Source organism: Myodes glareolus, chromosome 13, assembly GCF_982192425.1.
Source record: "Myodes glareolus chromosome 13, mMyoGla1.1, whole genome shotgun sequence".
In the NCBI taxonomy this organism is placed as follows: domain Eukaryota; kingdom Metazoa; phylum Chordata; class Mammalia; order Rodentia; family Cricetidae; genus Myodes; species Myodes glareolus.
This window is the reverse complement of record NC_142038.1, coordinates 31,134,102-31,422,459: the sequence shown is the minus strand read 5'-3', so window position 1 is coordinate 31,422,459 and position 288,358 is coordinate 31,134,102. Positions and strand designations below refer to the sequence as shown.

Genomic DNA, 288,358 nt, shown 5'->3' with positions numbered 1-288,358 from the left:
CCTCCTACCTCAAACCTCACGCTTCCCTTACCCCCCAGCTTCCGATCTCTACGTAAGTCAGCCATTTTAGTTATGTGCCCTCTTGAACATTTTGGCTATCTCTCTCTTCTTTTTCTGCGTCAGTGCTCCTCCTCCCCGTCCCAGTCCTGTCCCTGTCGGTCCATTCCACCCACCGCATGGCCCAGTTCAGACTGGACCGACCCTTCCAGCTGCCGTTGGCTGTTCTTTACCTCATAACTACAATAAAAAAACCTCCTTCTCAGTCATACCTAGGAACGGTCACGTCCTCATTTTCATTTAACTCCTACCCCCAGTTTATGTGTGGAATCTTAAATCCTTAGTGCGCCAGGACTGGGGGGTTGGGTTGCAGTGGGCGGTGTTTGTCCTTCAGAATGGATACAAGTCTTTCCCGCAGGAAGGGTCTGTAGCAGGAGTTCCTCCTCCTTTGCTGTCCCGTTTTCTGTCATGGGTTGGAGCAGCCCAAAGCCCTCGGCCCATGCTGCTGCCACACCCTTGGCCTTCCAGACTCTAGACCCACGGGCCAAAATGAACCTTTTGCTTTATAAACACTGTTCTCAGGCATTCCGTTATAGCAGCAGAAAAGAGACTAGGACAACATTAGTGTTTTAGGTGCCGACGGGCGCGAGAGAACTAGAAACAAAGAGAGTTGATTAGACCTAGGAGTTTGTGCATCATTTTACCAAAAGGAAAAGAGTTTTGGGATAGTTATTTATAGGGAGGTGACTAAAGAACGCATAGTAGCCAGGTGCTGCTGGCGCACACCTTTAATTCAAGCACTTGGGAGGTAGGGGCAGGCTGAGCTCCAGAGTTCAAGGCCAGCCTGTTCTACAGAGTGAGTTCCAGAGTGAGAAGCAGGGCTACTCAGAGAATCCTTGTCTTGAAAAACAAAAACAAGACGAAATGCATAGTAGATATAAGGTGCTTAGTGTCTGTTATGACATAAGAGTCCATCTTTTCTTCCTAGTGAAGGGGAGGGGAATCCTTTTGCAAGGGGTCATTTGTGTCCTGCTTCTGGGCAGAAGGGTGAAGTTTCCTGCACTGTTTCTTTATGACCTTTAGTTCAACATATTCTTCGCTAAAGTGGAGCTGTTTATTGTGATACATTCTGACCTCCCTTTAATAGACAGAGGAGCTTGACTTAATAGCAAAAAGAAAGAGGGGGGAAACCCTGGTAGCCTACATGACAGTTTTGGTTTGACTCATCATCCAACTGAAAAGAACAAAGTGACTCTTTGAGAACATTGTTGGTGAGAGTCCTCAAGATCAGAGGGTTCCATCCTCAGACCAAAGGGTCCCATCCTCACAGTCAGTATCAGGGTTCAACTAAGGACGCCAGGATGAGCTAAAGGGGGCTAGAAATCTGAGGATAAAGACCTGAGAGGTAAGAAATCTACTCACAACAGGAACTGTCTGTCCTATTTCCTTACTCTTTTCTCTTCCAGCCATCATTTCTCATTGTTCCTTCTTGTTCTCCCTTGTTCTACATTGTTCTCCTTTGTTCTACCTGTTACAAATGTTCCCCGTCATATATTATATTCGTGTGTGTGTGTGTGTGTGTGTGTGTGTGTGTGTGTGTGTGTATCCTTAAAACCAGCAATTCCTCAGCCCTAGCAGGTTCCAGGGCTGGAATTCTTAAATCAGATAAGGGCTCTCTCTCTCTCTCTCTCTCTCTCTCTCTCTCTCACACACACACACACACACACACACAAACACACAGAGATCCATGGGAGGGGTTAGTACACGTCTGGTGAACTCCTTAATGGAGAAAGTTAGTTAAGAAAGGAATTAAATCATCAGGATTCTAGAGGAGAAGGTGAGTGCTCTACGCTACAGTTTTAGGTGGTAGATAAAATAATTAAAAGGTTTACTTTCAGTAAAATTATGAATAGGGCATGAGTTGTTTAAGTCAGTGTGCCGCTTCTTTTCTCCCAGTATGCACAGAGGCTACCAAGTAACCAGATAACCTATGTAGACAGGGAGAAGCTGGTGCCTCTTGATCAGATAGCACATACACCAGACACTGCAGTTTCTATGGGCCTAGGCCTGGAGTTTGACTTATTGCTTTAAGCAAAGAAAAGACCCAGGCATCTAAATTATCAGTTCTGGGCTATGCTCTTATCAGCTGCTCTGGTCTTGGGGTAAAACCAGAACAGCAGCTTGGGCAAGTAGTAATTCTATGTTCTTGGATATCTGTGAGTATCTTAGATGGGATGCCCTATGCCAGGACCCTAAGCACTGATCAAATGCCTGCTGGTAAGATAATTACAGGAAGGCAGATCTCTGAGAGGAATGAAAGTCTGGCAGTGAGAAACTGTTTTCACAAAACAGTTTTAAACTGTGTTTAATTCCCAAATGTGTAACAAAGGAAAGTCAGATACAGCAAAAAATATACAGCAAAGGACAGCCACTTTATTCACAAAGCAATAATGTCGAAAAGTCTTGCCTTTTGATTTAGCCTTTACCAGATCCCTTGGTTCTGATAAGTCGCTTGTGAAAAGATGACTCAGCAATTACTGTAAAATTTTACGACTTATAGTAAGTCAGAGGGTCCCATCCTCAGGTCAGAGGGTCCCATCCTCAGGTCAGAGGGTCCCATCCTCAGGTCAGAGGGTCCCATTCTCACTGATTTTCCCTAAAACACTGCTTGCCAGTATTTACCTCTTGTTGAGCCACAGATCTGATTGGAAGCCTAAAGCCGTGTTGTTTTTTGTTTGTATTTACTTGCTTCACTTGTTTGGTCTTCACAATTTAACCAAAGGGTTCTTGTTTCTGTTTTTTGCTTTGTTTTATTTTGTTTTGTTTTCTAAGACAGAGTTTCTCTTTGTAGCTTTTGTTCTTTAAAAGATAATATGTTGGGGTGCCCCGAGCGGCCTGCAAGCCAGGCAGAGGCTGCCGCCAGAACGGGTGCAGGTTCCACGCAGCGAGTGGCAGAGCTGGCGGATGGAGTTGGTGGATAAAAGGCGTACAGGACATAATAAATAGACGTAAGAATAAACATAAAGCTAAATATTTATTACTTAAAGAAGAGGGAGACAGAGAGACATGGAGAGAAACATAGAGAGAAACAGAGACATGTGTGTGCACACGCCAAGAGACAGGGGACAGAAGAGAGTTAAGATGGGGACCAGGAGGTCAGAAGTGGCTGGGAGTGGGCGTGGTTAGCTCTTAAAGGGACCAGACCCAAAGCAATAACAGTAGCCCTGGCTGTAGACCAGCTGGCCTTGAACTCACAGAGATCCACCTGCCTCTGCCTCTCAAGTGCTGGGATTAAAGGCCCACACCACCACTGCCTGGTTTTGACTCTCTTAACAGCAGGCTTGATACTAGATGTGAGAGATGTAAAGATGGATTGTATAAATTCTGGTGCTCAAGGACTCAACTGATAGTATAGTTGGGATTGCCCATTTCAACTGATACTAAGATACTCTTATTGAGATTAACTAAAAGACAAAATAATGTCTAAAATTCTCATTTAGAACAAGTAGAATGTGGCCTTTTATCTTTCTCAAGGTGCTGGGGAGGTGGTTCAGTTGGCAGAGTGCTTGGCTAACATGCACAAAACCCTGGGCTTGATCCTCAGCACCGAATAAATCAGATGAAGAGTTCAAATCTCAGTGCTCAGATATGGTTCAAAGTGAGCTAGGCTGTTAGCACACGCTTTAATCCCAGCACTAGGGAGGCAGAGTCAGGCATCTCTATGGGTTCAAGGGTAGCCCGGTCTACAGAGTGAGTTCCAGGACAGCCAGGATTACACAGAGAAATCTTGTCTCAAAAGACAAAAACACAACAAAATAAACAAGCAAAAAACAATTAATTAGTGGAGTGTGGAATTCAATGACAAGATACTGTAATTGGTTATTGACTGGAACTCCCATCCAAATCTCATCGTACCCGACCTGCCTTCAGTTTTAGGTCATTTCTTTGGGGACCATGATGCTCAGCGGTGTCCTGCATGCAGACCTTCAGACATCAAGGGCGAGCTTTGCTGCTCTCGGAGCAGGCTGGGGGAGGGTAGCAACAGCCCCTTGGGGACTTAAGTGATGCTGCTGCTGGCTCCACACTAAGCAGGAAGCATCTAGCACCTTCTATGTTACTGTCTATGAGACAGTAACAAAGACTGTGGCAAGACAGGGCACTGCCTGGTTTTGCTCCATTTCCTCCCATTGAAGCTTTGTTTTTTTTTTTTTAAACTTTACTGGTGTATAGTGACTTAGGACTTTTGCTTCCTTTGTATGTAGACAAGAACGTTCATGTCTGATGACTAAACTCAAGAAGAACCATCTGCCTAGGAGAAGTCGAAAGATGGGGCTGGAGAGTTGGCTCCGTAATCAAGAGTGGAGGACCCAGGTTTGAGTCTGAGAACCCCCATGTGGTCTACAACTCCAACGGCAGAGGATCTGATCCCCCTCTACTGACCTCCGAGGTCACCAGGCACACATGTGAGACACATACATACAGGCAGGCAAACAATCGTATATACATAAAATAATAAAATAAATCTGAAAAAAAAGTTGAAGATCTGTGTGACACTGGAATTCTGAAAAAGTATATGGATTTTCCTCAACCCTAACTACTAACAGAAAGAAACCTTTACGTTAACAGGCCTAATGTTTTCCTGCAAATACCTTAGCTTCTTGTTTTCCTTTATTTCTGGTTTGTTGGTTGGTTTGTTTTGAGACAGGGTCTAACTTTGGAGACCAGGATGGTCTGGAACTTATTGCATAGCCCAAGCTGGTCCTTTTTCCTTCTTTCTCTAAGTGTATATCTGGGCGCAGGGAGGCACACATGTCCCGTTGTCCATGTATGGAGGTCAGGGGAACTTTCAGGAATCACCGGACAGACTGAAAATTCTCTTCTAGGGACCCAGAAGGGATCTGCACACCTGCTGTGGCAGCAGTTTCCTGAAGCATTGGCAGGAAGATGGCTGCCAGCCCAGCCCAGTCCAGCCCAGCCCAGCCCAGCCCAGCCCAGCCCAGCCCAGCCCTGCCCAGTCCAGCCCAGTCCAGCCCATCCATCTTGGTTTCTAAAGTTCACTGAAGCTCTGATAGTCAGGCCAGGAGGGCAGAGGTGAGCTTCCTGCCTACTTGGCAACATTTATTTATTCCCAGAGTATATAGAAAGCAGTTTCTCCTTCTTCAAGGCCTTAAAGTTTAAAGAGACTCCTAGAACTCTTTACTCCAGACCAAAAAAAAAAAAAAAAAAAAAAAAAAAAAAAAAAAAAAAAAAAAAAGATCAATATATATTAATTGTACAAAACAATGAGTTTCTTTGCACATTATTATACATGCATAGGATATAGCTAGGTCCTATTTGCCCTCTTTACTTTCCTTTTTTCCTGTCTGCAATTGCTTTCCTCTTTCTAAATGAACCTCTATCACCTATCATCTATCCATTTATTATCTATCTTCCTCCTTTCCTCCCTCCTCGCTCTTCCTTCTCTATCTTTCTTTCGCCCTTCCTACTGCTCAAGTTCTTCTGTTTGTTTGCTTGTTTGAGCATGTAACCCAGGCTGGCCTTGAACTTGCTGGGTAGCTAAGGTTTCTGCTTCTCTGGCCTCAGTCTCCCGCAGATGAGGGTCACGAGCACATGCCACCCTTCTGCTTCACGCCTCCCTACCCCAGCATCTCTGTGAGAGAAAAGTCAGGATGCTGTCATTCTGAGTCTGGCTTATTCTGCTGAATGCTCATGATCTCTTCTTCCAGCCTTCGTCCTGCAAACAACGTGACTTCACTTTGCTGAGCGGCACTTTGCGGTGTGCATTTTCTTTGTCCATTCATCAGTTGGTGGGTACCAAGCTGCCGCCTTTTGGCTATGGTGAACAGTGCCATGATAAAGTAAGTGTGACGGTATCACTAATGCTCACAGACTCAGATTCCTTCGGCTTGTACCCGGGAGTGGCAGAACTGGGACATGTGATGGTTCTGTTCTTGGTCTATTGAGGAATCAACATGCTGGCCTCACAGTGGCTACCCTAATCTGCATCCCACCCACCCTGACAGACTCCCTCTCTCACTTTCTCCAGTTGATGCTGTTGCTTGGTGATTGCCTTTCTGACCAGGGTATGATCTCAATGTAGATTACCTTCCTCTGATGGCTAAAGAACATTTTTCTATTTTCCTTTTTGGCTTTATACTGATTTTTTTCCAGTGTTGAATTTCTTGAGTTGCTTATGGATTCTGGATATTAATCTCCTGTCTGACTAATAGTTGAAAAGATTTTCTCCTATCCTATAAATCGCCTCTCCATTCTAATTCTTCCCCGTGCTGCACAGCAGCCTTTTAATTTACCAATTTTCTTTCTTGGCCTTGTAAGACAGGGATACGGTCTCACCATGTAGCCCAGGCTGACCTGGAACTAGTTAGGTTACCCAGGCCGGCCTTGAACTCCTGGGGATCTTCCTATCTCAGCCTCCCAGGTGCTGTAATTACATGCATGCTAGCAAGACCAGCGCACTTTTCAATTTAAAAATTATTACGTACATGAGTGTTTTGCTTACATGCATGTAGGTACACCGCCAGTATACCTGGTGACAGAAGGGGATGTCAGATTCCCTTGACTTGAGTTACAGATTGTTGTGAACTGTCATGTGGGTGCAGGGACTTGAATTCGTGTCCTCTGGAAGAGCAGGCAGTGTTCTTAACCCAAATCTTTTCAATGCCCTCTCCTTTGTTTCTCTTTTCTTCCTTTCTCGTTTTCTTTCTCTCTTTCTTGTGTGTGTGTGTGTGTGTGTGTGTGTGTGTGTGTATGTGCATGTCTGTTTGAGACAGGGTTCCTCTGGGTAGCCATGGCTGTCCTGAAATTCACTCTGTAAGGCTGGCCTCTACCTCTCTAAAGCTGGAACTAAAGGTGTGCACCACTACACCAGTCTTGGTGTGGTGACTTGAATAAAATTGGCTCTCAATGGCCCATTAGGGAGAGACATTATCAGGAGGTGTGGCCTTGTTGGAGGAAGTGTGTCACTGGGCTTTGAGGTTTGAGAAGCTCAAGCTAGGTCCTGTGTCCTCTCTCTTCCTGCTGCCAGCCAATTCACATGTAGCACTTTCTGCTACCTCTCTAACACCTGTCTGCCTGTGCTGCCGTGATGATGGGCTGAGCCCCTGAAACTGTAAGTCAGCCCCAATTAAATGTTTTCCTTTATAAGAGTTGCCAAGGTCGCCAGGCAGTGGTGGTGCACTCCTTTAATCTCAATACAGGCAGAGTCAGTTGGAGCTCTGTAAATTCAAGGTCAGCCTGATCTACCGAGAGAGTTCCAGGACAGCCAGTGCTACACAGAGAAACCCTGTCTTGAAAAAACAAAAACAACAAAAACAAAAGCCCCCCACACACACACAAAAGAGAGAGAGAGAGAGAGAGAGAGAGAGAGAGAGAGAGAGAGAGAGAGAGTGTGTTGTTGTCATGGTGTCTCTTCACAGCAATAGAACACTAAGATACCATGTTTTTATTTTTGAAACAGAGTCTATGTATCCCTGGTTGACCTAGAACTGACTCTATAGACCAGGCTGGCCTCTAACTCACAGAGATTCTCCAGTCTCAACCTTCTAAGTGCTGAAATTGCAGATATTAAGCCACCACGCCCAAGCCCACTTATCATTTCTTGCTATTATTTCCTAAGGTAGCAGAGTCCTAATTAGACAGTAAGCACCAATGTCGGTACCTTGAAGGCTTTCCTTATGTTTTCCTTTTGTTAACATTATTTGTGTCTGTGTTTAAGTGTGTGTGTGTGTGTGCTGGTGCATGTGTCATGACATGTATGTGGAGGTCAGAGAACAGCGTATGGTAGTCAGTTCTCTCCTTTTACTACATGCATGTTGGGAATCTGACTTAGGTGGCCAGGCCAAGCAGCAAGCGCCTTTGCCTGCTGAGACATCTCAGTGGTCCCTCTCTAGCAGTTTTAAAGATTCGGGTGCTGTAGTCTCGTTTTTGGTCCATCTTGAGTTGACTTTTGTACAGGAGTCAGGCTTCATCCTTCCACATCAGGGTATCTGATTTTTCCAGTGCAAAAATGTATTAAAGAGTTAAAAAAAGACTCGATCTCATGAACTATTCTCTCCTTATCATTTGATCAATTGTGATTTTCTTAAAAAGTAGGTTTAAAAATAAACTCCTAGCCAGGTGTGGTGGTGCATGCCTTTAATCCCAACATTCAAGAGACAGAGGCAGACAGCCTGGTCTACAAAGTGAGTTCCAGGACAGCCAGGGCTACACAGAACATAGAAAAACCAAAAAAACAAAACCCCAAAACAAACAAACAAATCATCAAAACAAAACAAAAATCCTTGCACAACTTCATTATTGAGAATTGTACTTATTTTAGTCTCTCTGTTAGTTTCAGTCCAGAGATCATGACAGCACGTTGGTCACTCAATAAACACCTCCAAGAAAAACAAAAAATAAAACAGAACAAGGAAAGAAAAGGAGTAAGGAAGGGAGGGAAAGCAAAAGAAGGGAGGGAGGAAGGAAGGAAGGAAGGAAGGAAGAAAGGAAGGAAGGAAGGAAGGAAACACCCTTCCTGGTCATGCGCCTTTAAGCCAGGAGATAAAGGCAGGAGAATCAGAAATCAGAGTTCAGAGTTCAAGGTCCATCCTTAGCTACAGGGCAATTTCACAGCTAACCTTGGTGACATGAGACCTTGTCTTACAAAAAAAATTTAAAAAAAATTAACAAAGCAAAATTGCTTACTGGATTTTTCCAAATAAAGCTAATGAGTTTTCATTTCCCCTGTCAGAACGAATCCCAGAAACCTGGGCACGATGCTCCCAGCAGAGCCAGGGGAGGGCCCATTCCATGGGCACCACACTCCCAGGTTGTCCAAGGAAGCAAAGGTCGTTTCTTTCATGGGAGTTATTTCAGCTGATTGTTCTGGCGAGGTCTTCCAGGATGGCATACGGGGAATGCATGGCTTGCTGTCAAGCGTTGGCTCCCAGTTTCGTTCTCACGTGGCAGGTCATGGTGCAGGAATAGGCGAGGCTGGCCCTATACCTGGCACACGGGCTGAGCACAGCAATGCAGGGGTAATGATTACCCGGTGTTCTGCCTCGGAGGGACACCTTCCTCCCTGTGGGGAATAGAAATTACACAAAGTGCTGTCCAAGAAATTTAACTGTAGTTCTCCCCCGTTTCACAGAACCCTGGCACTTTGTTATTTTTTTTTTTAATTTATGATTTTTATTTTTAAGACAGGGTTTCCCTTTGTAATCCAGGCAGGTCTTGAACTTAACACCAATCCTCATGGTTTATCCTTCTAAATGTGGGATTATAGGCGAAAACCACCACACTTGGCTTTTATTTTTTACTTTGTTTTTTTTTTTTTCTTTTGTAGTGTTGGGGATCATGCCCCCAGCTTTGCACTTGGCATTCAAGCACATTATAATTGAGATACCCAGCCAGCTTTTTTTTTTTTTAATTCACTTATTATTTCTCTCTGTCTCTCTGTATCTGTTGGTCTGTCTGTGTGCCACTCACCCCCAACCCCATCCCGTGTGTGTATGTATGTGTGTGTGTGTGTGTGTGTGTGTGTGTGTGTGTATTACAGCATGTGTGCCAGGGTCAGAGGACAACTTGCCACACTCAGTTCTCTCCTTCCACTCTGTGTGTTCCGGGGACTGAACTCAGGTCAGGCTTGGTGAAAAGAACCTCTACCAGCTGAGTCATCTCCCTGCCCTCCCAGCACTTGTTTTCAAAGAAGAGAGTAGAAGTGGGCAGGGCTTCTGATTCTGGCTCTTCTGTTTGCATTGCGAAACAGCAAGATGTGCTGAAATGAAAAGGGAAACCTCATCCACAGCTTTTCCTGCCGGTCTAGGGAATCGAGACCACGGACAGGGACACTGCTACTCTGCCACACAGGGGAGGTGGTTAGGGGTTCATCGTAGCAAGGAATGTGGAATCCTAGGGTTGGTACAGCCCAGGGCTCATTACTTCGGATAGGTAAGCTAGACATGGGAGATGTCCACCATGAAGTCCTGTGCAACTAGGCTAGATGCAAACACAGTGCTGGAGTGGATCTCAAGGTCACGCTGAGGGAATGTGGCAAGAGACAGAATCGGATCTCCAGTCCAATATCTTTTTCTAAATGAAAAAGCATGAGTACAAAACAACTTTTCACTTTGCATTACATAAAACAAAAACCAAAAAATACAACAAAAAGAAAATATATAAGTCGTCATCTCATTTTTTGTAGATAATATAGTATAACAGTATTTTCATGGTGTTTATATTATATTTGGTATTAGAAGTAATTTAGAAGAAACACCCAGGGTATAAGCGAAATTATAGTTACAAAATTGACAAGACAGGAGTAACAGTTTTCTCCTGTTATTGATGCACCACCAGCACCCAGCTTACATTTCACTAATTAATTAATTAATTAATTACTTTTCTTTGATTTTTCAAGACAGAGTTTCTCTATAGCTTTGGAGCCTGTCCTGAACTAGCTCTTGTAGACCAGGCTAGCCTCGAACTCACAGAGATCTCTGCCTCCCGAGTGCTGGGATTAAAGACGTGCTCCACCACTGCCCTGCTCCCAGCTTACATTTATTGATTTTGTTTTTGTTCTGTTGTGTGTGTGTGTGTGTGTCCACGCATTTGTAGAAGTCAGAAGATAATTTGTGAGCATTGATTCTCTCTTTTCACCATGTGGATCCCGGGTACTGAACTCAGGTCACGAGGCTACCAGTCTACAAGTCTTTTCTTCTGTAGGACCAGAGAAAGCAAGCAGAGCTGCTATGAGATCATAACTGCAGTGGCTACCCTGCATAGGAGATGGCTTTTCACAGATCTTCTCATCTTCTAGCTCTTACACTCTTTACACGCCCTCATCCTTGATGCTTTCTGAGCCTCCCAGAGGATTCTGTTGAAGATTGAGCATTCAGTTGTCACCTATTCTCAGCGTGTTAGTAGCCATGAGTTGGCTTCACCATCCGTTGCACTACAAAGAGGAGCTGTTTAAATTATGGCTGGGAATAGCATTTCTCTGTGGGTATTGTAAGGGCTGAAGTTGTGGTTTAAGCTTAAATTACTGTGTGTAAGAGATCTATAAAAATTGGGAGGAGAGGAGGTGGGGAAACTATGGTTGGGATATAAAAAAATAATAATTTTTAAAATCATTAAAACAAAAGAGATCTACAAAACAAAAATGCCTCTAACCTGTAAGCCCCACTTGCCCGAGGACAGATAACTTCCTAGACAGCTGGGAGCTCTTACTTGTGTAAGATAACAAGCCCTGTGTTTGCACTTTCCTAAACAAGGTTGGTTGCCTCAATTGCACAGGATGTTCTTGATCACATATAGGTGGTAGGTATGTAGGCAGGAAGTACATCAGGATGTATGCTTGCCCCTGATTGGATGAAGGCAGGAAGCACACAGCCTTGAGGGTTTTGTCTTTATAAGCATCTGATTAATGTAATTCATGGCCATTCTCTGGGAATCCCAGGTATGGACCTGGCCAGTGTCCATCGTCCTGGTCAGTACTTAACAAAGCTTTCTTCAAAGTTGGCTCAAACATTTAGTAGTGGTCTTATTCTCACCTGATTGGAATTAGAGTATAAATATAAATATAAATATTTAGACAGCACGTTGGATTCACGCTGGTTTAACTACACTAGAGTAGTGAAGTCACCCTTCCCCTGCCCCAGGGCCTCGAAGCTTCTCAACCATGAGTTTTGGACTGGGTTTAAAGTAATGTACACAGGTTCCCTCCTATAGAGCAGGCCTCAAATCCAATCAGAACACAGGTGGTTGCTCCCATAGCAAATGTGCCACTATTGCTTCAGGGCACATCGTGTCTGGCGGGTTGGTTAAGGTGACTGATACTTTTTCTCTGTCAGTGGCCTGAACAACAGCTTCTGGAGTTAGGAAAGCTAGCTAGTAAGAAGGAAGCTCCCATTCTGACTCTAACTAGATTTATGGTTACAGGTCTGTGTGACCACGCTAGATAAGCACTCTACCAACTGAACTCTATCCCCAGCTACCACATTAGCATTTCTGAGCTCCTCCATCACTACCCTTCCTGGTTGGAAACATCTAGGTGCTGTGTCCGCAATCATCGTTTTGAAATCAGTTGACTTCTATCGAAGGAGGCACCCCAGCTAGGGCATAAGAAAAGGGAAGGAAGCATTTTGACTGAACCCTGAGAAGCTTGCAGGGTCCGGATGTGTGCTGATAAGTAGAAAGGACATTCCTGGAATAGAGAACAGCTAGCGTGATTACATGGAAATGGGCAGGTCCAGGGCCGAGCCAGGTGCTCATCCAGAAGTGAGGAATCTGTGCAGGATATAGCTGTAGAATTTGGTAGATGTGATCCATGAGGCAACTCCGACCTTTAGTCAAAGCTGAATCCGCTGAGAGCTTCCAAGCACATTATCTTATGCGTGAGTCTACAGCCATCCACTTTTAACGTGAACGTCATAGATTTTTCTGAAGTCATCTTTTGCTAAGTACACTGTTCATTGTCATTTGCTAATTCTTAACTCTTTTCTGGCCAGGCTGCCACATTCTAGATAAGGATTTTGTGTCGCTGAGCACTTTATCTGAGACAAACCATTTGGGGACAAAGGTTTGGCTTGGCTCATAACTTTGCAGTTTTCGGTCCTTGGTCACTTGACTCTGTTGTTCCTGGGCTGGTGTCCGGTGAGACAGAAGACCAATGTAACAGAGAGTACAGTGTGGCTCACTTCATGGCAGACAGGGGGAGGGGGGGCGATAAGGGGGGGGTAAGGGACTAGAGACATCTCTTCCAAGGACTTATATCCCAGTGACCCACTTCCTCTAACTAGGCCCCACCTCCCAATATACTATTTAACTATTGTCTTAGTTGAGCTCTATTGCTATAAAGAGACACCATGACCATGGCAACTCATAAAAGAAAGCATTTAACTGGGGCTGGTTTACGGTTTCAGAGGTCTGGTCCATATCATCATGGTGGGAAGTATGGCAGCATGCAAGCAGACACGGGGCTGGAGTAACCATTGAGGGTTTCACATCCAGATCTACAGGCAGGAGGAAGAGAGCAGATTCTGGGTCTGGGCTTGGAATGGGCTTTTTGAAACCTCAAAGCCCACCCCCAGGGACATACTTCCTCCAACAAGTCCCAACCTCCTGATTATTTCAAATAACGCCACTCCCGGGTGACCAAGTATTTAAATCTGTGAGCCTACGAGTCTATCTCTTTCAAACCACCACAGCTGCAAACTCCTCAATGAAATTACTGCTCTCATGAGCCAATTACCTTTCAATAATGCCACTGGATAGACACCAATATTAAAGGCTCAGCTGGAAGCTCTACTTTGGTCTCATTGCCCCCAATTCCAAACCTGGCCCTTCTCAGAAATCCTACCAAGTGGAGGCTCCTCCCCAGAACTGTTCAAGACCTCACCTCCAGGGTATTTAAACTGTCTTCTAGAGAGTAGTCATGTGGTTTTATTCCAGTCTCCTCTCCCAGTCTCTTCTCTGGGGACTGGGAAAATCATCCAGAAACGTTTTGCCCAATAAACTTGGTCTCTTATTTTTCTTTTTTTTAATATTTATTTATTATGTATACAATGTTCTGTCTGTGTGTATGCCTGAAGGCCAGAAGAGGACACCAGACCTCATTACAGATGGTTGTGAGCCACTATGTGGTTGCTGGGAATTGAACTCAGAACCTTCGGAAGAGCAGGCCCTCTTATGTAGCATGAGGGGCTGGCTTGTGGGGTTTTTGTCCCTCCCGGTACCCCGGAGCTGGCATACCCCAAGGAAAATCACACACAGGACTCCATAAGATTATAAACTGATTGGCCCATTAGGTCAGGCTTCTTGTTAGTCCTTATAACTTATATTACTCCATTATCATTATCTATGTTAGCCATAATGGCTCAGTACCTTTTCCAGCTGGGCAGCTTACATGTTTCTTCTCCTGTGGTCTGGGCAGAACTGGAAGCTTCCTGCTTCCCAGAATACTCCTAGTCTCTTTGTTCCACCCCTACTTCCTGTCTGGCTCTCCCGCCTATACTGCCTGCCTGGTCAATCAGCGTTTTATTAAAATATGATTGACAGAATACAGACAATTTTCCCATATCACTCTTATTTTTCTTTTTCCGTTATCTGAGACAGGGTTCTCTGTGTGACAGCTCTGGCTGTCCTGGAACTCATTCTGTAGACCAGGCTGACCTCAAACTCACAGAGATCCACTTGCTTCTGCTTTCCAAGTGCTGGAGTTAAAGGTGGGCGCCACCACTGCCCGGCAGTCTTGTATTCTTAATTCGACTTGATTTCGCTTACTGCTTCAGAGGAGAAACTTAATATCAGAATATGGAAACCTTTCATTAAACACCTGAATACTTTATGCCTAAATGATAACAGACATTTGCCTCCCCCAGTTTGTTTTTGGTTTGGTTTTGTTGAGACAAGGTCTCATACAGCTGTGGCTGTCCTTGCTTTGTAGCTGGTGATGATCTTGAACCGATTCTACTGCATCCATTTTCTGAGGTACATAACATTACGCCATGGCTTGGTTTTATGGAGTTCAGGGTATTGAACCCAGGGCTTCGTGCATGTTCAGCAAGCTCTCCATCAACTGAACTACATCCTTGGACCCACTTTTCCTTCCCATTAATCTCTGATGTATTATTTCAAACCTTGAGGCATGAGTGGTTCTATTAGCCCCGATTATCCACAGCTAATGTTTTGGGAAAGGAGAGTAACTAATTAAACGTCTATTAGACAACACAAACAATTTCCTAGCTCCTCAAAAGAGGAATTGCTTAGCACCAAATACCAAATGTTTAGAAGATAATTTGGGGGAAGGCAGAGGCAAGGAGATCTCTGTGAGTTCAAATCAGGCCTGGTCTACACAGAAAGCTCCAGGACAGCCAGGGCTACATAGAGAGACTCTGTCTCAGACACCAGAACAATTAAATAAATGAAATGTGTGTTGTTTTGGGTTTGTTTGTTTGTTGTTTTGTTTTTTGAGACAGGGTTTCTCTACGTAGCTTTGGAGCGTGTCCTGGAATTCACTCTGCAGACCACGCTGGCCTTGAACTCACAGAGACAGCCTGCCTCTGCTTCCAGAGTGCTAGGTTTAAAGGTGTGCACCGCCACCATCTGGCTATGCATTAAGTATTTATAAAACAAAATTTGCTAGTTTCATATTCTTCTTAAATTTGTCTACAGTCAAAACCACCCTGAACATGCCCGATCTCGTCTGATAGTCTTCATAAATTTTACACTGATTTGCATGTGTGTGTGTGTGTGTGTGTGTGTGTGTGTGTGTGTGTGAATATGTGTGACACAGAACACACATGGAGACAGGACAGCTTATGGGAGCCGGTTCTCCCCTTCTACCATGTGAGTCCTGGAAACCTAACATAGGTGTTGGGCTTGACATTAAGTGCCTTTACCCGATGAACCATCTCATCAGCCCTTTATCATTCTTAACTCAGTGGCGTTAAATATGCTCATAGTACGGGGTAATCATCACCATTTTCTCCTTCCAGAGTTTTTCCATCACCTCAGCAAAAATGTAGAAAGTGCTGCTCTACTATCTGTGATGACTGCTCCTTGTCAATTCGACTACACTTGGAGTCAGCTGAAAGCCACGAGAGGCACTCCTGTAAGGGATTTTCTTAATCAGATTATTTAGAGCTGGAAGACCCATCCTGTATCTGGGCCACACCTTCTGCTGGTGGCCCAGATACAGAGTATGCGGAAGAGGGAAGCTTTGTGTCTGTGCTCGCCTCGCTCTTGCTGGCCAGTGGATGTGCTGTTGTTCTGCGTAGTGTGGAACCCAGCTGCCTCAGGATTCCTGCACAGACTGAAGACCAGGGCTCTCCAGAAATCCCCAGGTCTTCAGCTCCACATTAGAACTGCAGAGGATTCAGCCGTGGGGACCGAGCAACTGCAAGACTGTCTTCTCTTGTGAGACAGTCACTATTGGGCTACCTTACCTGAACCACATCCTGTAAGCTGGTCTGATAAATCTCCCTTTCCTGTCAGGCTGTGGTGGTGCATGACTTTAGTTCCAGCACTTGGGAGGCAAAGGCAAGTAGATCTCTGGGTCAGCTGATTTACGTAGTGAGTTCCAGGACAGTCAGGGCTCTGTGACGAGACCTTGTCTCCATAAAACAAACAAACAAACAAACAAACAAACAAACAAACCTCCTTGTTTAAATGTATATATTCATTGTATTGGTTCTGTTCCTTTAGAGACACCTAACTCATACACTATCTGATCAAACTTGGACTGAAAGTGTTTGGACTATAAAGGGGGGTGGGAGGAGAGACAAAGAGTCAGAAGTCCATCTCTGCCCCTGGCTTTCCACCAGGGTGCTCATCTAACCCCAGCTGCCTGTTGGAGTCTGAGCTGGGAGCTACAGATTCGGAAGCATCTGCCTTAACCTCCGGGATCCATCTGCTTTGCTCTTCTCCAAGCCCCAAGGCTGGAGTTTCTTTCCAGGAGACCCGAGCAAAGAGGAAATGGCAGACCAGAGATCTTCAGATACTAGTCCTGCATTTTGCCTAAGTTTTGGGACCTGGACCTTGATAAAGACAAGGTTTCTCTTCACTGCTTTCAAATATCAGTAAAAGCCCCTTTCCCTCTATAGAAGCAAAATACACACATGTTTCCATGAATCACCTTGCCCTTAACTCATGTCTTTGTGAGTAGAATATAGTTTATAGGAGACCCTATACCCCTTTTCTCAATTCTGCAACAGGTCCCCAGATATTAGCACAACTGACTCCATGATGAAAGGACCATTCAGACCATAAAACTCAGCACATAGACAGCACCGCCTGCCAGAATGAAAACAAAGACCTAACCTAACCCATCAAAGTCCGTAATTATTGGGGAAGTGTGAATGGACTAAGCTTGCCTTTTGGCTTCTGTAGTTCTGCTTCTGGCTAACTGCTCTTGTTAACCCAGGAAGTGATTTTTGTGCTTGAAAGCTTCCTTTGAGAAAGGTCAGGACTGCACTGGGATCCTGATCACCCAGTGTAGCTGCAGGTCGGCTAATGAAGACTTTCTATTGGCTTGAATCCATGTCCACGCAGTCTTCTCTGGTGGAGGTCCCACAACAATTCTTACAATTTTTAAGTTTTTTTCCTTTCTCCTTCCTTCCTTTTTCCCCTCACCTCCAAAGAAATATTGAGTGGGTGTGGGGTGGGGAAGTGCCACGGGTGTTACAGAGAGCACGTGTGGAAATCTGACTGACAACCTCAGGTACCGGCCCTCACCTTCCACCTTATTTGAGACCAGATCTCCTTGTCTCTCACCGTTGTATGTGCCAGGCTATATGGCTCTTGAGCTTCTGGAGATTCTCCTGTCACTGTAGGAACACTGGGACATTCATTATTGCGCCAAGCCTTTCATGGTTCTGGCGTTTCAAATGCAGCTCCTCACAATTGCCTGACAAGGGATTTACCCCTGAGCCATCTTCCCATCCCTTCCGTTCTCTTTGCTTTTCTTTTTGAGACAGGGTCTCTTGTGCATTGGCCTTGAAAGTGCTGTGTAGCTGAGTATGATCCCGAACCTCTGACTCTCAAGCTTAAGATCAAACCTAGGGTTTCAGGCATGCTGGGCAAACACTCTACCAACTGACCTACAGACCCTGCCTATAATCCTTTCAAAGTCACTATTGGAGGCTGCTTCTCCTAGGGCTCTTTGTTATAGACCCTAGAAAATGACCTTGGCATAAGAAGAGGAGGGAAGTGCTGTGTGGCTTTCAGACTCCTGGGAGGCTAGAGGTTCAAGGTCAAAGAAGGCTACATGCAGGAGTCCTTGACTCTTTCTGGTTAGATTGTTCTTGCTGCCCAACAAGCATAGTCTGCACAGCTGCCATCCCACAAAGTCCCCATGCCACCAAGAACTGGATGTGGCTACCGAAACGGACTCACCACTCTTATTTCTTTGGACCACTGGGTTATAGGTCAGAATATGGAGCTGGTTCATCTAAGTGATGAACCTAAAGTTGCCAAAGAAATGGGTAGTTGGAGGTTTAGCATCAAGGGTGGAAGGCGGTTTTGATCAAAGATTAGAACTGCCTGCTAGTATTCCTTCCCTTAAGAATTAATTAGTCCTACTGAAGATAGGCAATGGTAGCACAGGCCTTTATCTCAGCACTTGAGAGGCAGAGGCAGGCAGATCTCCGTGAGTTCGAGGTACCCTGGTCTACAAAGTGAGTTCCAGGACAGCCAGGACTCTGTTTACACAGAGAAACCCTGTCTTGAAAAACAAACAACAACAACAACAACAAAGATGAAGAATTAATCCTACTGAGCCTGTCAGTTGCCTGGAGACCACCCTGCAGAAAAGCTGACTCACAAGAAGACATTCGAAGAAGTCAGGAGGAGCAATTACCTTCTTAATGAGATGCTATGCTTAGCCATCCCTGGGGCCGCTCCCCAGTTCAGAACTTCCAACAGCAACACTGCTAGGCCCAGGTTTGTCTGCTTTTCTGAGTTCAAAGGCAGAAAAGAGTAACTTTTCCTTTCTACCTTTCTGTATCTTCTTTGGATACTGGTCAAAGGCCCGAGCATCCTGTCCTTGATACTCCGGACTTCTTTTTCTTCTGGAGACCTTTCTTTCTTTCTTTCTTTCTTTCTTTCTTTCTTTCTTTCTTTCTTTCTTTCTTTCTTTCTTTCTTTCTTTCTTTCCTTTCTTCCTTTCTTCCTTTCTTCCTTTCTTCCTTTCTTTCCTTCTTGCTGTGTGTGTTGGGGGGTGTTTCTCTATGTCGCCCACACTGTCCTGGAACTAACTCTGTAGACCAGGCTGGTCTTGAACTTAGAGATCCGCCTGCCTCTGCCTCCTGAGTGCTGGGATTAAAGGTGTGACTCACCACTGCCCAGCCTCTAAACTGCTGTCTTAGAGCCAGCTCTAAAACCACCTCATCTGTCCTGCTCTCCTCAGCCTCCTCCTTCAGAGGCTGCCCAGCGTTACATCTTGCCTTCCCTGTTGTTTTCCTTTCAAAGTCTAACAAAATGGTCCTTGTACTTAAAAAAATAAAAAGAAGAATAGTGGGTGGGAGGCGGCCCCTGTGGCTTGCTAAATTTCAGTGGTGAAGAATTCCCCCGACACTGGAAACAGTAGAGTTGGTGAGCAGCTGAGAAAGATAGAGAAAGTCTCCCACAGGGAGATCTGTACGGATCTGGGTCCCAGTTTCATTTCATCTAATTTAGAAAAATATCCTACACAGAGTTTCTTGGCCTGTTATTACAACAAAAAGAACACACAGGCATTTCCCTGGATAACTGACTTCATTCAGCATGGGAAACACTGGACTATCAGGACCCTGAGGTTCTTTCTTTCTCCAGGTTTATGCTGCTGGGTCTGCAATGTAATCGCGGAGTGAGGCTTTTCATCCCAGGCTAACTACAGCCCATTGATAACGTCCTAACCGGATTCTGATCTGAGTCGATGAGAGCTCTCTGATTTTCCCAGACCGTTGCCTGCTGGACAGACAAAGGGCAGTATTAAAGGTGCAGCTTGCCCTGGCTCCTGGGGAGGCTAGACATGCTGACTGGCACTCTTTTATATTATATCTGACATATATGCAAAGTCTAGGATAAAGGCATGGCTAGCCACAGTGGCCCAGGGGGAGGATGTCGATCTCCGTGAGTTCGAGGCCAGTCTCGTCTACATAGTGAGTTCTAGGACAGGCAGGGCTAAATAGTAAGAGCCTGTCTCGAGGAAAAGAAACAAAACCCAAAACAAACAAACAAAAAAAACCAAAAACAACTTAGAACAAGAAAGAACGTGTGTGTGTAAAACAGGATTTTGTCAAATCGAAAGAAAAACAGTGGTACAAAATCAGCTTATCCATATCAGTCAACCCTCAGACAGATGCGATCGTATTTCTTCTGTTATTAGCTACTTGGTGCTTACTTATGAAAGGCTCAAAACCTCCAGAATCTTAGTCTGCCTCACTGGTGGTCTATTTCTGCTGAGTCTGCCTAAGGATTGACGCCATTTGCGCTGTTACTGCCTCAGAAGTATACCTCTCACCGTTTCCTGTGACTTCATAGCATGATACTTACTGCAGAGTTTTGAAACCCATTTATGTCCCCAACTGTCTAAGTCGCACTGCTGCGAGAGAATCTCTGCAGGAGTGATCAGCAGACAGCTGTCAGTAACAAGCACACCGGATCCCACACTTACCAGCTGTCTAGACGGAGAAGAAAGGATGCTTTAGGTGAGATGACAGGGACTAGTGAGGGACAGGTATGGTTGTGGAGACGCAGAAGATAACCTGTGTAATTTCTTTTGAAATTTTACAAACGCATGCCCGAAAGTTCTGAAGCCTGCTTTTGTCTTTCTAGGAAGGTGAACAACTATGGTTTGCTCCGGCCCAAGGAAGCTGGAAGGAACTGATGTGGGCAGACAGGATCACCCAGCCAGATGGTGGAGACATGATGGTAAGAGTGTGGAGGCGGGGTAAGGGTGCCAATTAGCATGTCTAGCCTCCCCAGGAGCCAAGGCAAGCAGATGGCTGCACCTTTCCTGTTCCCGTCCTCTGTCCAGCAGGCAGCAGGGTTGCTCTTGTACTCATGCAGAGAGTGCACACAGACTCTTCTTCCAGAATGTGGAAGTGGTGGACCTGCAGCGGAACGATATAAATATCATGTCAAAGAGAAGTAGATCTTATCTCCGTCAGCCTCTTGCAATAGCTTGGTGCCCGTCAGAGGCTGACACCACAGGAAAGTGACTGGTTGTCACTCAGCAGCCAGGGCAGCTTGTGTGTGCTTGGAGAGAGGCTGGCTTCCAGGTAGTTTGTGAGAGCACAAGTCACAAAGTCCACCATAGCCTTTCCCGAACACTCCGGTGGGATGGACGGGGCCTGCCTCCATCATTTCCTCCTCTCTCTGGAGCTGGCTGCAATTGTAGTCACTGAATGCTTGTTAAATCCAGCCTTAATCCCAGCACTCGGGAGGCTGAGGCAGCTGGATCTCTGGTCTACTGGGTGACTTCCAGGACAGTCAGGGCTATGCAGAGAAACAGTCCTGAAAAGAAAAACAAAAACAGAAGGCAAAAAAGAAAGTGTGTAAAATTGAATCAAGCTGTGACAATTCAGTTACTGCGTGCACGATTCAGCATTTTCTAAATATGAATGCTACACCAGGATAAATGGTCACATGACAAAATACAATGGACAACCCTGGGAAGAAGGCTTTCATTTTCATTTCAAACCAAATAATCACTTTCAAAATTGTGAAGTAGCCAATCATGGTAGGGTTCATGCTAGCACTGGAGGAAGAGACTAGAGGATCTTGAGGTCAAGACCATCTTTGGGTACATGGCAAGTTTAGGCTAGCCTGGGCTACATAAATCCTATCTTAGTACCTACCCCATCCATGCATATGTATGTGTATCTACATGTATGTATGTTTTAGGTAAATGGTTGACTTTCTCAATTTTTCATCAATAACTAGCTTTGCAGGCAACATTTAATATGAAATGAATAAATATGATACCGAAATCAGGCAATGCCATTAGAGAGACTCCATGTTTTTTATTGTTTTCAGTGCCTTCTTAATAACACTAGATATGTAGTATGTAGTCACTAAAAACCATTACAGATCAGATTATTACTTTCAGACAGGAATAGGAAACAGGAAGTCAGGCACACATCTTGTGTAATTCTTACAGAGAATCGCTTTAAAACATTTCAAAAGTAAGATTCCTGTCTGTTAGCAGTTTGCTTAGAGGGAGGTCAGTTGACTTCCACGTGGGTGTGCTGTTGCACACATCCCTCTCTCTCTCTCTCTCTCTCTCTCTCTCTCTCTCTCACACACACACACACACACATACACACACCCCGGAGTCTTTTGCTCAAAGGAAATACACCCAGATATCTCTGCTACTTTAATACCTTGAGAGAAAGGGGAGGAAGGGCCTGGCAAAGGCCAGGGCACTGAGACCACTCTTTGTTTGACACTGTCTACTGGCACATGGGTAGGGGACACAGAGGTGACGGTAGAGCATCATGGCAGTGTCCCTAAAAGTCATGCTGAATCCTAAATGAGAAGGTGCATGGTGTGGGAGAATGGCACGCTAGTTATTTCTGTAGTAGATGCTTTTATCCACTTGACTTGTATTATTTTGTATTTAATTTTTCCAAGATTCATTCATTTTATTTTATGTGAGTCTTTTGTTGCATCATGTATATGTACCTCGTGCATGTCTGGTGCCCATGGAGGTCAGAAGAAGGCATCAGATCCCCAGTATCTGGCATTACGGATGGCTTGTGAAACCACCATGTGGGTGCTGGGATCTGAACCTGGGTCTTCTGCAAGAGAAACAATTTTCTTAACTACTGAGCCATCTCTCCAGGCTCCTACTTTTATTTTTTATTTTAAAAATGTACATTTATTTATTTGTGCCTGAATGCATGCAAACCATGGCTCTCATGTGGAAGCCAGAGGTCAGTAGCTTGTCGCAGTCTGTTCTCTCCGTCTACCACGTGGGTCCGAGGGACTGAACTCATGACATCAGTCTTGGCTGCAATCACCTTCAGCTGATGAAGGGTCTTGCTGGCCCTCACTTTATTTTTAGCAGTAAAAATGTTGCCCAACTAATACATCTACAACACAGCTCTTGAAACTAAGACTCAGGGATCATTGTGGAAGGAGGGCAGAATGAATGTAAGAGCCAGAGGAATAGGACATTTGCTGCGAGACTGTGTCTTCTAGAAACGCCAGATGCTACACCATGAAATTTTACCAACATGGATGCCTAAAGAAGACTTGAATCAGCCTGACGCCAATACACATGATAACATGAAAGGGCCTTAACCCTAGACAAAGCACTATGGGCAACTGGGGAATACTGAAGGGGAGAAATGGTCCTCCCTGAGGAAGAGCCCTCCCAGTTGGTTATCTAACAGCAAGTCGTCAGTCCTGAGATCATATATGTATAGGTGACATTATATGAACTGAGCAGGTTGTGCTCATGTATTTAGTCATATGTGTGTGTGTGTGTGTGTAGATATAAGTGTATATGTTTAATAATGAAATAAAAAGAGGCCATGAATTTGTGAGCAAGGGAGGAGTAGTGTGTGGGAGAGGCTGGAAGAAGGAAAAGGGGTAAATGATGATGTAATTATAATTTCAAAGAACAAAAACATTTAAAAAAAAGAAATAGAAATGTTGAACTCCTGTAATTTGGTGACTTCCCTTTTTCCTATGACAATTGAGATTTCATTTCTCCATCCTTCATTTTACAACCAACCAACTGAAATCCCTTAAAGGAAGAAACAAAGTGTTAGATTAGAGAAGTGCAACCTATTTCTTATAAGTGACTACATACTTCTCGACCACTGTTAACATAGGGAGGGTGCTTTCCCCCAGCTCTGAATCCCTGTGCAGGGGGTTAACACAGGGAGGGGTTTTTCCCCAGCTCTGGACCCCTGTGTAGGAGTTAATACAGGAAGGCGCTTTCCTCCAGCTCTGGACCTCTGTGCAGGGGCTAATACGTGTGTGTGTGTGTGTGTGTGTGTGCTTTTCCCCAGCAAATGTGGAGGTGATGGGATGTTTCTCTCCAGTCCTTATAAATCTCTTTTCAAATAAACAGAGCAGTGCCGTACACACAGCAGGTACGCAAGAACATTTCCCACTTAATTTCCTATTTTGTTTTAGATAAGACATTACTATCATGTTTGTGCCACATTAACCAACTTACTTGTTTTAATAATAATTTCCTCAATTTTTCATTCTTATTGACTGGCAAAGGCCAGCCCAGTGACTGAAATGTACATCCCTCACCACTTCCTGGAGTACTCCCCATGTGGTATGGTTTAAAACAAAAAGCACAACATAAGGAGATTAGGGGTGCCACCTGAGAGTTCCCCCAATTTCCTCTGGAGGCTGTGGGTTGTCACTTTCATGCCCCTACAAGGTACTGAATCCACTTGCCAGTCCCTGGAGGGTGACATTCTTAGAAGCCAGCTCATAGATGTCTTTGGTGCTTCCTCCTCCCACACAGAGACCTGCCCAGCCCTACAATGTGTTCCTATGCTACTTTGTGCATGGTTCTTTAGGACTTGGCACTTGGAAGCCTAGATGATTTACATGAGAGCTTCGAAGTGGGGATCACCTACCCCAGTGTTTTCTGGCTGGTATGTAGATTACCGTAGTGTACACAGAGTGTTATATCACAGCGTGCATATATGTGCAACAGATGTGCAAACCTTTCCTGTCTCAACCCCTTACTCCAAGCTGCAGGCTTTCTTAGCTCCTTCACACCCTTTGGAAAGGTAAAGGAAGGTGTATTAGTCCAGTTTCCCTAAAAATCTCCCAGACAGACAGGAGGTATATTTACATAGGGCAGATGTATTTTCAGCAATCTGTTCAAGACCGGCAAGTATGGGTTGAAAGATGGAGAGCAGGGAAGGGCTAATGGGCAAGCTGGAAGTTGGCTAGCAATCCCTTTCCTTTCTCGGAGGAGAGTCTTTCTCTAGTTCAGCCTCCTAGTTACTGAACAAGACCCATGCACTCAAAGACTACTGAATGAAATTAAATGTCACCCAGACACCTTCCAGAAACATCTAGAATGCAGTTTGACTATTAAGGTATCTGGTCCAGCACAACTAACCATCACAGGTTACTGTGCTGTTACTCTTACCTTTTATTGCTTGCTGCCTTGGGGTTTTGTGCTGGAGATTGAGTGACAGGAAAGTGTTCTGCTAACTAGCTGCAGGCTCAGTGCTCACGCTCACACTGCATGCTCAGCTGCCTCTGCTGTCTTTTGGATGCTGCTGACCACCAGAGTGCCAGCAAGGCTGCTGTTGGAGTCTGCTCTGCTGCTCTGACATGGAGGGGACGGGGGACTCTTCCGGAAGCCACAAATCACCTTTACTGACTGAGCCTCAAACTCTACCTCCACCTCAGCCCGCAAGTATGACTAGGAGCTGGGGTCTCACAGGATGCCTGGCTTCCAATTGTCTTTTACCCAGCTGGAGTTTTTATTAGGTGTGGAAGGATTCTGGTGGAGGGGACTGGTTCAGCCAGACTCTTTCTGGAAACCATAGCCCCGTCTGCAATCTCAGGAAGGAGGACAAAGTAAAGATGAGACAGAAGAGTGGGACTCATTGCTGTCCGGCTGAAACTTCATCCTTTTATTTTACCATGCATTTCCCCCTTTGCTTTCCTGAATTCAGCTGCAGGACTGGAAAAGATGCTGTCTATCTTTTCAGATTGATCTCAAACGCAGAGCCTTCAGGAACTGTGAGGATCAAACTGTGGGAAGGTGTTTTAGGAAGTCTTTATAACTCCTTGACAATTATATTGATGTGTGTGTGTGTGTGTGTGTGTGTGTGTATGTGTGTGTGTGTGCGCGCGCGTGTGTGTGCATGTGTTTAAGGATGTGGGTGCTTGTGTGGAGGTCAGGGGACAACTTGATGGGTCTGTTCTCTCCTTTCACCAGCTGAATACTGGGGATTGAACTCAGGTCGTCAGTTGTGCCAACAAATGCTTTTCCTGCTGACTAATCTCACTGGCCCATCCTTACGATATCAGACAAGTATCTATTTGATGATTTTCATCTTCATTACCTCTATAACCAACTCCCACTCCTTCTGAACTGTTCCTTTTTTCTAACAAGTCACAGTGCTTCAGGGAGAAGAGTCTCATTTCCGTAGTAGAAGAATTAAGCTAATAAACTTAGCTGCTGCTAGGTAAGCCATACGTACACCTCAAGGTAAAAGGAATGACCTACCTAAGGTTGATCCTGAAGAAGGAAAGCTCCTAAGGCTTTGAGCTGGGCCAGTTCCAATCAGATTAGAAGCAGCCAAATTATCTGCAAACCTCACACTCCCGACACCAATAACCAATAAAACACTGCTATTTTTAAATCATGCTCAAGGCTGAGATGCACAGTGGAGGGGCAACCCTTTTAAGATTAAACAAACATTTAAAGAACAGATACATAAACATTGATTTAAAAATGCTTTAAAATGTTTACAATGATTCCACTGTTAGAGCATTATGATCACAGTATGTCATGTGACTCATATGGCTGACCAAGAGTGCAAATCACTTAAAAAAAAAAAAAAAGCCCTAAGCAATATGCCAGTAGTAAAATAAAACTTTAAGTTGGGAGGTGCAACACTGCTTTAATCCCGGTACTTGGAAGGCAGAGGGAGGCAGATCTCTTGAGTGTGGTGCCAGCTTCGTCTACAGAGTGAGATCCAGGATAGCCAGGGCTACCCAGGGAAAGCTTGTCTTGCAAATAACCAAAGCAAACCAAACCAACCAAATGAAAAAGATGAAGCTAGAGTCGAAGGAAACCAACTCCACTAATCCTAGTACCAAATGTAGAGATTTTAACAAGTGGATGTGGAAAGCAACTTGGAGTATTACATAAACTTGCAGAGGCTGTGCTATGAGGACAATCCTAGTCAAAGATGATCAGTGTACTGTGCTTTATATCTTCTGGACCTGTTTTAACATACAAAAAATCATAATCAGAATTGGAAGAGATCCAACATCTCAACCTCTTGAAACACAATTTATTCTTATACTTTTACAACTGGAAAAAGTATTTTGCAAAGCAAATATGAAGCAACTGAGCTCTATAGAAGACCATGTGTTCAATTATTTCTACGTTCATCCACTCAGTAAACACATATTGAAGAGTAACCTTTAGCAACTCCTTTTTCTCCTTCAGTTTTATGCCTCTGTCCAAGCTATCCTATTGGCACAGACTGTACACTCAGCTATCTGCCAGATGCCCCTCTCCTCTCCTGGGACACAAGTGGGTGTGCTAGGATCCCCCTCTCCCCACTTCCTCTACCTTGCCATCCCATCCCAGTCTCGTCCCCTTCTTCCCAGATCTCTTGGGTATCCTATATTTTCCATCCCAGATCCAAATGATACACAGGAAGTTGGGCAGATGCCATGTAAGTTCTCTATAAGTAGTAAGCTGTAGTGGCCATTCCAGTTGAACTATAGAAGAGGAAAACAAAGGCATGGCATGCTGGAACTTGGTGGGGTATATATAAAAACAACCAATAATTAGATATGTGCCCTGACAAGTTTTATAGGATAAATAACGCACTATATTTGAATATTCAACATAGAAGTATTCTCATCACACTTAAAGTAATTTTTAGTCCTAAAACTCTGGAGGTGAATGGGATTTCAGAAATCATTTGAATGAGAGGGACAGCAAAGAACCAGGGTAGGACACACACTCAGTAGTTAGGTGTGGGAAAAGTAAAGCAAGTGTACATTTAGCAAAAAGATGTGGCCCAAAATGGGCGACTATCTAAATCTAATTTTTTTCATTGCTTTGATTGCAGAAATTGAATAACAATTAGCAAGAGTTACTATCTGTGATACAGTGTTTCAACACATTTCCATATAATTTACTTAATCTTTACACATCTTCTCTGGAAACTAGGAATCCTTTCATTTTCCCAAGAGGAAATCGTGGTATAATAGCCTCATAATGACACACCTTTCTGGGGTGGGCAGGACAAATCAGCTGGTAAAGGTATTTGTTGCCATGCCTTAGTTCCCTTCCATCCCGGGAATCCACCGTGGAAAGACACGATGTGTCTGGTCTCCTTTGACCCCGTTGAACTCACACACAAAATACAACGTATCAACTGCAAACCTGCAGTCTGAGTTTGAGAGATTCTATCCATCGAAGCACAGGCTGTCGAGAGCAGTGCAAGGTGGTTATCACTCCACAGGAGGTCTGAAAAAACTTCGAAAATGACCTGAGGGTGGTAGCTCTAACCAGTAAACCCAGCCAGATTGCCACAAATCCTAGATTTGCCACGGGGACATTGTCTCAAAACCAAAACCAATCTAGCGGCCAATTCTGTTACGGAGTAACTTTTAAAAACAAAATTTATTTCAAATTCCGCAAGCCCAGCCTTTTATTAATCTTAATTTAATGAACCACAACAACAGCTTATCCTATTAGTCGTGTTAAGCTGATCATTCGTGGGTTGTTTCTGATTTGACAAAACCGTACACCAAGAAACGGATCCGGGGCCGCAAATCATTGCTAGCAAATTCTGATTTCAGAAGCAATGTTGCTTTATTCCGTGACAAACAAGCTGTCGGTTTCAGCACAACTTGGTGCTGTCGCGAACCGTTTCCCATCCTAGAGAGGCTGGTACTGGGACCAACAAGCCGAGCTGGGGCCCGCAGGCACCCATTTAGATCAGGCCTCGGGGTAGAGGTCGCGGTGCCCGCGGCCGGACTCGTTTATATTTGAATTTCCCTGAACGGTCAGCAGCAGGAGGCGGCGCGGACCCGCCCCGGAAACCTCGGGCTCTTTCCCGCCATTTGCAGGCCCGGCCCTTCCAGGGGTCCCCAGGGGGAGAGCACGCGCTCCGGCGGGCTCTGGGCTCCCGGCTGAGGAAGGAGCAGTTCGGGGCGCCCCTCCCCGCCACGCCCAAGTCCGAGGGCGAGGCCGACGGTTGCCCGGGGGTCAGATTTTGAATTTTTAGGCCGGGCCCCCTCCGCGAGTCGCAGGGGCGCGCCGCCCGCTCCCTATTGGCCGGCGGCGGTCACGTGGGGGCTCCGCCATGTTGCGGAGCGCGGCCCGTGCCACCTCCGCCCCCCGCGCCTCGCCTCCTGCCCGCCTCCCGCCGCCCTCCTCCCAGGCCCGCCCGCCGCTCGGAGCAGCTCGAGAGGAAACAAAGTGCAGCGGGCGGGAGACTCACGTCCGCGGCGTGCACCCTCTCGGCCTCCGGGCTGCCCCGGCCTCTTCCCGCGCGCGTCGGCGAGTGTGCGTGTGCGCTTACAAAGAGCGTCTCGCCGGCGATCGCCCTCTCCGCGGCCCTCCCGCTTCGCTCTTTGTGCGGTAGCCGCCGCCGCCATCCCAGCTGTCCTCGGTCCCCGCCGCCGGCCTGTGGTTTGTACCTTCGATCCCGCCGCCCCGCCATGGCGACCGCGACCCCCGTGCCGCCGCGGGCGGGCAGCCGCGTCAGCGCCCCCTCCACGCCGCTCAGCCCCACGCGCCTGTCGCGGCTGCAGGAGAAAGAGGAGCTGCGCGAGCTCAACGACCGCCTGGCGGTGTACATCGACAAGGTGCGCAGCCTGGAGACGGAGAACAGCGCGCTGCAGCTGCAGGTGACCGAGCGGGAGGAGGTGCGCGGCCGGGAGCTCACCGGGCTCAAGGCTCTCTACGAGACCGAGCTGGCCGACGCGCGCCGCGCCCTCGACGACACGGCCCGAGAGCGCGCCAAGCTCCAGATCGAGCTGGGCAAGTTCAAGGCCGAGCACGACCAGCTGCTGCTCAAGTGAGTACGGGCTCTGTCGTCAACGCCGCGAGGCTCCCGGGACGCCATCGGGAGCCGGGCTCCGGGGGAGGGACCGCACAGGCCGGGTGCCTTGTCCTTCCGAAGGGTACGGGGTCCTCGTTTCCGAAGGGGGCAGGGCCCTCGTGTCTTAAAAGCAGAGGAGGGGGAATCTAGTGATTTAGAGTTGGACGGGGGTGTCATGGAGGGGCACTCGAGTTGTAGAGACGGTGGGGTCGTGGCGATTATTTATAGGTGGCTGGGTCAAATGCGGGGCCTGGGACTTGACCCCGGACCCCATATTTCCCCCCCCATCTGCAGGTCCCGGGTCAGGGGAGCTGATGCCACTGCGCGCGCTCGAATGCGCGCCCCGGTTTCCGGCGGGTGGGAGACAAAGCATCTGGTGGGTTTGCTGGACTAGGGCGGCTGAGCCGGGTGGACTCGCCAATCGCCAGAAGAATGAATGAGTTCTAGGCGGGCGGAGGAAGGGGAGGGACGGGCCCCGAGCATCCGCGGCTCCCGGGGGTGGGTCTTGCTTTGGCGCGCTCAGTCTCGGCCCTGTGACATTTTGCCAGCTATCTGCGCCTGCCTTCACGACGCGGGAAGGGCGGGGACTGAGCTGCACGCCTTTGGCCTAGGGCTAGCTGGGTTTCCAAGCTGGAGAGTTTGCGTTGCGGTAGAATGTCCTCTGGTGGCGCCCGGGTCCTGGGTACTCTGCGCCCCAGATTCCTTAAACTGGGCTTTCGTAGGCCACGACCGTCAAGCCTCTGACTCGCGAATTACCCATTCTGCCAGCGGTAGCGCTCTCTTCTCTGCTTCAGCCTCCTGTAGAATAATGCTTTTCCTAGAGACAGTACTGCGGACCCACACCCCGCATACCTGCGGCCTGTGGTGCAGTCACTGTGCCACGGAAGATGTGTTTGAGTGAGGAAGAGCTAGTAATTCTGATGGGGACTGAGTTTTCAGACCCGGTTACATCTTTGTTGTCCTGTCCTTGATTTTCTGATGGGTAAAATATGTGACTCAGTTGTGTGCAACAAGTGCTGGCGTCACGTTGCAGATTTGCTGCATTTCAGTCCAGAATTTACGATCTTTTCACCACCGTCAGCAGATTTGTTTGGGAGGTGTCTGATTCAGACTTTGACCATTTGCCCCGGGATATCTTTCTGTACGTGTCTCTCATTTCCCTGACTCGTTACTTTTCTTTGGGAGCGTGTACCTTATCAGATATTTAAAAATGACTTGTAAAAGCGTATGTGGTAACAATAAAACCATGTATAGGCTGGTTTAAAATGAACATTTACTTGGTTCTCCAGGCTGGCCTGCAAGTCTTGGGCTTGCCCACCTATTACAGCATGTCTTTCCTGCCTCTCTCTCATTATTTTAAGTGTATGGGTATTTTGCCCTCATGTGTGTCTGCACCACGTGTATTCCTGGTAGAGGCCAGAAGAGGGTGTTGGATCCCCTGGAACTAGAGTAACTCACTTAAATAAGACACCACGTGGGTGCCGGGAATGGAACCTGAGTCCACCCGAAGGGCATCCACGCTTCCTAGAAGTTAGGTGCTTCTAACCGCTGAGCCGTCTCTCCAGCCCTGATTGGTTTTTTGAGACTGAAAATCACGGTGTCGCCCTGGATGGCCTGGAGCTCTCTGCAGACCAGCCTGGTCATCAGATCACAGCGATCCACCTGCCTCTGCCTTCTAACTGGAATTAAAGGCATGCGCACTATGCCCAGACCTCTTTTGTCCCTCCCTTTTCCCCCCTCCCTCTTTTTTGAGATGGGTTTTCAGTTGCTGAAACTGGTCTTCAACTCTGGGACTTAAGCAGTTGTCCCACCTTGCCCTTCTTCAGTGTTGGAGCTAAGGTCCAGTGTCTGGCCTTGCAGCCATAACCTTTCATTTCTGTGACTTGGATTTATCAACACTTGGGGTCATCTTTTGAAATAATCATTCATTCACTGATACTGTTTTCTCTTTATCTTCCTCTTTTTTTTAAAAAAAAGACAGGACCTCAACTGTATAGCCCTGGCTAGCCTACCTCTGCCTTAGTGCTGGGATTAAAGGTGCTTCTCACCTTTTTCCTATATTTTCTTACTGCATTTCCTCAAAGTTTAGATGCCAATGCTTGTAAAACTTGGCGACTGTGGGGCTGGAGCGATGGTTAAGAGCACTGACTACTCTTCCAGAGGACCTGGGTTCCCAGCACCCACATGGCAGCTCACAGCTGTCTGTAAGTCCAGTTCCTGGGAAATCCCATACCCTCACACAGACATACACGCAGGCAAAGCACCAGTGTACATTGCAAAGAAAACAACAACAAAAAACTTGGCTTTTATTAGTGCATCACTAGAAAGAAAAACAAAATCAGGGCCAGCCCATGTCTTGGACCCATTCTCCATTTCAGAGATATTAAAATGTTATAGGTTAAACATGTGGTACGTGCCAATTACTGTTCTGTGTATTGAGGTCACAGATTAAAAAAATAAAAAAATACCTAATGTCCTAATTTTAGGATGCAGTGGGAGAGACCACACAGCAAATAAACAAATTGTCCTGTGTGGTCTGAGGCATTTTGATGCTGGGGCTCTAATAATCCATCTTTCCAGAGGATACCATTGGAGGCTTGCTACACAGTAGTAATACTGCCCCCTGGTGGACTGTAGTTGTAAATGTTATGGACCAGTCACATGTTGGCTTCAGCGGAATTAAAAAATAAAAACAGCATAGGATTTTGTATGTATTTTAGAACATATGGTATAATTTAGGTGATAACCAATGAAAGGAGAATAAAGTTGAGCAGCAGAGAAATAGTAAAGTCAAGTCATGCCTGTCTAAAAGATGACAATTGAAAATGATCTTTCAAGATGTCTTGGGTATATGTTCTTTTAGATTTGTGTCACAGTACATAGACTTCAAATGTCAGGACCAGGTGCATTTCTAACATCACAGTTCTCTCAACACGCCAGTGGTGGTGTCCTTTTATTTGGACTCTGTCATGTCTTGTGTAGTTTTGTTCTTAAATTGTTCATTTTCTTGCTGATTAAACGTCGTATCTGTGATGTTTTGAAGACATTTAATCACAACATCTGTATATAAATATATGTATATACATACATATCTATATCTGTATCTATATATTTTCCCTTGAGATGGGGTTTCTCTGTGTAGCCCTGACTGTCCTGGAAGGTAACTAGCTCTGTAGACCAGGCTGGCCTTGAACTCAGAGATCCGCCTGCTTCTACTTACTAAGTGCTGGTTTTAAAGGTGTCCATCACTACATTTGGGAGCTCTGTTTTTAATATGTCTTGTAGAATGGATACGTTGAAATTTATGGTACAGTTTTCTGAATTATATATTTTCCTTTGGTTTCTTTACTGTGTTGGAGACTATCTTTTCTTTTTTTTCTTTTTTTCTTTCCTTTTTTTTTTTTTTTTTTGAGAAAGGGTTTCACTGTTTAGCTCTGGCTGTCCTGGAACTCACTTTGTAGACCAGGCTAACAAACTCAGAGATCTGCCTGCCTCTGCCTCCCAAGTGCTGGGATTAAAGGCGTGCTCTACCACTGCCCAACTGGAAACCATCTTTTAAGTAACTTATGCAGGAAGGATGGCAGTGAATTGTCTGGGTGTCTGAGAATAACTCTCATTTGATTGGGAATTGGGCAGGATTGTCTTAACGTTTTGTCTCAGTGCGCCAAAGGTGTCGTTTTCCTGTCTTCTCGCATTCATGGCTGTGGTGTTTGGTACTGTTTTTTTCTGTTGCTGTCGTCTCTCCTAGTGTGCTCTCTGTTGCTGCGATGAGACGGGGAGAGGAGAGGGTGTATTTTACCTCACGTGTTGCAGTCCATCCTGGAGTGGTCTGGGCAGGAAGTGAAGCAGAAGCATCGAGAACAAACACTGCCTGCTTACTCCTGCTCCTTGTGGCTTGTTCAGTTTGCTTGCCTTCTTGACCAGGGTGGCATGCTCCCAGTGAGCAGGGTCCTCCTCCATCTATCAGAAATCACAAAAATGCCCTTATTGAGATTTCCTCTTCCCAGATATTTTTTTTTGTTTGTTTGTTTGTGCCAAGTTGACAAGAACTAGTCGCGCTCACCGGCCCTGCTCTTAGAAAACCTGGAGGTCTGTTACCGCCTGGTGTCAGATTTGCTCATGGTTGCTGTTCAGTCTTAAGTCTTTATGGTTCGAAGCCTTGCTTTTCTTATAATTTAGTTCTTAATGGTACCGGGCTTTGGGACATACATGTTGCCACAGCCCTTTCTGAACTCCATGTTCTCTGTTCTCTCTTGCTGGGCAACCCTTCCCCGGCCCCTTTTTAGGAATTGGCGGTGTAGCTCTGGTGCTGACATTACAGACAGGCCCCACTCCTTTTTCTTTTTACTAGGAGGTTACCTTAATTCCTCTCCAGCTCAATAATGACATTAACTTTATTTTGTTTTGTTTTTTGAGATAAGATCTCACTATATAGCCTTGGCTGGCTCAGAACTCACTGTGTAGAATAGTCTGACTGACTGAACTTAAAGAGATCTACATACCTCTGCTTCCCAAATGCTAGGATCAAAAGGTTTACAGGATCACACCCATCCTGATTATTATTTTTAATTTGTGGATGGGGATTGTGGGTGTGCATCCTAGGGCTAGTGTAAGGGGGTCAGAGGACAATTCTGTGGGCCCTGTTTCCCCTATCTACCTTTCCATGGACTCTGAAGATCCACTTTGGGCAGCCAGGCTTGCTAACAAGCTCCTGCATCCATGTTAGCCATCCCACCAGCCCACTGTTTTCCTTTTGAGATCTGGCCTCACTGTGTCACCTTGACTGACCTGGAACTCTCTATGTAGAAGAGACTGGCCTCAGACTGACTGGCCTTAGCCTTCCAAATGCTGATATTAAAGGCTTGTGCCACCATACCCAGTATATACCGTCTTTATTGGTGTCCAGTGAGAGGGATAATACTAGCAGAGTAACCCATCAGCCTTTAAACCTTTGAACAATAAAGGAAGTGTAATTTGGAAGATGAAAAGGAAGGATTGTTTTATTGTCGGTTTGAGTCCATTTTGGTCTTGAACTCGTTTAAAAATAATATGTGAATTTTTTTTTTCTTTCCGAGACAAGGTTTCTCTGTAGCTTTGGAGCCTGTCCTGGAACTAGCTCTTGTAGACCAGGCTGGCCTCAAACCTCTGCCTCCTGAGTGCTGGGATTAAAGACATAACGCCATCACCGCCCAGCTTTTTTAAATTTTTTTTAATTGATTTATTATGTATGCAACATTTACCCTCCATGTATGCCTCTATGCCAGAAGAGGGCACCAGATCTCATTACAGATGACTGTGAGCCACCATGTGGTTGCTGGGAATTGAACTCAGGTCCTCTGGAAGAGCAGTCAGTGCTCTTAACCACATACTTGTGATCCTTGTACTTAGGCTGAGAGGCAGGAGGATCACTTGAGTTCAAGGATGGGTTGTGTTGCAGAGTGAGAACTTGTACCAGGATAACAAACCATGGCCAGTGACAGCTCAGCAGGTGAAGGCACTTAGTTCTTCCTGAGTTTGCTCCCCAGAAAACAGACTCAAGTTGTCCCCCGACCCCCACCTCAATAAAGCATGTTAAGAGATGGAGAAAAGTTGTGAATAATTATGTGTGACAGAAAATAAGTTTGTGTTATAGGCAAGTAATTTATGTAAGTTTTTTAAAATTGATTTTATTGAGCTCCTCATTTTTCTCTGTTCCCTCCCTTCCTCTCCCCTCCCTTTCAACCCTCTCCCATGGTCCCCATGCTCCCGATTTACTCGGGATATCTTGTCTTTTTCTACTTCCCATGTAGCTTAGATCTATGTATGCCTCTCTTAGAGTCCTCATTGTTGTCTAGGTTCTCTGGGATTGTGATTTATAGGCTGGTTTTCTTTGCTTTATGTTTAAAACCCACTTATGAGTGAGTCCATATGATAATTGTCTTTCTGGGTCTGGGTTACCTCACTCAAAATGATCCATTTGCCTGAAAATTATAAGATGTCCTTATTTTTTTCTGCTGTGTAGTACTTTATTGTATTAATGTGCCACATTTTCCTTATCCATTCTTCGATCGAGGGGCATTTAGGTTGTTTCCAGGTTCTGGCTATGACAAACAATGCTGCCATGAATATAGTTGAGCACATGCCCTTGTGACATGATTGAGCATCCTTTGGGGATATACCCAAAAGTGATATTACTGGGTTTTGAGGAAGGTTGTTTCCTAATTTTCTGAGAAATCACCACACTTACATCCAAAGGGGCTGTACCAGTTTGCATTCCCACCAGCAATGCAGAAGTGCTCCCTTCTCCCCACAACCTTTCCAGCATAAGTTGTCATCAGTGTTTTTGATCTTGGCCATTCTTACAGGTGTAAGATGGAATCTCAGAGTTGTTTTGATTTGCATTTCTCTGATGTCTAAGGATGTTGAACATTTCCTTGAGTGTCTTTCAGCCATTTTAGATTCTTCTGTTGAGAGTTCTCTGTTTAGGTCTGTACTCCATTTTTTTTTATTGGATTATTTGTTCTTTTGATGACCAATTTCTTGAGTTCTTTGTATAATTTGAGTTCTTTGTATATCTGTCTGATGTGAGGTTGGTGAAGATCGTTTACCATTCTGTAGACTGACATTTTGTCTTGTTGACTGTGTCCTTTGCTTTACAGAATCTTCAGTTTCAGGAGATCCATTTATTAATTGTTTCTTTCGGTGTCTGCTGCTGGGGTTATATTTAGGAAGTGGTTCCCTGTGCCAATGCGTTCAAGTGTACGTCCCACTTTCTCTTCTATGAGGTTCAGTGTGTCTGACTTTATGTTGAGGTCTTTGATCTGTTTGGAGGCTAGTAATGTTCTATTACACTTTTTGGGTGCATGTTTTACATGGCAGTCAATGTGTTCAGTGCCATGAGTAAGCATATTCTAAAGGTATGACAGGACAACAAGGTTTGCTGTGACCAAAGAGAGAAACTTTGCACTGACTGAAGCCAGCCAATATCTCAGGCCAGAGTGCCATGAACACCCAGGAAGCCTTCTGGCAAACAGTGTCAGGTTTCTGATGGTTACTTGTTGCCTAATTTGCTGGTTAAGTATTAGCCACTGGGTAAAAGCATGGCAGTTTTACTAACATTTGGTCCTAGGAGCAGTGGCTAAGTTTATGGAAGTTGATTCTAATTCTTGGCATTTTATGTTTATGGTGCTAACAGCAAAAACTTCCTGCCTACCCTGGAATCAAGGTTGAATTCATGTCATCTGTGCTAGGCTTTGGCCATAAGGCTTCCTCAGCTAGCCCGCTTGCTCGGTCTTTTAAAACTGACCTGTTTCCGGTGCTTTCACTTCATTCAGATCTGTTGCCATAGATCGAGTCAGGGAACTTTTGCTGCTGATGGAGCCGTCTGCTCTAATCAGCTGGTTCTGCAGGCGGAGGACACACTGGAGGGCTGGTGTCTCATGTAGCGCTGGACAAAAGGCAGCTGCTCACTTCCCTTTTGTTCTGGCAGTCAGACTGGACTGGAATCTTTTCCACAGATCCCATGGTGTAAGCTCTGTGATGACCCTGCTGATGTAGGAAATGAGGCTCTGAGGTTGTTTTGTCTGGGGTTCTAGAGATGAATGGTTGGAGATGCAGTGATGACTGCTCCGTCTGTCGAACAGCCTGCTCTGGGCTCTGCACCCTGTCTCATTTCATCGCACTGGTGCTGGTCTGTATGACTCCGCTGGTTTCCTGACAGGAAGCAGTCTCCCAGAGCACTGACATTTGGACAAGAAATCTTACAGGACCGCTGGCTTCCAGGACCCACAGGGTGCTGCTTTTGGCAGTGGCACCCACCGGCTGTGTGGTACCTACCGGCTGTGTGGCACCTACCGGCTGTGTGGTACCCACCGGCTGTGTGGTTTTCACGGTGCTGGTAGTTTGGGATTTGTCAGGAGGGTACAGTGATGTAAATGCTATTTGAAATACTGAGGGTGTCATTTGCTAGTAAGTAGGTGAAGGTGGCGCTGGAGAGTTGGCTCAGTGGTTAAGTGACTTGTTGCTCCTCCAGAGACTCAGCTCTACTCCCCACTTCAGGTGGCTTACAACCACCTGTAACTCCGCTCCTGGGAACCTGACACCTCTGCTTCCTGAGAAACCCTCACTTCTGTGCTCATCCTCAGACACATACAGCTTTTAAAGAACTTAAAAATTAAAATACTTTTATGTGTATGGGTATTTTGCCTGCACATATGTCTGTGCACTGCATGCCTGTCTGTTGTCTGTGGAGGCCTGAAGAGGGCATTGTATCTCCAGGACCTAGCCGTAAACATTGCTGTGAGCTGCTCTGTGGGTGTTGGTAGGAACCCTGGCCTGAGCTCTGATCAGCCAGTGCTCTTAACCACAAAGCCATTGCCCCATTCCCAAATAAAATATTTTTTCTTAAGAAATGAGTGAAAGTAAATTAGTGAGCTTTCTTTTCTCCTTTGTACAAAGCTGCTGTTCTATTTTACTTGATGCCTTAATAATTTAAGAGAAATTAATGCCTCTCTAAATCTTTAATCCCCGTAACAGAAATGTGGCTCTGTTTTGTACTCAGTACCCACTGGAACAGATCCGTGTGCTAAGTCTTTGCAGCAGGTGGTGGGAACAGAGCAGGACACTGTTCCCATTATCATGTTGCGTACGGTCTAGAGTGGGGTCCGAAAGCCAGCGTTGCAGTACTGTGGTACCGTAAAGTGCAATAGTATAGGCAATAAGCGTGCGACACCTGGTGCTCTAGAGAAACCGCAGCTGCCGCCTAAGGCTCAGTAAGAGTCAGGGGAGGTGGTGATGTCTAAGTATTGGGTCGTAAGGAAGAGTTCCTTTTTCAATAGAAAAAAATTAGGATGCAGTTGCCCTGAGTACCAGAAATTCATATAACTAGAGGTGTATGGGGAGGATTGCATCTTAGTTCTGAGTGACCGCTTACAAGAGTGACACGGCTCTGGCTGTGTTAGCACAATGAAAAGACAAGGACTCCTATAGGACACTTGAGAGTAACAAAAGTGGCCCTTGGACCTGAGGTTGTCAGGAATGAGAGAAGGTGGATCTAAGAGATTCCGGTGGGCATAGGGTTTAGGAAGGAGTCTAGGGTGACCCCTGTGCATAGAGTTGTGTTAACCAGGGATGAGAGATTGCTAGAGAAGAAACTGTTTGGAAGGGTCCTGCCTGGGTAGTGACAAGTTGGTGGCGCTTGTTTGGCTTGAGATGTCAGCTGGTATTTAGAGTTCTGAGGTACTGGAGGTGAGGTAGAGAGTGGGGAAGACTCAGTGGAGATGCTCTGTAATATCAGAGAAAAAGAGTTGTCATTAAACAAGATGGGGTGGGGAGTGGTTAAGGCCTAAAATCTATTGTCTTTGGTGCCTGAGAGATGGCTTTTGTTGTGGGAGAAGCCTGGTATCGGTGGAATGTAGAGGAACAAAGGCAACGAGAGGGCACAGACCATGGTTTAACCTGCAAGAACGTTGGCAGCAAAGGGAAGAGGCCTTTAAGTTTGCTGCTGTGTTAGTGCTTGAACCAGAGCCTTGTACACAGCAGGGCAGCTGGGCAAGTGCTATGTGGGAGATGTCTGTGTGTGCATTCCTTATATGATATGTCGGGGTAGGTTCCGCCCCACCTCCTCTCCCAGGGTCTCTCTGTGTAGCCCTGGCTGTCCTGCAACTCGCTCTGTAGATCAGGCTGGGCTTGAACTCACAGAGATCCGCCTGTCTCTGCCCCCAAGTGCTGGAATTAAAGGCGTGTGCCACCACCACACCCCAGGCATCTGTGGGAGCTCTTGTCTGTGCATGCACTGGCAGAGACCAAAGGGAAAGTTTTAAGGCTTGAGGCATCCTGCTGTTCCTTCTTACTCCTTTTGAGACACTCTTTGACTCAACCTGGAGCCAGGCTGATGACTAGCAAGTCCCAGTGACCTCTCACCCTGTATGCCCCACCCCCACAGGCACTGACCCAGGCGTGCGCAGCTGTTTGTGTGCTGGAATCTGAGCTCTGCACACCAAGCACTCCTTCCTACCTGTTGAGCCATCTTTCCAATCCTCATATGAAAGATTCTTCTTTCATATTTATTTATTTATTTACTTATTTATTCATTCATTCAATTTTCATTTATTGAAATTTATTTGTTTTTTTTTTTAAATTGGTGTTTTGTCTGTGTGAAGGGTGCTAAATCCTGAAGTTACAGACAGTCATAAGCTGCCATGTTGTTGCTGGAATTGAATCCAGGTCTTCTGGAAGAACAGTCAGTGTTCCTAACTGCTGAGCTATCTCTCCAGCACCTCTTTTATTTTTTACTTAGTGTGTGAATGTTTTGTTTGCATATGTGTCTGGTCACTACGTAAGTGCCTGGTGCCTTTGGAGACCAGAAGAAGGGTGTTGTGTCCCTTGGGTTGTAGATGGTTGTGAGCTGCCTTGTGTATGGGTGCTGGCATTGAACCCGAGTCCTCTAGAAGAGGACAGCAAGCACACATGAAATGGTCTTGAGCAAATTGGGACTGTTGCTCTACCTAAGTAAGGTTCTTCCCTTGGTGGACTGGCTTCCTACTGTGTCTCCCCCACAGTGTGTGTTTCATCCGATTGATGCATATCTGACTTGACATCTACTAACATGAAAGCCGTGAAACCTTTCCTTTACCAGGCTCCCACTCACTGGGCTCACCGTTGATGTAGTCAGGGAACTCTTCCCCTGACTTCTGATTCAGACTTGTGATGTGTACCTTGAGAACAAGAAAACAAGCCACAGTGACCATCCCGGGTGTGCACATGTGTGTGTACTTGTCCATGTATGTGAGTGTAATTTAAGATTACCTTCCTTTTCACTCTGGTCTTTACATCCATGTGTGAACTGCATTATTGACTGGGTGTTGATCTGTTCCATTCTGCTTTCCCAGCATACCTTCCACAGTCTAGAATTTGGTAGGACCACTTAGATCATCACCTTTAAAGTATTTCTTGTGCTGTTGGAAATGCTTCTGTGGCATTTGCTCATGTGAGTAGTAGGTAAATGATTTTATATAATTAGTACATAGTTAGCTCTCTACACTGATATTCAACTGGAAGTAAAACTTGTATCCATACTAAACATGTAAGGACTCTTGCCCTTATTCACCAAATATAGTAGAGCAGTGGTTCTCAGCATTCCTAATGCTACGGACCTTTAATATAGTTCCTTCTGTTGTGGTGAACCCAACCATAAAGTTATTTTCTTTCTGCTTCATATGAAGCTGTAATCTTGCTGCTGTTATGAATTGTAATGTAAATATCTGTGTTTTCTGATGGTCTTAGGTGACCCCAAAGGGGTCACAATCCACAGATTAAACTACCTTAGTAAAACTTTTTCATGGCATTCATATTTTCTTAAGTGTTATAGGTAATCTAGAATGATTTAAAGTACGGAAGAGGATATTTGTAGATTATATATAATATATTTATATTATCATAATCACATAATCACATGTGATATACATCACAAATTATATCACATACTACTTTAGAAGAAGGAAGTTCCTGGCTTTGGTTATTTGTGTAGGGACCAATCTCTTAACTGATCCTGAGGAGAGAAATGTTCTATAGTCCAGTTCCAGTCTCATTTATTCTTTTCCTAATTTTGATTTGTTTGAATTGCCTTGCTTCTTACTGGATTCTGCGCATTTGTCAATGGGCAGTTTATTCTACCATTAGTGACCCTAGCAGCTCTGAGCGTGCATAAGGCATTGTACTCTTTGCCTGTGCCAGAGGAGACCCTTGCTGATGGGAATTGTGCTTACAGGATTGTTGGGTACTTTGCGTAGTATACTTAAATTGCAGGGAAGTTCATTAGGTTTCCTCATGAGAAATATTGTGGCTCATGTCCTTTCCCCCTTCACACAGTATTGAAAATGATCAGTAACATTGGAGTAAGCTCATGTTATCATGGAACTTGAGCCTATTAGGAAATAGAACTATTTGGTTTTAGGAAAGCAGATTTGTTTATTTTGGTAACTTGGTCATGGTCTCTAGTTGGCCTTGCCCTTGAGCAATCCTGCTTCAACCTCCTGAGTGTAGGATTGTTGGCCTGACTGGCAATAAAGATTTATTATAATGAAGATTATTATAGACATAAATTTCTTCTCTCTCTCTCTCTCGTAAAGTCTGGACTGTGTGGATTCTAAGCTCTGACATGATTTGTTGTGTGAGTGAATGGGCCAGTGTTTGGGGTGCAGCTGCCCTCTACAGCTGTTCCGAAGAGCCCTATGGGAATTAGAACAGGAACATCCTAGAGTGCTGGGCCTCGGTGACTTGGTTTCCAGCCATTGAAACATTCTTTTTTATGTGCTGTTGCGCCTGATGGTGTGCACCTTTAATCCCAGCACTGGGGATGGGGGAGGGGGCACAGACAGGCGATTTCTGAGACCAGCCTGGTCTACAAAGGGAATTCCAGGACAGCCAAGACTACACAGAGAAACCCTGCAAAACAACAACGAAAAAGTCTTGTTTTGTGATGATTAGAAATAATAACTCTTTATAGAATGACTTAGATTACAGCTACAAGTGAAAAGTTATGTGTCCCCTTTATTCCCCAGAATTGGCAGAATAAGAATAGTCCTTTAATGTCCTGCGCTTTTCTGCGAATCCCCACACCCGATACAGGGCGCGCTTCCTGTACCGGACCACGAGTCTAGATCAATATCCTAGGAGTTGAAAACAGACACACGACACACAGAGAGACCGGATCATTTGCCCAAAGGGTAAATGTCAACTTTATTCAGCACACATAGGCTTATATACTTGGAGGCAAGAGGACGAGAGCCCCCTCCCACCTGGGAGTGCCAAGAGGGGTGTTGACAGCTGGAGCCTCCATGCAGGGGGTATCGAGCTGAGAACCCTGATAGACAGATGGGAGGAGATTTAGGGCACCTGTGAGGACCTTCCTTAGCAGGTGAAATTATCATAACAATGACAGAAACAAGGCTTTGAACTAATTCCATCCGGCTAGCAGAATGAGCAGGGGAAGCTAAGCTGGTTAGCGTTAACAATTCTTGCATCCTGTGCTTCGGCCTCGAGGAACAGGGAAGACGCTGTGATTTTCTCATTTAGCATTTTTGACCCTGTCCACATTTGTGCATATGGCATTGTAAAAGTCTTAGGAAGATTCCTGTACATTTAGTCTTTAGAAATGAATGTTATACCTTTTTCCTGGACAGTGGCTATTCTGCCAACCCAGACGCCTGTGGTTTAGGTTTCTCATTGTTCACTCTTTTGTTGTTGACTCTGAGACGAGGTTTCCAAGTGGAACTGTAGCAGGTCCTGAGCTTGCTTTGCACCGTAGGATGACCTTCTTTTTAACCTGTGGCAGGTTAAAAATCTGCGCTGGAATTTCCTTCCTCCACACACTGGAGATAAGATAGCTGGTCTTGATCTTGCCACCCATCTCCCCTGCCTCAGGCTCTTGAATATTAATGTCAGGGCGTGTGTTTGCTTGCATGTGAAGCCAGAGGCTATCCTCCAGTGTCCTAACACAGGAGCTGTTGCCTGGTCTCAACTGTTTTGAGGCTTGCCGAGTAGTAGGCCAGGCTAGCTGACTAGTGAGCTCCAAGGATCTGTCCCCAGCACTGGCATTAGAAGTAACTCACTAGCCCCTTAACGTAACTTTTACACATATCCTTTTGTATGTGAAAAATCAAATAACAAGGACAGATGTACTTGAGAAAATAAAATTTTTCTCTGTCTTGGCCTAAAGGTGCATAGATTCTTTACCCACAGCTACACTGAATGGTTTAGAAATTGTTCATTCTTTGTAGTGTGTGACTGGTCAAACTAGAAATTTCACTTAGGTGAGCATTTATTTCTGTCAAGTGTAATACTAGAAGGGCAATCATTTCCTGACACCTAACTAAAGCTATTCTAATGAGCTTCTAATTAGGTTCATTTAAGTGGGGGCACAAAGGAATTCACTATGTATAGTTGAGGCTGGGTTTGAACTCTGGATATTCCACCCTTAGTGTTCCGAGGGCTGGGGTTATAGATGAGTGCCACTCACTACACCTTGCTTGTTATGGTTTGAGTATTTGTTCCTAGAATTTGGCCTGATGATTTTTGTTTGTTTGCGTCATACAAAACCTTGGTTTTCCTTTTAATTAGTCTATCTTAATTTTTTTCAAATGTTTATGGTACACGGCTAAGCATACCTGTGATCCCAGCACTTAGAGGTGGAGGTAGGAGGATCAGGAGTTCAGTGCCAGGCCTTTTCCTATATATAGTGTTAAAGGCTAGCCTGACTATACTCGTACTATGAAATGTCAAAAATGCCTTTGATCCCAGCACTTGGGGAGGCAGAGGCAGCCAGATCTCTGAGTTTGAGGCCAGCCTAGTTTACAGAGCTAGTTCCAAAACAGCCAAGGCTAAACAAATCCTGTCTCAAAAAAAAGAAAGAAAGAAGGGAAGAAAGAAAGGAAGAAAGAAAGGAGAAAAAGAAACTAATATATTAAAATATTAAATTAATATATATTTATATATAGGAAGAAAATACTGATATGGTTTAGGAAGAAAATACTGATATGATCGACTTACTAGTTCATTTTTAAGTGGCCATTGTTAACAATATAGGTCTTGAATAATTTTCTGAACATCTATTGAGGTGTGCGTGTGTGTGTGCGTGCGTGTGTGTGTGTGCGTGCACGCATGTGTGCCTGTATCCTGGCTGGCCTGGAATTAATTCATTTGCTGTATAGACTAGGCTGGTTCTGACTCCCGAATGCTAGGATTAAAGATGTGTGCCCAGCTCCATTGAGCATTGTTTCCAATAGTGCTGTAACTGTTTTAGTTGGAAAGACTGGTGTAGAGTATTCTTGGGGAAATGTAGGACACAGACAGGTGGTGATGCTCCTGGAAACACACAGTTCCAGAGCCCAATGTATCTGATGCTGAAGCCTGGGTTTATATGATGATCTGAAAACAAGTCAAGGATAAATAAAAACAACTCCTTAAAACACTCTAAATACCCGCACATTCAGAGGTAGCAGTGTGTAGAGGCAGCCATCGGCTCCCCTCCATCAGTGGCGGTGCTGAGGAGCCACGTGTGAGCACAGAACAAGGAAGCACGAGGTTGTGTTGGTGACGTGGTCATGTTAGTGATGAGTTGTTGCACATGGTCGTGTTGGTGTGAGCAGTTAGGGGGAGTTTCAGTTTAGTCCCTGGAGATTGGGGCGTGTCCCCAGCTGCGCGCTAGCTCTGTTGGGAAAGTGCAGCTACCTTGGGCTCTCACATTTTAAAGTGAATGAACAATTGCCAGCTGATTGTTTCTTTAATGATGAGGTTAGTTAATTGCTTTCTGTTCCTGGTGAAATTGAAGTTCACTTGAAAGGAAAGCTAACTTTGGATGGAAATTCTTCATCAGGATAGAGTACTAACTACAGTGTATAAAACTGCTTAGCTCTCGGATGCAGTTGCTTTGGTTCCTGTGTGAAGTGTCCGAAGGAATGTTTTATGACTTGTTTTCAGTGGTGTGCATATTTGTGGCATTAGATTCACGTGTTGAATTTAATTGAAAACTCTGGTCTCTCTGGAGGTAGAAATGATTGACTTAGGCTGGTCAGTAGCACTGAACAGATCTGCAGTCAAGGAGCAGTCAGGAGGATGTATTGCAGCGCCGTCATTGCTACTGTCTAGTAACTTTGGATTCCTGTCTAAGCTGACCTGACAACGTCAGGTGTCACACAAACACTCAGTGATACCGGTGTTTCAGGATGCCAGTCTGCAGCTTCTGCTGGCCTGTGTGCTGATGCAGCTGGACTCTCCGTGCCATGTTTAGTGAATGAAAACTAAGAAAGCAGTTAGAAACCTGTGGGGAGAGGATGTCAGATTGTTAACTCACTGAATGGCCTCTACGTGCCCTTGGCATTGGCCGCTCAGTTGACAGAAAACTTCCTGATTGATGGCCCTCATCTGGAGATGGGTGTAATCTTGAGAATGTTTTTATGATTCATCGGCATTGACAGGTTCAGAGGGAGGACAATTAGGAAAGTGAATATCAGAGATGTAGAAATATTGCCTTTTTTTCCTTAAAAGACATTTTATGTAGAGGGTAAGACTTGGGAAGGTGTTATTTTGGTACTATAATTGCACTCTGGGCTTTGTGTATGACAGGTGAATTCTCCATGGCCTCAGATTCATTTAACATTTAACAAGACCGTCGTTATCTACGGGTTTTCTGTATACGTTCGGAAATGTCTTCTACAGATTCCCTGCCCTTCTTTGAGCAGTCTCCCGAGGGAGCTAAGTTTCTCACAGTACTGAGTCTGTGTCTCAGTGTTACATCAGTGTGCCTCATGTCCAGAGGTCCAGTGGGCTCTCCTCCCTTCGTGGGGGGAGTGGCTGGAGGCACCTGCATTTCCCTGTTGATGTTGGACTGCTGGAGGAGAGGAGAGCGATGGCGCTTGAACACAAGAGCATTTGTTTGGGGTGGAAGGTGCTTGGGTGCTGTGGGATATTTTGATCACACCCTGAGACTCGCGAGACTTGCCAATAGAGTTACACCTTGAATTGGGAGTGGGTGGAGCCAGTGACTAGCCGACTGGGATTGGCCATAGAGAAGCCAGCAATTTGGATAGAGAAGACACCCAGGAAAGAAAGGGCGGGGACTTGAGTTTGGCACTTCCTTTTTGGTTCTGAGACAGGGAAAAGAGTGGCTCTGGCCATAAAGTAAGGTCAGCTAGTTGCTACTCAACCTCTGGGTTAGAAGGTTTTCACCCCAGCCTTTGATTCCTGTATCTTATTGATAAGTAGAATGATAGAGATTTTTTTGGGGGGGGGGTTTGTTTTTCGAGACAGGGTTTCTCTGTAGCTTTGGAGTCTGTCCTGGAACTAGCTCTTGTAGACCAGGCTGGCCTTGAACTCACAGAGATCTGCCTCCCGAGTGCTGGGATTAAAGGCGTGCGCCACCATTGCCTGGCCGAATGATAGAGACTTAATTTAAATCTACATGTCGCGGCTGTTGGAGAGCCAGGGCTGCAGGTTCCCCACCAGGCCATGGCCTGAATGGCTAGCAGCCTACTGACTGCAGAGCCGTGGGTGCCATAGATGATAATCAAAATATCAGTAGATTTGTGTGCACCCGCTAAGCCAACAGAAAAACATCACTTGGGACATAAGAGCAGCAGCAGGGAGTGTCTGCCACCAGCTTCCACAGAAGACACACCCACAAGTCCATCTCATCTTTCACTAAAGCACCAGACAGCTACATTCATAAGAAAAATCCACTCTACCTAACTTGCCTAACTTGCTGGTTTAGGTAGCCTATACTAAACCCTCAGTAATGTTTGCTAGTTTAAATGACTAGGTCTCCAAGTTCAGGAACTTGACTGAGCCCTCTCTGTTTCTAACTCCATGTACCTGTGTGTAAGTGACTGATGCAGGAGCCCTCCTTGAGGTCCGATACAATACCTGTTTTCTTACTTCAGAGAAGGCCATGGTAGCTTGTAGGGCAGGTCTTGATTGAATTGGCCTCAGTAAGTGTGGTCCCTGTAACCAGAGGGTCATCACTTCACACTGATACTTTTGAATTTTATGTGTACGAGTGTTTTGCCTGCATGTATGTCAGTTCACCACATGGATGCCTGGTGCCCCCAGAGGTCAGAAGAGGGGCCAGATTCCGAGAAACTGGAGTTACATAGTTAGGGAGTCACTCTGGGCACATGGAGGTGCTGGGAATAGAATCTGGGTTCTCTGCAAGAAGAACAAGTGCTCCTGACTCCTGAAAAATCTCCAACTTCTAAAAATATGTGGTTTTTTTAAAGGGGGGATATAACTTGGTTGGCAGAGTGCTTGCCTAATATATATGAAAGCTTGGGTTCTGTTCCTAGCACACAGTAAACTGGTAGTGACTATTTCTGTAATCTTAGCTCTTGGAGGTGTAGGCAGGGTTGTCCTTGGCTGTGTTGTGAGTCCCGGACTGATAACAGTCTACCCGAAACTTGTCTCAAATGAGTGATTTTTCCTTATATCCTAGCCAGCATGATACATATTCAGTGCTGGCTATTTTATGATAGGATAAAATTGTGGCTTTTTCCACAGGCTTCTACATAGGGATTCCTATGGGGACCCAGGGCTTGAATGAGTTCGTTTGACTGTAATTCACCAAGGTTGGATCCTTTTTAGAAAAGAGGTGTGTGACTGTCTGTGTGCCCTTGAATGCAGGTGCCTGAGGGTGTAGCTCCTGATAGAGCACAGCAAGTGAGCTTAACGTCTCTCTAGCCCAAACAGAAGATTGTTGTTTGTTTTGTTTTAATTCAAATTTCAACCGGTAGCTTTGCCCCTTCTAGACTAGTTTCAGCTAAAGTCTGCCATCTCGTGGCCTTAAAGCATACAGGACTTAGCAAAAAAAAAAAAAAGAGAGAGAGAGAGATTCTTTTGGGACTATATTTGTCATACCCCAATAATTCTCCTTGAATTATGCTTTCTTACCATTGAGTCAATTTATTTTTTGTTTTATTTTAATATTTGCAATACTCCAGTTTTAATTAAGAGCAAATATTCGGAATCTTGATATAGTGAAGGCTTTCCTGTGTAATTAATGGTAAATATTTATTTAATGGCAAACATTATGTCTTTTAAAATGTAATTGTTCACATAATTATTCCCTGGGCTCGGTGGCACATACCTTTTCCTCTCCTAGTACTCAGAGGCAGAGCAAAGCTGATCTCTGATCTTGACACCAACCTGATCCACATGGAGAGTCCCAGGTCAGTCGGGACTTTACAGCGTGACTCCCCCACCCCCGTGAAATATTTATATAAAAGAACATTGCTTTTCAACCTAGAACTCCATGTAATTAGGGAAATTTCAGATCACCTTATTAGAAATAGAGGATGCTTGCAAGTCTTTTGGCATCAACAAGCAGTTGTTACTATCAGATTTTATGTGAATGAGTGTTTGCTGTCATGATGTCTGTGCTGCATTTGTGCCTAGAGCAGGTGGAAGCTGGGAGAGGGTGTCTGAGCTCATGGAGCTGAACTTAACAGATAACAGATAATCATGTGAGTGCTGGAACCTGAACGTGTGTCTGCAGTAAGACCAGCAAATACTCTTTTTTTGTTTTGTTTTGCTTTTGTTTTTAGAGACAAGGTTTCTCTGTGTTACAGCCCTGGCTGTCCTGGAACTTACTCTGTAGACTAAGCTCGTCTCAAATTCACAGAGATCCAGGTGTACACCACCGCCTGTGTGTGTGGGTGTGTGTGTTTTGACAAGTGCTCTTAACTCTGAGCCATCTCTTTAGTCCCCAGAGCCTGGGTCTTAGGGTTTCTTCATCCCACAGTCATTGGTTAACATGGGAAAAATGTTGTCCACCCAGAACTCTTTGATCTCATGCTTCTGGGTAAGCTTCTGTGGCTTCAGTAGATTCAGGTGGCCAGTGTTTAAATTGCCTTGATTTCTTCCTTAGGCAGGCAAGGAGAAGGTTCCAAGGCGGGGCTGTGATGTTGTCTGTGCTTTTCTGCTGTTACAGTTATGCTAAGAAGGAATCCGATCTTAATGGAGCCCAAATCAAGCTTCGAGAGTATGAGGCGGCCCTGAACTCTAAGGACGCAGCTCTGGCTACTGCCCTTGGAGACAAAAAGAGTTTAGAAGGGGATCTGGAGGATCTGAAGGATCAGATTGCCCAGGTAAGGTCCTGCCTCTGACCAGTGTTTCTTTGCCTGAGTGGTTGGCAGTCTTAAGCATGGTCTGCAGATTTATTTTTTTTAAATGAACCCTTGTTTAAGAACAGTTTGGGTAGCTACCATGGTAGCTTCTCATCACTTCTGGTCTGGTTCTGCATATCTTGCTGTTCTCTTGGGTACACCCATCCTCTTCGCGTTCAAAGCTTGTTTCATTATTGTATTGGAACATTGGTGTGAGAAGGATTGTCCTCGGCCTCTCTGCTGAGGACTTCAGTCTGATAGGTGATCTGAGGTGACGTCCTGCGGTAGAACCAGCAAATGACTGAAGTTAGGATGAGATGACCATGTTAGCAAATACTTACGAGCACCAATGCTTGCCGTTTCTTCTCTGAAGTCAGCACCAGATTGCCGTAGTCTTTATCACTCTTTTTCCTTACCACAGCTGGAAGCATCCTTGTCCGCTGCCAAAAAGCAGTTAGCAGATGAAACTTTACTGAAAGTGGATTTGGAGAATCGTTGTCAGAGCCTCACCGAGGACTTGGAGTTTCGTAAAAATATGTACGAAGAGGTAACTACATCTAAAGTTTCTTTTTGAAGGAAATGAGACTGGGCGTGGTAGCTCATCTGTAATCCTAGCACAGGAGAGTTAGTTTGAGAGTGGCCTGAACAAACAGCGGCAGGTGAGATGTCATTTGCTGCCCTCCCCTACAACCTGAGCTTGATCTCTAGAACCTTCATTGTGGAAGGAGAACCTACTCCTGCAGATTGTCCCCTGGCCTCTGTGTGGGTACAGTCACTTGTGTGCGGCACAACCCCCCACTAAGTAAAGATAACAACAAAGTATTATTTCTTTTCTATAAAGAAAAGAGAGCTGATAAAGAGATGGTAGGTTTGGGGGATAGGAGACACTTTGCGGGTGCCAATGCTAAAAGCACTAAAAACTGAAGCCGCTGAGTACACAGCACTAGGTCACCTCTGACGGACTCTGTCCCAGCTGGACCGTCAGAAATGCTTAAGCGATTGTTTCAGCTATGGCTGCCCAGCAGATTTCTCCAAATGCAGCAATTTAGAACCACAGTCTTTGACCGTCACACTGTTTAGAGATACGGAACCTGGAGGCCGGGCTCATGAGTGTGTTGTCAAGCTTTAGCTGGGCCGGAAGAAGTACCTCTGAGCTCACTGCAAGGCTGGAGGCTGGAGGCATCAGTCCCTTGCCACTTGTCCTTTGCACACGGCTTCTTCGGATGTGCTTTCTTCAGAGAGAGCCATGAGAGAGTGAGCAGAACAAGGGAGAAGCCACATTCTCTTTTATTGACCTAATTGATGAAGTAATAGACCATTACTTCTGGCGCATTGTGGAGAAAGGGACTGCATTAAGTCTGAACACCAGAGGATGAAATTATTAGTGGCTTTATTGAAGTCTGGCTACTCGAAATATTTATAGGTGTTTATGTAAAACTTGGAGTAGCATTGACCATCCTTGCAGTGGTTGAAGGGTCAGCAATGCAGCTGTGATTAGAAAGAGGAAGCCGTGATGTGTGTTTCCGGAGGATTGAAGCAGATAGGCATGAATTAAGGAGGAAGGTAAGCCATTAAGGAGTCAGTGTCTTTCAGAGTAGTGTGGGTGTGGAACATTTGCCATTTGCTAACAGTGACTCTAAACTTACTTGATCTCTAGGATCAAGTAGGAATTAGAAACAAGTTTGTTTTATTTAAATTAGAGAAAATAACAAGAATTGGTTCATTTTTGTAAGAACAGTATTTAAGATTGGTATTGTTGGAACTGGAGACCTGACTCTGTAGTTAAGAGCACCAGCTGCTCTTCCAGAGGACCCAGGTTCAAGTCCCAGCATCCGTATGGTGGTTTGCAGCCATTCTTAACTTTAATTTCAGGGGCTTCATCTCCCTTTCTGACCTTCTTGAGCACAAGACTTGAAAGCAGTATAGACATACATGAAAGCAAGATATTCATATACATAAAAAAAAGATATTACTGTTGCCAAGTGAACTAGAAAAGCAGTCAGATCTTGGGGACAAATTGAGCCAGTTTCTTATTTAAAGCTGAATACTGACTGGGGAAATGGCTCAGTAGATAAAACACTAGCCATGCAATTTTGAGGACCCCAGCAAACTTGTGACAAAGGCAAACAGGTAGGTTGTAGAGATGGCTCAGTGGTGCTGGCTGCTCTTCCACGTGGCAGCTTACAACTGTAACTCCGTCCGCTGGTCTCCATTAGTGCTAGGCATGTATGCAGACAAAACACCCAGACACATAAAATTAAATAAAAAGGAACGAGTTACCATACCTCATAATAATCAAAAAAGCCAAAAAATCCTAGCGCTTTAGAGACAGATACAGGAGATCCTAGGATAAGCTGGCTGCTGGACTCCAAGGCCCACACATGCATGTAAAGAACAAACCAAACACTGGCCCTACTTCTCCACGTAAGGAGTGGAAAGAATCAAAATGAATACTGCATACAAAAGTTTCTTGTAATGTGTAGCCAGCACTGATCTCTAAATTGATAATAAGCATTGAATTATCTAAGTGGATTTATGTTTTTGTTTTGCTTTGTTATGGCTGTCCCTGCTCTGTCATTTGTCTTAATGTTATTGGTAAAGAAACTAGAAATGTTTCTTGTACATAAGATAGTAATTGAGAAATGGCAACAACAATATAATTCAGTATTTTTTATAGTGGGAAATATGTTTGAATATTTGGTGTCTGTCTTTTTTTTAGAATGATCTTGAAATACTACTTCATTCTCCTAGTCTGTTCCAACATTGAGGACTCTGCCCAATAAAAACATTTAATCTTTTTATTACAAACAGTTAAGGAGGAAAGGAGGAGGAAGGAGAAAAAGACCCAAGGAGGTTGACAAGGATATGCTGGTAGCTAGGGCTCAGTTTTTCTCTAGCCTTGTTTCCTCAAAGAGCCCTTAGCTCGGGAACAGAGCTGTGATTTCAAGCCTGGGTTTCTGATTTTTTTCCCCCAAGTATATTTTCTTTTTTAATGGTTAAGAGAACCACAAATAAATATGAAGGAAAATACATTTAGGAGTAGGCATTAGGTAGGTGATATAATATGTACCTAACCTGTGAGATCTTGGGGTCAATCCTTAGCACTATACAAATTTATACAATCAACTGTAATGGGTTATAGTGCCCCCTTGTGACTTCTTTAATTATTCCCACTCGGGACACATGTTCATAATGAGAAGCTAAAACAGGCAATTTTTATTAGTGGGCTTCTGTACCTAGCCACATTCCCTATTCCAGGTTATTTGGGCAGTTTCTGGGTTTTTTGTTTATTTGTTTTTGTTTTGTGTTTTTTTTGTGTGTTTTTTTTTTCAAGACAGGGTTTATCTGTAGCTTTGGTGCCTGTCCTGGAGCTTTTGTAGACCAGGCTGGCCTCGAACTAGCAGAAATCCACCTGCCTCTGCCTCCCAAGTGCTAGGATTAAAGGTGTGCGCCACCACCACCGACTTTGGACAGTTTCTTAAAACAGTGAAGGGTTAGTCAAGGATAGTGCTGTGAATAAGACCCTACTACACGGTTACTAATAGTGGAACAGCAGATTCTAAGGATTCACACACCCCTGAGGTTGTGCTGTCAGATTTGACTTTCCTTGTCTTCTAGAGGTATCTGAACGATTGCTAGTAAGCATCTTAGAAACACAAACCCTGTTTAGTGTTTGGTGTGTCTAGGTCCCCACAGTTCCGTAGCGCTTTAGTAAACCATCAGGCCATTTCTTGCCGTCAGTGAAGGGAAATAGCTGTACCCCTGAAAGGAGCTGGGAGGTTCCTAGGACGTCGTTAGGCCATTAGTTATACCCAGAGATATTCTACCTGAAAACTGAGGCAACAGTGATCGTGGGCCTGTTCTGAGGTTAGTATATGAAGCATCAGATGGATAGCCCTGGGGTTTCTCAGACTGGTGCTAGTGTGTGGCCCTTGTAAACAACTTGGTTTTATGTTATCTCTCCCTGCAGGAGATCAACGAGACAAGAAGGAAGCACGAAACACGTTTGGTGGAGGTGGACTCTGGGCGGCAGATTGAATATGAGTACAAGCTGGCTCAGGCTCTGCACGAGATGCGAGAGCAGCACGACGCCCAGGTGAGGCTGTACAAGGAGGAGCTGGAGCAGACCTACCACGCCAAGGTGAGCGCACCTCGGGCATCCTGAAGAAGGCCACTCACTTCTTTTGTTCTAGGCTTTTCTTTTAAGTTTTATTTATTTATCTATTTTATGTGTATAGTGTTTTGTCTGTACATTTGCATACCAGAAGAGGGCATTGGATCCCATGGGATTACAATTATAGATGGTTGTGAGCTACCATGTGTGTGCTGGAAATTGAACCTGAGTCCTCGATGAGCAGCCAGAACTTAACTGCTGAGCTCTCTCATCCACAGTAATCCTTTTTAGAAACCAGAACAAGGGTCTGGAGAGATGGCTCAGTGGTTAGGCTGCTTGCTCTTCCGGGGCATGAATTCAATTCCCGGCACCCACATGGCAGCTCATAACTGTGTGTGACTATAGTCCCATGGGATACAGTACTCTCCCTTTGCATTCAGTATGGCGTACAAATATACATGCAAATAAAATACCTATACACATAAAATAATGAAGAAAAATTTTAAAGAAACTTTAAATAATTAGAAAAAAAGGAGCTGGAGAGATGACTCAGAGGTTAAGAGCACTGACTGCTCTTCCAAAGGTCCTGAGTTCAATTCCCAGCAACCACATGATGGCTCATACACATCTGCAATGAGATCTGGTGCCCTTTCTGGCAGGTATGCTTACAGGCCGAATACTGTATAGCACTGTATACGTAATAAATCTTAAAAAAAAAATAGAAGAAAGAAATGATTCTCTTATTCTTGAGAAATAAACATAATGTATTTTTAGTGTGCCTTCATACAGACTAAATGCTACTAGGATGTAGATGGAAATGGGTTATTCCAGTATTGCTAGAAGTAAAGGGTTATGTTTGTGTCGACGACCACTCACGTCACATCAGCAGTTAGGCCTGAAGCATCTTAAATACTGTGCAGTCCCAAGTGCTTCCGGAGCCTTTCTGCACTGCGGCTTCTGATGTCCACACTGCCTGTGTATGCAGATGTGTTGCTCCATTTGGGTGGCTGTTCTGTTTTATAGAAAGGACAATGGGAACTCTGACAGTGTTCATTTTAGAAATGTGCAGACAGCCCACGGTCATGAACACATCACATGATACGTCTTGGTTTTGTTTGCAAATGATTTTTCTCTTATGTTAAATGTTATATGACTAAATGAAAAATATTAGTTCGAGGCAGAGTTAGACAGTCGATGCAGTCATTTAGAATAATTTTCATTGCTTGGCCTCACACTGATGTTAGTGCTGGCATCTAATGAAGCGAGTTGAAGCCACCCCGCACTTGCTAGACAGCTGAAGAGCGGGAGAGTCCACAGACTGAACTAGAGAAGAAACATCGAAACACTTTCCCATCGCTAGTTCTCATTCCTTTCTATAACACCACGTGTGCACACACACACACAGCACATGCGGCATTTGGACATGTAGGCGTTGTTTTTTTTTATGAGATTCACTTTTGCTTCTGAAAGGAACTATCTGGTTACAAAGTCTATTCTATGTTAGATTTGGTGGGTTTGGAATATAGATGGTTTGCTTTAGAAACATCAATCACTACAGCCAAGTTTTTATTGTCGTTAGTTAGTGGTACCCTAGATAGTAAATGTTTAGGGGATGGAGTACTGAACTAGATTCATTGAAGTTGTTTAAATCCATAGCTTTAGAAGCGAGTGTGAAAAGACCGGTGTCTGGTGATGGCGTCAGCCGACCAGTCATGATTTTCCTGTTTCGTCAGCCAGTTACCGGCAGGGCTTAGGTTGGAAGTGTCTTGGTCAGTCCTGCTTCCTCATTTGCTGATTAAGACTGACGGCTTCCTGCTCTTACAGCTGGAGAACGCCAGGCTGTCCTCAGAGATGAACACTTCCACTGTCAACAGTGCCAGGGAGGAGCTGATGGAGAGCCGCATGAGGATCGAGAGCCTTTCCTCACAACTCTCCAACCTACAGAAAGAGGTGAGTAGGCCTCTGCCTCAGGGCAGAATGGAAGTTCACTGGACGGCTGGCCACCTGGGCCATTGCTCTGCCTTCGTCAGGGATGAGACATTCCCTCCTGGTTTTCTTATAGTGCTTTTTTAGATTTTTTTTTCATCACACAAATATCCCATAGCTTGGTGCACACCAGCAATACCGGCACCTGAGAGGCAGAGATAAGAGGACTGCTGGAAATTCAAGGCCAGCCTGGGCTAGATAGTGAATGCATGGCCAGCCTGGGCTATGTAATGAGATCTGTCTCAAAATTCCCCCTCCTTCCCAAAACACCTGAACAGCACCTTATTCCTAATTAATTAGGAGGTTATGTGGTGACCTCTGGATCCCTCTCTGCACACACACACACACACACACACACACACACACACACACACCACTGGCGTGCCACGATAGTGCTCAGTCTCATCTCTGCGGCCCTGCTCCCACTCTCTCCTTCTCTTCACACTTTGAAAACAAACTGAAGGAAAACAAAATTGTGGGCGGAATGCCTTTTTCCCCCCTTGCAGTGTGAAATTACTTAATGGTTATGATCTCTGCATCCATTAGTAAGCCACTGGCCTCAACTTACCCATAAACCTCAGTGACAGGTGACTGCATTTCTTTGTTGATGGGATGTCTGCTGTGGCGGCATGGTCCGGGTGAGGTGAGTGTAGGCCTGGATGTGGCTTTGAGTCAGTTCCATTACAGGGCGATGCTGGATAAATAAAGCTGACATGTGGAATCACGTGGATTCAACATTGCCGCTCTCTTTAATTATGTGGGAAGTAATTCCAGCTTTCCTTTCCTGAGCGGAGAAACTTGTTTAAACTTCATGCTATTTATTGAGCAAACTTTTCTTTCTGTTTCTTTCTTTTTTCTTTTTACCAAAATCTTCTTAGAGGTATAAAACATTTATTGTGAGCTTCTGAAAGTGAAACAGAAAAGCAGTCACCTGAGCTAGGGCAGTAAACAGCCAGCGCGGATGTTTACGTGGCTGCCTGTGCTCTTTATCACTCATGTCATAAAGCTTTCCGTTATCTCAGAATTAGTCTGGAGCTTGTCCTGCTATAGTTTGAACTTTTCACCCAGCAATGATCAGACCACAGAGCATGGTGAGCTTAATGACTTGCCAGAGGCGTCAGGATACCAAAGGGTTTTTCTCATCCTTCCCAGGATTCTTTCATACCCAGCTCTTGTTGAAAATGTTCTTTGAGGAATTTGTTCTCTGTTGCACCATCTGCCTCAGTTCTCTTGGGCTGCCCAACAAAATGTTGTAAACTGCAGACGCGTGCGCACACATGCACGCCCCCCCCCCCCCCCCCCCCCCCCCCCACATCTCGGGTCTTCACGGTTACTTGTTGAGCACGTCACTCACTGAGCCAGCTGCAAAGGCCCTGGTTCAGAATTGGGAAGGCTAAGACCAGGGAGGACTGAATGGTGAGACTATTTCCATTTCCTCAGATCAGGCCGTCTCGTGTCTTCTCGCTATTGGAGGGCAAATACACATACTACTCAGAGCCTGTTTTATGAAAGTACTAACTCTCATTGGGAGGAATCAATAGAAAGATCGTCTCTCTTCTGCCATGTTGGAAAGTAGGATTTTCAACATGTGACTTTGGGGGGAGGACATTAACTGGTAGCTTCTGGAAGTGGGCCATTGTGCTCCTTCGATGAGCTGATTTGATACCACGCACTCACCACTCCCTCATCAGATGGTGCTCGCATTTGGCTTCACTTCTCTTGAGGCTGATCTTTGTTTTACAGCCAAGGAGGCAGAGACTGACTGTGGTTAAATAGTGGTAGGTCTGGGGACTTGAATCAGGTCTAGGTCCTGACCCAGGTTCAGTCTTTTCCTGTTTCTCTGCTGTTTTCACTCCCTTTCGTATAAGTGCCTTCAGGTTAGTGGATTTTAAACTGGCATCCTTGGGGTTTCTAGGAGCCTACTGCCCTAGTAAACAAGCACCAGCTCCAGCTAGGTTTTAGTTTATCAGGGCAGAGGGAATCTTTCCCTCTAGGCAGTACTGATAGCTTTTATGTTGAGGAATAAATGAAGACATTCACACATCATGTATGTGTAGTGTAGTCCTAGAACTTGCTGGGTTCCTGGGCAGGCTTCAGACTCGCCCAGTCTTCCTGCTTTATACTCCCAAGTACTGGGATTGCAGGTATGTGCCACTGTATCCAGCTTGATAAGAGGTGTTGGTGATTGTTTTCCATCTTAGAAAGGAGATCTGTTTCGTGCTCTTCCGTAGTGTGTCTGAGTGTGTTGAGTCATGGTAGTTTCGTCATGCTGCTGTTGGGCCATAAGGCTTTCCTCCTGCGAATGTGGCCCATCGCTTATGACGTTCTTAAATTTCAGATTGAAGCAACCTTTCGAGAAATACATTTAGAAGATAGGTTTAAGTATATAGATGATAGCAATATTGTTTTGGTGCTAGGAATTTTGTACTTGTATTTGATCTGAGTCTACCTGCCTTACAAGAGTGGCATACCAGAGACACATGGCTCTGGTTTTCTAACACCCAGCTCTGGGAACTATTACTGCATCTGTATCATAAATGAATCAGTACCACTGTGTTGTTACGAATTTTAAGTAAGACTGGGAGCTAGCACAATGACTCAGTAGTGGTTAAGTGACTTAGTGTTCTTTGAAGATCCGGGTTTGGTTCCCAGAACCCAAAGGACAATTCAAAGCCATCTGAGTCCAGGTTCAGGGAATCTGTCACTCCTTTCTGACCTTTGTTGTCACCGGGCACTCATCTCATGGTCTACATACATGAAATGCAGGCAAAACACTCAGATCCATAAAAATAAATGAAGTCTTAAGCATAAATCTGAGATCATCGATGTCAGGCATAAAGTTGTAAAGTTGACGCAGGATCTGGAGGTAAGCTTGTTCCATCCCTTTGTTGTATAGTGTGGGTGGACTGTCCAGGGATGAATGGCAGATCTAGGGGCATTTGGGTCTGACCTCTCTCTCGGATTCTTTATGTGTCTACAAAGGTGTAACCAGATATTTAATGTAAAACTTAAACATTTCCATTTAAAATAATGAATCAACTCATAGTATTTTAAGAAGGTTTTACACCTAGATTGATTCTTCACTCTTAATTCTGTATTGTCAAAAGCAGTGTGCGGTAGAGACCTTTGGTTTCGGTGCATTGTCTCGGTGCTAACTTGTTGATTTTTTTTTCTTCCCATTTATTTATTGCATGTGTGCGTGTGTTCCATGACACATATGGAGGGGAGAGGACAATGTGTGGGAGCTGAGTGTCTGTCTCCTTCCATGTGGATTCTGGGGATTGAACTTAGGTTGCTGGGTTTAGTGGCAAACACCCCTAAAGTGAAGAGATTGACGAGTAGGCATTTTGAATTTAGCTTGTTTAGAAAGGAACTAGAGACTAAGTGAGACACGGGTGGGGAGTGGACTCCTTACAGCATGGCTCCGCAGTGCAGTTCAGTGGAGGGAGGATCTGAGGCCGCCGTGTGGTCTCCCTCCCTTTTGCTGTGCCCTCAGTGGCTGGTGTGTGGAGGTCAGAGGCTACTTTCTGGAATTGGTTCCTCCCCTTTCACCATGTGGGTTCCAGGCATGGAACTCTGGTTATCAGGATGCTGAGCCATCTTACTGACCCTTTATTGGCCAAATTTTAGATTCAGAGTAACGTAGAAACAGGACAGTCCTCTGTTTTACCTGGTTTGCTTGCGTTAGCATCTTGTGCTACCACAGGACATTGGTCAAATGCAGAAACTGGCAATGGTGCATTGCTGTTAACTAGACTGTAGACTACATGGGTTCTGCCAGTTTTTCTCTTGTTGCCCTCTTTGTGTTCCAGGGAATCACATACTTCCTACTTTCCTGGTCTAATAGTCTTATAGGATATGCCTGTGGGTTGTGGGTTTTTTGTTTTTTTTTTTAAATGACTGAGTTTCAAGGAAAATGGGCCTGGTGTTCCTCTAGCTACTCTTCAGTCTGGGTTTGCCTGGTGTTTGTCACGTGATTGGACAGGCTGTGGGTTTCAGGTGCCCGTTTTCATCACCTATTACAGACATGTGACCATCACTGGGGATGTGTGACTATGGTGGCATTTACCAGCTTTCTTTCACTGTTGATGGTCAGTGGTCTTTATTTCCTGCTGTCTGGCCCACCAAAACAAGAATTAATAATAAGCTCCATGTTCTAGGGAGAGGGATCTATTACTCATTATAAATCTGCTCTATTAAAGCCACCAAGTCACCTCTCTAGCTCGATCACTCTTGGAAGTTTTATTTTCCTGTGTTGCTGGGGATTGAACCCAGGACCTTGTGCATTTTATGCAGGGACTCCACTGAGCCACAGCCCTAGGATCATCTATTACCTGGTTTTAAAATATGCTTTCGGTTTACCATAAATTTTCTGTGTCCCAGCCATAGAATCAAATATTTCTCTAAGAAGTCCTGGTTCTCTTTACTGGATAATGGTTTGTGAGTGTCGAGATCTGGACACGTGTGTGCTCTGCTGTCTCTGCTTCTGGGACCTCTCATAGGACAGAATAAGTTCTGGCCCCTGACACCCACACCTGTATATCTGAGCATTTTCATGGGTCAGGTCATACACTCCTCAACACACATTTGGGCCCTCATAGAGCAGGTTATACCCCTATGTGCACTCCCCCCTACATATCTGTACATGTCATACACTCCCCAACACACATTTGGACCCTCATAGAGCCGGTTATTCCCCCCTGGGCCTTGTAGAACATGCTATTTACCCTCTCACCCCCACATCTGGGCCTTCTCATAGAATGGACATGAGGTGCAGGTGTGCGCATGCATAAACACACAGTGTGCTTTTTGATGTTGATAACTGCTTCTGGGCCATCTTATAAAATAGATTGTGCACACACATGCCTTCTCATAGAACAGGTTATATACCCTTTGTGTACACATGCACATGCTAATTTAGCACAGCCATAATCTGTAATTGTTCTGTCTAGTCATATGTTTAATTTTTTGAGACAAGATTTCTCTACAGCTTTGGAACTTGTCCTGAAACTTGCTCTGCAGACCAGGCTGGCCTTGAACTCACAAAGATCCGCCTGTCTCTGCCTTCAGGTGCTAGGATTAAAGGTGTGCACCACCATTGCACAGTGTATTTATATTAAGTTAAGCAGAAATTCATATGATACTACAGGGTTATTTTTTGGTTTCTTGCCTGTTTGTAACCCCTGTCTGAGAAATTTTGTTTTTATCATCGAGTTACTTGTTGAGCCCCAGTATGTGCTTAAAATTTTGAGTCTAGTAGTGCAGTATTTAGTACAGTGTAAGTTTGTTCACAGTAAGTCCCTGTCTCTGCCGCTGGTGTGGATACTTGGGATTCTGAGGGCCTTGGCTTCCACCATTCTTTTTGAGCCGATTACTCCTGTCATTTCCTGAGGCTACTGAGAGGAATTCTGTCATGGAGAAACATGGGTGAATGATTACCCAGTGAGCTACAAGGTTTTGAGGATGAACTTCCTGGTGTAGAATGTGATTTTTTTTTTTTTTAACTTTGTATGCCAGATAAAGCTTCTGTATTTCCAGTAACATTTTTACACATATTACCATGTAGCACGTGTGCTGTGTAACTGAACAGGGCATGGTGGGGCTACCCTAAAGAGACTGCACATTCAACACGGTAGCCAGAACCCTTTGCTTTGGTTTTAAGAACGTGCCCTAGCAGCTGGTCAGAGCATGCTCTCACATACCCAGGACTGTTCCCTTTGGCGGGAGGACCCTGCAGGAAAGGCAGACTCTAGGGCTCCATGGCTGTAGGGGAAATGTTCATTTGGACAATACTGACAACTTACCCATACATTTCCAAACTTTAATTTGAGAAATAGTTCTTTTTAGGCTTTTGTTACCCAAAGCTTTTATAAGAGCTGTGTTTTATATTTTAAGGAGTTGGGGTTTAATTTCTCATAGTCAGGATCTTTTGAGCTCTGAGTTAGAGCTCCTGCGAGGCTGTGTTTGCTCTCCAGTTCAGGAGATGGTTTAAAATAGCTGCCTTGTACTCATGTTGAAATGGTCCTAGAAAGTGAATGTGCTCCTTTGACTCTGAAGTCTAGAGCGTGTTTGGAAAGGATTCAAGAACTGGAGGACATGCTTGCTAAAGAGAAAGACAACTCTCGCCGTATGCTGTCTGACAAAGAGAGAGAGATGGCGGAGATAAGGGACCAAATGCAGCAGCAGCTGAATGACTATGAGCAGCTGCTTGATGTGAAGCTGGCCCTGGACATGGAGATCAGCGCCTACCGGAAGCTCTTAGAAGGCGAGGAGGAGCGGTAAGGTTCTCTGGCATCCCCAGGCCCCGCAAGCTGCATTTTGCTCTCACTTTTTTCCTCTCTGTACTCTGACCTCCATAGGTGGGCCATCCTCTCTCTCTCTCTTTCTCTCTCATATCCAGTATTTTAGAACTGCCTTAATTTAAAGCCTTCTCTTCTGTCTCATTAAGACATTTATCATTTGTCTTAATGAACAAAACAGCCCGACTAGGATTTACTATCCCATGCAAGGAACTCAAGCATTCCAAAGTGTCTCTAAGAAACCTAGAGCATCTCAGCGAGGTGGTGCACTCCTTTAATCCCAGTGCTCAGGAGATCTCTGTGAGTTGAAGACCAGCCAGGGCTACATAGAGAAACCCTGTCTTGAAAAACAAAAATAAAACCTAGTATATTCTCCAACATGAATAACACAACTGGTTTACATGTCTTTTAGTACATATTTCCAAATGTATTACATGGAAAGTAATTGCATTATTAAATGCTCTCCCTTGTAAGGAAAAGAAAACATTTCTTTTAAAAAGGAAGAAAGTGACTTTGAAATTTTCTGTCATCAGTTTTAAATAGAAATAGACTTTTTTAAAAAAATATTTATTTATTATGAATAGTGTTCTGCCTGCATGTGTGCTTGCGCACCAGAAGAGGCCATTAGATCTCATTATAGATGGTTGTGAGCCACCATGTGGTTGCTGGGAATTGAACTTGGGATCTCTGGAAGAGCAGCCAGTGCTCTTAACCTCTGAACCATTTCTCCAGACCCTAGAAATAGATCTTCATTTATTGTTATTACTTTAAATATCAAGTGGGCTCTTTCATTGGAGATTTTAGTTGCTTTAGTAATGTAATATCCCAACATGACTGGATGTTGCGTTAGGTAAGACATTTATTGTCCTCACTTTAGAAATGCCCATGGAGCCCAAAGCCTAAGTGAGGCAGACGCTTGCACTCCGTCAGCAGAACTTTTCTTCCCTGTGCAGGTTAAAGCTCTCTCCAAGTCCTTCTTCCCGGGTGACCGTGTCCAGAGCGTCGTCCAGTCGCAGCGTTCGCACCACTCGAGGAAAACGGAAGAGGGTCGACGTGGAAGAGTCAGAGGCGAGCAGTAGTGTTAGCATTTCCCACTCAGCTTCAGCCACCGGGAATGTGTGCATTGAAGAGATAGATGTTGATGGCAAGTTTATCCGCTTGAAGAACACTTCTGAACAGGTAAAGAAAGGACCCATCTCCCTGGGCCTGGTTTGCAGACCGCTGTGGAAAGCAATGGCTGTCCACCATGTGTGCTTCAGTCTTAAAGACTTTTGTGGCCTGCAGATTTTCTTTGTTTTTTGTTTGGTTTTGGTTTTCCGAGACAGGGTTTCTCTGTGTGGCTTTGGCTACCCTGGAACTCACTCTGTAGACCAAGCTGGTCTCGAACTCACAGAGATCCACCTGCCTCTGTTTCCCTAGTGCTGGGATTAAATGCATATGCCAGATTTTCTTTTTTCTTTCTTATGCTTGTTTATTTATTATGGTGGTAGGGTTGGTGTCCATGTGCTGGGTATGGAGGTCGGAGGAGTCCCCTCTACTTCCACCATGTGGGGTTCTGGAATTGAACTCAGGTTATCAGCCTTGATGGCAACTACTGTTACCCATTAAATCACCTTCCCAGCCTAAGATTTTCTTTGTGAATCTTGGTTTATAAAGCTGTTTGACCTGTTGCCTAGATTTGGCCCTTTCATGATGGCCTTCCCAAAGATGAAGCAGAAGTTTTCTGCAGCCAGGTGGGTGTAGTCACAGTTATTAATAAAAGCTTTGTAGAAGGATGTGGGTGCAGGCAGGTATGTTGAAGGAGCTTTTCCTCTCAAAGTTAATGAATGAACAAATGTTCTTTATCTTATTCATATAAACATAGTAATAACATGAATCTCTGTCTTGAAATAGTTTATTTGAACAGGAAGTATCCACTACAGGGATTTCTGAGGTTTAGAACCAGGACTCAAAGCTCTCTGGTTCTCATGGATGAAACTGTGAAGATGTGGGGTGGTGTTGGGGGTAGCAGAGATTCAGCACAGGGAAGGCAGTGTCACTTGAAGCAAATGTTCAGGGTCTGCTAAAAATTGTGAGCTCACTCCCTTTCTTACCAGGCTGCTGTGCATGCACCACTGTTTTCCTAAGTCAGAGACTGGGCTCTGGGGCTGGGCTCTGGGGCTGCTTGGCCACAACTTGGAAACAGAGTAGCGACCATTGCTCTAGCCTGGTGTTTCCAGATCTCAGAGGCGAGGCTAGCCTAGAGGGGAGCCTGATTACTTTGCTGTCTTTCTGCCTCTTTAGCTATAAACCCTTTTAGTAACAGTTTAAAAAAAAAATTGTTACTTTTGGGCAAAGCTGGCCCAGATGCAGAAGACAAAAACAAAATTCCCTTCTTTGTCGGCCGAGAGATTGTATAATTTAAAATGGAAAGTGGTCAGACATTAGGTGTTTTGTTTATGATTTCATGGCTCAGTTTTGTTGTAAGTCATGAGGACCTATCTGATTTAGCAGTGAACACTAGGCTTTGCTGTGTTTTCGTCTCCCCCGTGTTTTGTCCCCTTTAAAATTCAGAACCTTCCTGGTGGGGTGCAGTGTTCATGAAGTTACTCTTTACTGGAGACAAAGTTCAGTGCCTATCCTGGGAAGGCCTTAGCTTCAGAGCCTTTATGGGTTCATGGATTATTATTTCATAGTTTTCTGTATTTGTAAAGTAACCTTGTCATATTGTTTTGTGACTAGGATCAACCAATGGGAGGCTGGGAGATGATCAGAAAAATTGGAGACACTTCGGTCACTTACAAATATACCTCAAGATATGTGCTGAAGGCTGGCCAGACTGTTACAGTAAGTGAATTAACTCAGTCATTGTTTAACTTCATTGTCTTAATCACAGATAAAATAGTTATAATGAAAAACAAAACAACAGCTTGGCTGAAATACCAGCATTTTAGAAAAGGACTATGAATGTCTTTACATTAGTAGGTTATGTGTGCTGTTAAGGTAAGAGTGGTACAAAGAATTGATTTTGTGTGTGTGTGTCAGTGGGTATAAAATAGTTCCCTCTTGACTGATGCTTGTACCTAATGCAATCCAAGATACTGTAAGCATGAAGAATTGTAGGAAGCTAATACCAGCATCAGCCTAAAGCAGCGGCTACCTAAATTGCCTTGGACAAATTTTAACATGTTGAAGCCTTGGTTGAAGTTGCGGGATTGGATTTCAGCAGCCAGATGTTGTTGGCTGCACATGCCTGCAACTCTTTTACTTGGGAGGTTGAGGCCAAACATTGCAAGTTCAAAGCTACCTGATCTGCATACTAGCAAGACTTTGTCTCAAATAATGTGCTTAAGCTGGGGAGATGGACCAGTTGAGAGCTCTTTCTGCAGCTCCAGCCAGGTGAGATCCCAGCATTCAGGGGAAGGTAGACATGAAAACTCATCACTAGCTGAGGAGCCATTGGCGTTTGATAGTTGTGGGAAAAGAGACTCAGTTTCCTTTAATGTGTTTGTGACTCCTAATAGGCTGACCACATTCCAATCCCAAGACTGGCAACACTAACTGGGAAGGGCTGGGAGAGAGAAGCAGTGAGGGGAGGGGCTGGGGACGGGGCAGGAATATGCTCAAAATACTTTGTGTGAAAAATCTCAAGAAAAATCTCAGGAAGAATTAGAAGAAAATAAAAGCCAGGCCTTTAACCCAGGGCTAGGAAGGCAGAGATAGCTAGATCTCTGAGTTTGATGCCAGCCTGGTTTATAGAGTTCTAAGATAGCCAGGGATACACAGAGAAACCTAGTCTCCAGAAATCCTGAAATACCTATTTGCTACTTTTCCAGAGGACCAGCTTCAGTCCCAGCACCCATATCAGGTGGCTTAAAACCACCTGTGGATTCAGCTCTAGGGGACCTGACACCTGCCCTCTTCTTGACTCACTTACACAGATGTACAAATGCAAACAAAACAGACCACTCCCCTTCAAAAATGTCCTCCCAGGCAGGGATAGTGTAGCAAGGGACCACTTGTTTCGTTCCTGGCTGCTTGGCAGCTCAGACTCGAAATAACCATACAGGTACTGTATTAATTAAATCACTGCGTGGCCCATTAGCTCTAGCTTCTTACTGGCTAACTCTTACATCTTAATTTAACCCATCTCCATTAATCTGGGTATTGCCACGTGGCAGTGGCTTAGGCAAAGTTTCAGCGACTGTCTCCTGCGGGACTATATGGCTTCTCTCTAACTCCACCTTTCTCCCCAGCATTCAGTTTAGCTTTCCCCACCTACCTAAGTTCTGCCCTATCAACAGGCCAAGGCAGTTTCTTTATTAAACAGTGGTATTCACAGCATACAGAGGTTATTCAGAGTGCTGGACTTTTGGTATAGCATCGTTTAAGTTTCTAGATTTTGAGAGGTGGGCTAAATGGCATTCTAATTCTTTGTTATAACTTAGCTTTCTACCGATATGTTCTAAAGCACATTTAAAACAGTAACTCATTGAGTTTTAGAGAAGTGTAAATCAATAACAAGCAAAAGATTCCTTTGGTTTTACTTAGCAAGCAAATTATGAAACAGGAAAATCTGTTAACTTCATTCTTTTCAAAGAAGGCATTTCATCCTTGAAGAATGTAGATGTGACTGCTCATTGCTTTTGTGGATTCTTAGAAAAAATAGCAAAGTGCTGCTGAGTGTGATGACCACACTTAACAGTCCTAGAACTTGGGAAATGGAGTGGAGGGCAGGAGTCTAAGGCCATTCACAGCTACACAGTGAGTCTGAGGCCAGCCTGGGCTGTATGAGACCCTGTCTCAAGAAAACAAAAGGTACCTATTTTTAGCATATTTATACCACACATGCACACCCTTCATTTATTTAATTATTTTTTTCTCTTCTTGACACAAGGTCTCTGTAACCTTGGCTGCCCTGGAAGTTGCCCTATAGATCAGACTGGCATTTGAGTTCAGTTTGCCTCTGCCTCCCAAATGCTAGGATTAAAGCTTGACACCACCACACCTGGCTGCCCCCTCGCTGCCTAGGTCTCCTTCTATCTACAGCCCAGGCTGACTTTGAAATGATCACAATTCTGTCTTAGCCTCCCACACATATTTATAATTTTTCTTAGTACAAACCTTACTATTTAAGATGAAAGGCTCAGAATGCAGGTTAGAACTCCTATAAAGTATAGAGAGCTTTGACATCTCTCTGAAAATAGCAGGGGTTAATTTTGTAATAATGGGTGAAAATGAGAACAAATATCCTAACTGCTCTATTATTCTCTTTAGTAATTATAGCGAGAAGATTGCTTGGTTCTATTGTATGTCGTAGGGAAACTGCATAATGTGTTTAAAAGAATTCGCTCTTTTAATTCAGAAGGTTTCGATTTGAATATTCTCTGTCTCTCATAATGTGGGGCCATTGTGCCAATCATCTGCTTTCCCCGCTGGATGTACTGCCCCAGATACCAGCACCGTAGGTGTTATGTAGAAGGACTGTTAGCGTGTGAGATAACACAGTGCATTTTTTCTTTAGTAGCTCACATTGTGATCAGCTTTTTGGAACATAATAGTGAGGGAGATTTCCCAGACATTGTACAAGGCAAATGCAGGATCAGTCCAAATACCAAGAGCTAAGATGAAAATCCTATGTATGCTTTTAAAAATTTATTGTTAGTATTTTTTGAGACAGGGTTTCTCTGTAGCTTTGCAGCCTGTCCTGGAACTTGCTCTGTAAACCAGACTGGCCACAAACTCACAAGAGATCCTTCTGCCTCTGTCTTTTGAGTGCTGGGATTAAAGGTGTGTGCCACCACCGCCCAGCCTTGTTAGGTTAGAAAGGTATAAGGTATAAAGTTAATTCTGGAACTGTTGTTCAGAATATCATATCAAAGCAGGGCATAGTGGGGCCCACCTTCAATCTCAGCACTCAGGAGACAGAAGCAGGCACTGAGTTCGAGGTCAGCCTTGTCCACAGTGAGTTCTAGGACAGTCAGGGCTACACAGAGAGAAACCCTGTATCAAAAAACAACCCATCCCCCAAACAAAGCAAAACAAAAAACCATACCAATAAAAAATTTCTCAGTTAAGTGTGTTAACCCTTTCCTCGGTTTTTGAGATGTGGGTACACAGCATATCTTTTATTTAATTAGCCACATTTCAGGCACTTACGCCTCGTATTGTCATGTTATTCCTCACACTAAACCAACTGTGTGACTCTGTGTAGATCAGTGAAAAGTATTGCCAGAAGTACCTAAAACCAGTTTAGGTCCTGTTGCATTTTCCAGTTATATCTGGTAAATGTGTCTTTCAATTTGTAATGCTCATGGAAGATCTTGATGCCTCCAGGGCCTTTCTGCCCAGATCTAGAGGAGTGACGCGGGATCTGTGGTGCACAGGTCCAGTCACCTCCTCCTGCTCCAGTACTGAAACCCCCAAAAGCCTGGTTTTCCTAAGACAGCGACTTAAAGGGAGGAAGTGTGTATGGAGACTCAGATTCCGCATGAGCTTGAATCTGCCGTTTGCATTTTTGGTGATCAAGGCTTTTATAATCAATAACCAGTTCAGTTTTTCTTTATTTATTTGTAATTTTTTAAGGTTAGGGCTTGCTTTATCTGCCACTGAGGACAGCAAGACCGCAGAGGTATAATGATTTGTCTAGGATTTATCTATTTGTTTAGGTTTTCTTTTCCTTTTAAAAAAGACTATGTCTTTGTATTGCATAAGGTTTGTCCATGCACACGCCCCAGGGGCCAACTTCAGGTTCCCTGAAACTGAAGCCCATGTGGGTGCTGGGAACTGACCCTGGGTTCTCTACAGAGCAGCGCACACTTCCCTGTTGATCTCTCTCTCTCTCTCTCTCTCCCTCGGTACTTGGGGTTTCTGATGACCAGTTTTTTCCATTCTGTCTGTTTCCTTCTGCCAAGAAGTACTTTTAAAAATATGGCAGAATTTCCATGCTGATGAGGGGAATGCATTTAATTTCTCTGGTTTATTTCAGTAGCAGTTATGTTTTACCTGGAACATTTCCTGTGTTCTCTGTGGACATAATCAGAGATGCGTTGGGGCATTGTGACACTGCTTCCACTGGGGACGAGCCACTCTCCTGCATGTAGACTGTTAGCTATAGAACATCATCTGTTGTTGAAATTGGAGGGGTATGCACATGTGTGCGTGTGTATCTGCCTGTGTCCGTATCTCTTGGAAGGTGACCCTTGACTCATAGAGCAGAGGTCCTCAGCCACTGGAAAACACATTTCTGATGGTCTTAGCAATTGAGACACCTTTAGTAGCAAAATTACAGTTATGAGTAGCAACAGAAATAATTTTATAGTTTGGGGATCACCACAATGTGAGGAACTGTATCAAAACTATATCATTAGGAAGGTGAGAACCACTGCTCTAGAGCAATTAATTGTTAATCGTACCATTGGATGAGCGGGGACCTCTGTATTGGTCATTGCTTCAGCATTGATCCCGCCTGTTAGAGCTACCATTGTTGCCCGTTTTTGTGGATGAAGACAGTAAGAAAACTTGCTTTGGGTCAGCTGTTTTGTGGAGTGGCTAGGCCAGACTGTGGCAGCTTTATTTCAGGGGCTTGTGTGTCTGTGCGTTTGTCATATGAGGAAGCGGAGGTCTGCAGAAGCTCTAAGCTGTGCAGACAGTTCACAGACCATTAGAGGAAGAGTTAGTCTCATCGCGTTGCTGAACTTGACATATGTGAGCCCTGAGCTCTTAAGACCCTGGGTGTACTTAAGTCCTTTCTCTCTTCTAGATTTGGGCTGCAAATGCTGGAGTCACAGCCAGTCCTCCAACTGACCTCATCTGGAAGAACCAGAACTCTTGGGGCACTGGTGAAGATGTGAAGGTTATACTGAAGAATTCTCAGGGAGAGGTACGGCCATTCTACCATAGCCTCTGTGGCGCTCATTTCACCAGTCCCATGAAATGTGAAGTGATTGAAGGTTCAGTTAGACCAGGACTGCCCATACTGAGTAAATGGAAACCGTCGCACATTGGAAATAGTGTTTTAGAGGGCATTGATTTATTAGCACAGGCGGGGGCAATTGTCCTTGACAGGGTCTGTCTCCACTGCATGCTGACTTTGGGGCCTTGAGTAATTTCACCTCTGAATGTTCATTTTATCAAAACAGCATCTGATACAGAGTGCTTACCTGGTAAATACTTATGCTGTTGACCTTGTAAATGTTTACACTGTTGGCCTAGTAAATGTTTGTGTTGTCAACCTTACTATGCTAGCTCTCAGTGCTCAGGAAACTAAGTGTAAGATAGTGGCACGCACCTTTTGGGTACCTTTTTGGTATTTTTTCCATGTGAGCCCTAGGATTCTTGTCAAAGATCTGTGTGGCTCCATTTGATGTCTGCTGTAGGACTCGGGTTCTGCATTATAATGTTGTTTTGGTTAAGACAGGCTGCTGCTTATGTGTTGATTGTGTTTGTAAACACTGACTTCACATAACTGAAGCTTCTGGCTGGGCCTCTGGGCCTCTAGCTTCCTCCATCCTGCTGCACTGATTCAAGACCATACAGGACCTGTCTTCGAGGCTTGTTTTGCTTACAAACCATGTCCTTGGATATGCTTCACATTGACGGATGCTCTTCACGTGAAACTGTCCCCAGGATACTGTCTTCGTGACACTGTCTTTTGGGATTTCTTAGTCTTGTTTTGCCTTGTTTTGTTTTTCAAGACAGGGTTTCTTTGTATAGCTTTGGAGCCTAGAACTCACTATGTAGACCAGGCTGGCCTTGACCTCAAAGAGATCCTTCTGCCTCTGCCTCCCGAGTGCCGGGATTAAAGATGTGCACCGCCACTGCCCGGCTGGGTTGTTTAACTCAGGGGGGTCTGTTGAAAGCTTCTACTGAAGTAATTCCACTGTGGAGTTTTCTTTAGTGCTCAGAACACTCTCTAGGACATACTCATTTACTTGCTGCTAGATCGTCAGGTTAGCCCTGTGCTTGAACGGCAGCGTCTGCTCAGCCCATCATTCTCTCCAGCCTTTAGGAGAGAGAGGAAAGAGGTACTTTCTGTGCACCTTTGTGAATGGTCAGAGCTCTGCTTCCCACAGTACATCTGGACCTCAGTGCAGTGCTGCTAGTAATTAGTGCTAATCTGTTCAGCTCCCAGTGCCTGGTGGAATGGAAGGTGCTGTCTTTGTCTCGGCACTGCTGAGATGGTCCTGCTGCCACCGTGGTCCCTGAGGTACAGCAGTTGGCCTCCAGCTTCTTTTATTCAGCGTTTATTTAGCAGCTTTTCTTTGCTCATAGCTAAGATCTTTAAGCAGAGTTCATGTTGAGTTTTATAGAGAATTTAGTATGCCAAGTGACTTGCACAGAATTTTTAGTAACAGAATAGGGCAAAAAGCATTAGAAACTGCTCAGCAGGTATTTCAAATTGGATCCCAGTAGCTCCCCTGCAGGAAAAATTGAAGGTCTACTAACTGCTGCTAATTACGCAAAATTCACTAGCTAAAGCTGCTGATGAAATGGCTTTAAAAAAATCCTTGATATAGTCATGCTGTTCCTTAAGCGAAGGAAGGGCCTCCTTTTCATGGCCGCTTACTCAGAGTTCGCTATCTTGCTTCTAGGAGGTTGCTCAGAGAAGTACAGTCTTTAAGACAACCATACCTGAAGAGGAAGAGGAGGAGGAAGAGCCCCTTGGAGTGGTTATTGAGGAGGAGCGTTTCCACCAGCAGGTATACTTTGTTATAATTCTTAGTGCTAGAGTTACTTGATAACCCATCGTGTGTTATATAACCCTTGCTGTCTGTGACCCGAGCGGTGGCAGGTCGCCATTGGGTGTGCACTCAGCAAAGCAGTGCTCAGAGCAGCCAAGTTGGGTGCCCTGGGAAATGGTAGGTAGTCCCTTTCAGTTTTGCTTTCTCTGTTAGCTTTTACTTTTGTCATTTGTTTTCTGGTGTTGTGCTGGACATGTGTGTTACTTGCAGATGCATAGATTAGTTCGTATGCCTTGAAGTTTATTTATTGGATTCTGAAAAGTTTGTGCTACTAAATGAGAGCAGCATTCCCATATAAACTCAACAGAAAACAAAACCTAGAGTCACACCGAACTTCAGAGCGGAGCCAGATTCATTGCTGCTATATTAAGTTGCCCTTCGTTAAGTAATTGTAAGAGTTTAGCTAATGCTTGGGCTTTGTATAAATCTTCAAATAAACCTCAAATTCAGTTCTAACTCATTAAATTTTGAAAAAAATATATATTAATATAACTAAGCCTTCAACTTATATTCTCAAGCTGTTGAGCATGGTCATTAATTGGCCTCTTGTCTGCTTGTCTCCATAATTGTAATCTAAGTTGGCCTTGTTTCTTATCGGTGTTCTGCCGTGAAGAGACACCATGACCAAGGCAACTCTTAAGAAAGAGTTTCAGAGTTTAAGTTCATCGTTATGGTGGGGAGCGTGGCAGCATGCACAGTGCTGGGGTAGTAACTGGAGCAAACATCCTGACCTGTAAGGGGGGAGTCGATCTGGCGTGGACTCTTGAAACACTTCCTCCAACTACACACACCCCTAATCCTCTTAATCCTTTCAAATAGTCTCTCCCCATGACTGAGCCCATGGGGAGTGTTCTTATTCAGACTACATTGCCCTCAGCAGACCTCACATGTGTAACCCCACGTGTGTGACCTCTTGTGGGATTGTATTCAATCTGGATGCCTTGTCATTTTGCTGGCATAGTTAAGGAAAATATGTTATACTTGACTTTAATGGAAAACAAGCACCAGGATCCATTTTCTACTATCAGTGGAAACCTCACAGAGTAGAAGGAGGATAACATTTGAGGACAGTGATCTGTATGGGTCCTGCCAGGTCACACTGGAGAGGGCATTCTAGGCCTCGGTGTCACTGTAAACACTTGTGGAAAATACCACGAGGACAGCGTTTTGAAGGATAGGACCTTGTTTGGGTGGAATGAAAGGACAAACAATACTGTTTGGACTGTCTTAGGATACCCCAGACTGTTTCTTAGTCCCATGAGTCTGTGGTTTGACTGGGCGTGTCTGCAAGGACTCTTCCAGTATGATTCTCATGATTCACTAGTTCAGCCCAAGCTTCCCACAAAATAGCAGCTGGCAAAGATGGTAAAAGCAGCAAGTGCTAGGTCTCCCAAAAGCTGGGCCCAGAACCCCTTCTACTTCATTTTCTAGAAGTAAGCCAAGACCAGCCAGCACTCGGGGGAAGGGAATGGTCTTTTTCTTGGTGGAAGGAGGAACTAAGAGTTGTAAATGTCTTGTGGTTCTGTGGGTCAGACCCAGGATGCTCCTGCATGCTAGGGAAGCACTCCCCCATTGAGCTGTCCACCATGTTACTTATCACAATGATGCGAAGTCATCAGCTTGTCAGTTGTGTTGTTGGGTTTGTGGGAAGGATAAGGTTCAAAGCCTACTGTTGAGCTGTTGGTTCACATTGCCCAGGCCTGTAGTTTCCACATAGGCTGCAGCAAAGAGAAATGAAATACCAGAATATCACTAGGCAGATTAAGTTAGGAGTTGAATCTGCAGCAACTGAGGAGGTAGCTAAATGCAGACTCGTTAAGACTCATGCAGACTCCGAGAAGAGAGAGAAAAAGAAAAAGTCCGAGGTGTTTTAAGTTTTGCGCTTGTGATCATCATAGGTGATAGTAACCTCAGAGTTCAAAACAGCCAAAAGAGGGAAACCAAGCACAGTGGCGGTGATCTGGTACCCTGGAACTGATAACCTTCCGTTTTAGTTCAGTTTAGTTTTTAGTTGAATTAGGAGTGAGTCACAAGTCACATAGTAAGTGAGTTTTGCAAGTGACCGTGAACAATGCCCCAGCACTATAAAGGTTTAAAACCTTTCTATCTTATGTGTATGAGTGTTTTACCTGCACATCGCTGCACCTCACCATGCAGTACCTGGGGAGGCCAGAAGAGGGCATAGGGTCCCCAGAACTGAAGTGAAGGCATCAGACCCAGGTCCTCCTGGGAGAGCAACCAGTGCTCTTAATGAGCCGTCCATCTCTACAGCCCTTGTAGCGTCTCTTTAAAAAACACTTTTTAAATTTTTTTCTTATTTATTTAAGACCAGATCTTGCTATGACTGTAACCTGAGTTTCTATTTTACCATGGTGTTTTCAGCTCAGCTACGTATGAGAATTACTTAAAAATCATGAAGTGAAGTGAGAAACTCTTGTTTACAGGCTTCGATCACTGTTGGTTTGTTTGCTTTGTTTTAAACCCTGGTGCAGCTAGTGTAGAGGCTCACCTGGGATTTGTTGACGTGAGTCATTACGATGATTCTAAAAAGAGTGAGCCACGACCAGGCCTGTTTTAAGTAGGTATGCAGGTTTTTAGTCCTTATTTTATTTTTAGAACATCGTGATATTGTTAATTCTGATTGTTGCTTCTGTTTTCCTCTCAGGGATCCCCCAGAGCGTCCAACAGAAGCTGTGCCATTATGTGAACTGTCCCCGCCTGTCCTCATCCAGACAGGAGCGCGGGGACCCTGTATACAGTGCAGCCTCCTCAGAAGCACACATATTTTTGTATTTCCTTTATGTGAATTTTTAAGCTGCGAATCTGATGGCCTTAATTTCCTTTTTGACACTGAAAGTTTTGTAAAAGAAATCCTATCCATACACGTTGATGCAAGATGTGAATTATCGACACTGAACTAACTGTACTGTTTGGAAAGGGGCCCTCAAGTTTTTGGCATTTTTTGTATGTGTGTATGTATTTTTTTTTAAGTTCTTTTAAGAAGGGGAGGGGAGGGTAAGTAAGTATACCACTGTGTGTCCGGGCATAATTTGAAGACTGCTCCGTCTTGTTGGGCGGTCTGCTCTTGATCAATCTCTGCTATATATAAAACGGTGCTGTTCGGGATGGGGGGAAAGCAATTTTTTCAATATATTGAACTTTTGTATGGATTTTTTTTTGTAATAAGTGATCAAGGTTACAAATTTTTTTAAATAGGAAAGAGAAGAGACGTTTTGTAAGAAGGCAATATTAACCTAGTCATCATGTGAGCGCTCTGGACGGAGGTGTTCCACGGAGCTGTTGTCTGTTCAGCCACTTCTCTTAAATCCCTGATTCCTGAGGGTGGGCAGGTGGGCTGGGGTGGGGGAGGGCTCTCCTCGATGCGCTAGCTGTGTTTTTTAAGGTAGTGTAACATGCTTAAATTTCTTATGCGACATTAACAAATAAAAAGCTGTTTTACTATTACTCTATTGTCCTTTTAACTGTCGATCAGAGGTTCTCAATCTGTGGATCCCAACCCCTTTGGAGGGAGTTTGAACAACCATTTTACGGGGGTTATATATCAGATATCCTGCAAATCAGATATTTACATTATGATTCATTATAACAGCAAAATTATAGTTACCATAAAGTGGCGACGAACATGTTATGGTTGGGGTCACCACAATATGAAGAACTACGTTAAAGGGTCACCGTAGGACTAGGATGGCTGAGAACCACTGCTTTAGACAGATCTTGACAGGGTAGACATGTATTAGTTTCGATTGGCTTGTGTGGATTGGACTTTCACGTTATTTAAGTAATATTTTTTCATCTTATATACGACCTCAGTTTCCCCTCCCTCCTCTCCTCCCAGGCCCCTCCCCTCCACTTCCAACTGGACTTCTCAGGGATGCATTCAAAGCTGAGGAAAGAGAAATAGATTCAGAGTCAGAGACTCCATGGTGCTGTTTCAGTAATGACGATGCTCAGTGCTTCCCTTGCTCTTCAGCTTCTCAGCAGTAGCTTCCAGGTCTAACAACATAGAAACAGTGGATAAAGACACAGAGTAGGTGTACATGATGGAGGAGAATAAAATAGGAAGGGAAAGAACCTGATTTAGGGCTCCCCTCTGGAAGAGTAACTGAGTAGCAGCAAATGCTGTGGCAGGTGGCCTCGCTGTGGCTCCTCGCTGGGCATCACTGCTTGTGGAGTTGAGGAGCTTCTGTCCTGTGATTGGCTCATCTTGTAGGAGCGGAATGTCAGAAGCCTCCCATGGAGGGTATTTCAGTGTTTGCTCTCCTGAAAATACCCTGCAGAAAGCTGTATAAAGACTGCCAGCTTTCGCTTGGAAATGACTCAGAAAGCCCCAAATTACTGTGCTCCACAGATTTACTGCGTGCACTGCTGCCGCCGCACACACAAGATAAATGCGGGGGTCAGAAATTCTGTCTGCTAAAGCAGATAAAATGAGAACTTCTCAACACAGATTTATCTTCTGAATGGCGAGACGGAAGACAGCGAACATGGGTGTGAAATATTTTGTTGCAAGATGGGGTTCTTGTCATCAAAGTATACTCTGGGTTCTTTACCGCCAGATTAATTATGCTATAAAAACCAACATTTTACGTAGACATTAAGGGAAAACGTGGCTGTTGTAATACAGTGGAATGTTATTTGATCTGGTGAAGCTTATAGTAAAGATCCAGGGTTTGATTCACCAAAGTAGTTTGGAGCTTCGGGCTGTTTTTAGGGGTTGGCTACTCTGAGTCTGTCCCGTGAACTTTGGGGTGCTGGGGATACTGCACTCGCATCTCCCTTGGAGGCCAGACACAGGAACATGCTTTAAAATTACCCTTGTTTGTTTGTTTGTTTGTTTTGGAGACTGGGTTTCTCTAACAGCCTTAGCTGTCCTGGAACTTGCTTTTGTAGACCAGGCTGGCCAGATCCACCTGTCTCTACTTACTGAGTGCTGGGATTAAAGGTGCCTGTCATCACTGCCTGCCTGAAATTACTCTTTTATAACAAGTGGGAATTCATTTTCTCCCTTGGTTTGTCTATTTTGACCTTCATGTTGAGCTTGTTTTTGTTCCTCTGACTTGGGTCTCATGTTCTAGAAACCATGTCGCTGATGTTCTCTGGTCTGCCCCCCCATCCCCTCACACCAGTCTAGGATTTGAAGATGAATACTGAACCTCTCCTTGTTTTGTTTATTTGAGACAGAGTTTCTCTGTAGCTTTGGAGTCTGTGCTGGAACTAGCTCTTGTAGACCAGGCTGGCCTCGAACTCACAAGAGATCCGAGTGCTGGGATTAAAGGTGTGCGCCACCACCACCCCGCAAACCTCTCCTTTCTTAAGTTATAGATTTCTTGGTGCCATGTTCTAGTAAGTCCTGTGTTTGTCTCGCTAATTCTGCTCTTAGCCCTGTCTACCTTGGCATTTATCCAAGGCATTGGGCTTTGATTTCTTTGACTTTCTGAAGTTGCCTTTGATTCTCTTTAAAGGGAGGAAGGGGGGAGAGAGAGAGGAAAGGCAGGGGTGCGGGGTGCAGATTGAGTTGCTTGTAATCCTTGGGCATCATTTCTCTGGAGCTGCCAGCCTTGTTTTGAGATAGGATCTCTCTTAGGCCTGAAAGCCCCAGAGCTCTGAGGGTTGCTTATTTTTATGGTTTTTGTCATAGGTGCATTTGTTGACTTCCTAATAGTAAATGCTTTGTCTCCTGGGGTTTTTGGATTGTGGCCGCTCCTCAGCAAGAGTGGCTGTTTTGTGAGGAGTGCTGGGATGCTGACTGCTGACCTGTCCATCCCACTGAAGAAGACATAGATTCTATTTTACCAATCTTAGAGTGGGGGGTGGGGCTTCCCCGTGCCACTTAGTTTACATATACATAGTATATGTATACTTAGTATACATATGTGTATAGATGCGTGAACGCTTGCCCATGCCATTTTGGTTTGTTGTCATACATACGTGTATAGATAATATGTGTGCATTTTTAAGGTGTGATTATCTCAAGTTGTGTGTCTATTGACTTACGCCTCATCCTCAACTTATGCACCATCATTATGTTAAAGAATATTGGAACATTCCTTTTCTTGGCCAACATGCATTTGAAAATGACAAAGTTCTCACCTCATAGATTGTGGAGGAGAGTCTGGTCCAGTGTTGGAATCCCTGAAGCAAAGGTTTGATATTTTTATGTGTGGCAAAAGCCAGAATTCTGACCCTGGGGCTGTTGTGCGTCCTGAAGCAATGGTGCCAATGCGGGTATGACTTAGAATTCCATTTCTTCTGTTTGGCCACCTTTCAAAAGGGATAATCATCCAAATTGATGGGAACAGGAAACTTCTTAGGTAAAATAGAAGCAAAATTGAGAGAAGTCGTATTTCACATAGCCTGAGGATTGGCGTCTCGCTTTACTAAGTGTGGGAAGGCCATCTAATGCACGGGTTGTTCTGGGCTGGATGCTGCTAGACTGGGCTGGTTTGGAGGAGTCAGTGCAGGCAGAGAACTGTACACAGAGAGGCCAGTTTGCCCTGGAGGCCTGCACCAGCCCAGGGTGTGAAATCGCCCAGTTCCTACCTCCCGTGCCCACTTCCACAGTACTGCTTTCTCTTTCACTTTGAACAGATCAGTAAATCCTGTCCTTGGCTGACTTTGTCCAGAGACAATGGGCACCTCTCAATTTCAGGAGACAGCCTGCCCGGTAGCTTAATGACTTAATAACAATAAAGCACAGATTCACCCAGATTTATATGCAAGTCCCTCTCTCCACGGTTTCCCTGGCAGCCACCCTCTTCTGGTCCTGGCCTGTTAGGCCCACTTTGCTTCTGCCGGCCGCCGCGTGAGCTTGGGGCTGGCTCTTCAGGGGCCTCCTTGTTTCTATGCTGTTTGAAGCAAAACTGGTGTTGGTTTCTTTGAGTTAAAGGAGCCCTTACAGGCCTGAGGAGACAACGGCTCAGTGGATAAAGGTGCTTTCCTAAGCTGAGCCTGACTGCCTAAGACGGGCTGAGTTTTCCTGGGGTGGAAAGGAGACCTGGCACCCCAGAGCTGTCCAGTGACCACACCCCTGCCGTGGTGCGTGAGCGCACAAACACAGAAATGTCTACGATAAGCCGGCACTTTGCGCCTACATGTCATGGCCTACTTGCTCAGCTTCCCGCCCCCTCCCCCCACTCCATCCCCCACGAGTCTGCCTTTGAGCAGACTGCCCCGCAGTGTGACAGGGCAGAGGTACCTGTGCCCGGGGTGTGTTTCCCTCGGTTTTGTGACTCACACTCTCAAATTGTCTGGGTTGCTCGGTTGTCTTTTGAGTTGGTTTTGTGTTTTGAGCCCAGGTTTCACTCTATAACCCAGGCTGCTGCAGGCTCGTTTTCCTGCCTCCCTTTCCTGGGCTGTGGGGGTTACGCCAGGCACTCCATCCCCCAGGTTAGCTGGTCTGGGGTGGCCAGAGGAATATCCGTGCTTATTCAGCCAACCCTCTTGGGGTTCTGGGACCTGAGTCAGGCCACAGGTGTTAACCACGGAGTATCCCGTACACCCCGTATACACCAGAGGGACAGCTAGCTCCTGTTGGCTTTCTGGCTTAGTCACCGAGTGTGATCTCCACATTACTGTTCATTACCCAGTTCCCAAGTGGACTGCCAGCTCTGGTTTTCCCTCCGCCTGAGCCAGGGAGCTTCCTGGCTTACACTGCCTGTAACAGCACCAGGTTTTTTTGGACTCCAACCCTGCCATTCATATGTTCTGGTCCAGTGCCCGAGGCCATGACCCTGCCTTTCCCCGTTTGGCTGCCAGTTTCCCATTCCCTTGTTCTGGAAGCTGGGGCCAAAAAATTCCTGTGAGCCGTTTTCCCAGATGAGAAGTCGGAGCGTTTCCCCTTAAGTATTTGTCCTAGGGAAAAATTGTTAAGAGATTTGGATTCGGGGGTGGGGTGGGGTGGGATGACGGACAGACATGGGGCCGACAGTCCAGAATGCTCATTCTTCATTATAAAAGAAACAGTGGTCTGGGCTGCACCCCAGAAGCCGCCCTGCAGTCGACAGAAGTGCCAGTCCTGGAAGGGGTTTTTCTGTGGAGAAAGGCTGAGGCACGTACAAGGGTGACCTTATCCCAGAATCTTGAGAGAAGTCCGAACTGGCGCCCTTGGGTTTGTGCCTCACAGCGGAGGGGACGGACCGTTGGAGCACAGACTCCTAATACATGGGCTTCACATGGGGTCGGGGACAGAAAAGCCACCCAAGAGTGGGGAGGGAGGGCCACATTCATTGAATATTAATAGCCATTGTCCCAATACTACCTTCCTCACACCTTGTTAGCTGGTGGGATTCTCGCTTTGCAGATAGGATACTGAATGGGCCCAGAAGGTGTCGTGTGTCAGGACTACCAGAGGGAGAGCCATTTCCTTCTGACTGGCCAGATCCATCTTTGACAGCCCTACCTCCTGCCATCCTAGGCAGTGGGCAGCGGGCAGTTCACCCAGTTACAGTTAGCTCACTGCTCACTGGCGGTTTCAGGACAGAGTCGTTGCTCGGTGAGGAAATCAAATGTTGTGCCGAAGTCTCCTGGTGGGGGGGGTGTCGCTGTTCATAAGCCACCCGGAGGCTGTGGAAGCACAAGAAAGCAGTCGGAAGTAACTGTCCCGAGTGAAGCAATGTGTTGGCAGTGTTTGTGAATTATTGAGTGACCCAGCACGGGGGTCAGTACCTCCCTTGTCTTCTCCTTGTGGGGTGGGGGCGGCTGTGATAGGGATTATGGGAACTGGTGATTCAGCTGTGGTTAGAATGGAAGTAACATTGACCATGTTTAGGATATGCCAAGTGTAGTTATGGCTATGTTCCAAATTTGTACTTTCCCAGACAGGCCTCCATTGACAGGGTTTCAACGGAATAACATTGATGACCTTTAACCTAGTTCTCTGAATGGAAAGCCCCTTATAAGAGTAGCAGTTAATGACACCAGTGCTGTTAGTGGCAGGGCATGGCCCTGGAAAACCGAACATTCTTATACCTCCATGTTGTTAGGTGTGAGTTTAAAAGCCCAATCCAGCATTGATTGGAGAATTCAGTTAGGTCGTGCGAAAGGTCGTGGTCGTAGGTGCATAGGAATTCGAAACTGAGCTGAAGGTGATTTGACCAAGAGAATCGGGGTGAGGGTAAGGAGACTTGGGATGGGATGGATGGTGGGGTTCCTGCGGGTTTTAAATGCACAGTGTTGGTCAGAGTCAACATTTCCCCTTGAGTTTGTCAGTGGCTCAGCACGGAAAGCCACTGAGAGCACCGGAAGTTCATTTGAGTGAGTAATTCAGCAGGGCTTGTCAGTCATTTATTAACCGCCCTGCGCAGCTGAGACCCTGATAGTGTCATGTGTGAAAACCCCAACTCCTGGGTTGAGTGGGAGCTGCCACCCGTGCTGCGGGCGGGCCGGTCTCACAGCACACAGCCTCCAGGAGGGATTTGTCTAGTAGGAAGCTGGTTTCGAAAGGACAATTTTTGACTCTGAGGTTAGGACTATCATGGCTGCACAGCCCAGCCCCTCGTCTGTTTCTCTGAACTCCGCAGGTGGTCCCTAGGGGTGAAATACACAAGTAACTGGGTCTCAAATTGTGGGTCCCAATCCCCAGAGCAGCCCTTCCAGAGGAATCACCTAAGACTATCTGAAAACATAGATATTTGTGTTACGATTCATAACAGTAGCTAAATCACAGTTATGAAGTAACAACAAAATAATTTTATGGTTGGGGGTCTCTACGACATGAGGAGCTGTATTAAAGGGTCGCAGTGTTAGGAAGGTTGGGAACGACTGACTCGTCTAGGGTCAAGGTCAGACTACAGAGCCTCCTTCTTGGAAGTGGAACCCACAGAGGAGGTTCCAGCCTGGTATGGGCAGAAGGACTCTCGGGTGTGACTCTGTCCTCTCAGCAGATGACATCTGGGCTGGCTGTGGAGTTGCTGGGTAGCCTGGAGTCTGAGGACATGAAGCTGCCCGAGGTTGGCATTTGTGCATTGCCCTCAAAGAGACCCTGATGAGCGCGCTCTGCACCAGCACCCGGGTGGGAATCCACTCCAGCAACAGCCAAGTGGTAGCTGTCCTCCCTCAGGAGAGTCAGTGATTGTCCCCTTCAGGGACATGCTGAAGAACACTTCCGTGTTTCTATCTGCACAGTGGCGCTTCAGTGGCCCTGCTGGATCCTCTGCTTTTCCCGCAGGAAGGATGCGTTTATGAACACTCCAGCCTCTGTGACAGGCTGTTCACATTGGTACCCTTGCCATTTTTGTGAAAAACTGAAGATGATGGTGACCCTGGAAGTACCCCGTGCCCAAGCCTCGAGCAGAAAATGGAGACTTCTAGAACACACCATACACGTTTGGCCATCATTGCTGAATTTCTCACTGAGACACTAAGCACTAAGGGTCTTTTGGTTCCCGCCAGAGAGATAGATGGCCAACCTCTGGGTGGTTCAGGAGGGCGTGCGCCTGCGCACTGTTGCCGGAGCCGTTTTCCTCGCTGGCCACTCGCGCTTCCACCCTGACCAAAGCTGGGTACCGCTCCGCTTGATTCACAGACGGGAGATGACGGCAGCGGTCCCGTCCTTGATGAAAGCCGTAGTTTTATGTCGGACTGTCGTTTAAACAAATACTGGAAGCCTTTAGCTGGGACAGAGGATTGATGTGCCAACAGACAGCCTCAGGCATGTTGGAGCCGCAGCTGCCCCGTGGATGGCTCGGCTCAGCTCCACTCCGCTGGCTGCTGAGAAGTGACAAGGTATCTTTGGCAGCTGTTTAAAAAAGAAAAGTAGTGTTGGGAGGTTGGGAAACGCTGCATTATGAAATAAAGGAAGGGGAGGCTTTTGTCATCCTTGGCACCAGTTCACAAAATAGAGGAATGGGACCCGCCCACCTCTGAACCCCTTACCACCGGCCTCCGGCTCTTCCACAGCTTGTTTTCCCGTGTGTTTTCCCACAGACTCTAGGAAGGGCCGGCTTGGCTGAGGGATGGGACGGTGATAATGGGAACAACTGAATGCCAGGGCTGCCCGAGAAAGGAGGGAAGCCAAGCTGTGCCTTGCAGGAGATTGCTGTTAGGAGACAAGATGGGACAGGGACAGGCAGGGGACAAGGCAGGTGCTGCCTGCTCGCTGCCTTTCATCACAGCGGGGGATCGTCCCTGTCGGTGAGGTGGGCTTGGGCTACTTCATCTCTGACTTCCTGCTGGGCGACCTGCTCTTTGTCCATTTTTCCTGGCTAATGTGCTCATGTGGCCCAATGGGGCAGTCTTTGGGAGAGAGGGAATGGCAGAGGGAATAAGGGGGCTTTACAGGGGTTCCCTTTGAGACTGGCTGTCCTGGAATTCTTCCATTGTTCTGTATCTTCACAGGTTTTCTGCTTGTACTTGTGCACACATCCGTGCGTGAGGACATGTATACATACGAGAGAGACTATGCCTACATACGCATGTGGCTGAGTTATATTCCCAGTCAGAGGAACCTTAGTTTCCCTGAGTTTTGCTCTCTGATATTTTTGTTTTGTTTTTGAGACAGTGACTCTCTCTACATAGCCCTGGCTGTCCTGGAACTAAATTTGTAGGCCAGGCTGGCCTCAAACTCCTCATCGCATTCTACAAGCATAGATCGCCAGCCTCTGCCTACTGAGTGCTCAGATTAAAGGCACGTGCCACCATGCCCGGCTTCACAGGATCTGTTCACTTGGACCACTCTGGGCTCTCGTTGACAAAGTTTTCTCGTCTTCATTTGTGTGGTAGAGGTCCCTGCAGTGTCCAGTTGCCCACACTGGGATGGGTCCCAGAGTACACTGTTCACCGTGTCCCCTCTGCTGCCGGACAGGTGAGGTGGATGATCCACAACTGGGGACAGAATTGAGCACAGTCCCCACCCTCCCCTGCCTCCACACTGCCACACTCAGCATTGAGAGCGTGCTGAAGGAGGGGATTTCTCTCTGTGTAGTCTCAGCCCACCATCCCAACCCCTGCCGGCATGTGCCAGTGCCAGCTGCCAGTGAAGGCAGTGCCGGCTGCCAGTGAAGGTAGTGCCGGGGTTTCTGGTGCCTTGCATCTTCTATTTCTGGCGAGGAAGGAATGCTCCCCTTCGCTGCCCCGTCCAGCAGTGCCCTCTAATTTGAAGAAGGCACAGGTTTGATTTTTTATCTTTAGCCAGATGCTCTGAGGCCTGTTGGTCTTCTGCTCACGATCAAATAAATAAATAATAAATAAATAAATAAACATGCTTGGAAGCAAACTCAGGCCTCTTCCCTGCATCTCGGCATCCATGCATCTCGGCAATGAGTGACTGCTAGGTTGACCGACACCAGATTTTGCTTTAATGTACACAGTGCCTCTGTAAACCAGAGCTTTGAACCTGTTCCCCGCGGAGGCTGCCAATTGCCCCAGAGCCCTTCCCCACCGTGTATGCCTTAAAACCTCACACATGCCTGAGAGCCCCTCCCCCTCTTGAGTACCACAGAGTGGCCAAGGGGATTGTGCTGCGGGTCCCAAAATGTTGCTGTCTTTGTGGACCTTAGGCAGCAGAGAACTCTGACAGCTAGTTTTATCGTTAAGACCCTCACACAGATGTACTGGATGACTTAGCCTCACGCTGCGTTCCATGGACTCCCCATCTCTGTCTGACCAGGGCTGTCTGGGCTGTCCGGGCCTCCAGCTGCTGTGAGGCCCTGAATGAACAGCGTGCCTAACCTCCTGGTATCCTGTCACCCAGGCTGGGCCACCCAGCTTCCTCAAGAGCTGAGCTGGAAGCATCCCTGGTGAGCCTTGCAGTTGCTAGGCAGGGCCAGGGAGAAGGAAAGTCGGTGATGGAGAAAGTCTGGTGACATTTCGTATATTAGCGAAGTTAATTGCAAAATGCCACGAAGCTTGTCTGCGCCTCCCATTTTAAAGGGTAGGGGGGGAAAGTTACATTGTAAAAATATTGCAACCAAGCCCTGCCTTGGTGGCACTGGCAACTTGGGCTTCCTGCAGGCTCACCCTCACAGACACCTCCAATTAGGAGCTGAAAATCGCTGCACATAACCAATCCTAACAGCAGCAGCCGCTGAATTCCATCAGCGCGACTACATGGTAGTCACAGCTGCCTCCTTCCTAACAGCAGCAGCCACTGAATCCTGTCAGAGTGACTACGTGGTAGGGGGCACAGCTGGGATGGCCACAGCTGCCTCCTTCCTTGAGCTGAGTCATTTTTGTATTGGAAGACACACTGTTGGGCTGTCCTACCAAGTACATTTAATTACCCTTTGTACTGAATAGAATCATGCCCAAAAACTGGGGAGCCAGTGGACGCTGCCCAGAATGTTAAGGACTTAACATTCCAAACACTGATGTGTAGCAGCTGGGCCAGTTAGGGAAGGCTGGGCTGCAGTGCCTGCTTTCTGGGTAGATGCATACAGTGTGTGCAGGCACATGGGTGAGCCATGAGGAATTCCTCTTCGAAAGCTTTAAAAGGGCAAGCTGATGAGAGTCTATGGAGATGGGCCCTACAGGTCAGCAGCGGGTCCCAGCGTGAGGTATGGCAAGGGAAGGCTGGCTGCGTCTGTATGCAATGTTGGTGAATCTCTGATGGGTCCCCCGCCCTCTTTCACCCCCGAGGGATGCAACTCTTTACCACCAGACCACATGGCTAGCCTGATAGTCGTGATCCCGGAGAATTTAAGAATGGAAAAAACAAGACGTGGAGATAGTGGGATGAAGGCTGACCAGAGAGTAAAATAAATGTAAGCTGATGGAGTTCACTAGCTCAGAGCCTTGGATGATATTTTTTAAAAAGTATCCATCAGTATGTTGTCCACAGGTGACTTAGAAGGTTAGGGGTATGTTTAGTACTGAGTAAAAGAGTTTTAAAACATCAAAATGGACAGGTGGGATATTAGCATATTTTGGTAAGAGGAACATTGTATTAAGATGTGGTGATATAGCCAGAACCTGGAAACAACTTAAATGCCCCTCAATCAAAGAATGGATAAGAAAATTGTGGTGCATTTACACAATGGAGTACTACACAGCAGAAAAAAAGAACGACAGCTTGAATTTTACAGGAAAATGGATGGAACTAGAAAACATTACTTTGAGTGAGGTAATCCAGACACAGAAAGACAATTATCATATGTACTACTCATAGGTTTTTTTCATGGTTTTTAAACACAAAGCAAAGAAAGCCAGCCTACAAACCACAATCCCAGAGCTAGTTCCAGGACAGGCCCCAAAGCTACAAAAAAACCCTGTCTTGAAAAACCAAAAAGAAAAAAAAATAAAGATCACAGTTGATCATAATAAGGTTACTGAGACACAGAATAGCCCCACCTCTCAAATCCCTGATTATTGATAGATACGAGAAACTCACTATTAAAAGGCTCTTAGGCCAAGGAAGGAAATGGAAAATTCAAAAGTACTTAGAACTAAAATTTCAAAAATTATAGTAGCAAGATCATACTTAGAAAAAAAGAGTAAACATAAATAGAAAAGATTGAACTTGGAAGAAAACTCGTGAGTCTGTGCCGTTTGTCCAAAGGCTAAAGAGGACTGAGGAGGAGGGAGGGAACAGTGATTCATATAATAAGAGTGGGAGAGGACAACAGACAGTAAGTAGGGAGAGGAAAATTAGGAAAGTTCTAAGTTTAGTGGTGGTGGTGCACACCTTTAATTCCAGCCTTCGAGTGGCAGAGGCAGGTGGATTTCTTGAGTTCAAAGCCAGCCCAGTCTATGGAGTTTGAGGAGAACCAGGGATACACAGAGAAACCCTGTCAGAGAAAACCAAACCAAGCAACAGTAAAAATTCTACCGAATTTCTGCAAAAAGATTGCTGACATCCATATTGCCAAATGAACACAAAAAGACTGAACTAGAGGGACCACTAGACTGTTGTGGGATGTCTGTACACTGTGTGAAGGTGTATTGCTGTGATTGGTGTAATAAAAGGCTGAACAGCCAATAGCTAGGCAGGAGGTACAGGCAGGATTTCTGGGGAGAGGAAGGAAAAGGAAGAAGAATACAGCTATGCAGGAGAAGCCAGGAGACCTAGAGAGGACATAGGAGGTAAAGATGGAGGAGAGGTAACCACCGGACAGAATGTACGTTAATGTAAATGGGTTAATTTAAGTTATAAGAGCTAGTAAGGAACAAGCCTAAGCTATAGGCTGAGCTTTCATAATTAATAAGCTGGCTGGCGGGACAGAAAAAGACTCACTACATCAAACAATGCTGCAAAAGATGCAAAAGGAGAGGATGATCAGCCACTGAGTGCATCACAGATGGGGTGGGGTGACATGCAAAATGGTCATGGGGTGGGGGTGAGGGCGGGGTTAGGGGTGGAGATGGAGATGCCTTTCTTGTGGGGAGAGTGATTTAATAAGCAAAGAGCAGGGATGATGAATGCCAGTCTCCTCTCAAGACAGGGAGCTATAAATAGGGAAATGGGAAAACTACAAAACAGACAGACAAGGTTCAGTTCTCAGGTACAGCATGGAAATGGTGGTGTTGGTGTGAACTTCCGGGTTTTAACAGAAGTAGATATAGAAAAAAAATCCTGTTAAAATACATTCGGCAGCGGAAGAATGGCGTTACATTAGTGTATCTTATTAAAGTGGGTTAAAATAGAAAATTATACGTATTTCTCAATGTTACTATATTTAATTGCCTTAATAGCTTTAAAAATATTAGAAATAGAAAAAATTCAGTGAGATTGCATGAGGGCAATTGGAGGAACTGGGTGCATGATGCCTGAGAGAGCAGCAGGCCCTTTGCAGCCACAGAAGGTCAGGATAGGCTGAGCCACTGCATTGAGACGGGAAGGCACGGGCTAGGCGGCCGGAAGTGCCCAGGATCAGCCAGCTACAAGAACAAACACAGGGCCCCAGGAAAGACACTGCCAGATTGGTGTTCTCACCTGTGCTCACGGAGTAGGGGGTGGCTAACCAGTCTGGATTGGAATTGTATGCAAATTCCACAACAGAGCACAAAAAGTCAAGCCATATGTAGTAAGGGCTTGGAGCTGCGGGCAGGCTTGCTTTTCGTCCTGCCCGGCTCCTGCATGGCTAGCTTAGTCCCAGAAATAGCAACACACAAATTGTATTCATTTAAGCACTGCCTGGCCCATTATCTCTAGAGAGTTAGTTACTGACTAACTCTCATATCTTGATATTAACCCATTTCTAATAATCTGTGTAGCACCACGAGGTGGTAGCTTACCGGAAAAGATTCAGCATGTCTGACCTGGTGGCTGGCTCCATGGCTTCTGCCTCATTGCCCTCTTCCCAGCATTCTATTCTGTTTACTCCGCCTACCTAATTTTCTGTCCTATCAAAGGGCCAAGGCAGTCTCTTTATTGACCAATGAAAATAACACAATAGACAGATAACCCTCCTCCATCAGTGTGGAGCGGCTGGAAATGGCATGACGTGGACTTTTATGAAATGTATAAATTCACTCGAACCCCAGAATCTTTAATTCCAGCAAGACTGCCGTGATTTAAAATTTCTACACTAAAGTAACTAGTTTGATAATAAATAAGCCAATCTGGGGGTGAGGGTGGAGTCGAAAGGGAGCGGGAAGCTGCTGTTCTTCCTTGTGGATGGGAGACTCTGGGAAGTCACAGGAGAAAGGTGTGACCAGACAGGTGACAGCAGGAAATGGTCCCCTAAAGCAGACGGAATTCACAGGGAACTCAGTGGAAGACACGGTTGACAGGCCAGGGACTGAGCAAGGGAGAGAGATGGTTTAGCAAGAAGTCGTAGGAGAATTAACTTCTCATTAATCAGGAGACACCTGAACCCTTAGACCACAAACAGGTGGGCTCCAGGCCTTTTGTGTTTTGGTTTTTCAAGACAGGATTTCTCTACGTAGCCCTGGCTGGCCTGGAGCTCACTCTGAAGACCAGGCTGATCTTGAACTCAGAGATCTGATTGAGACCGCCTCTGAAAGGGTGCACCGCTGCCACCAACATCCAGGTAGATTCCGGGACTGTTAGAGACTGAACACGAAACCATAAAGCTGGAGAAGAAGGTTCAGGAAAATACTTTCGCATTTGGAATGAGACAACACTTTAAAAATAAGACCTCTCACAGTTAAAGAAAACAACCAGATTTGGCTATGGAAATTAAGGATCAAAGCATTTCACATGTCAACTTTAAAAGGGACTGGAGACAGCTCAGAGGTTAAGAGCATGGGCTGCTCTTCCAGAGGTCCTGAGTTCAAGTCCTGGCCACCACATGGTGGCTCACAACCATCTATAATGAGATCTGATGCCCTCTTCTGTCATGCCGGCGTGCATGCATGCAGTCAGAAACATTGGATACATAATAAACTAGCCTTTAAAAAAATGAGAGAGAGGAAATTAGACAGCCTATCACACTGACTGGGAACAGTAGTTCCCAGAGAGAATGCAGCAAGAAATAGAGAAATATAAGACTGACCCCGAACGAGAAAACAGGTTTGTAAGATTGGTAAAAATGAGCACATATATACTAGTGTTGTGACCGGAGAGATGGCTTCGTAGATGAGAGCACAGGCAACTCTTCCAGACAGCCCTGGTTTGATTCCCAGTACCTGCATGGTGGTTGTAACTCCGGTTTCAAAGGATCTGATGCCCTCCCTTGGCCTCAGCAAGCTTTGCACTCTTGTCTACAGACTACTTGCAGGCAAACCAACCAGTCCACAGATAAATCTTGAAAATATAATGCTGGGGCTGGAGAGATGGCTCAGTGGTTAACAGCATTGACTCTTCTTCCAAAGGTCCTGAGCTCAATTCCCAGCAACCACGGGGTGGCTCACAACCATCTGTAATGAGGTCTTGTGCCCTCTTCTGGCCTGCAGGCATACACACAGACAGAATATTGTATACATATTAAATAAATATTAAAACAATTTATAATGCTAACATAGAGAACTGGGAAAGCAGCCACTGCTGTATGGTGAGCACAGAAACATCAAGGGTAACTTGCCATCCCAGCATGCCCACCGGTGGATGCTGATCCAGGGAAGTCCCTCTTGTGGAGATGCTCCCTGCCACCTAGGTGCCACACCACCTCTGGTTACACCAAGAGAACACAAAGTGAAATGGAATCCAAGCCAATTACTACAAGCTAGATGTATGTGTAGGAACACACGCAATACATGGGGGAAATAGTTATGCTTTTAATGTAAATCAAACACTGGAAGAGTCTCTGTGCAGGGAGTGCATGGCCCAGCCCAAGCCGGCTCAGGGCAGAAAGGTATTTGGCCGTGACCTTAGAGCTCGAGTTTTTTTTATTGTGGTCATAGATAAAGCTGCAGTGAGGATATTTTTCACTTGCTGGGTGCACGGTTTACTGGACGGGCCTGCCTGGCACTATGTGCATTTGTGGAAGCAAAGGAACCAGGACCCGTGCAGATGAACAGTGTGACTGTGTCTTGGAACATGCAGGTGGCTACAGGTATGTGTACCTAGCTGTGTGCATTGCTTTTGCCGTTCATGGCTAAACATCGTCACAACCTTTGTTATAAGCCAGCGACAACCACACCCTGACTGATGTCCCAGAGCTAACACCCTGAACAAATTCCAGGAAGGACAGTGAACACAGTACCCAGGAACATGACATTTGGGGACAGTGGATAAAATGAGGAACTCCTCTCCTCCCAGCCCAGCACCCTAACACCCAGACGGGGAGCCGGGAACTGAAGAAATTGTGTCATGAACCTAAATGTATGTTTAATGCTTTGTACTTGATATTAAAAAAGAAATGAAATCGTTGCTAGAGAAAATGCATAGGCATTTTCATGATGGGAAAAGCGCGCCCCACAGAAAGTTTCTCTTTGCTGGCAAGATGGTTTGCTGGGTAAAACCAAGCCTGACTGCTTGAGTTTGACCCCAGGGATCTGCATGGCAGAGGAGAGAAATGACCTACACACATGCGATGTGGCATGTGTGTGCCCACACATACGTTCACACAGAAAGCAGATGAATACATAAAAGAGTTTTTTAAAAAATATTTAACGGAATTTCCCCAGGCAAAACAGGGCTCTCCGATCCCCCCTCTCCTCTTGTGACCTTGGCACAGAATTCAGCCTTCGAGGAAGTCACGGTCATGTGACCCTAGACACTCAGGTCCTCGCTTCTGGGAATGCTGACATGGGTGGACTATTTGCTTTCCCCTGAAGCTTAGAACTATTGAATTTTTATCTGTAATGAATGCTCAATTCGCTCTAGGCTCTATTATGAAGAACTGGAAGAGTGAACAAAATCTACACACAATCCAGGATCTCAACTCAGTGATTTCAACATCCAGCAGGGTCTTTTCATACACAATGCTCGACACAGATATGTGGATTATTTTAAATGGGTTCTGCTTTTTTTTTTAAATAAAAAAAGCATTTCAAGGGCTGGAGAGATGGCTCAGTGGTTACGGAGCAATGGCTGTTCTTCTGGAGGACCTGAGTTTGATTCCTAACAACCACATGGTGGCTCTGTAGTGAGATTTGGTGTCTTCTAGTCTGCAGGAGGAACACTGTATACATAAATAAATAAATCTTTAAAAAAAAAAAAGAGCGAGGTCGCGGTCGTGAGTTCCTAGGCGCGGCAGGCCTAGAGACGCCAACATGCCGGTTGCCAGAAATTGGGTTTGTCGTAAGACCTATGTGACCCCCAGAGACCCTTTGAGAAGTCGCGTCTCAACCAGGAACTCATCGGAGAATATGGGCTCCGGAACAAACGTGAGGTGTGGAGAGTCAAATTTACCCTGGCCAAGATCCGCAAGACCGCCCGAGAGCAGCTAACGCTGGACGGAAAGGACCCACGGCGTCTTTTTGAAGGTAATGCTCTGCTGAGGCGACTTGTTCGCATTGGGGTGCTGGATGAGGGCAAGATGAAGCTGGATTACATCCTGGGCCTGAAGATTGAGAATTTCTTGGAGAGGCGGCAGCAGACCCAGGTCTTCAAGCTGGGTTTGGCTAAATCTATTCACCATGCCCGTGTGCTCATCTGCCAGCGTCATATCAGGGTCCGCAAGCAGGTGGTGAACATCCCGTCCTTCATTGTTCGTCTGGACTCGCAGAAGCACATTGATTTCTTGCTCCGGTCTCCTTATGGTGGTAGCCGGCCAGGCCGAGTGAAGAGGAAGAATGCCAAAAGGGCCAGGGTGGTGCAGGAGCTGGTGATGATGAGGAAGAGGATTAAGTTAATGTCTCCCTGGACTGGAAAATTGTCTAGTTTTCCAGTTGGCTAATAAAATAGAATTAACACTTGAAAAAACAAACAAACAAACAAACAAAAGAGAGAGAGAGACAAAAAGAGCAATTTGTTCATAGTCTTTCAAACAGATTATCAAAGTTGTTCATCAAAATCCAGGTTAGGCCCAGTGTGGTGGCGCACACCTTTAATCCCAGCACTTGGGAGGCAGAATTGGAGGTCAGCCCGGTCTACATACAAAATTCCAGGCTAGCTAAGGCTATAGTGAGACCTTTCACCCTACCTATGACCCCTAAAGGAATTTTAGTTAGGAAAAAATGGCTCCGGTGACTAATGGCAGTGAGTGACAGGAGAGGGTGGGGAAGGCAGCGGAGTCAATCGCTCATGCGCTACCGGGAGCTGAGTCTCAGATTTCATAAGGATGGTGTGAGATTGTTCTCATGCTACAGAAAAGTACTGAGGCTTAGCTAGGAGGTTCTGATTTGCTTTTTGCGGTTGTGATCAAACATTGACCAAAACCAATGCGTGAAGGAAAGGGTTAATTTCATCGTACAGCTTAGAGCAGTGGTCCTCAACCTTCTTAATGCTGCGACCCTTTAATACAGTTCCTCATGTGGTGGTGACCCCCCCACCATAAAATTATTTTCGTTGCTACTTCATAACTGTAATTTTGCTAGTCATGAATCATAATGTAAATATCTGTTTTCCGATGATCTTAGGGGACCCCCATGAAAGGTCATTGGACCCCAAAGAGGTCACAACTCACAGGCAACACTGGCCTAGAGGCAACAATTTATCCCTGAGGGAAGTTAGGGCAAGGACCCAAGGCAAGGACCAGAAGGCAGAAACAATGGAGGTTGCTTTCTATGAACTGACTTCCTCCCCATGACTTGTTGGGTTTGCTTTCTTCAAGCAGGACCCTGTGCTGGGCGGGGTGGCATTCCCTATAGCAGTCTGGGCTCTCCCTCATCAACCATTAATTAAGAAAACACATCACAGATGTGCCTATAGGTCAATCTGATGGAGGCAATTCCTCGCTTGAGGGTCCCTCTTGCTCAGTGACTCTAGTCCTGTCAAGGCGACAGAAACTAAAGAGCACAAGATCCCTTTTCCAGAGTTTTCAGCTGTGACATGGCAGAAATCAGGATCTGAATTCAGGTCATTTGATTTTAGAGTTGGTTCTTGTCTACTCTTTTTTAATTTTGTTTTCATTTTGTTTTTCGAGACAGGGTTTCTCTGTGTAGCTTTGACGCCTGTCCTGGAACTCGCCTGGCCTTGAACTCACAGAAATTCTCCTGCCTCTGCCTCTACCTCTCAAGTGATGGAATTAAAGGCATACGCCACCACTGCCTGGCCTTGGTTCTTGTCTGCTCTTGCTTCATTGGGAAATGGCTTCAATCACCAAGACCGACCATAACAGCAAACAGAAAGACAGAATGTCCCCAAGCAAACCTCTAGACAAAACTGGCTAGGAGCCTACATTTCTTTTCTTTACTTTTTATTATTATTTATTTATTTATTTATTTATTTATTTATTTATTTATTTATTTATTTTTTATGTATACAGTATTCTTTCTGCGTGTATGCCTGCAAGCCAGAAGGGGGCACCAGACCTCATTACAGGTGGTTGTGAGCTACCATGTGGTTGCCGGGAATTGAACTCAGGACCTTTGGAAGAGCAGGCAATGCTCTTAACCACTGACCCATCTCTCCAGCCTCCGGAACTTATGTTTCTGCGGAACTGCCCCATTTCTGTGTGTTAGCAGTTGCCCAGGTATCACCACCCAGTGCCAACTTCTTATGACTCCATCTCTGAAGCATCAGGCTTCATACAGTCTGCCCCTCTGTCAAGAGGTCCTCTGTTCTCGGCCAAGAGCAATGTCAAGCCAGTTCTATCATGGTTCCAACCATCACTTCCTTAACCAATCCGAAACTCTCTCCCGACATGTGGACCCAAGCCTCCCACACATGAAGCTTTAGAATTACTCTGTTTTTCTCATGTGGTAATGTGGTATTAGGGAGTATAAACTGTGTGGTTGGTCTTCAGGTGACTTCTAGAATGCTGGGTTGGAGTGGAAAGGAAGCATTTGCTGGTTTAATTTCTTAGCTGTCTTTTCCTCCTTGGGTTCTTTGGTCTCCGCCTTTCTAAGTTTGGGAAGTTGGGGGAGCTACGTGGGCTATGAAGAAAAGTTGATGGGATTCAAATCTAGGACAAGGAAGTAGTATAAGCGCAGAGCTATAGCTGGCTGGAGGGCGGTGTGCAGAAGGACACGGAGTGCCTGGGAAAAAATGGGATCCGTCACTGATCTCAAGTGTAGAATAAGGGTTTCCCATCTCTTCCTTTGGCTCCTCCATGCTCCAGATGACTTTCACTGAACATGAAGTGGTTGTGGCTATAGCTCAGACGGAAGCGATACTCTGTGGCAGTGTCTGATGACTGGGGCAAGGGGACTGGGACAGCTAAAGACAAAATGAATTCTAAATCATTCCTTTTCCTTTTGACTGTTGGATCTCACAGTTCATCTGGGCACAGGCTGTAGAATTCGTGTGCATGTCCCATGTTCTCTGTTCCTTCCCCAGATGAGGATACTTGGAAGCACATGCTTACACATGGGGCAGGCAAGAGCGTTTTGGGCTCGTTGTTGTCTTCCTGGCTTCCCTGCCACACACGTTTGTTTCTCTGGGACATTCTCAAGATAAACGGCTGGGAAGGGAGCATTACCAGTCGGCTGACTGGGATCCTTTGCTCTGCTCAGATAGAAATCACGGGTAGGCAAATCTTCCTGTTCATCTTTGACGGCTTCTGTTTGCCTCCATATTTGGTAGGAGAGTGTGGTGGCTGCAGGCTGTGGAGTAGCAGCGGGTGGTACCTTCTAGCGTAACAGTACTCCTGTAGACCGTGGGAATCTGGTTCTTAGTCCCACACTCTTACTGTTCCTATACGAGCCCAGGAAATAGGCGTTCGTCATCCCTTGCCTGTAGCTGGCAGGGAAGCTTCCAGGAAGGCCTAGGTATCAGGATCCCTCTTAGCCTGGGGTCTGAGATTCTTGACCCTAAAGACATGATGGCTTCTGGGAACTCAAGGGGAGTAGGGCCTCGCCTGCGGTTTCTTCTGATTCTTGTATCCACCGTTCTCTCGGCTCTCTGACCTCTCTTCCCGTCCCTGTCTTCCCTTCCTCTTCACCAGCTGTTGAGCTGCTGCTGCTTCAGCTGTCTGTCAATCAGCCAGAGGCCTTGCTGCTTTCACAGATCAGCGCATTGACTGCTAGGCTGATGCTTCCCCTGACACTCTGCTGCCTCTTTCTTTGTTAGCAGCTCGCCCTGCACCACTAAGGTAGACAAGAAAAGATCGCTTGAGAGAAGCCTTTTATTAGACTTCACGTTTCTGGCTCAGGGGAGGCAGCACAGGGCTGACTTCAATGAGCCCCAGCAGCCTTACACAGGCTGAGAAGGGAGGCTTTGGCCCAGTCACAGCCTTTATTTTAAACCAAGCCTACATGGCTTTGACTCTTGGGCATCAGTCTCAGCCACAAAGATTCAGATTTGGACCAATCAGAGCCTTACCTTTTAGTGCCAATCACAGCACTTCCTCTGTTAAGTAGCCAGGGGGAACGTCCTTCTCTGGCCCAGTTGGAAATGGCAGTGGCTTTGCTCCAGTGAGCCAGCAGACCCTTTCCCCTCAGTTGTACGGACCCTTGTCTGTAGACTCCCTACCTTGCATAACCTCGGCTTACATGACCAAGAGGGAACGAGATGATCTCCAGAGGTTTAAGAATCCGAGATGGGTGCTGTTGCTGACAAAGACTAGGGTCCTCAGTAGAACAGGTGTTCTCAACCTGTGGGTTACGACCCCTGGGGGGGGGGCTGCCAAATGACCCTTTCACAGGGGTTGCCTAAGGCCATCATAAAACACAGACATTTATATCACAATTCATAACTGTAGCAAAACTGCAGTTATGAAGTAGCAACAAAAATAGTTTTATGGCTGGGGGTCACCACAACGCCAGGAACTGTATTGAAGGGTCACAGCATTAGGAAGGCTGAGAATGGCTGCACTTGGAGGACCAGGCATTGTTATTCTCACCGCCCCACATTCAACCTGGGGGGGGGGCGGGGACCCTCAGGATTCAAACTGGTAGGAAAGAAACCTGGCAGAGGCCTAGTACCGATGTGCTGCCCTCCTCAAAGACCCAGGGAGGCTCTCGGAAGCACCCTACTTTAAATACTGTTTTAAATCTTATGACCCAAGGCGGCAGGAATCCTCCGCACCCTAACTCAGCAGATCCTTAGATGCCACCCCGTCCTTAATTCCAATCGGTGGCAGCGAAGAGAGGGGGCTGACCTTTCGCGAAGGTTGTGCCATTCGCTTGAGTGGTGTCACTGGTTCCCCTGACAGCTCAGGGCCCAAGGCTGGCTGGACATCATTTATCAAGTATATTGCAGTGCAGCAACTCACACGCTACCAAGCTGGACTCTGCGGAGGACATTTAAATGCGTGGCAGCTGCGTGCAGCCAGCGGTGTCCAGCATTTTAAAAAGGTCAATTAAGAAACGGTTGATGGTGGTGCGGCTAAATGACAGCCGAGGGGGTGAGCAGGGCCGCGTAAACAGCCGGGCTGAGACCTGGATTACTGGAATTGAAGTGTCCAAGTGAAACGTGGCAGGGCGGGAACCTATTGTCATAAGCCATAAAGCAGCACATCTGAGTTTCCCAGTGAAGATCGTACAGCTGTTTCCCTCCCTGGGCAGCGCAGAGAACAGCCTGGGCGAGGACGGCCTGGCCCACAAAGGGGACAGCTGCAGCAGTTTCGTCAATCTGTGGACCCAATCGTTCCCCGGTCCCCTCCGAGCCTCTGCCTGCACCGCTGCCTGCACTCACGCGGTCCCGCTCGGGGAGCAGAAGGCGGGTGCTGGAGCGGATATTTAGAATGTGGGTCATGTTCCAGAGAGCAGGATTCTTCGTCTGGGTCAACCTTGTCGTCCTGTGCGTGTATGAGTGGGTGGCCAGGTGGGAGCCGCCCCAGCCTGTGTTTGCCTCAAAGACATCCGCTCCTGACTTCAGTGGACACACAATGCGGGCTAGGGGTCAGCCGTCTATGCTGTGTCGGATAAAAGAGAGACACGAAGCCCCCAGACAAAGTCTATTTTGGCCTGCGACAGAATTGGCTCCGTGGCTGGGGAAAGAAACTGTGTGGCACTTTTTTTGTTGTTTTTTTTAAATCTGACAACAGGGTGTTCGACTAAGCGTTAGGCTGCGAGGACAGGCTTTACCGTCACATCTACCTCTCAGGCAAGAAATTCAGGAGAGCCACGGGGATGCTAATTGATATGCAAAACAGGTCTAGGGTTCCTAGAAGCCACCCTGGATCCCCAGTTCCCTGCAAAAGCAGAATGAAGACTTGAACTAACTGAGGCAAGGCAGGGAGAGGAACAGCCGTTTTTTTTTTGCTTTGACTTTTTCATTTTGTAAACCTAGTTGGGGAGCTATACGGGTTTTAAGAATTAAAAAGAAAGAGCATTGAACCAGTTAGACTTGTCTTTCACACACCAGATATTTATTATTAGAAAATAGCTTCTATCAGCTGTCAGTACCAAACAAGTTGAAAGGCGCGAGCTTCTTGCCTTCATTTTCCTCCTTAATAATATTTAAATAAACAGCTCACGGTGTGGTGAGTAGCCACGCCTGTTTTTCCCTTTAAAAACTGAATAACTAAATGAGGTTTAGTACAAAACACCCTTTAGATGTGACTTGTTCTGCAGTAATTATGCTGTCGCCTTGAGTAAGGGACATGAAAGAGATGAGAAAGACCACTCTGGCTATCAAGTTAGCCGCCAAAGAATCCACAGTAGAAACCGGGAAATGAAGAAACTAGCCCAAATAAAACCCATCCAAACCAAGAAACCAGTTTGTACATTGGCTTTTAAATTCTGATTATCGTCTAAATTATATATTTATATATCTATATATCTATATATATATATTTGAAATAGTAATAAAAAAAAGGAAGAATTGAATTGCATCCTCAGCAGGACAACCTTCCTCATATGGTAAAGAGGTGTTCCGAGAATCCCATACAGTATCTGCTAAATAGATGTGTTTGGCAGCTTAGCAAGTATCATACGAGTGCAGCATTCATGATTTTGAAGTCAAACAGCATTTGCTTCCTTCTGGCCGAGTTCGTTACTCAGGCGATGTGGTCACATGGCTCCATTTGTTCCTAGACCCACAAGGCTAAGGGAAGGGCTTCGGGGTGGTGGCTCAGCGCAGGGCCCCCAGTGCAGAGACTTCCAAACAGTGGGTCTACCGGCTGACCACGCGGACATCAAACAATGGTCTCCTTCGAGTTCCTCTTAGCCGAGTGGAGCCCCAGCAAGGACTGCTGATGAGAGGGCACATTGACAGACTTTGGAATGAGGAGAATCACCCTCTGATTGGTCCGACGCCACTCGTTGTACAGTCGACAGTGGTACCGAAATGACACCTGGGGCAGGGGAGGAAAAGTACGAAAGGGTCAGAGGTGGCAGAAGTTGACAGTCAGTTCACGTCAATAAACACGCCATTCAAAGCTACAGTACCAGGGTGGGGCAAGGACCCTGGGTAAGGGTCTCCAGTCAGCAACTGAGCCTGCCATGTCCTCTGTTGGGGCTGCCATGACTGCTTCCTTTTCTCCTCCACATTCTGGGAGAGACCAGGGGGTGAGCAGGAAAACACAGTTCCTTCTGAGTTGGGATCTGTTTCCGGTCTAGTGGTGCCCCGGTTCCCAAGCCTCAGTTCTGAAGAAGCCTGACCAGAGAGACAGCCCCAAGCCCTGTCCAGCTGTGGGCCCCAGGCAATGCAGCTGTCTCTTCTCCGTGTTGCACAGTTAGAGGGGCAGGGTGCTGGGAGTTCGCGTAAAAGACCCTATTCATATTCAGAAATAAAGGACGCCTTTTGTCCTGTGCTAGACCGGCGGCAAAACTGTCACCTGGCCTGACCATGGTGTGGAGTCGTGTGATCAACACCGTATTTTCTTGCCTCTCGCCATGGGCTCCCAGCATCTGGGGAGCAGAGCAGGTGTTGGCTCGCCAATTCTCACAGTGTTAGACGCTTTGGAAGTTGCTGGAATGAGCTGAGTGAAGAGCTGAGGAGATCCCATGCTTTCTGACCAAAACACTGCTTCAGGTTTCAGGACCTAAGTGTACCTTAAAGTGCTTGCTTTTTATCTAGATGCTTTAGAATGGGACGCTTGAACGGGCTTGTTTTACATTCATTTATTTGTCTTGTGGGAAAGGGGAAGTCTATTCGCTCCTCCCACCACAGAGATCCCAAGAGTTCAGAAAAGGTTGGCAGAAACTGATGGCCTGCTCAAAAAATTCAGATTGTACCCCCTCAATCCTGTTTTTAAAGAAGAGATAGGGCGTCACTTTGTAGCCCTGGTTGACCAGGAATTGGTTATGGAGTCCAGGCTGGCCTCGAATTCATAGGGATCTGCCTGCCTCTACTCCCAAATGCTGGCATAAAAGGCGTGTGCCACCAAGCCCAGTTGGAGACATACTTCTAAAATTGGGGGTGAGGACTGGGAGGTGGCTCAAACAGACAAGGAAGTTACCGCCCAAGCCTGAGAACCTCCGTGGTGGGAGGAGCGAACAGACTTCCCCTCCCCCACAAGACAAATAAATGAATGTAAAACAAAATAAAACAAAACACCAAACTGGGGAAGTTTCGGTTTGAGTGCTTCCAGATCCTTTGGTCTGTGCCGTTAGGAAGGTGCCCCGAGCTCAGAGTGACAGACAAGTCACTGTTGAACAGTCTTGGGTTGGGCGAGTTGTGAGACCCCAGGAAGGGTCCACGGAGTGGCCTGATCTGATGGTTTGAGCGTAGTTTCTCTGTAAATAAAGGAAAGTAGAAACTCTGACCCAAAAAGCTCCACATCAGAACCCTGAAATCCAAGGTCACCGTTGAACATCTTGAGGTGAGGAGCAGATGCCCACGCTGGGTACCAGGGAGGTTTAGTTATGAAAATATAAGCTCCCTGCTCTCACAGATGTACTGCTTCCAAAATGCCCTGACCATGCTGGAGTGCATCCATCTTTTTTGTTTGTTTGTGTGCTGAGACAGGGATTCTCTGTGTGACACCCCTGGCTGTCCTGTCCTGGAACTCACTCTGTAGACCAGGATGGCCTCGAACTCACAAAGATTCATTTTCCCCCCATTCCCTTGTATCTACTCTACAGTGTTGCTATTGGTGCTTCCCTAGAACTTGGAAGGCAGGTGGGAAAGCCTGCTGCTCAGAGTCAAGTGCAGGAAAGACGAGGAACACAAGCAAGTACTAATGAAGGGTCAGCAACCCGAGAAGTCCCGAACCCCAAACTGCCTACAGCAGTGGGATCTCCAGTCAGCAAGCACCAGCCAGCCACTGGAGTTAGCAACAGGAGGCGTGGCTGTGGGAACACGCAGGCAGTGGACAGGCACATGGGGCTGGAGTGCCCCTCCTCCACCTAGTGGCTGCCTAGCGTTGTGAGGTGGTCGTGCACAGGCTTTAGCTTCCTTGTTGATAGAATGTGAACCTGAGGTGCTCTTCAAGCGCCCAGTACAGTCTTGTATGTACATCAGTGTTCTTGACCTGGGATTTTTTTTTTATGCATTAGAAATATGAAGAAAGGGACGATGATAATTTTGAGAGGTATTGGAAACCCGCAGAGAGATCGAGCTGTTTCCTCTAAGCCAGCACGGTGTGGTAGTGGACCCGCTGCAGGCGGCAGCTGCTGGGAGCTTGTTGGAGCAGGAGAATCCTGGCCCCCACCCAGGCCTGTGGAATTGGAATCAGCATTAGGCCTAACAAGATTCCCGGGTGATCTGAAGGGACACTGGAGCCTGAGAGGTGCTGATCCTAGGGACAGCAGGGCAGAAGTCAAGGACTTAGCAGGTTCTGTGATCACACACACACAAAGCTCACTGGTGTAGACAAACAGATGAGACTATATTAATCCATTTAATTACTGCTAACTACCAAAGTCTGCAGGCAAATTCAATCAATGGGAACATCTTGAAGACGACATCTCGGGGAAAATAAAGGAAGTAGAGCACAAGGCAGTGGAGACCACAAGTCTGCAGTGGCCCTGGGGCTAACATTTGCTCCTTCTCCAGATGCTCCAAGACACCCCCTCCTCACAGTGCTTTATTATAGCGGGGGAGAAAGAAAGTTTAATTTAGAGAAATAAAGAGAAGTGGCAAGAACTGAAAAGAACTGGGGTGAGAAAGTGAAGAGCCTCATTCAGACTTTATCTCCCGGGTTTTCAGGATAGGGTAGAAGAAAGGGAATAGGACTTTTTTTTTTTTTAATTACTATTGCCTATGGGTTGATTTCCAAAGTTTATTCTCTTATTCACCCCAGGACACTAACCTCCTGGCTGGGGTCTGTTTACAGTGAGCTCTGACCACAGGAAGGTTGAAGGAAGGAGATGTTAGCAGCACACCTCCCTCTCAGGGACGCAGCTGAAGTGCTGAAGGCCTGTGGTGACATCCTGGCAGGCTTTGGGAAACCTAACAAAATCTTCTCTTGGGAAGTTCTGGGGTGACTAAAGCATAAGGATGGGATCAGGTTATGGGGTGCCGCCTTCCCCCAGTGGTCCCAGCTCGCTTGTCTGACTGTAGAACAGAAGAGATCTCTTATAAGGAATGGATTGACTGTAGAAAAAAATCCTGCTTAGGCCAATTATGCTGGCAAAAGCTTGATAAAATGTGGGTGCTTTGGCTCATGCCTGTAATCCTCGGACTCCAGAGGCTGAGGGATGAGGAGAGCCATGAGTCAAGACCAGCCCAGGTCAGACAACAAAAACCTTCAACAACAAAACACAACACAGTCATCTCCCCCCCCCCCCCCCCCCAAAAAAAAAAAAACGCTCAAAGAAAATGTGGTTGTGAGCCAGTCCCACAGTGAGCGTGGGCAGGCAGGATATAGAACTGGAGGCTTCTTCCACATCCAGAATTTAAATGATCAAGCCATGGGATGAAGGTCTAGCCAGGGATTTAGTCCTGCACCTACTGGGTTGGCCTTGCAGCATCAGTAATGTGAGAGATGCCCGGCACCATGGCACTGGCCTCTTCAGCCTGTATAAGGCCGACACCCAGTGTTCATGCTACGGTGGACCCAGTTCTCAGCTGTCTGCCTGCTCTCAGACTTAAATTCATGTACCTTCCCTTTAACCATGGGGAGTGGAGAGTCTGGAGGGCCTGGCCTCCTGCCTTCAAGGTGGTGGGTTTCTAGAACACAGCAGGTTGCCTGGGGCAGGCCTCTGAGGTCACATTATGACAGGGTCCTTGTGGCCATGAGTTATCAGAGGCTCTTGGAGGTTTATAGTGAGTGCTTGTTCCTTGTCACAGCACCTGTGAGAGGCTCTTCCAGGAAGGGCTCCTCTGAGGAGCCAGGCCTGGACTGATGCCGTGTTTGTTTATCTGAGACATTTTCACAGCGCAGTCTCCTTAAGCCTGACAGCTTGTTTACAATGGGCTGCTGCCGGAGGGCCTTTCCCAGTGCTGTCAGCGCCTGAATTACGGCTGTGCCAGCCGCTCAGGACGGCATTTATCTGGGAAGGAATTATTCTATATTCAGTAACCTATTGCTGAGCTGACTCCACAGCATGAGAGAGTAAGAGAGAGAGAGAGAGAGAGAGAGAGACAGAGAGAGAGAGAGAGAGAGAGAGAAAGTAAGTGTGTGTGAGGATGAGTGTGTGTGTGTGTGTGTGTGTGTGTGTGTGTGTGTGTATGAGGGTGAGTGTGTGTGTGTCTCACGCCAGTCAAGGCAGAGGAGAGTCATTCCTTCCCTCTTGCTACTCTGGATTTTCTGGAGGGCAGGGAGAAGGTAGAAGTTGAATGAGCCAGGAAGACACAGAAAGAAGACCCTGGCCTTGCCCTGTGGGGGGGTATTAGACTTAAGTCACCAGATCTTAGGGTACTAATCTTCATAAGAAAGAACCACAACCTAGGAGTTAGCAATTCTTTCCTTCATTTCTCTTCGGGCAAGAAGGATAAATATGGAAGGGTAAGTTTTTCAGCTGTGGATGCTGAAACTTGCTGGGGTTTAAACTTGGACTCCGGATTCTAAAGGCAGGGGCCACACAGTGCATTCTGCAATTCTTTACGCCATTCTAGAAAGCCTAGCTTAAGATACCTTCTCCACCCAGTTCTAACGACCCACCATCTCTCTCTGCTCTTCCCCATCGCTTCTCCTTTATCCGGCAGGTGCACAGTTTACAGAGCACCTTTGCAGGATCTCCTTTGGTTCCGGAGGCCCAGCATGGGCTTTCACCTTTCTTCAGTTTTTCATCATAGATATGGTTCTATGAGAAATCACAGACCCAGAAAAGCCTAAACATGGTATAAAGAATATCAAGCAAACAAAACTTCCCTGTGCTTAATTACTATTTTCCAAAGTGGTTGACTGTGTACTCTTGATTCAGTCGCATGATACCAGGGGAAGTGGGCCACCACAGGGATGACGAAGGCTCAGAGAAGTGACTTTACAAGGTGTGCAACTGACAGAGTGGGGTGCAGTCAGACTGCTCAACCTGTGTGTGTGTGTGTGTGTGTGTGCGTGCGCGCGTGTGCGTGCATATGTACGTACGCGCTCTGGATGTGCATGAGGCCAGAGCAAGGCGTGGGGTGTCTTAATCTATCCCAAGCATTATTGCCTTGACATAGGGTCTCTTGAACCTGAAGCTCCTCTGTTCAGCTAGGCTGATCGGCCAGCAAGCTTCTGTACTCTGTCTTTGCCTTCCTCCCTACAATACTGAGGCCACAGGCATGCAGAACCATGGCTACATTTTATATGGGTGTTGGGGATTTGAATTCAGGTTCACTGGATTTATGTACTCTTACCCACTAAGCCATCTCCCCAGCCCTGCTTAATTTCTTATTTCTAACAGTTCTCTCCTCACAATGAAAGCTTGGGATCAGTTTCCTTGTTTGATTTATAGCTAAGCAGGATACATTAAAAAAAAACCAAAAAAAAAAAAACCCCCCAAAAAACGTGGACCATTACAGGAGGAAAAAGTAGTTTGGGGAGAGGCTTCATTATGTGGAATTAAATTTCTGAACCAATCAGAAGTCTCCCTGAGCTCTTGGCAGCAGAATGCACCCAGTTTACTACTGTTCAAGTCATGTCCCTCTTCCAGAGGCTGAAATGTATCCCGTGACAGCCTGAACACTCCTCACTGTGGGAGGGGAGGGCTGGAGCCGGAAGAGCTCAAGATTAGTAATAGGGAAATGAACAGAGGGTCTGATTGGCAGCGGAAGGAAGAGGGAGGGAGGTGGGGGGACACTGTGCTCTGGGGTACGGGAAGGGCGCACTTTCACAGGAAATACTACTGAATAACAACGGGACGTGCTCAGATTACAGCTGAGCCCACACAGGAGACTCAGACCAGGAAGTGGGAGGCTGGCTGGCTGGCCTCTGGACGCGCATTCTCAAGGGCGGCGACCTCCCCTTCAGCCCTTCAGTTCTCACCGGATAGCACAAAGAGGGGGCAAAGGGGGTACTTTGTGGGTGCTTCCACCTGGTGCCCCAGCAATCAGCTTATTGCATGAAGTTAAATGAATGGAAAAGGGGATGCTTACAAATTCTTCCTCCTACACAGCAGGGACACTTGTGAGGAAAACGGCTTTTCTTCAGTGGCAGCAAAGTCTTCTCAACTAGATAAATTAGTGCTTTTATGGGTAGCGGAGTCAATATCCCAACACACGGAATAATCAGAGGGCAGCGCCACGTCCAGCAGAGACTCTAGACTGGGTTGGGATGCAGGGAGGAAATAGCCAGCAGGCAGGATTCATGACCTATGCGGGAGGCTGCAGAGCAGAGCAGCGATCATTCCTAACCTATCCTGGCAAAAGCCAGGAGCAGCCAGAGAAAGCAAGCGCCATGCCTTATACCAATTGGAATCCTAGTCCAGCAGAGAGGACTCAGGGGCACGTGTCTGACTGTTGAGGGCCGGGAGCCTGGGTTTTCCTCCTTTCTTGTGCTCTTCCTGCAGTGTGCTTGTACATACTTCTCATTCCTATTCTCAGCCCCCCCACCCCCCCACGCCACCACCAAACCACACGGGTGCACCATGCCAGCCATTGAAGGTCCGTCCTCCATCGGGCAGGTGAGAGGCGCTGCAGCCCCGAGGGGGGCTTGTGCGTGTCAGCTCTAGCCACCCGAACCCCAGCGGCGGGCGGGCCATACTCACTAGTGTCCAGAAGAGGTAAATGGTGAAGAGCGCCACAGTGAGGGCAATCAGTCCCACGGCCTCCAGCCGGCTACTAAAGTGCAGGTGGTCCACGGCGCCCCGCAGGCACAGCCAGCCCGAGATGGTGGCCAGGGGCGTTATGAACAAGAAGCACACCATGTCTCCAAACAGAGTCCGCTTCTCGTGCTGGGGGCCAGGGTTTCTGAGCCACTGCCGGGGAAAAGACAGGGAAGAGAAGTAAGGAGGAGGTTGGATGGCAGAGGACTGGGGACACAGGGCTCTCAAGTTGCCTTTGCTTCGGGGTCCAGGCAACTGCGCTTTGGACCCACCTAAGATGCTAAGGAAGCATTGAGGGCTTATTCTCACGCCTCTGTCCCTTGAATAATAATGACTACAACAGTTTGCAAGTCCTTGCTGAAAATGATAGCAATGATCCTGTGAGGGTAGAGGAAACGTTACTCTGCTGTGTTCTGTTGTGAGCCGTCCCCCAGATTTTCAAATGTGACGCCTTGGTGATATTAGGTACTGTGGAACTCTGGGAGGTGGCGCCTCAAAGGGAGGCAGCTACAGAGGTTATCAGGATCATGGCCTCAAAGGAGATCATGGGAGTGGGTCTCCTCAGGATGAGACCACTTGGCTCTGACACAAGCGCTCACCCTGATAGGCTGCCTCAATATGGCTGCCAACTTTGGCCTTGCGCCTTCAGAACCGCGACGGACTTGAATCCAACTTTGGTCTTTGGTACTAATTGTTTCCGAGATTTCCTTGCAGGGATGGAGAGCTGACTAACACAGAGGGCAACAGTCGAGGTCTGAGAGCTGAGCTCATGCAGCATTGGCTTTCCTGTCTTGACTGAGAATGTGTGCAGAGGAGGGTTAGCCCTGCAGGCCTGGGTTGCTGAAATCCTTCCTGTAAATCCCTAAGAAAAGTCTGTTTGCAGGACTGGCTTTGGATTGACTCTTAAGAAGTCTGTGTCCTTATAATAGCCTGGCTGATTTGCATGCCTGAGGCCTCAGGGCACAGGATCAGAGAGTTTATGCCAATAATGTGGTACATACTCCATGCCTATTTTTATTCTGAGGGTCTGTAATCCAAGTGGCGGAGGTCAGTTTCACAGGTATTCTACACCCGTGTGGCTGACCCAGTGATTCTAAGGCTCAGGTGAGTTCCCCTGATGGACAATGTTTTACAGATATTAGTACAAATTACCGCTAAAATCAAAGCATACTACAGGGGGTACAGTGGCTTCCCTCCATAATCCTAATATTCAGGAGGAAGGGGAAGAAGGATCATGAGTTCAAGGCTATCTTCAGCTACATAATGAGATTGTGTCTTTTTTTTTTTTAAGTACACCCATCATCCATATGACATCACTGGAAAAAGACATCTGGAAGCTGCGACTGTATCCTAGGTCCCTTGTCCTATTCCTTTAAATCTGTAACCCTGCCGAGTGGTGCTGGCGCAGCACTCGGGAGGCAGAGGCAGGCAGATTTCTGTGAGTTTGAGACCAGCCTGGTGTTCCAGGACAGGCTCCAAACGACAGAGAAACCCTGTCTCGTGAAACAAAAAACAAAACAAAACAAAAAACCTGTATCCTTTTGATGTAATGGACCATAATCTTGAATGTGACAGCTTTCCTAAGTCCTGCAAGTCCCTGAGTCACTGCATCTGAGGACAGTCTTGGGGGCCTTCAGCACACCGTGAACTCAGTCATGTCCCTCCGCTGGCTTTTTGGACCCCGAGTGTCTTCACTTAGGATCACCTCTCTCCTTGATAGTGTGGCTAGAGCGTGTGGGCAGGCCAGGGACGAGGATGTCTTGGTGAGGGACTAAGAAGAAAATACAAGCTGCTGTTGTCACACTCGGTAACTGCTGCAGACGGGAAGTGCTCCCCCCAGCGCAGTGGATGGAGGATAACCGTGCAATTCGGCATTTACATATTGGCGTCAGCATTTACCAGAAATGAAGCCCAATGGTTTCTCTAAGATTAGCATGCATGCACACCCTAAGAAAATGACATCTCTAGCGCTCTTGTCCCACGTAGTGAAGAGGCCAATGAGGCCTGAGAAGCCAGGTACTGTAGGACAGGTGATAGGGTAGGGTGGGCTAACCATTGCGGACTTGTCTCCCATGTGTCCCCCACCAACAAAAAAGTTCCTGTATTGTCTGTCTGTTGGCACATGCTCAGCACTGCCATTGATAGTACCAGACAGGAGTCCTGCAGGATGCTGAGGAGAGACCCCCAACTGGCCAGGACACAGACTATCAGCTGTGATGGGTTGACAAGGGAGAGTGGGATTGACTGGCGAAGGAAGGGAGGGTCATGCCTGAGGACAGAAACAAAACGCAGTTGCTGCACAGAGGGAAGGCAGAAGCCTCAGGAATAAAAAGAAGGGGCAGGAGGATGAGGCACGGAATGATGCCCGGGGGAGGGGTCCTTCCCTGTGTTTACCAGGATCCCGTGATCACTCCCTGGGAAACTGGGTGAGATGCTGAAAGCAGTCAACCTTAGCTCAAAAGCGGCCATGGATTCATATTAGGACACAGAAAACAGGGAGTCCGCTTGTTTGTGAATGTGAATCCCACATTATGAATATTTAACACAGACACCCAAAGGATCAAGTGCAGACATATTAACCCTGCCGTGTGTTGTCATGCCACCTCACACGTTCCAGAAGCTTCAAAGAGCTCTCATTAATTAACATTTTCCTGCCTAAATACCGGCACTACCTCTAAGAAGTAGAGAATAGAAATAGGTCATCATTATCCCAATTTTACAGACTCGGTGAGGTTAAATGATCGCACCTTGTGACACAGAGACCACAGCGAGGAGACGGCCCATCGGGCTCTCTCCATTCTCCCTGTCATCCAGATATGTTATTAGTAAAATGTTTGGAAATTTAAATCGTAAACATTACTCAGGCTCCTAAGACAATGAATAGTGCCCAAGGTTTAGCAGGGCAGTCCCTTTCGAGCTGGATTTTCCCAGACAGGAAGTCGGTACGCTCCGCTCTGCACCCACGCTTACAGGAACACAGTCCTTGGTAAACATGCTACTCATATGCTGAGATTGGCTCACTTCCTTGGCTAAATCTTCCCTTTCTTTTACCGGAGAACTCTGTACAGGTTTTTATTTATTTAGAAAGAGGGTCTATGTATTTCTGGTTGGCCCGGAACTTGCTATGTAGACCAGGCTGGCCTCCAGTTCACAGAGATCCACTAACCTCTGTATCCCAGCTGCGAGCTACTATGCCTGGCTGTCCTTCCCTTTCTTTCTTTCTTTCTTTCTTTCTTTCTTTCTTTCTTTCTTTCTTTCTTTCTTTTTTCCTTCCTTCCTTCCTTTTAAATTGTTTTTTCGAGACAGAGTTTCTCTGTACCTTTGGAGCCTGTCCTGGAACTAGCTCTTGTAGTCCAGGCTGGCCTTGAACTCACAGAGATCCAAATGCTTCTGCCTCTTGAGAGTTGGGATTAAAGGTGTGTGCCACCACCACCCGGCAACCTGGCCATTTTTTATTAACATTAATTTATCACTTTACTTATCTATATGGCTTCTGACAATGCCCTGTGCAATGGATGGTCTGGATATGGAAGGAAATAATTGTGAATCAGTATTTACTTGACAAACATATGTTAGATTTCCATTTACTTATTTATCTAATCTGTCTTTGTGTGTGGGAGTACATGTGTGTGCATGCTGTGGTGCCTGTGTAGAGGTCCAGAGGACAGACGTGGGTGTCGGTCTCTTAGTTTACACTGGTGGCCACGTCAGGCTAGCGAGTGCAGGAGCTACTGGGGTTTTCCTGTCTCTTGACTCTCATCTTCTTGGAGTATGTCGGGGTGGGGGTGGGGTGGTGGGAAGGACATTACAGATATACTGTATCTGGTTTTATAAGGACCCAGGGATCCAAACTCATGGTCCTTACCGGTACACAAGGCAAGAGCTTTACCCACAGGACCATCTCCCTAGTCCCATGTTTATCTGGTGAAGCAAGCACACCGCGCTGAGGGTGCAGCTCAGGGGCAGAGCGAAGGCGAGTGTGCACAAGGATTCTCACTACCCCCTTTCTTCCACAAAAGAGGAAACAAGCATGTGACAGACACAGTCCCCCGTGTCCTATGTTCTAACTGTTCCCGAGTCTAACCCACTTTGTACGTCTCCGATTGTACTTGATCAGTACTCTTTTGGGGAAGACTTGCTTACTTTGTTGATTCTGTTTTGATGAAGTGTTCTTAGTACTGTAATGCAAAGTATGTGCTTTCTTTGAACCCCATGGGTCACTCGCCTCTCTGATCAAGAAGAGAGACAGGAATCTGCTGCTGAGAAAGACCAACACAGGGGTATTCATTTAAGTAGAGTTTGTAACAGAATATTCGATTCATTTAAATTTATAACAATATGAAATTATCTAAATATAGGGTTTATTTAAAATTGTAATGTCAGCCAGGTGGTGGCAGTGCATGCCTTTAATCCAGCACTCAGGAGGCAGAGGCAAGTGGATCTCTGTGAGTTCAAGGCCAGCCTGGTCTACAAGAGTAGTTCCAGGACAGGCTCCAAAGCTACAGAGAAACCCTGTCTCAAAAAAAAATTGTAATGTCAGGTGATTATGCACATTTTTTTGTTTATAAACATGGTACACTGCTGAGTAGGAAACCTTCTTCTGGACAGCACGTATACTCTGGTCCTCTGAATGGAGATATAACTACATGGACATGGAAACTTACATTTACTTCAATATGACATACTGCATGGGTAAGACAGGGAAGGCTCAGCAAAATAGTAGCTATACCCGGCATGGATTAGTTTTAAAGTTTTATGAAGTACACTTTGTTTTCCTGAAACGAACATGGACCATATAGGCTGTACCTATACATATACACAAACACTCACATATGCAGAGAGATTGGGGAAGAGAAAGGAAGGAAAGCAGAGGAGAGGGAAAGAGAGAGAGGGAGAGGCAGAGATACAGAGAGAAGCAGAGATGGGGGAGAGAGAGGGAGAGATTAGAGCGTAGCAGACAGTGGGGTAGACAGATGTTTAGCTAGTGAACAGCTCCAAAGCACGAACACACTGTACGGAGTCACGGCTGGGGTGGGCTCAGGGCTAGGGGCTGGTGTTTACTGTGTATCACCTCATGGAGTCCTGACAACACAGCTGTGAGATACAGCCTGCAGTGCTCCCCACTTCATAGACCCAGATACGGGGGAGCAGGGGCTTCATAACCTAGCTTAGGACAGCTAGTGAGTGCTAGAGGTGGGATTCAAACCGGCTTCCGCTTTTTGCTCCTTGATTTCCATATTAACATTTTCATTTTATACCAAATGGTAACTCTGTGTGAGTACGTGTGCATGCTAGGTTTTTTCAACTTAGGTGAGACACAGTAAGTCATGCTAATTTTATGGTGTGCGAGGCAGGGGGTGGAGGATGTAAATCAAGTTGATGAATGGTTGTCTGCCCAGAATGTTATCATGGAAATTTTACACAATTTCCTGGGCTACTGTGTTAATTCTTTTATCTAACCAGAACGGGTCCAATTCCTGGGCATTAATCTTGTAATATTATCATGCACATTGGCCTAATTCATAACAGGCAAAGGGTTGATTTCAATTACTGTGCCTTTGCTTTTTTTTTTTTTTGTTTTGAGACAGGGTTTCTTGTTTCTCTGTAGCCTGTCCTGGAACGCCATCTGTAGGACAAGCTGGCCTTGAACTCACAGAGATCCGCCTGTCTCTGCCTCTTGAGTGCTAGGCTTAAAGGTGTGTGCCACCATCGCCCGGCTGCTTTTCTGGTTCTTGCATGGCTTTTGCTTCTCTGTCAGTAACACTTCCTGTATACACCTGAGCATTTGAGGTGCAAATTCTGCAGTGGTGCCTCATCGCCTAAGCCTGCAGTAAATGGCAAGGAAGGTATAAACAGCCTTGTTTTTCCTGCTGGACTGCATCTACACTAGCAGTACCTAGGGTACTTAATCCTGAACCAATGATAGCAGCTTGTTTTCTAAGCCTTACTATATAACGCCAGCATTATCATCTATGTGACATGTAGTAATCCATACAACAGTGTTCGGAGCGGGCTCTGGGCTTCTGTCTCGGGTAGTATAGCACTAATGAGTGTGCTCGTAACAGTTCTACCGCATCCGCATCCTTAGCAAGCAAGAGGTGAGAGAGAAGGCTCAAGCTGAATAGTTCTTATCAGTGCAAAGGGTATCTACTCATGGCTCCTGCCCCAGTGTGAGGCAGCGCCATGCCACCATGGATAGCTTCTGCAGCTAGAAGCCAGTGCTGAGCAGTTGAATCTTCCTCCTCAGTCCATACTTGGTGTTTAGCTGCATTTTAAAGACTGAGGTCAGTGTGGAGGTTGTGGGGGGGATACTAATCCGTTTGGCATCTTTCACCTGGCAGGCCTATCCCAGTGGCTGCCAGGGGCATTCTTTCTGCCCTGTTTTCTCAGGTACCATATAAAAATGGGGCATCCAGGTATGACTCATGTCTATAATCTAGCATTTGGGAGGCAGACAGCAGTCAGCTGGGGCTCCTGAGGGAGATCCTGTCTCAAAAAGCCCAAACAAACAAACAAATGAACAAACCAACCAACCCACGAAGCAGACAAAAACTTGGCTATTGGGATACCCAGCAGTGAGCGGAGCTGCCTACTTTTCTATGGAAATCCCATTTTAATCACTAGCTGGTTCCTGAATCATGATGCTGATCTATTCTTAGAAATATGTTCAACCCGCAAACAAACCGAGGAGAAAGCCAACGGTAATTAGCGGAGTAGGACTGGAGATAGTCTAGAGTGGGCGCGATCTTCTCCTGCCTGTGACACAGTCTCCCTCACTGGCCGGGCTGAACCTGTAAGGTGGTCAGCTATGGGTTCAACCGAATTACAGTGTGACTACGTTACGTCTCGAACTGAAGGGTAGGTGTGAGGAGATAGTACCTCAGCCCTGAGGACTGCAAGTGAGTCAGCTCAAGTCCCCAAGCTCAGAAGGTCACCTGGTAGGTGCGGGCACTTGAACCGCAGCCCATTTAGGTGGGTGATAGTTCCCATCATTTGTGACATCCCCACACATCTCCTTAATTGAAGCCACCATGAAAAGGGAAGAAACTGGGAGAAGGACATCATCACAAGGCCCTGGAGCTGGGACTGAAGCAGAGAGGGTGAAGTTGCAGAGTGTACTCACTTGGGGATGTTGTCTGAATGTGTCTTGTTAACCTGGCCCTTGGCAAAATTATTAACCCAGCACTTGAGTTCTTGGATAGTTTTTTAAACCTTATTTACATTTCATGTACATTGGTGTTTCCCTGTGTGCATGTCTGTGTGAGTGTGTGAGATCCCCTGGAACTGGAGTCACAGTTGTGAACTGCCATGGGGGTGCCAGGAATAAACCCCGGTCCTGTGGGAGAACAGCCTGTGTTCTTATTGGGATAGTTCTTACTTCAGGAGTGCGTACATTCTAGGCTGAACTGTCCCAGTTTGTCCCTCAAGCCGCAGCACGGGGTAGGGGCAGTGTGATGAAAAGGAAGTATCAGGTCCACTGTATGTTTAAAAACTGAAGATAAAGTCTGAAAACCAAGCTTTTTCATTTGCCTGCAATAAAGAGAGCGTGACCAAACGCTCCTCCCAGTGTTTGAATCTCTACACCCCAGAGGCTGACCGTGTGTCTCCTGGTCAGCTGGAATGGCGCAGCAGCAGAAAGCCCGACTCTAGGGAAGCAGAGGAGATGCTCCCGGCAGTTGCCAATGCAGCCAGGCTGGAAGCGGTACAGGCCACAGCAGAGCTTATCAGAGATTGCTCAAGACTTGGCCTCCTTCCAAAGCTCTCGCCGTACACTTCCAACAGCCCACTCAACATCGCCGCTGGGATGACTAACAGACCACCCGAATGTCATCTGTCTGACAGAACCAGCCCGAGCCTTTATTTCCAAATCTTCTCTTTATCAGTAAATGACAGCACTGTTCTAAGTGAGGCTCCTCCTCACTTAGGAGCCGTTTCCTTTCTGTTCCTTACCGGACTCTTGGAGCTCTTCCGGAAGTCTTGCCAGCCCCACCTTAAACGGACAGCTATGGTCTGTGCATTTCAATCCACCCCCACGGCTGCCACGTCAGTCTGGGTCCCTATCATGCCCTGCCTGGAGACAGTAGCCCCTGGCTCCCTCCCTGGCCAGTCAAAAACAGCAGTCATTGTCATCTAGAATTGCAGAACAGAGCGTGCACTGTTGATTTACAACTCCCCGGCAGTTAGGATAAAATCCAACTTGCTGGGAAATATGGGGCCAGACTGTATCCTACCCTGCTGTTCTGACTATGTCTCCCACTAACTCCCCTTCATTTTACCGTTTGCCTGTATCTGCTTCCATACAGAATGGGGTTCACTCATGTTCTTGAATGGTTGACTCCTTATCATTTACATCTTAGTTCAAATACTAAGCTAAGACGTAATTCATTTTCTCATTGAAAATGCTTCTTACAGGGCTGGGGAGATGGCTCAGTAGATCAAGTGCTTGCTATGCAAGCGTGTGGATCTGAGTTTGAATCCCCAGTGTCCATGCAAAAGGTGGGCCTGACGGGTGTTCTTGTCACCCTAAAGCTTGGTGGGGAAGGGAAGGGACACAAGGCAGAGACAGGAGGATCCCAGGGTCTTAATTTAGGCTTGTCTAGCAAATCAGTGAGCTTCAGGTTCAGTGAAGAGACTCTGTCTGAATAAACAAGGCAGACAGCAATAGACGAAGGCACCTGGTGCCCCCATGCTGTTAACATGCACACACACATGTATAAACATAAATACCACATACATACATCTGTGAACATCTAACGTATTTTCTACAGGGTGCAGAATGACTGTCTGAAGGGCAATCACTCCTTCGATACTTATCCATTTGTTGCTACTCATTGCAATAAAACCTCGAAGACATTCATATTGTTACATAACATAACATTGTTACACACACACACACACACACACACACACACACAATTTCAGAGATGACCGCTTTGTGTTGGATGACCAACAGGGAGATCATCTCTGGAAGAGGCTAATTCTCCTCTTAATGTATTTCCAGTATTTATTCTAGCAATACCCTAGTGTTCCTTTTTTTTTTAAATCAAAAATAGATTTTTCCATCCAATATTTTCTGATTCAAGTTTTACATCCTCCAGCTCCTCCCAGATCCTTGCCACCTCCCACTCACAAAAATCTACACCCTTTCTTTGTTTTCAGCAGAAAACAAACAGGCATCTAAAATAAAAATAAATAAGACAAAATAAAAACAAACTAGAATAGAAAGAAAAAAATCCAGAAAAAAAAAGAATCACAAGAAACACACAGATGTAGACACACGGCATGGAAATCCCATAAAAACACAGAACCAGAAACCATGAAATATAAGCCAAAAACCTAGAAGCAATATGAAACCCAAAGTCATATGAAACAAAAAACCTCATCTGTTTTGTTTTAAAAATACTAATTTTTGGGCTGGGCCTGGAGGCACATGCTTTTAATCCCAGTACTCGAGAGGCAGAGGCAGATGGATCTCTGAATTTGAAACCAGCCTGATCTACAGAGTGAGTTCTGGGACCGCCAGGGCGACACAGAGAAGCAATGTTGTGAACAAACAAACAAAAACAATGAAACAAAACAAAATTGCTCATTTTTAGTTTGTGTGTGTGAGTTTTTGTTTGCATATATGTATACACATCATGTGTGTACCTGGTGCCCAAAGAGCCAGAGGGTGGATCCCCTGGAACTGGAATAATGGATGGTTGTGGGCCACCATGTGGGTGCTGGGAACTGAACCCTGGGTCCTCTGCAAGAGCAGGATATGTTCTGAACCACTGCGCCATGTCTCTGGCCCCAGGGACCTTGTTCTTATTTATTCACACAAGGCTTGAGCTGGGACATGTTAGACACTTAATGAACATGAACCAGCAAATAAGCTGTGGGCATCCTGACCGGGGATGATCCTTTAGCACTAATTAGACTGATTAAATCGACTATATTTTGCTTTGTGCAAACACCAAGTCATCAAGTTCATTGCTTTTAGTCTTCTAGACTAAAGACAACCATCTACGGAAAATCTCACTTGATTTCTGAGACAAATAGCTACTTGTTGTTGTTGTAAGATGAAAAACACTTAGTTTCTATTCAAGCTTTTGTCTAAAATGAAAATGACCACAGGTCATGAAATAGCATGAGAAACCCAGCAAAATTATTCAAGGTCCTTTGTATTCATTTGATTATCTCTCTCTCTCTCTGTCTCTCTCTGTCTCTGTCTCTGTCTCTCTCTCAGAAACTGCCTTGAAATAATTGAGAAGTCCACAATACCAAGTACCCATTTAAAAATGAAGCAACTCTAGTTTAACCAGAAATAATGCGTCGAGCGTTTCTCCCATGCCCATAGGTTTCCTGAATGTAATAATGCTGGCTAGTGTCATTACTCCTATTCTGGACCTACTGTTGGGGCTCAGGAGGTCAAGTTGCCTACTCAAGGTCAGATGGATGAGGAGCCAGCACTTGAGGCCTCCAGCCTCCATGGTCTTAGCACTTCTTTCCCTTTGCATTGCTCTATCTGAAATCTTAATCCTCAGCTTTTATTCTTTCCCACGTGGATAGCATTGAGGAGGCACTAGACAGGGATAAAACGCAAGCTGGGCAGAGGGGGTGGGACACAGTCTATTTGTTCCAGGTAGGTTTCTCCGACACTGTGTCCTTTATCAAGTTCTTTCACCTCTGAGGGAGTAAAGGTGGGAGTCTTCCTGAGTAGGGATAGAAGGTGCAGCTCCTTCATGGGGAGATGAAGGGCCTCCCCGCCTTGTCACAGAGATGACAAGAACTTGCAGGTTTCCACCTGATGTGAAAACAGCAGACTCCACTGAAGAGCACACACATTGTGCTTCAGGCTCCCCTCTACGAGCTCTGGGCTTGTGTGTGGTAGCTTACTCTATACCTCTCCACGTGTGGAAGAAGCCATTCAAATCTCACAGGGCAGACGATGAAACAACAAACTCCCCATCCACCACCCCAGCGAACCCATGTGTCTCTCCGATGGGGCACACCAGCATGCTGCAGCACCAGGGTAAACGGCCCTAGTACCACCTTCCATTTCCTCCTCTCCTCCCAGCCCATATCCAGTCTATCGGCTATTCCTATCACCTGGATGAGTTCATGTTTCTTTAGTGCTATTACTTCCTCCCGGACCCAGGATGGACTCTTTGCTAATGCAGCCTGGCCTCAAACCTCAGGATTGGTTGGCCTTAGCCTCCTGAGTGCTGAGATTGATGGCAGGGGCCCCTACACCTGGTTTTTAATGCCATTTGTTACATTTTCCAAGTTCCCTTTTTGTTGTAGATATGATCACATTGTGTGAAGATGTGTTTGTCCTTCCTAAGGCACCTTCTGATTGGTTTCATAAAGAGCTGAATGGCCAATAGCTAGGCAGGAGAGGGTAGGCAGAACTTCCAGGGAGAGAGAGGAACTTGGGGGAAGAACCTGAGAAGCGGAATTGATCAGCCAGATGCAGAGGAAGTTGGATGTACTGTACCTGAGGCTAGGTAATGAGTCACATGGCAGAATGTGATTAATATAAACGGGTTAAGTGTTAAGAGTAGCTGGGAACAAACCTCAGCTAAGGCCAAGCTTTCACACTTAATAAGAAGCCTCTGTGTCATGATTCAGGAACTGGCAGTTCAAAGAAAGACCCGTCACACCTTTTCCTGTTCTTTTCTGAGCCATGTAGCATCTCCTTTCATACTCTTCCATTCCTGTTATCCTAGAGGCCTGCTTCCATAAAGAGGGAGACTGTACCACTTTTCAGGCTTAAAACGCCACATTCTCTAAAGATTCTTGCATGATCTTGGTATTTATACACACAGACCCAAGGGGTCAATGGTAGGTTCACAGGTTCCATGGTTTTGGATGGGGGAAAATCTCATCTTTAATTTTACAAATTCTAACTACTGTTGAGTTATGCAGAAAATCTCAGTGCCATTAGCAGTACTTGTCACCCCCAAAGCCGTAGATATTTCATATCACATCACAACTGTCACAGGTAGTCTGAAATATTGCTATTTCAAAGATAATTACTTGACCTGCCACAAAATGTATTAATGAAGAAAAATTTGTCTTTCATTGCATCACTGCCTTTTAAATATTTTGATAATATTTCAATGTAACGTATTTCCTTCCCATTCTGAGGTAATTATTCTTAAACAGTTAAAACTACAAGGCTCCGGCAGACAGCCAAAGGGCCCATGAGGAAGTGTAAGCATCTCCAGTCTTGCTCTGCGTATTTCTCCCTTTCTGCCTTGGAGCCTTTGGAGTGGCCGTTCCTCTCTGCTGGGCACTCCTCTATCCCCGCATCTTTCTCACGGCCGGGCTTTCAGCTCCTTCTTCACAGGACTTCCCAGATCTCCACACACACCTCCACTCCACCCATTCTGGACCACGAGCACTTTTCAATTCCTTTACTACATTCCTCACTTTCAGAATTGATCTTGCTTGTGTGCCCTTCTCATCCTGAACCTTCTGTCCTGGCACATAAGCCCTCTCATGACACTGGGAACACCCGGCCTGTCCTCAGCTCAATTCCTAGTCCCGAGAATCCTTAACTTATTCTTGATAAATATTAGCTGAAGAAATAAACAAACCTTGCAAACCAGAGAATTTCTCTGGGTAGAATTCAGATGAACAGAACACACACACACACACACACACACACTAGCATAGACTCGTTCCATAAAACATAGTAAAGTAGGCTTGTCTAGCTACACGCGCAGAATACAAAAAGACACAGATATTTAGGAGGATCTGGCTGAGCTTGCTGACATTGGATACGCCCCAGCACAAAGAGGCTCTCTGTGCTCCTCTTGCGGCAATGAGCAGTGCTGGTGCCTCCTAATGCTGGTGATAACTGTGTGCTCCAGTTTCAAGGGAGTCCCTACTGCAAGAGGGTTTTGGGCTGTGTTCTACATCTCCATCTACACCATGCGCGCTGCTCATGCGCTCACGTGTTCAGACATGCTCCTCGTTAGCACCTCACACAGAGACTGAAGAGTCTCTCACTTGCTGCCTGACCACCCATTCTTTTTTCATTGATATTTATTGAGCTCTACATTTTTCTCTGCTCCCCTCCCTGCCTCTCCCCTCCTGGCTTCAACCCTTCCCCAAGGTCCCCTTGCTCCCAATTTACTCAGGAGATCTTGTCTTTTTCTACTTTCTACTTCCCATGTAGATTAGATCTATGTAAGTCTCTCTTAGTGTCCGCATTGTTGTCTAAGTTCTCTGGGATTGTGGTTTGTAGGTTGGCTTTCTTTGCTTTATGTTTAAAAACCACCTATGAGTGAGTCCATGTGATAATTGCCTTTATGGGTCTGGGTTACCTCACTCAGACCACCTATTCTTACTGCGTCCTAAGACTTTCTGAGTATCTCCCATGGGGTTGGCTGTGCAGATTAAGATAGCAGGTGAAGATGTAGCACTCTGTCAGAAAGTGGGGGCAGTGCTGTTTATTTTGGTGACATTTCTTTTATTTGGTGTTTATTTTGGTGTCCAGTGCCTATAGACTGCTTTGTTAAACAGAGGTACCTTCAGGGAAGACAGTCTTTTTTAAGACTATTGTTGGTGTGTGTGTGTGTGTGTGTGTGTGTGTGTGTGTGTGTGTGTGCACATGCATGCATATATATATATGAGTGCCTGCAGAGGCCAGAACTGGTATGAGATGTCCTGGACCTAGAGTTATAGGTTGCTGTGAACCATCCTACACAGGTACTGGGAACTGAACTCAGGACCTCTATTAGGAAAAGCAAGTGATTTTAACCATTGAGCCATCTTTCAGCTCCTAGAGATTCTCTTAAGGGATAAGGGTGAGAGCTCCCGTGTAGGGGTGAGTGACTGATGTATGTAGGGAGCATCGAGGACTCTGACTGACTGAGTAGCTGCTGTCTGGGGAAGCGTCTCCTCGTCTGGGAGGCAGACACATTTCAAGCTTCGGTACTTCTGAGACATATACCCAGAGGTGTCCCTATGACAAAGCCAAGACAACTGTAGAGGAAACCAAATTAGTAACTAGCCGAGGCCCTGTGTGTGCCCAACTGAAGAGTGGACTCTCCACCAAAGACAGCAAGTACGTGATATCACTGTATGGTGACACACATGACACACAGTGGGGCTTCCTTGGGTGAGGGAACGCTGCTGGGAAGGGTAGAACATAAGCACTTGCCAGATTCTCAGATCCGCCAGAAACAAGGGAAAGGATAAGAAGCAGGGTCTGAGAGTATTTCCCCACATTTTCTTAAGACACTCCCTGGTCCAGTATGATTCTATGGAGTTTGCTGAGTTGGAGATGGGCAGTAGGGTTTGGTTGCCTTAGAACTGGTTTTCTCCTTAAGCCTGAGCATCACACATCCCCTAAAAAATTAAAAGCTCAAAGAAAGGCATAAATGTGAGGTTTTTTAAAAAAATGAACTCTGTAGGACATAGGACCACAGAATAAGAAAGCAAGTAAATTAGATAAACGAATTTAAGGAAACCGCTCATTGACCAAGGATGGCAAGGACTCAGATAATATATTTAAAAAAATCAATGTACAAATGAATTCGACAAAATGAGAAGGAATATGAGCAAGGTCTCATCATCTTACCATAGTAGGGAGAGAGCCAAACTTCAAGAGGGCAGACTACTGCCACCCCGGCCCCAGTTTTCCCCCTGCTAACATGAAGGTGTTTGTGCCCAGGAGCGGGAGAGCATTAAGGGCTTAGCAGAGTGGCACAGGCCCCAGCCATGCGAGATAACCAGGAGGACAATGTGAATAGAAAGGGCCAGCAATGAGGAGCACAGCGGTGCCCAGGAAGTTCAAGGTCCTTTTCCTACGAATTCGCGGCTGGATCTCATGACCACTGTGCCAAGTGAAAGAGGCCAAAGGCAAAGGGTCAAGTGACTCGTCCTGGAGGCTGCAGGAGGATTGCATGTGTGGTACTTCTTTGGGAGGTGGGGGGCAATGAAAATGTTCTACAGTTGGTCGTGGCAATGGTTACATTGAGTTGGCATGCTTTAAGTGTGAGATCTCATGGCATGTGAATTCTAGTTAAACGTGTAAAGCTCTTTTTAAAAAAGCGGAGACTTGGAAATGCCTTGTTTGAAGACACCTGGAGCACCCTTCTGCAAAGAAACCCACCATCTTGCATGACGAGCCTTACAGGGGTGTCCTGCTACCTTGACACCCTTCTCCTGACAGGGTGTGTGTTCAGATGAACACAGGTGTGTCTTACAGAAGCTGGGACTGTACCGGGACAAATGAGTGACCGCTGGGGTTTAGGGCCATAAAGGAACCATTTCACCCCTATTTCTTGAGGTTTTTCTCACGCCGCCTTGGTGCAAACAGCAAGCCTTAGGAGGGCGTGGTTAATTAGGAAGGGCCACATGATTTTCTAGGGTGGTGAGGATTTTCCCTTCATCTCCCAATTTCTGATTTTTGCTGAGTCTTCTCAGATTGAAGCCTGGAGTGTCCCTACATTCCAGCTCACACCTCTCCTGATTTGGTTACTGCCAGCATCCCCTGTGAACTATCGCAGCGAAACTCTGGACCTCATCACTTGTTCCATCTTCCAGTTGCTACGGCCACCGAAGCTAAAGCTGTGACACACGGTGAGTGGACAACACTGATTCTCTCAGTCTGACCTCAGTCGTCACAGGGTCTTATGCATCCTCCCAAGTGGCACAGTCCAAAAGCAACTTATCTTTCAGAATTCAAAAAGGAAGGAAAAAAAGAGTTTCAAAACGTTTCTCTGCAAACACAGCTTTCTTTTCACGTGCCTTCAGTGCACCTAGGTCCCTCTAACTCAGTAATGATGGGCTGCAAAGCATGCATTATCCTGACAAGCTTGCAGGGTTCCTGTATTTCCGTGAGAGGAAGCCAGGCAGCAGGGAAGGCAAGCATAGAAATGTACGCATGATGGATGGGTAACAGAGGAGAAGGGCAAAGCTTGAAGACCCAGAGACCTGGCACGGTCTCTTCTTATCTTTCCCTGAATCAGCTGCATCTGCGGAGACAGGGAGGCAGGGAACTGAGGCAATTACACAGTAATTCCAGGGGAAATTCAGTGTTGTTTTTCACAGGTTGCGAAACCAAGTTTGACAAAATGAGTTATTTCGATGAGTGTTTTTGACGCACTTAACCTCACTCTGTTCGGCCAGCACCATGCACAGAAGGAGGGGGCGATGCTCTCAACACTGTGGACTTTCCTGGCTTTCTAATTGCACTTCTCCTTTGGAAGCTGTCTCCAAAGGAACCGGTGATGTAATGAATTCGTGAGACGGAGACTCAGATGCGGAGCAAGACCGACAAGGTGAGAGGGGAGAGCAAAGGACGCGGGAAGCCCTTTGGACATGAAGAACAGTTTTTCTGCCTTTGCACAGGGCAGCACAGCTAATGTGTATTTCTCAATTAGACCAGAGTGCAAGAGACAGGTGAGAAATGCCACTGTTATTCCAGTACTCAATCTTGTGCATTTTGAGATTAAAAAAATTGTTATTTGTTAGTGTGTATACAAGCACATGTATGATAGATTACTGTGTTGGCATGTATGCTGCAGCACATGTGTGGAGAATCAGTTCTCTCCTTCCACCTTTTCTTAGGTCTATAGGTTATTGGGCTTTTGTGGCAAATGTCTTTACCTACTGAGCCATGCTGCTGGCCCAGGGGTTATTATTTTTTTTAATTAATTACATTTTATAGCAGTTTTGGCTTATAGAAAAATGGAATAAGAAGTACAGAAGCCCCACGTATCAATGTCCCCACTCCCAGTATCCACTGAAACACTTTTGCGTGTTTGAACACTTGTGCCTGGCTAGTAGCACTGTTGGGGGAGATTGTGGAACCTTTGGGAAGTGGGGGCCAGCTGGAGGAAATGAATTACCCAGAGGGGACACAGGCCCTGTAGGTCTTGGTCAGACCCCAGTTTGGACCTGTGCTTTCTACGCCTTTGCTAACTCTGATGTGAGCAGGCAGCCTCATGCTCCCACTGCCATAGACAGGAGCTCGCCCTGCTAGTAGGCCTTCTCTGTCATGATGAACTGTAGACCCTGAACCAAGAATAGATCCCTTTTCCCTTAAGTTGTTCTGCCACAGAACACCTGCCACCATCAACGCCCCAACAGAACAGCACAGGTGCTAGCCAACCGACACCAACATGTTACAATGCTACTCAAAGCCAGAGCTGACCCTAGAGTTTTACTCTTGGTGTTATACATTCTTCTGCTTTTTTTGGGGGGGGGGCGCTGGTTTTGAGAGAGGATTTCTGGAACTCACTTTGTAGACCAGGTTGGCCTCGAACTCATGGAGATCTGCTTGTCTCTGCCTCCTGAGTACTGGGATTAAAGGCGTGTGCCACTACTGCCTGGTTGGTGTCATACATTCTATAGGCTCAGCAAAGACTGTTTTGCCATGCTATTGCCATGATATTGTCATGATATTGTCATATTGAATTAGTTCCACTTTCTTAAAAGCTTCTGTGCTCTATCTATCTATCTATCTATCTATCTATCTATCTATCTATCTATCTATCATCTATCTATCTATCTATCTATCTATCTATCTATCTATCTATCTATCTATCATCTATCTATCTATCATCTATCTATCTATCTATCTATCTATCATCTATCTATCTATCTATCTATCTATCTATCTATCTATCTATCTCTATCCTTCCCTCTTGCAAGCAGCTCTGGATTTAACAGACAGTAGCATAGGAAACCAGGGCTTTATTAACAATGGTTTTCACTTCTTTCCTTCCCTCCCTCCTCTTCCCCCTGCCTCTATCCCCTGTATTAGGGGATGAACCTAGGGCCTCACTTATGCTGGGGAATCTCATTCTTCTCTTTCTGAAGTATATCTAGTTCTGTGGAAGGGAAGCCCGGGGATTGGTAAGGAAGCCTTGGGTTCTCTGTGTGCCAAGCATATGCCGACGAGCAAAGGAAGAAAGAAGGTGAACAGCCAGGTTTTTGACATTAGAGAGGGAGCCTTTGGGAGGGGGTCAGGTCATGAGGATGGGAACTCTCATAAGTGGCATTAGTGCCCTCATAGAAGAGACCACTGAGAGTAAGATCTTCTGTCACTTGAAGATGTAGCAAGAAGCCAATGAGAAGAGGGTCCCCACCAGAATCCAATCATCCTGGCTGATCAGATTCCATAACTGTAGGAAGTGAATGCCTATTGTTTATAAGTAACCTTATTTATGGTGTTTTGTTACAAGCAGTCTCAGTTGCAGTAAAATGCTAGGTATGTAGAGATTATGTGTGTTTTAGTGAGAAGGGACCTGGCCTGTTCTTCTGCCTTGATAGCTCCTAGGCTAGAAGTACTTAAGATCTTGGGAGAGTTTCTTAATACCTGAGTTGCAGCTTGCTCATCTACAAGGTTGGACAAAGTCTTTGTTATTGTAGAAATACAGGAAACATTGAAATAGGATAGCATACAATATTTTCCCTTTACCTGGTCATCAGGAAGGGAAAAACTAGGGTGTGAACACCTTTAAGGTAAAAATACAGTTAGATTCAAAGTAAACTAGTAGATCAAGGTGTATTCTGGAAAGTAAGGCTCTTAGTACAGCTGAGCACAGCAGGGCACAGCAGGGACCGAAGGCTGAGCTCCCATCACAGACGGAACACTCTTCCACTTTGGCAATGAGAAGTTGCCATATCCATGCTAGCAATGCCGACGGCCAATAACAGCTGTCCATTAGGCAGCACCTACCCTACTCTCGATATTTCTTAGTGAAATTCTGTAAAGCTATGCATTTATTCAGAATAAAATGCCAGTTGACTAAAGCTGCCAATGCACACGGGGCTTGCAGAAGCCCTCAGCTGGGAGCACTGTGCACACTCTGTGACTCTGTCTCAGAAATCTGCACAGGCCCCCTACGATTTCTGTCTCCCCTAGGCTCTACCAGGTGTCTTGTACCTTGCACAGGTAATTCCTGAGAGTTAACTGTGCCTTCTTATTTCGGAGGATTCAGGGAGAAGATGACTACCAGCTGCAATCATTCAGTGACATTTTGCTGTTCTTCTCTCGGACTCCCCTTTACATAACTCTCCTGCCAGCAGCTCAGGGACATCTTTGCCTCCACCTTCCTGACTCTCGTGTGAAAACATTTAATCATCTGCCTTCAAAGACTCAACTCCTTAACATCCAACATTTGCTGTAGGGATGGGTTCTTATATTGGAGTCAGCCATGGCAGCCCAGTCGCATTGTATTGGCTTCCTCTTACTCTCCGTCCGGATGTGTTTAAAGAAAATCTGGCTGGATTTTCTTGCACACGTGGGAAGGCATAGGGATGAATTTGTGAAGAGCACAGACATTTCTCTGCCACCGAGTGGCTGTTCTGGGAAGGCATGCTGCTAATATCCGGGCCTCAGATGCACACCTGTTTGCTGTGCCATACTTTGCCTCCTCTCTGCTTTTTGAGACGCAGAGAAGGGAAAATAAAGCCACAGGGAAGAATTCTTGGAGCTTCCTGTCTTCGCATCTTATACCCACTGAAGTTCTCAGATGGGATGAAGAAGGGGGAGGGACCAGGTCTTAATGAGCATGTGGATTCCAAGGCATATCTCAACCCAAGTTCAATGCAAGTGTCAGCACAATTTAAAATAAAAGAATCCTCTCATGTAACTCATTTTATCCAGGGAATTGGATTTCCCCCCAAATTAATCCTTCACTAGCAACGAAAGGGCTGAAAGCACAGAGCCGAGCTCTTAACTCACTTCCATCTGGCATGGCCATGTGAACACTTTGGTTGGCTTGCTTTTTTAATGAAGTGATTTTTAATGAAGCAAGCTGTGAATTTAATAGATACCTTAAAACAGCTTCTTTGTAACTAAGCGTTAAGTAACGAAACAACTGCCAAATTAGCCACCCAAACCAAGAGGAAATCATAAGGCCAATCAACTGTAGGATCCGGGGTTGCTGCGGCCTCTGGCTGTCAGATCTGCCATCTGAATGGCTGGCAGAGTCAGGATGGTGCCACAAGGCCACATGGAGGCAGGCAGTCTGATGGAAGGCCTGTTAAATGACCTTGCCAAAGGTCAAGGGGATGTGTGGCCAGCAACAGTTATAACAAGGGCAAGGCATAATAGCTACTCTACTCTCACCACTGCCCATGCAAGGATACTCTTCTAGAGGTCCGTTCACCTTGTGGTTATAGACTGGCCTCTCCAGCCTGACTGGGGACAAGAGGGAGGAAATCACTAGCTCATCTAGAAGCCCCTCAACGCAGATAGCGGTAGTAAGACATGCACAGACGACAGCCTTACAGGTAGAAACCACCCGATCTCAGTAAATAGGAGGCAGGCAATGCAAGCCAGTGGACTGGCTGAGTGGTATACGCAGCAGGCAAGATGGGGAATGGAAAGTGCGGGTCCCACTTTCAAACTCTTTAGTGAAAACCGAAGTTATCAGCATAATAAAAAAGTATCACATGGTCTGACTGTAGGCTACAAGCCTCACTCCCTGGGCTGCACTCACAGACTGTAAGGGACAGCCAAGTTTGCTGGTGCTCCAAAAGCAACAAAATTCACCTGGGGATTTCCTCAAATCTGTTTTTACCCCCTATGGCATCATTCCCCAATTACCTCATTGCCACAGGGCTTGCTAATAGATACGCGAAAGCAACACTCTCTCCTTTTCAATTGGATGAATATTAAAAATGAAAACAAAACACAGTAAGAGAACAACATTGTTTCTATCTGTAGGCCTGACATATATGAATAAATGTATGTATTCACATATAATGTAAAAATAATACAGTATTTTACACATACACAAGTAGTTAATATTTTTGCAAGATTTACTTATTTTTATTTTATGTGTATAAGTATTTTGCCTTCATGTATGTCTGTGTACTGTGTGTGTAGTGCCCACAGAGGCCAGAAGAAGGTGTTTGATAACCAGAAACTCGAGTTATAAACAGTTGTGATCTGCCACACGAGTGCTGAAAATTGAGCCCAGTGTCTTGGAAGGGGGCTGCTGTTAACTGCTGAGCCATCCTCCAGCCCCAGAAGTGACTCTGAATATATAAACAGCAAGCGCAATGTATAAAGTGGCTCTCCATGTGAGGCTTTCTCCACTGTGGGTGTAGTTCTCTCTCTCTCTGTGTAGTTTTCTCTGCTGTGTATATATGCTGTGTATCTAGTTCTCTCTTTCTGTGTGTGTGTAGTTCTGTGCTATGTGTGTAGTTCTCTCTCCACTGTGTGTGTAGTTTCTCTGTTTTGGGTGTAGTTTATCTGGCCTTTTTTTTTGTTTTTGTTTTTGTTTTGTTTTGTTTTTCGAGACAGGGTTTCTCTGTGGCTTTGGAGCCTGTCCTGGAACTAGCTCTTGTAGACCAGGCTGGCCTCGAACTTACAAAGATCCATCTGCCTCTGCCTCCTGAGTGCTGGGATTAAAGGCGTGCGCCTCCACCGCCTGGGTAGTTTCTCTGTTCTGTGTGTAGTTTCTCTTCTCTGTCTGTAGTCTCTCTGTTCTGTGTGTAGTCTCTCTATTCTGTGTGTAGTTTCTCTTCTCTGTCTGTAGTCTCTCTGTTCTGTGTGTAGTTTCTCTGTTCTGTGTGTAGTTTCTCTGTTCTGTGTGTAGTTTCTCTCTGTTCTCTGTGTAGTTTCTCTGTTCTGTGTGTAGTTTCTCCATTCTGGGTAGCTAGAAGATTACACTGAATCCAGAGAACACTTTAAAGACTATATTCCTACAGTGTCTTAAAAGAAATAAAGTCACAAATAAGAAAATTGATAAAGATATCCTTAACCCTATTTCCCTAGTTTTATATTCATTTACTGTAGGTAGCTATGTTTGATATGTTTGATATGTAGATATGTTTGAAAACAGTCCTCAGTTTCAGTTTAGCTAAATCTTTGACTCACAGGGAACAGCTTTTTAAACTGTTCGTATAATTCTTACCAGTTTTCTAGGTCTGTGTAAAGGAAATAGAAACATGGAAACCTAACCACGCCCCCTGTGAACAATCACATCCCTCTGATTGAAGAAGACCAGACTCACACAGTCTTTATACCACAGCCCCACCATTCCTTGCTGTTTCCTTTCCAGCGCACATTGCTGAGCTGATCTCTAACTTCTGGGCAAAGGTGGCTATTATACACACATGTCCTAAGAATCTGTGGCAGATATTAGATCTTTAGGAACTGATGTTGCCAGCAATCTACTTGCACATACACATTGATAATGGGCTTCCCTGGCAAAGTGGTCAATCAGAATCACTGTCATAGCAGTGTGCTGGAGTCCAGGGATGTGTGTGTGTGTGTGTGTGTGTGTGAGAGAGAGAGAGAGAGAGAGAGAGAGGGAAGAGAGAGAGAGAGAGAGAGAGAGAGAGAGAGAGAGAGATCAGCTTGCTGCATCTTATTCTTTGCTAAAAAAGAATAGTTTCAGAATTCACCTTATCAAGAGAACCAAGAAAAACTAAAGAGGAGCAGGAAGGAGACCATCAACCTCCCAGGCAAGCCATCCAGTGGGTCCTCTTACAGTTAGTGTGTATTTATTCACTACATTCTAGTGGGCCATTATTGTGGGGAGTAATTCATCTTATAAACTGCCTCTGGGCACATTTTCATTGTCAACAAACTCACAACAGCTTGCTGAGGGCCGTGCTGGCTGTGAAGGTGTGGGGTGCACATGTTAGAACTGTCCCCTTTTCTATGTCTCCTATAGTTTGACCATTTTCCTTTCTTTCAAACCATGCATGACTGGACACAGACTCATGAGACTGCTTTTGCTGGACCACAGCAGGAATTCATCCACATCTGACTGCTTTGTCACTCTCATGGGCTGAAACTAACTTGTTTTACCGGCTTGCTTTGCAGCAGGAAAATACGTAGGACATAACATTTGCAATATGGGCAGGTAGGCAAGTTAGGCAAGAAGGCGAGATTAAGCATGCTCATTGAAAATGTGGTTTGTTCGCTGGGTTGGGAACCCAGAGCCTCCTGCATGCTAAGCAAGTGCTCTCCCATTGAACATTATTTAATTCCAGAATGTATTATTTTAAAAATAATAAGGACATTTAGCTTTATGGAGACCAAAAGATGCCACGGAAAGCCCCTCATCTACCCCCTTCCACAATGAAGCAGAGGGACTGAGCAGACACACAGATGGCCACACAGATGGTCAGTGGCTAAGAGGGAGGGGGGTGCCCAGGCTGGAGGTTTTAATAAAAACCAGCTATGGGTTTGGTCATTATGAGCAGAAACTCACCCTCTGAGGGGAAAACATTTCACATCACAGCCCGTGTATACACAACAGTCCTGGGCTCTGGACCGCCGATGAATGAGTAATAGCTGGTGCAAAGTTCAGAGAAGGAGGTGAAAGAGGATGCTCAGGGACGGGGAGTGAAGGGCAGTGAAGGGCTGTGATGAGTGCAGGGCCGAAGGGGCTTCCCAAAAGTGCAAATCTGAGATGCTGAAGTCATTGCAGCTAGTGTTAGCATCTTGTTGCTGACAAATAAAATTTATAAATGACTTCTAAAACTGCTTCCTCCAGCAACAAGAGCCGCTACTGTCACATTGATTTTAAAATTAAATGCCATAGAATTTTCTCGCTTTAATGAGAAGGCAGATCCGAGTGGTAAACAAAGTAATGATTAAAGCAATTAAGAGAATAAAAATGAGAACGAATGCGACAATACTCCTAATCCTTAACCCAAATAGGCAGCTTGGGCTGGCATACCAACAAGATGCATGCTCGTCTCTAGATGAATTATTGAGACACACTGGCCTCCACGAATATGCTGACCTTTGGTAAGACTGGGAAAAGTCAATCAGCAATGTCACTTGTTTAAAAGTCTGCCTGCACCTGGTTCTCATTTGTTCTCCAGCTGAGAAACCAAAGACCACGTTTTATTGCTGGTGGTTAAACAACAAGTTCACTTCTCCGCGGGATGATCAAACGGCCAGCCTCCCCCGTCCGCGAGGGTTTGCCTTTCACTTTCAACTTGTTCAGTCATCGTTAACTCTGAAAAGTGTCAAAGTCCATCTGGGCGATGAAAATTTCACCCCTGGTGCCCGCCTGGGTGAAGCTCTTGTGGGCGAGGCCCTAAATCTTATAGAGCACCTCACACATTCTCAAGGTCGTTTGCCTTGTGGCCCTGTTTAATGGCGACCATCCCGACAGTCAGCCTGGGACCCGGCACTGGCAGCTTTGAAGAGCCTTCTGCACGTGGTACGCTCTCTGAGATGGGAGAGGATCATGGTACGTTATTAAGAAACTACAGTGTGAAAATGTGAACACACACCAGCAGCCCTCTCTTGGATTTTTGCCAGTCTGAATATCTCCATAAAGAAGACCATCGGGAAGGATCCATTTAAAAGCCCGATTTCCTCACCAGGGGGAAGCCAGCTCCCCTGGAGAGACTGCAATGGCAAACTGGGGAGATTCCAAAAGTTTCTGGAAAGGAGAAATAGACTTCTTTTCCCTTTTGCTATTGGGCTTTGGAAATCTTCGTGTTCTCTATTATTTCATTGCCTCTGTCTCTGCAGAGGGACTCTGACATGTTAGGGTCCTGAGAACCTGGTACAGGGCCAGATCCTGGCAGGCAATCTCCAATATGAATTTCTGAAAGTGGCTGCCAAGTGGCAAAATGGCTACAAAAGAGGTCGCTTGGTGCAGCCTTCACAGAAGCAGAGTCTGCTGGGGCAAGCCAGTAACTGTTGCAGCACTTGGGAGTTAAGTCACACACCAGGCTTGCTCCAGTTATAAGTCCTGATTAAAGTTTCAAGGTCAAAACCACAAGAACACATACACAGAGCTTTCAGTGTCTCGACATCAGCATCTACTATCCAGTCTCCAGGAAGGGCCTCCTGATTTCAGGCTCGAGTTCTGGTCGCAGTTTCCCCGGGATAACTTTGACACAGACATACGATTCTCAGTATATCTGTACTACAAGCACTCTGCCTCATAATGCATTAAAATATTTACTGTTGCCAATGCTGGGACTTTAATTGACTAGCAGGATTTTGAGGTAGGAGAGAGGGCAGAAACACCCGAATAATCACTTTCCTCCAATGATTCTAAGACCAGCACAGTCTCTAGGTCTCAGGGAAAATCCTGTGTGTCTTAAAACAGAAAGGAAAACATCCTCCTACTTCGGTGAATCGACAGCATCACCTTTTACGAAAGGAAGTCCCAGCATAAGGCAATTCACTGAAAAGCATCAGAAAGACCTTTGCTCACGCAAATATCTTCATGTTTCCTGATTCTAAGTGTTCTATACTCAGTGACTGTTTAATCCTTACAGTGGTTCCAAGAGGTGAGATGACTTAACCCGGCGATAGAACTCAGGGAGTCTGGGTGTAATCCACTGTGCTACCCAGTTATCCTTTCTCAAGAAGACTTCTCGGGTACACAACCCTAATGCCCCTTTATGTGTTGCTTCAAGTTGGGGAGATGGTGTGCAGAGACGGGTTTGAAATGTATATTCATATCAAAGGCGTGAACAAATGGAGATCCTGTCCTCAACTTCCCCTTTCTCCTTTCTTCTTGTTTCCACGAAACCTTGTGGAAGTTACACAAGGTTTAACTGCTACTGGCTCCTGAGTGAGAGGGTAAGCTGTCCCTCTTGGCTTCTGTCTGCCTCTCTCTCTCTCTCTCTCTCTCTCTCTCTCTCTCTCTCTCTATCTCTCAGAGCTATTGCTGTGCTCTGGTGAAGCTCTACAGGATTTGTGACTGGGCATAAAAGCAGACATCATTTGCTCATTACACCTAAGTTTTCAGGACGTGCTCCACTTACTGACCTCCACTAACGGCCTGGGTTTGCGCTCGACTGCAAACCTGAAGTGGCAGAGTTCACAGTAGCTGGTATTTGAGGATGACAGCCAATGCTCCAGGCAGCTCCGATGAATTGTCCCCAAGGTCCCCGTACATTCACATGGAGAGAGCAAATCCTCTTGGCTGCTGCCTTCATGGCAGATCCTGCACATTGGCCGGTCATTGAAGGGGCTGCAAGAGAAGGAGGGGTACCTGCTGGTCACTGAGTGACAACCCACCGCCCTGTGGAGGGCCCTTGATCGGTATCATTTGGGCCCTCCCCAGGGGCAGCTGCTCAGAATACAAACTGCGTTAAGCTCCCCTCCTTACAGATATATGTGTGCCTGAATATATTTCCTCTGGACACTGTGGACTCATGTTTTTCATGTGTAATGTCAGAAGTCATTGAATCTTAATGACTTGACCTGTTAATTTGTTGAATAGACAAATGATGGTATGTTAATTTCTATCATTCTTTTCCTTTATCTGTTGAAATACTTTTAGGTCTAAACATTACCTTCTACATGGTTACCTAGTAATGTGGTTTGGACAGAAGTGTTAGGATTTATAATTGTTTTCCAGGGCTTGTTTTGGAAAATTTGGTCCTCTTGCATCTTCAAAGTGATGAAAGACTTGGTATCTCCGTGAGTTGAAAGGTTTAAATACACGTATATGTTTTAAAAATTTATGGTTTCTTTGCATGTGCATCTGTGTGTATATTTACGTGTGTGTGCGCACATGTATATATATATATCCCCATGCGTGTATGCTAGGGGCCAGAAGTTGATGCTGGGTGTCATAATGGATGTTGCCCTCCATCTACTTATTAAGGCAGGGTCTCTCTCTTGAACTCAGATCTATCAAATAGATAAACTAGTCTGTTTAGTCAGGCAGCTTGCTGTGGAGAGTTCCCTGACTCCACCTCACAAATGCTGGGATTAGAAGTGAGCAGTCACATCGGCTCAGCCTTCATGTGGATGCTGGGGATCCCAACTCTGGCCTGCATGTTTGTGTGGCAAGCACATTATCCACTGAGCATCTCCCAGCCAACTCCTTTCTTTCCTATATTTTCCAGCACCAGATTTTTGTCCTGAACATAGAAAAAGTTCAGGCAGACCACGAATCAAAAAATAAAATTATGGGCTAGGGAGATGGTTCCATGGTTAAATTCACTGTTCTTACAGAAGACATGAGTTCAATTCCCAGAACCCACATGGTGGCTTGCAATCATCTGCAACTCCAGTACTAGGGATTCAACATCCTCTTTTGACCTCTGTAGGCACCAGCCACACATGTGGTATTTATACACATACATACAGGCAGGCAAAACACTCACACATATAAAATACAATAAGTCTACAAAACCCATTCATCACCATTTAGAACAAATTCTTTCAATTTGTTTGTTTTGTTTCAAGCTTTTTAGAGCTGGGCGGTGGAGGTGCATGCCTGTAATCCCAGTACTCAGGAGGCAGAGGCAGGCGGATCTCTGTGAGATCTAGGCCAGCCTGGTCTACAAAGCAAGTTCTAGGACAGCCAGAGCTGTTACACAGATAAACCTGTCTTGAAAAACCCACAATCAAAAAAAAAAAGCTTTTTAGATTTTATGATTTAATTTTACATGTGTGAGTGTTTTACTGGCAGGTAGGATGTGCACCACAGGCATGCCTGGTGCTCACAGAAGCAAGAAAGGGGAATTGGATCCATGGAACTGGAGTTATGGATGATTCTGAGCCGCCATGTGGTTGCCAGAAATGGAATCTGGTCCTCTGCAAGAGTAGTGAGTGTTTTTACCAGCTGAGTCATCTCTCCAGCCCCAAGAACAAATTCTTTGGAAATGACATCAACTGTGGTTTTTAGAGAAAGAGCGTCATTTGAGTCAGATGAAGGTATACACAAGGTTACCTTCATTTCTCTTTTCAGTGCTGCAGGAGAGTGAGAATGGGAAGTAAACTGGCACCTGACTCTGAAGCAGCAGACTGAACTGGGCACAGACGGGAGGTGCAGATGGCCCCCTGAGCTCATGGAGACACTCCCTAGGATGCTGGAGACACTACACGACCCCCTGAGCTCATGGAGACACTCCCTAGGAGGCTGGAGACACTACACTGCAAGGGAGTGGTGGATGTGTCCTACTGAGGTGGCCTCTAGAGTTCTGCATTCAAGGGGGAAAGCCGCTCCCTTCTATTTCTTGAAGAGGGCATGACACCATCCATGGTTCCCAGCTCTGCAATCTGGCTGCCTGGGCTCAAACCCAAGCTTGGGAGCTTACTTGTCAGACAGTTATGAACAAGTAACTTCTTCTTGCCATACTTTAGTCTCCTGATCTCTAAAATGGGCTCAAAAGTGAGAAAAGTTGGTCTAGAGCTGAGGCTTAGATCTGAAGGACCTAGAACGACCCAGGCTGCGGAAAAATCAAGTAACACAGACCTCACCATGCAAGCCTAATGGAAATATCAGATTAAGATGACTTCAGTGTTCAACGAGAGGGGGCACCTGCCTCTAGGACTGGCATTTTAAAAGAATGTTGTCGTGGTATGTGACAACCCAGGCTTCTTTCACACTTTTGCTTTCTTTCTCCCAAGTCCTCCAGAGACAATGCTAACCTAGGTCCATGCCCCATTACTTTTTAATGCTATCTCTGAACCAAATGGAAACTGCCATGGAAACACTACTGATCGCCAAAGGCCTTTCTGGAAATGATCCTGAGAATGAATGAGAGTGAGAGACAGGCAGGATCACCCTTTCACTTGTCCAGGGGACCTGTCCAGGCTCTGGGGAGAGGAAGGTGAGAAGCTGACAGCTGGCTTTTGTCTCTTGGCCTTCTTTGTTTGTTTCAAATCTTATCAGGGAAAAATTGTAGTGTTTTGGTGTATACTGATGTGTGGCCCAGAAGTAGTTGAAAGAGAGACACACAACACACACACATACACCACATACACAGTCAGACAGACACAGCTCTCAGTTACACTGACAGACACAGTTTTCAAGTTACATCAACCGGCCTGCTTTTCTTGATCAAGTAAAGTGATTGGTGCCTGCTAGGATGACTGCTGCACACACTGCCATCCATCCTTGGTTCACAGAGGGCCAAAGACATTTACCACCTCTTTATGTTCTGAGCACTAGCCAATTGCTGGAAACTCTCCAAGAAGTGGGAAACATACACTACATATTTTTCTTTCTGTCTTCTGTGACAGCCAGACATATTTTAAAGATTGACTTTGTTATTTTTAATAGTGTGTGTGTGTGTGTGTGTGTGTGTGTGTATGCACATAAGTACACTTGCCTAGAAAGGTCAAAGGTATTAGCGCTCCCCACCCCAACTGGAATTATAGGGGGCTGTGAGCTGCCTGGTATGGGGTGCTAGGAAACTAGAAGTTGGTTTTTTTTTTTCTGGAAAAAAAAATGGAGAAGCCATGTACATGGTACACTGGGAGACTGTAGCCCTCAATCTGCCATGGGCAACAGCAGCATAAGAGGAAACCTTAGGGACAAGGAACTGGCCTGAATACAGGGTCTCCAGGCTGTTTAGAACCCCCATTCTTCTTCACACAGGGAAGTCATAACAGTAGTTCATAGGTTGGAGTGTGCGTGGAGAGGCAGGGATGGGGCTGTCAAGTGAAGGGGATGACAGGACAAATCCCTACGTGGAGAAAGGAGACTCGCCCAGAGAACAGCCTGGACGGCATATCCACTGGGTAGTGCTAACTGGCATACACACTGGGAACATTACTTCAAAAGTTGTATCCACAAAGCCAGGCATGGTGGCACATGCTTCTAATCCCAGTATGCAAGAGGTGGAGGCAGGACCAGGCCTTCAAGGCCATCCTCAGCTACACAGTGAGTATGAGGCTAGCCTGGGCTACTGGAAGCCTTATTTCAATTTCACAAATTCAATCACTTTGGCTCCGCCACCAGAAATCAGGTGACTCCTACCTTCTGTCCTAACAAAGGGCTTAGCTTTGTTAGCTGCTGGGGACAAGAAGACAAAACCAGCCACAGCAGTGTCAAAATAACAAATGTACAGCAAGCAGCCCCGTATCTCATGGCAGCTTTCCCCTGCCTGGCTCTCTACAGTGGCTTTAGGAGGAATGAGGCCACATGAATTTTAGCTTTGTGATCCTGCTGCTGTGGAAACAGCAGCAGAACTTGGACAGCCTTTTTATTTTTTTCTTTTTCCCAGTACCTTTCTTCCCGGACACAAAGACCTGAACACCAATTATCCTCCCTTTAACATTCTCCACTTGACAAACAGCTCTTTGGATCAATTGCAGACCCGTTCATTTTAACGGTGGCACTACCTCTGGGTGGCAAGAGTCCGCACTACGGTTGACAGCAACTGCCCGTCCTTGGCTGAGACTTGCATGACATACTGTGGCTGCCCATTCACCAGGCTGCCACAATCCTCCACAGTCTTCACCACAGGCGCGGCTGAGCTGGTGCAGTCTGGCAAGACTTCGGGCAGGTGACTGCAGCGGCTGGTTGTCATGGCAACAGACAGCAATTACTCTGCTAATGGCTTCCACATTCATAGAGGATTTCCATCTAAGAGAGATCAGAAAACAGTTTACTTGGCCGGATGGTTAATGGAAAATGGAGAATTATGGGCCACCAACATCAGCATGTCATTATTTAATATAAATACTAGGGTAGCTTAGACGCGGCATTATTATCTTGTTACTATTTAACACAAGCATACTTGCATACATTTGCACACACACTCACTCATACATACACAGGCCACGAGAGCTATGAACACCTGCTTATGAAAAAGACAACAAGCATGTGTGCACACACACACATTTAGGAGCCCTGCTTTCCATGAGGGGACAGAATGATAGCTCCGAAGCGCAGACCTGAAGAGAAGATAAGCGATTCTCCCAATCTGCACCAGCTATGCAATAAGTCTTTGTTGACACTCACTAAAAGTTACTAGCATCATTATTAAAACTGTTCGCAACTAGTTTTTCTTGTAAGCAATTTATTCTCTATGCAGTTTTATTCAGAGATGCTAAGATTAAAAACAGGGAGAAAAAAGAAGAAGGGAAAGCAAAGAATTTGGCAAAATTGCACATTCTGGGGCATCATTTAATCACTTCCCAAATCTGCCACATATCTGCCTGTAATGCAACGATCCACCTCACAAACCACAGATTAACTTCCTGTAAAGAGCGAAACCACCTGAGCCAGTTTCAAACAGTTGCTCAGGCAATGATTAGTTTGATGAACTGCTTTGTCTTTCAAATGGGTATTACAATAAATACATTAGCATTGACTTTTTGTTTGTGTGCTATGGAACGGTCAAAGATGTGTGTGTGAGTCATGAGGAAACTTGCAGGATGCATTACACCCAAAGGTGATGTGACACAGCACCACCACCCACTGTGCCCTTTCTGTCACCTCATGCTCCATACGGTTTGAGTCAGTACGTGGGATTGGTTGACAGACGAGCTCTTGTCACGCAAGCAGGCAGGGACATCAAAGCTCAAATCCAGGCAATGCAAACCTTGTCTGCCCCCCTCCAACTCAGAAAAAGACACTTGGGATCCCTCCAGGGGTGGTTTCTAGATATTTGTCTCTGTTTGTTATGCTTTACTTGATCCCTACAGGTCTGGAAGAAAGGATCTTCCCACTCTCAGAGTCCTGTGCATCAGGGCAAGAACACGGTGTTTTCAGGTGTACTTGAGTGGACAGCGTCCCTCCTGACAGGCTCAGGTCTCATTACTCGAGACAAATGGCCATGATCTATCCTTGCTTCCGAGGTGCATGGCTGACTTCCTTTGGTCTTGTTACCAGACGCCTCCCTGGGTGTGTGCGTGCATGCGTGTGTATGTGTGTGCGTGTGTATAGCAGCCCTCTGGAATCTATAATGGAGAAATGGCTGTGGATACCAATCCTTGGTCGGGGTGACGCAGGAACACTGGCAGTGACTGTCCATTCATGTCATTCTACAGTACCGAATATCAAAAATGCAAAGAATGGATAGCATAGAGTATAGTTTTATTTTTCAAAAATAGGCTTTGCTGGGGTCTGAGGAGATAGTTCTCTGGATAAAGTGCTTGTTGTAGAAGAATGAAAACCAGAACCCATATGCAAGCCTGGTGGCTATGGTAGCTGCCTGTGATTCAGCACTCAGAAGACAGAATCATGGGATCACTGGAGAAAGCTGGCTACTTAGGTTGGCAGGAATCAGTGAGCTCCAGGCTCAGAGGGAGACCCTGTCTCAATAAACAAAGTGGTGAGAGACTGAGGCATCAACTTTGGACCTGTGTGACAAACCCATGTGTACATACCGAACATGCACACATACATGTTAACATGCATACACATGTAAAACTAGGTTTTGTTGCTTTACTTTCTATTATATATATTGTATGTTCTAGAAAGCATGGAGAAACTTGTTCATGATCCCACTACTCAGAAACAAAATTCTTATGGGGCAGATATCTTTTTGTTTTTTGGGCAGAATTTGCAGTGTGGAGATTGCCTGTAGCTGAACCAGAGAGACCCCCCCCCCTTTTAAATGGAGTTACAGTAGCGTTCAGGCCAATAAACACAAGGATGCTAAAAGATGGTCCTCCTCTTAAATTGTGTATACCCCCTCCTCTAGCCTACCCTGACAAAACCTCATTGACGTGATTCTAAATTCTCATAGTGCCTCACAGCCACAAAGTGCAGCTTCCTGGCACAGCTCGCTCGCTTCACAAAGCAGCCATAGATGAAGAGCCAGGGGTGTGTTGGCAGGAAAAGCAGACACAGTGACCTTCTGCTGCACGGAATCATTATGTCTGGGTGCACTCCGAGAGTCTATTTTTGGCTTTTGCATAACTCCAGCCCAGAGAGTGGAGCGCTCTCTCTCTCTCTCTCTCTCTCTTTCTCTCTCTCTCTCTCTCTCTCTCTCTCTCTCTCTCTCTCTCTGCTTGATGAACTGAAGGGGGGGCAGGGAGTGGTGCACAGGGGCCAGTGGGAGCCAGGGCCATCCCTAGTTAGGTTACCTGCTTCAGGCATGGTCAGTCACTAGTACAGAGTAAGTTCTCCTCAATGGAAGTAGTGAGTGACCTTTACCTCCACAGCAAAATGCCTTTAAAATATTCTAGAAGCAGTTTCTCTTGGACACATTTTCATCTATGATTTAGCTTCTGAATGGTATATTCCATTTCACTTCTCACAAGCAAAGGGTTCTGGGCACTGTGTTCAATAACGTACTTCTACCTTGCTTCTTCTTCAAGCAAGCCTTGGCTCCTTCTCATGGACAATGAATATAGAACCATGCACCCCGAATCCTCTAAACTGTCACTGAGCTTAGGAGCCAGCTGAAGAACTATTCCAATCTAGCACTCCTGGAAGAAAAAAAATCAGCATGCCTGTTCTAAACCACTGAATACCTTTGAGAGCCAAGGACTGTCACGCTGGCAGAGAATCCCACTAGTCCTCAAAAGACTATTCTTTGGATTAAAACTGGGGTGGGAGGGATCACACAGAGCATGAATGTGCCTGATCAAGTGGAGATGGCTGAGTTGGTTCCAGCCCCAGATGAATAGACCCAATCACCTACGCATGCAGAGGAGGAGGGAAGAGGGCACATGCACCCTGATCTTAGGGAGGAGGACGTTCAGGGGTTGAGATGAGGCATGGGTGGGCCTGAGTGGACTCGCAGGCTGTATGTACCAATAGGCATGCATATGTTACACCTGGGGCAGTGACAAATGGCCCAGCGCATCCCCCCTGTCTTGATTGGAGCCTCTTGGGAAAGCAGCAGGCTGTTGCCTTGGATGCTCAAAGGAGCCAAGCTGCGGGTGTGCAGCTAGCACTGGTCTCCCTCTGACCTTCTTGCAAACCTCAACCACCATTTGACGGCTTTCTCAGCAGGGCCCTTGCAACTTCTCTATGGGAAGGAAAGTGCCTTCCAAGCCCGCCTAAGAACGTTCTTCTTATACATTTCTGCAGTGCCTGGAAAGTTGGGTGTGTGTAAGCTTGAAATCTCAAGCTCCACCTACGGTAGGAGGGGTCCTTTGTTGGCCGGGTTTGACACCTCATTCAATTTCATTCTCAGGTTGAGAATAAAGGATGATTTGGTACTGGACAAACTCAGCTGCACACAGTGGGAAGAGTGGGCGTAGGTGGATAAGGGGAAGATAGTGAAAAACGGATCAGGAGGCTAAAGAAATGAAAGCTTGATTACAGAATTGTTAAAATAAAAAGGCTTGTCTGTTAAAACTATGACCCTTGCAAGGGGCAGAGTACAGGTTTTACAAAAGCGAGAGCCCCAACCAGGCTGCAGCTAATCACTGCCGGGTTTCTGGAACAGTGTGCCACCGGTAAGTGATTTCCATGGGAACGTGGCTGGCATCGTGAAGACACAGACTCAGGACATGGGGGAAGGGAAGGGAAGCGCTCAGAAAGTACATCCAGGCTCACCTCTACAATTTGGTGCCCCAGTCTCCAAAGAGCTCCATGAAGATCACAAAGTAAAACAACTCCCCGACCAATAAAAAAATCCCACCTCTGTTCTTAGAGGTACAAAATTTCCTGGAGTGTCCAAGATGATATGATGTCACCTCCAATGTGTTGGGCAGTATTTAGAGCTTTCCGGGACTCATGTGGCCTGCGTAGCAGGTTGCACATACCCAAGTTGCCCCATTCATTAGGATAAGTGATGAGGACAAGACAGCCTTTTGGACTTCCCTGAGCTCTCCTGAATATCTGAACTTTGAGTATTCATATTCCCTGAGCCACCTTAGTTGGTGAGGCCTGAAAGTAATCAGTCAGTTTTCCATTGCTATAACACAATACTTGAGGTTGGGTAGCTTGTAAGGAAGCTTATGAAGCTCATAGTCTAGAAGCTAAAACTCCAACAGCAAGGCACTAATGAAAATAAGGGCCTCCCTGACCGCATGGCATCATGACAGACAGCATCATGGTGGAGCTTTTCTAAGAGGAGAGGTCGCATGTGGAGACAGCAAACTTTAGATCTTCCACAGGGCAAGCACTTCTTAAACACAAAACAGAAATCCTTGTGCTCAGAGTGTGGACGCGGCTCAGAGGGTAAAAGTGCTTGCTAAGCGGTCCTGATGAACTGATCTCAGAACCACATAAAAACCTTGGTGCAGTAGTACCTCTATAGTTCCATCACTACTCGGGCAGGATGGGAGACAGGAAGGAGACTCGGCCAGAAGCTCTGAAGCCAGCTAGCCTTGGTGTAGCATAGCAACAAACATAACAAGAGAGGTCTCAAACAAGGTGGAAGGAGAAACCAACTTCTATGATATTATCCTCTGACCGCCACAGTACACACACACACACATACACACACACACACACACACACACACACACACACACACACACGTGCGACCATGGCATGTATATGGAGGTCAGAAGACAACTTGCAGGAGTTGGTTCTCTCTTTCATCCATGAGAATCCTGGGGATTGAACTTGAATCATCAGGCTTGGTGACAGGCACCTTAATCCTCTAAGTCAGTGGTTCTCAACCTTCCTAACACTGTGACCCTTTAATACAGTTCTTCACGTTGTGGTGACTCCCAAGAATAAACTTATTTTTGTTGCTACTTCATAACTATAATTTTGCTACTGTTACGAATTGTAAATATCTTATATGCAGGATATCTGGTACGTGACCCATGTGAAGGGTCATTTGACCCCCAAAGAGGAAACTACCCACAGGTTGAGAACCATGGTTCTAAGCCCTCTCTCTAGCCCTAGGTTTCACTTCTTCAACGTTCAGTTACCCCACCATCATTGCAATACCAAGGACCAAGCTCCTGATACATTTCCCAGCACCCACATGGCGGCTTAGAACTATTGATTACTCCTGTTCCAGGGGATTTGATGCCCTTTTTAAAATGTCCTTAGGTACAAGGTACACATGTGGTCAATAGACATATGTGCAGGCAAAACACCAATACACACAAAATAAAAATCTTAAAAGAGACAGAGTAAAAAGTTAAATGAAATTAATAAAGTTGGAACATGTTATATACATATTTTATGTTTTGAACTATGCTAACCTTAATTCCTATTCTTTTTCTAGCCTGGGTTGTACCTAAATTCTGTCTTTTAAAATCCCCATCCCTCATGGTGTTCGACCTATTTTGTGTTATATTTTTGTGTTGTACTTGAACTCTGACATGGTGCCACTTCATGTGTTGGGCAGGGGACCTTGTCCATGTTCACTGACTTCCTGTAGTGATGAAAATGTAATGATATCTGATCAACATTTCTGTGATATTGGAGATGCCTGGGTCTACTTCTTATAGCAGCCACTCACTCAATTCTTCTTCTTCTTCTTCTTCATCTTCTCCTCCTCCTCCTCCTCCTTCTTCTAAAGATTTATTACATACACAGTGTTCTGCTTGCATGTATACTTGCAGGCCAGAAGAGGGCACCAGATCTCATTACAGATGGCTGTGAGCCACCATGTGGTTGCTGGGAACTGAACTCAGGACCTCTGGAAGAGCAGCCAGTGCTCTTAACTGAGTCATCTGTCCAGCCCCTGTAGCCACTCACTTCTACCTCAACTAACCTAGTATGTGAGAATGAACTAGAAAACAAAACATAAGCCACTCCCGAGTTCCTTTCTAGGCCTGATTGTAGCAGAACTAGATTTTTAGTACCAGGTCAGCTGTCGTCTCTGGGGCACAGGTTGAGAAGCAGGAGGAATCAGTTCAGCCGACATCTCTGAGTTTCTAACTTACCCACCAGGTCTAAAGGTGAAATAGCAAGCCTCAGAGTGTGAGAGCTGCCTCAGTGGGCTGGAGCCTCACAGTCAACCTTAATGCATAAGTGCAGAAGTTTGAAGAAGTCGTAACAAACTATGGCAATGGTCCCTGGAAGTGCTGAGCAGTTACTAGTCAACAGGCATCAAGTCAGACAAGATGAATACACCCCAAAAATCTGTTCTGTGATCCTGTAATCACAATGGACAATAATGTATTGGATATTTCAAACTTGTTAGGGGACCAGATCCCATGTGAACACTGCTAACAAAATTAAGTACAAAGTAAGAGAAGTAGGTTTCACAGGTGTCACAGGTACAAATTGTCCTGGAAGGATCTTGGGTCACCTTCACAACCAGAGCTGGTCAACAGGGCAATCTAAGAAGAAAATCCACTTATTCTTTCTTTCAGCTGAGTAAATCTTTAAATAGTTCTTGAGGACGTGTTAGCTAGTCCTAGGAAGTTTCTGGTACTGTAGGGTGCAGCTATCTCAAATTGTGCTTGGCATTTCCCAAGGAGAAGTACAGGGAACCAAACAATCTGGAGGCCCAGGCCTCTTCCAGGCTGCAGAGACCAGCACCTTTTCATTGCCATCTGTCCTTGATGGTTGAGGGAACCCTGATACCCTGACTTTCAGGGGAAGGAAAGACACTGCAGAGCTATGGAACAGCTGGACATCTTGTTTGCAGAGTTCCACGTCCCCAGGACTGGTCCAGGACTCAGAAGTCTGCCTTCAACTTCCTTTCATGCATCTGCTTTAGACAGGAGCTGTAAAACATCCCTAGCTCTCTTGAAGGGGTGATACCCAAGGAGCACGGCCTCCCCTAATGAGACCAATGAGTGGGCAATGCCAAGCAGCTGGTGGTTGAAATGAGAAAGCAGCAATACTGGTCTGTCTGCGAACTTCCCTTCTGAGAGAGCTTGGCAGACTGAGCAGACCCCGAGAATAGAAATGCTCTTTGATGGAACATTTCCTTGACTTCCCAGGCATGTTAAAAGCAGACAGTACACTGCATGGCTGATGAACTTAGAGTATCTTGAATGTTCAGAGCAAATAAGGGGAGGCAGAAAATCACACAGTGACCTTCCTTTCCAACGAAAATGGAGCAAATGACTAATCTCAAAACCATTAAGGCGTAAAAGCTGCGTATTTCTTCTGAGAACAGCACACAAAGGCTCTCCAAGGAGGTTGCTGGGACGCGATTACCAGCAACACTGAAGTTTTCAAAAACACGCCAAGGAGGCCATTCACCATGCATGTGGAGCCACAAAGTAGCTGCTTCATTACTTAAATGGCCACGGCAGGGCTGTGCTTACAGACTCATGCTTCCAAATTATACATTTCTTTCTGGATGCTTCACCGACCTCATTTTGTAGAACACAGAGTACGTCATTCCAAATAAAGTGACCATCCAAGTTTTAATAAACCTGTCCATCAGGCACTTGATGAGTCTGCAGGGGAAAATACTGGCTGACCCAGTAAGTGAAAAATACAAAACAAAACAAAACAAAACAAAGCACCCACCCTTTTCTGTTTCGTTATTTTCTGTTATGTGCTTGTTGTCACACATGCAGAGTATAGTAAGCAAGTGAATTGCCTGTTTCTAAGCATGATGAAGGTTTTGATGGGGGGGAGGTAATGGTCTTCTTTTTTGAGGCATGTGTAAATATCAGTGATGAGCTACAAGAAGGAAAAGGCTAGAGCCCAGCATAAGGGAAGCCAGCACGGTAGGAGTTCTGACAACACATTCCTAGTGCACTGTGTTAAAGTTAGATTCAGAGTTATTTATCAGTTCTTGTCCATGTAATTAATTCTGATTTGTAGTCACAAGAAGTATCAGCACCATCAGACAAGCCTTATTTTTCTCATTAAAAATGACTATATTTTCTCTTCACTCAGGTAAAAACCTCCTCATTCTGCTGAAGGCAAATAAAGTACCAATTATCATATTTATACATATTTTTCCCCTGAAGAAGTACTCATGAAATTAATTCAGATTTTGGAGGCTATCCATTTTTTCCATTTAATTTTAATTAGATAGATGAAAATGGCAATTAAAAAAATCCCATAACAACTCTGTGTGTTCAAAGATCCAGCGACAGCTGAATTACACTTGTAAATAACAACTGGCTCCTACACACAGGGTCCCCGCTGAGCTGAGGAGGAGGTGGGGCTCTACAGATGCGTTCTGAGGGCAGGTCAGGAAGTTTAAAACCACCACATTAGAAAACAGTACGAGGGGCAGGCAAAACACACAGAGATGCCCATGTGATGTCTCTTGGAAAGGAAATATATTCAACATTGACTATGTCGCCGGACCATTTGCACTATTCTTCATGGCCAAATACATAAATATTATTCTAATAAACGCCCTTTCAACAATCGTATTTATAGGCCCGTTTCATAATTCATATAGCCCAGAACTCTATACCACAAACTTCATAATTAAGACCCTAATTTTAACTACCCTATTCCTATGAATTTGAGCCTCCTATCGTACAATCTTCAAGCGACTCTCAGAGTGCCTCGTGCCAACCAAACGCACTCCCTGTCCACGTGCGTGAGGAAAGGGAGGCAGAGGACAGTATGCCGGCAAGAAAAGAAACTCCCTAGATACTAGGAAGCTAAACACGTTCTAAATGAGAAGTTCCTAATTTGTTGTTAGATTCATGTCTATGCTCTATCAGCAGGCAAGCGAGCGCTTGGCATCGAGGAAGCCAGTCTGGGACTGGCCCTCAAGCTATGCTCGCCTTCGCCTTTGCTGTCCTCAAGAGACCCAGCATCAGCCCTGCAGATGTGCCGGCTCTTCAGTTGAGTCTCTACAGGCTTATTTTAAGCGAGGGTTCCCTGTGGGCTTTTCTTTCCCTTGGTGCACTAAGGCCATGGAGAAGACCCTGCCTTGCCTCTTCACGTGTCCAAAGTTCTGTGTTCCACCAGAGGCAGGTGGCTGAGGATCCATGAGGATCAAGCAAGATATTTGGTGGTCCTGCCTCCTGTACACACAAGGATAACTACAGTTACTCAGCTCGCCAAGGAGAACAAGGCAAGTGCAGAATGAAGAAGACCTGTTTGGAGTTTGCTGTTAGGCCCTGCCCTTAGCATTAGAGAGATGGGCTCCCCTACTATGTGCGTCACATTAACAAGAGACCTCAAAACGCCAAGTTTTTTGCCAAGTGTGGGCAACATACATGAATCTGACTAGGTCTCCAGCTGCCTCTGTGTGTGTGTGTGTGTGTGTGTGTGTGTGTGTGTGTGTGTGTGTATTTGCTTTGGCAGCTTTTATAAACATAAGTAAAAACCACAAAGTACATCGGGAATTGCTTTTCTTGGTCATAGACACTGTTCTGTACATCTCCTGTTCTTATTCCAAAATTCACCAGTGCTCTTTTGAGGGGCAGGCGGGGTGTTGTTATGTATCACAGGCTGCCCTCAAACTCACGATCCCCCTGCCTTACCCTATCCGGTGTTGGGGTTGTGGCCATGTGCCTCATATCGGTTGAACTCATAGACTCTTTTCTATCAGTTCCTTAAAATGGCTCATTTTTTAAAAAAAAAATAAGATAAAAACAAGCACAAAGTAAAGTAACATACAGCCGAAGGATGCAGTCGCCGAGGTCACTTTATCACACAGTCATTTCGGTTTGCATCCTGGGTTCTTGTGAACCATGAAATTGGCCAATACAATCTCTTCCTTGATTCTGGAACTCATTTCATGCCCACCTCAATGCAAAGCGTTTGCAAATCTTTCCACAGAACCTCAGCATTCTTCTTCCTACATGAGCTTGTCAGCTTCTCTCCCCTGTACTCACACCTTTGCTGGGACCTGCCTAGCTCTTCCTTCATGCCATCCCTCGGCTTCGGAGCTTGCAGCAGCTCCCTGTCCTCTCATACGCTGCACCATCATATTTCTGGCTCCACCTGGTCTTTTTCCAGGTGAGGCTGGGTCTGCATCCTCCCCGATCCTCCACCCAAGTCACCCGTTGAAGCCTGGCAGAATGCTCTAGTGCACGGTCAGTGTACACAGAGGGCTGTCACCCACCAGAAGATTCCCCAAAGCCCTTCAGTTCCAAAGAAAAGGTCCTGAGTCAAACATCTGATCTGGCCCGTTCTCTGTAGATTCAGCACTATCAAAATTAATGACTAAGTCTTAACTCAATTCAGCCTATTTTACAGAAAGAGAAAGAGAAATAACTTTATATTGATACAGAATTATATAACCATCCCAAACAAAACAACTAAATAATGTACAGAGGTCCACATTTTAAAATTTGTATCCAGTTTTCCTTCAAAACAGACAGAACAATCACATTATTAATGGCAACAGTGTGAGCATATTTTTCTACGTTCATAGCACTATTCATTTTCCTTTTTCTAAGTGCTTAATAAATACTGCAGGTCTTTACTGCCTTCTCGGGTGAGAATAACAGTCAAGCCCCCACAGAGATCATTCATTTGCTTTATGGGCTAAAAAAAAAAATCTCTGGTGTGTCACAAATTAACACAATGTTCCTGAGGACAGTGTTTTATTCTTGAGTCTCCAATTTCACTAATAAATGTGAAAAACACATGAAGTCAGATAAATCTCCAGGGACCAGCCACTGCAGATGCGAAGGAATAGAAAGTTATTCCAGCTAAGATCAGCACTAATACCCAAGACAGGTTCCCAAATTCTGCTCCTGCTGCCTGGTGTAAAACAATGAAGTGCTTTGTAGTGACGGTACCAAATATGAAGAGTTTATTTAAATATACTTTTTAAATGAAAATAGTTAAAAACAGTAAGAACATAAGATCTCCTAATCATTAGATAATAACCTCTATCAAAATCATAGATCCCAAAGTGTCTTTAGGCAATGTAACCCCTACTGTTGTCCCTCAGAAATACTTTATGATAAGATTTTTATCATAAAAACATCAAATAAATGGAACATTATAGCAAACCCGCAGATACGACATTGTTTCAATGTGAAAAGTAATCAGAACGTTGTAGTTCTCACGTTGCCTTTCCTCCCTCCTTCTCTCCTTCTCTCCTTTTCTCTTCCCCTCCCACCCTTCTGCCCTATTAAGACGTCACAGTAAATCTCTAGGTGTCTTGTCATTTCACCTCTACATCCTTCAGCGTGCTTCCAAAAATATGAGCATTTCCTATTTCAGCCCAAAGTAATTACACCTAACAAACTTCATAATAAATTTGGTATTATGTAATATTTATATTATATTCAAATTTCTCCAACTGTCTTAAAAATCCCTTTATGACAAGCTTTTAAAAACTATTCAAACAAGTTGTACAAATCACATTGTGTGTGTGTAGTGATATTTCATTTGTATTTTAATAAAGCTTATCTTAAGATCAGAGAGCAAAACAGTCTACAGACCAGGTAGTGATGGATGACACACACCTTTAATCCTAGTAGTCACACTAGTTTGCCATAGAAACCAGGCAGTAGTGGTACGAGCCTTTAATCCCAGCCCTCGAGAGGAATATAAGACGGGAGGAGACAGCTCTCACACACAGTCTCATTCTGAGATTCCTGGAAGCAGGATCACTATTTTGGACTGAGGTAGAGGTAAAAGCCAGTGGCTGGCTGTTTTGCTTTTCTGACCTTCAGATTGAACCCCAATTTCTGTCTCTGGGTTTTTACTGATTGTGCTACAATGTGTGTGTGCGTGCGTGTGTGTGTGTGGTGTGTGTGTGCGTGTGTATGTGTGTATTTGCCAAGGCAAGCATGTGGAGGTCAGAGGATAATCTGCAAAAGACAGCTCCCTCCTCTCACCATGTGGGTCCTGACAATTGAACTCAGACTATCAAGATTGGCAGCAGAGGCCTTCCCCTGAGTCATCTCACTGGCCCCCTCTTCTCTTTGCTGAAAATTTATATATGTCCTCTCTAAAGTCCTACCTCAAATTACACTTTATTTCTGCTTTGCCTTGTGGTATCTTTGGCGTATTCTAGTCTCTTTATTTTCTGGAAACACATGGCTCAGCTTAGTTTCAGGCTCAGCTCCCAGTTGATAAGAGCGTGTGAAGGTTTTGAGTAGTTTGTGGTATATCATATCAGGAGGCCAGCTTTTAGTGGGTTCAAGAAAGTTCCCAGTTTTTTAAAAGATCTAGTGATTGTATCTGTTAGGTACATGTCACATAAATTCTATGTGGACTATAGAAATCCCTTTTTCTCCAGTTATACGTCCCTTTTCCTCTTAGTACTTGGGATTCTTTTGCAACAAAGAACTTTTCTTCACCAGCCAATGGGACATAATTATCCTGAATTGTAGTTTATTCACAGAGGGTAAGAGACTTGTTCAGTTCTTTCCTATGACTATCAATCTTCAAAGTGAAGAACTGGTGTCTTCCTTGAGGAATTGGTGACATCCTGTAGCAACTGAGTCATTTTGTTTTATTTCTATTATTCCTAAAGGGCTCACTCGTCTCCAGTGACATTAAGAATAGGATCATTACATAATGACAAGCTCCTCTTTTTGAATGAAGAGAACTAGAGGCTTGCTGAGCAAGTCGGATAACCTTGATCCCATATAAAAGCCAGTGTGTTCAAATTTCCAGCACTCCCACTGCAAGGAGGAAGGCCCCAGAAACTCTTAGGCCAGCTACTGTGGAGCATGTAACACAGTTCAAAATAAGAGTGCCTCAAACAAGGTGGCAGTTGACCGACACCCAGGGTTGTCTTCTGACCTCCACTTGAATGTCAAGGCATGTGCATGCCTTCATACATGAACACACACACATGTGAACAAACAAACATTTAAATAAAGAGAACCAGACATGTAGCTTCATGGATGTAAAATAAACTAGGGGTCTGGTCTCCCCATATCCTAGCACTCTAGGTTGGAGGGGTAGATATGGATCCCTTTTCTTGCTTTGTTATTCTAGACTATTTTCTTTGTGGTTGGTGTTGTCTTCTCTCAGGCCCCATACTCTTTGTACACAGAGGCCTTCTGAATTGACTTATTCCACAGGAGTAATGAAACCAACTCTAAAGTGACTTTTCTTTAGCTTGTTGATCTGCATATCATTGGTGCCTCTTGCTCTCAAAGGCCTGTCATCTCAGATTATTTATTATACACACCAGGAGACACTCCAAGCCCATAGATAGCATTGGCAGAGGGATTAGTGGAGGCCACTCTGCTTGAGTGTTTAGACTTTGTGATCCTGCCCACTGAAGCTTACAGGTGGCCATACCCTGACCAGGGCTTTGCTGGTTAACACATTAACACACTGGGCAAGCTTCCACACACGTATGAGAAACATTTCCCTTTTCTTCTAATAAGGGCGAAAATGATTAGACACTTCATAGCTATCCTCCCACAGGCATCCACAAGTCTTTTCAAACCACAGTTGACAAGTGTCTCTAAAGCCGGAATCCAGGGTCTCTCTTTTCTGTTCTCTTAGAGTAGGCATTTTTTTCTTTTTTCTTTTTCTTTTTCTTTTTTTTTTTTTTGCCTATTATCTCCTTGTTTTAGTGACAGGCATTTGTCAGTTAGACATTAAGACAGAGTGATAATGGGAAGATAATATGCTGGCTCTGTCCACACAGTTCAAGAAGCACTTATGAAAAACGTGTATTTTGGGAAACCTAGACACTCAAGTGCCCATCTGCATTTCCAGTTAGTTTAGACTGAATGTAGGCTCGCAAAGCAGTGACAGCAGGAATAAGAGGGCTGGGATCAGAGGCACTTCCTACACGGCCCTGGAGACACTATTGTGAGCACTGCTGCTCTACAGAGAGGAGCACGTCAGCAAATACATTCCAAGTAGGCAGGGCAGGATGGAGGTGTGTTGTCCAACTTCAGTAGAACTTAGTAAGGGCAGCTGAAGCAAGAAGAGGCAAGATGTGTCTTGTAAGTGAAGGCTTTGCACACCTTATGCAAAGACCGATGTGTTCAGTAGTGAAAGAGAAGTGTGAACTCCAAACACTGACAACAGCAATCTGCTGCCACTGTCAAGCAGTCTGGTGAATGGCTCTGATTGGAGAGTCCTCTACCAGTCCTGACATTTTCACTAATGTAAACCAAAGCACATCATACACAGGGATCTTCGGTAGACTATGCTTATGTTACTATTAACCATAAACTCTAAAGCATCACAGACTTAATCATAGATTTCAGGGACTAACTGAAGTATAGTTCCTACTGCAGAATCCCAATATGGGCACGTGGGAAGGAAGCAGGTGTCAGCGGTCAGGTGGTTGGCACCATCAACTTGACAAACATAGAAACCAGAAAACATCAGCTGCATCATTTTTTTGGACAGGATAGAGCCTCACTGTGTAGCCCAGGACAGCTTTGAACTCATGATCCTTCTTCCTCAGCTTCTAGAGTGCTGGATTTATGTATGCCACCACAGCCAGGTACAGTTTCCCTTTCTGAAACAGCAGGGAAAGGTTACCTGATACGATGATTTGACATTGAGTCTTCAGGTTAGGCACTTAGGGTTTGGGTCCCTTTGCTCTTCCATTTATCAGTTACTTCTCTGCACGCTGGGGATGAAATGGTGGCCATCACATCTGTTTGAAGATGCAATCTTGTGCATGAAGTACCTAGCGCAGAGGTCAGCACAACAGCAAACACTGCTGGCTGTGATTACTGTACGAGGGTCACCTAACATCAGGTATCTCCAAGGCATTCACTGGTCTACGGTGTTTCTGTTTGAGACAATTCACATATCCTTTCTACCAACATTTATTAATTTGGAATGCAAAACAGTACTTTGAGAGACAAAGTGGATAAACATAAAAAATGTCGTTGGGAATAAAGCAAATGGAGCTTTGGCCACCAGGTAGTAGGGCTCAATTATTTAACTCCTTCTTAAATCCGAGAAAAAGGAGAATGTTCTTGCCATGACTATTTAAAGGGCCTCACCTGAGTGGGTCTAGGATGAGTGGTTGCTCTCTTTACAATTAGAATGACTGAGAAACCTTGTCACTAGATGGTATAATCTTGGGCTGGGAGGACTAGCCAGAACATTCAAGGGAGACATTTGGGTAAGACCAAATGCACACATTGAGACATATGGGATACTTAAGAACGTTGGGTGTTACTGGAAGGTGAGATGTGCAGAGAATATTCTCCTGTAGCACAAGTGGTACAGGAACCCTTCTCCCTTTGGTTAAATCTCAGGGAATAAACACGGGGCTCTGGGAGGAGCTAAATGGGTCATTACAGTGCTCGATGCTTTCTCTTTGTCCTCCCTGTGCTTGCAACAGAACTGCGTACCATCGTGACTTCAGAATGAGGTCCCTACTCTGAAGTACTCGGTGTAGATACAAAGGAATACGTGATCATATTCTTTCTGGGAAGGATGTAGCTGCAGTTTTCTGACAGTAAAGGAAAAAGGCAAACTGAATTCATCCCTGTATTCCAATCCATTGACCCTAGCATTTCCCCGTTTGTGTAGCATGTGCAGGCTACTAACATGTTTACCAGGTACACAAGGGAGGAATGTACGGCTTCAAGAAACAAAATAGAGGCCTTGGCAATGCTTGGATCTGGGCCATAAGAATATGTATTCTCTAAGGAGACTGGACGACACTTTATCATGATTCTGTATTAAGTTCTATTTTCAAGGCCACAGAAGATTTGTGAGCAAGGATAATCCGTGGCAGTCTTAAGTATGCAAGCAGTCCTTACTTGGTTGATTCTTCCAGTTCTGTCTGTTCACAAACTGGACTTATTCTTTAAATTTACAAATGATGATCATTGTGGCAAATCCAATAACAGAATTTTCTGCTGTAAACATGACATTCTCCTCAGCATCATTTTCCAGCCCCTAAGCGGTTCTGATGTACATGGAACTAAAAGCCTGGAGCATTAAAAATTACACAAATAATGAAAATGAGTTCCTAGGTGAATTGCCCATTACTGTGGAGGCTTTGGAATATTTTCATTAAAAAGAGTAAAAAGGCCATCTAAAGACGTTTGTGTCTCTGTGGATGATTGTGAAGTCATCTTCTTTATTTCTTTCTAGCTCCCATAAGCCTCTTTTATTAGTTGTGAGGAAAAAAGCTACAATCTGCTTCAGTAAACTGCATTATTTTTTAAACTACAGAAGCATTCGTGGTTTCCTTACATGAGCAATCTTTTTTAATGGCAATGCAGTGATTGGGAAGAGGGCGCCAAAAGGCAGATTTCACGGGACTTCTCTCCATCTGACAGGCCTTTCTACCTTCTTTTTTTTTTTGCTATATTAGAACCCATTGCTTCTTTACAAGTTCCTGAAATACAATAGGCACCTAAAGGTATTTGCTGACTCAAAAATGAACAGATGAATCCACTATCTTAATAACAGGTTCTGTTGTCATATAGTCATATGGGTGACACAGTCTTCCTACTTCGGAATATGACTTTCTGGACAACCTTAAAGCATTTTCGTATCCCTTCTACTATTTGAGGGTTGTTTTTATATTTCTTTTTTGAACTTTGAATGGCTTTTGTAATCATTTGCATATTGTAAATCAGTTGTTCTTATTTGTTCAATGAAGAAAATGAGTAGGCAGGCCATGAATTTAAACTCAACATAGTAATAGGTGGCATATCTAAAATAAAACTTTTTACCCCCCACTTACACAGTCTCCTTAAGTTCTCATGAAGACATATTGCTGAAAGCAAATCGAAAGAGTGCAGAGTTTGTGGCTCATGTCTGTAATAGCAGCACTCCGGAGCCCGAGCAGAAAGACTGTGATTTGAGACCAGCTTGTGCTACAACTTCCTAACCGTTTCAAAGCCCAAGCGATCAACCACCCAATCACTCACTCGCCAACCAAAAAATAAAGGACATGTAGATAAAGGACCAGAACGCTTCAGATGGAAGGGCATCTCCATTTCCCCACCATTCAGTATCCTGTTACAGTACAGAAAAGGGGATTGCCGTGTGCTAAATTAAATAAGATCATCTCGCCCTACACAAGAACCAGGTCCTTGGTTTGCTATGTGAGATGCAGTGGGAGCGTAAGTGAGCAGTGCTCTGTTTCCTAGATTGGAACTCAAGGCTACACTCCCCTACCCCCCTGGGGACAGAATGGCTGGGGAGAGTTGGAATGCTATCACAACTTCCATACTTGAAAATACAATTTGCGGTTGGGTTTTATGAGCTGGTTTCAGTATCCAATCACCATATAACCCGGTCTCTTTCTGTTGTTTCATGCAGTGCCTGGCAGTGGAGGAAGACCTGTATTTTGCTTCTGAGTGATGCACTGTGGACATGGCGAAATCACAAGAATCAACATCTGTTGTAAAGAAAGCAAAAGTTACTATTTCAAATAGTCACCTGTAACTGTAAGCTGGAAAAGACAAGCAGACAAAGGTGGCACGGGACTGTGATGTATAATTTTATGTGTCATCTTGACAGGGCCACAGCTGCTCAAATATTTGATTCAACATTATCCTGGGTATTTCTTTGAGAATGGGTTCTTTCGGGATGAGTTTAAGGTTTAAGCTGATAGACAGATCACCATCCTTAATGTGGAAATTTAGAGTTTGGAAAAGAACAAAACCACTGGAGCTCCCCCAGGAAGATGGAACTCTTCTTCCCTGCCTGCCTTCTGCATGAACAGAAGCCATTACCTGCCTTTGAGCACAAACTCAAACACTGGCTCTTCTTGCATCTCCAGCCTGCTAGATTTCAGACTAAAATGACATCATTGGCTTCTTGGGGGTACCAAGGGTTCTTCTCTTACAGAGAAACAGTTCAGAGATGTGTATCAATAGTCTTGAGACTTTTAGGAATAATGTTTTAGTCTTTTCTTTAAGACATTTATTTTAAAAACATTTTCAGAAATGCAGACAGAGTTGCACATAATCAGCAGCGCCTTTTCATACCCTGTAGTATCCCTTGCTTGTAGCATAATGTGACACAAGTGTCTGACAGTAGGGTAAAGGTGAAACAGAGTGCCTCCATATCAAGGATTAGAAGTAGAACCTTTGACATTACTTTATAATAAATGTTTAAGGGTACTAGGAAATAAAACATAAGACTGTGTAAGAAAAAACAGGATGTGAAGTATTTATACTTAGACTTTCAAGTCTAATTTATCAAAAAGAGAGAGATGGTTCTTCCCTCAGCTGTGTTTCCTAGCTCACTTTTGTTGTTTATGCTTTTTTAAAACTTATTTATTTATTTATTAAAAATTTCTATCTCCTTCCATCCCCCCATTTCCCTCCCATTCCCTCCATTCCCCCTCCCCCTCCCTCTCCAGTCCTAAGAGAAGTAAGGGTGCCCTGTCCTGTAGGGAGTCCATTGTTTATGATTTTTACCTCCTTAAAATAAAATACATTTTTATTGTATTTTACAATATAGGTGAACAAATAACCCCCTTTTTACAGGTCTTGCAGGGGAAGCACATCAAACTACTTCCTGGAAAAACAATAACTACTGAAATCAAACCAGAGCAAGCCCAACCCAAACTTGAAAATTATATACCTCCATCAGGGATTTCCTTTATTCCAGAAGTACTAAAGGACATTATAAATCTCTGGGGAAGAAATCCAGTAAGCTCTCTTCATGGTTGCTTGCTCCAGGAAATACCTGAGTTAGTGAGTGGAGAGATGCTGCATTGGGCCCCACAGGGCCCTGGCTCTTTGTAGCTGACTGGCTTTGGGGCCACCAGCATGTCATTTACTGTCCCTTAGCTGTGGGTCTTTCATCAAGGACATGCAAACATTAAATCAGCCTCTGAGCTACAGCAGGTATTGTCAGAATAAAATGAAGTGGTGAACATACAAAGTGCCTCAGGTACAAGGCACTGTGGCCATGTCAGCAAATGGTTATCAGAGTTCAGCTCCATGTTCACATTTGTGTCCTCCTGCAGTCTCCTGCTCCTTGGTGGCAGCCACAGATGCTGGTAGGTAGAAGGACAAAAAAGAATACTCTCTTTTTTTCTCCTAGCACAAATACAATGTGCCTAAATTAGCATTTAGTTGACTTTTTTCTTTTCAACCAGAAATATGCCAAATTAAATTAAAAATCCATATACTTAACTGAAGTCATATTCGTGTGAGAGGAGACAAATCTATAAACAGCAGCTCACTGCAATGATCTGCCAGGCTTTTATAAGGCCACATTTATCATTCCTCTGTGGAATTTATACATCCAAATTGCCTGGCCAGCAGATGTATATTTAAATACATGGCCTCATGTGAATTGGCGGGCCTCTGTTTCATAATGAGGAAACGAAAAGCAAAGGGATTTTATGATTTTTCTCAGCACCCTAAAGTTAGCAGAAGAACCTGATTAATTCAATTTCTGACCTCAATTTCTATGAACAGCTACCATTATTATTATTCTCAGGTACGGATTAAATAACAGAGGCCTTAGTATTTTTGTCTGGGAGTGGGTAAGGGTGGAATGAAAAGGAAATAATGGAGAGAGAGGACTCCCCCCGCCCAAGTGAGCACTGTAGGTGATAGCTCTAGTAATGACAAACATATTCCAAAAACACTCTCCCAAGTTTCCTAATCACACAGAGTAGGGTGGCTGGCTTAAGGAAAGCACATGTTCTTTTGATAAGCCCTGAATTTTGAAACAGGAAGAATCTTGGTGTTTAACTCTTGGGCAAGGTGGTGTGAAAGGTTGTGGGATGTCCTGAATAAATCCTATAATGTGTCCTGTGGTGTCTCTCATCAACATGATGAGCGCCCCTGCCTTCCCCAGCATTTTGGAGGGCTGTAGAACACAATTCTGTTGTGTTGCTGGTCTGGTTCTCCAGAAATCTATTTATTTAAACTAGCAGTTCACAAGCAGAGAGAAAAAACAAAAACACCCCACAAACACAAGGAACCTTCAAAGCAGATCTCAGACCCCCCTCCTTAGTGTCCTCAAAGTTTCGCGCTGCAGCCTCTTACATCTGTGAGTCATCACACATTTTTTTTTAAGACATCAAAACTCATTCATGTTCCATCTTCCTCAATGATTTACTCCCCTCTCCCAGCACTTTAGAACTGTAGGCAAGAAAGTTCTGGGAGCTGTCCTACTGAATTAAAGAAATTAGAATCTGGTTTGAGGGAAGTAACTTCATATGTGCATTATGATGAAGGAAATGTAATATTTCCCCAGCTTCTCAGGGGCCCAAACAAATAATTTCCTTTACTTCTTCTGCATAGCAAAGAAAGGCAAGTGATCTCCTTTAGCTTTTGATATCTCGCAGTTTGGAAACAGATGAAGAAGCTGAAGGCTACTTCTTCCTGGGTAAAAGTGTACCAGAAACATGACAGATGACTGTCCTTCTTCACCTTACAGAGGCTGCCGGAGGTTTCTTTCTCCCGACTTTGTGTAATAATTGCACACTTACAAGCTCCTATTACTATTAGATTCACCAATAAAAGTAACCTAATGCTATGGCTGATTTCAACAGGTAATGATCAACTTAAGCACTATGATTATTATTTACGACTCGGCAATGCCGTCTGCTCGACATGTCTTCTGTACGGTTGCCAGCAGCGTGTCACCTACATAACCCCCACCTTTTTGCCCTTTCATTGGAAAAGAAGGCTCCTCACATGGCATAAGTGGCCATGGCTGACAAAAGGCCTGGGAGTGGTCTGGAGGAGAGCACACTACTTTAGCACTGCCCCCATCATTCACATTCTTCTCATCCATGACCCCTCCTGTAATCGAGCGCCGGGTAAGCTCCCTCCACTCGGATTACTTTTGGAGCATGGTGCGGAATGAATGAAGCAGAGCACAGTAGTATCTTAGAAGGCATTTTCACTAGCCCTTTTTGAAAGAGTTGTGACTCTAATATCAGAGATTCTTCTGGACTACGAGTATGTGAGCCTCAAATCTGAGATGAGGCTAGAAAGAAATCCAAATGTTATGGCTTCGTGTCATTCATCCAGGGTACTCCCCATGAATCGTCACAAACACGGAATTAGTGGACAGTGAACCATTGCTCCTAGGGGTTAGGTTCTTGCTAGACCATGCTCACGTGCAAACCAACATATAACACTGTTTTGTGAGGGATGAAGTGTTAGTTAGCAATCATCGGTGACTCATTAGTGTTGAACCCATGGTCCAAACGCTGTGGGTCACAGCTGAATGGAGCTCATCTGTCACACTTATTTTCTCCACAAGACATTAGTCTTCTTGGGCTCTGGGACACTCAAGAGCACTTTAGTACAGTCCTTGGAGGCCACTTTAAAGAGTGAGATCACCAACCCAAAGCACAAAACTGAAAAATGGGGAAAAATCGGACCACAAAAGGACACTTTAAAAAGTCTGTTAAAACTAAGACAAGAAGGCACAGCATTTACCTTGCTTGACCTCAACTGGACCATGTATATAAAAGTGACTCAAACTTTTTGACACCCCATGTATGTCTGTGAAACACTGTGAAATTGCCTCGAGTATTAACTTGGGTGTTACAAATACATTGTAGTGAGTAAGAATTTGCATATAGGAAAGCCTTGAAAAACAAAGATTGAATGTGTAAAGTCTCTTATTCAACAGCATATCCTGTATTCTTTGTCTATTTTTTCCTAAAATTTTCTGATTCTCTTTTTCTCTGACATCCCCAATTAACCTTTCATGCTAAGCAGAAATCTTTTTGTTCTATGCGCCTATCACAATGGCAATGCAACTGTGTCTTACCCATTTATTTACATGGGACTTAGGAGCTTGGATTTTCAAAAGTGGAAGAATAATGTGGATGGTGGAAAATCCAGAGTTACAAGTTCACAAAACTCTACTTTCCTGTTTCAGAAATGAGGCAAAGTGTTGTGTTTGAGCTGTTTCAATAAATACAGAGTTTACTTCATAAGCTCTTAATATTTGGTAACTTTTTTGCTTCATAATTTTACAGAATGACAAGACATTACTAAGTATTATAGGAGAGGGGCTAAAGGAAGCACCTGGGAAAACAAGGTCTCTGTCTCCTTAAGCATGATGTGTGTCAAACTCACGCCAGGAGCTTTCTGATACCAGGTAAGATTAGAAGTTCAAGCCCATGTTTTAAAATGTTGCCTTCCCTAAACCACTGAGGAAGGTTTTGACACCATCCACCCAACAAAGAAGTAGAATAAATAACAGCAAACTAACAAAAACAAGTGAGAAAATTCACACTTGTTTAGAAACAGCCTTCAGAATTGTGCTTAGGTTTTCAAAGCCAAAATGCATGTTGTGTGTGCTAATGGTGCCCTGAAGAGCAGAGCGTGAATAAGGCTGGGCAGACTGGCACTTCCTCTGGTGCGGCACTGAAGCAAGATCCTGGCAGAGTGATTGTTCACATTTGGCCCGGATCCCAGGAAATTGTATTCATTCCTTCAGTCATTTATTCGCTGGTTCATAGGTGAGAGTACCACGGGACTGACTGGGGTCCCTTTGCTTTGCCAGAGTGGTCATCAGATCCTGACCCTATTACCACCCATTTCTAATGAAGGATGGACACTAGCATCCTGTGGAAGAAGATTTGAGAGGATGTCAGGTGCGTTCTGCAAGGGCATGGCCCACAGCGAGGCTATATAGCTTCTAGCAATGCAGTTTGTCTCACGGACCCCATAAAGTCAAACTCCAAAGCTGCACCATGCACCATTATTCCTGGTTATACAACGGTGGCGCGTTTGTGCTTCTGAGACACACGGTGCAATCTTCCTTGTGCTTCATACCTAAAATTAACTTCATAACCCCATTACAGTTCTCTTCAAGGCTGAACGGAAACCCTCGAGTATTTTCAGCGATTTAATCACATTGTGGTTTTAAAAAAACGGTATCAACACTGTTCCCACCACTTCCCACATGGTTTAAGAAGCAATAAAAACCTTGAAAGCCTTGGTGTAATCACTCAGTGTAATCACTGAGGCTTGTACTAATGACATCTTAACTCTTGAGGGGACCTGTCTTAGGTATTCCAGCCAGGACTCCGCAAACCTTTAGGAAACACTTTCCGGCTTGCATACTGTATGATCTTTCTCACAGTTACTTTACGAGGCCACGGTAGCACAGAAACAGTCACAGACATTAAACAACCGAGGACAGCTGCATTTCAATAGAATTTAATTTGGGATACTGAGATTTAAGTTTCATATAAATTTCACATGTCACAAAGTGACAGTCTTTGCTTTAGTTTTGTAAAAAAAAATTAGGAATAGGAAAACTATTATCATAGTCTGAGAAAGCAAATATAGTTGTTGCCCAGTAGGGATTTGCCAACCAAAGCAAAGAACAACGATACGGCCATAAAATACAAAGAAATAACTATTTAGACAACATGGTAAGATAATGGCTTAAGGTAAGCTATTTCTACTATATGGTTAAAGTCTCTAAGGTTTTACTGGTGGCAGTATTTTGCAAGGGATATCTTAGGTCCTTTAAAGCCATGAGAATAATCCACATGGCTATTGACTCTCATTCTGACTCTAGGTGACTGTCTTGAAATTTCATCAGAAGCCCCTGTTATTTGCCCAGACTCAATGCTGCGCAGCTTTCAATTCCTACTCTACTAACAGTACCATATTATTGGCAAGCTTTCCTTTTTCTGGGATTTACATAAAGAAATGATGCTAAAATGTAGCAGTGTCTTGCAGGAAACACTGGAAGAAGAGGAAGTATTGGTGGGCAGAAAAACAGCAGGGCTCCCTCTATGCCATGTGTAGTTCCAGACACCTGACTTCTGTTATCCCAGTTAACCCTGTAACCATCTCAAGGCAGGAATTTTAAAAATTGCTATTACTGTATTAGCAGGAATCTATAGCACAGAAGGGTTAAGCCCACTGTCCATGGTCACTTAGCTTAGTCTGAACTGAACCCAGACATGAACCGTGCTCTCGGGGACTCATAATGCCACCTCCCGATACGGAAAAAGGGTTTTAAGAACCAGTAAAGCTCTGTCACTTGCTTGGCATTACTTTGCCAAACTCTTTTTCTAATACCCATTCACTATGTCTCAGGGATTAATGGCCCATTTTCTAAGAGCCAGCGTCAACCTGTGAGCCCCACCTGCCAACGGATCAGGTAACTTCCTGGAATGCTGGGAGTTGTAGTTCTTGGGAAATAACAAAACCACATGGGAAATACGGTGGTTGTATGGTTTTGCCCATAAAAAACCCCTACAACATATTTCTTATCACCACTTGCTGTGATTCCAGGGAGTGGTCCTGAGCAGAGTCCATCCCGGTCAGTATTTATTTTAAATCTTGCTTCAAATTTGGCTCAAAACTGCGGAACTCTTTTTTTCCTCTTGAAAAATCTCAGGATCAACAATCCCCACTTGGAACAGGAATGTTGATATGAAAGCCACACTGAGCAGTAAGCGTGCGGGGCTGGAACTCAGGAGACCTTGACTCTGGCTCAGATGTGAGCAGGTGACCCTGCTAAGACCACTTGAACTCTGGGGGATCCGATTTCCTCGTGGAAAAAACAACAGCTGTTCTTATGGACGCGGTCAGCTGACCCCACATGTGTGGAAGTATTCTATCAACTCCGAGAAGCCAATAGCGTTGGCAGTTATTTTTATTACACACTCAGCTTTCACTCTTGCCTCTTCCACGCCTCTGTACTCACTGTAAACAAGGAATATGTTTGACTATCACAGTATTTTGCACAAGATTTTTCTTGGCCGGCCTTTCCTTCCCTACTTTTCCTCTTTATTCACGGACTCCCCCTTATTCTGACTCCTACCCCTCATTAGAGATGACGAGACCAACACGGTAAGCTGGAGCCAGCTTAGCCTCTCGCCTTCAGATCTTCCCACCTCCAATTTGGGGAAACCATGCCTTGAAATTGGCGATAGTGGGAGTATTTATACCACGGAAATGGCAAATTATACAAATTACCTCCCTTTATCCTCCCAGCTGAAAAAGTACTTGCTGCATACTTAGCAGCACACATCTCGATTTAGAAGCAAAATAAGAGAATACTACAAGTGCTAAGAATGAGAGCACGGAGTGACTTGAACGTAGGAAGGGACTGACCAGGGCGAAGGCTGAGCAGAGGCAGTCAGGGGAGTCCTCAAGGACCCGGTCTTAAGCTGAGACAAAAACAGTGGGAGCTAGCCAGACAAAGGAAGCAGAAAAGAAACATCCAGATGGAGGTAAAGGAGAGGGTTAGCGTAACCGAACACAGTTCCTTAAGACATTGGTGCAAACTGCTATGGAGAAGAGAATGAAGCTAACGGGATAAAGGACACGGCTTACCCCAAGGACTGTGGCTGGCTATCCGTGGGCTTTCAGTAGCTCTATGAAGGTTATAAAGATGGACTCAGAGTCAGGGAGGTGGCATTTAAATTCTCGGTCTCCTGAGTGATTTCAGAAGAACGTTTGCCTCAGGTGACAGCTGAGCCTCACCTAGAAGCCATAAAGGTGCAGGGTTAGAGCCCAGCACAAAGCCTGGCTTACAGGAGTCGCTCTGGAGGTAGCCAAGTCCAGGCCAGCAAACACAGGCACACACACATTCTGTAGGCTTCTGTCTGTAACTCTCTCCTACATAGAACATCCCAAGTCAGTGTTTCTTATACCCTGGGTGCTGTTGATTCGTTTATTAAGCAGTACAGCCAGTTTATTGAGTCTTGACTAGCACTTCAAAACATAAAATAGAACCACACACACACACACACACACACACACACACACACACACACACAGGCATATAGGCACACAAAACACAGACACACACATACACACAAATCAAACACCAATGTCGGATGTGTAGTTCAGTAGTAGAGTACTTGTGTAGCACGCATGAGTTCTGGGGTTCAATTCCTAGCAACAGTCAAGTTGGAGGAGGCAGGAAGGACTCTTAACTGCCTTGTTTTTTTTTTTTAAAGTCACCCCTGGCTGTGAGTCAGTCTCAGAGACTAGAACTATCAAAGGCAAGATACTGCCCTGTGACTTGGCAGATGAAGGCACCGAGTATATAAAATTGCTTTTAGTTTGGTGTATCCTAGAAAGATAATTCTATATGTGAACTGACTTTAGAATAATTTATTTTCAACATATGTCAAAACATATCCAGTTTGCCCTTTGGAGTCGCAAACGCTATTTGGCATTTCTTTTTCCTTTCCAATTTTAAAAATGGAAAACAGTGGTGGGGCCTAACCAGTGCTTGGTAGAAAACAAAGCACCCCACGATGATTTAGTTTCCTGAGCCTCCACAGGGCTCGCTCCCCAGGCATATGCAATTGGCACCAAATTAGCTGCCGACATTTATTGACAAAGGAATTAATCTTCACCAATGATGTTTCTTAAAGCCCATTCTTTACAGGAAGCAGGCACCAACATCAGAGCTCCTTTATTTCTTTTCCTCTTTCTCTCCTTTTCCTCCAGATTAAAGTGGCTGAAAAATAGTCCCTAAAACCCTTGATTTGACTGAGGAAGGTGCAGGAGAAAAAGAGCATGGTGGCAGGGTGGGTGGCTGATGAGCAGAGCATGGATGCTTTGCAGTGGTAAAAGTATTCTGTGAGTACCATATGGTGGATATACATTATTACACATCTACACTACACCAAAATGAACCCTGATACGAACTCTGGACTTGGGGTGACTATGATATGTCATAATGGGCTCATGGGCAGATGGGACACTTCCCAGAACCCACGTGGTAATGGAGGGAGAACCAACTTCCCTAAGTTGTAGCCTGACGTCCAGTCTTGAGCTCTGGCATGTGCCTGTGCCTGCCCCCACAAAAAATGCAGAAAATAAAATGAAATAATTTTAAAGTTAAAACCACTAACAAAAATAAACAATTATATATATTCACAGATAACCAGCTCCTCAACTTCAAGCCATCTTTTCCCTGGAGTACAATATCATATGCCCACTTCAGGCAGTCACTGGAACCACGTGTCTCATGAGCTGCCTCTCACATGGGTTGGGAGTGTGTCTGGGGATGGACAGTGTGAGAGTAGATCTCAGCCTGCCAACCGTAGACCTGGTTAGAAACATCCCATTGGTGACCTGGCCATGCCCAGTTCCTGAATTAAGTACCTTCTGCTAATATGTTTCTGACTCAGAAAAGAAGCCACACATACTTCCCAAACTAATAATACAGCACTGAGCTGGAAAATTCCTACTTCTATCGCCCAGACATCACTTGGAGCCCCTACAACCTTGAGTTCATGGACAACTGCCATGCTCCTTGGATGCCTTCAGTGGGGCCACTCATTCTATACTCAGTCTGTTAAGTTTCTGCTGAAGATTCATCACGTGTACCAGGCTAGGGCTTATGCAGAAAAACACAAAGGAATAAGAACAGAACCTTTACCTCTGATAACTTCCATACACCATGGGAAAACAGTGGAAACAATACACAGAACTAAACAGTGAATAAAGGAGGTGAAAGCTGACAGCCTTATCAAGTGGTAGCCCTAGCGTTACCTTGTTACAGGAAGTTCTATGTAATGATCTTTGGGCTAGTTCCTAGGGGAGCTTGGGGACTATTTCTTAAGTGCCAGGAGTTTTTTTTTTTTTTTTTTTTTTTTTTATCATGTCAGCGGTACAGGCCAGCATGGCGGAACTTAGTGATGGTTGTGTACAGATTCTGGTGTGCAAGGAGGTCAGAGTCCTTGGGAAAACACATCTGTAGCTGTGACCGACATTGTCTGGTGTTGATGTGATGTCAGAAAGAGAGGACTTAAATATCCACAGCTTCCCTTCTGCATGACTTCTCAACTGTGCAGACATTCAGTGAGCTGTAAAAACTTTAGGTCTGGTTAATTTAGGTGTGTGATATTTTTATTTATTTGCAAGTTTTCTTACAATGAAGTTAATACCTCCATTGGCAGGGACAATCTGAGGAAGATGTCCTGGTAAGAGTGACGTCTGAGCAGGCAGCATTTGTCCTTAGTCCTCAGCATTTTTGAGTATGTCATTGTCATCTTATAACTAAATTGGTGGGGGAACAAGAACCTGTGGGCATGTAGTGAGGAGGACTCTTTTCATCTTGAAATAAAATCTGTCATGTCAATCAACAAAGCTTCTGATACAAGCATAAACATTCTTTCCAATAGAAGTTTAACTCTATTAAGAGGAGGTCTCAGTGGAAGAAATACCTTAAATACATTACTTAGGAGACAAACACAGTGATAAATGCCTTCAAATCTAAATGCCAACGCCTACATGAACATATGTTAAAGGAAACAAGACACAGCTAATAAATAATGTGAAATCTTGAATTCATCCTAGAGGATTTAATTATCTTGTGAAACTGATTTGCCATTAATGATCACAACACGCAAATCATTTAAACCAAGAAAAACACAAGGATATCGTAATAGTGTTTTTACAAGTCACATTTACAGTGGCTCTGATGGAACAGGAAGCATAGAATGCCTTTCAGAAAGGAGTGGCAGATGGCATTCCATGTTGTAAGAACCCTGTGAAGGTAGAGGTACATCAGGGAAAATCCAAACTCATTTATCTTTGCATTCCTGGACCAGAAATCTAGAACCCAAATAGTAACAACAACAAGGAAAGAAACTACTTCGCTCCCTTCTAGCAGCCCTTTATCTAAGACCCAGTAGCCAACAAGGAGGAGAGCTGCGTACTAGACCTATTAGGGACTGACGAGACACATGCAGGATGCTGACTTTTTCTCACTCCCTTATTGTTGCTAAGGGAATCATAAGGTTTCCAGCATCATCCAAGGGCAGCCATCCATAAGGAATTGGGATTAGGGAGGTAAAGAGGCTTAGAGAGAACAGTTAGGTTTGGGTTAGGTGGTCTGAGAAGGAAGGACATGGACTCTGTAAAACTTTCTGTAACCTAAGTGGGAAACAGCCACATCCAAGAAATAAGAGGTAGCATTAGTAATGAAGATGTGTGAATTCTGTGTTCTTCCTGTCATAAGTTGTCAGACAAAACCTATATATTTAAAAACATATATATGTATGTATATATGCATATGATGGAACACCACAGGAAGCATCCTGCCCTCCTTGTCCCACCTTTCCAGTTCACTTCTACTCCCCCAACACCAACAAACTTTGTTTCCCCAGGATCTATGATGCATTGATCTTTCCTCCTTTTCATTACGGCCATCCATTAGGATCTCCCTCCATATCCAGTGCAAACAGTGGCCTGTCACCAGTCAGCCTCTTCCATGCACATAGCTACTTTGTCTCCTAGCACAGCAATAATCAAGCTCTTTACTGAAATGCCTGCTTTTTTTTTTCCTGAGGAACATGCTGGAGAAAGCTGCCTATCTGGAATCATCATACTTTAGACACAATCAAGAGAACTCTCAGGAAGCATTCCTCACTCCTCTCACTTAAACTTTCTCTGGCAATTTCACACTGACTTTTGTTCTGCCAGTCTCAAACACCTTCTCACTCTTATCTGACTTTGCCTCATATTTCATGGAGAAAACAGGAGAGATCTAGGACTTCTGTAGCCTCCTGTGATCCCACTTCTCATGCATGGTGCTGTCTGTACAGTGGACTTGTCTCTCAGCTGTCCTTACTTTTGCACTAAATCCCATCCTTCTGTATGCTTTTCTACCAACAAGACCACTAGCAATCTTATCTCTATACAATACCATCAATCTCTCCTTATTTCTGGACCATTATCTTCAATTTCTTTCTTCAAAGATTTACAGTTCTTGTCATACAAGTCTTCTGCTTGTTTGGTTAGAGTTACTCCGAGATATTTTATGCTATTTGTGGCTATTGTGAAGGGTGTTGATTCTCTGACTTCTTCCCCAGCCCTTTTATCATCTGTGTACAGGAGGGCTACTGATTTTTTTGAGTTAATTTTGTATGCTGCTACATTACTGAAAGTGTTTATGAGTTGCAGAAGTTCCTTGGTAGAATTTCTGGGCTTGCTTGTGTAAACTATCATATCATCAGCCAACAGTGAGAGCTTAACTTCTTCTTTTCCAACTTGTATCCCCTTGATCTCCTTTTGGTGTCTTATTGCTCTATATTGAATAGATGTGGAGAGAGTGGACAACCTTGTCTTGTTCCTGATTTCAGTGGGATCTCTGTGAGTTTCTCTCCATTTAGTTTGATGTTGGCTGTTGGCTTGCTGTATATTGCCTTTATTATGTTAAGGTATGTTCCTTGTATCCCTGCTCTCTCTAAGACCTTTATCATGAAGGGATGTTGTATTTTGTCAAAAGCTTTTTTGGCATCTAATGAGATGATCATGTGGTTTTTATTTTTAGTTTATTTATATGGTGGATCACATTGACAGATTTTCATATGTTGAAACATCCCTGCATCTGTGGGATGAAGCTGACTTGATCATGGTGGATGATGGTTCTGATGTGTTCTTGGATTAGATTTGCCAATATTTTATACTAAATACAATGAACCATTCCACCACCCTGCTGAGCATCCTGCTGCATTCTTCTCTTCTTTTACACCCATAAGCATCTGTCATTGCCACCCCACCAAAACTACCTCTGTCAGGGTCACAGGCTATTCCCTTGGTTCTGATTCAACAGGCAACTCTTGGTTCTCATTTGACCCTGTTCCAGCTTGTAACTTGTTTTCTCCTTGCACTGTGGTACACTTTCTTCCCTTGGCTTCATCTCACGTCTGACATATTACAGTAGATTGGTTTTCCTCTTTCCTCATGGAAGCTGCGTCCTTATTTTCCCCTTCTTGCTAATCATTTTTCACTAGAGAGGCACAGAGTTCAGCCCATGTCTTTCTTTTCTTTTCTATGTGCATTCATTCCTTTGTGATCCTCAACTAATAACATGGTTAGCAAGTAAAATTTTAGGCAATAGCATATTATCCTTTATAGTAACCATGGAGTTCAAAATGGTAGACTATGTATATAGTACTATTATAGAATTTGGATTCACGGAAGGTTTTGAATGACACTTCAACTACAGCGACTTCTGAGGGAATGATGAATTTGACTGGGCAGCTTCATCTTTGTTCTTATACCCCTATGTGTCTCCCCCATCAGTGTGAGCCCACTTGTTTCTCTGTCAACCATGTTCACAGGACTCATCGCCTTGTTGTTGATGTAGGGTGATGTCTGACACGACTGACCTAAGGTTGTATAAAAATGTGCAAGTAGTTCAAATGGGAACATTAAAGGGCAGTGCCTTACAGAGGAAAGCTACCAGGTACAACCTGAGATACAGAGAGCAAGCAGATCTCTGAGTTCAAAGCCAGCCTGGTCTAGAGTGAGTTTCAGCACAGCCAAGCCTACACAGAGAACCCTGTCTCAAATAACAAAAACAAAAACAACACTGCCAACATAAAAGTTGATTCCACCAAATGTTCAAAATCGGGACACATTCACATTCTCATTTGCTTCATGGTCAACTGCACATTTACCAAGAGGTTTTTAATTTTTCCTGGTGATGCTTATTGTTTTTTATTTTATTTTTGTTGTTGAGAGAAGCAGTATATATTTAACCTTAATGCTAAGATCATGCAGATGTTTAATCAAATCATCATAGAAAAATCCAAGTTTTTATAGTCACATTTCCTGACCTCATTCTATGTCCAGATAGTTTTCTAAACCTGCTGCTCACCCGAAGGTTGACTTTTTTTTTTTTTAATCATACTCTTTGAGATTAGGAGAAGATTCCCTTTTTTAAAACTTGTTCCAGGTCTACAGACTCAGGTTCCTGCACTTGCACAGCAATGCACACCCGCCCTGCCTCTCTCTCTAGCCCCATGATTAATATTTATTGAATGCTTTTTCTTCTCCCTCAATTTTCTTTTGCTAGAGAACTATTTTCAGTTTTTGGAAGAAATCATTATTCCAAAGATGTCCAAATTCTTTATTCTTCCTTTATACTGATGAATGTTCCAATAGAATATAAATTATAGGTTGGAAATCATCTCCTTGAAGAACTTGAAGTTTACTACTATGTCTCTGTAAAATACATCAATACTATGCAGTTTGATTCTCCTTTTTTATTAACCTTTTCCTCAAACTGTTAGTGTCTTCTGTGTCCCCCATGTTTAAAATTTCTTGTGTAACTTGAAGGCTCTTGCCCTTCCTCAGCTCAGGGAAATATCCTAGCGTCTCTGTTTATCCCTGCTTGGTGCCTTTGTTCCTTCTTTCTGAGGCCCTTGCTAGCCAGGTGCTGGACTCCTGGGATTGGGTATCAAAGCCCATTAAATATCCTATCTTTTTGATCTAATGTCTAGGAGACTTAATTGAGTTTCTTTTACACCCAGGAAAGAAACGCTGCATTTCATTCACATTTTAATTTCTATTGTTTTTATTGCTTACTTCTTTTTTATATAGTTATATTTATTTATCTCTTGTGTGGAAATATAACTAGGTTTTATTTAAAAAACCTAGTAAACTGAAAAAAACAGGAGCCCACATATTTATAAATTAGAATTTTCAGGTTTTATATTTTTGTCATTCAGGTGAGTTTTCTAGTCTTTAAGAGAAAATATCTGAGACACACCCTGAAGTTTCCCTGTTAAGCATCCACTGTCAGCCTACAACTGACTCTTTCTTGCCATTCTTCCCTTCCTTTCTAAGAGGCACCAGCATCATAAAGTGTACCTTTTCTGGTCTAGATTTTAAAGTATTGGTGCATGTATAGTAGTTATAAAATATACACAATATTGCCTTGTGTATTACAGTCTTGCAGTAAGGTACATATTCCAAAGTACCTTAGCCTTTCTGACTCAATGCTCTTTCTGAAATCTGAGTTGATACATAACAACATACATTTTAATTATTTTTAACAGCTGTGTGCTTTAACAAAAATGTATGTGCACCAGCATTGCTTCACAAAGTGTTCTAGCGACTGAACATCCCAAAGAAACAAAACCATAGTCATTTCTAATTATTTTCTAATCTCTTCATTAAGAGGCATGGGTTTTGGCATGGCAAGACTGCTTGGATGATTGGCGGTCCTTTTACAAGTGCTCTTAGAGACTGTATTACTAGAGTAAACATGGAGGAAGGTATACATATTTCTAGTTTTACAGGTATTTCCACCTTACTTTCCACATAGTAGCAAGTTGGACAAATTATCGTGTGCATCCCAGAGGGCAGCATCACTTCTTTATTTGTGTCTTTATGACGGGTGAAGAGGGTACCTTGCTGTCTTAGTGTTTCTCTTAGGACTTAGGTGTGAGCAAAGGCCAGCAGCTCTTGTTCCATTTATCATTTAAATCTCCTCCCTGTGTATTTCTTGATGATCTCATTCGCTTCCCATTTTTGTAGCCAATTGTTTCTCTTTTCAGACTGATTCATAAGGATTCTCCAACTATACAGCATGAAAACCAACATATTTTCTGTTTTATATGCTAAAAGATAAATTTTCTGTCCAAGGTTTGTCTCTTAACTTTATTTATGGAGGTTTTTGCATAAAAGAGTGTTACCTCTTAATGCAATTTTTTCTTTATGAACGATCTTTTTTTGTACTGAGAAATAATCTCTCCCCTGAAGTCGTAAAGATATTTCTCTACATTCCCTTCTGATAATTTTAAAGTTTTATTTTTCACATTTAGATTCATAACATATCTAAAATATATCTACTCATTTGTATAGGATGAAACACCACTACACTGTTCTAGTTCATAATGAAAGCTAAATCATTATTAAATAATTCTGTCTCAACATTTTAATGTTTTGTCTACCATAAGCTAAGTTCCTGCACACAGTTAAGAGATTTTTCTGGGTTTTTTACACTCACAAAGAATACATCTCAGATCCTTTTAAAAACAGCCTTCTTGGGCTGGAGAGATGGCTCAGTGATTAAGAGCACTGGATGCTCTTCCAGAGGACTCAGGTTCAGGTCCCAGCACCCACATGGCAGCTCACAACTGTCTGAAAATACAGATCCAGGGAATCTGACACCTTCACACCAATGCACATAAAATAAAAGTTAAATTTTAAAAAAGCCCCTTTTTGTTCTCCTAACGGACCATTCCCCCCAGTCTCAGCACCTCTCCACTTTGCTGACCATATTTTAAGTCGAGTCTCGATTTACAGGTGTGGAAATGCAGGTGGAGAGGTCTTCCACTGCCATGTGTCTTCAGGCAGCAGCAATCCCCTTACAGTGCCATGGCGGATCTTCACTGACACTCTCTCTGCTAACACACCCTTTCCTGAAAGCTCTGTCTGTCAATTTTTGACTTCCACTAGAAGTTGAGTAAAGTTGCGCATTTCTCCAAATCTTTGCTAAATCTATTTTTAAATTGTTATCATTTACTTTTTTATGTGTGAGTGTTCTGCTTGCACATATGTATGTGCATTAAATGCATGCTTGGTGCCTGTGGAAATCAGAAGGTATTGGATGCTCTGGGACTGGAATTACAGATGGTTGTGAAGCACCATGTGGGTGCTGAGAAATGAACACGGGTACTCTGAAAGAGCAACAAGTGCTCTTACCGTTGAGACATCTCCCAGCTGCCAGTCTGGACTTTATTTATGACAACTCTTTAAACTGGCAGGTAAAGAATGGAGTCTCATTATTAGAGTGTCCTGACATGAAGATTTAAACTAGTAACTAGCGATAACACACATATGTAACATATGCCAGGTCTTTAAAAGTTTATTGTATATTTCTTGGCCATAGTATCTAGTCTTTGTCAGCCTACTCAAGTCTTTTGTTTTTGCCGAAGTGAGCACATTGTTTTCTATTTTATTAATGCTGCTTAAGAATTCTATGTAGATTTTAGTTATTTGTCATAATGCATTTTTAGCTTTCAAAAACTCTTGTCATTTGTTTGCTAACTTTTCCCCAATGCCAGGGATCAAACCCAGGGCCCTGGGCATGCTGGGCACAAGCTCTACCACCAAGGTATATGCCAAGTATAGCCTTGGTTTCTAGACTTGTTGAGCATCTTGCTTACATATTAAGATGTAAGGCTTAGAGTTAGGCATGTTGCAATTTTCTCTATATCTCTTCCAATATTCCCTTACCTTCAGAAAAAGTGATCCTAAATTGTCTAGAACTTCTATAATTGGATGAATTCTTCAACCCCTTTGTAGATTATTTGGTATACTTTATGATATTAAAAGATAACTTAGTTTTCTACAAATGGTTTATCAATTGTGTCGATTTACTTTAATTAATGACTTCCCTTATGTCATCTTTATCTATTGTAGATTCTTAGACACACTTGAGTCTGTTTCTCGATTCTGACTCATTTATCCAGATATTCTTGTAAAACAAGACTTCTCAAGCCATTATAACCTTAGAACTCATTCAAAGATATTTTTACACTTATTTCTTTAGTATGTGTGCATGTCAGAAGACAACTGGCATGAGCTGGGGTTCTGTCCTTCCACTCCTTGTGTTCTGGGGATGCAGTTCAGGGGTAAGCACCTTTCCCTGCTTAGCCATCTTGCTGGCTCTGATTCGTTTTAATCCTAGAAGAGAAAACTGCCTAATCACACCATCTATAGTTTACTGACAATTGTTTTTGATTGTTTTTCCTCAACATTATTGAATCACCAATTTAAAATCAATACTGTATTTCAAGTGGACAAACCTGATAAGGTAAAAGAATAAAACCTTGACAATATTCTATCATTTTATTTAGGCAACACTTATTTGTAGATTTTAAAGAAATTTGCTCATAATTATTTGTTTTCTAAATTTAGATTACCATGCAATACTTTAAACTCTTGCAAACAGGCTCCTTCCATTGTATTTCTTAATTGCCCACAAGCAATAAGGTTATTGATCTTAGTTTGATAGTCCAGTTAATTTATTGTCTTGAATTGTAAGTTGTTTTAAGAATTCAATTTTTAATTTTTAAAGCCTCACTGCTTTTAAATTTTGAATTGTTTCATTACCCAATCCTTTTTTCCTTTTTGTTTTTGTGTGAGACAGGGTTTCTCTGCTTAGCTTTGAAGCCTGTCCTGGAACTAGCTCTGTAGACCAGGCTGGCCTCGAACTCACAGAGATCTGCCTGCCTCTGCCTTCAGAGTGCTGAGATTAAAGGCATATGTCACCACTGCCTGACCATTACCCAACTCTTTGTAATCTAGTCTTAAATTCCTAGTTATTACTGATCTAAGTTTTTAATTTTTTTTTTATTATTTAAAATGGTTATCCTCGAATCCAAAAAAGAGCATCAGAACTAGGCAGGGTATAATGGAAAGACCAATGAAACTGATAATAATCTACTTCAATATGACATGTTTTATAGTGATCATTTGGATAGAACTGATTGTTTTTTGTCATATGTAGCAAAAATTGATAACTATCATTTGTTTGATATTTTTGAGTGCAATCTAAGTTTAACTTGAGACAAATAATTTTTTTAAAAAAAAGACAAGAAACTGAACTTCACAATATGGAGCCATTTCCAAGTGGCATAGGACCAAGTGAAGGAGGTCACAGTGGCCAAGGGCAGAACAATCAATGACAAAATAAAGTGAGATTACATTCTAGTTTGAAGCATAAATAAAGATCTGTTAGTCTACACTGATTTGGGCAAACGATTGATTGATCAAATTAATAAGAGTCCAGGGGAGAGAAAAATCTCTGTAGAGAAGAAACTGCAATTATTTCTGTAGAGATAGAGCATATTATCTCTATTTCTAAAATGTGGACTGGACACAGTGTCTTCTTTCTAGTTAGTAGTGGAAGAAGAGGAAAAAAATTAAATTTAGCAGGAAGGAAGCTGATAAACCCTACCTCAGCCAGGTGATCAATGTCAGCATCAACAAGTCATTTGATATCATGTACCTTTGATATGATGGGATAAAAGTACTTCCATGGTCTTCCCTTCTCAAGTCTATATACCACTATAATATCAAGTATATTTCAATGTTTGTGTGCTATATACAATTTGAATATATTTAAAATATCTTGCATAACCTCATGTATTAAAGGCTTATTCCTTAGCCAGTGGAAACTTCAGGAGTTGGGTTAGAGCGGGAGGAAGCAGGTCACTGGGTGGGGGACTTCAGAAGGCAGGCTTTTCAGAGCATATGCTATGCCGGAGCTGTAATGTCATCTCACTTTTCCCTGATTCTGGTCACTGTGAAGTGTGAAACTTTGTCTGGCACAACCCTCTGTTGTAAAGTTCTACTTCACTATGGCCAAGACTCAACAGAACAAGCTGTCATATACCGAAATGTTTGGAACCTTAAGCCAAAATAAATAATTCTTTTAAAGTTGTTTTTCTCAGGTATTTGTCCCGATGATGTCAGTCTGACTAACACAACAATTTACAAAATTCCTGAGCAATGCTTTTCACAAGTGTAAAGTCATCAAGAATAAGGACCATCTGAGAAGCCGGCACAGTCAATAGAAGTGTAAGCAGAAAATGTACCATAAGGTCCTGTGTGGGTCCTGGAATAGAAAAAGGTTATTATGAGACGAAAACTGAGAGACTTTAGCTGGAGAAATATGTTTAGTTGGATTTGAATATTATGCAGTGTATGCAAGAAAGACAATACTACATGTTTTCTCTCATATGCAGAATCTAGATTTAAACATACATGTGACATGAAAGTAGGGGGAGGATAAGTAACTATGAGCAAATACACATATAAAAATGTAATGAGAGGTGGACTTGGTGCTTCTCATCTTTAATCCCAGTACTTGGGAGGTAGAGGCAGGTGGATCTCTGAGTTTGATTGAGCCAAGCCTGGTCTACAGAGAGGGTTCCAGGACAGTCAGGGCTACACAGAGAAACCCCATCACAACAAAACAAAACAAACAAAAGTAATGAAACTATACACTAATACCAAAAAGCACATAGCATTGTGTAGCATTCTATCTTAATAATACAAGTTTCATGTTTTTATGTATTAACATAAACATTACATTTAAATCTTAAAACCCTAAGAAAATTTGAATTAGTATTTACTTTAAGACTCAATCTCAGTTCACTAGCTGCAACAAATATATAATATGGATGCAAAATGTTAACAATAGAAGAAATCAAAAGAGTTCGCTATAACTCTGTCCTATCTTTGCATGCTTTTGTAAATGGAAAAATTCCTAAATAGAGGTTGGCTTTAAAAGGTCATGCCTTTAATTGTTCTTTCAGTGTCTGTGCTACTGGTGCTAGATTTAGGGAGTGGTGTCCTGTGCCCATGAGTTCAAGGCTACTTCCTACTTTCTCTTCAGTGAGGTCCAGTGTGGCTGGATTTATGATGAGGTCTTTGATCCATTTGGACTTGAGTTTTGTGCATGGTGATGTTTCTCTGATTTCTTTTTCAGCACCACCATCATTTGTATATAGGAGGGCTACTGTTTTTTTTGAGTTGATCTTGTATCCTGCCACATTACTGAAACTGTTTATCAGCTATAGAAGTTCCCGTGTTGAATTTTTGGGTTCATTTATGTATACTGTCATATCATCTGCAAATAGTGAAAGTTTGACTTCTTTTCCAATTTGCATCCCTTTGATCTCCTTTTGTTGTCTTATTGCTCTAGTTAGAATCTGGAGTACTATGCTGAATAGGTAGGGAGAGAGTGGACAACCATGTTTTGTTCCTGATTTTAGTGGAATCACTTTGAGTTTCTCTCCATTTAATTTGATGTTGGTTGTTGGCTTGCTGTACATTGCTTTTGTTATGTTTAGATACATTTAGATATAGTCCTTGCATCCCTGATTTCTCTAAGACCTTTATTTTAAAGGGGTGTTAGATCTGGTGGATGCTTTTTCAGCATCTAATGAGATGATCATATGGTTTTTTTCTTTCAGTTTGTTTATATAGAGGATTACATTGATAGATTTTTCTATGGTGAACCATCCCTGCATCTCTGGGATGAAGTCAATTTGTTCATGGTGGATGATTTTTTTGATGTGTTCTTGAATTTGGTTTGCCTGTATTTTATTGAATATTTTTGCATCAATGTTCAGGAGGGAAACCGATCTTTAATTCTCTTTCTTAGTTGTATCTTTGTGTGGTTTAGGTACCAGGGTAACTGTTGCCTCATAAAAAGAGTTTGGCAATGTCCTTTCTGTTTCTATTGTGTGGAACAATTTGAGGAGTATTGTTATTAGTTCTTATTTGAAATTCTGGTAGAATTCTGTGCTGAAACCATCTGACCCTGGGCTTTTTTTTTTTTAAGTTGAGACACTTTTGATGACTACTTTTATATCCTTAGGGGTTATAGGTCTATTTACATAGTTTATCCACAGTCACTACAACAAAATGGCAGCCCACTGAATGGGAAAAGATCTTCAGTAATCCCACATCCGACAGAGAACTGGTCTCCAAAATAAAAGAACTCAAGAAACTAGACATCAAAGGGGACGGATCTAATGAGAGTTTACCAAGGCCAGTTGGACTGGGACTGAACGAGGACGTGATCCAACCAGATTCTCTGAATGTGGCCGGATTCTCTGAATGTGGCTGGCCCAGAGTCTTTCTGAAAAGCCATTGACAATGACACTGGGACTTGTTTCCTCTGCATATACTGGATTTTGGGGATCCAGTCTGTTTGGATACTCACCTTCCTGGACCTGGAGGGAGGGGGGAGGAACTTGAACTTCCCACAGGGCAGGAAACCCTGACTGCCCTTAGGGACGTAGAGGGAGGAGGAGAGGGAGTGGGGGGAGTGGGAGGGTGTTGGGAGGAGGGGCGGAACTGGAAACTTTTATAATTTAATAAAATTACTTTCTAAAAGAAAAAAAAAGAAACTAGGCATCAAATTAACAAATAATCCATTCAAAACATAGGGTACAGATCTAAGCAGAGAATTCTCAAAAGAAGAATTGCAAATGGCCGAAAGACACTTAAGGAACTGTTCAACATTCTTAGCCATCAAGGAAATGCAAATCAAAACACTCTGAGATACCATTCTACACCGGTCAGAATGGTTACGATAAAAAACACCAATGATAATTTATGCTGGAGAGGATGTGGAGTAAGGGGAATAGTCCTCCATTGCTGGTGGGAGTACAACCTTTTACAGCCACTTTGGAAATCAGTATGGCTGTTTCTCAGAAAACTGGGAATCACTCTACCTTAGGACCCAGCAATACCACTCTTGGGCATATACCCAAAGGATAAACACTCATATCATAATGAATTTGCTCAATTATGTTCATAACAGCATTATTCATAATAACCAGAACCTGGAAACAACCTAGATACTCCTCAACTGAAGACTGGATAAAGAAAATGTAGGATATTTACAGTGGAGTACTACTCAGTGGTAAAAAAACAATGATATCTTGAAATTTGCATGCAAATGGATGGAACTAGAAAAAAAAATCTCGAGTGAGGTAACTTAGACCCAGATAGACAAACATGGTATGCATGCACTCATAAGTGGATGTTAGATGGAAAGCAAAGGATAACCAGTCTATAGTCCATGATCCCAGAGAAGCTAGGTAACAAGGAGAACCCTAAGAGAAACATGTGAATACCCCTGGGAAGGGGAAACAGACAAGACCTCTTGAGAAAATTAGGAGTGGGGAGAGAAGGGGTGGAAGGGGAAGGGGAAGGGGAAAGGAAGGGGAGGAAAGGGAGGAGGAGAACATGAGGGAATGGGATGCTCAAGAAGGTAGAAGGACAGTGAGGGGGAGAAAGAAAGAGATATGTTGATTGAAGGAGCCATTACAGGGCTATGGAGAAACATAGCACTAGGGAAATTCCCAGGAGTCATCAAGGATGACCCCAATAAAGACTCTAAACAGTGGAGAGGGTGCCTAAATTGTCCTTCCCCTGTAATCAGACTGAAGACTACCTTAATTGTCATCATAGAACCTTCAACCAGCAACTGCTGGAAGCAGATACAGAGAGATCTATAGCGAAACTCTGGACTGAGCTACCTGAGAACACTCCATGAGAGGGAGGAGTGATAATATGAGCAAAGGGGTCAAGACCATGATGGTGATACCCACAGAAACAGCTGACCTGAGCTAAAGAGAGCTCACTGACACTGGTCTAATAGCAGGGGAACCTGCATAGGACCAAACTAGGACCACTGAATATGGGGGAGGGTTGTGAGGCTTAGGCAGTCTGTGGGGACACTGGCAGTGGGACCAGAATTTATCTCTAGTGCTTGTACTGGCATCTAGGAGCACATTCTTTTTGAGGAATATCTTGCTCAGCCTAGATATTGTGGGGAGGCCTTACTCTTGCCTTGAAGACAAAGTTTCAGACTTTGTTGACTCCCCATGGGAAGCCTTACTCTTTCTGAGGAGTAGATGGGGAGGTGGGGTGGGAGGGAAATGGGGGGAACAGGAGGAAGGAAGGGAGTGGGAATGGAAAATGTATATAAAATGAGAAAAGACTGTGGTTTTATTTTTAGATTTATTTATTTATATGTATACAGTATTGTGTCTGCCTGCAGGCCAGAAGAGGGTCCCAGATCTTATTACAGATGGTTGTGAGTCACCATGTGGTTGCTGGGAACTGAACGCAGGACCTTTGGAAGAGCAGGCAATGCTCTTAACCACTGAGTCATCTCTCCGGCCCCGAGAAAACATTGTATTAAAAAATTAATAGAAAAAATTCATTAAAAAGGTCATACCTTAGATAATCACAGCTAATAGTTTCTGCCCATTCTTTCACTTATTTATTTATTAAATTGATGTATGTAAATGTTTTGCCTGAAGGTATGACTATGCATCACGTGGGCATGGTGTGCATGGAGGTCAAAAGAGGGTATCAGATGCCTTGGAACTGGAGTTAGAGGTGCCTGTAAGCTGTCATGTGAGTGCTAGGAATCGAACCCAGGCCCTCTGCTAGAGCCATCTCTACAGCTCTTCTGTGTATTTTAAAAGCCGTGATTACTAAGACTCTATGGAAAACTACAGGCAGCTCAGTATGCTGGCCAGCTTCATACTCTACACTTCCAATGCTCCTTGTCTCCTAGGTTACTGCTTAATTAGCATTGCACAGAGGGCACCTGGTAATGCTCACCAGGGTTCCTCCAAGGGAAGAGTGAGAGCAAATGGACACAATTGCTGCTGGAGGGGATGGTGGGTTTGAGTTAGGATTCTGGTGTGCTATGAAGTCCAGTTGTCTAATATTCCTTGCTTGTTGTCTTTCAAAGTATGAGTCAAAATAGTGGCTTGGTTCAGTCCAGTTTTAGCTCATGTTGAGGTGAATCTGGCAAAAGCATGGATTTCTACAGCTTCCAGGTATTCCAAGACTTGCAATATCTTAAGGAGCACATTTCCATAAACTGAAAGTTGATTTAAGTGGAACAACTCACCTAGAATTGCTCATCAAATGTTTAGTCTGCACCATTTACTCCACTGACATGTGATTTATTAATTTTGTTCTAGAGATTTGAGTTCAAGCTGTACAAGTCATGAATAAAGATTAGTTTAATAATCGCACTGCCTCTTGGGACAGTACTTCAAGAAAAGAAAATTCAAAATTATCTCAATGTAAAAATAATATGACAGTTGTATCAATATTTGCAAGTTGAAATGATATTCAATATCCTACGGAGGCAGTGGATACATCTTATTCCTGCTTATTTTATGCAAACTTTAAAACTTCCCCTTTTAATTTTATATTAATGCTTATTAATATATTCTCCATGAAAATGTTTAAAAAGTAAATCTAAGCTCTTCCTAATCTGCCTCCAGTCATTGAAAACACTAGACCTCTTGAAACTGTTTTGATGACTTAAATTCTTCTGAAAAATAATATATTTCCAGGGCCCCAAGTCATTTACAGCAATATTATTTTGCTATTTTTCACAATTAAAAAAAGATAATTATGTGGCAATGAGGCAATACCATAGCTTTAATATTCAAAATTAAATCTCTTTGTGTTCACTGGCTTATTTTGCCTGTCTCCTTAACTCTTAGGAAACTCTAAGTTTTATATACTCATATATGTAATTTAGAAAAATGACCAGACAATAAATACTCTGATTAGAAGCTAAGTACTCACAAACATGGGTTAAAAATGGACGAGGAACCTTAATGTTTCTATTATTTATAATATTATTATGTAGCTATTGGTATGGGTGGTACAGATAATACCATGTGTTGGAGGCGATTCCAGCTATGATGTCATATATTCAATGACATCTCTTGTAACATTTATTTCAAATGCCTGAGTCTCCTATGTGCTAGATAAAGAAAAGAGAGAACTGAAAAAGTCAACATCCTCCCTTCACACTAAATTCTTTCTCGTTCACTACTAATACTTTATCAGAAAGGTTCCAGCCATTCTCCTTGTCAAAAATGAGGAACACTGATCTACATGTAGGGCTTTCATAAAGGTTATCAAGGTAAAAGTTTAGAGAGCTGGTGGGCTGAATTCAGTGTATCAAACCCAGAGATGCCAAAATAGAGACCCAGGTATCTGTCTTTCATAAGTGACCAAACTGAGCAAGAAGAGTTCAAGGTAAGGTCAGAAAGAGTACTAACAGTTATACTTCCTAGTATAAAAGGATTTACTATATAACTGGATATCAACATGTAGAAAATGAAACTAGACCCATTATCTATCACCATGCACAAAACTCAAGTCCAAATGGATCAAAGACCTCAACATAAAGCCAGCCACACTGAGCCTTATAGAAGAGAAAGTGGAAATTACACTTGAATGCATTGATACAGGAGACCACTTCCTAAATATAACCCCAGCAGCAGAGACACTGAGAGAAACAATTAATAAATGGGACCTCCTGAAACTGAAAGGCTTCTGTAAAGCAAAAGACACGGTCAACAAGACAAAATGACAGCCTACAGAATGGGAAAAGATCTTCACTAACCCCACATCAGACAGAGGTCTGATCTCCAAAATATACAAAGAACTCAAAAAATTGGTCATTAAAAGAACAAATAATCCAATAAAAAAATGGAGTACAGACCTAAACAGAGAACTCTCAACAGAGGAATCTAAAATGGCTGAAAGACACTTAAGGAAATGCTCAACATCCTTAGTCATTAGAGAAATGCAAATCAAAACAACTCTGAGATTCCATCTTACACCTGTAAGAATGGCCAAGATCAAAAACACTGATGACAACTTATGCTGAAGAGGTTGTGGGGTAAAGGGAGCACGTCTGCATTGCTGGTGGGAATGCAAGCTAGTATAACCCCTTTGGACGTCAGTATAGCGATTTCTCAGAAACTTAGGAAACAACCTTCCTCAAGCCCCAACAATACCACTTTTGGGTATATATCCAAAGGATGCTCAATCGTGCCACAAGGACATGTGCTTAACTGTGTTCATAAGCAACATTGTTTGTCATAGCCAGAACCTGGAGACAACCTAAATGCCCTTGACCCCTTGAATGGATAGGGAAAATGTGGTACATTTACACAGTGAAGTACTACACAGCAGAAGAAAAAAAAAACGACATCTTGAATTTTGCAGGCAAATGGATGGAGCTAAAAAACATCATTTTGAGTGAGGTAACCCAGACCCAGAAAGACAATTGTCACATGTACTCACTTATAAGTGGTTTTTAAACATAAAGCAAAGAAAACCAGCCCACAAATCACAATCCCAGAGAACCTAGACAACAATGAGGACTCTAGGAGAGACATACATAGATCTAATCTACACGGAAAGTATAAAAAGACAAGATCTCCTGAGTAAATTGGGAGCATGGGGACCTTGGGAGAGGGTTGAAGGGGAGGGAAAAGGCAGGGAGGGAAACAGAGAAAAATGTAGAACTCAATAAAAATCAATTAAAAATATTTATGATAAATGATATAATTTGTTCTTTTTGGCCTTATGTTGTTCTCTATTCAGTTATGTGACTATAGTATTGAATTTGTTTATTAGCTCACATTTGGGAATGAACAAAACTTGATTAAAATTCAAATTATATTTCTATCATGATGTTGTCTTTACTAGCTTTCTCAATATCTAATAAGAAATTGTGCCTCATCAAACGTATATGGTTTGGCTTGATGTGAGTAAGAGTGGGAAGCTAAATTTATAGTCATAATAAAGTTGTCTAGTCGAGATATTTTCATTCCAGAGTGCAATAGCATTGGGTAACCTGTCCCCAGGCAATCATTGAGTCATTTACACACTCTCTGGGAGGGGTTTGCTTACATCCTATAATCACATCGTTAATAGTCACTGCTAAATAGAAAAACAAAGGAGAATATTACTGGCTATTTTGCAACCCTAGTGAAACCACAACACAACTTCACGGACTGCTGAAGCAACTAGGATGCCCAATCACAATGTCAATCAACAGGTACCTGTAAAACATGAATGTATGATATGTCTCCTTGACCTACAAAGGGTGGGAAGCAATACCATGTGAAGAAACAAATACGGAACTATGGCATTAGCATGTGGTTTTGCAATGTGGGAATAAGAGAAGGAAGTTTTGGACATGCTGCCAGTACTCAGGGAACGTGTGCTAACAGGAGGCACATGAAAGCTATATGTCTGCGGATTGATTCTGGACATCAATTAGTTGGCTGTGTCCCCAGGGGCAAATCATCTCACTCCCATGGTCCTTAATTTTGTTTGGGAAATGAGAGTAGTAGATGTTTCATGGCACCTCCCTTCCAGTCTAAGATTATGTAATAATAACCACGTGTGTTTATGCATACACACACATAAACTATATGCTTTTACTAAGATCAACTATCATAAAACTAATATGTACCCATGATGCTATAACTTGGTACCAAGTTCACTTTATTATTTTCTAATAATAAGGGGATTTTTCGGCTCTCTGCCAATATAACTATAAGAAACTTGCTGCTATGTTAGTTTCTTTAGCAGCTTTAAGTAATAATGCCCCAACATGGTTTATAACATGTTATGAGCAATAACTAGGTAATGTATAGCTTAGTGCACAGTACCTGGCAAATATTCAGTAGTATTTCTCTACTCTTTTCTTATTCTGGAACTAGCGAACAAAGCATCAATGGTCCTGTGAGTATCTACTTCCACGGAAACCTGTTTTGAATTATTGCAATTTTGGTAAATTACAGTGGCAGAAGAAACACTTGAGTTTTGGCAATATTTTTTTTTCAGCAAAGAGAAAGAACCCTAAAATAATGTAAGATGATGTAAGTTTTCTTTAAAACATAAACTAAAATTACATCTCACATTTATTTATGGGATAATTTTTTTTAATTTACTCTGAAATTTTAAGATGTAAGCCCAGAATTTCCTCCGTCCCTTTGTCATACTCTGGTCATTTCTTAAGAGAAAAACAAGATCCCATAGCTTCACTAGTCTGGGGTCTATAGGAAGATACATCCTAATTCCTCACCCATACATTTGAGGTCTCTCAATGGGGTATAAAATGTTGAGACTATTTGGGAAGAGAGTTTGGCAGTTTCTTAAGAAGCTTAGCATCTATTTAACATAAGCATGTGAGAAGTCAGAAGCAGCTTCTGAGAAAGAGGATACTTCAGTGTGAGAGTAGCGGAAACCGCTGAGACAGACAGCATCATCATGGGTCAGCCTGGATCCTAGGTCCAAGTAGGAAATGAGAAGTCTCTCGCCCCCATCTCAAGTGTAGAGCGAGGAAGGGATGGGAGAAGGTGGTGCTCATGAGAAGCTAATAGAATGGGAGCATCCGAATGTTCAGGAGAGGGGAAATGGTCCAGGTCAGTGCAAAGGGAGACAGAATTTATATTCTAGAACACATCCCCATGTTTCTTATGATGACCTTGCTTTAATCATATTGTAGCACATCTGTTTTAGTTTCCATTGGCTGAGCAATAAACATGATTAACAACACTGCCAAAAGTCTTACATCAATGAGATCATTGTCATCGTAATAATCGTATGAGATATGGGTAATTACCACCCCTACTCTTCAGATTGTAGATGAGGAAAGCAAGGCTCTGCACGCTACACGTTGGTCAATGGAAAGAAGCTGAGATTCTCATACTGGTCTAAGCACCTCTTCTAGATCCAGCACCTTATCACTGCTCCGTACCACCCCTCTTTCATGAGCTGCGGGAGTGGTGGCATACGAATTTCACACAAGCACCCAGGAGACAAGGCAGGCGAATCTCTGGGAATTCAAGGCCAGACTGGTTTATGTAGTGAGTTACAGACTAACCAGGGCTACCTAGTGAGACTCTGTTAAAGCAAAACAAAATAAAACAAAACAAAACACCTCGAAGAGCTGACTTTCACAGAAAGGCAACATCAACATGAAAAAAAAATGTAAGCTACAAAAATAGCCAAGATGGGAGCGGCCAAGGACTCACATCCCTCCATTACTTATAGGCCAGAGACTGACATAAATAAACACAGTGTTAGAAACCATTTTAAACATCATTGTTCATGAAAAATTGTGTTTAAAACTTTTCCTGAGATATTAACAGCACGCCATTAATATTAATGCTGGACTGAGGTTTAGGAATGTTTATAACTCTATCGGGGGAGGTTTACATAACTACAAGGTGAAGTTTCTAAAGCAGTAGGCAAAACAGCAAATGAGTAAGAGAAAAACTAGAGGAGAAGCCGGGGAAGCCAAGGTCACGGGCTGTAACTGACACTTTCCTGCATGGCTAATGCAGTCTAAAATGTGGAAACTACTGGCAGTTTCTTAAGAAGCTAAACATCTATTTAACATGAGCATTGTGTGTTTATTAAGAAGAAATCAAAACATAGATCCCTTAAAAGAAGCATACAATCTTATTTACACAATCAGAAACAACAGGTGAAGGGATAAATCATTTGTGGTATATTCATACAGTGACTGATTTTCAAGAGTAAAATGGAATGCCCACTAATAACATGCAAGGACATGGGTACAACTCAGAAATATGTAGAAACAGAGAATCCAGACACAATAAAATATACAGTTTAAGTCTTCTCCTGTACTATTAATGTGTCAAAACTAATGGATGGCTCTGTTTAGTCTGATCATTTCACATTCATGCACTTATGCTATCATACATGTAGTTACAGTGATGAAATCATACCAGCAGCTTCCTGGGGAAGAATAGTATTGGGACAGAGGCCTGACTATAACGGGGCACAGGAACCCTAGGAAGGTAGGAATATTCTATATACTAGTTGTATATACTATACAAGTGTACATTTATCAAAAGCCTTCCACCAATATGCTTAAACTCTTTCATTACATTTAATTTTATCCCAGTACTTTTGGTTTGAAGACACATTGCGCCTTAAAAGAAAGTACATTAACAGCCAACAATAAAACCCCTTTCTTCTCCGTCTGCTTTCTTAAAATGTTTAGTGCGTCCAGTTCTTGTTTCAGAGAGGCAGTTTATTTCCTGTGGTTTGTTCTCAGCTGCAAGGTAGATTTTTGTTTACAAAAGTCAAGCAAAGGAGCTGGAGAGAGGGCTCAGCAGTTAAAAGCACTTGTTCTTGAGAAGGGCCTGGGCTCGATTCTCAGTAACACGTGATGGCTCACAACTCAGTTCCAGGGAACCCAGTGCCCTCTTCTGACCTCCAGCACTAGGCACAGGCATGTGATGTGAGTAAAACACCCATACACATATAATAAAGTAATCTTTAAAACATTTTAAAAGTCAAGCAGAAAATTTAGAAGACTTAAAGCTATTAAGGACTTAGAAGTCAAATTATCTGGCTAACCAGATTTCCTAGGTATTTGAGGTTTGCTATTTTGTAAAACAATTGTTTTCCTTCACTTGCCTTAAGTAACATCTCCCGAACATAATTTAGCCCTTTCTAAAGGTTTCCAGGTCATCATTATGGATAGAAAAACCACGACATTCTGTGAAAGGTGATGGTTTTCCAGCTCGTTACAGTGCACAGAGTTGTCTGCTTTAAATTAAGTGGCCCCAACATAATGATCTTTTAAAGTTCTTTTATTTGCATCTTACTTCTTTCTGCTGTCTCTCTCATTGAGCTGCCAGGGTTTTCTGCTTTTCCTATTTATCTACTTGTTCCCTTAGTAGAGTGGCTTTCTTCTTTTCAAAGCTGCTAAGGAAATGATGTTTACAGAAGTGCATACACAACACTAGTCCCTGGGGATTCGCTTTCAAACTAGCAATTGATTGATTTCAAAAGAGTAAACTGGAAGCTGGATGTGGTGGTGCCTGCCAGTAACTTCAGCACTTGAGCTGGAGGTCAGTTGGGCTGTAGAATGAGTTCCAGGTCTGACTGAGCTAAATGTCAAGGCCTTGTTTTCAGCCACACCGCTACCAACACCAACACCGCTGCCACTGGAAACAAGCTGTTAGCAAACGAGATGATAGAAGTCCAGGTTCTATCCTTGGACATTTTAATATCCAACTCAGTAAGCCTCACTCATGTTTAAATTAGAGAGGCATGCTTACATAAGACAAAAGTAGAGAAAGCAGTATAACGAACCACCAGTGCATCATATAGCTTCAAGAATATCCTTTGCCATCAAAGGTAGAGTGAGGAAAACCATGACTTTAAAGAACTCAGATATAATTTACAAACCACAAATTTCACCTCCTTAAAGTGTACAGTTCAGGGTTTTTAAACTTTCATAGCATTGTGAAATCATCACCAACAAATTCCAAGATATTATCATCCCTCCAGAGAAAACCATGCGTCCACTAGCAGTTACTTATTCCCTATTTTCCAGCCCCTGGCAACCACTAACTAACTTTGCTCCTATGGCTCTGCCTAGTCTGAGCATTACATGTGCATGCAGCCATGAAATAGGTAGCTTTCTTTGTGTGGCTTCTTTCTCTTAGCTTAATGGCTTCCTGCTTCTTCCATGTTTGGGGGATTGTGAGGCAAGTTCTCATTAGCATACACTATCACGGAACTCAGGATGAATGCCTCATCCTCCTGCTCCCACCTCCCAAATACTTTGCCACTGTATGCCAGGCTTTGTTGTATATGCTTTATAATTCCAGTATTTGGGAGGCAGACATAAAAGGATTGCTGTAAGTTCAAGGCCAGTATGATCCATATAGTAAGTTCCAGGCCAGCTAGGATTACACAGGAAGTTCCTGTTTTTTTCTTTTTTGTTGTTGTTATTTTTGTTTGTTTTTAAAGCTTTGCCAGATCTCTTTTGTTTCGTTTGATATATATATATATATATATATATATATATATATAGAGAGAGAGAGAGAGAGAGAGAGAGAGAGAGAAAGAGACATAGTTTCTGTGTAGCCTTGGCTGTCCTAGAACTCTGTTTGTAGACCAGGCTGGCCTCAAACTCAGAGATCTGCCTGCCTCTAACTTCCAAGAGCTGAGAGTTGCCTGGCAGTTTTTTAAAATTGTAAATTACAAATGCTGTGTGTGTGTGTGTGTGTGTGTGTGTGTGTGTGTGTGTGTGTACTCTGGATACTAGACTATTTTCAAATATATAAATGTTTTCTTTCTTCTCACAGGCTTTGTTCTTACTTTTATTTTGATAGTGTCCATTGAAGCACAAAGGTTTCAAATTTTGCTCTTTTTTCCCATGGCTTGTACTTCAGGGGATATATCTAAGAAATCACTGCCCAACCCAAGATAACAAAGCTTTGCATCCGAATTCTTCAAGGGTTTTATACTTTTAGCTTTTACATTTACATCTTGTGCATCTGAAATTTTAGAAAAGATTCTCAAGTACTTCTCAGGCAAAAGGTCTTTAGAAAATGAGTGAGTGTATTTTGATAAGAGTTTAGAAAAAAAAAACAACCAAGTATGAACTATGGTGCAGTTTTCAATATACATGTTGAATGATAGGAGGCTTTTTTGCTCTCCTTTTGGTTTCTGTTTTTGTTTTGTTTTTCTCTCTTGCAGATGGCTGAAATATTCACAGAGGCCCACAGCTAATTCTGTAACCATATAATAAATATATGAATAATTTGCTCAGTTCTTCATACCCATAAGGTATCAAACATGGTTAGGAGACGCTCATTACAGTTCCAAGTCTAAAAATACTTTTAGTACACTGTTATTCTAAGGCAGGTTGAGAAATGAGGAGAAAAGAATGCAAAAGTCAACAGTTAAGACCAGTTTTCTGCCAAGGGATGACGGCACAGAAGGCTACACTTTGTCATTGGCAGAAAGAAAGACATCTAAGCACAACCCCTAATCATCAACCGTTGATTGACACTTTGTTCCAGGGATGCAGAGGTCAGGATCTCAGATTGCAGTGAAGATCACAGTCATCTTGAATTTGTAGACCAGAATCTATCAGAGATTCCACTACGGAGGGCTGGACTAGGACCAAGAATTGGCATTATCAATGGGCATCCAGAGGCTTCTGCTGCCGGTGGTCACGCGTACAGCAGCACCACTTTAAATACAGTGACCCTCCTGTCCTTATGCTCCCCGAATCTTGACCAAGTGGGCATGGGGCTGGTGATCTTGCTAAGGGGGCCGAAAGACTGTTAAGTATATTTTCCCAATTTGTTTCAAATTCCAAATCACCGACGGTCTCATTTCAGTGTAGAGATGAAGCTTTTTTTTTCCTTCCTCAAAGTCAGTTGGACATGTATGAAAGTATCTTGATTTCAAGAATATTAGTATGAATTATGCAAATGTTATTTTACTTTTTCTGTGTTTTTATTTACTCTTGCTCAAGCTATGTGAACATCAGCTGTGGTTAAGAATGCTGTTCAGGAGGGGGTGGAGTTGAAGGGATGAGAAATGAGTGGGATCAGGATGCATGATGTGAGATCCACAAAGAATCAATAAGAAGTTTTTTGTTTGTTCATTTTTTTTTTAAGCTATTCAAGAACATCTTCTGTTTTTGAGATAATGTATTCGACCTGTGGCCAAATGAGATTCTGGAGAGATGCGGTTGTGACTTTGACAGACTGAGCCAAAGCGATATTCTGATGATCTGCAAAGGGATTTTTTTTTATCAGTCCCACTGTGCCTGCCAGCTGAACTGGGTACAAGAGTGACTTTCCAAAGATATCCAGAACAATCTACATTTATTATGCCACCTTTACTTTCTAGTAACTTAGAAGTTGGATGAGAACTTTATTTTCTGGTCTCTGTTATTTCTAAGATTATAGCTTAAACCTGAAAATCAAATATTAAGCCATGCTCCTGCCTCTTACAAACTGACCATAACAGAGTTCAGCAAGCAGCGGGGCCTTCATCGCCTGCTGATGTCACACAATGCAGACTGAGCCCTTATTACTAGAGTAAAGAAAGATAAACAGAAAATTAGCTTCATTGGTAAACTGAGGAATTTCAAGAACAGAGAGGAAGTCTAAGAAGAAGAATATGGTTGAAAGCATTATGATTCCTGATTTTAATAACGAAACAGTGTGGCACTGGCGCAAAAATGGACGTGCAGCTCAGTGGGATGGCACAGAGGGTGCAGGATGAAACCCACACTGCCATAACTAGCCACCTGATTTTTAACAGTGAAGCCAAAAACATATGCTGGAAAAGTATAGCCTTTCCAACAAATTATGATGGGAAAAACTGGATATTCTCATGTAGAAAAATGAAACTAGATCCAAATTTCCTAATCTGTATAAAAACCAACTCAAAATGGATCAAAGGCATTAATGCAAGACAAGCAACTGAGAATCTGTCATGGGAAAACACTCAGAGACTCAAGTGTTGGGGAGGACTTTCTGCAAAGGACCCCCAGCAACTCAGGGAACAATCCCAAGAGCAGACAGGGAACTTCAGGAAGTTACAAGGTTGCATTCCAGTGGGAACAAACACGTGTAAAGGAGCCCAATGAAAGGAGGTCTTTGTGATGTAGTTGACAGAAGATTAATACCTAGAAAACGAAAAGTACTGAAAAAAAATCTAAACACCAAAGAACCAACCAACATGGAATGAACAGACAGTTCTCAAAATGCAAGGTTCAAAAGGCCAATAAACATAGCAAAGAAAGTTCAATATTCTCAGAATTCACAACATGCAAATTAAAACTATACTGAGCTCCCATCGCCACCTCCTCCCCCCAAGGCAGAATGTCTTTTATAAAGAAAACAAGTAACGACGAATGCTGGGCAGAATGTGGGGAAATGGGAAGTTTTATAACCTGCTATGGAATGTAAATTAGCTCCGCCACTATGAAAATCTATTTGGAGGTTCCTAAAAAACTGGACACAGAGCTACCATGTGACCTAGCTATACCGCTTCTGTGTGCACACCATAGACATACCTGCACAAGCGTGTTTACTGCAGCACCATCACAACAGACAAGTTGTGTCCATCTCGGATACACAAAGAAAATCTGATACATAAACATAATGGGGTTTTGTTTAGCCATAAAGAACAGTGAGATGATGCCATTTGTTGGAAAATGGATACAACCAGAGAACACTGGGTTAAGAAAAACAGGCAAGACTGGAGGAAGATAGTTTCTCTTATTTGTGGATACTAGGTTTTTATATAGAAACATAAAACCATAGGGTTATGAAAGTGTTTGTCTGTTTGTATGGAAGAAAGGAAGGGTACGGAGGAGTGAAAATGGGAAACACAAGAACCACCAGCCCCTAAAAAAACCCTCATGATGTTCTTGAAAGAAATTGTCTTTATGTAACCAGCCATTATGCACAATGAACACACATCAATAAAAAGCAAGTAGAGTGAATGCAACAACAGGCTGGCTATGAGAAGAGTACACATTCACACTCTTAGAATTAGCTCTACTTTAAGGGAACTAATTATGTTTGGAGAGAAGCAGATCATTTGTCTAAGAAGAAAGCACAGTTCTATCCCAACCCTTCCTATACCTCGCTCAGCATGTCGGACTGGACTCTCGCCTATGCACTTTATTTGTAGGCTCTATTCCTCTGCTGACTGTATCACCCATGGGAGGGCTTCCATTTATCACAGGGAAGCCCTTGTAATGATCCAAGGAGGAAGGAAGGTTTTCTTTCAAATAGGCTGTAACCCAACCCAAAGGCAAGTCAGTTATCTCAGTGGCCATATGGCCACCGGAGGAAAACACGTGTAGCATTCTAATCCCAGAGAGTGATATTAGTCACCGGGCTTCTCAGAAACTGACGCTGTCATTCCTCCCCCAGTTTTCTAAATTACAAAGGCGGTAACCCCTGTGCATGGAAATCACCCTCACTGGCTAGCAACTTCATTAAATTACCACATGATTCCTATTTTATGGGTAGAAAATAGTTGATCTCAGTGAACTGGCAACTTAGAAACTTAGGAGGCAAATTAGAGCAATTACTAATAAATTACACCTGTGGTAACTAACAATTTGTCTATCACTGTGAGCTCTGAGGGAGAACTGCCAGACTCCCTGGCTCTGAAATTCTGAACAGGTCTTTTAGTTCCCTAGACCAGAAGCTCTCATTATCCACACTGGTTACACCATTACTGTTGCGGCTTTCGTGGAGCCCAACATTTCTCCTTCGAGTAAGAATACAATGGGTAGGTCTGCACTTTGTTTGGAACTGAGTTTTAATACTTAAAAAAATTTTTTTTTGTTAATACAATCACCCCCTCATAGAAACTTGAGTAAGAAGCAAGTACCACATCAGCTTCCCTTAAGTAAGCTTATAGGAAAAATAGCAAGAGATAGAAGCACAATGTTTCTGCATTCATAATTGCTACCGCACTTCTGACTGAGTTATTATGATGAAATTAAAGCAAGTTCTGGGCTAAGGTGTGTCGTTGCTGGGCAGGAGGTGGGATGAGGTCAGCTGAAGATAGGATCTTTCTCTTCCTGTCCGGCTCGTCTCACCTAGGCCTTGGGTGTGCCGTACAGGATGAGAGGTGTGTATGCCATTCACTAATTGAGGGCCAGATTCCTCCGGCTGAGATCCTCCCACGTGGCAGTGCTTTCCTCTCCCCATACCCCAGCCCTGAGCTTTGTGGCTGCTGTGAGAGCTCAGCAGAAGGAAACACGGCTTGTGTGAATTTATTGCCCTCCTGCTCAAATGGGAACTAAGAGTATCTGCGCATACTCCTTTAAACAACCCCTCAGCGCGATCATGGAAGCAACCCTAGTTAAACTTCGTAGCCACAAGAAAAGAAGATGTGGAAATAGCGGGGGCTAATTGGAAAGAGGAAAAGGGTCAGTGGGGATGGGATGGGATAAGACAGGGGGATCAGGGTGAATATGATCGAAATAATTTATATCCGTGGTTGAGAATGTCACAATACAACTTATTGTCTAGACTCTAGATGTTAAGATAGGGTGATAAAAAAACTATAAAACCTAATAATAACAACAAAAATCTTGTTTTTAAATAATAAAACAACAAACAGGGTCTCAATCTATAGCCCAGGCTAGCTCAAACTCACAGTAATCCTCTTGTCCCAGTCTCCCAAGGGCTGAGATTCAAGTATGAGCCATAACACCAGGTTCACAGTTGAGAGCTTGGTATCAATCCCAAATATCCTCAAGTAACAGAAAACATTTATTTTTCTTTGTAATTGATGTGTGGCATTCCTCCATAACCAACCAAAATTATGTACCTCTTTCTCTACATGACATAGCGAATTATCAGGTTTAAAGCATTCTCTCTCTATCTGCATTGAATACAGATGATCCATCCCTTTGTTCAGCCCTCCCATGTCTGCCTTTACTGAGGATTGAAATTTCAGTATTTCTTCCCTAGCTCTTTGGTTATTTTTGTCATACACTTGGTTACAGGACCTACGTTCAAGCTGGCACGTTTCCCCGGGGGACCGTGTGGCAGGTATCTCCCCTGAGAAGTGCTAAAGTTCGAGAGAATACAAATGTAATCAACACTGTTTTCTGCTAGTGCGACAAGGAGAGCTCACAACAAAAGCCGTCTTCCCACGACACCCAAATGCCTTCGGAATAACTTGGGGTGCTTTCAAAACTTGATTGGCATAGTTCCTTTGGGCTGCCGTGGGACATGTGTCTAGCCCCTGTCCACACGTGTGTTAGCGTGGTCACACTAACCCAGCAAACATATTCCGAAGCAGCGTGGGCTTGTGGGGATCGAGGCAACTGTCTGTGTAATCAATCCCTTCTTTGGGGCTTTGAGCAACCACTGGGGGCTATCCTCAAAGCCCTGAGGCTACCTGCTCTTGATCATGTCAGATCGGCTTCTTGCCTAGAGAGGTGGCAACGAGCAATTACAGAAGTACAGAAGTAGGTAGAGAGTCTGGGGTTGTATTTCTCAATTCTCACATCCCTTTTGCCTAACAAGAAGCATAAGGAGTATTCCTTGTCCTCCACACTAGAGAAAAAAAGAGTTTGTATAGATCATTGCTCTGAGGGATTACAAGGCAGTGAATTATCTGTGCGAGAACACAGATAATATATCTCACATAGTTTATCATTAAACAAACTACCTATGTGACGGCACAAAAGAACATCATTTTAAAGCATTCATTCTAATTTGAGGACAGAGGATGATTTAGAACAATGGATACTTGGTATCTGTGATACTAAGCAAAAGCTATTTGTCACAGCAAGGAGCCCAGAATGAGAAGCAGATGGAGGGAAACCATCCCTTCCTTACGAGGGACCTGATTGATAGGAATGGTGCCACAGGAACCTGTCAAGGTTCCATCACTTGATTAAAAAGGGAAAATCCTGAAGAACACAGCCCAGGAGAAAGAAGTCTCCCCAGTCTGCACGACTTCAGAGTTCTGTGCTTGCCAAAGAGCTCCTGCTCTCCTCCTCCATGTTTTGGCATCATTCTCTGGGTAATCAGAGGCAGATGGGAAAAACAAACCACCTTTGCCTCATATTCTTGCCCTTGCATTTTTGTGTGAGACTCTCTGTTACCAGGGAAATGATTAAGAACCTCAGCTGCAGGTTTTGAAATTAAAATCCGTATGCTGATCAAAGGTAGGACCTTGAAGCACTGTTCTTCTGATAAACTCATCTTCAAACCCAACTCAGGAATCTTGGCCAAGATTTCAGACCACCACATTACAGTTATGAAGACAGGGATTATGTAAACAATAAGAAAATGGGGTTCTTTTATAAGCTAAGTTTTTTTTTAATAAATCCAATCATGTTTGAGTATTTCTTTATTCTATTAATTTTGCCTATGACTTAAAAGTCTTAATGAAAAGCTGTATAAGACACACGCAACAGCTGAAGTCATCTGCCTACCATTCATTCTTAAACCTATTTTAAGGTAGAATGTGATTCTGGTGTTGAGATTTTATGATTACATTTTCATGTTTTCCATATATAAATTCAAATTATTTTTACCTCGCATAATATTTTGGTAAAACAGCCTATGCTGCTCTATCTGCTGTGTAAGCCAGATGCCCCAGGAAGCTCCTCATTGCCATCTGGAGGAATGCTGAAGGCAAGATGAGGAAGCTGTTCCTCCAGGTCAAGCACCAGCAGAATCCTGTGCTGACCTGTGTGTGTGTGTGTGGGGGGGGGTGGCAGGCTTTTATGTAGTAGGTACACCAGCTTTATTTTGAGACTCAAACACCCGGCACTGTTTTGGCTTGACTTGTGAGGATTCAAAACTTAAACCTTCACCTGGATGTAACCAAAGGAACTGAGCACATTTAAAGCTCTTTAAACACATCCACTTCCCTCCTGGGGAAATGTGCCTCCCCTGACACTGCATACCCGCGACAGGCTTGCCTTGGTGCGGCTTTTGATTCCTCTGGCTCCCTCTGCAGCTGCCTGCAGTCTCTTTGTCCTTCCCTTGTGGTTTCCCCTGGGTGACGCTCTCAAACAGCTCCTTGGATCAGATTCTGCTGTCGTTTTTTCTCTCCTACTCCCCCCAGAGAACGATCAAGGGGGAAGCTATTTCTCCTTCACTTGTGGGGCGGAAGCGTATACTCCTCACTCTTTTTCTCCTTGCTCAGAATGCATTCCTGGTGTCCTGTGTTCTGCGGTTCACACCTGTGTGTCTACACATTCTGAGTACATTGACAGCAGGGAACTCCCGGGACCCAGTCACCAGAGCCCTGCATTTGCCAGCCTTGAGCCTGGCTGTTTTCAACCTGGGTTCTCCTCAATAGAGCTCTCTCCAGCTCTACTGCCTCTGCTTAGGACCACTGGTTTCTTTGTAGTCACCTGGTCCTCTGCCAGGACACGTAGGTCTTTCGCAAAGCTAGGCCCCTTTCTATTTCCTTTCCATCTGACTAGGCCTCCCTAAATCCTCCACCTCTCCCTGTCTGCCCCACCAGGGCAGCTAATGAACTCAGTCTCCCCATCAGTTCACCTCACTCTGCATCCTATCTCCGTGTTCTGAGGTTCCTTGCTCTTTAAGCAGACACTCCTTAGCATCTCCAGCTCCACGGGAGGCTTCCCTGGGCCACCAGGAGAGCATACTCCTCTGGCTCTCTGCCTTCTCCCCTGGCAGGCAGTCCACATACCAGCTAGGAAGTACTGCCCTGACCTGGTTTCCAGCTACTGACCCCCAGATTTACTGCTCCTCCCAACTCTGAGGGCAGCTCCTAGAGGCATTTAGGAGCAGGAAGGCCTAAGGGCACGAGCGGCAATGCCTGCCCTACCCACCCTGCTATCTAGTCACATTTGAGAGGCAGGGGTAGGCTTATCAGACGTGGTCAGACTGCTCTCCACCCAAAAGAAGCAGGCTGTACGTGACTGGACGCAGGGTTCTGCTACTCAGGCAACTTGCTTCGGGTTTAAGGCAAAGAGCAGATACGGGGTGTGGTGGGGATCACACTGGGGTGGCTTTGCTTTCAGTAGTGTATTCTGTAGTTAATCAGTTTCTCCCGTTTGCCTGGTCTTTAGAAAACTTAGTACTTCAGAAAATAAGAAAACGAATGCACGTGAATTAAAAAGAAGTCTTATCACCAGTCCACTTTATGCACTTATTTTTGTTTTATATCTTTCTGCTCATCTACTGATATTTTTTACTTCCTTGCCAGCCACCTAGTACCTTCCTAATCAAGTCAGGGTGTGAATGAACAATCATATAAAAGTAATTTATGGAAAATGGAATAGGTGTCTCTTTTACACAGTAGGTTGGGATACGAGCTTCTACAGAACAGTATTGCTAAAGGTTGAGTATACATTCATGACAATATCAATTCCAGATATTTAACCTACACTTGTGCTCATATAAGTGCGCAATATCGGTTTGGTCACAGTATTGTCTGTGATAAAAAAAAGAGAAGAAAAGAAGATAAACATATAATAATGGCTATACATGTAGTGCTGCATGTATCTATGGGAGCATTATACAGCTATTCAAAGCTGGAGAAGAATCTGTGGGTCTTAAAATAAAGGAACCGCGAGGAACAAAGAAGCGTGTGGCTATGGGTGAGAAGCGGGAGTGTTTATCATTTAAACTCCTCCACACATCACCACGAAATGGGTATTTCAAGCAGGGCATACTGTGTGGTGTCATGAAATTGTCGTCCTCAGTAAGACTTTCTCAGAACTCGAGGCACTGTTAAATAATGGGCATGATGAAGAAGCCTTTGCAGGGAAACCAAGGGAGCTACATCCACGGACTTAGAGAACACTAGCTACACAGTGTGGGCAGGATGGTAGGTACAGGAGAGAAGGGAGGGCTGGCTTTAGGGACAGCTCCTGACAGCCAATGGAAATTCTGTTAGGGTTTCTGCCTCATGTAGTGAGTTTTTCCATCTTGTGTGTGTTAGCACAGCAAAACATATCTATTTGCCAATACGTTTGCAGGTGGGTTGGTTCTGAAGGGACTGTGGTAAAGCACCTCATTTGAACTGAAGGCCTGAGATGGTCACCAGCCCCATTGTGTCACCATAGATAATCAGGTCCCATAGAAATCTGAAGGCTATGGTACTGGCATTAAAACAGACAGGAGGACCAATGGAACCGAACTGAATGAATGCATGCAGAATGAGATGGTGTGTCATGGTGTTTATCTGTCATTATTCAGGTGGAGAACGGGGAGAATGTGCATATAGGAATCTGAAGGTTGGAAAACAGGGAGAGACTGGGGCACACACGGGTGTGTGGTTGGGGGAACAACAAGGCAAAGTAGTCCTGTGCAAAAGCAATGGTTTGGGTTTAAAAGTGCTAGGATCTACCATGTGTGACTGTATATATTCATCATTCAGGTGGACAAATGGGCTGAAGATGTAGCTCAGGGAAAGAGCAACAGTCTAGCCTGCACCATACCCGGATCTTATTCCCTACCACTGAGCAAACAAAAATAAAACACCCTGTAAGAAACTTGCTATCACTTAGGAGAAAGGGCTATATCAGAAGTTAAGATACGTGTCTTCCATCTATGTGTTCCTTATATGTTTCAAATAGTCTTCATTCCTTATTAAATGCCACAGAGTTCAGTAGATACTGGAATTGGCACACAAGGTCTTGGTGGGAACTAGGCCAGTCAGGAAGCAAAGCTTGCATTCATACTATAAGAAGCACTACCTACTGGCTGCAGGGGCCCAGAGACTGGTCTCCCGAATTCTAAGAGAAGCCAGAAACACAGATGGTATGTGGAATGCCCGAGTTTTAGATGATCACAGCTTACATAAATGTATTCGAAAACTCATTACAGCCAAATAAAATAAACCATCAATGGCTGAGTGGGCCTAGGGGGTTCCAGCTTGCAAACTGGGTTTCATCTGGGGAGTAGCCAGAACCACCTTTAGCCTACTCTGACAGATTAAAGGACTGGAGGAGGGGAGTGAAACGAATGCTTTCAGTTTTACTGCTTGTTAGTGTGCTTGGCGAGGAAAGGGGTTGGACGATGGGCTAAATTTTATTTTAGACTATCTGTGGGTTTGGAATATGCTGCTTATGGCCCAGATCCCAAGTCGAGAGCGGCTGGTAATAGTTGTGGATTATTTTCTCCCTCCCAACCAGTCAGGCTTTCTGCTGCACAATGAACTGACGTGACTTCAGCATTCTTCCAGCCAACTGTGAGCGTGCAGAACTCTGCTGAGCATGCAGAAAAGTTCACAACTCCAACACAAGCCTTCCTTACACTGCACATGCTTCTGAGGGGCAACAACCACCCTCCAGCAACATACAATGCCTTTTTCCAGGTTGTCTTGGTTAGATTTTTGTTGACTTGAGATAAGCCACGGTCAACTGGGAAGAGAGAACTTCAGTTAAGAAAATGCATGCACGCCTTTAATCCCAGTACTTGGGAGGCTGAGGCAGGTGGATCTCTTGAGTTTGAGACTCTGCCAGCCTCAACTACAGAATGAGTTGTTGGATAGCCAGGGCTATACAGAGGAATCCTGTCTTAAAAAAAAACAAACCAAAACCAAAACAACAACAAAACCAGAACAACAACAACAACAACAACAAAAACCCAAAAGAAAAAAGAAAAAAAATGCCTCCATTAGCTGTAGATTGGACTACAGGTAAATCTGTGGGTCAATTTCTTGATTGATGATTAATGTGGGCGGGTCTAGCCCACTATGGGTGGGGCCAACCTGGGCAGGTAGTCCTGGGTTGTATAAGGCAAGCTTAGTGAGTCATGGAAAGCAAGCCAGTAAGCAGTATCCCTTCACGGTCTCTGCTTCAGTTCCTGCCCTGCCTGTGTGCCTGCCGTGACTTCCCTTCTTTGTGGACTGTAAGTCATAAGAAGAAATGATTTCTTTTCATCCCCAAAGTTGCTTTTAACCCTGGAGTTTGTCCCAGCAAGGGAACCCTCTCTAGGACACGGGGTATCTCTGGACAGTTGGTGTCCTGTGAGGTGAAGAAGCTTTTCTGAAAAATGGAAGTTTACTGACAATGGTCTGACTTCCCCACTTACTCAAGCAAAGCTGTAAAAAACACCAGACAAACATGTCTCTTTGGGGACCTGCTTTTCTGGCACAGGCATCTCGGGCCTGCTGCCTATTGTGCGGACAGCACAATCTCTGGTTTTGATGGTGGAAGCCATATAAACTCAACAAGAGGAGACTTGGGAGACTTTGAAAGATTAGTTCCTGATGTAGTTGTAAGAGCCATATTTGGATATAGTTTCCCAGAGCCTCACTTTCTTTAAATGCAACAGTGAAACAATATTAATGGACTCTGCTAGGCTTGGGGAATTAACAGTTTCTCTTGAAACTAGAGGTGTCACATGCAGTGCTAGTGGAAGACAGCGTTTTGTTTGTGCCTATATAAAATTTCCCTCCCTCATACAGTGCTGGTAGAGGACTTTCTAACCCTTGTCTCTCTAAGCAACAAAGAGCACCCATTTAAGCCAACACTACCAAGAGTCTGCAGTGTGGGCCACATCAAGCCTTCTGATAAGAGTGACATGTGTCTGATCACTGGTTTCTAGGTGAATACCTTTCCAATTTGTAAGGACCACGTGCTTGTTGCTTGACTGCCATGACATTCAAAAGCTGTGAACAGTCTGAGGCTGTTTCTAGAAAGCACATGACTTCTGTTAATACCTTCCTCACCACATTCGCTTGGTAGACAGCTCTACTCCAAAGGACTGCCAAGTGATCACAAAACTGGGTTGACTGTCCATTCAGGGTGAAAACAGCTGTAGGCCTGGTTCAATTCATCTACTAGTGTAAACCCATCTTCCCTCACCAACGAACCACATCCCAGCTCTTCTAGTTCACCTTTTCAGCTCCTGAAAATAGAAGAACTTACGAAAGTTCTTTTGAGCAGCGGGAAGTGAAAGGGTCAATGGACCAAACAGTGGAACCATTGTTTAAATTACTACAAACAAATGAGGATCACTTAACTCTTCCTTAAGCTGTTCCCCACCACCTGACTCAAAGTCAGGGCGATTTGCATCTCTGTGTTTTCCTCTGTAGGAGGAGCTTAGCTACCCACGTATACTCAAGAGCTAACGCTTGAGTTGTACAGCTTACTTGAGTTTATTTTCAGTTAAGTAAATAGTTACGGTTTGAGGAAGATATATGCATGGTTTTTACTTTGAAAATTGAGAGGTAAGTTATGAACTACATAACTCACTCACTGAGAGTGGATTATAGTTACAGTCATAGAGTTGTGCCGTTATCACAGTAATCAGTTTGGAACACACCACTCTAAGGAGAAACGCAATAATCCTCAGTCGCCCTCTTTCCTCTCTTGTTCCCCAGCCCCTGACATTCCCATGAATCTATGTTCTGTCTTTACAAACTTGCTGATTCAGGACATTTTATATAATTGCCATCAACAATATGTGGTCCTTTGGGAATGCTTTCTGTTTTCAGTATACATTAAGTTCTCAAGACTCGACCACATCCACAAATTCAGATTAAGTGCTCCTGACACACAAGGGCACTGGCTGTACCCCAAGGACTGCTCTTGCTATTCACATTTGTGCCATCACTGGGCCATGTGTACCATACTTTGACGCACCTAGGCCACCGAGAAAGCCCTGTGTGTCTCCATATTTCACACACCAGCCGCTATCTCCAGGTTCCATCCCACTGCACCTCAGACTCACATTACAAAATAACCTCACCCTTTTCCCTCTTGACACACAATATTCCCCACCATCTACTCATCTTGGTTAACAACAGGACCATCTGCCCGAAGTAACTTTAAAGCCAAGAAGTTTTGACATCATTCAAGCCCAATTTATTCAATATTGTGCTAGAATAACTCTCTCCATTGCTTCTTCGTCACCTCTTTCTGCCTGCCTACCACAAACCACAGGCTCAGGAACACCCTTGGTCCATTTCTCACCCTGTTCCAGCCTCTTTTGTCACGACTGAGGCATATATTGGGTGAATGCAGCAGATGGCTCTATTTGGAAGGCAAAGATGGGGAGGAAAAAGAGGGCAGCTTGTGGTTTTCTTCAGTTTCCACCAGGGCCTGAGATGACTGACGCACCAGGTATTCCTCCAGAGCTGAAAAGAAAGCCGACCTCAGGTAGCCTGGGGTAGCCTGGGGTAGCCTGGGCCCCACCTTTACCAGTTCTGACAATTATTTTTAGAATATCCCACCTATGCGATTCTAAGGGGCAGCCTTCAGGTCGCCCGGACTGCCATGGCAGGGTGGTATACAGGGTAAGTGAGGGTCCATCAGAGGCCAGGTGGGGTCCTGGAGGCACCTTAGCTCCTCCCCCTCTCTGGTGGTTTGAATGGGAATGCCCCACATAGGCACATCTATTGATGTTTAGCTCCCAGTTGGTGAACTGTTTAGGAGGTGTTAGGAGGTGTGACCTTATTAGGTTTTGCTTTGAGGTTTCAAAAGCCCATGCCGTACCCACTGTCTGTCTGTCTCTCACTGCCTGCTGCCTGTGCATCGGGGTATAAAGCTCTCAGCTACCGCTCCAGCACCATTCCTATTACTTTTACACCATGATGATAATGGACTAACCCTCTTAAACGGTAGGCAAGTACCCAATTAAATGTTTTCTTCTATACATTGCCTTGGTTATGGTGTCTCTCTTTAGTAACTGAATATTTATTAATATTAAGACACCCTCTATTTCCTGGCACATAAAGACACTTTGGAATGGAGGGTTCAGTGGGAGTGCAGATACCTTGTCCTGAATTTTCCGTTATATATACTGCTAATATGACCGAGATGGCAATCATGAACTAAGTTGCCTGTCTCCCGTAAGGACCCACATGAAGGTGACTCTTGATGCATGAGAAGAGATTCGTGTGTCTGAGCATAGGGGGGCCCAACAACTAATCCTGTCACAGGCACAACCACCAGTTTCTTTGATGGAAAGGAGAACAGGGCATGGGAGTAGTGAGGGGTCGTCCGTCTCTTCCTCCTTCACTATGTCTGCTTTCACCTTCCCTCTGCAGAAGCTCTGATTTAGGAAGCTGGGGAGAACTCCATGGATACCACCACTCTGGCACCGCTAGGAGTCCAATGGGGAGCTCACTTTGGCTTCACAAGAATGATGTTTGCTTTTCAGTTAATGAAGACACCGATGATCTGTTCTGAAAAGTCAGTTTTAGGAGGGGTGGCAGAGGTGGAATAGGCGAGGAGAAATGGAATGGCCGAGAGACCTGCCTGTGGCATCTCCATCTTGTCCTGGGACAGGAACTAGCTAGCTGTCTGTCTGTGACCGGGCTTTGCTGCAGTCTGAGGCCACAGGCTGGTCACTTCCTCAGCGCAGGATCATGTGTCAGACAGCTAGCGAGCCCCTCAGAACTCTGGCTTACGAGGCGAAGATCTAAAAATGGCAGGGCTCAAAGTCTCTCCTCTGAGTATCAGAACAAGTGATTGGAAGTGTCAGCAGGTTCAGAATGCAGACCTGTGGGGAGCTAACTTGGACCTGGAATGGCAGTTTATATGGAGTTTCAAATCCATCCTCACTGCTAATTTATGATTTATGATGTTGGGCTCGTCCATGGAGGCTCATAAGCAAGGAGGCAAGATCCCCAACTTACTTTCCGATTGGATTGCTTTCTGCTCAGTACTCTCCTTGGAAGGTGAGGCAGAGGAAGTGCAGGAATCAAAGGGTTCTCTCAGAAAGACCCAAAGCAAACTCTCAAACCAAAAGAGAATCTCTAATCCTTTATCATTTCCTCATCTGCAGTTCTCCTGATCTTTTCATATTTTATTTCATATAATATTTCATATTGTAGACAGTATTGTCTATTATTTTCCTAATAGCTAGACTATGTAAAACCAACTATAGAAGAACTAGGTAGGAGACAAATTTAGTTAAGGTTGTTGGAAGGAAAAGCCTTAGTTTTTAGTTAACCTGCAGCTCACTCCAGGTAGGAAGAGAAAGGTTAGCCTAGAAGGCTGATAAAGGATCTCGAGATTTAAGGTCAGTAGGAGAATGGGCGGCAGGTGGCAAGGACCATGGATGGATTTCCCAGCACAGGGCTGTGCTGCCACTCTTGTGAGGTTTACTGTTCTCTAAGAAAGCAATGCACTGATCTACTGGGCAGCTCTGGGTTAGAGGAGGCAGGGAAGAGTGGGCAAAGAAGGATTAGGAAAGTTTCTGGTGTTAGTCTATATTCAGAAAAAAACCTGGGATGGTGGCGTGCTGCGGAAATAGCACGTTTTCTACAGGGATGTGAGAAGGAGTAAGGGCAACCAATCAGGTCAGGTCTAGTCAAGGCGGAGTACCCTGAAGAAAGAGGGTAGGAGGCCCAGCGCAGTGGTCAGGCAAGAAGACTGCACAGAGGAATTGCAAGGCAACATGCTGCAGCTCCGAGGCCTACAGGGCCAGTGTCTAAGATGAGCGTAGGATTAAGCAGAAACTGGAGGGGCTGGCTAGGAACCCCCCATGCTTCAACATTTTTGGGTCATGGATCCCTTTTAGAAGAAGAGGGCTACGGAGCCGCTCCAAGAAAATGTACTACTGTCCCCATAATTCCTCCTTTCACTTCTGGGGATCGCAGGTCCTCAAAGTCAATGCACAGACTCAAGATTGTAAACCTCAGGCCCAGAGAGTGCTGCTGTACCCTGGAAGAAGAGGAGTGATGCCAGGAGACACCTGATGGATTGTTTAATTCTTTAAACCGCTGCCAAAGTGGGATAATAGGAGACCTGGCCTGAATGATAAATCATTTACCCCAAAGATAAACTTGACACTTAAGCTGACAGTGTGGGACTGAATCGAGAGGAAAGGTGGAGGTTTGTGAGACAGTACGGAAGACTCCAAAACGGCCCTGAATGAAAAGGAGAATAAAGAAAAATTATGGAACCAGAGGTAAGATGTGAGGTGAGCAAAATGACCCTCTATTTAGTGCCAATATTCACAGAGAAAGTCAATCCAGAACCATGATGGATAGAATGGATGATGGGACTTTGGAGCCTACATCTCATACTAGACTAAGACACATGAAGAAAAAGTAATACACACACACACACACACACACACACACACACACACACACACAGCACCTATATTTGTACTAAAAGGATGCCCACCCCCTTTCTGAGCTGAGGCGTGATCTAGATATTTACTTTTATACAAGATATATACTTTTGATCTAGATATTTACTAAAACCATAATGTGATTCTGAAAAGATGTATCTTGGGAAGTATAGGTAGAAAGGAATACAGCTCCATGTACTATTATTGGATTATACAATGGGTTTAATTTGATATTTTATACCAATGCTAGAGCTATATCTTTTATATAGAAGAATTTTCAGGGAATGGTGGGGAGGCTTTGGTTCTGAAAATATATAGTGATTTTTTAAATATTATTATTAAACATTCTTTTGCTGGGAAAGAAACTGACCTTGGAAGGGTTTTTCATGCCTGACTCATTTTGGTCCCTGGGTACGCAGCAGTAGGGTAGATTGATTGTCCAAAGAAATTTAGCTTCTTACAAAAGAAAGTTTAAATCATTAGCAGAACCATGCCCTGCATGAGCCCACAGCAAGCATATCCAGCAGTACTAGCATTTATAGAAATATGCTCATTGTCAAATGTTCCCTAAGGATATATAGAGCATACTGTAACCTATGCAAAATGAAAAAAGCACAATATCAGGGGTCTGAGGTCTGGTCTTTAGCAAGCTTGAAACTAAGGTATATGACCTTAGGCAAATTATTATACACTTCAGACAGAACCCAAGTGTCCAAGATGAGATTAAATACATCTGCCACCACCCTATCTCAGAAGCAGCATCAACTGTGAGTAGCTAATGGAATATCAGAAATTAAAACACATGAAATCGCCAAAGTAGCATATAAAATCATGCAATTATTATAACAAAGCTAGTAGTTTTAGAAAACGTTAAATTTTTTGAGTGCCTACTTTGGATAAAGCATTTCTCGAGATGTTGTGAATTCCAGGGAAGAATAAGCCCTTAAGAGATATTGGTCTATTTTAAAAATTGAACTCACATTATGAAGACTTTAGAAATATTTCAAATTGGATGGGATCATAAACAAATAAATAGGCTAATAAATAGAACCATCTAGACACATGGCAAATAGAATGAATATGTGAAAAATTTGAAATAGCACAATACAAAGGGACAGCTAAGGATGCATACTGACAAATCTGCAAACCTATAAAATTTGAGCTGAATCATGGGATATCTTTCTTTGTTTCTTTTCCAATGTTGAAAGGACTTGTGGCTTGTTCTGGAAGTGATATTTGTGGGGCTGAGGATACAGCTCAACAGTAGTTACATGCCTAGCATTCATTCACAAGGCCATATGATGGGGTTAAAGGGATTGTGTACATGAACTTTGGTTTCTAGTAGACAATGGTGGACATGAGTACACAGCTTAGATCCTAGCCCTAATACAATGACATTAGGGCTGAAGAGATGGCTTAGTTTGTAAAGTGCTCACTGTGCAAGCCTAAGAGCCTGAGTTCAGATCCCCATAACCCACATAAAAAGCCAAGTGCTAAGCTATCAGTGCTAATCCTATCTCTGGGGCTTCACAGAAAGGAGAAGCCCTGGGGCTTACTAAGCATCTATCTAGTCTAACCAACCTGTGAGTTAAAGTTTTAGTGACAGACCTTGTCCCAAATAATAAGTGGAGAAGTGATTTGGGAAGACATTGAACACTGGCCTCCATATGCATGTGTACCCACACATGTGTTGTCTGTATACAAACAACATATATATGTATATAAACACTGTCTTAGTTAGGATTACTATTGCTGTGATGAAACACCATGACTGAGGCAACTTGGGGTGGAAAGGGTTTATTTAGCTTACACTTCCATATCACTGTTCATCACTGAAGGAACTCAAGTCAGGATAGGAACTCAAGCAGAGCAGGAACCGGAGGCAGGAGCTGATGCAGAGGCCATGGAGAGGTGCTGCTTATTGGCTTGCTCTTCATGACTTGCTCAGCCTGCTTTCATCTACAACCATGATCACCAGTCCAAGAAAAGCACCACGTACAATGAGTAGGGCCCTCCCCCATCAATCACTAATCAAGAAAATGCCGTATAGGCTTGCCTATACCCCAACCTCATGGAGGCATTTTCTTAATTAAGGTTCCCTACTCTCAGATGACTTTAGCTTGTGTCAAGTGTGTGTGTGTGTGAAGTATGTGTGTGTATATGTGTGTGTGTTAAACAGGGGAAAACACAATATTTAAATAAGATGAAGTGTAAAGAATGTCAGGAAAAGAACAAGTTCTTTGGGAGGTCGGAAAGACTTCCTAACAGAGACTAGTAGAGGAAGAACACACGACAAATCAAATTGGCTGGGCTATGGCACTCAGTTGTTCTACCAAACACTGCTCCAGACAGTTTTGTGATGTGATTGACACTCGGAAGCAGATTATCCCTTATAATCTAGAAGGGCCACATTCAATCAGCTGATGGTTTTATTAGTAAACCTGAGGATTCCTGGAAAAAGAATTCTGCTACAAGATTATAGCACAGAGAACAGGGAATTATTAATCAATGGGCAGAACTTTTAGTTAAATAAGATAAATATTCCCTAGAGATTTGCAGTGCAAAGTTGTACGCATAGTCAGCAGTGACACATGGTACATTTAACAACTTGTCAAGAGGGTAGCTAATGTGTAGTTACCACCACAACAATAATAGTGATAATGAAGAGGAAATTTATCATCTACAGCCTTGCCGAGTTTTCTGCTTGCTGTGCCCTGTAGATCTGAATTTCAAGACTGCAAGATTAATTCTTACTTGAGTCTGTTTACCCTGTGAATTTTGGGCTTCCCAGCCCACACAACTAGTGAGTCATAAACAAACAAACAAAGTCAGGCAGTGGTGGCACATGCCTTTAATCGCAGCACTCAGGAGACAGAGGCAGGTAGATCTCTGTGAATTTGAGACCAACCTGGTCTACAGAGTGTGTTTCAGGACAGGCTCCCAAGCGACAGAGAAACTGTCTCAAAAAAACAAAAACAAAAACAAACAAAAAACAAAACAAACAAACCAACCAATAAAGCAACACCTCTCACTCCCTCTCCCTTTCCCTTCTCTGTTTTTGCTCTATCATTCAGCCTTTTATTTTGACTTTCTCTGGAGCAAACTGACTGAGATGGACAAACTAAGGTAAAAGCCTAGAATATACAGGAGAAAAATGGGATGCTGGGAAGGGAGGAGTAAGCTGCCTAGTCACACACCCCAAGCATTCTAAGCACACCTGGCAGCTGCAGTAGAGACTGGGGGTTTGCATTGGGGTGGAAAGAGAAAAGGGAGCTGATATCTGTCCCAGGTCTATGAGGCCTGTGGATGTTTCTCATTCTTCCTCTACCCCATCACCTGTCTTAGGTCCGTGCATTGTTTTGAGGGGAAAAAAAAATCAGAGAATTATAAAGAAACTTTAAAAAAAATGCCTGGAAGTTATACTGTAAGTAAGACAATACTATTAAGGGAAGTTGAGTGTGGGATGAATAGAAAAATTGAAATATTTTTATAACTTGTCTTTAAGTCTAAAATTAGACCAAAACACAAAGCTTTATAAAAACTGGAAAGAATCAGGTGGGCCAGGGGATGTGTAAACACCGTTACCCCTGATATTTGGACCCTCTAAAACCCAGTCCACTCTCAGTTGATCCCACAGAGAAATTGCTAAGATCAAAGTTCCCCACAGACTTCCTATTCACGGGCAGCAATAACAGGAAATGAGATCTACATATAGAACAGCAGGGGAAACCCACACCATCTATAAAGAAAAACAACCCAGACCCTTGTTCTTAAACATGAATGGGGTGGGGGGGGCAAAGCTCACTGCTCCTATTAGATAACAAAACAGAAGCAGTAAAGAGAAAAAAACGAATAAGTCATGAAACAGGGTGCCCCAAACAGGAGAAACTGAAACGCACACTCTGTTTTAAATCTGCAGACTAATGAGCAGATAATGCTTTATCTAACTGACTGGAGAATCAAGGTAGACCACATAAGTGGACAGACAAGATTCTAAGGCTTGAAACTCTTTATTAACACATAAAGGCGATTAGCAGAATATTTAAAACAATAATTACCAGCTTAGGAAGGGTGAAACAAAACATAAGGAAACAAATGGCAAAATGATACATGCATTATTATTGTTATTATTATTGATATTATTATTATTATTACTAACTACATCAGATCACCTGCACATGTTTATTAGCAGAGACAAACGTCCTGGAAAAGGGGACTTGGCTTATGTGTTAGGGGGTCAGAAGACAACCCTTGGGAGTTGGTACTCTCTTTCCGCTCAGGGACTGAGTGAGGTCATCAGGCTTGGCAGCAAGCAATCTTACCTACAAGCTTCTCACGGACCCTCAATGGAAGATTTTTTTTTAAGCTTAACCTTGCTTTAATTAAGTAATGTAGCTGCTTGAAACAGAAAACTTTAGAGCAATTCAATAGAGCAGTAAAGGATGACTCCATGAATACCCTCTATGATTAATTCATACAAACCCAGACTATGAATTTCATTCCCACTGGTTTAGTACCCAAGCGCTCTGTGCAGCATTGAGAAGGCCAGGCTGTTCCCTTTGGACTCTAAAGTTTAGAGTAACAGCAATAGCACTAAGAAAAAAAAATCTTACTGGCTTGATTCTGAATATGAGGAACTACTAGAGAATCCCAGAAAATAGTAACGAACGGGCCAGGCATGCAGCAAAGAGTTTGAAACCCAGGGAGCATGTGAGTTTGCAAACCTTCTCTTTGGAGTGACATACACGTCCTTCTGGGTATGTGACTCCTATCCTAGTTCATGCTCACCAGAGTGTTACTGAGGTTTTACTTTTATCAAATGCTTGTATAATTTCAATGTGAAAAGTTTTACAAATAAATTGCAATCTTATAATTGAAGAGACGGATGACACCAAGAATAAGATGCAAATGATATATGAGCTAGGATGCCACACAAATTAACCACACGAGCTCTTAATTCTCGGAACGCCTGTTTGTAGAAATGAATAGATGCAGTGTTCCTGTGTTGAAGACAAGTATTCAAATATAGTTAGGAACACAGACTGAGTTTACATCAGTTAGTAAGGAATTCTCCTGTGTCTGAAGTCCAAAAGCCTGAATGAGCTGGTCAAGCTTTAGTTAACTGCACCCACTATCCATCACCCAGACTTCTCAGGTTCCCAGATAGATGCAACAGGAAGTAAAAAAAAAATCCCAAGCCTTATGCCAAAATAGGGATTCTGACTCAGAAGTATGATTTTTAGCTTTCTCTTTAAATAAGACAATTTGAGAGAGAAAGAGAGTGAGTGAGAGAGAGATATAAAAAAAATCAAGTTTGAGATACAGTAACACTTATTTTGGCAAGATAGCAACTAAAATCTAAAGTACAAGTTATATATCTGAATGTTAAAGGCATCGAAGAACAAACCACAACATTATAGGGGAGCACACCAAGCACAAGGTACTTAAATTATAATTTAAAGTTCTCCTGGTTAGGTTTTGATAAACTTGATACAAGCTAGGATCATTTATGAGGACTCTTAACTAAGAAAATGTCTTCATCAGATTGTCTTTAGGCAAGTCTGTAGGGAATTTTTTGATTAACTATCGATGTGAAAGTGAGCCTAACTCACTGCCAGTGCCACCTCTGGTCCTGGGTGATATAAGAAAGCAGGCTGAGCCAGCCATGGAGAGCAAGCCAGTAAGAGTTAGCCGAATTCCTCCCTGAAATCCGCTTCAGTTTTTGCCTGTCCTGTGTGGCTTTCCTCAATGATGGACCAAGATGGTGAGTTGTAAGATGATGAAATAAACCCTTTCCTCACCAAGTTGATTTTGGTTATACTCTATATCACGGCAGCAGAAGAAAAACTAAGAATTAGAATAAGCTATTGAAAAAACCATGCTCAGTTTTAGCGAGAGGTTAAGTGTATCTTTTCCTATTTTTCCCAAATAAAGTCATAGTTTATTACCTAATCTCAACTCAGAGCTCTTCTCTGAGAGCAAAGCAACTGCTACATACACATTGAAAGCTCTCTTGTTAAGTGTAGTCATTTCCTTGGCTCATTCAACATTCAATGCACGTTACTCCGAGGACTATAATCTGGGACAAGCGTACACAGACTGAAAAATTACAAGGTTCAAACCTTGTTTTTAAAATCACAGGACATCCAGGTCATTTTTAGTTCTCACGAGGATGTCACACTGTCATTTGATCATCAGACTACCTTAGTATGATAGGAATTACCTGTTGCCAGTTTGAAGGGACTGGAGATACAACTTTTAAAAGAACTGTATTTCTGAATGGCTGAATAAGGTCATGGCACTTGTATGTTTACATTCTGCTATAGCTACAGCACCAAACAGTCTACTAGGCTCAAGGACTTTATCAAGCTAAATGATGGTGCAGCATCCTAAAAAGTGGAAAATTACTTCATCATAAGCCATTCACAACCCAAAGTCTGAAGAATAACCAAAATCAAATCTTTATTATTATAACTGCATACATGTGATCCAAATTCATCAATAATTTAGTTACCTTCTTCCTCCTGATGACAAGGATCTCATTAGTGGATTAGTGCCAGCGCACTGGAAATCTAAGTGCAAAAACGGACCAATAGCTGTGCAAGCTGGGGCACAAAATTCATCTCATTGCCTCCCTCCGGCTGAGAAAGGGGTGAGATCTGTGGGGTGTTTTAGTGAATATTCCTATGATCCAACAAACTATAAATTGTAACACATTTCAAAGAAAAGAACATTTCATTGGTACTACCAGTATGAGCATTTTAATTATAAGCCTTATGTCTCATCAGTGATAATTAAGACTCGTTTCCTTTTGTATTATGGCTACCCCTTGGTGTCTTCTACAGTCATATCAACTTGTGTTTACTAAAATGAAGTGGTACCTCAGCTTCTTTAATCAATGCCTTTCTCTCCCTGTACCCATTATCACGCATTCTTCCCTTGGCAAATGAATTCCTTTATGAACGTTCCCCATGCCTCACAACTGTGCCCAAAGACATTTCCATTCTCTTGTTTCCTTTCTGAATTGATCTCTAGGCTCTGCCAGCTGGATCTTCTTCAGGTCATGTAGAAAATACAAAGTTGGACAATCCACTTGATCTACAAAGACAATGAAAGGGCACAGTATTGTGCAGGCTTAGGTGATACTAGGCGAACAGTTGCAAAACTCCTGGGCATTTGGTACAATCAAAACCAGTGGTTGTTTTCTCAGACTTCCCTTAGTGCTTACATTCTGACAGCTCAGCTCTGAAACATCCACCTACAGCGAGAACATGGGCTGAAAACAAAAACAGGCCTCTCCATCTTGATAGCACAGGACATCGCACTTCTTGGACTTTACCACCCTGTCCAAAATGACATTTATAAGAATATTAAATTAGCCCACAGCAAAGGAACCTACCAAGGGTGCTTGAGAATGGTCTCTGCCACGGCACCTCTGGAGAAGTGGGCAGGCAGGCAGGGGTTTGAATGGACAAATTCTTGAAGCAAAAAAAATCGCAGAAAACAAGAATTTTCCATTTGTTGTCTCTGCTCCTTTCAATCTGGCTAAAGCAGAGGTGTGAGAAAGCTACAAAAACCCCAGTCTTGTGACCTGGGTTGTACATTTTCCTTAGTCAGGATCCTTTTTTAATTCTGGTATAAGTGCTGCATCTTAGTTAACTACTCTTGGGGTTACTGCCCAAATTTCCCGGTCAGGGTGCTGATTTGGTTACTGTAATACTCTGAAAGTTACGAAGGGACATGGAGGGTCCACAAGTTTTTATCTTTTTTCTTGTCTTTGACAACCATCTGACTAGCTTGATCAGGTCACCACGACCTCACAACAAACCACAGGAAGATGAGATCTTCCACTCAAACAATTTTTGAGCTGATTTCTCTGTTCAGTATGGCAGATGCTGACTACAGCAACAGCCAGACCACACACAGACACATCCTTCTTGAATTAAGGCCAAATTTCCTAGACCAGGTAGAGAAGCTAGTTTCAAGATCAGGTGTAGAAGACATGTCCATAATCGCATATTTCAACCATGTGCTGGTTAGTACTTTTCTAGTTTTGTCCACTTGACACACCTGGAAAAAGGGAACCTCAATTGGAGAATTGCCTCCATTAGACTGATCTGCAGGCAAGTCTTTGGGATTCTCTTTCTTTCTTTCTTTCTTTCTTTCTTTCTTTCTTTCTTTCTTTCTTTCCTTCTTTCCTTCTTTCCTTCCTTCCTTCCATTCTTCCCTCCTCTCTCCCCCTTCCTTCTTTCCTTCCTTATTAGTTATTGATGGGGGAGGGCTCATCTCACTGTGGGAGTGTAATACTATTTGGCCAGTAGCTTCAGCGTATTTCTAGATACCTCTTATATCTTAAATTAACCCATTTCTATTATCTTGTAGTTTAACACGAGGCTTGTGATTTACTGGTAAGGTTCTCCAATGTGTCTCCTTTGGTAGCTACATGGCATCTTCCTAACTCCGCCTTCTTTTCTCCTCTATCTCTGCCTGGAATTCCCTCCTTGCTCTATTCTCCTCGCAATAGGCCCAAAGCAGCGTCTTAATTAACCAATGGTAATTAAATACATTCACAGTATACAGAGGGGAGTCCCACATCAACTACCCACCACTACCACCACCAAACGTCAGAGTGAATAGAGATTGGTTGTAGAGGAGGAACTGACTCCAAAGGGCATGATAAAATTTGGGGTTGTGGTGATAGTTATACAACTATATGTATTTATCAAAGAGCATAGCATCATACACTTAACAGGTTGAATTTTATGAAGGTAAGCTATGTCTCAATCAACCAAAGTGAAATCTCTGTGTGACGGATTCAGCGTGAGAGACAGAGAGACTTCTAAACCACAGGTTAAGCCGGAGAGACGGCTCAGGGGGCAGAGCGCCCGACCGCTCCGCCCAAGGACCCGAGTTCGATTCCTGGCCCAGCACCGCACGTAGTTCTGTTACCGTCTGTCAGCGCCCCCCGGGAGGCCTGCAGAACGACCCACACACAGTAGTTAAAACCCCCCACAGGTTAGCTTCTCACCATCACCAATATCTGCAGCCCTCACCTTGAGAACTGGGGATTGAGAGCTGTGGGTGGTAGCGTCTCAGAGACAGACACCTCGTCCCTCTCAGACACCATCACCACCTAAAGCACTAATATGTAAACCTCTTAGTCAATAGTTCTGAGGGTATTAAGCCTTCTTCAGGAGGCCCTGGCATTCTGATGCCGAGGTACTGTTTATCTGGCAGGTCGCCGCACGTGTTCCTTTGTATAGAGTCTGCCTGGGTGCCAATGCTCTCACAATCATGGGAGTCAAGAGATTATTGCAGACTGAGAATTTGAGCTTACTCCATGTGTTTTTATGAAGAAGCAAATTAATCTTTATTATTTTGTCTGGACATAACACAGGGAAAAACCTAATTGCTGACATTTTCATAGAATATTTCCACAGAATTAATATTTGGGCAGAAAAATATGCCAACATCATCATATACTGTCTCCATTTTGAATGATTATGATTTGAATTTAAGTCTTATTTTTTCTCAACCTTCTCCCAACAAATAAACCAGTCAAGCATAAATGGAGAACACTTAGACAGAAATAAATACTAAGGGAAGACAATATGAGCAACTCAAAGGCTCAGCCTTCAGCAGCTGCCAGGGCTACTCAGATCCTGCCAATGGAAGTGTGGTGTGATGTGTCAGAAGCAGGGGTCTATATAAACTGCCAAGGCAGCAAGGGGAAGCCACTGGAGCAGCCTCGGAAAGTAGAGTCTACTCTGGGTCCTTCAAGGATGGATAAGGTGGGAGACTCCAGACATTTCAGGCTGAGGGACTAGTTTTGCAGTTCTTGAGTTCATATTTATTTAAGCAATCCATCATGTGCTGGGTTTGTGGAACCTGGAAGTTAGGGGTATTTAATTTTTTTCTCCCAAATTCAAAGTCTTCAGGCCTCAGGCCTCTCCGTTCCTTCACAAGTCCCCAAGAATCTATAATTCATGGGGACGAGAAGAACTAGAGATGGGATAATAAATAATTCTGGATTTTGCAGCAACGTCAAAATGGTGGCATTATATTCAGCAATTAAGAAATCTGACTTGGCAATTAAGAAATCATTAAGCAGCTGTAATAGGGAAACTTAACAGACAATGGGTGAAGGGTCTGGATGAGTCATTCTTGTGACAGTTCCACCTTTTGGGTCCCCCACATCTTTCATTAGGGTATTCCGGCAGTGACTCAGATGGGTGTGTACTGATTGTGGCCAAGCATAGGGATAGGTAGAGCTGAGCGTGAGAAAAGTAGGAAAGGGGAAAGAGGACACACTGGTGGCACACTCTGAGAGAGACTGGGGCACTTGGTCTCACTAGAGACTATGCATCTAGTACCTAAGAACATCAACAAAATAACACTGATATGGAACTCATGAGGACCTTCACTACAGCATTACCATTGCCAACGAAAATGGATATTACATATATGTTCAACAGAGAGCTGCTAAAAATCAATAATTGACTATTTATATATGGTGAATTCAACAAAAACAGAAAGAGAAAAAATAGTGTGAAGAGAGAGAAAGTAGTCTGGTATAAAAGCCAGAGTCCAGAACAAGAAGAGTGATAGGCTCTTACTGCATATGCATACACACTCAGAGTAGAACACATAAAAATGCTATATTGATTATTGGTTATAGCTGGGAAGGAAAAACTGAGAGACAGGAGAGGAAACTTTACTACTCAATTTACATCTTTCTGTAACTGTTTATTACTAAAATCAATCCCAGAACATTTTATCGTCATCTGTTAATAAAATGAGGGTAACTGAAACAACATGAACACCTGTCTTAGAACTAGCATCCCAACAAAGGCCACCTAAAAAAACTGTACTGTGTAGCCACAGGGCGATTGGTAATGAAAAGTTCCCAGACTATCTTGATACAAAATATACAGCTTTAATAAACAGAAGTAAGACTTACAACAGCTTGCACCAGAATCCAAACGATCCCTCCGGACGCAGGAGCCAGGCAAAAAAGAGAGCTAGTGGAGCACGCTTGTTAGGTTTATAGGCAGGCTTTTGCCTGAGGGCGGCACACACCAAAAACAGAATATTATTGGCTGAACTCCCCTATCAGTACTGCCTTCTCAACAGTCCCCCACTTCATTGAGTATCTCTGCAGACGGTCACAGAATCAAAATATTTCCTTCGAGCAGGATCTGACCAGTTGTTTTCTTGACTTTTAGAATGAATATCTTCTTCATCATCTACTATGAGGTTCAAGTTCCCATCCAAACCAACAGTACAGCCATCTCTCTGCATATTCATGTGTTCGCAGAGCCACATGTGCATCCAGGATCTGTTTTGCAAGTATCTGAAGATGAAGTTAATAGGATACATTGTGGTCTTCTGCTCGTTTTTTCCTGCGACAGTATGGTGAAGGCAGAATCTCACAGAGATTATACTGACCGGTGTGTCTGTTTGAGTTTGCTTTTAACACACACCATTTGAAAATTAGGTGTAAGTGGGCTATTATTAGACAATAGAAGTCAAACTTAACTTTCACTTAGGGCTGTAGAGATGCCTCATGAGGAGGAGCGTTTGTTGCCCCAAAAATGAGGTTCTGAGTTCAGATCCCCAGTATCCACATACAAGCTGTGCACAGCTACCCAGGACTGTAATCTCAGTGCTGGGGCAGGGGTTGCAGAGACCGTAAGGTCAAGGTCACTGAGAACTGATGGCTAGCTAGCCTAGCCACAAAGCATTATGTTTCCAGGTTCAGTGAGAGACCCTATCTGAAGGAACAAGGTGAAAAAGGAATAAGGGCATCTGGCATCCTCCTCTGGTCTCTGCATGCATGTCTATAGGCACACACACACACACACACACACACACACACACACACACACGAATAAGAAGCTTCACCAAATATGTGGTTACTGGTATGTTACTGTCCAATCCTTGTGCAATTATCATTAGAGTATAGGATGAAGTTTAGATCCAGAAAGGCAAGAGACATGGTATGAATGCACAAGAGAGCTAGTCAGTCAGAGAGAACTTCCCTGGTAGAGTAGCGGCCAGATTTGGATTGTCAAAGCACAAGAAACACAAATAGACAGCAGAATGAGAAGACAGGAGAGGCACACGGTTAGCTTTTCACGTGACATGGAAGGGAAGAGCTAAAAACTCACTCCAGAAGGGCTGGAATGCTGCCCAAGGAGACTGAATGTCCTTTGCTACTCCAGGACCACACTAAGATTTCTTGGCATAGGCATGATGGAACCACTGAACCAGAAAGGAATTCTGGTGCTGGAGAACTGGATGGCTCAATGTTAAACAGTGTGATGAGCCAAAATGAGGAGAGAAACGATGGGAGACTTTAGGTTGTGTGAGCAACTGGCCAGAGTCAGGGAACAGGTATAACTAAGGTAGAGGAAAGAGAGTTAACAGAGGCAGATGAAGCAGTGCAGAAGATCAGATGTTTACAGAGGGATACCAGTTTGTTATTTACTTGTTTGTTTAGACAGGACTTTCTATGGAGCTCAGGCTAGCTTGAAATTTGTAGTCCTTTTGCCTCAGCCTCTTGAAAGCTGTGATTATAGACAGGTATGTGCCACTGTACCTGGCTTGTGATTGTCCTCATCCCTCTGAGTATGGGGAATAAGGCATGTTCAGTGATTTGAGCAAGAGTCAGTGAATCTGCTTGACATGTTCCTTGAGAAAGATTCTGGATTCTTCCACCTCACCTGAGAATATGATTCCAAACACACAGATATAACCCCCTTCTCAAATCTGTTTCAGATACTATTTGGACTGGAAGCAAGGAGGGAAAAGTACCCAAATCTGAAAAATCCCGTTCCCTTCCAGCCATAAGCATACACACCGCTGGAACACAGACTAAAGATGGAAATGAAGTGGCTCAAGACTCATGATGAACTGGCCTTAGTGGGAAGCACTAATGAAGGCATTGCCTTCCTGCCCCTCTGCAGGTCTGAGTGTGCACTTTAAAGCAATTTCTGATCTTTTCTTTGTCAGAGTTAGAAAGCTGCACCACTTTTTGAAGAGGATTTTGACTAAAGTTCCACCGTCTGAGCCTCCTTGAGAAATGACCTCATTTCTGCAAGTCAGAAAATGGAGTATGCCTACATATCAAGGGGACGCTCTTCCCTAGTCAGCAGGCATGCTGAGGTCCCCCAAAGCAGGAAAGTCTCTAGGGCAATCTGTCCTGTAACTTTAGACTCTCTTCCTTCCTTTCTTTAAAGATTTTCTATTATTTTATTTTATGTGTACAAGTGTTTCCCCTGCATGTATGCATGCATGTATGTAAAGGATGTGCACAATGTGGGTGCCTGGTGCCCTGGAAACCAGAAGAAGGGGTTGGTTCCTCTAGAACTGGAGTTATAGGCCGTTGATAGCTGTACTGGGAAATTAACCTGTTTCCTCTACAAGAGCAGCAAATTCTCGTAACCACTGCGCATCTCTCCAACCCTTCTACCCTGTTTCTATAGCAATAGTATAAGATGCTATTTAGGTTCAAATTGACTGGATACTTTCCTTCCTTCCTTCCTTCCTTCCTTCCTTCCTTCCTTCCTTCCTTCCTTCTTTTTAAAATAAGATTATCCTTTCTCCCTCAATTCCCAACCTCTCTTCTCTTTCTCGCTTGAGAAATTTTGTTAGGTTGACCACAATGCCTTTGCCCATTGCTACATCAAGTTGACTAAACTGACAGTGTAGCCACGACTCTCGGGGAATTAACAGGATTCTGTCACTATCACTAAGAAAAACAAGCACTTGTTCTGGAAAATGATCACAAAAGAAAATCTGATTTTTTTTCTCAAGAGAAAGAAAATATTCAAGCACATGGATTATAGAAACCATTGGAAGCTATAGGTGGCCTAAGAGCAATTAAAAATATTAAGAGAGAGAGAGAAATAAACCCAAACATTAGCCTATTCTTTCCTCTAAAAACCTTTCCTCTTAAAGAGCAAAAGTAATGTCTTTATAACATGGGAAACCTTAGGTCTTGGTGGATCTTTCCCTTTAATTTTGTGTAAGCCGCAGAGTCAATAGAAAACCCCAAGTATGAGGAAAATGGGGACTGATAGAAACATAAGCCAGAGGCTTCCGTGCATCCGTGTACTAGCCAGTGAGCTGCTAATCTGGAATCAGCCAAGCCCATTTGAAGATCAGGAAATAGAAAGTGCTGACTTACAGGGCTCAGAATTCTGCTTCAGGAGCTAAGGATAAAGTGTTGAAGCCCTGGTCCCTTTGCAAACCAGTTTGGCTTATTCCAGCTTGGAGAATGTACCCCAGCCTGGAATGACAGTGAATTGGAGAAACTACACTAGGCGGGCATTTGGCCTCTCCCCAACATGCTTGTTTCTTGACTTGGCTCCATATAACCTCCATGGAAGCATGCTGCGTTCCATGGTCCAGGTCCCACACAGACGCCATCAGGTGGAAATGAATCAATGTACTTTCTCACACTGGGCAGGGCAGACAGGGCATGAGGAGGGAGAAAGTTCAGAGCAGGCTGAAGAAGTGACCTGTGTGAATGCTTTAAAGCCCAACCCAGCAAAGGACAACTCAGATATTCCTCTTTCTCTCTTGAGAAATTCTGTTAGGTCAGCCACATGCCTTTGTCCACTTGGTATATTAAATTGACTAAGCTGATAGTATAGGCTTGACTAGGCTTGACTCGGGGGGTCAATAAGATTCTACTATCATTACCACCAAGAAGCACAGCCAGTTGTTTTGGAAATGATCACCATGAAAATAATAATCTGCGGATTATTATCCATCATTTAAATGTCAGAACTCTCACTCATTCCTCTGTACCACTCCCACCCTCCCTGTCAATCCTTAGAGACCATAAAAACTCATCAGGAGAGCGGAAAGCCCTCAGATATTGATGGAGCTACCGGAAGGCACTCTAAGTGATAAGGTAGAGTGAAATCATCCCTGGCAGGATGGCTCAGGGGGTAAAAGCACTTGCTGCCACCAAGTCTGATGACTCCAGTTTGATCCCCAGACTCCACGGTAGGAGAGAAATGACTCCTGAAAGTTGCCCTCTGATCTCCACATGTGTGCTGCAGCCCATGCATGGATGCACACACATGCACACATGGACAACAACAATAACAATAAACGAGTGAAAACCTTTGCTAGGAAACTGGAGGAATATCAGCACAAGGCATAAGGTATCAGGACTAAAGCATACATGCCAAAGCCCCAGAGGCTCCTGGCAAGTTTCTCCTTCGAAGCCCTCAAGGAGACACGGCCTACTGTACTTTCACATAATTGCTTTTCAGGTCTGCCTCCCACACAATCCTTCAGTGAATACCTAAGTCAGCAAAACAACAGGAATTTTCATATTGATCCTGAAATACTGGCAAGTCTGTAAGCTACGGGACTCAGCTGGGGCAAAAACAAAATATTGCCAACTGCCTAGGAAGTTCTTATTTAATAAGATGATGCAGAAAACATGTCCATTTTCTTCCCCTTTCCAGATGGCAGATTTCTTTTTCCTTACACAATGCCCATTTGTGTGGCAATTATGCCCCAACCAGCAGCTTTCAGTGAATCCATTAGAGAGACCTAGCCCAGCATAACTTCCTGAGTACCCAGCCCCTTGGAGACATGGAGTGTGTTTACATGGCAAAGTCCTGCACCCTGTGCTTCCGAGTTTCAAACTTCAGCCTTGTTTTCCAAGCCTGCTCTCTCTCTGACATTCTGATTTGATCCACAATCTATTTCAAGTCACCAATTTACCCCCACGACAGTATCAGCATCCTGTCTAGTCATTACAGTAATGTCTCTCAAGCTGATCTGACCTTTGGTACTCTGGTACCTGACCACTTCAAGGTGGCCTCAAAGAAAGAAAGTAATTTCACAACACATTATTTGCTTCCATACCGTAGACTTTTCTAGAAGTCACACATTTGGTATAACTTATTCATTTAGAAAACATCTATTATTATAAGACTCTCAGTGCTGAAGCTACAACAAACAAGGTATTGTCCCTTTTGGCTTTCTTCCTAGAGCACTCATCTACTACTGATGTACCACAGAGGGTAGCTATCTGTCTGACTCATCTAAGCCCAATCATGATAACAAAGCAAAATAGTAATAAAACCTTGAAGTCAGGCTTAAAGCTCAGTTTCCAAAGGGCTGTTATGTGTCTTTGAATATTTATGATCTTATGTTAAATTCTCACTAGTGAGTTGAAAGAGACCTTTAACATCATTTAAGCAATCTTGATTGTGCTATTCCTGTTCCCCTGTAGCACAACTTCCTCATCAATCTTCCTTTCTCTGTAACTTCAACAAGAATCTCTTGGAAACATGGTTCCTAGGCTTCCCCACCCCCCAAATGCCTGCTCTCATATATGGCTTCTCATTGATAGGAGAATCAACTTTGGGGCCTAAAGTGGCATGACATTCAGCTCTAGGCTGCAGAGTCCATTGGTCTGGGAGAACTTAGTGACTTAGTCACTGGGTTAGATGTCAAGAGAGCCAAAGGACCTCAGATCTCTCAATAATTCTAAACCCTCAGATTAACAGAACAGCCCTAGATCTCATACCAGACAGATAAGGAAGGATGCAGGAGAAGCAGATGCTGCTGCTGAGGCAATTCACATCACAGGATCACTAAGAGCAAGAGACCTTTGGAGTGCCTTCACTAACAGGACAGGACACAGGGATTTATAAGCATCCTTGAGTAAATAAGGTGCTGACTCATGTCTCTCAAGTTGTCCTCTCTTAAAAAGCCCTGTGGTGTATGTAATTCAATTTCAACTAAAAACATATAAAAACAAAGTCATTCATTCTTGTTATAAAAATACTAATACATGTTTATCATTAAAACCACTAATATCAAGAAAATGCCCATATTATATTTATATATAATATATATATAATATAATATATATTTCAATATATATATATATTGAAAAAGCCCTACCACCAACCTTCTAGAGTCCTTTTGACATTGACAAGGAAAATAGAAATTTGGCAATTCAGTTTTATTCTTGCCACCTTATCATAATGGGTCAGAAAGATGTTGCTTCTTCCTGTTCAGAAATCCTAGCTAAAGTCTTCGGACATAAAATACATATAAACTGAACTTTACTGCTGTTCATAAAGCACTACAACTTGCCAAGTTTGAATGGCACTCACAAACCCTGCCTCTCCCACTCTGCCACCATATGCCTAACTGCTCAGGCCTAAACCTTGGGGTCGTCTTTGCTTCCTTTCTATTCTTCACCCCATGTATCAAACCCTACCCCCAAGTTGTCTTTGTTCTGCTTCACTGAAATCATTTCTCACCGGCCTCTGCTGCTAATGCCTTACTCCAATCAGTATCAGGTCTGAACTACAGCAGTGATGATGATGGCCGCTTTGCCTCCACTTTTATCACTGTATAAATCTCTTCTTCTTTATAGCAACCGGTGACCAGAGTGCCCAGGAAAATGCAAATATATCATGGTGAATTTGGCCCCAGCAATATGGCACTAAACATGGAGGGTGAGCGGTCGTCTGGATGTGTGAGATCTAGAGGTCTCACACTACCGCACTTTGCAAAGGCAAGAATGAACCCTTTCATATGAGACTCGAGGAAGACAGCTGTAAGCAGTTGGATGTAAGCCACTTAGAGCACTACCGACACTGCACATAGCGACACATTCCAAAAGATACAGAGTAGGAGACGGGAAGACAGAAGAGGAACTGAATAGACTTTTTGAAGAATGACATGGCACATAAGGATTTAAAGAATGAAGCTGTGAAACCAGCCCAGCCACCAGGAAGATGTTAACTCGGTGGCAAGTGATGAAACTGGTTAAGAATTCCAGCCATACCACATGGCTGTTAGGGGAAAAGACCTTGCATTATCTCAGCCCCAATGCCATCTGTCTGCTAATTATCAGAAGACGAAGCAATGGAGATGAGAACCATACTGAAATGCTTGTTTTCAAGTTCCTTCCTCACCACTTACACCTGACTTAGTGACTACGGAAAACACACCTGCCTGCCTCTTTTCTTGGTGGCTCTCTCGCTGAAAAAAAAGCATGATGCTCATTACATTCATATGGACAAAGAAACCTGTATACATAAAGTATCTAAACAAAAGAGATGGGCGTAGACAAGGAAAGCCATTTCGCTAGCTCCAAACTGGAGCCAGTTGTTAACGATGGTCAGTCAGGGTTTGTTTTCTGTAATGAATGTAAAGATGATTAGAGAGTTCAGCACTCTACTCACTGCTGCACAGGCACTAAGAGGGAACTGTCAAGAAACCATTTTCCAGAGCCTGCACTTTTCCTCAGGTGAAACAGCAACATTCAGGTGTCCAGAGATGACTGGGCCCATTAGTCTCCCTGTGGCATGCTTCATGAAGTACACAGAATTCATGACTCCTTGGACCATTTTTTTTTTTCCAGACTGGGTGAGCTTCTAAAACGCAGTTTGTAAATCAGACATTATCAGGAGTTTAAGATGGGATTAATTTCCACTGGGCCCATGTTGAGCTTTTGCTACAATGGGAGGTGCTGGAAGAAACTCACCTGGAGGGAGCAATCGATAATCAGAGCAGAGAAGAGGACAGAACAATGACGGCAAGTCCCACTAGACAAGCAATGGGGAACAAAGAGCCCATCTTATTTATCTCCTTAGTCTTGTAACCTAGCATGTGCCTCGAACTGACAAAAAATGTTTGGTGAATTGAATGGACAATTGGACTGAAAGGGAAAAAAAGGCCCAGGGGGGAAAGTTAGTGAATAGGGTGGAAATCTAGAAAAATAGTTGGGGGTCCTGGAGAGAGGGAGAGAGAGAGAGAGAGAGAGAGAGAGAGAGAGAGAGAGAGAGAGAGAGAGAGAGAGAGAGAGAGACTATTTGTAAAAAATGAATGGAGAGTTAAATGTCAAAGGAAGATCTAGCAAAAACATTACATTTACACACAAAGGTTTTCACAAACGTAACATGCACACATTTATACACACATGTGCATATAAACGTAGTAACTACTACCAGAGTTAGCATTTGTTACAAAGATGAAAGAGCAGAGAATTCTTGGAGGTACCCATGTTGGTTTTAGCCCTTGTTCATGGGACAGGGGTCATTGGGGAAGCTGACTTATAGCCATTAAAGGCAAATGACAACTGGAGATGGCACATACTGTGGAGGGGAAACATGTCCACCAATAAGGTCTTCAACTAGGCTCTTAGTGCCACAGAAATGCCATGGATATACCCTTTACACCTATTCTAAAGGAGATCCATTCCAATTCTTCTTCCTAATATAACCTCAGATCTACCTGAGGACCCACCTTGTTTTTACCATCTATATATAGCAGCGAGTATCTGCTCTCTATAAATAGGCTGCCAAGCTGTGCTGTGCTTTTGCAAACATTAAAGCAGAAACAGTCCTAACACAGATCAATAATGTTTGCCCATTTCTTCATGCTTCTCTGCTTATTTTTAGCCCCTATGCAGAGCCCAATATTTATAGGAAGGAAATTTCATATCACCTTCTGGAATACTACCAACTGATGACCAGGACAGCAAAAAAATTAATTTACTTTAATCTTGTCATGTCTTTAAAAAATAGTAATAAATTCAGACTCGGTAGGCATTTGTTCTACTACCTCACCACATGGATTTGGCCTTTGGGGAAGAAGATCATGGAGCTTATAAAACTCTATCCTTAGTTTAGTACTCCCTGTGTTCTTCCCTCTGTTATTTTATCTAAGGTCCGATTCTTTATCCCACAGGCTCATAATCCAAAGAGAGAGCTCTGCGTTGTTCAGAAACAGGAAGAGCTATAACCCTCAGCTTTACCTTCCTTTACTAAAACATCATTTAGTGCACAGACAAATCACAGCCACAGAACCCCAGTGAGAGGGACCGCAAGGCTCAGCAATATAAAAGGCATATTAGAAACAGCATTGGACGCCCAAGCAAGTAATTGGGATCTGACTTTCTCTAGAGGAACTTTATCATTTCTGTGTTTTCTATGGAATTTCCAGCATAAAACTCACATACAGTTGGTGTCAGCTGATACTGGTCAAGATAAAAAATAAGTTTCTTTTAAACACAAATTGTATTAATGAATACTTGAGTCTCCAGTAGACCTGGGAACTTCACGGGTGGGTCTTAGAGTCCTACCACATAAGTGGATCTTGGGGAAACAGACCAAAGCCTGCAAAAGCACACATACTTGAAAGATTAGTTTATGTCACTCTGTGACCCTATGCAAGTCACATAAGTCCTTAGGGCATTCATGTCCTCATTATGTCACTTCCTGACCCTTTATAAGTCACATAAGCCCTTAGGACATCCCTGTCCTCATATGGGGTATGAAGGGGAATCCATGACAACAGTCATCAGTGGGTATGTGAACAGCCTGAAATTCTGAACATTTGATTTCTCATAATATGTATGTACCTTTCATGAGAAGAACATGTGCATCTTTTATTGTCCTAAAGCAACCTATGATTCTTCCCTGTCCCTGAAAGTTTAAGAACCTTGAGCAGCTTGGAAAATGACTGAATCATGAATTTCAGCACTGAGAACCTTTGGACTATATGTGTTGTGTGTCTACATACAGAAATGCATGCTGTGCTACACACCAGAATCACAAAGCTTGAGGTGAATGTGAAAGAAACAATGCTCCACGGATGTCTGGTTTAATTTGAGGCCCACGTCATGAGAGGAGCCTATGCTCTACACTGCCTGCCTGGATGGCCAGGAACCAGAGACTGGACAGCCCAAGGATATAGGATCAATGCCTTTCCCAGTCATCATCAGAGAGGCTTCTTCCAGCAGCAGACGGAAGTGGGTACAGAGATCCACAGTCAGACATTACACAGAGAGAGAGAGAGCCTAAACTGAAGGTCTTTACTGGGTCCCTCACCTCAGAAGAGGGGGAGCAAAGACTGAGTCAGAGGGGATGGAGGACACCAGGAGATCATGGCCCACTGGGCTTATAGCGACTGAAACGGCAAGCACAGGGCCTGCGTAGGTCTGCACAAGGTCCTTTTTATGTTATGGTTGTTAACTTGATGTTCCTGAGACTCCTAAATGGCTGTCATCTCTTAGAGACCTTCTCTTTTCTGAAGAGGAAATGGAGGGAGAGTGTGAAGCACAATTAAAAAAAACTCAGAGAAACTGGGGTTCAACCTGAAGATCTGAAAAGCAAAGCAGCCAGTCACTGGCTCTTACCTCGACCTCAGTCTGAAAATGGCAATCCTGCCTCCTGGAATCTTAGAATGAGACTGACTGAAGCTGTCTCCTCCCGTTTTATATTCCTCTCTAGGGCTGGGATTAAAGGTGTGCACCACCCGGTTTCTATGGCAACTATGTGGCTACTGGGATTAAAGGTGTGTGCCACTGGATGGTCTGTAAGGCTGACCAGTGGGGCTGTTTTACTCTCTGGTCTTCAGGTAAGCTTTATTAAAACACCAATGAAATGCCACCACAGGAGTGGATCTGGGAGAGGAGAGGGAAGGTGGTGATTGGAGGGGCAGGAGGAGTAGAAGGAGGGGAAACTGTGGTTGGGATGTATTGTATAAAAAACCTATTTTCAATATAAAAGGAAAAATATTTATTTTAATATAGCTGAACATAAAACTTTTGAATCATCCTAAAGGATCATTTTACCAAGAGGAATATGACTGAATGTGCTTTGGTACCTTTGAAATCTACACTTAAGTATTCATGACATTAATTTGGAAGTGTAGCTCTAAATTCAATTTTTTTTATTCTAATGTGTGGGCTTTAATGTTTACCATAATTCTAAGCAATAAAAACACACATAAGATAAACATTTCCAGACACTGTTTTCATATATTCTGTCTAGAATAGTGTTTATTTTCTTGGCTAGTCTGAGAACGCACACTTATCTTGAAAGGACAGATTTGCTGCCGTGCCCCTCCCCCATCTCTCTGCTAGGTAGCATGGTAGCAATGTGGTATATGATCACAAGAATGTAGGGCACTTTCTTCACTTTACAGCAAGAAAACAATGAATACAACTTGTCTGACCACTCTTACAGATGTTTTAAGAAGGCAATCAGCAAATCTCTATGAAGTACAAGAGATTTTCATGAACTGTCAACATTGTATGGTTTTCCATACACAGTGGAGGAAGTCTTGTTTTTAGAAAACTACCCATATCAGTATCGTCTCCTATGACATTCTGCGTACCTTCACTCTCAACCCTGGGCCACCCTGGCTGCTCATCTTGCTGCCATCTTTTGTCCCTTCGCCCTGGGATCTTCCTCAAAGCGGCAGCTGCTCAAGAGGAAACACCACTCAGTTGTTTATTATCAAACATTTTCGTTGACTGTGAGGGAACCTGTTTATCAACAGGAAACTTTCAGCATATTTCCTCCAGGGGACAGAAAACAGCCAGGGAGGCAGGTTAGACCATACACCTTCCACGTGTCTTTGTCCATGTTCTCCTGCAGAGTGTGTTTCCTTAAATTTTAGTGCCATAATCTCTAAGTCCTTCAGTAGCATCTTCTGACAAAGAAACACTCACCTAAGATGACATTTTTTTTCAACATCTTACTTTATCTTATGTTAGGACAGGGACAAGGAGGCAACAAGTGTGTCCAAAAGATAAACAGTCTCTCTATGTTTGCAAATAAAAGAAGGATCACAGTAGAGTTTGATGAAATTTTTAGTTTGATGAAATTTTATTAAAATTCACTGTGATGGGCTAAAGATTCAGCTCATGAGAAAACATATGCTAATATTTTCAAGGCCCAGGATCAATTCACAGCACTGATGTCGAATGACAACAAGAAGCCCCCTCAAATTATTAATATTATCAACAGTAAGTTCATCAAGGTAAAATATACATTTAATTCTCATATGTTCATTCTTAATGATAGTGGGTACAGATCTATATTTCAATTAGTTATGTCAGTTTTGAGATATGAAAATCAGCTTATAAAAATATGATTGGATTGTTACTATTTTTAGCTAATACTTTGGATAAAAGCAGTTTATCTTAGAACAAAGTATCATTTCCATTTTTTGTGTTGCTTATTGGTGCTTGCACGAAATGTAGCATTTTTAGTTATATTTTGTATTGGTCCTTCCTTCCTTCCTTCCTTCCTTCCTTCCTTCCTTCCTTCCTTCCTTTCTTCCTTCCTTCGAGACAAGGTTCTATTAGGTAGTCTTGGCTGGTCTGGAACAGGCTATGTAGACCAGGTTGGCCTAGAACTCAGAGAGATCTACTGGTTTCTACCTCCTGAGTACTGGGATTAAAGGTGTGTACCACCTCACCTGGCTTTGGTTTTTATTTTATATAGTATCTTTTTGATACAATAAAACTACTTGACCCGTTATGTTATTGCTGTTTTCTACAACTGGAGATACTTAATAGTCCACAAGCTAACTTAGGTATACTGCATATATCCAGCACAATTTCCTGCTAGCAGACGAGGGAATAACTTCAAGCTCTACATGTCCAGGGAAGTCCTCCCTTAATACTCTTCCCCCTTGATTAACATGTTATGGGAAAGGGCAAATGTCAATTCATCTACATAATACTTTAATTGTCATTATTTTAGTGAACTAAAGATGAATTAGGGAACTATCAGTTCACTGGATAAAGGTGCCAGCCACCTTTTTAAAAAAAGGTTTGTGTATATAAGCTTGGTGACTTGAATTTGAGTCCCCAGAACCCACATGGTAGAAAGGAGAGAATGTACTCCTATAAGTTGTCCTCTGACATCTATACACACATTACAGCATTGACACACACATATACATTCGCAAGCACACAAACACACACACACGCACACATACACACACACTATGTTAAATGAATGAGTGAATGGATGGAGATTAAAATTTCAGTATATTTTCTTATGCCTTCATTGCAAACCTTGCAAACTCTGCTCTGAAAACTTGAATCTAACTTACCCATGTTGTCATATCTAACCTACAGATTAAAAGCAATGGGCTTGTGCTGGAGGGCACTGGCTTGGTGTGGGACCATTGTTTGTATTCTGTCAATTATATTTTAAATAAATGCTGATTGGCCAGTAGCCAGGCAGGAAGTATAGGTGGGACAACCAGACAGGATGTAGAGGCAGGCCAATGAGAACAGGAGAATTCTGGGAAGAAGGAAGCCCATTCCTCTGCAGTTGTGACCCTGCCACAGAAGAAGCAAGATGTGACTGCATCGCTGAAAAAGGTACTGAGCCATGTGGATAACACAGATAAGAATAATGGGCTAATATAAGTTATAAGAGTTAATAAGAAGCTTGAGCTAATGGGCCAATCAGTTTATAGCTAATGTAGACCTCTGTGTGATTTCTTTGGGACTTAATGACTGCAGGAACTGGGCAGGACAGAAACCCCTCGACAACACTGGCTCTCAGTTTCTGACTGCTTGAAGAGCCCTGGATCATCTCTAAGGTCACATTTCCTTCCTTGTGATTCAGAGAAGATTTCCCTTCAGAAAGCCTGAGAGAATAACCAAGGAGGGTTCCTTGTTGAGTTTCTGCTGTGGCTACTTAGAAGAGTGAATCCACTCTGGGAGTTGGATGAATCTGCACCATGTTAGCAGTAATGCTGAGTAACGCAGGAAGTCTATCTCAAAGCAGGGTTATTCGGCACACACAAATTGCTTTAGGAAGCCTTAACAGCTGCAGGTGGAGGGATGTGATGGGGTCATGCAATTTTCATACTCATTTTTCTGGACAGCTCTACTTTGAGTGGGAAGAAGAAACAAATCACATTTTATTGAGTGGGGAGTAAAAGATGTCTGAGTTTAGTGTCTTTATAACCTAGGTTCTTTCCTTTGAACATGGTTTTCCACATGTGCCAGCCCGGGGGCAGAGCTCCAGTGTGTATTATCACAGGAAGTAATGTCAAAATCATGTGCCAGATAGAAGCCAGACAATCTGGCCTGATGATCAAAACTGGTATCAAGAAAGGACAGTCATAAACATGTAAGAGACTGTTTCTAGGCAGGAGTTTCTGGTTAACTGCAAATAACAGGTTTAAAAGTCCTTACACAATAGCTCAATAGTTTTAAAATGAAGAACAATAGGGGCAACAGATGACTTCAGAATATGCCTGGCCACATTTCCCCCATCAAAACCATCTTCCTCTTGTTTTTAAGAGAATCCCCAAGAGATCCCAAGGCCTCTCATTTCTTCCAGAGGCTGTGCAACAGGTACTGTATATAACAGTATTTCTTTGGAAAAAGTTTTTATTAGCAGAAAGAAATGTAATCAAATCTAAGTTGTGTTTTCTGTTAGAGATCCCACTGATAAAGCCTATCCAAAAGACTACAAAAAATCATATGAAAGAGCTGCATCTCATTTAGAACGGAAATAAGTGTTCCCTTGGTCCTCTAGGATGATGATAGAGTGGACCTATGACTTTCATGTTTGTGCTACTTCTTGTCCAGTGCTGGTTTACAAGCACTGGTGTTGTATTTCATACGTGAAGTGACAGAGGTAGCTATGTGAATCCTCCCTGGGTTCTGGTTACATGTTTGCATATTGAGTTTCCCCTCTTCATTTTCCTATGAAACTAAACCCACCACACTCCGCCAACTCCAGTCACCCAGCTCAGGTGAAAAATGGTCTTTCTTCTTCTTGTATTAAAGAATGAAACTTAACCGGCTATTCTTTGGTGACCAGACACATTTAATTGAGTTCTTCAGTGTAACATGGGTTAAATAAGGAGCCCAAATGCTAATTTAAGCAACCAGATAGTGAGCACTGCCCTTACAATTGTAAGTTACCAACCAGATACTGATTTGACACCTTCCTAACTGCAGAAAGGAAGCCAGTCAGTAGGCTTACAAGATGAACAGTATCACACTGTTAACATCAGAACATGTCCATAGAAATGAACTAGGTTTTTGTTCCTTTCCCAAAAAGGAAATGTTAAGGCCCTGAAAGGAGTCTGGTGGCTTCTATATCACCTCCACTCAGACAGAGGCAGAGTCAGAACTAGGGGTCAGGATTTTGACTAGGGTCAAAGCAGAATAGAAGACCTGACCATCTGGTTATTTATGTTGACTTTAGAAAGAAATCTTATAGTAGAAACCCCAAACAGATAACTAATTTTTTAACATGGTAAGTGGTTGTGCAAAACACATAAGGATTTAAATATTTATTATTCATACATCCTTGAAACTAGAAAGAGCAGTCAAAATCTATCCTTCCATTTAAAAGCAAAACTGTCTTTCAGACATTCCTAGATCTTTTCTAGGATGTTTCCACAAATCTGTCACCTCACGTTCTCCGAACCAGGTCTAGACAAGGAGCTGAGCCTACAGCTCACGACCAGCTCACACTGTGATGACTGAGAACAGACACGTAGAGGGAGAAAGGGCTAGCCGTCACATCAGCTGTCATGCTTCCCGGGTTCTCTCCAAACAAAATCCTACTGTCTTTTCACTGCTGACAGGAAACAGCTCCCAGGACTTTCATTCTCGAGGGCTGTATTTCTAACCTGCTCCCCAGTATACTCTTCTTGGATCAGGCATGAAGATCTAGGTTCTGTGTTTAAGTTGGAGAAGGAATACAAACTAAAATACCGTGGACATTTTTTTTTGCTTATGAATATTATTCAACTGTAATAGGAAAAGTCTGGTGTATAGAATAGCATGCATGACTGCTGAGATCATTATACCAAGTGACATCACTCAGACAAATACTTCACAGTCCCTCTTAAAATGGGATGAAGCCATCAAAAACACAGAGACAAAAGTAGAGAACGGTGCTTGTCAGGGTGTTGGGGAGGAAAGAATAGGCGGTTACTGTTAAATGGGCGTAGATTTCTAGTTGAATGAGGTCTGGATATAGATGGTGTTAACAGTTGCACATCATGAAGGCATTTAATAGCACTGAATTGCATGCATTGAAAGCTGATGTGGTAAATGCTCTGTTTGTATTCTACCCCATTAAAATAATAAATTAAAAAAATACTTATTCCACTGAGATTTCCTTCTACATCTCTGCCCTCTTCAAAGTTATAACCTACATGAAATAATCCCCGTACAAAATAGAGTGTTTTAATCTGCATTAAAAACCTTTGAAAACACAACCCTAGGGAGACCTCTGAGATTCAAGCAATAAAACTCTCCACTCAAAGTACAGTGAGTCTGTAAGCCAGGGTATACTTGTGAAGGACTCTGTGCTGGAAGTGGATGAATAAGGCTCTAATGACAGATCCAAATTCAGTCATCACGGCATGTCTCTATGTACTCGTCCAAATAACCACAGGCTCTTTGGGCATGTTTTCAACTGCTCAGTGTAGCACGAAGGAGTGGCAATGCTCAGAACCTAAGGCTCCATTTTGGTTTGAGTCCTCAAAATGTATTATTATCTCTCATCAAAACAAAGGCTGGAGAGTACTGCTCCCTCCCCTGTCCCCCTCAGTCTTTTGTCTAATATCTAGAATATCCAAGTGTCCTTGTAAAACTCAGTATCTTCAGTGGTGGAAATTCCCTCTTACAAAATACTAAATGTCCCTCATATTTCCCCAAAGAATTGATAGTTAGATCTCCTAAAGGCACCCTCTGTTATGTGCCTACATTACCACATTTTCAAATATGAAGACAAGGGAAACTTTTAAAAGAACTCTTGAGAACTGTTTCCAATCTATTATCCTTGTTAACAATTTCAAATATCAAGTGAACCCATCCATGTAAGTGTATACAGCTGATTATGGCTTTCTGTGTACACTTACAGAATGTAATGGCTATCATTTTAATTGACATTCTGAAGTCTGTCACTGTGCAAACCTAAGCAGCTCAATTATTTTGCCCAACAGGAGAATTACACTATCTAGAAACAAATGAGAAAAAGACATTAAAAGGCTATCCTTGCTAATGCTTTCAAATTGGGCTAAAGTTAGTTATATCCTGTTGAGCCGTCTAGTTCTTTGGACGACCAAAGTATGGTGAGACATACTGCTTGGGTCTCTAATCTTAACTGTGACATTTCCTGTCTCATGTTTTACCATCAATAGTGACCTACTTGTTAGACCATGTGGTTTTCCAACCAGAGCTTTTGATGCTAACACATGGGAAACACAATTATTTTTATATTTAGCACAAAGTGTAGCCATGAAACATTTAAGATGATTTCCAGCTTAAACTATCTGTACTAATCCTATTTTGCAGTAATTTTTTTCCTTTGTCATTTAGAAATACAGTAGCTATGGTCTGCTAAAAGCAAAGCATTCATCTTTTGTTTTCTAAGCAACTCATGAAGATGTTAAGGTATGTTGGTACTTAATAAATAGAAAACTAGCAGAGTCAAAGAATCGTGTCCTAGTTACTCAAGAGGAGAGTTGGTAGCAAATGACTTGTTGAAGATGAAAATAAACAATGGTAGCGGTATCATTTAGAGCTGAAATTCTTAGAAATTTCCATTTGTATGTAACATTGCAAACACTGCTTAGAATGCAGTTTTGATATAAAAAGCCCAATGAAATGAACAAAGTGCCCCACTATCTAACAAAGAATACTTGCTCGGTGTCACTTGTGAATAAGTAAATTCCCAACATGCAACCAAATCTCCAAATAGATGTCAGGAGTTTGCAGTATTTAAGTGAATTTTCAAAGCTATGGCCACCACACCAGCTCAAACGCAGCTGCTTTTGTGAACCATAAAGGACCTTTCAAATCACAGTGCTCACATATGGAAAAGCACATGCTCCACTTGGCCTCTGCCAAAGAAACCTCACTACCACCCTGCAAAGTACTTGGGAAATACTCCAGCAATGTGTGTACCCGTTATGAATTCTTTCTCATCGTTACTGCATTTGCTGTGCATTTTCTATAACCCCATGCTGCTTCTCACCTACACAGCCTTGACGAGGAAAAAATAGGAGAAAAGGAAAAAGAAAGAATTCAGTTGGTACATAAAAGGGCCAGTCTATTATACATGAAAACCACCCTGCCAAAAGCAGGCCCCCAAGAGCCATAGACCATATGCATATAAAACTTAAATAATAATAATATTTAAATAATAATGACACATTAGCCCAGCCCTTTAATTCCTGGTCTCATTTTCACTAGGATCCCAGTGAATGCCAACAAATTTATATCTCCAACCTTACTCAGATTAAAACGTGCAAATGAAACAAGAAGGAAGGGCTCTCCACCAAGACACATGAGGAATGAAGAAAGTATGATGTCAACATTAAAACGTCCTTCTTTCATTTCTTATGACTTGTTTCTAAGACTTAATATAAAAATAATCTGCAAGAACTTGACTACAAATTGGTCTCAAATATATTTTACTCACTATAAAGTTTAAATCTGTTTTTAGAAATCAGATGCTGGAAGTTTAGCCTGAAATATATTTCATAGTAAGTGACTAGCAGGTTTTCCTGACAAGAGAACATCTGGTGACAAGGAAAAAAAAAAAGGGAGCGGATTGACTCACACTACGGGCTAAGGGCTAAGATATCTTAGCTTGTGGGGTCCCCTGCGGGGAGGGACTAAGGGAAAATGAACAGGGACGAAGGGAATGCAAAGTTTTTGTCCAACTTAAATATGGTTTATTTAATTGCATGCCAATATCACATTGCGAGCCTCAGAAAAATAATGCCTTGCACTGTAATTAGCATGACACAACCCACAGAACAACAATGAAATTAAAAACTGCAGATACTTACAAAAGCACTCACTTTGATGAAGAAGGCGAAGCCAGAGCAAAAGGACGTTGGAAGAAAACACTGCTTCATGTATGCCAATTGCTTATGAATTAACATGTGCGGTAAAGCTATCTTTCAATTTGCACCTCCATAATTACTTTGGAACAATTAAGAACACAGTTCCGAGAAAGAAGTCATTTAAGTACATATATGAGTTGAAAAATTAAGTGCATGCAGAGAAATCAATTTTAAGTGAATTTACCATTATAAATGCAACTATAATTCTCCCACTTTAAAATTCAGTCTTATAATTAATTTCCTTCTTAAACAGTTGAAACCAAATTAAAAGTGTTGGTGTCAATAAACTATTCTAAATAAGGAATCCAGAATTTATTATTTAAATGCCCCTCTTGCACTAGGCTTTCTTAAATCTCACATGTATATAACCATAGTAAGTGTATTTTTCACCAAAGAACTTTGATATATGTTACTTTTGCCCTCGAACAGAATAAAATACGGATTTAATTAGTTTTAAAATTTTACAAGAAGAATTTTGAGCTTGATATATTCAGACTCAAATGACAACTGGCATCTTACCTTAGGGTGGGAGGTAAAGGCTGATTCTGGGTTACTAGAAATCAAGATTTGTAAGCACTCATTCATTAATTAACTTAATCATTTGTTTGCTCATTCATTTTAAAATATAGGTGGAAGGTAACAGATCAAAAACTAGATAACCAAGCAAATTATATGAGACTATTACAAGTACCATAAATCAAACAAAAGTGGGGAGGAAACAGTAAGGACTGGGGAGAATGCCTAAACAGATAGATGTGCTAGTCCTTGGATATAGTTAGAAAGAAGAGCTATTTCAAAGCCTGGTTAGAAAAGATGTAGCCATAGGAACGGAGGCTGTGTGATCCAAGCAGAAGGAATCACAAATGCGAAGGGTCACAGGTGGGGAAGAGACTGGCTTATTACACCAACAATAAGAAAGCCATATGGTTAGAAAATTGATCCAGGGCCATGGGATAAATAATAAGGCCAGGGAGATGGGCAGGGTCCAATCATTTAAAGCTCTGCTGACCGTGATAGTCCTAGGACTATCTTTCAAGAAAATAGGCAGTCATGTTGAGTAGGAAGGGACATGAGCAGGTGAACTCATGTCTGAATCCTAGCTTAGCCACTTATTACTTGTGTGATCTCAGCAAATTACTAAGTCCTCTTGGATGCTAAATTCTTACTTTACAAAAGCATGCATAAGAAATTATGTCCAGTTATAAACATCCATAATCATCATTCTTGTTAGCAGAATGATATATAAAGTTAATACAATTGTTTACATTCATATAAACCTATAGTACAAAATATAACAGAGAGAATTATTGAGAAATAAGCAAATTATTTTAATTTTTTTTGCCAATCAAAGAGCATCTACCTCTTGAGTACAAGAAGACATAAATTAGTACATTCAAGCTCATTAGGGTTTATTGTGGCTGTAATCAGAATAATTATTGATCTTAGCTCACTTCTTTGTCCCTAATTAGTTTGCATTGTATCTTTCTTGCTTCTATCCATCAGTGGTACCTACCAACCACATAGCAGCCATGACAAGGAAATGTTTGAAGTCATAACATGCAGTAGACATTTACATATGCCTCCAGTGCCTATGCTGTACCCCATCTCTCCCAATACCTGTATACCTTCCTATTCTTTCTTGTTAACAGAATGCCAATTGTGCTTACCCTTCCCCCTCGGGCACTGATGCATGGCTAGTGACTCTGAGGTGGGTGGGCATGTGAGCCACTTCTTCAAGGGAATATTCTCATTATCTTCAGAAGAAACTTTGAAATAATGACAGTGGTTCCATTTTTCTGTGTTCTAGATGCTGTCATGTTTTCAAGTGACATCTGAACTGCTACAACCAAGTCAGAAACACAAAGAGAACTAGTCTTAGGATGAAATGGTCCACGGCAAGAGCAGGGAAGATGAGAACGCCATTGCACCACTGAATCAGCCACTCTTGCTATAGGCCTTATTTTCCACTTGAGATTTACATTTCTTTACTACGTATATCCATTTGAATTGGATGCAGAAGGTCTTCTAGGGAAAAAGACCCTACCCATTTTTCTTTATCTGAGAAGGTCCAGGGTTAGAAGCTAGCTCTAACTCTAGTTCAACAAGGTTTAAGAATCTTAGAACATAAGTAATACAGCATTTTCCTCGGCATCACTGACACGTCATACAGGCAAACACATGGGTAGCCAGTACCAAATACTCTCTCCCTTGCTTTCCCTACCTGTTTAAAAATTTTTACTTTTGTTTCCCACCTGTCTGGGACATTTGTTCTCCTGAGACATAAATGAAGTATAGTTTTCATGGATCTTTTGTTCCAGAAGGTTGCCAACTAAGCTTTTATCCAATTACAAGAGTTTCAACAGAGATCACACAAGGATATTGCAGATCTCAGTCACAGGCCAGATGTTAAGGAGCAAAAAACTGCTTCATATTCTACTTAGATCAGAGAACTAACTTGGGAAAAAAAAATATTCCAGAGAAGATTAGGATTTCAAGTTAGAAGGCAGATTTGCCTGAAAAGGAAAATACCTGACAGTTTGCTGTTTTTTTCTCCCTTTGTGAAAAATTTCATTAAATGTTTGTACAGGACGAAGACAACATCCAACCTCCAAGCAGCTGCCAAGACCCTGTTATGTTGCAGCCACTGGCTAGGACATGGGAGGTGGCTCTAGCTTCCTACCCTCTGTTCTGAGATGGGGGTGGTGGGCAGGATCTCATCATTTGGTTCCACAATGCTTGCATGATCAGGCGGAGGCTTCTTAGGGCTGATCTTACCACTTGGGTCCCAGGGCAGCATGGTCTTTACTTTGATGCCCAGCACAACCTGCCTGGGGAGAATATGGAGCATGACAGCGTCAACATAGTAGTTAACAGGGTCTCCACTGTGGACTGTCAGCCCATTCACAAACTTCATGGACACCACAGCCTTGCAGCCCTGGGCCCCACTCTCTTTGCCCAGCAAGCCGTCCTGGAGTTTGTAACGCAGAGACTGCCTGAGCAACGGCACACAGACCTCTCGTGGTCACCTTTTCTGCATAAAGCTCTACACTACTCTCAGGGAAGCCGAACTTCTTCTGGAATGCTGTTGTCAACTCTCTGATCCAACGACCCTTCTCACCAAGATCCATCTGACTTATGAGATTACAGTGAAAAGATCCCAACTACGAGGAAGAAGACCAACAGCAGACACCAAAGGTGATATCACTTGCTCCTGGACTTCCCGAGCTCTAGACCCGTGAGCAATATGTTTTAGTTGCTTATAAGTCACCCAAACTCAGATATTTTGCTATGGCAGCCCAAAGAAACTAAGATACCATCAAAGAACAGTGTTTACTTTTCCCACTTTTGAGTTTCTTCTTCTTCTTTTTAAGTGAAATAAATAGTGGGGGTAGGGAATATACTCATTTTTTTTTCCAAAATAATAGATATGCCAGAGGAGTTGGAACAGGATTACTGTATGGGGGAGCTGATGACAGCGACTGGGAATGCGTTAAGAGGCAGCACAATGTCTAATGATTCCCAATACGCCAAAGCCACTATGGCTTGAAACCAAATTAACCATTTTAGTCTAATATGTATTTTCCTACAAGAAAATTATAGAATTATAAATTTAGAACATAATGGCAAGCACAAATGTAAGGAATACTGATTTTTATAATTTCATATAGTATTTAAGAAACACTACTTGAAAAATGGGCTAAGCATCATAATGGGTAAAAATTGGCTAAGAGACCACAATTAAGACCGGAATACTAAATGATGCCTCAGCTCGTGAAAAGAGCACTATCAGAATTCCACTTCATGTCTTCATTACTGATGTGCAGCAAAGGTGGAAGCTCATTCAATGTGTGAATGGTCTCTAAATGTGTAGATGTGGCCAGGGCATGAACGCTGTTGAAAAGTAGATGGATGGGTTAGAAACAATACAACCTAATTAGGCAGATCAGGGAGAGCAAACGGAAACATCAAAAAAGAGAAAAATGAAGTAAGACAAATGAGGAAAGTTGAAAGTTACTGTCAATATTTTTTAATGGAAAGAAAATCCAGTAGATAAAGGGGAATGTCACCAGCACAAGTAGGAATGGTGAAGACTGAGGTTGTAGGAAGCTAATTACTCTATAAGTATGCTGTATGCAGTTCTCAGAGTATTCAATACCCCACCAGAAAAATGCATGGAATGCTGACACAAAGTCCTTTGAGAATGATCATAATTACCATTACTCACAGGGAAGAGATTACTGGTAACACTGGCTGTGAAAGAGCTTTTATCAAGTACCTGAAAATAGCAGAAAACAATACATAGGAAAGAAAATACTAGAGGGTAGATGGAGACTGAACTATGGAGAAAGGTTGAAGTTAGGGGCATCTAAAAGCTTAAGGGACAGCAGTTTTCTGACCAAGAGCATCTTGTTTGTGAGGCGTGTACACCAAGTGTAAGAAGAATAAGTTTCTTTAAAAAATACAGAAAACTTTAAATATATTCTTCAAGAAGTTCATATTGTAGACAATGTATTTGATTGTATCTACCCTACTCCCCCCAGATCTCCAACACCATTACATCTCCACCACCTACCACTATATACCCCGAGCACCCCTACAGCCACCCTGTCACCTATATCCCCTCACAGCTTGGAGGAGAGGAAGAGATTTCCTATCTAAGATCCAGGAAAAGGACCTGAGCAACTACAAAGCAAAACGTCACTCGGAGGATGCTCATCTGTTGCAGGGAAGAAGGTGAACTTCAATGTTCCACTTGGCCTCTGCACTTTATCTGGAGATCCCCTTAAGTCTTCCAGGCACCTAGATCCAAAGGTGAAAATGTAGGCCCTTCTATATGCTGAGAAAAATATTCCTGGTTTAGAAGATCCCAAATATTGGGGGCTGTGGACCCAGACCCTGAATTTCCTGTAAACAATCTGTTATGCTGGCAGCTGCTGTGAGCAAAACAACTTGGTTTTTCTGTGTTTGTAGCTACTCTGAGCATGAGACCCTCAGGAGTTCCTGATGGCAGGAGAGTGGTTTCTGGTGGGTTTGGTTGGGGTGTGGCTGTTAGTTAAGGATCCATATATAAGTGGCTCTGGTACAGAATAAAGGGGGACATTCTTGTTTCAAGGATGACCCGTGTCTCTGTCTGTGTATCTTTGTGTGTTTGCCTGGCTCGTGGATGGTCCTGTAGTGCAGGCTCTGTACTACACGCGTAGTACTGTAGTACACGTAGTAGTACACGCGTAGTACTGTAGTACACGTAGTAGTACACGTACGTAGTACTGTAGTACACGTAGTAGTACACGCGTAGTACTGTAGTACACGTAGTAGTACGGACGGTACACCCAAACCAGTATCTGAGCTCCCGTTGCTCATCTTGGTGGCCTTTAGATATCTAAATTCCTTTGGATTTAGACTGTTCAACTTTCTTATGTCTTCTTGGCAGATACAAGAAGAAAGCACATAAATTAAGTGAGATTCAATCTCTCAGATAAGACAGATAATTCTGGTCCATGATCCCTTGAATCCTCTAAGGTCCCATGAGATCAACATGAAAGAGCTGAATTAATGGCTTTATTTCAGAAAGTTAAGTTTAATTCAATTGAACTATAAGCTACTTGAATGTATGATCTATACATGACTGTAGTAATGCAACTCCTGGCACTAGCTTACCTAAGCCACTAAACCATGGTCAATAATGACCATGTTGAGGGTACTTCCTCAAAGAAAGGGAATTTACAAATGGAAACTACTCTGAAACTTAGTCTCTAAGCTAAAAATATACTTCAATTATTATTTTTGAAAGCTTCCCTGTCACAGTGACTGGATGACAGCCTCTCTCGGCTCAGCAGGATCTTGCTCTTCAGAGGGCCCTTACATCTCCTCACCAATACGACCTGGCCATTTACACTGGACAGAGAGAGGAACCAAGCCGTCAGTGACTTCAGAAGACATGAGTGAGGCAACGCCACATGTCAAAGAGGATCTACCTTTCAGGATATAACATGGAGTGTGAGAACAGAATGGTCATGGGAGATGGCCTAGAGAGGAAGAGAACTAGAGGCGTTCTTGAAGAAGTCACACCAGCAGGCAGTAAGAGGAGGAGGTAAGGGGAACGAAGTAAAGGGGCTTTGATGGTGGAGCAGGAATGGATAAACGTTCTATGACGTGCTGACACTGGTTCTATGGTTCAGTAACGGTGACACTTATGCTTTAGATGAATGATTTTACGTAGATCCCTTGGAGCCCCAAGAACCTCCATCTGTAGCTCTCTGTAGCATCTAGCACAGCTCGTCACTATTTCTAACAACGCTTTCTTGAGATACTATAAGATGAAAAACAGGTCACCAACTTTAAACAAGTCCAGGCTTCCAGACTGGAGAGGAGAATGCAGGAAGTTAAGATGAGAGTGTGAGTCCAAATGGGGCATGGAGAGAAAACTTTCCCCAAAGTGTTAGCGATTGAAATGAATTTTGAACTAGCTAAGCAGACAAGAGCTAATACTCAACTACAATTCTTTTAAAAAAATAATGTCTTCCCATGACAGGTACTCAATTCGGATTTGTTAATTATGTTTAGCTTATTTTGCTTTCTAGACTGGGAGCTACTTCTTACCATATTTGCTTTGTCAACCAAAAAGATAAATCTATCTATATTAGGATACAAGGGCATAATCTTTAGAAAAACATTGTATCGGGCTGGAGAGATGGCTCAGCGGTTAAGAGCATTGGCTGCTCTTCCAGAGGTCCTGCAACCACATGGTGGCTCACGACCATCTGTAATGAGATCTGGTACCCTCTTCTGGCCTGCAGGCACATGTGCAGACAACATCTTATACATAATAAATAAATCTTTAAAAAATATTGTATCTTGGGGACTGGAGATATGAATCAATGGTTAAGAGTACTTGTTGCTCTTGTAGAGGACTCAGATTAACTCCCAACAACCAAATGGTGACTCGCAACTGTCTGTATTTCCAGGAGATCTGATGTCTTCTGGCCTCAGTGGGCACGAGACAAGCATGCGGTGCACACACAACACACATATATGCAGGCTGAACACTTATATACATAAACTAAAATAAAAAAAATTGAATATCAGAACCAGACATGGTTGCAATCCTTGTATTTAGGAGGCAGAAGCAGGTATATCTCTGTGAGTTTGAGGTCAGGCTGGTCTATACAGAGCATTCCAGTTCAGTCAGGGCTCCTTGTCTCAAAAGAAAAGTCTTAGGGTACACACTCATAATTTTTCCAATTATGTGGCATCTTCTCGCTCTATTTATTTCATAGCAAAAGTTTTAAGAACCTTCAAAAAGAGTGTATTCTGCTCACTTGAAATATGTGTGTGTGTTAGCATAAAATATACTTGGCATATCCTAACATAATTGGATAGCTACGCCTTGCAAAAACTTGATTTCTTTTTAATCAAATTTTTAGAACCATACTGGGTTTCTTGCCAGGGCTGCAATAGTGTGCAATAAATACATCATTAGATCAATGGTGGTCCGATGATAGATTACTCGAAAGACATTTCCAGCCAAGAAGAATAAGATCAGACGTCTCATTGTGCAAAGATTAATAAAATATTGTTTAAAGCATAGATACCAAGTTAATATAACAGGGAAGGAAACATTGCAAAACAGAACGGGAACAGCCAGGGGTTTATGATGTACTGGTATTGATCATGGATTTTCCTGAGCACTTGAGACCAGCCACACTATTATATATGCCTTGGATTAGACCTTGAGATGAGAAGGGAAAAAAGTTATAAAAAGAAGAAACCAGGGGAAGGCCTGCTGCTACAATAAATTATTAAAAGCAAGCAGGGTGAGTGGGTTGTGAAGACAACAAGGAACAGAATCAATGCCTGCAAGAAACCCCAAACCATCCCCACTTCTATAAATTTCTCACCACTCTGTCTGGCATTTCACTAGAGGTATTTCTTTCCCACACAGTCCCCGCCCCACCCCCACCCTGACCCTTCACTCTAGGCCTAGTTCCTTTTTCAGAGCTAAGCATTTGTTTTCCTTGTGTAACCCAGGCTCTGCTGTCTGCAGTCATGTTTGCAGCTTGTATTAGCGGTGTCTGTGAGGACACAGATGAGTGCATCTGTCACTCCATTCGTCTGGACCTTAAATATAACACGGACGCTGTAAGCCGGGGATACTGAGTAGGAAACACATATCAGTATCACTTCAGCATCATCCTCCACCATTTTCCTTTCTCCTCATTGCTGAAGCCACAAAGCCAATGCCATACTAAGACTTTTCTAGCTCAGTAACTACTTTCTATAAGAAAATACTACTAGACTGGCAAACAGAGGGACTCAAAGGAGGATTTGGGGAGAACAGTGAAGATGGTTAAAATTTCTCTGTTAGGAGAACAGATTGACTTGAAAAGTGAACATTTTCTTTCTTTTAAATGATTTCACTATGGGAATAAGGGTAAAGAAAAAAGGGTCAAACACTTGAAAAGAATTTATCAAATGAAAGTTAGATGCCAAAAGGCAGCCATGGTTAAAAAAAAAAAAGAATTGTTGTATTGAAGCTTGTAATGACCTATGGCCCAGTTTCAAAAAAAGGCACCATTCTACTGTGGCTGCCTGCTTTCTCTTTCCTTTTCCTTCCTTCCTTCCTTCCTTCCTTTCTCTCATTCTGTCTGCCTGTCTGTCTAAATGGGCATAAGTCAGTGCCATTGTGTGTCTGGGGCTGTGGTATACCTCAGGTTTTATAGCCACTCTAAATCCATCAACTCATGTGGAACCTGGGAAAACGGAATGTAAGTAATAATTTTTGTTAGTGTAAAAACAGTAATATTAGTGCAACATGACAACAGACAAAAATAGTGCAATGTTAAAATGCGAGTCCAAAGAATTCCTCATGTAGGCTTTGTCCCCAGTTGTGCTCTGTGACCTTTAGCAAACATTAGTCTCTCCATGTCAAGGTTGGCTAATTAAGCTTAGGGTCACCCAAACAATTATCATATATGCTGGCTGACTTTATAAGTTTTCCTTATAAAGTCAAATCCAATAAAAGGAAAAATGTAAAGACAATGGTTAAAACAAATAAAAAAGCATTACCACAAACTAAACAAAGGCAGCTCACAGCATTAGGCCAGCATCTCACTTATGGGCATTATCTTCAAACATGAAAGACAGAATTCAAGTATTATCCTTTTGTGGCTGCTGTTTGCTCATCTGTCACTAAGTAGGAAAAAAAAATCATTGTCCTCCAAAGATTAAGTGACCTATCAAATGCCAAGTGTTCCCCAATACAGAAATCGCTCTTTAAAGGTCCCTGTGATAATCCAAGAGTCTGGAACTATATAATTTCAGTGTCTCAATCTATCTATATCCTTTTCTCATCTAGGAAGTAAATATTCTCAACATTTCTGACCTCCAAGAAGTCTTTTTTTTAAAAACTTGAACAGTAGAGAGGGCAACTTCTGATAGAGATCCATTCTCTTTCAAATCTTACCTAAGAGTCTAATATGGAGAATTTTATCAGTATGAAATAGAAGAACAGAACACAGAACACACACACTGGGGTCAGAAGGAAAATTAGCAAAAACAAATCGGCAATAATTTATAAATAAAAACTAGCACTGATTTCAGTAAGAATGCAGAAAGCAATCAATTTTCAACCCATCTCTGTGGTGATGAGAAATTTTACCTAATTCACGGGACAGCGGTAACTTTCAGAACGTGAGTATCGTGGCGATTGGAGCTCATGGCTGGTCATCCAAGTCACGACAGTGTGCCAAGGAAACACTTGAGTTTGGTTAAGTCTGTACCATCCCTGACTATATGCACGCTTCCGTCCTATCACCAAGAGATATGATAGGCCTCCCCTTTCATCCTTCAGGGGAAATGATCGACAACTTGTATTAGGACTGCCCAAATTATCCCAGAGCATCCCAGAATGAAACCATCAGCAACGTATATTAGGACTGGCCAAATCATGCCAGGGCCTCCCAGAATCAAATGGTCAACAATGTGTATTAGGACTGGCCAAATCATCCCAGAGCATCCCAGAATCAAATGGTCAACAATGTATATTAGGACTGGCCAAATCATCCCAGAATCAAATGGTCAACAGTGTGTATTAGGACTGGCCAAATCATCCCAGGGCCTTCCAGAATCACAAGTACAGAAGCAGAGAGTGGATGAGAACCAAGGCCGAGGAGAGGAATTAAATTATTTTGTTTCTCCAGGAAGACTTCCTTACCACTGGGGCCAGTTTGGAATAGGAATGATTGAAGATGACAGACTCAGGACGAAAGAGTCCCATAGTTGAGGAGAGAGTTAATAAACTAACAATTTCATAAGACCAGCAAATGCCAAATTTATGAATAATCAATTATTATCTTATATCATAAACACAATTCCACTATTTCTTGAAATATGTTCTAGAGGTCCCTTATACCAGAACTTGTCTTGAGTGCTTGGAAATGCAGATGCCTAAGTTACCCTGGGCCCCGGAACTGAATTCCTAGACAAAAACTGAATTTCCAAGAAGTCACTCAGTTCATTTGGATGATTCATGTGAAGCTAGGAGGTTCGGTATAGCCCTTCACAAATTTAGACATATATATTAGGGATTTACATATTTTCTCCCAAATGTTTATGTACCATAAAAATGAAAATACTTCTTGTGTTGAGTTCTTAAAACCACTTCAATTTATAATGAACACCACTATTAAAATGTAATTAAGAACATAAAATTATTGTGAAAAAGATCAACGATGCTTCTTGAAAGTATTGACTTTATTGTCATTAAAAGTAACTATACTATTAAAGGAATTTATAGCTTTTTAAAGTATCAGTCACTTGCCTGCAGGAACTTATTAAGCTGTTGTAATAACACTCCTCCCATACCATTTTAGTCATCAGAAATTTTATGATAAAGTCTTTTTATTATTTTTAAACTACAAATTGTGAACCATTGTTACTAGTGATTAGGCCAAATTTAAACTTATTTCCAGCATATAAATTCCTGAAGGCATGCTTCATTGGAATTACTAAGGCAACCTTGACTTCCACATTGGCAATAAAGTTCTATTTACTTCTATTAAAGTGTGTGGGAGCATGTTTGTGTGTGTGTATGTGTGTGTGTTCAAAACAATTTATTTTCAGTGCATTCTTTGAAGCAAAAGAAAATAGTTTGTGATATACATGTCCCTGCAAGACTGTAAACCAGCCTCACTGGCGACATGACAACCACATTTCTTCTCAGGGAATTTTTTTCCCTCTTGTAATTCCCCCTCCTCAAATTATGGCTACAATTATCTCAGAAAAAAAAAAAAACAGTCGCCCCTTTCTAGAGACAGTATTCCCTTCATCTCCCTCAATAAAACTGCAAGTCCAGGTCAAATAATGGACGAAAATAGAAGGCAGGAGGAAGGCTTTGTTTGTAGCGTGCTGTTTTGCTAAGGGTTGCCCCCTACCCACGATCCACCCCGGTGCTCTGGCTGAAGGGTACATGCTATGTTTTAACAGATGGGCTGGCTGGCGGCTGCTGGGCTGTAAAACAGGAACGTGGAATCTGCACTGAGTAGCATTGAACTGAGTGCTTGAACTGAGTGCTTGTAAAGTTCACGGACACGTACTGACCCAGACAGACCAGACAGATGCTAACATGCTTACACACACACACACACACACACACACACACACACACACACACACACACACGATCACATACCTCCTAGCTAAGAGGGTTCATCTCTGTAATCCAGGGGAAGTTCAAGGCTGAGTTAATCCTTCATATATTTCTACCTCATGCCCCTATCAATCCTGCACATATATACAGACGCTACGATATGTGTATATGTACACTCACATCTACTACATAAATCAATGTTTTATATATTTTAAAATACCGAACTGCTCCCAACTCCTGATCCATCTCTCTCTAGCACTCTTAATAAACTCTCACGCATATCAAATAAGAATAACAAGACAATACTGCCCTGAATTCTATTTAGTCCATACAGAATATAAGCGCTATCTATACAACTGCCCTCAAACAAACAAGCAACATTTTTTTTTTACCACAAGAGAGGTAAGGAAGGAAAAAAAATGCAACGCAGGCTAAATCACAAACGAAGTGTCAGGTTTAACCTTGAATCCTCTGTTGTCAGTTCCTGCCACAACTTCAACACTTCAACACACAGGTGCTTAAACAAACACCACCAAACCAGGCTGGCAGACTCTCAGCCTGGCCTTAGCCTCTAGGCTCCCTGCTGGTCCTAACCAAGTTCCTCAGACACACCTTCTTGTGGATGTTGGAGGTCTGCGCACCCCAGGAAGAGGGGCGCCCAGTCAAGGGTTCACAGGAAGCAATTACTTCCCAAACTTTAACGTTCAGTACGGCTGTCAATGTCTTCGGATCTGCAGAGTACGGAAGCGGCCTGCTGAGGTCCCCGGAGGGTCCCTCCAATTCTCACTTGGAACGCGATCGGCGCTCGCAGCGCACGCCCGCTCGGGCGCCGGTTAATGTTTAGAAACCAGTCGCAGCCATCTAGGAACTGCTGTGCGCTCACCCAGGCGTCCCCGAGCTCCGTGTCGCCGCCGCAGACGGGCAGGGGCTCGCCCCGGACCTAAGGGTGACTGCCACCATCGCCAAGTCGGTGCCGACGCACAGTCGCGTCCCGGGCCGAGTTGGGATGCTTTGAAAACCAGAAGTTCGGAAGCCGGGACGCTGGCAGCGAGTAAGTGTCTCCTGCCTTGCCCAGCCCTCCCACGGTCGCCACGCTCCCACCCACTAGCACCGACGCCGTCCCCTGCTCGCTGGCAAAGCGGCGCCGAGGAGCGGCTTGCACGACGCGGCCACTCACCCTCCTGGCCCAGTGCAGACGCCAAATCCACGCCCCTGCTGCAGATCCTCAATCCCAAGTTTCCCTGAACCGCCTGCTGCTTGCGCCCCGCAAGACCTGGGCTCATTGGAGCTAGTCGGGCACCTGACGGGGATCGTCGCAAGCACGGCGGCCGCCCGACTCAGCAGTCGCCTGGAGCGCGCTGACAATTCACGGACCCGCTCAGCGAATGAGGCGGAACGCCGCGCTGCGCTGACTAGGCGCCTGGGGGGCGGGGCCGTGGGGCGTGGTCTTCCTCGGGCCAGCCCCCGTAAGGCGGAGCGTCCACTAGCATCTGACTGGCGTTGTCCATAGCCAATCGTCGGGGAAGCAGGACTCCTGGAGGCCGTGGGTGGTGCCTACCGTATGGTCCCGCCCCTCGGTCACTGTCCTATCGCATACGGCCGAGCGTTGGCCGGGAGACGCTCTGGCGACCCGACCCGTAAGTTGGCGGTTGTGAAGTGCGGTGGTGGTGGTGGCCGCTGCTACTCCAGCGTGGCCTGATGCGGTGGGGTCGCCCCGGGAACGAGGCTGCAGACAGAGAAGGCCCTTGCCGCTGACAGACGGCGGGAGCTCCCAAAGCCGTCGCGAGTGGGCATGCCGCGGAGAACAACCCTCGTATCTGGAGGTGCGGGACTTGGCCCCAAAGATGCCGCAGCCGTCTGAGGACTCTGAGTACCCATAGGGGGCGAGTCCCACCAGATTCAACCCTACTGGAAATGGCTCTAAGCTCTGAGAGGAAAACACTGTGGCCAGCCTCCGGGAAAGTGCAAAGCAAGACTCTCTCTCCCTTTCCCTCCACACGGCTAGGGACCCTTTGCAAAAGCCTGATTTTTCTCACGCCCCAAGGGGCCCCACGCACTTCTCATCCTCCCAAGTAGGTTCTGCTGCTGTCTGCTTGGCCCTCCAGGAATATCGAGAGGCCAGAATCATCCATCTTCTTGGACAGAAAACCGCAGAGCAAGCTACATCTGTCGGATTCTGCATTCCCCTCTCTCCCCTTCGGAAATCCTTGATTCAGATGAAGAAATGAAAGCGCATTGGGAGCCTTTAGGTTGTTGTCAACTTACTTCCGCTGCTGCAGTCGTGCCAGAATGGTCTTTTCGGCCAGGTTTGAAGGCTGTACACACACACAGGACTGGGGATCGAAGGGAATGTGTAGTCAGAAGCAAACTTGAGTATTGCCGCCTAATTTAGACTTAAAATATGAGCATGCCCCAGACTGTCCTCTGGTGTGGGGTACAGCCTATCTGGCCTAGACCCATACCCATCACCCAACTCCTGTCAACAGAAATGCACAACAGAACAGAAAGAAGCCAACTTGGTTGCTGTTCTGTCATCCACAGGCTTCCACCGCACCCCATCTCTTACTTGTGCTTGCAACCCAAGTGCTTCAGATCACTGTCTCGGTTCTGAGAAATTCTAAAGGGTCTATGTAGTCATTCAGTACAGGTGGCTGTTCATATGTGAGAGGGCTGCAGATTGTCATTCCAGTGGCCACCTGGCTGCCACAAGTCCCTGCATTCATTGCATAAGCTCATTGTAATATGATGTTTTACTCTTTTGGCTTTTTGAGGGGCCTGCCACCTAGCTCCCAGCTTCCAAATAAATCACACACAGAAGCTTATTCTTACTTAGCTTGGCTTGTTTCTGGCCTGCTTTTCTTAAATTATTCCATCTACCTTTTGCCTTTGGACATTTTTCTTTTCTTAATTTGGTATATCTTACTTTCACGTTCACTCTGTGACTGGCCCCTAGCATGCTCTCTCCTCCTTTTCTTGCTCCTTCTCCCAGAGTTCTCCTTCTATTTATACTCTCTACCTGCTAGCCCCACCTATCCTTTCTCCTGCCCCGCTATTGGCCATTCAGTTCTTTATTAAAGCATCAGGTGTTTTAGACAGACAAGGAATCACAGCTCCACAGAGTTAAACAAACGCAACATAAACAAAAGCAACAGAGCTTTACATCAGTAAACAAATGTTCCACAGCATAAACAAAAGGAACACACCTTAAAATAATATATTACAGAGTAAAATAATATTCAATAACAATACAACAGCTTATGTCTCTTGAGAAGGTTCTGATGACATCACCAGGGAGAAGGACGGTAAAGGGCCAACTTTCAACTGGCAAGGAGTGGAAAGGCACCTGCAGCAGGCAAGGCTGCAATTCTTAGGTGAGCTCTGGCATGGGTTATTTTGAACTCTGTGGAAAGAGGTCCAGAGGCAGGTTGTTAGAAGGGGGAAAAATAGGACCTGGATAGTCCTTAACAGGCTGTTAGAAATTAGTGATGCCACGCCTGAACCAAAAAACTGGGGTTTAATGCCAGCAGCCACTGAGAAGCTGCAGAGTGACTAAGGAGACTGGCCTTAGCCTACAAAAACTTAGAGGTAGAGAAGATTGATAGACTATAGGGATCTCTGCTCATGTTGGGATGGAATGGGATTGGGGTGGGGACAGGTCTGGGGATATCAGACAAGAGAAAAGAAGGCCCAAAAGACCACTCTCCGGTTGTAGTCATGCGTCAGTCAGGTTTCGTCACTGTGATAAAGTCCCGAGAAAATGTGCTGTATAAGGAGGAAGGATTTACATTGACTTACAGTTACCGTGGCACAAATTCATGGTCTCTGGACCTCTTTGGGCCTGTGACAGCATGGTGCCTCATGGTAGAAGCATTAGATAGAACAATGCCACATACTTCAGTGGTGACCAAGAATAGGGGGATGGGCAGAGAAGGGAGATGGATTGACGTGCCCTATTGTCCTGACTTCCAGTGGGCCCTGCTGCAGGCTGGACTCGCCCACTCCCACCCCCACCGTGGGTCTTTGATCCAAACTAGAGTTAGCAGGAGCACTTCGTTCTCCTTTTGAAACCATGCTCTTCCGTCTGCTTTCAAGACCCTCTAGAAGCCTCTCCACTGAAGCTGCCATGAAGCAGCGTCTTCGACTGGGGTAATAGACTAGGAAGCTCCCAGGGAAGAAATGCATGTCTTTGGACCCTGTCCATTCGCACTTGTGAATGTAGCTGGAGAAGCTGGCTAGCAGTACCCATGATGATCACCCCTGGTGAGGGCTTTTCACATGTGCTAATTGTTAGTTTAAAAACCATCTTTGGGCTGTTAGGATGGCTAAGATAGTAAAAGATACTTGCTACTAAGCTTGAATATCTGAGCCTATTCTATCCCTGGGCCCCACTTAGGGGAAGAGAACTAATGACCCCTCAAATTGACCTCTGACCTCTATATGTGCACCATGGCACTGGCATGCACACACGTACACATATACAAACAAATGTAATATTGAAGACGTTAAAAGTCATGTTGGCCAATGGAATACTACACAGCAGAAAAAAATAATGACATCTTAAATTTTGCAGGCAAATGGATGGAGCTAGAAAACATCATTTTGAGTGAGGTAACCCAGACACAGAAAGACAATTATCACATGCACTCTCTCATAGGTGGTTTTTAAACATAAAGCAAAGAAAGCCAGCCTACAAACCACAATCCCAGAGAACTTAGACAACAATGCAGACACTAAGAGAGACTTACATAGATCTAATCTACATGGGAACTAGAAAGTAGAAAAAGACAAGATCTCCTGAGTAAATTGGGAACATGGGGACTTTGGGAGAGGGTTGAAGTGGGGAGGGGAGAGGCAGGGAGGGGAGCAGAGAAAAATGTAGAGCTCAATAAAAATTAATAAAAAAAACAAAAATAAAATAAATAATAATAAAAAAGAATGGGTGGTATCTTTGTTAAGGTTTCTGTCGCTGTGATTTAAAATCAAAATAACCAAAGCAGCTTGGGGAGGAAAAGTTTATTTCATCTTACAGTTTATATTTCATCATCCACAGAAGTCAGGGCAGGAACTTAAGGCAGGAACATGGAGGTAGGAATTGATGCAGGAGCCCCAGAGTCGTGATGTTTACTGGCTTGCTTGCTCATGGCTTGCTCAGCTTGTTTCCTTAAACCATCCACGGTTTCTTAAGCCAGTCCAGTGGAGGCTCCACCCACGATGGGCTGAGCCCTCCTACCTCAACCCTAGGTCAACCTCTCAGAAACCCCTCCCCAGGCTTGCCACGGGCTGATCCTATCTAGGTGTTTTTCTCAATCAAGATTCCTTCTCAAATGACACTAGTTTGTGTCAAATTGATACCAAAACTAGCCAGCACAGATGCCATGGAAAAAGACTTGGTGTATTATTTTCACATTTACCCTTTTATAAAAAAAAATTGTTTTAGACTAAAATGTATTCATTTCCCCCTTCCCTTTCCTCCCTCCAAATGCTTCCCATTGCTCCACTCTGCTTTTCTCCAAATCCATGGCCTCTTTTTCCCTAATTGTTATTTATATACATATATTCATATACATAAATATTCCTAAATGTAATCTGTTGACGCCATATAAATGCTACTTGTATGAGTTTTTTTTTTTTTTTTTCCCAGAGCTGATCATTTGACACTGGACAACCAATTGGCTTTCACACCATCTTTTATTGTTTGCAGTTTTCTACAAGAGCCGATCCCTTGGACACAAGACGGAACATTCCTTTAGCTGCTGGCTCCCAAAACTCTATTGCGATTGGGTTACCCTGATGTTCTAGGAAGGGAAACAAGATCTCTTCCTATTTCAGGAACTCAGACTAACACTGCCTGGAGGAAACAAAAAGAAAACCCAAAAGTCTGGCTGCAAAAGTCATTTGTTTACCTTCAGCCTATTTCATGAAATTGTTTTCATTTAAAGGGGTGAGGAAGTTTGTGGAATGCCTTAAAGGTGAGAAAATGGTATAGCTGGGTTGGATGGCAGGTCTGCTTTTAGAGTTTAGAGAATTCTGCACCCTGATTGTAAGATGCCCTCATTTGTAATCCCACTATAAGTGAATGAGGCTTCAAGTTTTTCACATCCTGGCTGGCATTTGTTGTTACCTGCTTTATTGGTTTTAGCTTTTCTGACTGGGGTGAGATAAAATCTCAAATAGTTTTAATTTGCATTTTTCTAATTGCTAAGGATGTTGAACACTCTTAAAGGTAATTTCTCAGCCATTTTCTTCTTTTGAGAACTCTGGATACACAGCCCATTTTCAAATTAGGTTATTTGTTTTCTTATTATTATTTTTTTTTTAAATTTCTTGCCAGGTGGTGATGGCACATGCCTTTAATCCTAACACTCAGAAGGCAGAGGCAGGCATATCTCTGTGAGTTTGAGGCCAGCCTGATCGACAAAAGCTAGTTCCAGAACAGGCTCCAAAGCTACAAAGAAACCCTGTCTTGAAAAACAAACAAACAAACAAACCCAAAAACTTTCTTTATGTATTCTGAATAGTTAATCAGACGATTAACTGCAAAGACTCTCTCCCACTTTGCAGTCTTCCTCTTTGTTTGAATGTTTCTTCTGTTACATAGAACTGTTTTAGTTCTATGAAGTCTCCTTTGTCCTAAGGGAATGGAGTCCTAGTCTGAGACTCCTTCCCTACACCTCTACCTTAGAGGTTACTATTTATGTTTTCTTCCAGAAGTTTTAGCATTTCATGTTTCCCATTGAGATCTTTGGCCCATTCGTAGTTGATTTTCATTCAGGGTAACAGGTGTAAGTCTAATTTCATTCTTCTCTATGTGGACATGCAGCTTCCCCAGCACCACTCGTTGAAGATATTATCTTCTCTCCAGTATACATTTTTGACACCTTTATCCAATTCAAACATCATATGGCAATAGTTATGTGCAGCTGTATTTGGGTCTTTTATTTTGTTCCATTGGTCTATAGGTCTGTTTGTGTGCCAAGTACCATGCTGCCTTTATTACTACGGGTGTGTAATATGACTGTAGCCATTCTGGCATTGTTCTTTTTTGCTCAAGATGACTTTGGTTATCTGGGGTAGCTAAATATGAATTTTAGGAAATTTCCTATTTCTGTGAAGAACATTTTGGGGATTTTGGCTGGGATTGCATTGAGTCTATGGATTGCTTTTGTTAAGACTGTTGTTTTCACAGTATTAGTTCTACCCATCTATGAACATGGGGTGTCTTTCCATCTTTAGGGTCTACAATCTCTTCAGAAATTTAAGGGGCTTGACATTCTATTCCAGAGATACTTGCTCTGCCATATTCATTGCTGCTCAATTCATAGTAACTAAGGAATGGAAAGAACCTAAATGTCCTTCAATTGTTAAATGGACAGTGAAGATATGATGCATACACACAGTGGAATTCTATTCAGATATAAACAAAAACACAATTATGGAATTTACAATTAAATGGAAGTAGAAAATATTATGCTGAGTGCGGCAACTTAGACTCAGAAGGACAAATGTCATGTGTTCTCTCTTATTTGTCCATCCCAGATCCCAGCCTGGTCTACAAAGTGAGTTCCAGGACAGCCAGGCCTGTTACACAGAGAAACCCTCTCTCTTGGAAAAAAAAGAAAAAGAAAAAGAAAAAGAAAAAACGAAGAATAAAACATCAAAAATCAGATCCAAATCTCTGAATCTAAATTTATAACGTGGAGTAATTCCAGAAACTAGGAAAATAAGGGGACCAGGGAGGTAGGAAGAGGCGTTCTAGAGAGGGGACAGTAGGACCCAGGTGCTATGAATGGGGAAGTGGAAAAATGGAGATTCAACTAAGAAGAGGGGAGGGAGGGCAGCATAGCAGGATAGGGAAGGAGAAGAAATAAATAACACTAACAATATTTGGAAATGCCATAGGGAAACATTATCCTATGTTTACTTTAAAATACATGTATAATATATATTAAGTTATAAAGGTAAAAATGCTCACCCTAAGAAATCCATACGCTAGCTAATAAAAGCTAATTGAACATAAGGCCCACTCATTAGGCGGGAATTCGTGCCTGGTACTATAAACCTATCCAACTCCCTGTGGTTAGTGAGTGTTATTGACCCTAAAAGGAACCTACTGTGCCATTATCCCAAAGCAGTACAATTTCTAACTGCGTTCTGAATATATATCCTTATGCCCACAGGTAAGTAGACCTCGGAGAGCTTTTTTGCAGTCGATGGAGACTATTATAGACATCCGCAATTGATCAAAATGTAGAGAAAAGCTGGACATTGGATGCTCAACCCCAACTGATATATCACATCACAAATTCCACATCCGAAGCCTGGGAAACACTGCAGAAGAGGGAACAGAAAAGTTGGAAAACTCAGAGGACTAAAATATCTGCCGTGAGATTGTGTCTTTTATATGACAGAGAGCTGTACCCATAAAATCTCAACAAGATGGCTGTCTAAACAAGACCTGGACAATGGCAATGTCAGTTGGCATGCCAACGTAGAGAGAAGAACCTTGTAAGGCCCTACCCTTATGTGAAGAGTTACAGGCAATTAGTGGCCGCTTTGAGAAGCAGGATCAGTCTTCTTCAAATATGAGCCCCTCATAGGTTATTCAATCCTAAGCAGTCAGCCTTAAACATATACACACATATGAACAACACTAAATGGACTCAACAGGAGATATACATACATACATGCATACATACATACCTTTAACAATTATTAAGAAGTCATGAATTGGAGAGGGAACAGGAGGAATTGGCAGAGGGGTGGAAATGATATAAAGTACTCAAGTATAAAATTCTAAAAACACATTTTAAAAATAATGAGAAGACTCAGAATCATGGATGCAGGATTTCTCCCTTGTGGATGATAGGCGCATTTGTTTTTAGGCAGTGTGATCCCTCTCTGACAAGTTATACTTTAGAACCTTTCAACGAACTGGGACTGGTAAGAGCCATGAGTTCCAATCCGAACAACTGCCATAGTGAGTGCTTCTGGCAGTCACTTAACCTCTGTTTACCTTTCTTTCTTGGCTGTGAAACAGCTGACAGAATTGTCCTGCTGCTTTTAGCTGCTCAAGGGGACCCCATGGCAGTGGTTACTATGCGTTGTAAATACTTTGCATTTATAGTGCACTGACTGCTGAAAAGGGAGAAGAATGTGAGGCTAAAATGGGGAAATAGTGTGCTCTAGACAATTGCTTACGCATGCAATTTCTATCTATTTAGATCTCATTGGACTCTTGTCCTGTAAATGGAAATGAGGGGAAAGGGCCCTTTAAATCAAAGAATGCTTCTTTGATTGCCGAGTGTTTCAAAAGATACTAAAGAGAATACATAATGGCTGGCTCAAGAGTCATCTGAGAAGAGAGATCCTCAGTTGAGAAAATGCCTCCATCAGACTGGCCTGTAGACAAGCCCGTGGAACAATGTCTTGATTGATGATTGGCATGGAAAGACTCAGACCACTGTGGGCAGTGCCGTGCCTGGACAAATAGTCCCGGGTTGTATAAGAATAAAAACCTGAGTAAGCCACGGGAAGCAAATCACTAAGTCGCGGTCCTCTACGGTCTCGGCTTCAGTTCCTGCCTTGACTTCCTTCCTTCAATGGATTGTGGCATGAGATGTGTAAGCCTGACAGACTCCTCCCCAGGTTGCTTCAGGTTATAGTCCTTATCACTGCGAGGAAAGCAACCTAAGGCCCATAGGGACAGACAAGAGGGCCTCTCGGATAAAAGGCCTCTTTGCAAGGCCTGATAATGAGTTTGATTCCCAGAAACGTGGAGGGAGAGAATCCACTCCACAAAACCAGCACGGGTAAAATGGCCACCCGTCTCACTCCTCCCCAACACACACGCTTTAAAAAGGAGAGAATGCATAATTAACATGGAAAGAGGTGAAGCCCTGCTAGAGTTGAAAAATCTTAACTAAAGAGTGTATTCCCCCTTTTTCCAGTGCCACCATCTCTTTTAAACACAGATTTCCTTTGAGAATTGTTGACAGTTTTTGCTGGACCACCCAAAAGATTTTGTAAGGAAATGCAGAAATTTATAAATCCCTGCGAGACGCTCTGACACTCTGGCATCAGCTTTGCTTGGGAATCGTTCTGAAACCTTGAACCTCGTCAATAGTTTCCCATGTGTGACAATGCAGTGATATTTCTGACCAATCTCATGCAGCTGGGAGGGATAACCAACGATAAAGCAGTCTGATGTAACACGAGGGGCTGGCTTGTTGGGGTTTCTGTCCCTCCCAGTACCCCAACAGCCGGCAAGCAACAAAGAAAATCACACACAGGACTCCATAAGGTTATAAACTGATTGGCCCATTAGGTCAGGCTCCTTATTAGTCCGTGTAACTTATGTTACCCCATTATCCTTATCTACGTTAGCACATGGCTCCATACCTTTCTCAGCTGGGCAAGTTACATGCTGCCTCTTCAGTGGTCTGCACAGGAATGGCAGAGGAACCTCTCTGCTTCCCAGAATTCTGTTCTCATTGCATCACCTCTACTTCCTGTCTGGTTTTCCCACCTATACTGCCTGCCTGGCCAATCAGAGTTTTATTAAAATATGATTGACAGAATACAGATAATTCTCCCGCACCAGTCTGAAATACTAATTTCTGCATAGACTACAGAATATCAGGGAGGCGGTTTTGCATAAGCGGAATGACTTGTCTACGTCAACAAGAATATATTTTCATATGAGATTTCGATGACACAGCATCTTCAGCCAGTGTGTCATCACCCACAAAACAATGCAGTCTTCTGTTTGGATGTCAAAGCAACTTCTCCATTGGAGAGTTAGATTGGTGCAGGTCCAACCGAGATGAAAAATGTGCTAACAGAAGTGGGTAGAGAAGAGTAGCTTTTGTCCCACAAAAGACTGGGATTTCAGCATACGCTCTCAGAAGAAAAACTACGTTGAATTTCTTAAAAATTTATACCATGGAGGTCAAGCCTAATCTTGAAAAATGCTGGCCTCGTATAGGTTGCACAAGGTGGTCAGGAGTCAACCAGGGGAAATTCGGTGAAGTCAGGCATAGTGCTGCATGCCTCTGATCCCACACTCAGGAGACAGGCAGGTGGATCTCTGAATCTGAGGCTGGCCTGGTCTATGTAGTGATTTACGGGACAGCCAGAGCTACTAATAAGAATGAGACCTTATCTTGTAAAAACAACTTGAGGGGTGGGAAAAGAACAAAAAAAGAAACAAAACACTTTATAGTGAAATGAGCAATCTCGAGGGATTAGGCAGTCAGTTGTAAAAGGGAGGATTTATATGCTCATGGTGGTTGTGGGGGAGGGGCATGGATTTCACTGTGGGGCTCTGCAGAGCAACAGAACCAATGGGATCTCTATAGGCATACACAGGAAGGGGCTCACTATAAGAAACCGACTCACTTATGGAGGCCAAAAAGTTCTCTGATCTGCTTTTTTGTGAGCTGGAGACCCAAGAAAATCAACGATTTAACTCCCTGTCTAAAGACTTGAAAAGCAGAAGAGCTGGTGGTCTTGACTGTTGAAATGACGAGTGTTCCATCTCAAGCCGGCAGATAGGAAGTGGGATTTTCCTCCTTGTGTTTGTCAGTCAGTCCTGCACAGATTGGAGGATGCTCACATTAGGGAGAGCGGTCTACTGGATGGACCTGTTCAAGTACTACTCTCCTCCAGAAGCTGTTTTATTTCAGTGTACAGTTGTAGTCCACCATGCAGGGAAGTTAGGTCAGGAACTCAAGGCAGGAATCTGGAGGCAGGAACTGAAGCAGAGACCGCAGGGGAACACTGCTTTCTGCCTTGTTCCCATGGCTTTCTTAGTCTGTTTCTTTTATAACTCAGGACCACTTGCCCAGGGGTAGCACTATCCACAGTGGGCTGGGTCTCCTGTATTAATCATTAATCAAGAAAATGCCCTACAGCCTTGCCTATAGGAAATTGGATGGAAGTGTTTTCTCAACTGAGGTTCCTATTCCCAGATAACTGTAGCGTGTGTCAAACCAAGACATCACCACAGAAAGATCCAAAAATAATGTTTAATCTAATTATTCTGTGGGTTGGTGAAACTGACACATAGAATTAACTGTCGCAAAAGAATTTCTTGCTATCTGAAGAAATCCTATTTTTTTGGAAATCCTATTGCTGAGACTGGGAGTATAGAGATTATTAGATTCCCCCTCACCCACCCCACCCCCATCAGCTTGCTATGAAGCTTGAATGAGAGCTAGCATAGGACCAGGCTCATGGAAGGCCCTCTACTGATACACTTACAGAGTACTTACTGAATATCAGTTCTACCTTGACCCTTTAACATGGAAGGACTCCCTTGATCCCCATTACAGCCTGTCGTCTCTTCTTCTTCAGAAATTCTAGGCTGAAGAACTATTATCGGAAAAAGAGAAGGCTGTGTACTTACAGGTCCAAAGCTCTTTGAAGAACGAGTGATACTATAGGAAAACTTATTTTTCTATTGGCCACCTCTTGAATGTATTAAGGAAGGAAATAGCATCTTTAACTAGCACTGATCTTTTTTAATGTGGAAAGACCTAATTCTTATCTTTCCAGGTTCTCAGGACATCACATTGCAATGAGTGCTTGGTGACACACAATTCAAAAGGGAGAAAAAGGCCATAGAAAACAAACAGTGTTTTAAAGCCCAAGCCATTTCCAGGTCTCATTGTAAAGCTCCTAGGCGATTTAGGCTTCTAAAAAAAAAAATCTACATTTATCACCCAGATTTTAGACTTAGTAGGAGCTAGTTCCCTGGAGGCAACCCTATTGGAATAAAAACTGGCCAGTCAAGGACTGGAAAAAAAAAAGAGAATTATCCCTTCGAAATGAATTGTATCATTAGTTATTATGAATACCCCAAATTATGACAGATTCACATGTAAGCCTGCCAAGGAAAAGTAGCCGTGATCTATAATACACAAAATTGTTTATTACCCAGGAGAATCCAGGTACTAATGTGAACGGTACTGCATCTGTGAAATCCTGAAACCCACAAAGGATTTGAAGATATAAAGCCAAATAAAACATAATACAGAAGGAAGAGGTTTTGATTATGTAACATTTATATATAGCATCTCATTTTACAATTTTAAATTGCTTTTCAGTCATCGGTTTATTCTTCCCGCACACCTGGGGAGTATGCCTGCGCTGTTATCCTCTGTTCATAGCAGAGGCAGTGGAGACTGAAAGAGGCAAGGGGTTTTGTCTAACAGCACAGTAGGGGCAGGGTGAGAAATCATTCATTCAATCAGATACTATTCAGCACTACTCTTGGCAAGGCACTGAAATCTGCTTAGTGGCAGTGCATGGCGACCTTATTGTGGCCTCTGTCTCGCAGGCACTTGCATTCTGCTGGACCAGGAAGTGATCTGTCGATCAGGAGTGCCCTGTTGAGAAAGAATCGCAGTTTAGAGGAAGAGGAAGGGAGAGTTTGCTAAGATTCCTGGAGACAGTGGCACTCAAAGTCACTGAAGGGCGGATCCATTTTGACAAACGAGGGCTGTGGGACTGGCACAGAGACGAGAAGATGGGCAAATATTTTAATACAATCCAGGAGAATGACCAGCTGCTGCAGAGCAGCTGTGGGGAAGGGACCAGAGGGTAGATAAGAACAGGTTTTCCAGGTCATTTAGATGTCCAGATAAAATATATGGACTTTAAGCCAAGCCTGTGGGTAGGCCTAAGGGGCTGGACTGACTCATCTCTGACTTCTCTTATTTTCTCATTATTCTAACAGTGACTATATTGAATGCCAATATATTCTTAATCTGCAAGTATTTTTCTGCACATTAGTTTTCCATCACATCAGTTTAAAAAGATATTTTTTTTGCTTCTTTTTATGAATGCGTGTGTGCATGTGTGTTTGTGTGTATGTGCACATGTTTGCAGGTGCTTACAGAGGCCAGAGAGACCCTGGATCCTCTGGAGCAGGGATTACAGGAAGTTGTGAGGGTCCCCCATGAGATTATCTATCCAGCAACTGACAGACATGGGGCTCAAAAACAGGACCCCTGACTTCCCACTTGGGAGGAACAGGTGCAGATGCTGGAGTGTGTGTGCACTCAGGATACCCAAAGAATAGCATGCCCCCTTCCCTAGCTGAGTATCTTTCCAGAGGTAAGATAAGGCCTTAACTTTCAGGGTGCTTATGCCTATATCCAGCTCCAGGGCAAAAAGAAAGAGCATTTTCCTGTGTTATTTTTCTACTCTACAATTACAGCAAGTATCGGCATTTTGATGACGTTCTTCTTGTGGCTGCTGCATACATTTTGATCTAGGCTTAGTCTTCAACTAAGTAGACTCTTTCTCAAAAACTGGTCATTTCTCCCAGTAGTTCCTGCTCGTCGTAGCACTGCAGTCTAAATCCATTTAACCTCTGCCCATCTGTTTAAAGCTTTGCCTCTCAAAAACATCTCTCTCTCTCTCCCCTCTCCCTCCCACCTCCTTCTTCTTTTGTCCCTCCTTCCTCCAATTCCTTTCTCTCCTTCCTTCACTCCCTCTCTCCCTCCCTCCTTCCCTCCAGATCTCCAGATACAGGCTGTTCTTTGGCATTTTTGCTGTCTAATCATCTAGATTAAACAAGAGGAGTATTATCATTAACCCCAAAAGATTTTTGAATGAAAATATTGCTTATTTAAATCTTTCTACAGGGAAGATAAACTCTGAGGAGGCTACTTAGATAACATAAGACTTAAAACACAGAAACTTTTTATATTTGTCAAATAGGATGCTTCTTTTCATGGATCTGGTTTGGAGTTAAAAAATTCTTACCAATAATCAGTGAAAAAAAGTTGTTAGACAAATAGGTACCGTATATGATGGGCCAGACATCTAGGCAACTATCAAAATGGGACCCACTTCTTGTCTTTTAATCCTCCAGTGATGTATTTGGTTCAGCTCAGACTTATGACCTAAGTCATCAGGAATAGTTAAGAATTTTTCCATGTTTCTTGTAAAAGAAGTTGAGAGAAAGAGAAAGCAAAGTTAAGGTGCAAAGATGATTAATTTTTCATACAGGAACTTAAGTTTTCCCTAGGAGATGTAGAGCGCATGCATTAGGCCATAACCTTGTTGTCCAGTCTTAGAAGTGCCATGACCTTTCCTCCAGTTTCAGAAACAGCAGGTAGAATACGGGGAGTCGACGTGTCACCAAGGAAGGCGACGGAATGAGTACATGATGCTTAAGCTTGTGGATCTGCAAAGCAGAGAATACTTACCTTAAGGTATTGGAAAAATAGAAATTAGAGAGACTCAGAGGAAATCATATAACCTTTTGTAATCATTTGCATCTCTTTACAAAGGGAAAAAATTATACAATACACACTTCTGGGGATTTTCCATATTAGTGAAAGAAAGTGTTAAAGATACTTAAATGAATCCCATTGAAGGCCTAGATTAGCATTAATATCTTCTGACTATTACAATGAAGTCTTTGTGGCTCTTTCTTCCCCTAAAATGCTCAGCAAAAAAAAAAATGCTGAGATCCTTAAAGAGTCTTGAGGTCGAAACATACTTGAATTAACCTTATTTGAAAACAATGGCTGCACCTACTCGATCGTCTCTCCAACCAATGAGGCTCAGTGCACTGAGGTTCCTCTTCACTGGGGTTTCTGAATTCTGATCAGGGTCTAAAAACTATCCCAGGGCGAGAAATAAAAAGTATGTCTCAACTGCCTGTTGCCACAGGTTAGTCTAGCAGTCCCCATAAAACTGGCACATCAGCCAACCAAATCCTGGAGGGGAGGGTTTTCTGTGGGAGGCTGTGTTCTTCTAAGTGAAGGTCACTGAATTATAGAAACACCGAAGCATCTCAAAGAACCCAGGTAGCTTCTACAGCAAGGGCTGTGGTATTACCCACACATGTTAGGATTCAAAAATATTTATTACATAGAATATAATTGTTACAAATCTTGAGATTAACCAAAGAAATCAACTGTCCTCAGGAATTCAACCTATCCCTCAAGGACCCAAAGAGATAAGGGTGAGGTCAAACTCAAGCGCCAGGAAGGTCTACTTCTTTTAGTCTTGTGGATCACATTAGCTGGTGTGCGGAGTTGTAGAAACCATTCCCCTGTGGATTAAACAACATGCAAAATGAAGGCCCTTTAAATGGCCCTTTAAACATTGACATTTTCAAAGCAAAATATAAGGAAAAAAGTTAAAATACAGGTTAAAAACCAGGCTCATTTTCTGCCTCCTTCTTCTAAGAAGCTGAGGATGCAGAACTGAGCTCTTAGCTGTGGGTCAACATGTTTATAAAACCTAGCCGGATTCCCAGGCTACAAAGTCCCATCTGCTCCTTCTCACCCAGGCCCACTGTGACTTGGAGGCGAAGGGCTCATTTGACCACATATTCTTTCCGTCACTTGGGAGAAATGAGGCTGAATGATGCAGAAGGTATCAGAGGAGAAGAATACAACTTCCAGCTTGACATCAGCAAGGGGTGAAAAGTATTGGCTAAAGGACCTGTGTAAGCATGCATAGTTTTTTTGCACAAATATTTTCCTAAGAATTGTTCTTTTTCAATGCGTGCATTCATAGGTATAGTCTCTAGTTGCCTCTTAAGTTGATAAGAGACAGCAAACTGAGTTCAGGACTTCTTTCTATATGTATTTACTGTGTTGTCTTCCTGTGACCACAGTTTGGGTCTGCTTGTTAGTTTTTGGGAGTGTGACGGAATTGCTATATGTTCACAAGGATCTTTCAAATGATGATCAAGGTTTCAGGAAGGCCTGCTTAGGTGCTTCTTTTGGTATTTGTCTCACTTTAAAAGGCTGTGACTAGGACTTCATACCTGTCTAATAAGCACGCATGGAACAGTCTCGTGTTTGGTGACTGCTTTATAGGCCTCCATTAGTCTCCGTAGCATCCCTCCAGGGTGGGTCAGTACTTCCACCTACAGTTTACCCATGAGGAAATTTAAGACACAAAAGGATTATGGGATTTGTACAAGGTCACCCAGCATGTGAATCTCGCTAATAAACCATGACTGCAAACTCTTTCCACATAAAAAGGGCTTACAGATGGGAGGCAGCCTTAGTTGTAGCATAGTCTCAGGATGAGCGAAGAGCTATCCAGGACTATGATGCTTGCATCATTCTACATAATGAAGTATTCAAACTGCAGGCTAGCTTTGAGACAGTCATTCTCAAACCGGAAATGTGAATACTTGGCCCTTTCTCAGCCTCTAGACTCATAGGCTGGTTGGGGGCGGGCGCGTAGAAGCTAGATTATCTGTATGTGGAAAAGCTCCTGGTTGGGGGTTTCGGAGAGAGGTCTGATGCTCAGCCAGAATCAAGAACCACCACTCTAGAATTCAATCATAGGCTAAAGCTAAGCACAGAACACCGTGGTTCAATTCAGGGAAGGAAGTCCGGTGTCTCCAGGTCTCCATCCAACCAGATCACGATTATGATCAGCAAAGGAACCACGTGCATGAAATAAGTAAGACAACCACATGTTGTCCCAGGAAGTGATGCAGAGATTAAGGTTTATTTGAGAATCATCAGTCTTTGGAATTTATAATTTCCTGGGTAATTATACCGTTGCAGTCTTTAGTTATTATTTGGTTCACTTTATTGTAAGTACCTTGTGTTTCTTCAGAAATCCACAGGAGGAAAACCGACAATACCTGCTCAGGCACCCTCCTGTCAAACATGTACTGAATGCTTGCATAGTTATAGGTAAGACCAAATTAAAAAAAAAAACACCCTAGAATACTATGCCACCCATCAAATGTTAATAAAAAGTAAAGACATGTGTTAGGTAGGCATTCTTTGTAACAGTTTAAAGTAGAAACAACTCAAATGTCTGTAATCTAGTAATACATAAATAAATATAATGAACCATTATTCACCAATAAAAAAGGGCTGCAGATATACACCCATGGTCAAGTTTGTGTAAGGTTTGATCCCAAGCACAAACCATCACCACCAAAAGCCATAATAAGGTGTAATGGAGTAAGTTTACATGCTACAATACAGACAGACCTGGGAGACATTATGCTAAGTGAAAAACAGTCACAAGGAGTGTAAAAATCAGACAAAAGGAGGACATACTATCAATGCCATTTATATATGGGCTGGCATGTGATGGATGTGGGATTTGAAAGATGATGAAAAAATATTCAAAATTAATTGTAATAGTTGCACAAATGTTTTGATTATACTAAATTTGATGCTTTAAATGAGTAAATTAGATAGCTTTAGAATATCTCAATGAGGGAGGGAGAAGAGAGGGAGAAGGGAGAGAGAGAGAGAGAGAGAGAGAGAGAAAGTCCCGAAGGAAGAAGTGGTTAATAAGGATTAGAAGAAGAGTAGCAGAGAATGCTGTTAAGGAAGCAGAATTTGAGCAGGGTCAGGAGGTGACTCTGTAAGGTATATTGCGTAGTGAGTCATGTTCAGGGCCGACACAAAAATAGTAGGTGATGCTTTTACGCAAAGACAAATTACCTCGAATCAATGGAGTTTAGGACACATGAAGTGGACGGTAGGTGGGCTCTGGACGACATCCCGAGCCCCAGAATTTGGTTTTCCTCTTACTTTTTTTTTTTCTTTTGGCAAGGGAGTCACAAGCTTATCAGCAGCACCCGCGGCTTTGAAAGGATTATTGCAGACAGATATAGATGGGGTGAGAGAGTGGCGAGAAAGGGAAACCATTTAGGAAGAAAGGTTCTCGCATTGTGTGAGTGAGAGATGGGTCGAAGGAAGGAGACAGATGTGGCAAGATGGCTAAGAAGTAGAGTTATAAAACCCACCGACACTGGGGAGCAGGCGGAAAGAAAAGCCCAGGTGTATACCTCGCCATCTCTGACTTCATAGAGGACTGGATCTGGTTTGGTTTGTTATTTAGAATCATAGTATAAAAAATATTGTTCAGATGGCACCCAGCAACCAAACTGTAGCTGTTTAATGCCTTGCCAACAAAGGTTTGATTATAGAAACATTGTCATTTTTAAACAAAGGAACATCCTTATGTATCCAGGGTGGACCGGCGAGGAAAACAGCATCCTGCCATTCTGTGAGCACTTTGAAAACAGACTTCCCCTTGCTGGTGAACTTGTCATTTATGGCCTGCCCCAAATGACTAAGTATTTACCACTTACTCAGATAGCGTCCCTAGAAACACCGCCTTTGGTGTGAGCAACTTGGATTTACTGCCCGGGCAACACCTCCCATCTACCACCCACACTGCTACTTGGCTCCGTCCTCATTAACAGGTGTTCTTAAGTATCATTTTGTTTTGTTTCTAATAGGGGTACAGACTCTGAAAAGCATAGGCTGAATGTACCGCATATTTAAACTTTCCCTTACAAATGTTAAATAGGGAGAATCGGGACGTCTTAAGGATGGGGAGACAAGGGCTGCTGGTGCTCTGAGTCACATCAGGACTTCTCTGTGTTTCCCATTAGGAGGAGAGGCAGCCAGATCCTGAGCAATAGAAGTAGTTTCTTCCACTGACTGCTGCTATGCTGCCTGGGGACCTGTCAAGGCATCCCTAGTGGGCTGTGGGAAGTGTCGCAAGGGCCCTGCCTGCTGTTTGCGGAATTTGAGAACAGTGTCCCAGAGAGATGCCTTACAGGAGTTTACCAAGCAGGTTGCACCATTTAGGACACCACTCAGTGAGATGTGCCAGTCAATGAACAGTGATTGCAAGTCATATTTAATGACACTTACCTCTGCTGGCTAATGACAGCATTCCCAGGTGAGAAGACTATATATATGAAGTGTTACATTTGAGGGCTGGTATCACCGATTCTGTGGAGGCTGGAATATGTGAGCCTATTTCCATGTTGACCAAAGGCCAGAGAGTTGGAACTTACCTCTGTTCCTTCAAGGTTATGGTGTTTCTACTTCAAACAAATGTCTCACCTAGGTTTAGACCAGAGAGTTCTGCGCTCTCAAGGGGTGGCTAATAGCCAGACCTTGTATTTCAGGAATAGCGAAGTAGATCCATTTCTATCTCAAACAAAAGTCTAAGGAGCCAACTGTGGTTCCAGTTCCTTTAAGGAGATACTATTGGATTCCACCCAGGGAGTGGTTTGCCTGCAGAATGTTTTGGTCTAGGGTGTGAGCAGGACTTGTTTTGTTCCAGCGACAGTGGAGGTAGTCGGTGACCTTCAACTTGTCTGTTGATTTCCTTGGACCCTGTTAATGCCGTTTTTGCCTTCTACCTTTTGGGTCAGGGGTACTTTAAACAATTGGAAATTAAACATGGGCGATTTCAGTATTCACTAGAACTCCCTCCCAATACTATTCTATGTTTTTCTGCCTTATTATTTTCATATCTTCGCATTCTTTACTAATATTTCTAAATCCCCACGCCCCTGCCCTGGCGAGTGGTATTTTTGTCAAACCCTGACAGGCTCAAACCAGGGAGTCTCAGGTGAGCAATGGGATTCTTCTGATCAAAGATTACTATAGAAACAAAGGGGAGAAAGACCAAAAGGGTCAGATAAAAGTTTAAATAACATGACACTGGTATAGATGTCTGGTATGCGTTAGTTAAAATGGCTGCCACTGGCTATGTGGGCAATCATGAGTATACAATTAACTTGACTGTCTTGCCATTTGTTATGTAACTAGTTTTGGCAAGAGGCCACTTTTGTATGATTTTTGCATAAATGTCCTTGGTACCCAGGGCGCATTCTTTTTCCAACTGTTCCACTGGCCAGTGGTTTGACCCATCTTTCTTAATTTCTCAGCTCTTTCAGCCCCTTAGACTCTGTCTCCTCTTAGTCCCAGGTAGAGTCATCATTAGGGAACCTCAAGCTTTATTTTCCACTGACTCTGAATAGTTCTGAGATTTGCTCATACAATGTTAAAGGTTTGCTTCCTAGCTCATAGTATATTGGGAACTGATGGAACTTTTTAAAGGATAGGAAGGGCCTAGTGGGAGGGAGATAAGTTGGTGAGGGTGTGCTCTTAGGGAGGACATTATGAACTTGGACTCCTGTGTGTGTGCTTCCTGGCCACCATGAGGTGAGAACTTTGTTATGCCCACCCTACTATTGTATAGTAGCACCTCGCCATGGGCCCAAATACAGCAGAGCCCACTAATTTAAACTTCCAAAATTATGAGCCCAAATTAACCTTTCATCTTTTAAGTGCATTATTCAGATGTGCTATTACAGTAACAGAAAAATGACCACCACACTCATCTTTAGATTTGCCTCTCTTTCCATAGTTACTTACTTACTTGAGACAAGATTTTACCATGTAGCCCTGACTGGTCTGGAACGCAGTGATCTACCTGCCTCTGCCTCCTGAGTGCTGGGATTAAAGGTGTGCACCACCACACGGGGCAAGAGCACCTTTTGTGATGCAAATTCATTTCCAGTATAAAGTGTGGAGGAAGTCCCTAGAAATCAGAAGAGGCCAAGACCCTGTGACATGGCTTGAGTGTGAAATATCTCCCATAGGTGTGTGTGTTTGAACACTCAGTCCCCAGATGTTGGTGCTATTTTGGGAGGTTGTGGAAACGTTAGCACAGATGGGGCCGAGCTAGGTCTTATGTGGTAAGCCTAGCTTCTCTAGTCCTCTTCTTCCTGAGCTACTGAAATAGAGTCTATGTAGGTGGAGCTCCTCTGCCGTGTCTTCCTCACCATTAATTAACTCTTTCCTCATTGACTTGCTTTCTCCAGGTATTTGGACATGGATGGAGAGAGAAGCCGATACCTCTGCAATCATCCTGTCTCCTGTTTCTGTGTCTCTCATCTGGAGGATCTCTCTTTCCTGTGGGACACCTGACTTGGCCACCAAAAAAGCATCCTCTTTGTCACTCTGGGGTTTCAGGGGACACTTCCCAAGCAGAATCAAAGAAAGTCAGTTCCAACCTATGCTGATCACGTCTTAACTGAGGTCTACAACTATATTCCTAGTCCTGATGAAAATCACAGTGGGCTTCTCACTGGGCAAGGCATGTTCTCTTATCTGCCAGCGCCATGCCAGTGATAGGGAAAGATCATCTTATGGGTTTAGTTAAAAAAAAAAAAAGATTTAGTTTCAAGGTTTGAAGATTTAACTTTTTGAGTGAGCAAAAAGGTCAGAGCATTTAAAAGATATCAGTGAAAAATGATCGTGCTCTGTGAACAGAAGGAACCAGTCTTGATTTTGAAATAATAATGAAGATTTAGAAGGCTTGCAGATCCTTGGTTTAAAGATGATGATTTGATAATAGTGTGCCAGTGGGACGGCCAGACCCTTAACTGCTCCCTCCTGGTAAGGCGATGTCTCTATTTAAACGAACATCTTGTGTTGAGTGTTTAAAACTTCCTTCTTTTCTCCTCCCCATTATTTAGTTTTTTTTCGATGTTCAGCATAACTAAAGAGTCTTAAGCAGGGAATTGCACATAATTATAGGTTCTGCACCAGTGGCAAATGATGCTTCTTCTCAAGTGTTCGAAATCATCAGCTTTACTCTTCTTCCCTCAACTGGACAATTTAGTTAAAATGGCAATCGTGTCCTCTGCTACCATTAAAGGCATCATCTGGTCTTACTGTGCACATTACAAAACACATCAAGAACCATACAATATACGCTCCATGTATAAACACACAATACCACTGTACGGGAATAGGGTAAAGGGGAGAATATCTGAACTTTCATCTATTAATAAGGCGAGGAGATTTAAGACTGTTGAATTCAATGTCCCTGACTCTGGTGGACTGGTGGGGGCCCACGTCTTCCAGAGGAGAGGTTGCTGTGCTGTGGGTGGAGCTCTGCAGCCCCACTGCTCCCTCTGCCTTTCCCCTCTCTCTGCCTTTCTGCCTTTCCTCTAGTCCTGGCTGTAAGAAACCAGCATCGCTAAAACCTCTCATTTGAAAATGCTTCACAGAGCAGATTCTTGCCAAATTCAGGGATCTTACTAGTCTGCAAGGCAAGAGATGTCACGCAGAACAAAAGACTGGTACTACAAGCCAGTCGTTACAATGGAAATAAATCCTTCAATCTTTAGTTTTGGAGTGTCTTAATTTCTCCAGCCTTCAGAGTGAGACTGGCTTTATTTTTGCTAAGTTTCAAACCCAGGATAAATGTCTGAGGTGACTCTAATTAACATATCAAAACAGATATATTTTGATATCTAGTATTTGAGTATTTATAACTGATATTTGAAAACTGGCCTTCAGGTTCTCCCAGCATCCCTTAGTCTTTACCTGTTACAGGTATGGCTGGCATATCCTGCCCCTACTCTAAACTCTCCAACCAGGGACTGATCTACTCTTCCTCCAGAGGCTCTTCCCTATATAATTCAGACATTTTGGTTACCCTTCCCATTTGGAGCTTTGGCCTCCTGGCTGCTGCACCTGGTTCCCCTTTTATCTCCCGTCTTCCTTCCCCTCCTCCTTTCCTCACATAGACAGCTAAATCTGGCCTTGTCCACCCTGGACTCTCCCAGATGTCCCTGTCCCTGCCTCTACCTATGTTCTCCCTTTTATCTACAACAAACTCTCCCCTCCACCACACCTAGGAACAGTCATGACCTTTCCTTTCTATTTCTTTTTTTAAATTCAATTTTGAGAATACATTTACAAAGTAATATTGGATGAGTTATAGTTAAGTCCTGAATCTCAGCTCCTCTGGCAGTTCTTTCTTAACCCCATCCCTGCCCTGCATCTCTGTCTGTTATCCTTTTCCTTCTCTCGGCATTAAATTTATAACGAAGAACATAAAGCAATGCTTTACTGATCAAGCCAAGGAAGCTGTTCTATGTAAGGGAGCTTTCCAAGTGATGGTTAGCTTAGTGCCATTATTATGTATTTGAATACTTTGACTCACTGTTTTCATTTATTTATTTCTGTGTGTCCCCATGTGTCATGTCTATGGAGTCAAAAGACAACTTGTGGGAATTGCTTCTCTCCTACTGTGTGAACCCCAGATATTGAATTAAGGGCGTTAGGCTTGGCAGCAAGTACTTTTATTCCCATGCCACCTCACTGGCCCCTTTATTCATTCTTTTGAGGAAGTTTTAAAAATAAAATTAGTTTATATTTATATTTTTATATTGTTATAAAATTTGTCTCAGTGGCCAGAATACGGGTTGGTCTTGTGGTGGGGACTTGGGATGATCTTCTGTAGAACCCCACACTGCTGTCAGGGTTCTTCTGGAGGAAGTTATAGTATGTCGGTGCCTGTGAGTAGCTTATTTTGGCAGTCTCAACTTGCCTTTAGCTCGTATCATCCCCATATCCTACTGTTACAGAATTGCTCAAGAGTCTCTAGTGATATCAGCCCACTTTGTTCTTAAGGACAGAAGGCTTTCTGTCATGAATACCTCAAATAGAACATTTTCATAGGCTCTTGACTCTCCTATGGGACCCTGGCCAGACTTGTTCCTATTCCATTGACTGGCGCTGTGTTTCGGTATTACGACTCTCCATCGTTCGTATGACTCTAATATTTCTCCTTTTCCCTGAAGGTTTACATTTCAGGTTTTCCAATTCAGAAACTTAGCTTTGGTAGTCATTTTCTTTGAACCAGAGGGGTGGTAAAGTATAAAGTGTCAGTGCCTAAACTGGACTGACCACAGGCCAGTCTCTGCTGGCCCTGCCTCCAAGGTCAACATGTATTCCTGCCTTCATAGAAGATCTGTGGCAGGTCCCTAGTATAGTGTATCCTGGTCTCCATGATGACCAAAGGTGATGTTTCTTTGGACTGAGAAGGGTTATCATGGTTTATTTTTCAGAGTTAGGGCTACCCTGGGGACTCCGGAACTATACTGCTAGGCACCAATATTTCCTAAGAAAGTCTGAAGATAAAGACTATCGAGGCCTGGTACTGCCTGGGATTGTAGAGATAATTAATCTCTCAGATCTTTTCTGAATACTTTTTCTTAGAGGCTCAGGTAGGGTTTTCATGAAAACTTCTAAGAGATGGAGACCTTCTGAATCTTTGACCCATCCTACTATAATTCCTTGCAGTCTACCTCTTCCTTCCCACAGAACTGTTCTTACAAAATCAACAACTGCATTACTTCCTATTGCCATGGTAACAATTGAGCACAGTTTTGGTGGTTTAACAGAACACAGATGTATTCTCTTATACTTCGTTGCTAGTTATTTTTTCTAGGGCTGTGATACAATACTAGACCAATAGCCACTTAGAGAAGAGTTTATTTTGGGTTCTGGTCCCAAAGGCGGTGTCCACAATGGTGAGGAAAACAGAACCACAGGCAGCTAGAGTAGGGGCTGAGAGATCACATGTCAAACACAGATAGGAAGCAGAGAATGTGGAAGTGGAAAGTGGAACAAGACTTTAAACCTCACTTGCCCTCAGTCATATACTTCCTCCAGCAAGGCTGCACCTCCTAAAGGTTCCATAACAGCACCGCCAAATACATGAGCCTGTGGGCAACATTTTTCATTTAAACCATTTCTGTCTGCTAGAGGTAAAAATCACTTTCAGTGGACTTGAAGTGTCAGCAGAGTTGCTCACACTGAAGGCTCTGTGGCTGTGGCCCTCAGCCTTCCTAACACTGTGACCCTTTAATACAGTCCCTCATGTTGTGGCTGTGGCCCTCAGCCTTCCTAACGCTGTGACCCTTTAATACATTTCCTCATGTGTTCTGACTCCAACCATAATTAGTTTTCTTGCTACTTTGTAACTGTAATTTTGCTTCTGTTATATATATAGTGATATAAATATCTGCATTTTCTTATAGTCTTAGGAGACCCGTGAAAAGGTCACTGGACCCCCAAAGGGGTTATGACTCAAAGGTTGGGAACCACTGCTCTGTGACCTTTTGCTTTTTCTACCCTCTGGAAGACACTAAGATTCCTAAGCTCATGACCCCTTTCTTGTATCACACTAACCTCTTGCTTCTATTTCCACATTTCCTCTTTCCTTTTCTGCAGTCAGGACTCCTGTCTCCCTCTTAATAGACATGCGATTAAATGTGGATAATAGAATTTCTCCATGTTGAGATTCAGCACAGTTTCAAAGTTCCTTTTCACTATAAGAAACATTTCCAAGTCTGGGAATGAGGAATGTTCAGTTTATGGCAGCACTGATTCCCTTGTTTTAAATCTGAAGTCTCTTCAGCCGCTGTCCTATTTCTCCCGACAGTTAAAGCTCTCAGTATATAGGAAAGTTCCTCTTCGGAGATGACAGCTACTTCCATTGGTGTGGGCTTTCCCTTGGATGCAAGCCCCTGGGAGGAGGATCTCTGGCTACCGGGTTTGGTGTGTTATCTCCAGTGCCTGGAGTAGCGCGGGTACCATCAAATCACAGCTACCATATTAACAGCCCCTGTTGTCCCCAGTTCTGTCAGCTCTCATCCCTTCAGTGGCAACTTCCTCTGTTTTTTTTTTTTTTTTTTTTTTTTTTTGTGTGTGTGTGTGTGTGAAGCTAGATATACTCCAGGTCTTGGTACGTGCTCACTTTCCTCCTAATATGCCAAGTGGATAAAATTTCAACCATATCCTGTGGCTCTTAAATATCTGCACCTCAACCCTAAGACCTGTGTGTCACACTTTGGATTTTAATCTTGACCAGGATGAAGCACAGTATGGCAAATTCACCATGTTCTATTTTCTCCACCTATCAAACACAACAAAAATCTAACTTTCTCGTCTTCTTACACCTTCTGTCTCAAGGAATAAGTACCAGGTTTTATGCAACGGTAAAGCAAGAACCCTGGTCATTAACTGAGACCTCACAGCTGTGTTTTCCAAACCTTCACCACCATCACCTTTCCAATAATTCAATCAATCATGCGTTTCTTAAATTCTTGATAATTTTTCTGCCTAACATTCTGGTTCGAGTCTTCTTCATTTCTCCAAAGAGGGATATAAATGAACTCACCATCTTCTTGACTTTTGGTGAGTATACTGAAATGACACATTTAAATGTTTTTGATGTGTAGCAGTAACTGATCATTATGCCTGCCCTGCTTCCGTTTTCCGATGCATGGACAAGGACTATGGTCACGATCTGCATGCTACTTGACCTTGATCACCACAGCCAAGTGGGCCAGGGACTGGCCTTTGTCCAAAAGGTGGCTCATCGTTTCAGTACTCTCAGAGTTTCAATGACCTTACAGTTTAGGTGACTGATTGTAAAATATCAGTAAAATTTCTACTGAGATTCCAAAATGGAGAAGCTGAGGAGAGCTGGCCTTAAGCCACTCATTAAGAGCATTGTACTGTGGAATAGAGATCTCAGAAGGAAATATGGGCATGGGCAGGCTGCAGCTTTGCTGTGGTCCAGCACGTGAGCAGGGGAACGGAAGAACAGGACACCAGGACACTGTGAGAGGGCAGGATCTGTTTCCCATGGCTTGTCATGGCATGTTGTGTTGTGTGTTGTATCGCTTGTCATGGCATGCCGTATTGTGATTCTGCTGTAGGTGCCCATGAAGCTGTTACATTATTAAACCAAAAGCCTTCTCTGAGTGAATCGGGTTTGCTCAAATGAACTGTCCGAACAGTATGTACTCCAGTACGTCCTTATGACACCCCAATAAGGCATCTGTAAAGAAGAGACCGAGTGACTATTTGAGAGCAGCCACAGAAGAACCAAACTCAATGTTCCTTTTAATTCATCTTAAAGTATTAGCTTAAAGGAAGGGGGTGGGGGAAGGAAAGTGGCATCACTTTGGGGGGTAGATGTTGAGCTTATGGTATAAATCTGTACATTAAGAACAAATCAGTCTCTGTGAAGGTAATTTCAGACAAGTACCTGCTGCTACAAGTATCACAGGAAAATGGTTGCAAGGGACATTCTGAGACTTGTCAACAGTGGCATAATCAAATTGCTTTTTAGATATCACATTTCCAGGTAGCCTTTCTCTTTGCCAGCTACTGGGACCAGAAGGATTGTTGAAGATTTCCAGGAATCTTCATCACATAACCACTGCTCTCTAAAGAGAAGTAAATTTGTTGATATCTGCAAAAAAACATTAGGCTATGTAACCAATGCTCAAATCATAGGATAGCTATAGTGAGCTTATAATGTTATAATATATAAACAATACATATAGTAAATATATCTATATCTATAAATTAATTTTATACTGAAGGGACCCTACACTAAGTGCCTTCTTTCCTGCTTGGCCCACATTTGGTCAGGGAAGACTGACAAGCAGGCAGACATGCAAATACACACACACACACACACATACACACACACACACAAACACACACACACACACACACACACATACATACACATTTACTTCTCTGGACAAACTTGTAGTTTCCTTCATAACAACAGCAAACATACTTGCCAAACTGTTTCTCAAATGACAGCCAAAGACATACTTGGACCACTGTGTTCTCACCTCGGGACACACACCAGCTTTCTGATCACCCTCTCCCAAGAACAGGTGACCATATGCCTTTGATTTTGGTAGGAACTAAGTGAGAGCTCACTCTTATTACGTTTTTTTTTTAAACCCTCTCAATATCCCCTCCTTAATCTCCTGCAATCCTGGATGTGACATAATAGTTTCTGGAATTGGCATTATTGTTTTTTTTAATGCCTTAATCAATACCTTCGAATATCTTGGAAATAAGCACACTGTAGATTTTTTTTGAACAAAGGGTATTGTTATATAGCTCCGACTGTCCTAGAACTCACTATATAGTGGCTGGCCTTGAACTCACAGAGATTTACCCGCCTCTGCCTCCTGAGTGCTGGAAGTAAAGGTGTGCACCACCACACAGAGCCACATTATAGAATCTTTGCTTGAAAAAATTTGACTGTGGAAACTGTGATGAAGTGCTGTTTTACCTTTAGTATCTGCACTTCCTATACAGCATCACCACTGGGTAGCACTGAGCAGGGCAATGCTTCAGAGGAGCCAAATTGCACGCTCTATGGTCAACCTTACTGTTTGAGCATCTAGAGTGGAGATCCAAGTAGATCATCTACTTGGATGCTCTGACCAGAGACTCACTGAGCTAAAGTTGAGGTGCTATCTAGAGCAGTAGTTCTCCTTCAGGGCTAGGTCCTCTGTAAGCTCACTGACTATTGGTAGAGCTTACTTCCTCGAAGGTGTAAGACTAATGTCTCCACTGTCCTGTTGGCTACTGTCCTCCAGTTTCTTGCTATGTGGCCCCAAACAGGCAGTTCACAAACAGATATTCTCCTGCTTCCAGGATAGCTAGAAATGACCTCTTTGACTTCTCCGAAGCTTTCAATGGCTTATCTAATTAGAGCAGGAACACCCAGGACAATTTTCCCTTTGCCGTATTTTATTTTATTTTTGGTTTTTCAAGACAGGGTTTCTCTGTGTAGCTTTAGTGCCTGTCCTGGAACTTGCTTCGTGGACCAGGCTGGCCTTGAACTCACAGAGATCCACCTGCCTCTGCCTCCCAAGTGCTGGGATTAAAGACATGAGTCACTACTGCCTGGCCCCTTTGCCATATAATATCATACAGCTACACCAATGACATTTCTAGTCACTTATGGGGGAGGAAATTATACAGGGGTGAGGACACCAGTGTCATTCTAGAAGTCTATCTACTAAGGGGCTTAATAAATATAGTATCAACATGTGTAAATGATGAACGCTGCTCTTCAGTTAGAAGGACTTTTTGATTTTAATTTTTGTTAGATTTACTTATTTTACTGTATGTGTATGAATGTTTTACCTGCATACATGTACATGTACCACATGTGTTCCTGTTGAAGCCCCTGGAACGGGAGTCATGGATGGTTGTGAGCCAACATGTGGGTGCTGGGAAACGAACCTAGGTCCTGGAAGAGCAGCAAGTGCTCTTAACACTGAGCCATCTCTACAGGCACTCTAAGTTGTTTTTTTTTTTAAGACTTTGGACAGCTTATTTTGTGTTGAACCCACACTGGTTGGAGACGCTGTATTTGAAACAATACAATTGAACGACTACTGTAGGTCCAGAGAACAATAGAAACGGCAGGGTTCTGGGCAAGACCCGGCCGAGTGGCCGAGTGGCTGGGTGACTCTGGACTAACTCCCAAACTCCCTAAACTTTAGATTCTTCCTCAGGTATAATATAAGGACAATGTCTGAGGGTGACTAAGGTGAGTGGGCTGTAATATCCTATAACTCGAAGACTGAATCACACTGCTCCCTATGATCTAGTGGCTCATGATATGTAACAGAGTATAGAAGAATTTCATGGTGATCTGACTTAAGAGTAAAATAGTGAGTTCATTCCAATGTTTGACGAATCTGACAAAACACAAATAAGGGTACAAAACTACATTTTAATACTTTATGTAACATGGTACTTTATATTTAGGTTTATATACATATATGTTCAGTTATGATGAAAAATGAATTTTCTCAAGATACTGAAATTTGACAAAGTTACTATTGTACAATTAGTTGAATTGACTTAATTGATGGGAACTTAAGGCAGTCTTCAACATTACAAGTCAACTCCACGATGACATGAACAGCGGAGTCTGTTACAGACATTCTGGAGGGTTAAATCTCCTTTGTCTTTCTGAAGAGAAACGTATTTGGCTAGGATAATTATTCTCTTCTACTCAACAAAAGTGAACACTAATTTTAAACAGGTATTATTAAATTCCACTGAAATAGCTGCGTGCAGATGTATTCATTAAAACACCCCTTTATTGACTGTGCACAGTTATTAACAATTCACATTTCAGTTTGTTTAGTGGAAGAGCATTTACGCCACTAAAAGTAATAGGGCTGCTTAGCAGCAGGACTGCAGCATCCCCTTCCCATCAGGGCACTGTCCAGGGCACGACACGTGTTTCCACATTCACACAAAAGGGAACAATAACCACCAAACAGATCCTTCCCTGCCTACAGCTTCCCCTTCCATACAGTGCACAAGGTTACAAAATGCCCATACATAGACTGTTCTCATGTAGGTGCTTGCATCAAACAGAGGAGTAACGGCAACATACTTATGTGATACCAGCATAAGGGCACTGTGAAGGTGACAAGGAGATTCAAGACCCCAGTCACACCCTCGGGCAGATAGATGCCTTCTGACAGAGAGGGAGGAACTCGTGAGACATCAGTTTGTCTCCAGCGCCCGCTGCTCAAGTTTCAGAAGCTGCTTCTCAAGCTTGGAGGTGTTTACTCGATGCATCATCAGAAACTGGCCATTCAGGTGGAAGACGGGGATGTCAAATTTATACCTTTCATACCAAGTAGCATTTTCTGGAAGTGTGATGTCCACCTCCTGTAAAATAAACTAAAACATGGAGAGGTTAAAGCACTGTGTTTTACAACAGGCCACGGAGCAATGCACTGACTGCAATGATGCACCAACTGCAGACTTTGTAATGAAAAAGGTGTAGGCCTACAGTGAGCCAGTGCCCTCCCTCCCCGCCCCCGATTCCCAGAGCCTGACTGTTTTCATCACACTACACTCCATCTCCTGATTTCCCTGCTTCTCTGTTACACCTGCTCCACCCAGCACCAGGGCTCTGCTCTGTTCCCAATGTCCGAGCTGACAAGCGGCCTAGAAATAAGGATGTAAGTGTCCTAGTATAAGAACGGCCAAGCTAAAATGATTTGCTAAAGGAAAACAGTCATAGAAGTTGCAAAGATAAAAGGACCAGAGTTTAAAGTAAGCATGAATGCTCTTGATAGTTAACTCTGAATCACAGTTAAGAATCAGAGAGGAAAAAAATCCAGCAATATTCAGAGAAAAGCACTTCAGGGTAATGGGGTTCATGGAAATCAGTCCTAAACTATCCGAGGAACAAAAACAAAATCTAAGTGAAAAATCATTTAATCTCTTTTCCTGACAAAATGATCTAAGCAGATACTTTACACAGTAAGCTCTATTTACCCCATACATATGAAAGTTACCCTGTCTTTATAAGGCTTGAGGACTTCTTTGGCTTCATCACAGAGTGGGCATGGATTCTACAAGAAGAACAAAAGCTGTTAAACCCACAAGCAGGCATTTGGTGCAACACCTCCCACCTAAGAAAAAAACCAAACACACACCACAGGCATATTACATTTACTTCCAAGGATAGTTTTCTACTAGGTTAATCACATGGGTTTATTTCCAAAGCAAAACATTACCACAGAATCTCATTAAATAGCTGCGATTTCATGGTAGATGCTCTCTGCACTTTTTGGGTATTGTTTTTATTTTCCTCATATGTGTGTATATACCTCTGTGTGTGTGTGTGTGTGTGTGTGTGTGTGTGTGTTTGTGTGTGCATATCACATGTTCCCTATTTCTCATTGACTTATCTACCTAGCTAAGGGCTCTGTCCTTTCTAAGTCAACTTAGTGGCTTCATACAATCGACCTCAATGGTTTAAACCTTTCCTGACTAGGAAGTACTGAACTTCATCGTGCTGGGTTTCCTACTCGGTCCCAAGGAATAATTCTACCAGGGAGGAGAGGAACAGGGACTGTTGTACCCTTGAAAGAAAAACCAACTGTCTTCTCTTCAGACACAATGACTGTAGCACTTGCCCACAATGGGCTAATGGTCTACCTGAAGCACAGGTAAGTGCTAGGGCCCGCTGTGGCATGTATTCTTCAATTGCCTTACGGGGAAGATGGGGGAGAACACAGATAAGCAGATGTTAATCGTCTCTTAGCCGCTGTGCTTAAGAGTCCAGTTATAGGTTCTCTTATGTGAGCTCTAAACAGATACAGTATTAGTTCTGCCTGTGTGAGAACTCTTCAGCACTACTGTTACTTGTGTGAAAACTGCTCAACACAGATTCAGTGTTAGTTCTGTCTGCCTGAGCAAAAGCTGCTTTTTAAACTATTGGGGAGAGATAAGCTATTACGTAAAAGACAGGCCTTTTCTTCAGCTTAACTCAAAACATGTTTTGAAAATAAGGACTTGAATATTTCTAGATCTTTTCGGCTGGATCCACCTCATCAAACTGGCATTAGCACTAACAGCAAACAGATTGTGGACAGCTTGTTGCTGGAAGACAGTCATGCTAAAATTCTCTGAGACAGTGTCATAAGATCAACGCAAGAGCTGAAAGTGAAAGCCGAACAAGAACACGCTAAGTTGCAGATGACTAAACGTCCTTCTTTATAGTTTGCTCTTACAGCAAAGTTTGAGACAAGCCTAGTCAAGGTGTTTTGCTTTTGAAATCAGGTTTGTGGAAGTTTGTATAAGCTGCTAATGCAAATATGTAAGTGTGTATCTATGTGGATCTTTCCAAAGGCTCATCACACTTTGGAAAGGATAAGGAGCCCAGACAAGAGCAGGTCCGTGCAGGACGGCCTTTCTGAGGCTTCGCCACAGCACTTGTTCACCCTGCTCCTGAACTGTTGGATTGCTGTCTAACACCCATCCATCCTTTCTTGTAGCAAGAACGCTATAGTTTTGTCCCAAGGAACTACTCGGCATGTGGCCAATTCCATCTCTAAGTAAGAAAAGGGGGAACACTGGGCCAGGTACAAACATTTAGGACATTCTATCTCTTTTGCCTACAACTGGTTCAGGGATGGACCAATCAGCCATGAATAGTTATGGGTCTTCTGTTGAGATTTCTATAGATGTCTGAGATGTGAGAGCCGGGCTCAGAGTTGCTGCAGTCATAAAAGAGAAGAGCCAATACAAAGATGAATTTAATCCAGAATATTAAAAAACTGAAGAGAGTGGTAACCTTGTTTCCTGACTCAAGTGCTCCCTGGAACCAGAAACCAAAACAATCCAAAAAAAAAAAAACCTTTGTTTTAAACTCAATCTGCAAAGTATACTCTACTAGTCATAGATAAAGGGCAATTTTTTGACTTTTATACTTCTTCTATGGGATTGTGTGTTACTTATATCTTATTATGTACTTTGCAGGGTTCAGTATACATATTAAGATGAATAGAAGATTGGGCTTTTGTCTGATTATTTTCTGCAAATGTTCTTGGCTATCTCAACTGCTGTTGGAACCAAAAAACAGTGCATGACAATCATACGCCAAGTTAAGTACAACTAGTTTTATGGGGATATTGTCTCAGATAATGGAATATTTTTGGCTCTATAATTTTCAACAGTAAAATACATATTGATGATATAAAAGCATGAAATTAGATGAAATATTCTCAATTATAAGTTTAACTCTGCATTTTGTTTGTGGGGGTGAAGTTCAGATAAGGTCTTATTATGTAAGCCCTGGCTCTTTGATGCTTGCTATGTAGCCTAGGCTGGTACTGAACCTGCTCTAATCCTCCTGGCTCATTCTGACTCCCAAGTGCTGGGAGACACAAGTGTGGACCATCACAATTAGCAGACTGTTATTAGGCAATTGTCAGAATGTCTTTAAATTGTCAAATGACTAAAATTTGAAAATTTACCAAAAAGATGTTTTGAAGAAATTTGAATTACTGTGTTTAAAAAAGTAACTTCTGTTGTCTTTACATTTCTTTTTGATTATAAATTCCACAGAGTGAGGTTAACTAGGAAAAAGACATTACTAATGCTTGTACTACAAAATTACAGGGTGAAAAACTCTTAAAATTTTTAAATTAAGGCTGCAAAGAGATGGCTCAGTGGTTAAAGTGCTTGCATTACAAGCTTGGGGTCTGGGTTCAGATCTCTAGAACTCATGTAAACGCTGGGTGGGTCTGGTGACTTTGCCTGGAAGTCCAGTGCTTGTAAGGTGGAGACGGACGATCTCTAGGGCAGGTGAGTTACTAGACTAGCTACATCCCTTAAGTCTGAGAGACTGCCTCGAAGAATAAGTGACTGAGGGAAGATTCCTGATAAAACCTTAGGTCTCCATATGCACCTGCACACGTGTGTGTTCACATATATAGAAAAAAACATATCTACACATCTCTCTCTTACACACACACACACACACACACACACACACACACACACACCTGTGGCTTAACAGCAGCGCTAGCTAGGTACAAGAAAACAAGTCCAATGAGTTTTCATTATTCATAGGTTCTTTATTTGTGAATTTGCCTATGGGGATAAAATTTGTAACTCCCCAAACAATACTAGAAGCACTTTTATAGTGAGTCACGAACATGCTTGTGCACAAAGCTGTAACGAGTCTGAGTTGCCAGAAGTGCTCATTTCTACAGTGAGGTCTCCTAAGGTAATGCTTTGCCTTCTTGTTTTAGCTCCCTACTGTAAACACAAATCAGTATCCTTACAGGTAGTCCCATGGGGTAACTGTATGGGTCATGCCATTTTTTGTGGCTGTGTTTTTTGTTGGTGATTTAAAACAAAACAAAACAAAACAGCTCCTAAGCATGATGCTAAAAGAAAGCTGTCATGGAGAAAACACAGATGTTAGACAAGTTTCATTTAAGCATGAGTTGTATTATTGGTGGCCGTGAGCAACATGTTAATGACTAAACATTATGTACTGAATAGGACATCTTTAAACACAAACATACATAAACTAAGGTTATACTTTTCATTATTTCACAAAAATACTGTGGCCAGGTGCTTATAGGAACCCAATCCAGGACTTTCCCTAGATTTTGTATTTGTTAATTCAATGTTTATAGTGTTTTGTTTGTTTGTTTGTTTTTTATGATGTAACTACCACAAATAATAAGAACTGACTTATTTCTAAATAGCACAGTTTTAAACATCATAATTATAATCTATAGTTCTTTTTTAAATGAGGGGGTAAAATGACCACTGTATATACTAATGTACCCTCAATGACTGAGAAACAGTGAAATGTCTGGGGACAAAATACCAAAGAACAGGTCTGAAGAAAATTTTTCCTACTGCTTTTCTTTACAGATTTGACCACTTTTCATGGATATATAACTTTTTTTACCCAATGATAACACTTTATTTTTTAGGTGTAATATCACTTTTCACTCAGTACCTTAGTGAATAAGGTCAGTACAGGCAGAGTGGTGTTAGAGGCGGAGAGATTTCGCAAGAGTCCAAATGAGGATTTGGCAATCTGCAGGCTGTTTCCTTGAAACCAGAGCATTTTAATTCTGCCAAAAGAAAAATAAGCCAATAAACTTAATGCACCATCGACTCTGCTCTTTAGAATACAAGCAGTAACCTGCATGCTTATGATTGGATCTGGAAGTTTCAGAATTGCATCTTTGGCTCCAGGAGTGTCAGTGAGGTCCAGATGTTTGGCAAGTGTCCACAGTTAATACATTGTACTCCAGGCAAAACAGAACTCAGAATTAAAAAAAAAGAAAAAGAAAAAAAAACCCCAAATCCTATTTATGGATTAGTTTTGTGCCTAATCACTTGGTTTCTGTAAGCAAACTGCATGAGTTTGTTAATTTGCATATAAAATTAAATTTCAACTGCAGATGTTGCCAGCATCCTGACGACTCTCTCAAAGTAGAGGTGTCCTGAGGTGGTTTTTAGTCACAAGGACAGTTTAATCTTACTGGCAAGCATCCAACACCACCCAGTCCTTCCATGGAAAAAGAAATTGTAAGTAAATGGCACACGGTTCCCGGCTGACAGCGCAGAGCAACTCCAAGGCGAGCTCTGTTCCTCCACTGGAAGAGATGGGGAAGCATAGCACAGCAGGGAGAGAACGTGTAAGAGAGACGCAGTCTGAGCTAACTTGTCAGGAAAGAAGTCTGTTCAACACCTTAAGAAGTGTTTTCAAAGGAGAGTGCCATGATTTTCAAAAGTTTCACACGTAGACGCACTGGTGTTTTTATTGCAGAGATTCCAGAAGGAACAGTTTAATAGCAGCATGTCAAACACTGGGCTTCGAAGCTCCCTCCTTCTGCTCCTCTGCTTGACTAAGATACCCTATTATTCTTAGTTGTTCCACGGAGGCCTCCAGCCTTGTCTTTAAATCTATAAAAGTTACAATTTCACTTCTAAAGCACACGTGTATAGTTACCGTTACCATTTACAGCTATTCCCAAGATGAACTTATTCCTGGGATCATTATTTCTTAATTTCACCTTTCCTCTCCAACTCTACCTGCCACTTTCTCCTCCTCTACACGGGAAGTGGCACCTTGAACACCGAGAGACCATTTCTACACCACCGGCACTGCGCCTGCCTTTCTCTCTCTAACGAAGAACACATAGCTCTCCTCATTTGGCACTAGGACTCAGATTACCTCCTTGAGACGTCTACTGACCACCTGGCCAATGCCAGCTAGCCTGTAATTCTCTATCCTCACAATCACAATATTTTTGTGACCCAACCTAAGGCATAACCTCACTACATGTGCTTCTGTTTCAGGATGCCCCTTACTATTTACAGTAATTTCTGTCCCTTCTTCTACAGCGCAGCTCTGTAAGAGCAGGTATTGTTCATGCCAGTATTTCTCAGCATGCACAATCGATGTGCACAGAACAGGTACTCGAGTGTTAAAATACTAGAGTGAGCCTTTCCCGCCCACACCCTCACCTCTGCTCCACCACTCCGTGTGGACAGCAGTCCTTCTTAGGCCTGTCTCTAAGCTAAAAGGCAGTGCTCTTCGGGGTGTCTATTGACTTTGGACTGAGGCACTCAGCTGCTGTTGCCATCACTTCAGACCTCCCATGCTCCACTTGACAGAGCACGCCTGTATTAAGTGCTACCCTTCTCTGGCAACAGTGTAAAGCAGCCTTAAACTCACTTCAGACAGAATGATAGGACTTTAGAAAAACCCGACCAGCTCATACTGAACTACAGTAAGGACCACAGGACGAAAAGCTCAGATACTGAAAGCAACGGTCTTTCCCCTACCTCTTTCACAATCCTCTACCCTTCCACTTCTACCCAGATTGCCCTGCTAGCTAAATGACCTGGCAATGCAAGGAAGAGGAATGTAGTATGACTTCTGCAGGAATCTGCTGTTTAGAATCACTGTAGAAAGCAAATGTAAACAAAGCTACAACATTCTGTGAGATTCTCAACTGAGTGTAAGCTTGGGTATCCACATAAATCATAAAGTTAGCTTTATAAACAGTGCAGATACAGGCCTTGGAAATGAGAAGGATGGGAGGGGCAACGGCAGTGTACCTAGACTAACCAGGATGGCGAACTGCAGCTACCTGCTTTTGGGGGAAGGACAGAAGATTTATTGATGTTTGGCTCGAATGGAAAGGAAAAGAAAACTTATTGCTCCTACCGAGCTGTCTTGAGACTGAGGTGTTAAGGCTTTAAAAAAAAAATTCACATCCACAATGGAAATTGGCTTCAGTATTTCCAACATGACACAACACAGCATGTGGTCTTGGCTGCACCCAAGACAAATAAAGGCTGTCATAGTAAACAGAGCTGCCGTTCACTTCAGATTTGCTGGAATATTTGTCCAATCAAGCAGACAACTAAGTAGAGTCCTCAGTGATGCTACGGCCACTCTGCACACAGCTACTGCTGTTCTCCGCTGTTTCCGCTTTCTTACACGTTCTTAATGACTTAAACCGCGCACATCTGTTTCCGAGAAAGGATTCAATGCTATGCAGCTTTACTTGAGTATTTTTTAATGGTCTAAGGTACATGCATTGTTACTATATTGTTCAATTAACTTATTTCTTTCACAGAAGTGTATTATAAGTTTATATTAGAGCCTTATATGAAGAAAAAGTTCCATATTCTTCAGCTAGACAGATACTAAAGCTAAAATTCCTTAATTCTTGAAGTTCGCTTATAGCTATAAAAAATTAAATGAAAAATGATATACTCCAATGGGAGCACTTTAATACTCTTCTGTGATCATTTTACTAGCTCTGTAAACCCTTATGCCATTGCTGTCAAAGTCACATTCACCAATTATGTTTTCTTGAAGTAAAATCTTTATGGGGGCCACTCTATCACTGTGACATTTTCATTAGTTTGATTATTTTTGAATCGTACTTAGCACTATTAAAAAAACATCCTGAAAAGTGATCTCTGCCTATTAGCTCCCAATCATGAGCTGACAAAAGTTCACCCCAACCCCCTGTACTGGGAACTGAACCTAGGGAGTCACAAATGCTGAGCAAAAGCTCTAAGAGTCTCACTAAATAGTCCAGGCTGTCCTTGAATTGACCCTGTAGTTCCAGTTGGCCTTGAACCTGAACTCTGCCTGCCTTGGTCTTCTAAGCAGCTGGGATTAGAAACCTGTAACCCTAGGTCTTACTGACAACATTGTTTTAAATTTATTTCCCTTTCGTCATGAAATAAGTATTCCTACTATACAGACAGACACAATTTTATCCTTTGTATTGTGTTATATGCCTCTGTGACAGGAACACAAAGAACTGCGCTCATAATATCAAAGAAGCACAATTGGGTCACCTTTGTCACAGACTGGAAGAAAGTAGGAAAAGCATAAAACTGGATTTAGAATGTGCTTAAAGAAAATTCTGAAGCCTAACAATAAAGGCAGTGGCTCCTGCTGCTCCAAGTCTAGTGCTACTCAGAGGCACGGATCCCCTGAAAGAGAAAGGGAAACCGGCCTTCCCCACAACAGAGACAGACTTCATTGGTCTTTCCGGCAGAATCAAATACAACGGGGGGGGGGGACTGATTGAATCAATTCAGCCTTCCTTGAAGTGAGATAGAGAAGGTAACTTAACTTTATAGCATTTCCCCGAGAAGCACTGAAGGGCGCACCATGAAAGCAACTGATTATAGTGCAGGAAGATGCTGTGGTTGTTTGAGCCTTTATTAAGGATTATTCACTTCGGCATGATGAGTTGCCCAGGCTGTGGCTGTCCATCACTTATGTGGGGCTCCTGGATTTTTCAACCACTGTGTGCATCTGATTAGGAGGGAAACAACATTGTTCCCGCTTGAGTAGAGAAACTGACCTTCACTGGCCAGAATTCTATCCATTCAAAGAGTCCATTGGCACACCAAAGCTCTAAGCTCACATAATCATTCATCAGCAGGCTACGGTGTTAGCTCATGTGCAAAATCAAGACGTCTATATAAACCCAGGTACCGCCTTGGTTATTAACAGATAATGCTGGAGCTTCCGCACAAGACTATAATGTAAATTTAATGCTGAGCTGACATTAAGCAAACACTATTATCATAGCTCTTGCTGAACCTGTGTTCTATAGAGAGAGCTCAAGGTTTCTGTTTAGTCATTTGTGCCGTGAGAGAGGTCAAGTGTGCCACTTCATCTGCATTATATATGGTTATACTTACCATCTAAGTATAACATTCCTGTTTCACCCAAATGAAAAGAAACACACACTCCTCTTTGAGGAACCATCCCTATATTCTAGCAGACTGAAAGTTCATGTAGTTAGGTGAGGTTGTTGAGTTATGACTCAGGTTACTGGGTTCTTCCTAGCCTAGGGAAACAGGGACAAAGGATGCCCCCAACCCCGGCACTTCTCTTTGGGTTTGCAAACAGCTGAATCTGAACCACACGCCCTACAACCTAACGTAGGATCCTAACTGAAGATCTTGGGTGCAAGAACAGGGGAGGGAGGGAAGAGCCCTTGTGCCCCTGGAAGTGATGAGGAAAGACACCACACAGGGACAAAACCTAAACTTCTTGGTAGACAGATACTCTGAGGTGTCAATTCCAAGGGCTTACAGAAGAATATGGAGTGCCTGTGGCAGGTGCAATAGCAGGTACATTTCCGGTGCCTCAGGCTCATATGGTATCTGGCCTGTAGAACTAAGAAGGTGGCACCAAATCAGACATAGGGTCACAGCAATGACCCTGACATCCACTTGTGGACCATTGTACAGAGCGCACTGTTCAGCTTCGTCCTGACTATGCAGTTTGAGCTGATGATTTGCTTGCCAGTTTCTCATGCATTGGGGCATTTGTCTTTGACATGGTTGTGCCCATGTGAACATTACACATTCACTTGGACTTCATCTGCTCATTACACATTCACTCAAGTATTCCTTGGCTCCCCACAAATCATGGAATAGAGATCTGGGTATCTGTTTCTATGTTCAGATTCCATAGGTGCCACATTCAATGGCATTTACATGTAATCTGTTTGCAATAACCTTTTGAAAATGTTCTTTAGCTGTTTCAAGTTAAGGCTGGTCTGCACAGTAAGATTACAATCATTAAATTTATATTTTATATACCTACCACTTAATTCATGAACACCCCTTCTAATTCTCAGTAAAATTAAGCCATCATATTTCCCTCTCACGTATCCTGGTGTTTAGTTTCTTTCCAAGTAAAGTTTACATCAGCTTCATAGACTACACACAAGCAACGAGAATTCTAGATGGAGTTTGTGGATTCAGAAGGGTGGTTCTTAATTAAGACAAAAGTTATACCATGTTTTATAGTATTAGAAAACTCGTGACAATTTACTCATTAGTTCCACAATGGCGAGGAAAGAAAAGGTTGAAGGGAAATAGAAGACGATCCTCATTCATGAAGAGGAAAAACTCTGGTCAGAATATTAACACGTACAGACAGGTAAACTAGAATAGAAGGACAGGAAGTAAAACAACAAGGTGATACAAAACGCTGTGAGAGAAAGGAAAAAAATGAGTATTGTGGGCTACACCTGGTGATATTGTCACAAGAGAAGGGCTTCAAATCATTTAGGATTTATGGATACACAGACAAAATAGGAAATATTCCAAATCATGGGATGGATATTGATGGTGGGAAAAACATGAACAGAGCAAAGAAAAAGAATAGTGGGAAATCAGCTGGGAAAGAGGAACAGCACAGGACTTTGGAGAATTTTAAATAATTATCAAGCCATGTGTGATTTATCATGTGTGTCTTGGGAACCACTGATGGGTTTGAACAGTGTTTTATTTCCAATATTTTGGAAGATTAATTTGTTAGTAGTTAGAGAAATGTTGAGATTCAAGCAGACAGTGACATATATAGGTTTGGCACTCATGGAAAGAGCCAGAGCTAAACACAAAAATTAGAGTTTTTGTTGGTATAAAGATTGCATCCGCAGCTGTGAGACTAGATAAGATAATCTCAGCAGTGCAGAAAAGGAGGGCTCAAGGTGGATCTTTGAGGCAATCCAACTTGTAGCTATCAGGCAGAGAGAAGCCAGGACAAGCAGCACAACTGTGGAGGTAGGAGGAAAGCCAATGGGCAAGGGTGTTTCCAGAACGAGGGAGCAGTCCATCGCCCAGGAGTGATGAGAGCTTGTCTAGAATGGGACAGTGGAATGACACACATGGGCCAGAAGAGATGTACCTGATGTGACTTCAAAGGCATTAATCCTATAACCAATGTCTGCTACTAACACACACCCTTGACTGGTTCTTGCCTGACTTAACATCTTAAAAAAGGAAAAGAGTGGAGATAAAGGTTGATTATCTTAAAAGGGACAATAAATTTAAAAATCTGTGTAAATCAAAACAGAACATAGAATCAAAGCTTAATTATTGGTTATGGAATAATTCTAAGAGCATTTTATAAAAAAATGACAATGATCTCTCTCTCTCTCTCTCTCTCTCTCTCTCTCTCTCTCTCTCTCTCTCTCTCTCTCTGCTGTTGTTGTTGGAATTTTGCTTTTATTGGCCTCAGACTGCAGACTTACATTCCTAGCAGCAGTGGTTTCAGAAGTGAGAAACTGCAGGACTGGGATACACTTTGGATACAGTTCAGTATTTCAGACTGTGAACATCACTTAAACGGACAGCCCTGTCTATGTAAGACTGGAGAGCAAATACCTTGGCAGGAGACAGTGGCTTAATTCACTCAGAAATTTTCAGAAAATTCAAACCAGGACACCCAAACAGAGCTTTTCAAGAATCATTTTTCCATCGACAGGTTTTAAACAAAGAATAACCCCTTCCAGGGGCTCTTTCTCTGTACTTGCCCTTATTGTTGTTGTTGTCCTTATTTTTTACAGACAGAAAAAAAAGTCATTACGATAATACTAAAGATTTCCTCAAACCATGCATATCAGAACAGAAGCCCCTAAGGAAAATGTTGTTGGAATTGTTGATTATCTTTAAAGGTAAAACTTGTCCCAAACAGTTCTAATAAGCTCGTTGGAGAGATCAAAATAGTTTAAGTAAACACAATTCACATTCAAACGTATCAATCAGAGAAATTAAGCATAAGTAGCATAATTGTTCATTTGGAGCTAAAAGTTCATTTTCATGTAGAATTTACACTGGAATTCTATGTTTGAATTCCCTGAATACATTTTTAGGTGAGGATTCCATAAACACAGATCTCAAAGAGAAATGCAAGTGCCACTAACTTCTGAGAAGCAGGAAAACTCTTCATCTTTTTGGGCCTTAGTTTTGCCAACTATAAAATGGAAATTTGACTACTTGTTCTGATCTCACACTTTTCAGGGACTCAAGAGAAGCATGTTTACAGGCTTGGGGTCTCACATGCCCTTGTAACCCAAGAAAGTACAATCCCATACTGGAGGATTAATAGCATGGGAATGGCCCATGCTTGCACAAGGTCTTGAACAAGTCTCTGTCTTTAGAAGCTGAAAAAAAATGCAGCTATTTAGAGGAGACCAGAGTTCACCCTGCGATCCATACACACGTGTAAATATTCTTGCTTATGATCAATTGTTTTCTCTCACCCTTTTCTTATAACTGGGAAGCAGAGGTTTCAGACAGCACTAAGCTAGGAAATGGGGGAGCTGACATCAGAGTGGCCTGGCACACATCGGCAAACTGTTTAACCACGGGAGTCGGACACACTATTAGGAGGTACTTAAAATGTTATTTTAAATGACATATCCTCTTCATCTTGGCATTCTTCCCCACATCTAGAGGCACTGTTGCCCTGGCCTTGGCCTGTAGGAAGCTGACAGATGTGCAGCAGGAAAAGAATCTTCAGTGCACACAAGAGTGTTTTGGAACCTTTAGACCTTAGCAGCCACTCCCTCCAGATTACTACTTCAGAGGAGTCTCTTCGGTAATGGGATTGGTGCATGTCACAACATCAAGGGTCAAGAAAAGGTTTCTACCAAAACATCCAACTGAGAAAAATAAAACAATGCTAATACTCCACAGACTGTGCCTCAAAGTATCCAGGAGTCGTCTAGAGGGAATTCTGGATTAATTAATACAATGGAGTCTGCATGTGCTGCCCTCCTCCTTGGCCCCAACCCCAGATATGCTGACTCAGCAGCTAGCCTGGAGCCAGAGCGGCACAGTACAAATTCAGAGTGTGCAACAAAGTTCAGTTCAACTCTGACAAAATGGCTGCAAACTCATTCCTGAAAGCAAGAAAACCTGAATACTGTGCTTAGCTTATATTAGACGACATGAGGGCTTAACAGAGTTTAAAAACCAATTTGAAACTTCCATCCTCCCATAAAGACAGCATTAAGATTGAGGGCAAAACCATCCAGTTCAAGAAATGGGAACAAAGTACATAAGAAATTATATAGACTCCTTTTGACATTATCCTTCTTAACCAACATGAGCCAGTCCCTTTGATATTTAATACTGACTCAGCAGGAAGACAATTTCATTAAAACACTTCAGTCATATTATGCCCAGATAGTAATATCAGTTTCATTGCTAAAAACAAGTTTGTAATTTAAAATATCTTTCATTTGTCCTTAATATTCTATTTATTTCCAATTCATCTTTTCAAAGATGACCACACAAGACCTGCAAAGTGTTTTGTTGCAAATCCAGCAATTCATTGGTCTTTCAATATCAATAAGTCATAAGCTTGTACAAGCACAGAGTTTAATCCGAATGCTGAGAACTGTCTACTCTGTGACCAGGCCCTGGCAACTCTGAGTTGTGTGAGAGTCTACAAACTCTGAGTCTCAACTTTGCTCTTCCACAGCTTTTGTTAATAAAATATTTTGAAATTTTGGAACTGGAAAGTGACTTTAGATAAGGAAGTTATGTTCAAGTCTTTTGTACATCATATTTTTTTGTTTGTTCCTATTTTATTCTTTGAACAAGGGCATATGCTTATGTGTTTTGTTTAAGGCTACTTTAAGGTTCATGGGAAGAAAGAATGAAGTTTCAGATAGAAAATTCTCTTAGTATAAAACAGGGTTCTGATCTTTACATCTAACAAGAATCACATTAGTTTTTATCTGAACATGAAAACCTTTTTCCACAGTATATTTCCGATGGCCTCAGCTGACTTTCTACTAACTAATAAGTGTTCCTTCTCTTAGCTTACCAAAACCATATACATTAAGAAGTAAAAAAAATCAAATAATTCAATGTCATGTCCTCTCCTCCTGACTGAACTAAAACCCATTTTCCTATTATTTCATTATTAATATGAGAAAGTACTGGAACAATAAGAGGAAGTTCATTTGTTTATAGCTATAACATTCTGGGTTTGGTTGTAATCAAGCTAAGAGAAGGAAGCAGCATGTACCCCGCAACGGTACTGCTTTATATGTATGCTGTGAACTTTGAACTTCACTGGGATATTGTTAATAAAGGAGGGGAAAAAACAATCAAAAACTACAACTGTGGATCTTCTTTACTGCTACTTAAGCAATTCAGCTTAAGATAGTAATGTGACAGACCCTTTCCCTTGAGACAGGATCGAATTAAGATGCCGATGGCCTGGGTAAGTTAGTAAGTTGGCATATCTTCATAGATAATATTTGTGAAGGGTTGAACGTGGTAAGCCTGGAAGGCATGTAGAGGCAGAGCTGTTGGACCGTCCAGCCTGCACAGTCAACTCAACACAGCAAATGCTCTACAGGTCGCCAGGCAGATCTGCTTAGAAAGCAGTCTGGCGAAAGTTTGCGGATTTTCAAACATACCCTCCCTGGTCCACGCTGGTAACCAACACATTCCATCTAACTGCACTTAGTCACTCCCTGGAAGGTGATTCTAGTTTTCCTTCTTTTCTCTCTGCTGTTTCCCCAGTGATGCTTTCGTTTTCTTTATAGGTGTAATCTTCCTCCAGGGACACTGTCGTTTGTCTATAGCACGAACTGAGTGTATGTAGTGTCAGGTACTAGAAACATAAAGGTGACTAAGACACCATCCCTGCCCTTAAGGAACCTAGGGGAGAGGAAAGACCGACAGCACAACAGCTAATAAAGTAAACCAGTCATTG

General features: G+C 43.6%; 3 protein-coding genes, 1 long non-coding RNA gene and 2 pseudogenes across 5 annotated transcripts in view; 3 read left to right on the top strand and 3 right to left on the bottom strand.

Annotated features, from left to right (window-relative positions):
* Positions 1–1,267: 1,267 nt before the first annotated feature.
* Positions 1,268–4,537, top strand: LOC146891731 (uncharacterized). The gene is made up of 3 exons (XR_014996937.2): positions 1,268–1,402; positions 2,849–3,005; positions 4,260–4,537. It is a non-coding gene; the product is annotated as an uncharacterized LOC146891731 (long non-coding RNA).
* A 24,077-nt stretch (positions 4,538–28,614) lies between these two features.
* Positions 28,615–74,484, top strand: Lmnb1 (lamin B1). Its single transcript, XM_048419186.3, has 11 exons — positions 28,615–29,243; positions 48,724–48,880; positions 49,320–49,445; positions 52,869–53,039; positions 54,837–54,962; positions 61,056–61,276; positions 62,251–62,476; positions 64,019–64,123; positions 69,039–69,158; positions 70,870–70,977; positions 73,685–74,484. The coding sequence occupies exons 1-11, from the start codon at positions 28,885–28,887 to the stop codon at positions 73,724–73,726; spliced, it is 1,761 nt and encodes a 586-aa protein (XP_048275143.2). The 5' UTR covers positions 28,615–28,884; the 3' UTR covers positions 73,727–74,484.
* Positions 74,485–90,550: 16,066 nt separating this feature from the next.
* On the top strand, positions 90,551–91,225 carry LOC148119991 (small ribosomal subunit protein uS4 pseudogene; annotated as a pseudogene).
* A 5,487-nt stretch (positions 91,226–96,712) lies between these two features.
* Positions 96,713–243,930, bottom strand: Marchf3 (membrane associated ring-CH-type finger 3). 2 transcript variants are annotated; one of them, XM_048418940.3, is made up of 6 exons: positions 243,717–243,930; positions 160,043–160,192; positions 134,477–134,720; positions 130,160–130,364; positions 104,386–104,595; positions 96,713–97,661 (listed from the first exon to the last, which is right to left on the bottom strand). In XM_048418940.3, the coding sequence occupies exons 3-6, from the start codon at positions 134,662–134,664 to the stop codon at positions 97,503–97,505; spliced, it is 762 nt and encodes a 253-aa protein (XP_048274897.1). In that variant the 5' UTR covers positions 134,665–134,720; positions 160,043–160,192; positions 243,717–243,930; the 3' UTR covers positions 96,713–97,502. The 2 variants fall into 2 exon arrangements, with proteins under 2 accessions (XP_048274897.1, XP_048274896.1); XM_048418939.3 differs by lacking the exon at positions 160,043–160,192.
* LOC148119990 (small ribosomal subunit protein uS3 pseudogene) lies at positions 233,460–234,114 on the bottom strand (annotated as a pseudogene).
* Positions 243,931–272,708: 28,778 nt separating the features above from the next.
* Positions 272,709–288,358, bottom strand: part of C13H5orf63 (chromosome 13 C5orf63 homolog) — an 18,276-nt gene continuing 2,626 nt past the window's right edge. The window contains exons 3-5 of the mRNA XM_048419433.3: positions 278,291–278,408; positions 274,320–274,376; positions 272,709–273,696 (exon numbers count right to left, since the gene is read on the bottom strand). Of these exons, the coding sequence (XP_048275390.1) occupies positions 273,517–273,696; positions 274,320–274,376; positions 278,291–278,401 (348 nt within the window). The 5' untranslated portion in view covers positions 278,402–278,408 and the 3' untranslated portion in view covers positions 272,709–273,516. The remainder of the gene's footprint in view (positions 273,697–274,319; positions 274,377–278,290; positions 278,409–288,358) is intronic.

What these genes read in the sequence shown, in the direction of transcription:
- Lmnb1 (XM_048419186.3), top strand. Translation starts at nt 28,885, where the DNA reads ATGGCGACCGCGACCCCCGTGCCGCCGCGGGCGGGCAGCCGCGTCAGC. An exon ending in GTAAAAATATGTACGAAGAG is followed by an intron (nt 49,446 to 52,868) that starts GTAACTACATCT and finishes CTCTCCCTGCAG; the next exon opens with GAGATCAACGAGACAAGAAG. An exon ending in TCTCCAACCTACAGAAAGAG is followed by an intron (nt 54,963 to 61,055) that starts GTGAGTAGGCCT and finishes TTGACTCTGAAG; the next exon opens with TCTAGAGCGTGTTTGGAAAG.
- Marchf3 (XM_048418940.3), bottom strand. Translation starts at nt 134,664, where the DNA reads ATGACAACCAGCCGCTGCAGTCACCTGCCCGAAGTCTTGCCAGACTGC. An exon ending in AACCCAGGCCGTTAGTGGAG is followed by an intron (nt 104,596 to 130,159) that starts GTCAGTAAGTGG and finishes TTTCCCCGGCAG; the next exon opens with TGGCTCAGAAACCCTGGCCC. An exon ending in TTTACCTCTTCTGGACACTA is followed by an intron (nt 97,662 to 104,385) that starts GTGAGTATGGCC and finishes CCCCTGCCCCAG; the next exon opens with GTGTCATTTCGGTACCACTG.